Source organism: Bactrocera oleae, chromosome 5 (assembly GCF_042242935.1).
Source record: "Bactrocera oleae isolate idBacOlea1 chromosome 5, idBacOlea1, whole genome shotgun sequence".
In the NCBI taxonomy this organism is placed as follows: Eukaryota; Metazoa; Arthropoda; class Insecta; order Diptera; family Tephritidae; genus Bactrocera; species Bactrocera oleae.
The window spans coordinates 24,105,639-24,359,882 of NC_091539.1; the positions used below are offsets into that span (position 1 = coordinate 24,105,639).

General features: G+C 35.0%; 3 protein-coding genes and 2 long non-coding RNA genes across 10 annotated transcripts; 1 reads left to right on the forward strand and 4 right to left on the reverse strand.

The window, feature by feature from the left end:
* Positions 1-8,991: 8,991 nt before the first annotated feature.
* LOC118682717 (uncharacterized) lies at positions 8,992-11,190 on the reverse strand. Its single transcript, XR_011396354.1, has 2 exons — positions 10,875-11,190; positions 8,992-10,761 (listed from the first exon to the last, which is right to left on the reverse strand). It is a non-coding gene; the product is annotated as an uncharacterized lncRNA (long non-coding RNA).
* On the forward strand, positions 9,905-226,318 carry LOC106624136 (uncharacterized). Of its 3 annotated transcripts, none has more exons than XM_070109495.1 (6): positions 9,905-9,923; positions 214,498-214,627; positions 224,717-224,858; positions 224,931-225,129; positions 225,799-225,964; positions 226,026-226,318. In XM_070109495.1, the coding sequence occupies exons 2-6, from the start codon at positions 214,498-214,500 to the stop codon at positions 226,133-226,135; spliced, it is 747 nt and encodes a 248-aa protein (XP_069965596.1). In that variant the 5' UTR covers positions 9,905-9,923; the 3' UTR covers positions 226,136-226,318. The 3 variants fall into 3 exon arrangements, with proteins under 3 accessions (XP_069965596.1, XP_069965595.1, XP_014099294.2); XM_070109494.1 differs by lacking the exon at positions 9,905-9,923 and adding an exon at positions 180,041-180,067; XM_014243819.3 differs by lacking the exon at positions 9,905-9,923 and adding an exon at positions 205,999-206,224.
* Spx (Spliceosomal protein on the X) lies at positions 35,430-53,999 on the reverse strand. 3 transcript variants are annotated; one of them, XM_014244133.3, is made up of 3 exons: positions 53,873-53,999; positions 53,732-53,815; positions 35,430-36,423 (listed from the first exon to the last, which is right to left on the reverse strand). In XM_014244133.3, the coding sequence occupies exons 1-3, from the start codon at positions 53,904-53,906 to the stop codon at positions 35,507-35,509; spliced, it is 1,035 nt and encodes a 344-aa protein (XP_014099608.1). In that variant the 5' UTR covers positions 53,907-53,999; the 3' UTR covers positions 35,430-35,506. The 3 variants fall into 3 exon arrangements, with proteins under 3 accessions (XP_014099608.1, XP_036227978.1, XP_036227977.1); XM_036372085.2 differs by having other exon boundaries at positions 53,736-53,815; positions 53,873-53,936; XM_036372084.2 differs by lacking the exon at positions 53,732-53,815 and having other exon boundaries at positions 53,873-53,923.
* LOC118681390 (uncharacterized) lies at positions 217,044-224,659 on the reverse strand. Of its 2 annotated transcripts, none has more exons than XM_070109493.1 (2): positions 218,489-224,659; positions 217,044-218,426 (listed from the first exon to the last, which is right to left on the reverse strand). In XM_070109493.1, the coding sequence occupies exon 2, from the start codon at positions 218,383-218,385 to the stop codon at positions 217,417-217,419; it is 969 nt and encodes a 322-aa protein (XP_069965594.1). In that variant the 5' UTR covers positions 218,386-218,426; positions 218,489-224,659; the 3' UTR covers positions 217,044-217,416. The 2 variants fall into 2 exon arrangements, with proteins under 2 accessions (XP_069965594.1, XP_069965593.1); XM_070109492.1 differs by having other exon boundaries at positions 217,044-218,584; positions 218,631-224,658.
* Positions 226,319-234,595: 8,277 nt separating the features above from the next.
* On the reverse strand, positions 234,596-236,548 carry LOC118680452 (uncharacterized). The gene is made up of 2 exons (XR_004975971.2): positions 235,710-236,548; positions 234,596-235,655 (listed from the first exon to the last, which is right to left on the reverse strand). It is a non-coding gene; the product is annotated as an uncharacterized lncRNA (long non-coding RNA).
* Positions 236,549-254,244: the final 17,696 nt, after the last annotated feature.

Here is a 254,244-nt window from a genome sequence, read left to right on the forward strand (position 1 = left end):
GTGTTGAACAATTTTTGTTTTAATTAGTTTCTTATCTACCCTTTCAGCGATATCATACTGTGTAACTCGGAAGTCTTTCATTTGATCCCACGTTGGGCATTTTTTTCGAGATGAGAGCGATTGCTCCCACAAAACTAACGATTTTTCTGGTAATGCGACAGTGCATATGTTTACCAGTATAGGGCCTCAGCTGTTTGTGGGAATATTTTGTGTCGATAGAACCGACAAACAATTAGAAACGGTGAATTGTAGTCTAATAAATTCTTCACTTGTTTCTTTTTGAATCTTAGGCAAGTTTATTAGTGTCGTTACTTGTTTATCAACCAATCATATCTTGCTTTTAGAGCTTCCCAAGCCAAATTGAAACTGTCGTCATTAAGTGCGAACCGTTTGACTACTACGCCTGCTTGACCATTAGTTTTGTATCTGAAGTGATATAATTTTTGTGCTTTGGTAGTTTAGAATGGTTGATGTAGACGGTTGTAAACCTGTCCCGTAAGGACGGTCATTCTTCAGAAACTCCATAAAATGTTTCTGTGTCAGATGCGGGCACCTCGATTTGGATGCCTGCACTTTTCTCTTGATTTTGTATTTGTGGCAGCTCTACTCTCGAATTTGGAGTAGGTGCGATTGCTTTTATTAGCTTTAATTGTAAAGAAATCATAGCTTTTGTTTCTTCGTACTAGTCTAAGTTGTTTTCGTATATTGCGTAGCCCGATGACTTAAAGTTTTGTGGTAGATCTGAACCATTAGAATCTACTACGGTGTCATGAGCCGCTTGGAGACGAGTCTAAAAATTGTCAAGATTGTTTTTTTATTTCCAATAACGATTCAGAGTTGTCTTGAATCGGTGAGGATAAAAATCGAGTGCAGTATCGTATCAATCTGTCACCCTCAGATATGAATTTGGTGGCAGAAATATATTTGCCTTTTATTTGCTTTGTAGCAACCTGTCTTGCGCGTGTAGCTTCTACAGGTGTAACACGATTTTTATCAACATTCATCATTTTTGTTATATGAGGAAATATTTGTCAAATTAATAAAAATTCTTTCAGCGTAAACTGATTTAAATAGAGCTATTATTGATTGCTGAAACATAATACTTTTTTAGGTGAATGAGAATTTGATTTCGTATTATATTGATAAAAACAGATATTTAGTTTTATTATTATCGTTTAATGTTTGTTTTTTATTTATTTATTTATCTTTATTATTTAAGTTTGGTTTGTTTTGCAATACTAAATTTAATTTAATTATTAAAAACCGCAGATTTTTTATATTTTATGTCGGTATGTTGATGTATATAGGTACACCCTAATACCTGTAAGTATGTACTTATTGTGCAATTGACAGCCCATTGAAGAAATCAATACACTTTATACAAAAGTATGCAGGAATTGTTTGTGCGTATGTATGTTTATGTGTTTATGTTCTTATGCAACTGAGAGCTCGTTGAAGAGATCAATATACTTTTATTTATTTTGTATGCAATCTTGATTGTTTGTGACTGTCTGTCCGTCCGTCTGTGCAAGCTGTAACTTGAGTAAAAATTGAGATATCTTTATGAAACTTGGTACACCTGTGTCTTGGTACCGTAAGACGGTTGGTATTGCAAATGGGCGTAGTCGGACCCCTGGAACGCCCACAAAACGCTATTAATAAAAAAAATTGGCATAACTATGCTCAACAAGATACAATACTGTTATTTGGTACACAGGATCATATTGAAGAGAAGCATATGCAGTTAATTTTTTTTTTAATTGGGCGTGGTCTCGCCCCCTTACAGGTTTAATATGTATATCTCCTAAGCCGCTAAAGTAATAATATCAAAATTTACTGAGAACAAATGTCAAATCGGGTGGCAACCCCGCCGCTCCCCATATTACGGTACTGTTAAAAACTACTAAAAGCGCGATAAATCAAGCGCTAAACACGCCAGAGACATTAAATTTTATCTATAGGATGGTATGAGATGATTTTATAGGAACCGAGTTCAAAATTAGACAGTGGGCGTGGCTCACTAATTGAATAATTGAAACTCTCGATATTGGTATCCCTTTGTGTCAAAAATGGGTTGAATCGGATCAATACTTCCTTTAATATAAAATTTTGTCAACACTTGAAGTAATTTCCCGGGCTTTGATCCTTACAAATTGCTAGAGTAAAAAATGTTCGATTACACCCGGACTTAGAACTTCCTTACTTGTTAATAATTTATTTGTTATTATACATTATTATCGGTGTTCGATGGAGACGACTGCTGTGGGTAGTAGTACTATACTTTGATATTCGCTATGTAGCGTTTGAGTTTTTATTGACTTTGAGCAGAATGGTGCTTCTTGCAATTTTCGGGATTTTGCACTTCGAGATTTGCTATTGCAACTAAACTCGTGTCTTTTCTCATATTTGAGGGTGAGCTGAAAATGTGCTATAATTAAGCATTGAATGATGTCGTTTATGACAATAAACGCAAGCCAACATACATCAGTCAAGGAGAGACGGGCACACAGATTAATTGGTAATGTGCAAACAGCAAGTCTAATATTCCAAGAGCTGAGAGAACCGAACGACAAATAAGTACTGAAATGTTTAATTTCAAAACTACGTGCATTCACCAAAATGTCCGTAGCAGGTTTGGCTTGTTGAGTAACGTGTCAAAGGACATTGCGAAGGGTAGCACCACAGTCAGAAATGCCAAACTGGCTGCAATATACCGTATTTGTCCGAACGCAGCTCTAAAGCAATGTGTTTGAACTAAGTGACATTTTTCAAAAATAATTTTCACATAGTGCCATTGAAAAAGATTAGTGGAAGAACCACATAAAAAAAATGGACCGGTGCAATGCACCAACTGCCAAGAGTTCGGGTACACGAAATCATATTGCATCTCGCGCAGTGCTTGTCAAGTATTTGGAGATTTACACCCTACGTCCAAACTTACCATTAAGAAAAATATTTAACCAAACAATGTAGCAATTGTGAAGGGAATCACACTGCTAATTATAGGTAATCGAAATAGTCGCTCGGAATAAAAGCACGTTGTAACCAAATGCTAAATACTCCGCGCAGCGAAATTATTGAGATCACGGGCCAGAATTCAAATCCTGGCTATAAGAATAATGTGGGCCAAGGAAGTTGTGAAAATAAAGTAGCAACCAAGTGAACCGTTGAAAGTATGATTTTAAACCTTATTCAATGTATGACACAATTTATGTATACAATGCAAAATACGATTCAAGATTTAATCAAAACTAAAAAAAAGTTTGTATAAAAAATGAGCGAACTAAATATTTGCATATTAACGGTATTAACCAACACAAATTGGAGATCATTACATTTCTAAATGAAATTTAAAATTTCATGCTACAGCCCAGTCACAAGCTACAACCATATATTTAAAAAATTGTGGTAGTGACTTAAATCTGATAGCTATTTATTGATCAATTCGTTTTAAAATTACAGATTGCAAATTTAAAGACTTTTTTGGCACCCAAGGCACGAAAGGAAGACAACTGTATTACACTATTATGAATCGGCAAAATAACATTTACATAATTTCTCCTGGTAAGCCGACATATTGGCTCAGTAATCGAACCACAATACCAGATTTAATTGATTTTGAAGTAATCAAAAATAAAGATATATCGCTTATAACTGTTGATACAGCTACTGACTTATCTTCTAAACATTTTCCTGTGCTAAAAAAACTATGCGACAACCCTTGCGTGATCATAAATAATCCCATAAAACGAACTGGTTAAATAATAAAAAAATATATCATATAATTGATTAAAGAAGAAACTCAGGAAGAGATATTGACCAAAGCATTAGTGAATTTAATGATATAATGACAAATGCAACTGTCTTAGCAACACCAAGCAAAACCAGAGAACTTAGAACAACGAGAAGGTGCAAATTGAATTTTGTATGATGCTCGATTGGTTGGCTGAAAATTTGAGATCAAGGAGTTCACTATTTTCTGTTATTTAACAGAAATGAGATTTTATAAGAGCGTTCTCTGACAAATTACGTATCTCCCAACATAAAGAGAAAAATTAAATGAAATGAATGAGAAAACAAAAAATACAAATGCCACTTCACATATGCATGATTATTTTTTGCCATATAAACGATTTTTATGATGAAAAATTGATAAAATATGATTTTTTTGCACAAATGCTACATTGATAAAATGTGAAAGATTATGCAAGAAATGATATTTTACTATCTTCATAATTTTCTAATTTCAGTTGTTACAAAATTAATAATTTATGTATGTACATATGTACATCAATATGTTATATTATATAATATACTTGTAATAATATATTATCAATTATCAATGAAAACATGTGAGCGCACTGCTCTATATGTATGTAAATCATGATTTTATCACTTATCAATACACTATATGTGCGCGCATTGATTTATATGTACACGCATATATGTATGTATACATAAAATTGCCGAACAAATAATGCATACACAAACCAACATACATACATATGTATATGCGTACACATGTTAATATGTCACCCGCAAAAACTACAAACATTGTTCTACAAAAACAACAATAGTCACAAGTCAATATGTCATCCAAATAGCCGAATCCCAAATTTATAGTAAAATATACAACAACAACATTTTCATTCATGAACGCAGACGTACTTTTAACAAGCAACCTCGCTTCATTCATAAAACAGATACCCTCACATCCCCCCGAGCATGCTTTTGCCTACAAGCGTCTTCTCACGACGATGGCAAAAGCTAAAAATCATAAATTGAACAAATTTCTGATATTCCCTCTAGAAGGGAAAAGTGACAACCCCTCAAATATGAGTATTAAAATATTTTAGAATAAAAGTGACAACATAGTATATTTGTCGGTTTACAATTCAAGAAACTTTTTAAAGAAAATATTCAATATTCCGCTGATTTATTTGTATATGAATAGGGGTTGATTTTGCACTTGCCCATATGCGATGTATGTTGGTAAGAGTGTGTATGGCACATCTCGGATTTTCTACCAACAACACACTGTTGTGACGCTTTGTCGTCGCGTCAGTCCTTCGACAGATTGACTCTTGGACATAAAAGCACAAAACGTGTCAACGGAGATTTCACATGAAGTAATGAGTGTACATATCTACATACAAATTGGAATTATTGACACTTCTCAATTTTATATAAGCTTAAAACATATGTAAATGAATACATAATGTATTTGATTTTGGCGCAATTATCGACACTTGACAATTTCACCTATGCAGAACAAAGAAAGCTAGACACGTTCAATACATATTTAAATAGAACATACAAGAAGAAAATTGTTACAAGTTCTCTCTGGTATGTACATATTTGATATGTAAATGTGTATTTCTTTGATTTTGGCGCAATTATTGACACTTGCTTTAATAAATATGTAAAATGGGTCAAAACGAAAAAGAAGTACATATTTACGTACATAATTACTTTTACACATTTGAAAAGAAAAATCGAAGCATGAATGTGAAATGCCGACGGCAAAACACAATTCTGTACTTTTGTGAATCCATAATGCTATCAAGTACATGAATTATTTTAAGAAATATATCAAAATATGTTTAAATTATTATTAATAATTCACAATAAAGTAAAAATGAATTAACATAAAATAATTTTAAAATAATAATAAATAATAGTTCAATAAAGCGGAATATATTTCAAATTTCAAATGGCATATCAATATTCCCAGTTTTGCGTATATACATATTATATTCTCTTCAATATTCGTCGGTTGGTTATGTTAAAAGAGCGTATGTGTACAGATTCACCGCTGTTATAAAAGCGAGAAATGTTATTTGTTTCTCACGCATGTGTGGTGAACTCCTTGATAAATTCCTACAAATTGTTCGATGTCGAACCTGCACCTTCTCGTTCTTTTACATTCTCTGGCAAAACTAACTAGCCGCCTTGTTTTAGAGGAATAACAAATGTTGAAATAGAAAAGATTGTGATTGAAAAAAACATGAGCTAGACGCGAATGGCAAGTAAATCCCTTCCCTTTCGTTCAGCTTCAATTAAGGTTTGCAGTACGCAAATTAAGAAAAGCACTTAAGTGTGTGGAAGAATACATCAATGAAAAAACTCTCTTTGGAAAGCGCAAAAACATATTGCTAATGGAGCTACCAAATATTTCTGTAGTAATGCTCTCCTTACTTTTTAATGCAATTTTAATTTACGAATATAATCCAAATTCATGGAAAAGTCGCAATAAGCGTCTTTTCCTGAATTTCCAAAGTATTTAAAAAAGTGTTACTATAAATCATACATTCTTTCCTCCATGAAAATAGTATAATTCCAAGACACCAATTCAGGTTTCGGTCAAAACAGCAATGTAGAGCAATAGCATAAAAATATGAGGAGCAAATTTAAATTGGCTTGTAAATAAAAATTGTGAGCTTAGTCTTTACAACAAAGTTCTGCTATACAATGTTTTAGAGTAGTTTAAATAGATTTAAGATTTTATTCCTTATTGTTAGTCTTTGAACATGCAGATTCAATAAATAAAGGTATATTAACAAAAAAAAAAAAAAGAAGAGATATGTTGTCGAATTAAGTAAACGTAAAATGGCTACTAGGATATAATACATTTTGATTGTTAAAATGGACGAAATTGGTCTTCAAATTACTTCAGCTGCCACATTTTTCACTTTACAGTATATAATTCAAGAGACAATAATTTGAATTAATTATTAAACTATGCAGAGAAGTATTTTTGAGGTATGCAACTTTAAGTCTAAAAATTGTTGTATTCGAACTATAACTTGCTTATCCGCCAGGTACCGTATATGTGGTCTCATTCCGATAGATGACTTTTTACCGAAAATATCGGTCAATTGGTTATATATATTATTGAAAATATTAATACGCCCCTGTAGCAAAATCAAGTAAATTAGGATTGTAGTTCTTCTAGCCTCGATATACCTAATATTATATAAAGATTTCCAAACATGCGGCAGTCAAACGTGGAGTATGCACAACATGTCAGTCAGTGTCAGTGAATCAAGTTAGCTATACACTCATATACTCGTACCTTTCGCAATGTACCCTGTATAGTGATTTTATACTTTCCAGCTGACTTTAAACCGCTTATGTTAGTCAAAATGTGTGATATTTTACTAGAACTAAGTTAATATGTTTTCTTAAATATAATGTGGTTTAGCGCTGATTATGAAAGAAATCGGTCTAAGCCTTAAGACAACAATTATCCGTTTTGATGAAATTGTTGTAATATCACATATGTATATCTTATTTGAGATAATTATGTTAATTTTAGGGAGGTTATGACTTAAGATACCAAATTTGACTGTAATCCATTGACAATTTCAACAATTTTTAATTCTCACAATATGTTGCTACAGAGTATAATAATTTTGTTCACCTAGTGGTTGTTTGTAATATCTAAAGCTAATCGAGTTAGATATAGAGTTATATATACTTAGACTATAAGTTAATAAGATATCAAATATGAATATAGTCCATTCACAATTTCCACGAATAAGGAATGTTGAATACTTAATCAACATATTTTAATATAATATTTTGCCAACACCCGAAAGTTTTTTTGAGGCTTTGATTCTGCCTAATTACGAGAGTATAAACTGTTGGGTTACACCCGACCTTAGACCTTCGCATGTGAGTGCCTCAGAATAAGTTTTTCTTCAGTCATTATTAAGTAAATATAGATTGAGATTAGTCCCACTTTGCATTAGTCTGCTCTGAACGCATTGCTTGTAGGTGTGTGCATCAATCCTCGCCTTTACATCTTAACAGAGATCTCGCTGGGACCATTAAAGACGACTACTTGACGGGATATGAAACGGCTTTAAGTGGGGACCAAACAAACCTAAAAAATGTCCCTTGTTTTTCTCGTTGGGGCAGTGTCCCGGGGGCCAGCGGGATTCATCAGGAGGTAACTGACAGTCAACGTTGCAAAATCGCCAGTACCAGCAGAGGAACTAAATTCATGGGAATGATTTGAGAGATAACAATCGGTCAAGTACGAGAGTGTCACATTCGCTAAATGAACTCCTAATAAGAAGTCCCTCGGTCCTCTCGGCGACGCCAAATGTACTATCATCTTTGATTTCAAGAAGGTGATACTTAGGCTTCTCTCGACCGATGCCAAAGCGGATGTCACACAGCCCCTAAGAATAACAGGGGAGAAGAGAAGTGAGGAATAGAAGCGAACTCGCCACTTCCGATCGCCCGAATTTGCCTTCTGTCTCAAACGCCTGTTCGAAAAGATACGATTCGAGTATGTTGCTTGTGTGGATATCACACTTCCGGAGAGAAGTCTGAAAGATGATGATTCCTTAGATTATTCTGCATCATGCATACGGTTTTCTCAAAATTAGGAAAGGTAATGGGAATCTACTTTGATGGAAACTGGAGCTATCAGAGATCAGATCTTCAAGCAAAATCATTAGCTCGTTTGGTAAAGGAAAAATCCATAAACATCGTCTACGAACTAGCCCTAGAACAATTTTCTTTCACAATTCTTCGTTTAGTTTCCCGATGACGAAAACTATTATTTGCATCAACCTATTGTAATTTACATCACTATTGCGTATCAATATGTGTGAATATAGTTTAGTTTCGGCCTTATTATAAATTTACTGCTACTACTAATGCATTAGTTGGATAATACTGTGTGGTGAGAAATATCACATTGTGCAAAATCGGATGACCGTGACCATGAATTAGAACCATAAATTAGACCATAATATAATTGCACTCACTTTTCGCTTTGTACTTTGTAAGTAAGTACATACATATATATAAACACACAAAAATACATATTTTCATACCTACGCCCGCATAAGCATGCACGCACATATTTACATACTTACGTGGGTACTAATAGGCAAAAGGCGGGATAAAAACCCACGATAGCATACTTGTAATATTAAGCACATATACCATTAGTAGTGTAATGAAATTCAATAATTTGTGTCTCCGAATTTTTAGGTCACATAAAACCAATTTTTTTTATTGTACATTTCTTTTTTTTAATCGGCTTACTTAAAGTCTAACATAAAGTGATAAAATCTTAAATCTATTTATAACTAAACAAGCTCAAGATTGTGATTAAGCTTTTTGCTAATGCGTTGCTCTTTAAAAAACTGGAATATCTCTTATTTTCAAGTGGGTTTGATAACAGGAGTTAGCTAATGGATCCGGATGTTCTCGAAATTTAAGTTCGTATTTTTCAGACCTCTACTAGTTTCTTTACCATAAAAATACCAAGATATTTATGAACGTTTTCATTTCGAAAGTACTATGGTGAGTCGTTATCGCTCTAAGGCTTTTTATCTGAGATCTCTGTGCTATGTTAATGTTTGTTGCACAAGTCGCACCCCACATTAGAATACCATACATTCAAATCGGCTTTATTACCACATTGTATATCAGAACTTTGTTATAAAGACATAGCTTACAACTTTTAATTGAAAGTTTAAATTTGCTGCTCATATTTTTATGCTAGTTATTTTGGTGGATATATGTATTCTTCATGTGAGCCTTCTGTCTAAGCGAATGCCCAGTATTGTCTTTTATATAAAAGGCCGTCGTGCCACACCTTATCGAATGATTGGGCTACATCAAGGAATATTGCTGAATAGTGCTCTCTGTGCTCGAATGCTTTTCTGATTTCTTTATTTATTCAAATTACTTGCTCTACAGTGCCATGCTTTTGACGGTTCCCTTATTGGTGTGTTTGAATTATATTATTTTTATGGAGAAAAGGGGACATCATTAATAGTAACATTTCTTTGAATATTTTCGAAAATTAGAGTAAGAGGCTTATTGGTCCATAATGTGTTTTTGGGCTTTCCAAAGTAGTTTTGTTTGTTGATTGTATTTGGGCTAAATTTCTTTAGGTAAGTGACGTATTCTTCCACACACTTTAGCACTTTTTTGGCGACTGCAATCATTAAGTTTGCTTATGGTTTGCTCAATGTCTTTTTCTGAGTTTTTTTGTAATCAACATTTATGTGGCTACTGACATATTGTTTGTTTTTTAACCACTTCGTTTTATGGGATGTTAAAACCACTTTTGGTGATACAACCAAGGGTTGTTCACATAGCTTTATTAGTACTGCAGAGTAATCAAAAAATAAGTCAGTACATGTATCAGCAGTTATAAGCGATCTATCTATATTTTTAAGTACAGCAATATCAATTAAATATGGTATTTTGTTTTGATCACTTTGCCAGTATGTCGGCTTAGCAAGAGAAATTATGTAAAGGTTATTTTTTATATTCATAAATAGTGTATTACAGTTGCTTTCCCTTCAGATGAATTAGACGTGAGCCCCAATATTAAAAAAGGTTGCAGCATAGGGTTTTGCGCTTTGTTTAAATCTTTAATCATATTTTGCATTGCAGACATAAATTGTGTCATACATTGAGTAAGATTTAAAATCACACTTTTAACGTTTCCCCTTGGTTCGTTTCGAGACAATTGCATTTGAACAGTTATGTCTTTTACCACATTTGCATAACTTCCATGTATTACGTTATTCTTAACATAACAACGTTTTTGACTGCGGTCAGTGATTTCAATAACTTCGAATATTTATCATTTGGTTTCGGCGTGCTTAAATTCCCAGCGGTAATTTCGATTTCAATTCTTTATATACAAGGCAACCCCTATAATTTGAAGTGTGATTTCTTCCAGAATTACTACATTTTTTCGTTAAATCCTCTTTTTGTATTCTAAACAGGGTGTAATAAATTTGTCATTATTGCAGACGAAATGTTACAAAAGGAACGTCACAATTTTTTAATAAATAAAAGAGACAAAAGACAACAAAGAAATCAGTTTTTACTTAAAGAATACTGCAAAAAAATGTAATAAAAGTGATAAACTTTTTCAGAGGTATTAAAAATATCAATAGTAAATTATTTCTCTCTAACATTTATATTTACTACAAATTTCAATTACAATTCCTCCTCCATCTAAGCCATTGTATAAATCTACAAGTAGCCAATCCTAAGATTTTCACTAATACACATTCAAAAATATCCCACTTGGTAGGGGTTGCCTCGAAAATTCTCTACTAAAATCACACTTGGTACGGGTTGCCAACCAATATTCTGCTACTAAAGTCCCACTTTGTACGGGTTGCCAACCATTATTCTGCTACTAAAACGTCCAAATGACAGAAATCTGCTGTAATGTGTTGCCGTTTTATGTTTTAAAATTTATAACTTTAAGAATGTTTTTATTACATATTCAAATATTTTTCGGTTGTTTTAATTCCTAAAGATTAAATTTACATTTTATTATTTAAATTAATATTTGTTGTGTTGAAATATTATTAAATGTTTCCAATTTTATCAAATATATTATTTTATAATTGAATTGTACCTGATTTTTATATATTTATTTTCGTTTTTGTTTAAATCAAGTTGAATATTTCAACTTATATTGTTAATGTTATTATTATTCATGAACCTGATTCACGTACCTGATTTTATGTATATATCTTTTCGAGTTATAATTGTTATGAAAAGTAGATTGTTTTAGAACTGTATTTATTATATGGGTGAATATAGGCCTCCTGGGGAACCGAACACCCAAAAGAGATCGGTAACGCGCCTATATTGCAACCTCAGAGGTGGTGAGGTAAAGCAATAGATATATAATAATCTTTTGTTTCGAAAATTTTCTTGAAAGTTTTCATAATAATTTTCTTTACAAATACATGTTCATAAACAAATTGTTACACTACAACCTTTTATTTAAAACTCTGTGTCAAAAAAAGGCATATTCGATCAGGTGATCACGGCTGTTTCACACACATAGGAAAACAGCTGATTCTTTGGCTACTTGTAGGCTTATACAATGATCTAAGCGCGCAGTTCAAATCATAAATAATATAAGGGAGTAGCGACCATTCAGAGTACATTCCCACCTCCTAAGTCTACGTTCACAATAAAACTTACATGGCCGCCTCTGATGAGTCAATGTGGCGAAAAGTCAAAACGGGTTGCGCAAATCAAAAAACACTCTAATAAATATTTATAACCATTTTAAAATTTGGTTAGAGAATGTTTAATGCTGTAACATTTGGTTTGGCTGCAGAATTTGGTATTACATGTCATAATAATTCTTTTGAACAATAAAACAAAATATATCATTGTAAGTTATATCCAGAAATAATTATAGAGCCGATTTTCCTGTAATTCAAATATAATTTTTTTAATCACAAATTTTATTTACGTTTTATTTATATTTCAGAATTTGGCGATGAAAATAAGTACAATATTTGATTATCGACTCTTTACATAAATTAAATTACCATATTATTATATAGGCAATAGGTTTCGTTTTTAAATATAGTCTGTATACTTGTTAAATAAATTATGGGTACACTCGTCAAGTCACGACTATCGAAACTCCAATGCATTGAAAGAATTTAATCGACAACTAATACATACACACATAAGTATGTATTCAATTATACGACTGTTGGAGCCGGCGATCAGCAAATTGAGCATTTAAGATCCTACCCGTTCCCAAATGGAGTTCTTGTGCTAGAATGTGAGTATTATTTGGTTTGGTCTTACTAGTTTATATGGTAGCTGCCTCTGTATTTCAGCATTTAGCGATGAAAATATTTACAATATTTTATTCCCAACTCTTTACATAAAAATATTACCATATTATTATATAGTTCTAGGTTTAGTTTTAAAATATATAGACGTCTTAAACAAATTATTTGTTGAATTAGCAAAATCTTCATAGTATAAAATACGGAAGATATATGTATTTCTTTCTTAAAAAGTTGTTTAAAATTAGCTTACGAAACAATGTTGTGTCATGCCATGCTCACTAGCAATACTGGCAACATATTTTAATATTTTTATATGATTGAATATTTAGTAAAAATAAGTAACGCGTCTAGTTGCAGACCCCATGGTGGTGGGAAAAATGCAATATATGTAGGTATGAGAAAATGTAGGGAAAAAAATCTAACGAAATAAAACATATATTGTTTGGCAAAGAAAATATAATAAGTTTTTTTGGCTTGGGCGTAGTAAAGTGTTTATATTGATATATATTCAAATTATCAGGTTGGACAAGAAAATGTATAGCATTTTTAAATTGTATTAATGAATGCAAATATAGGTGGTGCAAATGAAGAAATTGCCCATGATTCTAACTTTTGTTGGTGATGGTCTTGAACGAATTAAATGCATACTAAAACTAGAAAGTACTTCTTCACATATTGAACATTCATGTGGCGACCCACTTGAAGAAAGGCAATGTGTTCCTAGTAGAAGTATGGTGATTCAAAAGCATTTTTTTTTTCATTTACAACGTAGTTTTCATCGGAACATATTTTTCGCAATTTCACTATCCAAATATTTTTTTGTCATACATAAACTATTTTCAAAATTATAATCACTGTATGCATGTGTGCAATCTAAATATCACGGCGTCGATTATTAAAGTTATCATATGTAATGTCATTTTCAACCCAAATACATGGAAACTTTGTATAAAGTTCTACTAAAGTACATTCTTGGTACATACTCTAATTATTGATAGTATAAGTCATGTTGCATGGTTCCCGCGATCCCATTTGCTTCGAAATGAGTAGCACATGCTCGTGAATAAGGATCATCTTTTGTTGGAATGCGGCGTTTTCCAGATATTAAGATTCTGACCGCTATTGACTATACTTCTGTTGCGTCATTTCTACTTTTCAGAGGACAACATTTAAAGCTTAATCATAGTAGACATGCATTACTATTCAGACGAACGTATTCTAGAACGTATTATGGTCGCTGGTAAGCGTATGAATCGTAAAATCTGTCAATCAGCATCGAAGTTTTGCTTAGTGTTGCTGTTGATTAAGATTTGGGTAGCTTTCCCTGTAATTTATCCTCAGATCATGATGCGAATTTGGGCGTATAAGTATGTTCTGAGACTGGAACTGCATGATGGAATCCATTAACGTGATAGTCATTTTCCTCCAGTTTCATAGGAGTCACCGATATATATATTCAATGACTTAAAAATATTTTAATTAGTTGTCGGCATTTCATAACACAATTGCTAACTTCACACGTACGCTTACGCTCTATCGTTTAGTCTTTGTTGAGACAGCGATGAAATAACATTATGCCGCTAAAGGGACGGTGCCCTGTACGAAACTTTTTGTCATTATGAATGCTTTATTTAATACTTTACTTAAAGACAATAAAATGAAAGATTTTAAGGTCTAATATATTTATTTTAATTGTATAATATATAAAATAAATCAGGAAGCATGAATTGTTTGAACAAAGAATAAAAAAAGGTTCAAAAAATTTATGGTAACAGAAGTCTCAGTGTCTTTAATTTCGTACTCACCTACACAGGCGCGATTCCTCCGAGAGCAGCTGAATCTGCTTGAATATGTGTAACATTGTGGCATGTATGACAGGGATGGAATTTGACATTTTTTAACTGTACCGAAGTAAGTCAAACACATGTGCGAAAATTCAGTTGAGAGTGCTGAAATTAATCAAATTCGGATAAATTATTTTCAAACAATTCATTAACACATAAATTATCGCTTAATGTGTATTACTACTTATGTGTATACATAAATTAACAAATAAGACTTAATAATTAGTTACATCAAGTTCTCTTCATATGTTCTTTCTCACCTATCTATAGCCAAAATAATGGTCAACAAGGGTTGAGTTCCTGTGTAACCGAAAATTTTCTACACTTACAACTTGCAAGTTTAAAAGCCGGGGAAATATTTTCAGGTTCTGACAAACCTGATTTTTAAATCAATTCAATATTCAAAGTCCGACGAGATCGTGATTGAATTACAATCAAATTTGAATCTTATTAACTTATACTATAGCTTATAGACTGAATTGGTTTTTTAAATGAGATATACATATGTATCTGATACAAACTCAATCGAAGTGAATAAATTTAATATAAATATTGAGTTGATGTGCGAAACGTCAACCAGAAAATCCATTCATATTAAACGCTAAACTACATAATTTTTAGGAAAACTTGACCACTTAATTTCATTAAAATATCACACATTTGCACCAACTTATTTCTTATTCAGCATAAGGTTTGCTGGAATAAAATAAAACATCCCTACTCTTAGTATATGGGAGTTGTTGGCATAAACCTATACGAAACCTAAACCTATATTATACGTTCAGTTAATTTTGCTAAGATATCTTATGTTAAAGACAAACATATGGTTTTCATACAACAATGTGTGCTAGGTGAAGATTATAATTGTCTTACCGCTGGTGGGGGACAGAACAGACCTTCATTAAGCTGAGAAATATTTCATTCTAACTTTATTTTATTAAATTCATCTCTTATATGCTATATATATATTTATGTGTTTGTTGTATATATTTATGTGTTTGTTTATGTATGTATGTATGTTAAATATATTAGAACATACATAATTATGATTAGTGGACTATATTTATTCTTATATTACATTCTTAATATATAGAATAATAAAACTCAATTTATTGCTGCACACCGTCTAAGTGGGGCCCTTTTGGCCCTAACGCACATGTTAATTTTTGAACATATGATTTTCTATGAGTTTGACACTCATCAGCTGATGCAAAAAAATTTTAATCAACTAAAAGAAAATAAAAATAAACCAGGAAAGTTAAGCTAAACTGCTTATGGCAGCAAAGAATCTTAAAATATTTTATTACCTGAGGAAGAAAAAGAAATATTTTGCACCATTCCTATGGGCATTAAAAAGGACCAAGCAATATAAAAGATTGATTTCATGGAAAAGGCCTTGCAACAACATTTTTTCCTTGTTTTTGTGTTTTTTAATATTTTCCATTAGGTTGATTTTTAATTTTTTTTACATGTCAATATGACAGAAAACATATGATTCTGACTGAACACACGGGCAAAAAGAGTCCAGCAACTCGAGTCTAGTTTTTCTGCATTCCTTTTCACAAAATTTTCGTAAATATTTATGCGGTTCGACTGCGCAACACTTAGAGCGTGTTGCATATTTCATTTGTATTTTGAGATGATGGTCTAACATTTTGTTTGCAATGAATTACCATGAATATGGTAGAATAATATACATAATACCTACCCGCTTAATAGTTTCAAAGAAATACTTAAAACGGGAATTTCCTATTTGCATATTACATACAAAAAATAGATAACAGAATTCATATTTGTGAACGAATTTATTTGAAACCGAGTGCTCTTACAACCGTTCAAACAATTTGAAAGTGAAAAGGGTAGCAGCGAGCTGTTACGAACAAGAACATGAAGCGTGCCACCCAAACACTAGTGGCACGGTCCCTTCGTCTTTCCTCGTCGTCCCCTCGCCCACAATAAACCGGTTTGGGTTACAAAGGAGTCTGTGTGTAAAAGTGATTTATGTTTGTCTTTAACATTACGTATTGACCGATATAAACGATATAAAGCCAACTGGAAGTTCGAAGATCTTTGTATTAGGTATATGGTGCTAAGAGAATTATTTGATCCGATTGAACTCATTTTTCAAGTACATGCTTACCATTATCATTAACATACATTAACTATTATCAGAAAAGGATTCTCTTCGAATTGCAATAATATATTTCACATATTGACCGATATTTTCCATAAAAAGGTTGGAATAAGGACTGGGTTTTACATATGGGGCTTGAACAGTATATACTGGAATGCGAAAGATTCGGATGGAATTAAAAATTATGTTTTATGAGAAGTAGGCGGGGTACTATGTAGCAATATGTTGCAAGAGTATAAAATAATACGTGCATTGAGCAATACAAATTTTACTAGGAAGAGATTTTAAATATAATATATTTGAAGTATTCACGCGTAAATATTGTATATTGGAGGCGGTTTGGTATTCCTGACTGTGGTACCCTTCCATCGTCGTTGGGTTTGTTACTCAATAACGCAAATATGTTGCCATTTAGAGTTTCATGCTTATTTACATTTTAACTGCCAGATTGAAATTTTTTTGCGCCTAAGAAAAGCTATCGACATTTTAAATGAATATGATGAAAGTATGATAACGCCCAGTAGCGCTATTGCCTTTACGTTATTATTTGTTGTTTTAAAGAACACATTTGAGCCATTTTGTGCGTTTTAGTACATAATAAGTAAGACAATAATAATAATAATTCTTTCTCTTGTGAATCGGATGTGTTGTGTACCTTTTTTCCTTTATTTTGAATTTTGGGTCCTTCCATTCCTTAAATATATTCCTGAAATATATAAATACATGTTAAACACCTTCAAAGATATACCTAAAAATGCAATTTTACAAATTTTATTTAATTTATTCCAACCGTCTCTGTCGCGACATGGAGGCGCATTAAGTTTTTTCGACATATCCCTCCAAAAGATATCGAAATTCAAAGGTTTTATCTCCTTCTGTTAATCTTTGAAATACGCAGGATTTTTTCCAGTAATTATTCATATTCATATTTTCATATTCACTTCAAATAATCGCGCTCTTAATTAGAACAACGACCGACTGTTAATATTGTGGCGAACACGAGTACCAGAACAAATCAAAATTGACGATAAACTGCCAGAAGCAACTAGACAGCGAATTCGTAGTTGCCAGAATGTTCTAGTAGCGAACTTTTGTTAAAAGTTTACTATATAAGGGCTGCCGGATTGTACAGCAGACACAGTTCTAATTAGAGTGTTGCCGTGTAAAGAGCAATTAAGCTATAAGCAATAAGTTGTAAGTTCGAATAGCGAGCAATAAGTGTAAAGTTGTTGGAATTGGAAATAAAGATAAGTGTATAGCATTAAATTGGGACTTTAATTTAACAATCCAGTGATCGAGCTCAAGAGTGAGTTATAGTTAGACAATTAATCGAGAAATCCGTTACAATTGGTGTCAGAAGTGGGATTGTCAAATAAATTCCCAAGGAGATAATTATTTGAAAATGGCCAAGTTTAACGATCTGAAGATTCCACAACTAAAAAAGGACCTGGAGCAACGTGTTTGGCGACAAATGGACTAAAAACTGAATTACAATCACGGTTAAGAGAGGCCATGGAGGCGGAAAACATTAATGTTGAGGAATATGTCTTTCACATGGAATTAGAGGAAGAGACAAGAAAGGAAGAGGCTCGATGCTCGTCAAAGATTTTGGACATAAACATGATTTTTGCTGCAATATCGCAGATGGGGAAAGAGATGTCGACACAATTCAAAGAGCAGGATACATGATTGTCAACGCATTTGAAAGAGGAGTTCGTAGCGTAAGATGCACGTATATCAGCACAGGTATCCTTACAATTAAAAGAGCAGTTCGCAGCGCAAGATGCACGTATATCAGCACAGGTGTCCTCACAGTTGAAAGAGCAGGATGCACGGATATCGCAAGTGACCTCACAAATAGCAGAAGTGTCCTCACAGATTTCGGAAGAGCGGGATAGAAATTAAACTGAAGTGGATGAATTGAGAGATCGTCTCCGTGAGCTACAATTAAATCGGCCAATTATGTCGTCAGCATCAGCCAAGGTAAAACATCCATCCTTTGATGGCACTGTTCCGTTCCACGTTTTTAAGCTTCAATTCGAAAAGACGGCATCTACTAATAATTGGAACGCTGAAGATAAAGTAGCTGCATTGTTCGTTGCATTAAAAGGATCTGCAGCAGAGATATTACAGATCATTCCAAATTGCGAGGCGAGGAGTTATGAAACGTTGATGGGCGCATTAGAAAGACGGTATGGTAGTAAGCACAAGAAGCAGATCTTTCAAATAGAGTTGCGAAATCGCCGCCAGAAAGCCAATGAGTCTGTGCAGGAGTTTTCTACAGAGATTGAGAGGTTAGCTCACTTTGCTTATGCACATAAATCCATGGATCGAGGACACGAAAATTCAGACTTTCGTCAATGGAATACGAGATAACACTACACGATTCGCTGCATTAGCATGTCCAAAATTGACGTTTTCAGAAACCGGTTCGTATGCTCTGACACAGGAAACTGCATCTCTGCTTTGCAATCAAACATTTAAAGCTCAAAAAGTAGAAATAAAGGAACACACTTGGGTGAACCAATTACTTGAAAAAATTGACAACATGCAGAAAGCACTGGAAAAATCTACGGAAGCGTATAAGAAAAATGATGGCGTGCTTAAATGCTTCAACTGTGGGAAAAGTGGTCATATTGCACGCTACTATAACCAGCCCAATAATCCAGTTGGACGGAAACGCAAAGCAGAGGAAGATCAAGCAAATGTCAAATTAAACCAATCGTTAAACTAAAGCGAGCCAGCCGAAAAGCAAATGCCCTGTAATCTCCATTTCACAAAGAAGCAGGAGTACGAGTAACGGTACCGTTAGTGGATGTGTATACGGTAAAATGCGCATACTGACTGTAGATACGGGCGCATCACATTCCATAGTTCGATCTGATCTGGTTGAGAAAGAAGTGAGACCGTTAGCTGGGGCAAAGTTGCGTACTGCAACTGGAGAAGATACCCTAGTTCTCGGAAAGGTAATTGGATCGTGCGAGATCGTAATTGGAAAGGCAGCCGTGTTACACAATTTTATAGTGGCAGATATCGTTGACGAAGTCATAATTGGAGTAGACTTTCTAGCAAATCAAGGAATTAAAATTGACATGAAAAGCAGGATTATGTCCTATGGAAATATGGAAGTGCCACTTATGTTCGGTTACGATAATAAGTACAACGTTAGACGAGTGATAACAACAGAGAGCCAGCCGTTTCCACCAACATCATAAGCAGTTATTTGGGCAGAAATAGATGGAGACTATGGGTCAAACAAGTGGTGGATTGTTGAGGCCACAAAAGAATCTACACCAACCTTACTTATAGGCAAAACCCGGCTATGACAAGACAAGATAAACGTTCCAGTAAGAGTACTTAATGAGTGCAAGTTACCAATCAAACTCTCCAAAGGAGCTGTATTAGGGCAGTGTCAAGAGATTGAGGCCGTGATAAATTTCGAAATAGGTCTTGAGCCAGATTCCATGGACGAAAACGTTATATCGAGCGAAATTAACGCATGGACCGAGGAACTAGAGGTAAACTATCAAACTACGGCTAAACAACTTCTTTTCAGATACTCATCCATATTTGACAAAGACGATGCCAAACCAGGAAGAACCAAAGTTGTGAAACATTTTATTAACACAGGTGATGCAAGACCAATCCGCCAGGCTTCTCGGAGCATTCCTTTAGCAAAACGTGAAGTTGTAAGCCAGACCATACGTGAAATGAACGAAAGCGGCGTAGCCGAACCATCAGAGAGTCCGTGGAGCTTTCCTGTAGTACTTGAGAAAAAGAAAGATGGCAACATGAGATTTTGTGTTGTCTATAGAAGCTTTAACGATGTAACGAAGAAAACCAGTTATCCATTAACTAGAATCGATGACACACTTGACTCGTTATCAGGCACAAAATGGTTCTCAACACTTGATTTAAAAAGTGGTTATTGGCAAGTGGAGGTAAACGAAGAAGACAAAGAAAAGACGGCTTTCAGCGTTGGAGATTGTCTTTGGCAATTTACCGTAATGCCCTTTGGACTATGTAACGCTCCTGCTAATTTTGAGAGACTTATGGACCAGGTATTAAAAGGATTACACTGGAAGACCTGTTTGGTATACCTCGACGATATCATCGTGTTGGGTAAAAGCTTCGATGAACACCTTAAGAACTTGGAAGAGGTTTTCCAACGGATAGCTAGCGCTGGTCCGAAGCTGAGTCCAAAAAAAGTGTTCCCTTTTCAAAAAGGAAGTAAGCTTCTTAGGACACAGAGTGACAACGGAAGCCATTTGCACAGCTAATGAAAAGATCGAGGCAGTAAGAGATTGCCCACTCCTAATAATTTACATGAATTGCGGAGTTTCCTTGGACTATGTACTTATTATAGACGATTCGTTCCAAATTTTGCCAGCGTAGCTAGTAGCCTCCATGAACTCACGAAAAAGAACAGAGTTTTTGAATGGAATAAAGAACAGGAAGTGGTTTTCCAAACTCTAAAGAAACGGTTAAGTACTGCGCCAATGTTGGCATACCCGGTCCCAGGATCAACGTTTATTTTGGATACAGATGCTAGTGGATTTGCAATAGGAGGCGTTCTATCACAAGTAATTTATGGGCATGAGAAAGTGATTGCGTATTAAAGCGAGACCATAAGCAAGCCAGAGAGAAATTATTGTGTTACTCGGAAGGATTTACTGGCGTTGGTGAAGTGCATCAAACATTTTTATAAGTACCTTTATGGCCAGCGATTTCGGGTAAGGACAGATCATGGAGCATTAAAATGGCTTCTACAACTCAGGAACCCAGAAGGACACGGTGGGTGAATATAACATCAGACTGGAATCCGGAGGAGCTACGGAAATGTCAGCAAGAGGATCCAGATTTGAAAAGTGTAATACACGGATTGGAGATGAATAAACGTCCAACGAGAGAAAAAATAGCTGCAGAAAGCCCAGTCGCAAAGGCTTATTGGGCACAATGGAATAGTTTGAAGTTAGTGTCTGGCTGCTTGCATCGCGTTCCTGAAGTTTTCAATGAGCTGCACAACGGTCCAAGTGGAGGACACATGGGTATTACTAAAACCTTGGAGAAATTAAAACAAAGATTTTATTGGGTTGGTTGTCGTCAATCAGTTACGGATCCACAATTGTGTCGAGTGCCTTGCTGCTAAAGGGCTGCGGTCCAGGAGTCATGGTCAGCTGAAGCAGTACAATTCAGGTGCGCCGTTTGAGCGAGTAGCCATGGATGTAGCTGGTCCATTTCCTATCAGTAAATTAGGAAACAGATATGTTTTGGTAGTCATGGACTATTTCAGCAAATGGCCAGAGGTATACGCAATTCCTAACCAAGACGCATGAACAGTAGCGAATGTATTCATCAATAATTGGGTATCGAGATATGGTGTTCCAATAGAATTAAATTCTGAAGAAGGGAGAAATTTTGAATCAGCTCTAATACAGAGGAGATATGCCAGAAGCTGGGTATCCGGAAAACCCGTACAACTTCACTACATCCGCAGTCCGATGGCATGGTAGAACGATTCAATCGAACTTTGGAAGAACAGGAACAGAGGAAAGTTGTGGACAAGTATCAGAAAGATTGGGATACCCATATATCCTTGTTCCTGATGGCTTATCGGTCTGCTGTACATGCAACAACGGGGCAGACTCCAGCAAGGGTAATTTTTGGTAATGATCTTCGACTACCGATTGATTTAATTCAATAGCATCCTAGAAGACGAGATGAGGGATATACATGCTATGGTGAGACAGCGCACCAAAATTATGAGCGATAAGATGAAAGCAAAATACGACAAGGCAATAAACTCTGAGGGGTTTATTGAAGGCGATTGGGTATTGTTATATAACCCACAACGAACGAAAGGGTTGTCACCCAATTATTAAACGACTCAATGATGTAGTGTATCGCATACAGACCATTGGAAGACCAAGGAAGAAAATGAAGGTGGTTCATCTGGAACGGCTTGCAGCGTTTGGTACCGCAAATATGTCTAATCAGGACGATCAGACTTAGGTAGAGGGCAGTGTGGCGAACACGAGTACTAGAACAAATCAGAATTGACGATAAACTGCCAGAAGCAACTAGACAGCGAATTCGTAGTTGCCAGAATGTTCTAGTAGCGAACTTTTGTTAAAAGTTTACTATATAAGGGCTGCCGGATTGTGCAGCAGACACAGTTCTAATTAGAGTGTTGCCGTGTAAAGAGCAATTAAGCTATAAGCAATAAGTTGTAAGTTCGAATAGCGAGCAATAAGTGTAAAGTTGTTGGAATTGGAATTAAAGATAAGTGTATAGCAGTAAATTGGAACTTTAATTTAACAATCCAGTGATCGAGCTCAAGAGTGAGTTATAGTTAGACGATTAATCGAGAAATCCGTTACAATATGTTGTTATCATAGTCGTTTTAAAATGGGGAATACCAAGTTATTTTCGATATACCTATGTCGATAATGCTAAGAGGAATGACACATAGCCGTTCTTATTTCATTTTAAAACGATTGTTTTTAAATTTTTTTCACTTATTTGTGTATTTTTTTTTACTATTGTTTAAATAATGTTTTGTTTTGATTTACACTATTCCATATACTGTGTTTTTTTTTTTGTATCACTTATTAAGGGTTTTTGGTCAATTGATCAACCTTTTTTAATATTTGTGTGAAGTTTGAACTCCATATGTAAATAAGTGTTTGTTTGGTAGCTGTTTGTTTACGACACGAAATTTTGTCTATCGATTTTAACTCTTGCATGAAACTGATAAAAACTACACACTTGAAAATTTGCATTTTCAAACATAAAAATATGTGAAATATTTCGTTTTACAACTCTTACTGACGAGATAGATAGTAAAATTATTAATTTCTATTAGAAAGGTACTAAATCGTGTAAAAACCAAAAGAAATTTATTTATTGCGAATAGCTTTAAAGTCAAACGGGTTATTCAAAAAATGAAAGCTTTAGTGCATTTGACGCAATGTCTTTCTATTATATCCTATTAAATTTAAAAAAAATCCTCAAATAAATTTAATATATATATAAAATTCTTGTGGCATGGTGTTTGTTGCCAAACTCCTTCGAAACGGCTGGGCCGATTTTGATAAAATTTGGTGTACTTATCGGGTAGGTCTGAGAATTGGCCAACATTTATTTTTCATACCCCTAAATGTTAAGGGTGGTCCACCCACGTTTTTATTTTTTCACGATTTAGCATTGGAAAATACATACAACTCTAAATTTTCACACTTTTACAATTTTGTTTCATCCACAAATCAACAAAATGGCGACCGAATGCAATGATTATAGTATTCATAATATAATTTTCATGAATAAACTAAAATAAACAGCTATACAGAAGATATTCGAACGTATCAACTAAATACTGTAACGTATGAAATGGCTGCTGCACCATATCTTGCTATACGGAGTTTGTCCTATCTAGCTGAGCAACATTCAGAACAATTTACAATTGGCGCAAAAATCGAGTACAGATTAATCAAGAGGTAATACAACTGTATTGCCTAGAAATAGGTAAACTGTCCTAGTTAACAAGGTGGCATTCCAATTATAATAAATTCAGAGAAGACGACTCTATAAAGGATCTAAACGCAGATACATCCATCACTAGTACACTTGGACTAAAATAGAACCAAGATCTTGATTGTTTTATTTTTTCATTTGAAGCAAAACTAGCACTGACTGGTCGACTTACAAAACGTTCCATCCTATCTGTTGCATCATCACTTTACGACCCACTTGGAATTTTAGTTCCTATTATTAATTCAAATTTTGTTACAAGAAATATGGCTACTAAAGTTGGATTGGGATGAATCTGTGCCACAGAACATTGAATTTGCTTGGAAAAAGTTTCTTAACTGCTTATCGGATCTTTCCCTAATTAAAGTCCCGAGGCACTGTTTTTCGACAGATGTGGAATCTCTTCAGATACATGGATTTTGTGACGCATCGATTCGTGCATATGGCTGCGCAATATATACTCGCGTTATCAACTGATGTGGCACTACTACTACCATTCGCCTACTCACTGCGAAGTCCAGAGTGGCACCTACCAAAAATCAATCGACAATTTCTAACAAATCTTTTAAAATTTTTCTTTGGACAGACTCACAAATAGTATAACATTGGCTTAAGATGCATTCTGCAACACTTTCGACTTTTGTTGGTAATCGAATTTCGGAAATTCAAGATTTAACCAAAGACGCGCATTGGAGACATGTACCAACGCATTGTAACCCGGCGGATGCTGCCTCTAGAGGGTGTACTGTAAAGGGATTTGTTAATTCAATATGGTACACCGGACCAAAGTTTTTATACGAAACTTAGATAAATGGTCAAAAAACAACCGCGACGATATCGACATGGAAGTTGTCAATAAGGAGAAACGAAAATCAGCATTCAATACAATTGTTAGCACCAATTACATTTTGGAAATTGTGAAAGCCTTCGATTAATAGCTTGGATGTTCCGCTTCATCAATAAATTTCAACATGGTGCAAATCTAAATGACTCATTAACACTTCCCCAAGAGAGTTACATCACGTCTTTCTTTGCATAATTTGGAATATTCAACACATACATTTCTCTAATGAAATTTGTCTTTTACAGAAAGATCTTACGATAAATGGCCCGTTACGTTATTTAAATTCTTTTCTCGAGTATACTGAAGGTTTTTAAATACTCAAACTTGGGGGTCGATAGGAATCAGCAGATATTCCAAAAGAAAAGAAACACCTCATGATGTTGCCAAGCAAATGCGCATTTGTTGTGCATTACGTTCGCCATCTTCATCGGACACTACCATGCAGGACCAAAGGCACTAGTAGCACTGATAATACTTCAGATTTGCATAGTCAATACGAGCGATTTAGCAAGACGCGTCGTCAGATCGTGCATCCATTGTATACGTTACAAGCCGAAGCTGATGAACCAAGTAATGGGACAGTTACCTGTCGAGCGATAAACTCCATCTCGACCAGTCAACGTATATTTGCGTATTCGAGGCAAAACACCTTATAAAGCGTACATTGGGATCTTCGTGTGTCTAGCGGCAAAGACGGTTTACATCGAACTAGTTTCGGCTCTATTCACGGACACATTTTTAGCGTCATTGAAGCGCATGATTGGAAGAAGAGGTCTACCCTCTGACATCTTTTGCGATAACTCAACAAAATTTGTGGGTGCTTGGAACAAACCAGCTGAATTAAAGTCATTTTTATTTAAAAAGGAAAACAAAGATGCAATTATAAGATATTGTGCTAATGAATTTATAAATTTCAATTTTATTCCTCCCAGAGCACCTCATTTCGGCAGTATTTGGGAGGCAGCAGTCAAATCGGCTAAGGGTCACCTCCATCGCACCATCAAAAATGCAAGACTTAAAACCGAGGAAGTAACAATAGTCCTGGTTGAGATAGAAGCTGTGTTAAATTCTCGGCCAATAACACCAATGTCATCGGATCTAAACGATTATGAAGTATTAACTCCGGGGCATTTTATTATTGGTAGTGCACTTAGGGCACTCCCGGAGCGGAGATTGTCAGCATCATCAGCAACGTACAGCGATGGAATCCGGTCACAAGCATCAAACAGATTTTTTGGAACAGATGGTCAAATGAATACATCAACGGACTTCAAGTACGATCAAAGTGGTTTTCGGAGCGACCAAACATCAACAACAACTCAATGGTTAGAAGTCATTCACCTCAATGCAGTTAATAATTGTATTTGCATTGTGTACATACTTACATATTTATTTGCTTGCTGCGCTTGCTTTGTACATTTATGCTACCGCTATGTTTTTCTCCACGCAATTACATGAATATTTGTTAGTGCACATAAGGTAGTCCCATTTAAAATGTACTAATCTTAGTATGTGTGATGAATGATTGGAAAATATACTTTAGCTCGACACTTATCAGTGGCGAACGTTCTTTATTAGTGCACTTCAGGTATAAAAAAGATATACATTATTTTTATTTAAAGTATTAACTCTCCCCTCTCTTGAAAAAGATCTTCAGATCTTGCAGAGATGACCTCTTACCTCTTTTGATTAAATGTTTCATTCTCTAATCACGGAGGATTTCATCGTACCTCTGCTGAGTTCTTTTCTGATTTTTAAGTGATTTTAATATTAACGTAATATAAATTTAGTAATATATGTATATAGTCGTATAATTATAGTTAACGTGATTATGATTATTAAACAAATTGATCAGATAGAATTTTCTTCAAAGGGAAGGACTAACATCTTTAATTTCTGTACGGAGTTCAAGTATTTCTATTTCTTCGAATCTTTTTGCATAATTTCGATTTGTTCGAATCTTATTGCATGGATTGCTTCTTTAATATGTTCTACATATTTGCTTACATATGTAGGTTTTATTATGTGTCGGTAGATTACTTTCAAAGAAAATGGATTAAGTATGTATGTGCCTATTCGGGTTTCACTGTTGATTTCCATTTTTCAATTAATTTCTTGGGACATTATTTCCTTCGTATATGTTACATGTTCCATTATTATTTTGTAGTATAGGTGAACATAAAAATTTGGCTACCATAAGACAAAATTATACATAGAAATTTATATTTTTGACATATGCTCATTAGTACATAAATACACACATACATATGTGAACAATAAATTAAACAGATAGAATACAGTCCACTAACTGTCAAGTGCAATGATATGCAATAGAATTGCAATATGAGATTTTGCTCATAAAAATGTGAAAATCATTGCCTATCGAAGAAAACACATAAATTGCAGTGTATACAAAAATACATGCAAATAGAAAAGTAAACTAAATGAGTTCATTTAAAAACCTATATTCCTATTCCCTATATTCATATGTAGGTATATAAATAGTTCGCTAAAATTTTAAGCGAAACTATATACATCCGCAATAAATTCACAACGAACATAACCCGTGTTGAGACTTCCCTCTTACTATAATGACAATGTCGTCCGCGTAGCCTTTCCAAACTTTCAATTTTAGTAAAAACGCCAGGTTTCCCTTTCCCTGTATGAACTAGTTGCATGATGCAAAATTAAAATTTTTTTTTTACCGAAAAGGCCCTTTGTTTACAATTTCATCTCTCGAAATAAGATTTATCGTTATTCCCAACTTCTTTTTTCTGCAAAAATTCTATTGTGTACAAACAAAAAAAAACGAGGAACTGGCAATGCCTCTAATTTAATACACAAACTATGATAGGTTTTGATAAGCTAATATAAATTCCATACAAAATAAGCTAATAACTTAACGTGCTGGTCAAATAAAACACTCCTAATAAAAAAATAATCAGAAAATATGACAAAAATGTGTTGTTTATTTTCAGCGTGGAGATATACAGTATTTACATGAATGTATAAACTATTGTAAAATATCAGTACTGATAACCCATAGTGGAAGAGTCCCCATTAAATGGTCGTGGTGTAAAAGGTGTTGGAAATCCCTGCGGTCTCCAAGTATGTTGAGGAAGACGGGGAGGCGCTGAGGGAACACCATTAGGAAAAGGTGGATGAGGTGATGCACCGTAGGTAGACATTCGTGGTGGCGGTGGAATACCTACTGGCGGTGGTAATGGCGGCTGTCCAGTATACAGTTTGGTATACCTCGACGATATCATCGTGTTGGGTAAAAGCTTCGATGAACACCTTAAGAACTTGGAAGAGGTTTTCCAACGGATAGCTAGCGCTGGTCGAAGCTGAGTCCAAAAAAAGTGTTCCCTTTTCAAAAAGGAAGTAAGCTTCTTAGGACACAGAGTGACAACGGAAGCCATTTGCACAGCTAATGAAAAGATCGAGGCAGTAAGAGATTGCCCACTCCTAATAATTTACATGAATTGCGGAGTTTCCTTGGACTATGTACTTATTATAGACGATTCGTTCCAAATTTTGCCAGCGTAGCTAGTAGCCTCCATGAACTCACGAAAAAGAACAGAGTTTTTGAATGGAATAAAGAACAGGAAGTGGCTTTCCAAACTCTAAAGAAACGGTTAAGTACTGCGCCAATGTTGGCATACCCGGTCCCAGGATCAACGTTTATTTTGGATACAGATGCTAGTGGATTTGCAATAGGAGGCGTTCTATCACAAGTAATTTATGGGCATGAGAAAGTGATTGCGTATTAAAGCGAGACCATAAGCAAGCCAGAGAGAAATTATTGTGTTACTCGGAAGGATTTACTGGCGTTGGTGAAGTGCATCAAACATTTTTATAAGTACCTTTATGGCCAGCGATTTCGGGTAAGGACAGATCATGGAGCATTAAAATGGCTTCTACAACTCAGGAACCCAGAAGGACACGGTGGGTGAATATAACATCAGACTGGAATCCGGAGGAGCTACGGAAATGTCAGCAAGAGGATCCAGATTTGAAAAGTGTAATACACGGATTGGAGATGAATAAACGTCCAACGAGAGAAAAAATAGCTGCAGAAAGCCCAGTCGCAAAGGCTTATTGGGCACAATGGAATAGTTTGAAGTTAGTGTCTGGCTGCTTGCATCGCGTTCCTGAAGTTTTCAATGAGCTGCACAACGGTCCAAGTGGAGGACACATGGGTATTACTAAAACCTTGGAGAAATTAAAACAAAGATTTTATTGGGTTGGTTGTCGTCAATCAGTTACGGATCCACAATTGTGTCGAGTGCATTGCTGCTAAAGGGCTGCGGTCCAGGAGTCATGGTCAGCTGAAGCAGTACAATTCAGGTGCGCCGTTTGAGCGAGTAGCCATGGATGTAGCTGGTCCATTTCCTATCAGTAAATTAGGAAACAGATATGTTTTGGTAGTCATGGACTATTTCAGCAAATGGCCAGAGGTATACGCAATTCCTAACCAAGACGCAGGAACAGTAGCGAATGTATTCATCAATAATTGGGTATCGAGATATGGTGTTCCAATAGAATTAAATTCTGAAGAAGGGAGAAATTTTGAATCAGCTCTAATACAGAGGAGATATGCCAGAAGCTGGGTATCCGGAAAACCCGTACAACTTCACTACATCCGCAGTCCGATGGCATGGTAGAACGATTCAATCGAACTTTGGAAGAACAGGAACAGAGGAAAGTTGTGGACAAGTATCAGAAAGATTGGGATACCCATATATCCTTGTTCCTGATGGCTTATCGGTCTGCTGTACATGCAACAACGGGGCAGACTCCAGCAAGGGTAATTTTTGGTAATGATCTTCGACTACCGATTGATTTAATTCAATAGCATCCTAGAAGACGAGATGAGGGATATACATGCTATGGTGAGACAGCGCACCAAAATTATGAGCGATAAGATGAAAGCAAAATACGACAAGGCAATAAACTCTGAGGGGTTTATTGAAGGCGATTGGGTATTGTTATATAACCCACAACGAACGAAAGGGTTGTCACCCAATTATTAAACGACTCAATGATGTAGTGTATCGCATACAGACCATTGGAAGACCAAGGAAGAAAATGAAGGTGGTTCATCTGGAACGGCTTGCAGCGTTTGGTACCGCAAATATGTCTAATCAGGACGATCAGACTTAGGTAGAGGGCAGTGTGGCGAACACGAGTACTAGAACAAATCAGAATTGACGATAAACTGCCAGAAGCAACTAGACAGCGAATTCGTAGTTGCCAGAATGTTCTAGTAGCGAACTTTTGTTAAAAGTTTACTATATAAGGGCTGCCGGATTGTGCAGCAGACACAGTTCTAATTAGAGTGTTGCCGTGTAAAGAGCAATTAAGCTATAAGCAATAAGTTGTAAGTTCGAATAGCGAGCAATAAGTGTAAAGTTGTTGGAATTGGAATTAAAGATAAGTGTATAGCAGTAAATTGGAACTTTAATTTAACAATCCAGTGATCGAGCTCAAGAGTGAGTTATAGTTAGACGATTAATCGAGAAATCCGTTACAATATGTTGTTATCATAGTCGTTTTAAAATGGGGAATACCAAGTTATTTTCGATATACCTATGTCGATAATGCTAAGAGGAATGACACATAGCCGTTCTTATTTCATTTTAAAACGATTGTTTTTAAATTTTTTTCACTTATTTGTGTATTTTTTTTTACTATTGTTTAAATAATGTTTTGTTTTGATTTACACTATTCCATATACTGTGTTTTTTTTTTTGTATCACTTATTAAGGGTTTTTGGTCAATTGATCAACCTTTTTTAATATTTGTGTGAAGTTTGAACTCCATATGTAAATAAGTGTTTGTTTGGTAGCTGTTTGTTTACGACACGAAATTTTGTCTATCGATTTTAACTCTTGCATGAAACTGATAAAAACTACACATTTGAAAATTTGCATTTTCAAACATAAAAATATGTGAAATATTTCGTTTTACAACTCTTACTGACGAGATAGATAGTAAAATTATTAATTTCTATTAGAAAGGTACTAAATCGTGTAAAAACCAAAAGAAATTTATTTATTGCGAATAGCTTTAAAGTCAAACGGGTTATTCAAAAAATGAAAGCTTTAGTGCATTTGACGCAATGTCTTTCTATTATATCCTATTAAATTTAAAAAAAATCCTCAAATAAATTTAATATATATATAAAATTCTTGTGGCATGGTGTTTGTTGCCAAACTCCTTCGAAACGGCTGATTTTGATAAAATTTGGTGTACTTATCGGGTAGGTCTGAGAATTGGCCAACATTTATTTTTCATACCCCTAAATGTTAAGGGTGGTCCACCCACGTTTTTATTTTTTCACGATTTAGCATTGGAAAATACATACAACTCTAAATTTTCACACTTTTACAATTTTGTTTCATCCACAAATCAACAAAATGGCGACCGAATGCAATGATTATAGTATTCATAATATAATTTTCATGAATAAACTAAAATAAACAGCTATACAGAAGATATTCGAACGTATCAACTAAATACTGTAACGTATGAAATGGCTGCTGCACCATATCTTGCTATACGGAGTTTGTCCTATCTAGCTGAGCAACATTCAGAACAATTTACAATTGGCGCAAAAATCGAGTACAGATTAATCAAGAGGTAATACAACTGTATTACCTAGAAATAGGTAAACTGTCCTAGTTAACAAGGTGGCATTCCAATTATAATAAATTCAGAGAAGACGACTCTATAAAGGATCTAAACGCAGATACATCCATCACTAGTACACTTGGACTAAAATAGAACCAAGATCTTGATTGTTTTATTTTTTCATTTGAAGCAAAACTAGCACTGACTGGTCGACTTACAAAATGTTCCATCCTATCTGTTGCATCATCACTTTACGACCCACTTGGAATTTTAGTTCCTATTATTAATTCAAATTTTGTTACAAGAAATATGGCTACTAAAGTTGGATTGGGATGAATCTGTGCCACAGAACATTGAATTTGCTTGGAAAAAGTTTCTTAACTGCTTATCGGATCTTTCCCTAATTAAAGTCCCGAGGCACTGTTTTTCGACAGATGTGGAATCTCTTCAGATACATGGATTTTGTGACGCATCGATTCGTGCATATGGCTGCGCAATATATACTCGCGTTATCAACTGATGTGGCACTACTACTACCATTCGCCTACTCACTGCGAAGTCCAGAGTGGCACCTACCAAAAATCAATCGACAATTTCTAACAAATCTTTTAAAATTTTTCTTTGGACAGACTCACAAATAGTATAACATTGGCTTAAGATGCATTCTGCAACACTTTCGACTTTTGTTGGTAATCGAATTTCGGAAATTCAAGATTTAACCAAAGACGCGCATTGGAGACATGTACCAACGCATTGTAACCCGGCGGATGCTGCCTCTAGAGGGTGTACTGTAAAGGGATTTGTTAATTCAATATGGTACACCGGACCAAAGTTTTTATACGAAACTTAGATAAATGGTCAAAAAACAACCGCGACGATATCGACATGGAAGTTGTCAATAAGGAGAAACGAAAATCAGCATTCAATACAATTGTTAGCACCAATTACATTTTGGAAATTGTGAAAGCCTTCGATTAATAGCTTGGATGTTCCGCTTCATCAATAAATTTCAACATGGTGCAAATCTAAATGACTCATTAACACTTCCCCAAGAGAGTTACATCACGTCTTTCTTTGCATAATTTGGAATATTCAACACATACATTTCTCTAATGAAATTTGTCTTTTACAGAAAGATCTTACGATAAATGGCCCGTTACGTTATTTAAATTCTTTTCTCGAGTATACTGAAGGTTTTTAAATACTCAAACTTGGGGGTCGATAGGAATCAGCAGATATTCCAAAAGAAAAGAAACACCTCATGATGTTGCCAAGCAAATGCGCATTTGTTGTGCATTACGTTCGCCATCTTCATCGGACACTACCATGCAGGACCAAAGGCACTAGTAGCACTGATAATACTTCAGATTTGCATAGTCAATACGAGCGATTTAGCAAGACGCGTCGTCAGATCGTGCATCCATTGTATACGTTACAAGCCGAAGCTGATGAACCAAGTAATGGGACAGTTACCTGTCGAGCGATAAACTCCATCTCGACCAGTCAACGTATATTTGCGTATTCGAGGCAAAACACCTTATAAAGCGTACATTGGGATCTTCGTGTGTCTAGCGGCAAAGACGGTTTACATCGAACTAGTTTTGGCTCTATTCACGGACACATTTTTAGCGTCATTGAAGCGCATGATTGGAAGAAGAGGTCTACCCTCTGACATCTTTTGTGATAACTCAACAAAATTTGTGGGTGCTTGGAACAAACCAGCTGAATTAAAGTCATTTTTATTTAAAAAGGAAAACAAAGATGCAATTATAAGATATTGTGCTAATGAATTTATAAATTTCAATTTTATTCCTCCCAGAGCACCTCATTTCGGCAGTATTTGGGAGGCAGCAGTCAAATCGGCTAAGGGTCACCTCCATCGCACCATCAAAAATGCAAGACTTAAAACCGAGGAAGTAACAATAGTCCTGGTTGAGATAGAAGCTGTGTTAAATTCTCGGCCAATAACACCAATGTCATCGGATCTAAACGATTATGAAGTATTAACTCCGGGGCATTTTATTATTGGTAGTGCACTTAGGGCACTCCCGGAGCGGAGATTGTCAGCATCATCAGCAACGTACAGCGATGGAATCCGGTCACAAGCATCAAACAGATTTTTTGGAACAGATGGTCAAATGAATACATCAACGGACTTCAAGTACGATCAAAGTGGTTTTCGGAGCGACCAAACATCAACAACAACTCAATGGTTAGAAGTCATTCACCTCAATGCAGTTAATAATTGTATTTGCATTGTGTACATACTTACATATTTATTTGCTTGCTGCGCTTGCTTTGTACATTTATGCTACCGCTATGTTTTTCTCCACGCAATTACATGAATATTTGTTAGTGCACATAAGGTAGTCCCATTTAAAATGTACTAATCTTAGTATGTGTGATGAATGATTGGAAAATATACTTTAGCTCGACACTTATCAGTGGCGAACGTTCTTTATTAGTGCACTTCAGGTATAAAAAAGATATACATTATTTTTATTTAAAGTATTAACTCTCCCCTCTCTTGAAAAAGATCTTCAGATCTTGCAGAGATGACCTCTTACCTCTTTTGATTAAATGTTTCATTCTCTAATCACGGAGGATTTCATCGTACCTCTGCTGAGTTCTTTTCTGATTTTTAAGTGATTTTAATATTAACGTAATATAAATTTAGTAATATATGTATATAGTCGTATAATTATAGTTAACGTGATTATGATTATTAAACAAATTGATCAGATAGAATTTTCTTCAAAGGGAAGGACTAACATCTTTAATTTCTGTACGGAGTTCAAGTATTTCTATTTCTTCGAATCTTTTTGCATAATTTCGATTTGTTCGAATCTTATTGCATGGATTGCTTCTTTAATATGTTCTACATATTTGCTTACATATGTAGGTTTTATTATGTGTCGGTAGATTACTTTCAAAGAAAATGGATTAAGTATGTATGTGCCTATTCGGGTTTCACTGTTGATTTCCATTTTTCAATTAATTTCTTGGGACATTATTTCCTTCGTATATGTTACATGTTCCATTATTATTTTGTAGTATAGGTGAACATAAAAATTTGGCTACCATAAGACAAAATTATACATAGAAATTTATATTTTTGACATATGCTCATTAGTACATAAATACACACATACATATGTGAACAATAAATTAAACAGATAGAATACAGTCCACTAACTGTCAAGTGCAATGATATGCAATAGAATTGCAATATGAGATTTTGCTCATAAAAATGTGAAAATCATTGCCTATCGAAGAAAACACATAAATTGCAGTGTATACAAAAATACATGCAAATAGAAAAGTAAACTAAATGAGTTCATTTAAAAACCTATATTCCTATTCCCTATATTCATATGTAGGTATATAAATAGTTCGCTAAAATTTTAAGCGAAACTATATACATCCGCAATAAATTCACAACGAACATAACCCGTGTTGAGACTTCCCTCTTACTATAATGACAATGTCGTCCGCGTAGCCTTTCCAAACTTTCAATTTTAGTAAAAACGCCAGGTTTCCCTTTCCCTGTATGAACTAGTTGCATGATGCAAAATTAAAATTTTTTTTTTACCGAAAAGGCCCTTTGTTTACAATTTCATCTCTCGAAATAAGATTTATCGTTATTCCCAACTTCTTTTTTCTGCAAAAATTCTATTGTGTACAAACAAAAAAAAACGAGGAACTGGCAATGCCTCTAATTTAATACACAAACTATGATAGGTTTTGATAAGCTAATATAAATTCCATACAAAATAAGCTAATAACTTAACGTGCTGGTCAAATAAAACACTCCTAATAAAAAAATAATCAGAAAATATGACAAAAATGTGTTGTTTATTTTCAGCGTGGAGATATACAGTATTTACATGAATGTATAAACTATTGTAAAATATCAGTACTGATAACCCATAGTGGAAGAGTCCCCATTAAATGGTCGTGGTGTAAAAGGTGTTGGAAATCCCTGCGGTCTCCAAGTATGTTGAGGAAGACGGGGAGGCGCTGAGGGAACACCATTAGGAAAAGGTGGATGAGGTGATGCACCGTAGGTAGACATTCGTGGTGGCGGTGGAATACCTACTGGCGGTGGTAATGGCGGCTGTCCAGTAGAAAGTGGTGGTAGAGGAGGAGGTGGTATTGCAGCAGGAAATCCTGTTACCTGCGGAGGTGGCACAGGTGGAGGTGGAGGCAACATGTTATTGGACGATACAGGTGGCGGCGGAGGAGCCATAAGAGGTGGTGGTGGAATTATTTGTCCCGGAATAACTGTCACCATATTTGGTACGGGTGAATCTGCGAATAACTGATGAGGGCGATCAGCATGAGATGACGGATTCTGTGCTGCTAACAGACGTTCTGCTGCTGATCCATGGCGTTCGCCTTTAGAGTCTTTTTTAAATGCATAAGAAACCGAAATAGGGCGATTACAAAGATATTGTCCATTCATAGCATCCATAGCAGCGTCAGAGGCTTCAAAGCTGGCAAAATTAATAAAAGCGAAACCTTTCGAATTCCCCGTTTCGAGATCTCGCATGATTTTTGGAGTTTGTAGAATAACTCCAAATGCTGAAAAAGTGTCGTAAAGTAGTTTTTCATCAACTTCGGGATCTAAATTGCCAATAAAAATATTTGCGCCTACATCCAAATTTTTTTGGTGAGCTGATGCTTTGTTCACACGGATTGGCTTTCCATACAGTTTTATCATATTCATTATTTTAATAGCATAATCGGCGTCGTCTTCACTAAGAAATTCCACGAATCCATAACCTTGATGCATTTGCGTTACTCGATCCTTGGGCATATGCACATTAACTGGAAATACAATACAAACAAATATTGGTTCAAAATTTTTATAAAATAATTTATTAGTTTATAAGATTATTTCCCTCATTCCATTACAAACTCATAAAAAACGTCAAAAATATTTTTAACTCTTGACACATTAACAATCAAGTAGGTGCTAAAAGAACCGCTTTTCTATCTGTCGGAGGACTGACACATCATGGCCGAAAATTTTGTAGAGAATTTTTTAAGCAGTCACTCAACTAATATAATAGTTTTGGATCATTTTAGGATTAGGTTAATTAAGTGCACAGGGCCGGCCCGAGACAATTTACTGACCCAGGTAAATGCGAACCTCTGCGCAATAACTTTTAAAAATTATTCAGGTCATTTACAAAAAGAAAAAAAAACTCTTATAATAATTAGTTGTATAAGAAAAAAGTGAGTTATTTAAATATTTTCCTGCCTTTAATTCGGAAAAATCAGACACTATCTCATTGCTAAGAGTTTGTGCCACATTTTCAATTGATAATGTTGCCAAGCCTTTAACACATTGAAGAGCCCAGAGGTAGGTTTAGGTAAGTTTGAATTAGAGAAACTGCAATCTCCACTAGCTACCGACACAGGAAGGGTAAGCAACACTCGTATTGCCGTAAATAAGTTTAGAACAATATCTAATAATTCGTTTAAACAAATATAATTTCAAATGTCCACTTTTATGATAAATTTATCTGTCAATAGCTTGTACTTCATTTCATAAATATATTGAATATACTTGTACTTGTATCCGTCAATCCAATTAATAACATTTATAATTTTTTACAATGTTCAAAAATGACTGTATATGTATAAGTTTGCAGCTGAAATATTAAATAAAAATACAAAAGTTTCAGTAACTTATTTCAACTGAACGCATCTTTTATCGATTGCAGACAATGCAGTATGAATCATTCAATACAGAAATTAATTTTAAAATTTTGTTAGCATCGCAAATTGGTCTGTCTTCTCCTTCATAATTGAACTATCTTTTCTGTTTTCTGAAGCAAATGGTGCCGTTGAAACTATGATTTTTGTATATTATAGTATATAGGGTTGTTCACTATGTAATTTCGTTTCATGACAACAGCTGATCTTACTGAATTTTTTCGCAACCAACTTCACACCTAAGCGTTTAACCGTTATATATTTGAACAGCTGATATAGTTAGGCTTGTTTGCAAAAATTTTGGGAAATAGTTTTTGTTTGGTGCCCAATCGAAGATGTAAGAAGTAGCAGTATTTTGGCATATTTTAGTTTTTTACTATCAAAGGGGTAAAAATGCAATTCAAGTAAGGCGAAAATTATGTGATGTGTACGTAGAAGACAACACGACCAAACACCAATGCCAAAATTGGTTTGCAAAATTTTGTTCCGGCAATTTCGATCTTGAGGATGCATTGCTTCCAGTAAGCCCATGTGCCTAAAATAAATTCATTGGTCGATGTAAATCGTCCAATAACTCGAAAGATATCTGAAAGATTAAATTGGTCTAACGCGACCATTTACACGTTACACCAGAGAACGTATATCATAGAGAAGGTTCAATTGCGGACAAGCGTGTGAATTGTCAAAACCTAACAAGATTTTAATAGTGGATTTCACCACTTTTGGTTTGGAAGGAGAAATTTTAACAGTGGAGAGTGAACAGAGCTGAGCATTGTATGAAAATTATGCTCAGAGACTTGCTTTGACATTACAGCTGCATGTTAGCTTTTTGGCTTATATTCTTATACGCTTATATGCAAACATATTTATTGATATGAATATAATTTTGCGAATTTTTATGAATGCATGCAAAACTGATAAGATCTTTTAAGTTATGAAATTTCGAAATAATATTTATAGTCAATTTGGGCATTTAATAATTTTATTTAGTTTTTAACTAATATATTATACATTCCTAATAAATATTTAATATTATAATAATAGAGATTAAATTTATTACAATATATGTATGTATGTACATCTTTTATCATATTAATCTTTTATAGTCATATGTATGTACGTATGTATTTGAATGTACGCATTCAGAAAGTCAAATCATGATTTTATCACTTATCAATACACTATATGTGCGCGCATTGATTTATATGTACACGCATATATCTACATAAAATTGCCGAACAAATAATGCATACACAAACCAACCTACATATGTGTGTGCGAACACATGTAAATATGTCACCCGCAAAAACTACAAACATTGTTCTACAAAAACAACAACCGTCACAAGTCAATATGTCAGCCAAATAGGCGAAGCCCAAATTTATAGTAAATTACACAACAACAACATTTTCATTCATGAACGCAGGCGTACTTTTAACAAGCAACCTCGCTTCATTCATAAAAACAGATACCCTCACATCCCCCCGAGCATGCGTTTGCCAACAAGCTTCTTTTCGCGACGATGGCAAAAGCTAAAAATCATAAATTGAACAAATTTCTGATATTCCCTCTGGAAGGGAAAAGTTGCAACCACGCAAGCCCACAAAACACAGAAAAAATTGACAAAACTGGCAACAAAGCTTTCGTCGATTTAAAATATTTTACAATTTTAAAATATTTTTCCGTGTCTCACAAAAATCTGCGTCAATATGTATGCATGCTCATATATAAACATACATATTTACGATGATTTGTGGGCAAAGCTGTTAGATCGGCAAGGGAAGCGGTGACAATCGGCGGCCGTTCGTTAATATTTTTTCGGCACAGCTCGGATTTTCTACCAACAACACAATGCTGTGACGCTTTGTCGTCGCGTCAGTCCTTCGACACAGTGACTCTTTGACAAGAAAACAAACAACGTGAGCTTCGGCCATTGGTTGTCCGTGGCAACGGAGATTTCGCATGAAACAATGAGTGTACATATTTACATACATACGTTGCATATAGACAAATTAACAATTATAATCGGTACTTTCATATTTGTTTACATGCAAACAAAATTATACATATATATTTGAATAAGAATATTTGGGACCGCTTCGTCTTTTCTTATCGGGTTATGTCAAGCAAGAGGTGTACAAAATCAAACCCAGAAATCTGACTGAACTGAAGCAGTCCATTAAATAGATAGATGATGCAATCCCGAATTAGGTGTCGCATATGCGTGGTTGAGCATGGAGGAATAATTAATTGTTTAAATAAAATAAAATTTTCTGTACAATAAAAAAAAAATGTATGTAATGCATTGACTAAAAAGAAACTTATTACGGTTAATTTTTGTAGCACGATTCGTGAGCCGCCCTGTATATGCAGAATATCTTAAAATTATATACAAAGTCGTTTGCGCATTGTAAATATACGAATCTGTAAGCGTACATTTCTTAACATTGAATTTAGCATTATTTTTTTCTTTTAACATTCAAAATGCTCAATTCTGCTATTTTGCGCTCCGCAGGGGTAAAATTTTGGTGAAATCCGCTTATAATTTGTTTGAGGTGAGATCCTCTTAAGTTGGCGAGTAACCCTCCGTCAAGAGGAACATTTTGACAATCGGCACACCATGAACCTTCTCTATGATATACGTTCTCTGGTTACACAATAAAAACAAGGAAGAGCTTAGTTTGGGTGTACCCGAACCTTTCATACTCTTGCAACTTGCCAAGACCAAAGCCAGGGAAATACCTTCAGGTGCATACGGTTTGTTAGAACCAAGAAAATCAATATATGTAGTATATGATAGTTTGGGTAATTTGTGAACCAATTTCACATATTTTCGGCATAACTATAGTATATCTAATATTATACTTCCCAGTAAATTATATTATATATTATTTGCTGAAATATGCGATGTAAAGTCAGCCAGTAGTTCGAAAATCATTCTATGAGGTATATGGGGGCTAAGGGAAATATTGACCCGATACGACCCATTTTTGACATACAGGCATATTATTAGCAGAAAAGGATTCTCTTCGAATTTCTATAATATATCTCACAGATTGACCGATACTTTCGATAAAATGTTTGCTGTAGGAACTGGGGTCCACATATTCAATACATGGGGGGTGGAATAGTTTTATTCCGATGTAGACAATTTTTGGTAATAAGGTCGCCCAACTCAAAGGCACTATTCATGCAAAGTTGTACCCCGATACATTCATTGGTGCTTGACTTGCATACTGGAAAGTAAAAGAATCAGATGGAATTTAAAATTGTGTTATATGATATGATATTAGTACGATTTCGCCGATTTTCGCTATATAACATAGAAGTATGAGAAAAATGTCATGTACCGAATTTGGTTGGAATCGGTTAAGCAGATCCCAAGAATCTATCTAATTTTTAACGCGGTTCCTATAGTCACCACATAACATCCCATAGATAAAATTCAATGTCTCTGGCGTGTTTAGTGCTTGATTTATCGCACTTTTAGTAGATTTTAACAGTACCGTTATATGGGCAGTGGGCGGTATTGTCACCCGATTTCACCCATTTTCACACTGTCGATAGAGGTGATAAAAACATTTTTTTTTTCAGTGAATTTGGTTATTATAGCTTTAGTGGTTTAGGAGATATGCACATTAAACCTATTAGGAGGCGAGACCACGCCCACTTTAAAAAAATATATTAACTGCAGATGCCCCTTCCTAATGTGATCTTGTATACCAAACAGTCTTAAATCTTATTGTGGAGCTTAGTTATGGCAATTTATTATTTTTTGCTTAATGGCGTTTTGTGGGCGCGGCAGTGGCCTTACGATACCTAGAAACATGTGTACCAAGTTTCAAAAAGATATCTCAATTTTTACTCAAGTTACAGCTTGCACAGACGGACGGACAGAGAGTCACCCGGATTTCAACTCGTATCTTCATCCTGATCATTTATATATATAACCCTATATCTAACTCGATTAGTTTTATAGATTTATTAGTGATGCAAACAACTATTCGGTGAACAAAACCATTATATTCTGTAGCAACATGTTAGTGAACGACTCAATACAAATTTTATTAAGTAAATAAATGAAATATTTAACGAAAATTAGCCAAAATGCGACCCTATAATTTGTGCGCCCTAGATAATTGCCTAACTTGTCTATGGCCCTGTAAGTGAAAATATTCTGTAATGTACAACTCAAACATGGTAGCAATTCGTTTTTAAATACTCATATTTAGCCATTTGTGGTAGGAGAGTGAAATTAAAAAAAAAAATTAAGTATGTTTAAGGAGATCTGGGTTTGGCACTAAATGGTTAAAACGACTACTATCAATTAACTTATTTGACATTTCAAGTCATTCACAAAGAGTGAACTCATCGCACAACACCGCACTGAAGAGGAATATATGTACATTGGCTTTTGTGGCTCAATTCACTTATAACTTATATAAAACTAAACTAAAATTTCAATATTGTTAATTTAATAATCTTACGCAAACCGTATCAAAGCAAACATCGCCAATTTCACCGTATCATACTGTGTTCATCGGCTTGTGCTTCAAGCTCAGTCTAGCATAAGCTGGACAGTCGTGGAGAAAGTGTCTAGATGTGACAGTATCTAGCAAAAACTCCACTAATTCATACAAAATGAACCCTGCCAAGGACAAGTTTCTGACCAACGGTTACTGTGCCTGCGCGAAGTCCATATATTCAGTGCTAGAATACAAGAGGTCAGGGTCGATACTGCGAGTCTGATGAGAATGAGGTAAGGGTTCTCTTTCTTACGAGCTCACTAGCTTTTCAGTTTCCAGCGATTCGGAAGTTAATGCAAAACTCTCTGAAAGAACCTGCACTTTGAAGCAGTATAGCAACCTCTAGCTTGGTGGCTAAAATTGATGGGGAGTCTGTGCGGCTCAGCTTCGATCGATCCGTAAATAAGCTAACTCCACCTCTTCTCAGGTCTCTCGAAGGCATGTGTACAGAGAAGAACCACCAGGAGTATGTTCCAGAGCTCATAGGACCACATAAACACGGGTATTATATGTAGAGTGGCATAGAGTGTTATCTTTTATGTTCTCTTTATTAATATAAAAATAATTTTAACGCGAATCTGTAAGGTTGATGATTTCCAGCAAACGTAGTACCTTTTACTAATTTTAAAAGATTAATTTACATAAAATGGGCTTTGAATCTACATTTCAAAATGTGCTGTTTTTTCCAAATGCACAATGAATTTGACCTCGAATAACGCGATATGCAGCTACATTTCCAACATCGTACCTGTTGTCAATTTTAAATATACAATGTTCTAAAAATCTGAAGAGAGCAATCTGTCTAACTTAGCACACTTTAAAAACGTCGATCTTGTTCTTACAGCTGCGCAAAACTATGGGCAACGATTCAAGCAGACAGATTAAATGTTTACTATCTCCGCCAAGAACGTTTTGCCGTAAAGACCTTCAAAGCCATCTGCTATCGAGAAAAGTATCTGCAGTCATGTCACGACAGCGTGCAAAGACTCGACATATAGTATCCTTATGGGATGACGAAACATGTTATGAATGTCTCCGTCCTTGTAAACAATAACTTGAATAAAAATTAAGATATATTGATGAAACGTGTAACAAGTTTCCTGGTCTTCCTACATAAGAAGGTAAGTATTGCAGATGGGCGGAGCCAAAAAACTGTCACGCCAAGAAAATACCTTAAACGAAAAGATATAAAGTGCTACGAGTATAAATAATAGTGTTTTCATTTCTCGGTGGAAATTTTGCCACATTGTATGGTATAGCAACATTATAAAAACCTTCCATTTTTTATATGACAAAATAACAAAATGCCGACAACTCATTTGCAATGTCTATTGAGCTTACCAAACTGATCCATTAATTATAATTAATAATATATAAAAAAGTAGAAAATCTTGAGAAAAAACAAAGGCAATCAAAAACGAAAAATAAACATCGCCTGGGCAACTCTCAATTTTAAGTTTACATTCTGAGAAAGGCAACATTCTGAGAAGAGAACAAACAACTTTGACAGCCCGGGCAAAGGGCAGAAGAAATGCAACATTTTCGTGAGAAAAGAATTATAGCGTTTTCTGCTGCAAATTAAAATAAAATAGTGGAGGGGCATCCGTCTGCAATAGGTTTAATGTACTTATTTCAGAAACCACTTAAGCTATATCAAACAAACTTGCTGAGAACAAAAGCTGCTAGCATCCAAGATGTCGTTTAAAGATTTTGTAGGAGTTGATGCAAAAATTGGACAATGAGTATGGCACCGCCTCATTATATTATATATTGTATACCTCATATATTGTGAAAATGGGGGAAATTGGACCAGAGTACTTAGAAGAACGAGAAGGTGCAGGTTCGACAGCGAACATTTGTAAAATTTTATCAAGGAGTTCACCTCACACGCAGGAGAAACAAATAACATTTCTCGCTTTTATAACAGCGGTGAATCTGTACACATACGCTCTCTTAACATAACCAAACGGCAAATATTGAATAGAATATAGTATGTTTGCCAAACTGGGAATATTGATATGCCATTTGAAATATATTCCCTTTTATTGAACTATTATTTATTATTTTTTAAATTATTTTATGTTAATTAATTTTTACTTTATTATGAGAAATATATCAAAATACTTTTATATTATTACTAATAAAGTATTTTGATATATTTCTTAAAATAATGCATGTACTTGACACCATTATGGAGTCATAAAAGTACAGAATTGTGTTTTGCCGTCGGCATTTTCATATCATGTGTACAGGTAAAGAAATATGAAAGAAAAATATTTGTAAATTTGTCTACAAACAACATATATATGTAGATATGAACACTCATTACATCATGTGAAATCTCCGTTGACACGTTCAGTCAATGATCGAAGCTCACGTTTTTTGCTTTTATGTCAAAGAGTCAGTCTGTCGAAGGACAAAGCGTCACAACATTGTATTGTTGGTAGAAAATCCGAGATGTGCCGGAAAAAAACGAACGCTCGCCGATTGTCACCGCATACATATTGACGCAGATTTTTGCGACTCACGGAAAAATATTTTAGAATTGTAAAATATTTTAAATCGACAAAAGCTTTGTTGCCACTTTTGTCACTTTTTTCTGTGCTTTGTGGGCTTGCAGGGTTGTCACTTTTCCTTTCTAGAGGGAAAATAAAAAAGTTCAATTTAAGATTTCTAGCTTTTGCCATCGTCGGTAAAAGACAATTGTTCTGTGATTTACTACAAATTTAGGATTTGTAAATTTGGCTGCCATATTGATTTCTGACGCTGCTCATGGTATTCGAGAGAATTGTTGTTTTTGTATAACAACGTTTGTATTTTTTCTATTGGCTCACATACTTACATTTGTACGCATATATACATATGTATATATATAGATTTGCGTATACATTACTTATTTTGCAATGTCGTACCCATATTTGTACATACATACTTACATATAGAGCAGTGCGCGCACATGTATTTATTGATAAGGGATAATATATTATATTATTATATTACACAAGGTGCAATTCAAAAGTTTAAGGACTTTTATTAAAAAACGAATATTATTATTTTTTTTTTTTTAATTTATTGGTCGCCTTCAAAATAGTCTCCTTCCGCCTGAATACAACGTTTTGCACGTTCAAGAAGGTTATCGAATGACTTAGGGGACTTTAGGTCATTTGTCAGTATAGCGTTGAGGATGGTGGTCGTCTCCATTTGGATGGCATCAACGTCAGCATAGTGGTTTCTTTTCATGGCCAAATATAGTTTTTCGAACAAATAAAAAACGCAGGGTGCCATATCAGGCGAATAGGGTGAATGGTTGATAATATGAATGCGGTTTTTGGTCGAAAATTTGGTCTTGAATGTTGAATTCTGAGGTCTTTTTCGTGTTGTTTCAAAGTGTGCGGGACAAGCCTTTCTGAGGCCCATATTTTCTGTCAAAATACGATAAATCGACGCTGCGGATATTGATAATTCCGATTCCATATATTTAAGCGATGATTTCGGCTCTTTTTTAATGAATTCACGCACAATTTCCGTGTTTTTTACGTTCACAACACCTTTTGGCCGGCCAGAACGTTCGTCGTCTTCCAAGTCCTTCCGTCCCTCTTGAAAACGTTTAAACCACTTGTGAATACGGCTACGAGATAGACAATCATCGCCATAAACTTGTTTCATCATTTGATGAGTTTTGGTAAAAGTTTTACCAAGTTTAAAGCAAAACTTAATGTTGGCTCTTTGTTTGATGCTCATTCTCCGACCGACACTACAAATGTAATGTCACATGTAGCGCGATATCTCAGCTGTTATACAAGTCAGCTGTTATATAAATTTTATACGACAACACTGAAGAATACACAATTGAGTGATAACAATTTCAGACAGATGGCGCCACTAGAAGCCGCGTTGTTTAAAAAGTCCTGGAACTTTTGAATTATACCTTGTATAATATGAAATATTGATGTACATACATAAATTATTAATTCTGTAACAATTGAAATTAGAAAATTATTAAAAAAATAAAATATATCTTTTTGCATAATCTTTCGCATTTTATCATGCCTCATTTGTGCAAAAAAATCATATTTTATCAATTTTTATCATAAAAATCGTTTATATGACAAAAAATAATCATGCATATGTGAAGTGGCATTTGTATTTTTTATTTAAGGTATTTAATTTTTCTCTTTACGTTAGGAGATACGTATTTTGTCAGAGAACGTTGTTATAAATTCTCATTTCTGTTAAATAACAGCAAATATAACAGAAAATGGTGAACTCCTTGATCTCAATTTTTCAGCTCTGTTAGCCGTCCAATCGAACATCATATAAAATTCAATTTGCACCTTCTCGTTCTTCTAAGTTCTCTCATTGGACTTCAACAACGCCTACTTTCCAAATATTTCACTTTTTAGTTCCATTATATTCTTTCACTTTACACAATATAATATATATAATTAAGCACCAATGAAATATCGGAATAAAACTTTGTATATGAATAATTTCGAGAGTACAAATGACATTCGACAACAGAATACCAAATTGTACTTTACGAGAGGTCTACCTATCGCAGACAATTTTTGGCGAAATATTTTTTAATAATTTACATTGCTTAAACGCTGCGTTCTTATAGACAGATAGTTAGTAAGTTGGTAGATAATTTTTTTTAAATCTTTAAAATTGTCAATATTAATCAACTTGAAAAGCCGAGTCACCGCACAGAAATCTAGTGATTTCACGACTTATAAACTCTTTTAAATATACTAAACGTAACTATTTTAAATTCTAATGAATGTAATTTTTCATGTTTCATTTTACGATTTCTGTCAAAAATGTAAGCAATGCTACCAAATAATTTCCAAACGCTTCTCAAAAATGCAAAAGCAGGTTTGTTATCTGAGTTTTCAAGTAGAACCATACCTGTAGCCTTCCATAGGAAAAAATCCTTTTTCAGTATAGTCAGTAGGTAAGATATCTTACCAAAATTAACAAAACGTTGATATTGAATATACTATAGTGCCGAAGTGGGCAAGTTTTTTTAAACAAAATTAAATCCAAAGCTGAGTATGAATGAATTCGTCCTAAACCTCATATCCCTAATACAATGATTTGCGATTCTGTTTGACTTTTTCCTCATATTTTTATACTTTTTCCTCATATACCCAATGCAGTGCTTTCAAAAAACGTTTTCGTTTTCCAAAGTGTAGGTAGCGTTCCAATACTTCCTCCAATATCCCGCGTTTTCTATTATACTTGTAGCCCGACATCTTTGATGGCTACTTTCAACTAATTTTCCGCATATTCCACATGAAGGGGCCTCCGCGTATGTTGGACAAGCAGAATGAAATCTTTTGTTGACGTTAAATGTTTTCTTGATATTTTAACTTTCTTTAAAGCCCACACATTCTCAATTGGATTGCCGTCTGGTGAATGTGATTGCCAATCAAATGTAACAATATGGTATTCTTGCTTAGTTTGCTCCTATGTTTCGGATCTTCTTGCAGTATTCAATCATGGTTATTTTTGCCGTTACGCATTTCAGCTGACTTCAGTAAACACAGCACCTCAAACCCCCAAATCCATGAGCAGAGAAGCACCACCTTTTGAGGGTGCTTATAACTTCTGTGAACAAATGTATGTCCTTTTCTAAGCCAAACACGTCTCAAGGGGTTGAACAATACAAAATTTGACTCATCTGCAAATATATGATATATCATCAATAATATCAAGTAAAAAGTTCGTTCGGTTTTTATCTAAGAGATGGCGGTATTGTCTATAGTACTAGTGTTACGTGTCGCATCATGTCATACTATACGGCGCTGAAAATGTGTTGATTCGCGCTAAAAGTTTGTCTTTGACAGTTTTTCGACTGATTGACTCAGTACGTTGTGAGCGCTCGTCAAAAATGGACACCAGCAAAGAGAAAATTCGCTTTATTTTACAATTTTTCTTCGATCAAGGCGAAAATGCAGCCAAAGCGGCTGAAGAAATTAATTTAGTTTATGGGCCCGATAATGTAAACGAACGTGTAGCACAAAAGTGATTTGCTAGTTTCCGTTCCGGTAATTTCGATGTCAAAGATGCACCACGCGTCGGGAGGCCTGTCGTCGAAAATTGCGATAAAATCATTTAAATAGTGGAAACAGACCGTCACGTGAGCACTTATTTAATTGCTGAGAAACTAAATATAAGCCAGAAAACCGTTTGGAAACATTTGCATAACCTTGGATTCAAAAAGAAGCTCGATGTTTGGGTGCCACACGAACTAACGCAAAAAAACATGATGGACCGAATTTCCATCTGCGAATCGCTGCTGAATCGCAACAAAATCGACAAGTTTCTGAAGCGGATTGTGATTGGCGATGAAAAATGGGTCACTTACGACAACATCGAGCGCAAACGGTCATGGTCAAAGTTCGGGGAAGCGGCCAGACGGTGGCCAAGACCACTACCACAAGGTGGGACTGGCAAGGAATCATCTACTACGAGCTGCTCCCCTATGGCCAAACGCTCAATTCGGCTCTCTACTGCCAACAACTGGACCGCTTGAAGGCAGCACTCATCCAGAAGAGGCCATCTTTGATCAACAGAGGCCGAACTGTGTTCCATCAGAACAACGCCAGGCCACACACGTCTTTGCTGACGCGCCAGAAGCTCCGGGAGTTCTGATGGGAGGTCCTAATGCACCCTCCTTATAGTCCGGACCTGGCACCAAGTGATTACCATATTTTTCTGTCCATGACGAACGCGCTTAATGGTGAGAAGCTGGCCTCAAGAGATACCTGTGAAAATTGGCTCTCCGGGTTTTTTGCCAATAGGGACGCAGCCTTTGACGAGAGAGGTATAATGAAATTGGCAACTAGTTTATGAACAAAACGGCGCTAATTTGACTTAAATCGGACAACTGTTCACGAAGTTATCATCTTTTGAAAAATCAAACCGAATGAACTTTTTACTTGACCAATATTAAATTGCTCCAATTACGGTTGATGTTTTCTTGTGTCCAGTGCAACCTTTTTTCAATGTAGTATGTTTTTGAAAGTAGGTGTTTGATTACAGTACTGCTGTGTTTGATGGCAGATATCTGAAATCTTGCGCGTATTGTATTCAGAGACATATCTATTCTCTTTTCTAACAAAATTTTGTTTAGCTTATCTTAGACTGAGCAATGGTTTCTTCGTCTCAAAAAGGAGAACAATAGCTTTGTCCTTATTTGTAGTTGTCACATTAATCCTTCCTTCTTCCTGGCTTGTCATCTACGTCTTTCACCATAATGGTCAGACCACCTCTTCGCAAATATACAACTCGTATTTGAAAATTTTGCAGTGTTTTTAATAGTCCATTTGGGATCTTATAGATTCTTCGCTTCGACAGTCTGCCTCAAAACAATTTTTGTACTAAGCAATTATTTTACTTATTTCACGCCGCGTCGTGAAGCATTGAAAAAAAATCGAAAGAAAAACTCACCGAATTGTACGCGTTAACGATCGCAATTGAACATGTGTTAATATGCAAAAAAAAAAACAAAATTTAAAAAAAGTTTTCGCACTGTAGCATATATAAAATTTAGCCTCTCTGATGGAATCAGGAGTGCAAACCACTACAAAAAACGAAACGGTTCTGTTGAGTGGTTCGAAACACTAAGAAAATACTTGTACCGGTTCAAGGACCGGTTTATGAGTATATCTGAACAGCGTATGTTATGTGTGTACGAATGGAATTTCTTTTTCGAAATTTTACCAACGATTTTCTATGAAACGTCGGCGTGCTTTTTTTGCATGTGTCTCGCCAAATTTGCTTTATTTCCCCCTTTCATTTTAAATTTGCAATGTATTCATATATTTGAATATGGATTCACACTCATTTTAAAAATACTTTCTACCAACCTTCTGAGAACACAAACGCAATTATTGGAAATTACATCTCATAGCGTTGCATTCAAGCAAATTTGTGGCAGTTTATTATCATGTATTGTATTATTTAACTTAAAAATGCTTGTTGGGGATATTCACTTTGAACCGGACCGAACCATTTTTTTTGAGTCGTTTCCGGCTCGGTTTTGGCATTTTTAAATAAAAACGGTTTGGTTCGGTTCAAAACCGGTTTACAGCCCTGGATTGATTGTCAATATTGAACGCGGTATTCGTGACATACGACTTGATTTAGTGAAAAAATTACTAGAAAATTAGGTTCATCGAATTCGTTCCTGCAAATAAAGACGTGGAGGCAATTTGAATATTCATAACTTAATCAATTGTTCACATTAAATAAAAAAAAAGATTTGAACCCTATACAGATGTAGGTTATAAGCTATGTAGATGTAGGTTATAACCTATAACGAAAACGGAGAAACTATTTTTACTTATGACTCAGTCTCTGGAAAAATATTGATTTGATCCAATACCCTGCTGAGTGTTATAAAGTGTTAAAATTAGTTTTATAAAGCGTAGTATTTAGCTGTCCTTAATCTTTTCAACCCCAACGTTGCCTGAGAGCATATTCAGTTGTTCAACGTCGAGTGGTAAACGTTCTTTTTTTATCTGCACTATATATAAAAGAAAGTTGTGTTAGTTACACTATTTATAACTCATTGGTGGGGAGGTAGCTTAGAACCAGGGGACAGGCATAGGATTCTTTTATTTCTTTACGTTAAAAGTCAATACAATTCATAAATACAAAAATTATATATACAATCATAAGCATGTGTTCAAAATTCATGTAAGAATCATATAAATATTTTATTACTTAAAAAAAAAAAATTATAATAATAACACATAGCTACTATAAGAGCACAGTAATTTTTGTATACATATACGAGTATGGATTATACTGATTGTTGCTACTGCACAAGGCGGTTTTTTGTTAGGACGCAGCATGTGAAACCGGTAAGGCATTTTTAATGTCACAACAGAAAGTCATGTTGACATTTGGGTCGCCAAGGCATTGTGGCTACTTTGTTAGAAAATGGGGGAAACACGATATGCGAACAATTGCAAACTGATCCACCCTCAGAAAAAATTCAATTGCTAAATTTTGGGAATGTTAGAATAGAACCGCAACGAAATACATTGCTGCACTCCTTTTCACCAAAAAAAAAAAGATTAATTGAGAGTATATTCCTGAAAATAAAAATTATGTGTTGGATCATAACTGGCTTAGTAATCAGGCTACATTGCGGCCAAAAACGTAGATGTTGACGAAATTAACTTCCAGATACAAAAGTTGTTGCCGGGTTGAAAATATTTATAATCCATAACTATAAGTATTATTGTTAAAAATCCTCTGCCTATTATCATTATATCAAATGTTATAAACTAACAACTTTGAAAATTACTCATTTGTTACAAACTTGAATATAAAATTAATAAAATAAAAAATTCAACATCTTATGATTATTTGTATATACATTATTTATCTTAAGAACTTCCTCTATCCGCCCATACCCATTTTATCCCCGAATTCGGATAATGCTATATTAAAGCTCAGCCCCAAAATGTTATTTTGTGCCTTTATTTTTGATGACTATTACACAACTGCGACCTATACTTTCCACGAGATTTTGACACTATGCTTTAGGAATAACGTACCAAGCTTTTTTTACGGTAGACCAGGGCAGGGCAATCCAAAATATCGATCTTCTTCGCAGAACAAACATTTTTTACTTGCTTCGAGGTGTGTTTTTTTTGCATAAATGTCCATTTGATTCTCATGGAATCGGAAAGATATGGTTCTACATTGATTTTTTTTTTTAATATACAAATATGGATGCAGTTTTATTAAAAATGCCCAAAAGGAGTCAGAATACGTTAAAGCAGGACTATCTATTTACAAAACTAATTTTTTTCATCCGATTGATTTTAGGTGAATTTTCAAGGACTTATGATTGTCACCGCAAGGACCTTTTTTTGGAACTGGGTCAACACAGACAGCTATAACTTTGGAAATTAATTTCTTTTTTTTTGAAATTTTTCGTGGCTTCAAATCAATACATTGTATAATAATACCATATTACTACTTTTGTTAAATAACATGACTTAAAAGCAAAAAAAAAAATTGACTGAAAATTCTAATTTTTTCGTGCTTCTGACTACCCTCTGAATCCCTAAACAAACTTGCATTTTATTACATATATTTCAACAACACAGCAAATGATGTTCGTCTATAAAAATATACGCGAGTACTACTTCTGAAAAGTAATCTGAACCATTTATGTGTCCATTCAAAATTGACTACGCATGTTGTTGTTGTAGCGGTTAACTAATCCCCGCTTGGGTTGTAAGTTCGGGTTGGTTATCATCGAAATCATCTAACGGTAGGCCCAGGAAACGTACTGTTTCGACGGGGTCGGACCATAGGGAGAAGGGTGTTAGATGAGTGGGGTTTGTTGAGCATGCAAACAGGTGGTTAGTGTCATGCGGAGACTCATTGCACGCAGGACATGTGTTTGGTATGTCGGGGTCTATTCTGGATAAGTAGGAGTTTAACCTGCTACAGTATCCAGAACGAAGTTGCGCGAGGGTCACTCTGGTTTCGCGAGGCAACTCGAGCTCTACGTCTGCTATGGGTGGTGGTTTGACTCGTAATACGCCATTCACTGAGAGGAAGTCGGTGAAGGTGTTGATGGCTTCACTGTGAATGGCAATCAGTGCCTGTCTGAAGTTCGTTGCGTGGGAAGACCGGTCGGCGTACTGTCTAGTGTCGTCGACGTAATCAAGGAAAGACCCTTCGTCTGTGTGTGGAACCAGCCGGCCGATTGCCTTGTATGTCGCCAGAAACGTTTCTTTGTCTTTTCCCCAAGAACGGCCGGCTAGCGATTTGAGGATTTTGTTGCGGCTCTGTACTTTGGCAGTTATCGCAATCGTGTGAGGAGAGAAGGAGCAAAGACTGTCTAGTGTAATGCTTAAAAATTTAGGGTTGTTTACCGTCGACTGAAATGCTTAGATCCAGTCTGTACTCCTTCGTCCAGTTTGTAAAAAATGGTCGCTCTGGATTTAGTGGGGGAGAGCGTTAGGTTCCTTGCCATCGATTCCATTGCCCGACGTCAAAATCGTAGTCATCAGCGTACGAGGTTACTGAAATTCCCGCTGGTGGCTTGGGGAGTTTCGAAATATAGAAATTAAATAGTAGTGGGGAGAGGACACCGCCCTGCGGAAACCCCTGTTTAATTTTCCTAAGTTCGGAGGTAGGGTTAGATCGCCGAAATAACTCAGGCAAGTTTGTTAGAGTCGATTTCCCTTTACGAAATCCATGCTGAGATGAGGAAATTAACGAAGAAATTGAAAGGTTATATGGTCAGTGATGATAGCATCAAAAATTTTAGGTATAACTGATAGTTTTGCGATACCTCTATAGTTTTCAATGTTGGATCTAAACCCACTTTTGTGAAAAGGAATTATAAATGACTGTTTCCATATTAAAGGAAATATACCGTGTTTAAGAGAGGAATTAAATATCCTTGTCAAAGGCAAATAAATATGTTTGGCGCTATTATTTAGGAAGCATGAGGGTACCATGTGTGGGCCGTAACTACAAGATGGTTTTAACTTATTTAATTTAAGCAGGACGTCTTTTTCAGAAATAATTGGATCATTAATTAAAGTAGTCGAACACAGATAATTCATTATAAATCGAAAAAATACGTCATTTAAACAGTTGAGATTTTCAACTTAAAACGTAAATATCTCCAAAACTATAAGTTTCCCGCGGCTATTCTTGATCTGGCGGATCTCCTCTATCCGCACATACCCATTTTATGGCCGAAAGCGTGGGATGGTATACTAAAGCCGACCCAATAAGTGTGTATATTTTCTTAATCGGGGGATGCTATTCTAAATTCCAGTCTACTGGTTTATGCAACGGATAAAATATTATTTTCACTATTTCGTAAAAAAAATCCTTACCTACCGGTCCAGCTTGAACAAAAAGTTCCCAAAGTAATGTCTCCGAAACTTTATCATCAAGACCACCAACATAAATTGTAGCATCTGTAGTTGTTACGTATTTATATTAAATATTTTAAATAAGATCGAATAGTTAAATACCTTGATTTCTTTCTGCAATAGGTCCAGCAGCCATTTTCGAGGAGTAGAACGAACTTATTTACAATTCAAGTGAGCCTTACGGGGCATCTCGACAAGCAATTTAAAATTGTTAAAAATTTGTATTGCTAGCAATATTGCCGATGAAGGCAACACATTGCACACATATCTCATGCCACTAGATGCTAGCATTGAACTACCATACTGATGGTTTCACAAAGCTGTTCTCATTTCAACACCAATTTTTAATACCCAATTGAAATCTTCTTGAAAACACAATTTGTGGATTCTGCAACCAAAGTCGTTCTGACCAACATTGTGTGTTTTCGATGAGATGATATTGATGATATATCAAGATAACAAATGCCCACAGAAGTACATTGCCAACCTCAATAGCAATCTATTTGATAGATGGTTATCCATCCACAAGTAATCAATCCTAAAGCGGCCTTTACACGGTCATTCATGTATGCAAGCATGTGTGGCGTGATGAGAAGAATGAGCGTGTAAACATAATAAATTCATGTTCGTCATACATGTGCGATGGTTTTTAAAAGTTTTTAAAAACATGATGTTGTTATGAACATATTTTATGGTGTAAACGCTTGCTGACCACGCAGTATATTTTTTCAGTCGTAAGCAAACATTAAAGCGTAATGACGTCAAGGATGATGATGCGAGACTCTTTGAATCGAGAGAGAGCTGTCAAAACCCACATATTTTATAACATTTGCCAATAATGCCACTGTCGAACGAAATTGGATTGGGTATTATAAAAAAAACTTGTGGGTATTTTGCATATCGATATTATTTTTTGGTGCTCCGTCACCGAGTAGGCCTATATAACATAAAAAAATAGCATATAAATAAAAAAAATTTTAACAAAGAAACAATACAAGTCATAATAAAAGATCATGGTTTGAACGTTTATGAACGTTTTAAAATAAATTAACAAATAAAATTTAGTTGCTCGTTAATCAAAAGTATTTGTGTCGTTCCTTGAAATTTCGTTTCGCACTGCTTTTGTTAGCTATTTTTAGCGGGTTTATTTCTGGCATCCCGCCTTTTTTGACATCAGCTGTTCGAAGTTCCCTGATTTTAATAATCAGGGAAAGAGAATAAAAAAAAAAATAAGCGAAAATGAGAGAGTCTCGCTTCATATCATTCTTGTCATTTCATCCTTGATGTTGCTTCGTTCACAAAAATGGCCAAGTTGGTACGGGTTGCCTCAAAAATGATACTACTAAGGTCACACTTGGTACGGTAGCTTACTTATTTTCTTCTACTAAAGTCACAACCAGAGGATGTAGATTATACATAGAGAATTTAGATTATAGAGAAGGTTCACACTGCAGCCAATATCAAAATATTTCACTTTTCGCAGAGGAACTGAAAACGATGAGCGTGTTTCACCATAGAAAATTATTGGCCACAATTAACATGAGGGGACTGAAAAATAGCAGAATTGAGCATTTTAAATGTTAATTTAGAAAAGTAACGCTAATTTCAATGTTAAGAAATGTACGCTTACAGATTCGTATATTTATAATGAGCAACCGACTTTGCACATAATTTGAAGATATTCTGCCTATACAGGGTGGATAACGAGTCGTGCTGCGAAATTAAATCGCAATAAGTTTCTTTTTAGTCAATGCATTACATTTATTTTTTTTTATTGTATAGAAAATTTTATTTTATATAGAAAATTAAGTATTCCTCCGTGCTCAACCACGCATATGCGACACCTAATTCAGGATTGCCTCAATTATCTATTTAATGGACTGCTTCCGTTCAGTCAGATTTCTGGGTTTGATTTTGTATACCTCTTGCTTGACATAACCCGATAAGAAAAGACCAAGCGGTCCCAAATATTCTTATACAAATATATATGTATAATTATGTGTGCATGTAAACAAATATGAAAGTACCCATTATAATTGTTAATTTGTCTATATGCAACGTATGTATGTAAATATGTACACTCACTGTTTCATGCACAAACTCCGTTGCGTTGCGTTGAGTGGAGTGGGCATCCAAAGAGGTGGTTAGCGTCATGCGAAGACTCATTGCACGCAGCACAAGTGTTTGGAATGTCGGGGTCTATTCTGGATAAGTAGGAGTTTAACCTGCTACAATGTCCAGAATGAAGTTGCGCGAGGGTCACTCTGGTTTCGCGAGGCAACTCGAACTCTACGTCTGCTATGGCTGGTGGTTTGACTCGTAGTACGCCACTCACTGAGAGGGAGTCGGGAAGGTGTTGATGGCTCCACTGTGAATGGCGGTCAATACCTGTCTGCAGTTCATTGCGTCCAAAGTCCGGTCGGCGTACTGTCTAATGTCGTCGAGGTAATCAAGGAAAGACCTCTTGATGTTCCTAGGAGGCGGCTCCACTTCAAGGAGATGACAGAGGGGTGGTTTCTACGAAAACAACCCAGCAGAAACTGCTTGGAGAGAAGCTTGTTATGTTCCTTAACCGGAAGCATACGGGCCTCACTGTATAGGTGTTCGATTGGGGACATCAAGAGGCATCCCGTGATAGTCCGGAGTGCAGTGTTCTGACAAGTCTTAAACTTCTTCTTCTGCGTGTCACTGCATCCAGGCGACCATATTGGGGCTGCATAATTTAGGACCGGCCGGCCGATTGCCTTGTATGTTGCCAGCAACGTTTCTTTGTCTTTTCCATAAGAGCTGCCGGCAAGCGATTTGAGGATTTTGTTGCGGCTCTGTACTTTGGCAGTTATCGCGGTCGTGTGAGGAGTGAAGGAGCAAAGACTGTCTAGTGTAACGCCTAAAATTTTAGGGTTGTTTACCGTCGGAATTTTGGTGCCATCGACTGAAATGTTTAGATCCAGTCTGTACTCCTTCGTCCAGTTTGTAAATATGGTCGCTGTGGATTTAGTGAGTGTCAGACTCCTTGCAGAGAAGAAGCGAGAAAGATCAGAGAGATAGCAGTTTACTGTCGAGCACATGTCATCGATTTCATTGCCCGACGTCAATATCGTGCAGTCATCAGCGTACAAGGTCACGGAAATTCCCTCTGGTGGTTGAGGGAGTTTCGAGATGTAGAAGTTAAACAGTAAAGGGGGGAGGATACCACCCTGCGAAACCCCCTGTTTAATTCTTCTCAGTTTGGAGTTTTGACCCCGAAATAGTTCGGATGAATCCCGGCTGCTCAGGTAGTTCATAGTCCACCGCTTCAGCCCTGGAGGGAGCGTAGATTGTTCGATGTCCTCAAATAGCGTTGTGTGGTTGACTGTGTCGAAGGTTTTCAACAAGTCTAACGCTACGAGGATCATCCTCTCGCAGGGTGGTTTCTGGTTTAGGCCATGAACTGGGCATTTATGACGCTAAGTGCTGTGCACTTTTCGGAAGCCATGCTGATGTTCTGTTAGACTCAGGTGGTGAGTGAATGACGGGAGTAACAAGGCATCAAGTGTCTTCACTACTGGGAAAAGGAGAGTTTTCGGACGATAAGACTCCCCTTTTTTGGCGGGTTTCCCCGGTTTCAGTAGTGGGACCACTTTTGAGACTTTCCACACATCGGGTATTTGAAGAGTGGCCATCGACAAGATGGAGGGTACCTGGGTAAGGTAGCTTACTCCCGTCGAGCCTAGATGTTTTAGCATCAGCATGCTAAATGCAGGTCACAGGTTATAATATTTATCAGACCACCGCTAGCGATGATAATATCTGGTGAGCTATTACAGGTGCCCATAATTTTGGTGGGGGCTTCGTCATTCATTGTGCAGAATGTCGAATCGTCAATTTGTTCCGCCAGGTTTTCACCACGAAGTAGCGCATCTATGTTCGGTTGATATTCTGTTGGGCAACATGTAACTGGGGGGATGTATATATTAAATATTTCGAGCTCGACATCGCCTGACCGGACAGCTATACCCTGACATTCAAGGGTAGTGTCCCTGCAGTCGATATCAACATCGATTAGACGATATTGCACGGTGTTGTGCAATATGAAGGCTAGGCCTCCACCATTATCTCGCTCGCGATCCTTACGTAAAACGTTGAAACCTGCACAACTCAGAAGATTTGAGCGGCTGTTTCACTTGGTTTCTTGGAGCGCAGCTATCGTTACGCGCTCCCGGCTCATGAATGCAACTATATCCTCGATCTTGCTCTGGAGTCCGTTGCAGTTGAATTGTAGAAGTCGCGTTCGTCGCGGGTGTCCGGTCGTTGTCAGACTGGGAATCATGCTGTCTGTGTCTCAGGTTGCACAGCCGTTGAGGCAGATGTCGCAGTATTGCGTTGACATCATGGGGCCACGTAATTCGTGGTCCACTCCCTATGTGTCTTAAGGCCTGAACAGGTCTTAAGATGGCTCCATCCATTGCATGTATTGCACCTAACCGAGGTGGAGTTTGGATGGAGCCTTTTAGCGCAAACGCAGCAGTAGAATTCCTCGGGGCCCGGGTTGGACTCGATGCCAGCACTGGTCAGGAGGATACGGAGCAACCCCGCTGCTAGGCGTTGCTTCAATGACGTCAATTTTAGCCTAGAACTTACCGATCCAAAGAGAGCCCTTGGCCGAATAAAATCCGGGTCAATTCCGGTATCGCAGAACCGGCTGTTATGGGAATTGCTATCTATCGGTCACTATTAATGCTTGCACTTGGTTTACGTCCATGGTGAAATTCGTTTACTTTGTGATTTGGCTATCGTTGTTTTCTATGTCCAACTCAATATCACTGTCGCACTCGGTTTTTATATTGCGTAACGCGTCTAACCAACTCATGTGCTCATGTGTATAAAACAAATTCTTAGCAGCGGCTTGAATTTATTTAGAATGGATTTGTTTTTTATGGAACGATTATTTTAGCTGACACAAAGGATATACTTTTTTGGTTTTTAAATAACTCGATATTTCACAATTACATCTGTTACTGTTATTAGTTTATAACAAATTTAGTGCAAGTAAGTTGGAGATAATCTTAAACCAACTTACATGGTGTGGAAAGTAGAGTAACTCTAACTCTAACTAGGGTGTGAATCCTTGTATGTTGAGCACCAGTTATGCCAGTTATACTTGTATTATTAGTATTCTCCAAGTGAACTGTTGCGTCTGTGCAGAAGTTTTAAGCGGTTTTGTGTTAAATGCGCAATTGTTGACAAAAGGACTTGCATATAAGTTATGGTGTAGTGCACTTCTGTGCTTTTTTGAGTTTGATTAGAGTTAACTGATATTTAAAAATTAACTTAAAGCTAAACCTAAAAGTTGAACCCATAAGCCACATACTTCAGCCAGCAAGCCGACTCAGGAACGTAGACATTTCTAGCATAGTCAAATATTAGGTTACCGCAGCTGACCTAGTTAGTCAGGCCACTGAACTCATGCGTCAACGGAATATGTCTCAGCATAAGCGATAACGTAGATATTTGCAGCATAATCAAATATCACTGTTAACTTGTACGCATATATAAGTATGCATTCAAGTTTTTGTATGCATTATTTGTTCGACAAAGTCAAACACATATAGGTGATAATACTTGTATGGTGATTTTAATGCGTGAAAATTTATATACATACATACATATGTGCATGATACATGCGTATATTAGTTTTAAATGATAAAAAGTAGGATTTTTATAAATTACTATTGTACAATAATTATTAAGTTTTTATTGTATTACGATATATGTATAAAAAATTATGCATAATATATTATCAAACATAAGAAATATTTAAAAATAGGTCTTATTTTCACATTGACTTCAAATATTGCTTTGTGATAGTATATTAATTAATTAAAATGTAGTCAACTGTACGTGTATTCATAAATACTCACAAAATGATATTCATATCAATGTATATGATTGCATGTCTAATATACAAAATTGTGGTATCACCGTGTTCGTTGCCAAACTCCACCGAAACGGCTGGACCGCTTTTAACGAAATGTGGTGTACGTATACAGTAGGTCTGAGAATCGGCCAACATCTAATTTTTATACCCTTAAGTGTTTACCCCAAATATTTTTACTATCATTTTTTTGACAACATTTTTTTTTTACATGATTCAGCATTGAAAACTACATGAAATTCTATATTATCGCCCTTATACGATCAACCCCTGATTTTAAATCGCAATTTTTATCTTATTCCGTTCGATCCACATATCAACAAGATGGCAATCGAATATAGTACTTGTAGTAGACTATAATTTTCATGTATAGTTCTATCACTCAATCATTATGCTTTTTCGCACTCCCTATACAGTTTTCGTCCATGTTGTTTATTTGATCTTATTCGTGTCTCGATCCTAGTAGTGACTGTTACGTTATGTTATTTTAATTTTACAGTGCAACTCTCAAGTTAATTGTTTTTTATTCTCATAGTGAATTTAAAATTATTTCTTAGTGCTAAAAATATCGATATCGCAGACAATCTTTGGGTGGTACCATATTCACCTCTGCTGAGTAAAACATTCAACAATTACATACATATATTAATGCAGAGCTCTGCAGTTCGATGAAGGGCATCAAATATATTTGCAAATGAAATAACTAATTACCAAATTGGCTGGATTATCACCTTCAATGAAGCAGCCTGGCGTATCTTCGGTTTCCAAATTCATAAACAGAATCCATTTAGTTGTACATCTTGAAAATCGCCAACACGTGTTTTTCATGAAAGAGATCATGCTATAATAATTGGCTTGTGTATATGCAGTCAATCCAAGGCAAACGGAGTGCTTTTATCTGCGTTATTAGTTAATGTCACCAGACCATTGTCGTTTCAAGATATATGTAAAGAAATGGACAACAGTATCCAACCTATATAGAAGCATGTCTCATGCACTAGGATTGCAAGAAGATGATAATCATGGGATAGTATGATTTCTGCAGCTGCATTAAACTGCGCAGGAACAATGCATCTACTATATGCTATAGTACTGATGACATGTTTCCCGGTCCGAGCAGAAATGATATGGGATCTTCTATATATAATTACGCTAACAAAAAAGTTCCCTTTGTGTTGCCGTTGACACATATGGATAACATTTGGGGAACACAGCAACAACTACAAGTACGGTGGTCGATGTTATCTCTCCGCATTTTCATTGGTCGATGTTATTTCTCCTTTGCGCGTCACACTTAACCCAGTCGTATACATAAGTATATGTCGTTTAGTAAAAGTTGCAAATACATATATCGGTATTGCGATTTTTTCCGCTTTTAATTGTGTTTGGACTTAGCGTGTAGCAACTCTGAATTCTGTTACAATTACATTTTTAACGCACATTAAATTTCAAGTATTGTTTGTGAAAAAAAAATTTAAGTAGAAATAACCTTTGATATCAGTCGTTTTATTTTGACATTCGACAATATTAACAACAACAACGAAATTGGAAGTGATTAAATTTTTTCCCGTTTTCTTTGAATGAGTTTGATGTTTTTCAACTCTTAATTAAAATTGAATTGACAACGTTCATTTTATTTTGGTGAGGTCGAATAGCTAAATTTTAAGTGCATTGTTTGATAGTTAAATTTTTTCCCTTTTTTGCCAAGTTTAATTAATTTTAAATTAATTAATTTGTTGAATCGACATCAACAGCACTTCAATTCCAGAGATAATTTCTTAGTGTGTTTTGACGATATCATATTACTTCCTTTATTATTGGTAAGTTTATATTTTTCTTTACTTTCTATTTTTAAACAAAATTTTGAACATAATTTTTATGTTCCATAGGCGATATTTATTGCTAATCAGTCATTCATTCTTTTAATTATTTTTTGTTTTTTTTTGGAAGTGTAGTGTCGTCGAAGCGCACACATACACCTATTTCATCATGCCGTACCGTAAATTGCTTACAGGGAGAGTGCACAGACAAGGAATAGAGGAAATATGCAATTAAGTAGAACACGAAATGTAATTTATACTACAAATTTAAATTTAATTGAAGTTGATGATAATGTTGATAATAACTCAGTTCATTGTGCCTTGGTTGAAATACTGCATAATTTTGATCCCTTTCATATTGGTTCTATGAACATATTGTAGTTTGTAGGCATTGTTTAGCTAAGCATTTTGCTTCAAAGTCTACAATGCGTAAAACCACTCCTTTACTATGTGTTGTCATAAGGGTAAATTAAACAATATTTGAAGCTACAGTTCGGCTTATGCTTTGTCAGTTCGTAAGCTAATATTTCTGACGCAGTTTTAAGACGAATTTATCATATCAAAGTTCACGAAATATTTTATCATAGAGCAGGACCTATAGGCCCAACATATGGTCGTACGCCAAATCCTGCCCAGTTGTATTTTTACGATATCGATATGGCTGAATGCGAGAGCAATAAAATAAAACTTGAAATGCTGTTTTAATGAGACAAATTTCTGTTGAATTAGATAAAATTAATACATTTATTCGTTCATTTCGTGCAATGGAGAAACGTTGTGATAGAGAATTCAATGCACAGAATTAGATTTGCGTGGCAATTACCGTGAATCGTGATACAAATGTACGAAGATATAATGATGCAACTCGAACTGATGTTGTCAGTATTTTTACGGCTGTAGATGGTGAACCATCACATGTGAGAAATATGATATCTTTTCATAGACAAATGGTGTGATTAAGAATGTATCAGTATTAGATTCTGCATTGGATCCATTGGCATATCCTTTACTATTCCAAAATAGAGATTTTGTTTGGCACGTTAGATTCGAAATAAAGTTACAATGTTACAATTTGTACGTTTCAGATTTGCAATAAGGGATTAATTTAGCATTTTGCTATATCCTAAAAACTATTTTTGCAGTAAATTGTTGATATGTATGTGAGAGCAGAAGGATGTCGACTACATTTCATAAGACAGAATCATTTGAGGACAGATGTGTATAACAATATTACTGATTATTTGCAAACAAATCAAGTAAGAGATGTTAGCTTAGGTCGCAAAGTGATTTTGCCTTCATCCTTCACTGGGTCTCCGAGAAACTTGTATCAAAATTACTTAGTTGCAATATCAATTGTTCATCACTTCGACAAGCCATCGCTTTTTGTTACAATCCGAATCGGCCTTAAATTGTAAGTAATATTGATCCTAATGAATCGTCTCATTTTAGGCCTGACATACAGACAGGAGCACGAATCGTGCTACAAAAGCAAATCCTAAATACTTTTTTATTTGGCAGGTAATTATTAATTTTTTTTTAAATTATTGCTTAGGATACCGAAAAGAGCGTATCATGCTTTGCAGTACGTCATATCCGTCCAAAGGGAATTCAAACGGGAATGGTAGGAACACCTCACCATCGATATCCATATGTTCGTGTTCAAGAAATAATCGCGGCTGTTGCATCGTCAATTCAGGCAAATCCAAGGGCTTCGATTCGCAACTTATCGGCGTAACTTGGAGTTAGCAGACGGTCATTTCAAGGGATAATTCATGATGACTAAAATCTGTGTCCATACAAAGTTCAAATAACAAGCCGGTTAAACCCTCTAGATTTGCCAATTCACCTGGAATTTTGCTAAAAAATCATTGGAATTACCGAAGAAGACAATAACTTGATAACGACTGGTGTATGGAGGTAGACCTACCCTAGAATACCATCGGAAATGCGCTAAGGCGAAAAGTAAAAATTGTTTTTGAACAGACTCTAACTTGTCAGAATGGATTTGGTAGTTAGGGTTCCATACAATAGAGCCATATTCCAATATAGGTCTAACCAAAGTTGTATAAAGTATAACCATGGTGTCAATATGAAGACAAAAATTAAGCTTAGGGTCCATATTAACTCACAAATCAACATAGTTAAAAGCTTGCTCCAGAATATGGTGCACAGATCTACGGGAAAAGCACATCGTCTTACATTTATTCAGATTCAATGGCAAATTATTTCTATCACACCATGCAACCATATTGTTTAAGTCTGTTTGCAACAGACACCTTTCCTCAGTTGAAGTGTATGATTTAAAAAGCTTTACGTCATCCGCGTATAATAAAATTGTTGAGAATTCAATTACTGAGAGATAGAACAACAAGAACAGAATCGGGCCAAGATGACTACCTTGCGGAACACCTGAAGAAACATTAATTGTATCTGAAGGTGTGTCCACAAATATCACTCGTTGTGTTCTATTATAAAGATAGGAAGCTACCCATTGAAGAAATCTTGGCTGAAAGCCCAGTAGATCAAGTTTATGTATGAGAATCGAGAGATTTACTTTATTGAAGCTGGTTTGAAATTTTTGTTCTTGCTGCGCTAATGCTTCGTTAACAGCGGTTGTTGTTGTTGTAACGATTACCCAGTTTGGGTGATAAATTCCAGATTCGTTGTCGTCGAGGTCATCTAACGGGAGGCCCAAGAAAGGAGCTGGTTCGATGGGGTCGGACGAAGAAGGGTGTTAGATGAGTGGGGTTTGTTGGGTATGCAAAGAGGAGGTTAGTGTCATGCGAAGACTCATTGCACGCAGGACATGTCGGGGTCTATTCTGGATAAGTAGGAGTTTAACCTGCCACAGTATCCAGAACGAAGTTGCGCGAGGGTCACTCTGGTTTCGCGAGGCAACTCGAGCTCTCCATCTGCTATAGGTGGTGGTTTAACTTGTAATACGCCATTCACTGAGAGGGAGTCGGTGAAGGTGTTGATGGCCCCACTGTGAATGGCGGTCAGTGCCTGTCTGAAGTTCGTTGCGTCGGAAGTCTGGTCGGCGTACTGTCTAATGTCGTCGACGTAATCAAGGAAAGACCTCTTGATGTTCCTAGGAGGCGACTCCGCTGCAAGCAGGCGACTGGTTTTCGTAGAAACCACCCCAGCAGAAACTATTTGGAGAGGAGATCGTTATGTTCCTTAACCGGAAGCATACGGGCCTCACTGTGCAGGTGTTCGATTGGAGACATCAAGAGGCATCCCGTGACAGTCCGGAGTGCAGTGTTCTGACAGGTCTGAAGCTTCCTCGTCTGCGTGGCACTGCATCCAGGCGACCATATTGGGGCTGCATAATTTAGGACCGGCCGGCCGATTGCCTTGTATGTTGCCAGCAACGTTTCTTTGTCTTTTCCGTTTGTTGCGGCTCTGTACTTTGGCAGTTATCGCGGTCGTGTGAGGAGTGAAGGAGCAAAGACTGTCTAGTGTAACGCCCAAAATTTTAGGGTTGTTTACCGTCGGAATTTTCGTGCCATCGACTGAAATGTTTAGATCCAGTCTGTACTCCTTCGTCCAGTTTGTAAATATGGTCGCTGTGGATTTAGTGAGGGAGAGTGTCAGACTCCTTGCAGAGAAGAAGCGAGAAAGATCAGAGAGATAGCAGTTTACTGTCGAGCACATGCCATCGATTCCATTGCCCGACGTCAATATCGTGCAGTCATCAGCGTACAGGGTCACGGAAATTCCCTCTGGTGGTTGAGGAAGTTTCGAGATGTAGAAGTTAAACAGTAAAGGGGGGAGGATACCACCCTGCGAAACCCCCCGGTTAAATTCTTCTCAGTTTGGAGTTTTGACCCCGAAATAGTTCGGATGAATCCCGGCTGCTCAGGTAGTTCATAGTCCACCGCTTCAGCTCTGGAAGGAGCGTTGATTGTTCTAGGTCCTCAAGTAGAGTTGTGTGATTGACTGTTTCGAAGGCTTTCGACAAGTCCAACGTTACGAGGATCGTCCTCTTGCAGGGTGGCTTTTGGGTTAGGCCATGAATTATCTGGGCGTTTATGACGCTAAGTGCTGTGGTGGTGCTGTGCACTTTCCGGATCCATACTGATGTTCTGCTAGACTGAGGTGATGAGTGAACGTCGGGAGTAACAAGGCATCAAGTGTCTTCACTACTGGGGAAAGGAGAGTTATCGGGCGATAAGACTGCCCTTTGTTGGCGGGTTTCCCCGGTTTCAGTCTTCCGACTTTCCACACATCGGGTATTTGAAGAGTGGCCATCGACAAGTTGACGACCTTAGCGAGATAGTTTACTCCCGTCGAGCCTAGATGTTTTAGCATCAGCATGCTTATTCCGTCAGGGCCAACGGACTTGGACGATTTGGACTTTGTGATGGCACTCTGAACCTCCCCATCGGTGAAAGTAAGTGGCGCGCGGTCTCTTGGCATTTTGCGCAGCCGTCGGGTAACACATCATTTGGCCTTGTCAGTCGATGGGTGCAGTGTAAACTGCCGGCTAAAATAGCTCGCGCACTTCTTAGGGTCCGAGGAGGCATGGTCATCGAATTGAATTTCAACCCGATCGTCATGTCTCCTCGGATTTGACAGGACCTTGACAGTAGTATAAAGCTTACCCACACCGGTGGAAAGGTTGCAGGACTTCAGGTACTCTATCAGTTTTGTCCGCTTATGATGGTTTACCATTTGCCGAATCTCCAAATTGAGATGCCTTATTCGGGAATCACAGGGATCGGCATGGCGTAAAGTGTCGCGCTCGTTTGCTAGTACAGCTGCCTTGGGAAATTAGGGCGGAGTTCCGCGACTCTTTCAGCTGGTATGAAGCCAGCAGTAGCAGCCTAACCGAGGTGGAGTTTGGATGGAGCCTTTTAGCGCAAACGCAGCAGTAGAATTCCTCGGGGCCCGGGTTGGACTCGATGCCAGCACTGGTCAGGAGGATACGGAGCAACCCCGCTGCTAGGCGTTGCTTCAATGACGTCAATTTTAGCCTAGAACTTACCGATCCAAAGAGAGCCCTTGGCCGAATAAAATCCGGGTCAATTCCGGTATCGCAGAACCGGCTGTTATGGGAATTGCTATCTATCGGTCACTATTAATGCTTGCACTTGGTTTACGTCCATGGTGAAATTCGTTTACTTTGTGATTTGGCTATCGTTGTTTTCTATGTCCAACTCAATATCACTGTCGCACTCGGTTTTTATATTGCGTAACGCGTCTAACCAACTCATGTGCTCATGTGTATAAAACAAATTCTTAGCAGCGGCTTGAATTTATTTAGAATGGATTTGTTTTTTATGGAACGATTATTTTAGCTGACACAAAGGATATACTTTTTTGGTTTTTAAATAACTCGATATTTCACAATTACATCTGTTACTGTTATTAGTTTATAACAAATTTAGTGCAAGTAAGTTGGAGATAATCTTAAACCAACTTACATGGTGTGGAAAGTAGAGTAACTCTAACTCTAACTAGGGTGTGAATCCTTGTATGTTGAGCACCAGTTATGCCAGTTATACTTGTATTATTAGTATTCTCCAAGTGAACTGTTGCGTCTGTGCAGAAGTTTTAAGCGGTTTTGTGTTAAATGCGCAATTGTTGACAAAAGGACTTGCATATAAGTTATGGTGTAGTGCACTTCTGTGCTTTTTTGAGTTTGATTAGAGTTAACTGATATTTAAAAATTAACTTAAAGCTAAACCTAAAAGTTGAACCCATAAGCCACATACTTCAGCCAGCAAGCCGACTCAGGAACGTAGACATTTCTAGCATAGTCAAATATTAGGTTACCGCAGCTGACCTAGTTAGTCAGGCCACTGAACTCATGCGTCAACGGAATATGTCTCAGCATAAGCGATAACGTAGATATTTGCAGCATAATCAAATATCACTGTTAACTTGTACGCATATATAAGTATGCATTCAAGTTTTTGTATGCATTATTTGTTCGACAAAGTCAAACACATATAGGTGATAATACTTGTATGGTGATTTTAATGCGTGAAAATTTATATACATACATACATATGTGCATGATACATGCGTATATTAGTTTTAAATGATAAAAAGTAGGATTTTTATAAATTACTATTGTACAATAATTATTAAGTTTTTATTGTATTACGATATATGTATAAAAAATTATGCATAATATATTATCAAACATAAGAAATATTTAAAAATAGGTCTTATTTTCACATTGACTTCAAATATTGCTTTGTGATAGTATATTAATTAATTAAAATGTAGTCAACTGTACGTGTATTCATAAATACTCACAAAATGATATTCATATCAATGTATATGATTGCATGTCTAATATACAAAATTGTGGTATCACCGTGTTCGTTGCCAAACTCCACCGAAACGGCTGGACCGCTTTTAACGAAATGTGGTGTACGTATACAGTAGGTCTGAGAATCGGCCAACATCTAATTTTTATACCCTTAAGTGTTTACCCCAAATATTTTTACTATCATTTTTTTGACAACATTTTTTTTTTACATGATTCAGCATTGAAAACTACATGAAATTCTATATTATCGCCCTTATACGATCAACCCCTGATTTTAAATCGCAATTTTTATCTTATTCCGTTCGATCCACATATCAACAAGATGGCAATCGAATATAGTACTTGTAGTAGACTATAATTTTCATGTATAGTTCTATCACTCAATCATTATGCTTTTTCGCACTCCCTATACAGTTTTCGTCCATGTTGTTTATTTGATCTTATTCGTGTCTCGATCCTAGTAGTGACTGTTACGTTATGTTATTTTAATTTTACAGTGCAACTCTCAAGTTAATTGTTTTTTATTCTCATAGTGAATTTAAAATTATTTCTTAGTGCTAAAAATATCGATATCGCAGACAATCTTTGGGTGGTACCATATTCACCTCTGCTGAGTAAAACATTCAACAATTACATACATATATTAATGCAGAGCTCTGCAGTTCGATGAAGGGCATCAAATATATTTGCAAATGAAATAACTAATTACCAAATTGGCTGGATTATCACCTTCAATGAAGCAGCCTGGCGTATCTTCGGTTTCCAAATTCATAAACAGAATCCATTTAGTTGTACATCTTGAAAATCGCCAACACGTGTTTTTCATGAAAGAGATCATGCTATAATAATTGGCTTGTGTATATGCAGTCAATCCAAGGCAAACGGAGTGCTTTTATCTGCGTTATTAGTTAATGTCACCAGACCATTGTCGTTTCAAGATATATGTAAAGAAATGGACAACAGTATCCAACCTATATAGAAGCATGTCTCATGCACTAGGATTGCAAGAAGATGATAATCATGGGATAGTATGATTTCTGCAGCTGCATTAAACTGCGCAGGAACAATGCATCTACTATATGCTATAGTACTGATGACATGTTTCCCGGTCCGAGCAGAAATGATATGGGATCTTCTATATATAATTACGCTAACAAAAAAGTTCCCTTTGTGTTGCCGTTGACACATATGGATAACATTTGGGGAACACAGCAACAACTACAAGTACGGTGGTCGATGTTATCTCTCCGCATTTTCATTGGTCGATGTTATTTCTCCTTTGCGCGTCACACTTAACCCAGTCGTATACATAAGTATATGTCGTTTAGTAAAAGTTGCAAATACATATATCGGTATTGCGATTTTTTCCGCTTTTAATTGTGTTTGGACTTAGCGTGTAGCAACTCTGAATTCTGTTACAATTACATTTTTAACGCACATTAAATTTCAAGTATTGTTTGTGAAAAAAAAATTTAAGTAGAAATAACCTTTGATATCAGTCGTTTTATTTTGACATTCGACAATATTAACAACAACAACGAAATTGGAAGTGATTAAATTTTTTCCCGTTTTCTTTGAATGAGTTTGATGTTTTTCAACTCTTAATTAAAATTGAATTGACAACGTTCATTTTATTTTGGTGAGGTCGAATAGCTAAATTTTAAGTGCATTGTTTGATAGTTAAATTTTTTCCCTTTTTTGCCAAGTTTAATTAATTTTAAATTAATTAATTTGTTGAATCGACATCAACAGCACTTCAATTCCAGAGATAATTTCTTAGTGTGTTTTGACGATATCCCATTACTTCCTTTATTATTGGTAAGTTTATATTTTTCTTTACTTTCTATTTTTAAACAAAATTTTGAACATAATTTTTATGTTCCATAGGCGATATTTATTGCTAATCAGTCATTCATTCTGTTAATTATTTTTTGTTTTTTTTTGGAAGTGTAGTGTCGTCGAAGCGCACACATACACCTATTTCATCATGCCGTACCGTAAATTGCTTACAGGGAGAGTGCACAGACAAGGAATAGAGGAAATATGCAATTAAGTAGAACACGAAATGTAATTTATACTACAAATTTAAATTTAATTGAAGTTGATGATAATGTTGATAATAACTCAGTTCATTGTGCCTTGGTTGAAATACTGCATAATTTTGATCCCTTTCATATTGGTTCTATGAACATATTGTAGTTTGTAGGCATTGTTTAGCTAAGCATTTTGCTTCAAAGTCTACAATGCGTAAAACCACTCCTTTACTATGTGTTGTCATAAGGGTAAATTAAACAATATTTGAAGCTACAGTTCGGCTTATGCTTTGTCAGTTCGTAAGCTAATATTTCTGACGCAGTTTTAAGACGAATTTATCATATCAAAGTTCACGAAATATTTTATCATAGAGCAGGACCTATAGGCCCAACATATGGTCGTACGCCAAATCCTGCCCAGTTGTATTTTTACGATATCGATATGGCTGAATGCGAGAGCAATAAAATAAAACTTGAAATGCTGTTTTAATGAGACAAATTTCTGTTGAATTAGATAAAATTAATACATTTATTCGTTCATTTCGTGCAATGGAGAAACGTTGTGATAGAGAATTCAATGCACAGAATTAGATTTGCGTGGCAATTACCGTGAATCGTGATACAAATGTACGAAGATATAATGATGCAACTCGAACTGATGTTGTCAGTATTTTTACGGCTGTAGATGGTGAACCATCACATGTGAGAAATATGATATCTTTTCATAGACAAATGGTGTGATTAAGAATGTATCAGTATTAGATTCTGCATTGGATCCATTGGCATATCCTTTACTATTCCAAAATAGAGATTTTGTTTGGCACGTTAGATTCGAAATAAAGTTACAATGTTACAATTTGTACGTTTCAGATTTGCAATAAGGGATTAATTTAGCATTTTGCTATATCCTAAAAACTATTTTTGCAGTAAATTGTTGATATGTATGTGAGAGCAGAAGGATGTCGACTACATTTCATAAGACAGAATCATTTGAGGACAGATGTGTATAACAATATTACTGATTATTTGCAAACAAATCAAGTAAGAGATGTTAGCTTAGGTCGCAAAGTGATTTTGCCTTCATCCTTCACTGGGTCTCCGAGAAACTTGTATCAAAATTACTTAGTTGCAATATCAATTGTTCATCACTTCGACAAGCCATCGCTTTTTGTTACAATCCGAATCGGCCTTAAATTGTAAGTAATATTGATCCTAATGAATCGTCTCATTTTAGGCCTGACATACAGACAGGAGCACGAATCGTGCTACAAAAGCAAATCCTAAATACTTTTTTATTTGGCAGGTAATTATTAATTTTTTTTTAAATTATTGCTTAGGATACCGAAAAGAGCGTATCATGCTTTGCAGTACGTCATATCCGTCCAAAGGGAATTCAAACGGGAATGGTAGGAACACCTCACCATCGATATCCATATGTTCGTGTTCAAGAAATAATCGCGGCTGTTGCATCGTCAATTCAGGCAAATCCAAGGGCTTCGATTCGCAACTTATCGGCGTAACTTGGAGTTAGCAGACGGTCATTTCAAGGGATAATTCATGATGACTAAAATCTGTGTCCATACAAAGTTCAAATAACAAGCCGGTTAAACCCTCTAGATTTGCCAATTCACCTGGAATTTTGCTAAAAAATCATTGGAATTACCGAAGAAGACAATAACTTGATAACGACTGGTGTATGGAGGTAGACCTACCCTAGAATACCATCGGAAATGCGCTAAGGCGAAAAGTAAAAATTGTTTTTGAACAGACTCTAACTTGTCAGAATGGATTTGGTAGTTAGGGTTCCATACAATAGAGCCATATTCCAATATAGGTCTAACCAAAGTTGTATAAAGTATAACCATGGTGTCAATATGAAGACAAAAATTAAGCTTAGGGTCCATATTAACTCACAAATCAACATAGTTAAAAGCTTGCTCCAGAATATGGTGCACAGATCTACGGGAAAAGCACATCGTCTTACATTTATTCAGATTCAATGGCAAATTATTTCTATCACACCATGCAACCATATTGTTTAAGTCTGTTTGCAACAGACACCTTTCCTCAGTTGAAGTGTATGATTTAAAAAGCTTTACGTCATCCGCGTATAATAAAATTGTTGAGAATTCAATTACTGAGAGATAGAACAACAAGAACAGAATCGGGCCAAGATGACTACCTTGCGGAACACCTGAAGAAACATTAATTGTATCTGAAGGTGTGTCCACAAATATCACTCGTTGTGTTCTATTATAAAGATAGGAAGCTACCCATTGAAGAAATCTTGGCTGAAAGCCCAGTAGATCAAGTTTATGTATGAGAATCGAGAGATTTACTTTATTGAAGCTGGTTTGAAATTTTTGTTCTTGCTGCGCTAATGCTTCGTTAACAGCGGTTGTTGTTGTTGTAACGATTACCCAGTTTGGGTGATAAATTCCAGATTCGTTGTCGTCGAGGTCATCTAACGGGAGGCCCAAGAAAGGAGCTGGTTCGATGGGGTCGGACGAAGAAGGGTGTTAGATGAGTGGGGTTTGTTGGGTATGCAAAGAGGAGGTTAGTGTCATGCGAAGACTCATTGCACGCAGGACATGTCGGGGTCTATTCTGGATAAGTAGGAGTTTAACCTGCCACAGTATCCAGAACGAAGTTGCGCGAGGGTCACTCTGGTTTCGCGAGGCAACTCGAGCTCTCCATCTGCTATAGGTGGTGGTTTAACTTGTAATACGCCATTCACTGAGAGGGAGTCGGTGAAGGTGTTGATGGCCCCACTGTGAATGGCGGTCAGTGCCTGTCTGAAGTTCGTTGCGTCGGAAGTCTGGTCGGCGTACTGTCTAATGTCGTCGACGTAATCAAGGAAAGACCTCTTGATGTTCCTAGGAGGCGACTCCGCTGCAAGCAGGCGACTGGTTTTCGTAGAAACCACCCCAGCAGAAACTATTTGGAGAGGAGATCGTTATGTTCCTTAACCGGAAGCATACGGGCCTCACTGTGCAGGTGTTCGATTGGAGACATCAAGAGGCATCCCGTGACAGTCCGGAGTGCAGTGTTCTGACAGGTCTGAAGCTTCCTCGTCTGCGTGGCACTGCATCCAGGCGACCATATTGGGGCTGCATAATTTAGGACCGGCCGGCCGATTGCCTTGTATGTTGCCAGCAACGTTTCTTTGTCTTTTCCGTTTGTTGCGGCTCTGTACTTTGGCAGTTATCGCGGTCGTGTGAGGAGTGAAGGAGCAAAGACTGTCTAGTGTAACGCCCAAAATTTTAGGGTTGTTTACCGTCGGAATTTTCGTGCCATCGACTGAAATGTTTAGATCCAGTCTGTACTCCTTCGTCCAGTTTGTAAATATGGTCGCTGTGGATTTAGTGAGGGAGAGTGTCAGACTCCTTGCAGAGAAGAAGCGAGAAAGATCAGAGAGATAGCAGTTTACTGTCGAGCACATGCCATCGATTCCATTGCCCGACGTCAATATCGTGCAGTCATCAGCGTACAGGGTCACGGAAATTCCCTCTGGTGGTTGAGGAAGTTTCGAGATGTAGAAGTTAAACAGTAAAGGGGGGAGGATACCACCCTGCGAAACCCCCCGGTTAAATTCTTCTCAGTTTGGAGTTTTGACCCCGAAATAGTTCGGATGAATCCCGGCTGCTCAGGTAGTTCATAGTCCACCGCTTCAGCTCTGGAAGGAGCGTTGATTGTTCTAGGTCCTCAAGTAGAGTTGTGTGATTGACTGTTTCGAAGGCTTTCGACAAGTCCAACGTTACGAGGATCGTCCTCTTGCAGGGTGGCTTTTGGGTTAGGCCATGAATTATCTGGGCGTTTATGACGCTAAGTGCTGTGGTGGTGCTGTGCACTTTCCGGATCCATACTGATGTTCTGCTAGACTGAGGTGATGAGTGAACGTCGGGAGTAACAAGGCATCAAGTGTCTTCACTACTGGGGAAAGGAGAGTTATCGGGCGATAAGACTGCCCTTTGTTGGCGGGTTTCCCCGGTTTCAGTCTTCCGACTTTCCACACATCGGGTATTTGAAGAGTGGCCATCGACAAGTTGACGACCTTAGCGAGATAGTTTACTCCCGTCGAGCCTAGATGTTTTAGCATCAGCATGCTTATTCCGTCAGGGCCAACGGACTTGGACGATTTGGACTTTGTGATGGCACTCTGAACCTCCCCATCGGTGAAAGTAAGTGGCGCGCGGTCTCTTGGCATTTTGCGCAGCCGTCGGGTAACACATCATTTGGCCTTGTCAGTCGATGGGTGCAGTGTAAACTGCCGGCTAAAATAGCTCGCGCACTTCTTAGGGTCCGAGGAGGCATGGTCATCGAATTGAATTTCAACCCGATCGTCATGTCTCCTCGGATTTGACAGGACCTTGACAGTAGTATAAAGCTTACCCACACCGGTGGAAAGGTTGCAGGACTTCAGGTACTCTATCAGTTTTGTCCGCTTATGATGGTTTACCATTTGCCGAATCTCCAAATTGAGATGCCTTATTCGGGAATCACAGGGATCGGCATGGCGTAAAGTGTCGCGCTCGTTTGCTAGTACAGCTGCCTTGGGAAATTAGGGCGGAGTTCCGCGACTCTTTCAGCTGGTATGAAGCCAGCAGTAGCAGCGGCGATCACCTTGCGGAGTTGACGCTCGCCAACGATGACGTCCGTAGGAATAGGTAGTGCGTTGAAGGTGCTCTCGGTAAATTCTGTGAAGCCGACCCAGTAAGCATTGTTAAAGTTAACACAGGTGCGGTTTTCCACAGAAATAAAGTCGGGAGGTTTTTCGATCGAGATAATTATGGGCAGATGGTCTGATGCGAGAGTTAGCATAGGTCGCCAGGTTATAATATTTATCAGACCACCGCTAGCGATGGTAATATCTGGTGATCTATTACAGGTGCCCATAATTCTGGTGGGGGCTTCGTCATTCAGTGTGCAGAATGTCGAATCGTAAATCTGTTCCGCCAGCTCCATTCCCCTACGATCATTTGACAGGCAGGAATACCAAAGATCGTGATGCGCGCTAAAGTCGCCTAGCACCAAACGGTAGCGCACTTATGTTCGGGTGATATTCTGTTGGGCAACATGTAACAGGGGGGATGTATATATTAAATATTTCGATCTCGACATCACCTGAACGAACAGCTATATCCTGACATTTAAGGGTAGTGTCCCTGCGGTCGATGTCAACATCGATTAGACGATATTGCACGGTGTTATACAATATGAAGGTTAAGTTTCCACCATTGTCTCGCTCGCGATCCTTACGTAAAACGTTGAAACCTGCACAACTCCGAAGATCTGAGCGGCTGCTTAACTTAGTTTCTTGACTCCTACAGCATGGGGCAACATATGACGCACTCCACTCACGTGTGGTGCGCCGACCGGAGCACGACAGAAAGTGACATCAGCCAGTACAAGAATTGCACTTGACTGATGTGACATTGCGGCGTATTACGGTCTGACACACGGAACAGACTGTGCGAGGAACCAGGAGTTGTTGGGTGGTTCTCGTACGAGCATTAGAGCGTGTATTCATTTGCTGGAATCTTATTACATATTGGAGTCCTCTGACTATAGGCACAACCAGTGACATCGTTGGATAGTTTTGCGCTGAAAGTTCTGATGCTCTATCGGCTTCAATACGTTTATAGAATCATGTAAACTTTCCAATTCTTTTGCATTTTGCATTCTTTTGCATTCTGCATTCATTTGGTAAAGAAGTTATTACAGCAGAGAGCGGTTCTTTTATCAAGTATATACGTTCCGTCATAAGAAGGCCTGAATTCCATCTAGTAGTAACATCTTGCTTCATCTTAAGTTCGGCCACACCCATTTCCTTTTGCAATCTTTTAAGTTTTTCTTCTGCTTGAGAGCTATGATTGAAATATGTTACTATAGCTCTGCATTTCGTTATAAGCTCTGAAATCTGAGGAACAGCTTTATGGCATCAACAACGCATAAATTTTGGTGTGGCTCACACCCTTGGGTGGTGGTGTCTTTGTAAAATATCACTTATCGCTTTTTTGATATTTGCGCCGTTATCACGTACTATCGTAACCATTTTATTAAAAATTGACCGCTCGTCAAAAATGTTTTTTAATTCTGTGGCTATGTTTTGCGCAGTATGTGAACCTAACACTTCTTTAGATGACAGGACTGCAGAGTTCATTTAATTTTTCCAAATAAAATTACTAGTAACAGGCAAAACAGAGTTTTGGCTGTCAGAAGTCCACATATCTGTTTTTATAGAAATGTGTAAAATATTTTCCCATATGTCATGAAGCTTTTTCCGTGTATTATTATATTAGAATACAAAGGCTGAAGCTTTTTTGTATATTCGCGGAATCCTTCATTTTCGGCAGGGGAAAGTGGTTGTAGATATCTTGTAACCATTTTAATGAGAGATTCATCGATACTTCATTTTTCAGTTTTTGGAAGCTCAGATCACGTGATTGTAACAAATAACTTTGTTAGCAATGCCTCTCTTTTTAATTGTTCACCTCCTGAAACATTTCTGCTAGGTATTGCCGAAGAACTTGTCGCAGTTTCCACGTTCACAGTTGGTACCAAAGAAGCACTACTTAAGTCTCTTTCAAAAATTTCCATTGATATTTCTGAATTCACATCTATTTCTATTATAGAACGGCTTGGCATATCTAAGTTGCTGTTAGCAGTTGCTCGATCGACTATCGCTGGAGAAGTCTTCTCCACACTAAGTGATGATGGATGCCTTCATGGGATCATTCAAACTTGATGTACTACCAGAAAACTTATAATTTTTTTTACAAATGTTATAGTTAACACTATTACCATTTTTCTTAAAAAAAAACTTCCACACTGCTGATCTCTTTAATCCTGGCCGCATTATTGATTTAACTATTAATATATTGGGACGAAAAAGCAACTAGACAGCAAATTCGTAGTTGCCAGAATGTTCTAGAGGAAAAGTTTAATTAAAGATGTACTACAAGTATATAAGGGCTGCCAAATTGTGCAGAAAAGACAGTTCTAGTTAGAGTGTTGTCGTGTTAAGAGCAATCGAGACATAAGCAAGAATTAGTAAGCTCGAATAGCGAGCAATAAGTGTTAAAACAGCAGTTCGCAGCACAAGATGCACGTATATCGGCACAGGTGTCCTCACAGTTGAAAGAGCAGGATGCACGGCTATCGCAGGTGACCTCACAAATAGCGGAAGTGTCCTCACAGATTTCGGACGAGCGGGATAAAATTAAAATTGAAGTGGATGAATTGAGAGATCGTCTCCGTGAGCTAGAATTAAATCGACCAATTCGTCAGCTTCTGCCAAGGTAAAACCCCCATCCTTTAATGGCACTGTTCCGTTTAACGTTTTTAAGCTTCAATTCAAAGAGCCGGCATCCTCAAATAATTGGAACGCTGGAGATAAAGTAGCTGCATTGTTCGTAGCATTAAATGCAGCGGAGATATTACAGACCATTCCGAACTGCGAGGCGAGTAGTTATGAAACGTTGATGGGTGCATTAGAAACACGGTATGGTAGTGAGCACAGGAAGCAGATCTTTCAAATGGAGTTGCGAAATCGCCGCCAGAAAGCCAGTGAGTCGTTGCAGGAGTTTGCTACAGAGATTGAGAGGTTAGCTCACTTTGCTTATGCACATAAATTCATGGAATACATCGAGGACACGAAAATTCAGACTTTCGTCTGCTCGATTTCGATTTGCTGCATTGGCATGTCCAAAATCGACGTTTGCAGAAACCGTTTCATATGCTCTGACACAGGAAACTGCATCTCTGCTTTGCAATCAAACATTTAAAGCTCAAAAAGTAGAAATAAAGGAACACACTTGGGTGAACCAATTACTTGAAAAAATTGACAACATGCAGAAAGCACTAGAAAAATCTACGGAAGCGTATAAGAAAAATGATGGCGTGCTTAAATGCTTCAACTGTGGGAAAAGTGGTCATATTGCACGCTACTGTAACCAGCCCAATAATCCAGTTGGATGGAAACGCAAAGCAGAGGAAGATCAAGCAAATGTCAAATTAAACCAATCGTTAAACTAAAGCGAGCCAGCCGAAAAGCAAATGCCCTGTAATCTCCATTTCACAAAGAAGCAGGAGTACGAGTAACGGTACCGTTAGTGGATGTGTAGACGGTAAAAAGCGCATACTGACTGTAGATACGGGCGCATCACATTCCATAGTTCGATCTGATCTGGTTGAGAAAGAAATGAGACCGATAGCTGGGGCAAAGTTGCGTACTGCAACTGGAGAAGATACTCTAGTTCTCGGAAAGGTAATTGGATCGTGCGAGATCGTAATTGGAAAGGCAGCCGTGTTACACAATTTTATAGTGGCAGATATCGTTGACGAAGTCATAATTGGAGTAGACTTTCTAGCAAATCAAAGAATCAAAATTGACATGAAAAGCAGGATTATGTCCTATGGAAATATGGAAGTGCCACTTATGTTCGGTTACGATAATAAGTACAACGTTAGACGAGTGATAACAACAGAGAGCCAGCCGATTCCACCAACATCATAAGCAGTTATTTGGGCAGAAATAGATGGAGACTATGGGTCAAACAAGTGGTGGATTGTTGAGGCCACAAAAGAATCTACACCAACCTTACTTATAGGCAAAACCCGGCTATGACAAGACAAGATAAACGTTCCAGTAAGAGTACTTAATGAGTGCAAGTTACCAATCAAACTCTCCAAAGGAGCTGTATTAGGGCAGTGTCAAGAGATTGAGGCCGTGATAAATTTGAAATAGGTCTTGAGGCAGATTCCATGGACGAAAACGTTATATCGAGCGAAATTAACGCATGGACCGAGGAACTAGAGGCAAACTATCAAACTACGGCTAAACAACTTCTTCTCAGATACTCATCCATATTTGACAAAGACGATGCCAAACCAGGAAGAACCAAAGTTGTGAAACATTTTATTAACACAGGTGATGCAAGACCAATCCGCCAGGCTTCTCGGAGCATTCCTTTAGCAAAACGTGAAGTTGTAAGCCAGACCATACGTTAAATGAGCGAAAGCGGCGTAGCCGAACCATCAGAGAGTCCGTGGAGCTTACCTGTAGTACTTGTGAAAAAGAAAGATGGCAACATGAGATTTTGTGTTGTCTATAGAAGCTTTAACGATGTAACGAAGAAAACCAGTCATCCATTAACTAGAATCGATGACACACTTGACTCGTTATCAGGCACAAAATGGTTCTTAACACTTGATTTAAAAAGTGGTTATTGGCAAGTGGAGGTAAACGAAGAAGACAAAGAAAAGACGGCTTTCAGCGTTGGAGATGGTCTATGGCAATTTACCGTAATGCCCTTTGGACTATGTAACGCTCCTGCTAATTTTGAGAGACTTATGGACCAGGTATTAAAAGGATTACACTGGAAGACCTGTTTGGTATACCTCGACGATATCATCGTGTTGGGTAAAAGCTTCGATGAACACCTTAAGAACTTGGAAGAGGTTTTCCAACGGATAGCTAGCGCTGGTCCGAAGCTGAGTCCAAAAAAAGTGTTCCCTTTTCAAAAAGGAAGTAAGCTTCTTAGGACACAAAGTGACAACGGAAGCCATTTGCACAGCTAATGAAAAGATCGAGGCAGTAAGAGATTGCCCACTCCTAATAATTTACATGAATTGCGGAGTTTCCTTGGACTATGTACTTATTATAGACGATTCGTTCCAAATTTTGCCAGCGTAGCTAGTAGCCTCCATGAACTCACGAAAAAGAACAGAGTTTTTGAATGGAATAAAGAACAGGAAGTGGCTTTCCAAACTCTAAAGAAACGGTTAAGTACTGCGCCAATGTTGGCATACCCGGTCCCAGGATCAACGTTTATTTTGGATACAGATGCTAGTGGATTTGCAATAGGAGGCGTTCTATCACAAGTCATTTATGGGCATGAGAAAGTGATTGCGTATTAAAGCGAGACCATAAGCAAGCCAGAGAGAAATTATTGTGTTACTCGGAAGGATTTACTGGCGTTGGTGAAGTGCATCAAACATTTTTATAAGTACCTTTATGGCCAGCGATTTCGGGTAAGGACAGATCATGGAGCATTAAAATGGCTTCTACAACTCAGGAACCCAGAAGGACACGGTGGGTGAATATAACATCAGACTGGAATCCGGAGGAGCTACGGAAATGTCAGCAAGAGGATCCAGATTTGAAAAGTGTAATACACGGATTGGAGATGAATAAACGTCCAACGAGAGAAAAAATAGCTGCAGAAAGCCCAGTCGCAAAGGCTTATTGGGCACAATGGAATAGTTTGAAGTTAGTGTCTGGCTGCTTGCATCGCGTTCCTGAAGTTTTCAATGAGCTGCACAACGGTCCAAGTGGAGGACACATGGGTATCACTAAAACCTTGGAGAAAATAAAACAAAGATTTTATTGGGTTGGTTGGCGTCAATCAGTTACGGATCCACAATTGTGTCGAGTGCATTGCAGCTAAAGGGCCGCGGTCTAGGAGTCATGGTCAGATGAAGCAGTACAATTCAGGTGCGCCGTTTGAGCGAGTAGCCATGGATGTAGCTGATCCATTTCCTATCAGTAAATTAGGAAACAGATATGTTTTGGTAGTCATGGACTATTTCAGCAAATGGCCAGAGGTATACGCAATTCCTAACCAAGACGCAGGAACAGTAGCGAATGTATTCATCAATAATTGGGTATCGAGATATGGTGTTCCAATTGAATTACATTCTGACCAAGTGAGAAATTTTGAATCAGCTCTAATACAGGAGATATGCCAGAAGCTGGGTATCCGGAAAAACCGTACAACTGCACTACATCCGCAGTCCGATGGCATGGTAGAACGATTTAATCGAACTTTGGAAGAATAGGAACAGAGGAAAGTTGTGGACAAGTTTCAGAAATATTGGGATACCCATATATCCTTGTTCCTGACGGCTTATCGGTCTGCTGTACATGAAACAACGGGGCAGACTCCAGCAAGGGTAATTTTTGGTAATGATCTTCGACTACCGATTGATTTAAAATTTGGAATTAACGCCAACGGAGGAAGGAATTCAATAGCATCCTAGAAGACGAGATAAGGGATATACATGCTATGGTGAGACAGCGCACCAAAATTATGAGCGATAAGATGAAAGCAAAATACGACAAGGCAATAAACTCTGAGGGTTTTATTGAAGGCGATTGGGTATTGTTATATAACCCACAACGAAAGAAAGGGTTGTCACCCAAATTACAGTGTAATTGGGAAGGACCATACCAAGTTATTAAACGACACAATGATGTAGTGTATCGCATACAGAGCATTGGAAGACCAAGGAATAAAATGAAGATGGTTCATCTGGAACGGCTTGCAGCGTTTGGTACCGCAAATATGTCTAATCGGAACGATCAGACTTAGGTAGAGGGCAGTGTGGCGAACACGAATACCAGAACAAATCAGAATCGACGATAAACTGCCAGAAGCAACTAGACAGCGAATTCGTAGTTGCCAGAATGTTCTAGTAGCGAACTTTTGTTAAAAATTTACTATATATGGGCTGCCGGATTGTGCAGCAGACACAGTTCTAATTAGAGTGTTGCCGTGTAAAGAGCAATTAAGCTATAAGCAATAAGTTGTAAGTTCGAATAGCGAGCAATAAGTGTTAAGTTGTTGGAATTGGAAATAAAGATAAGAGTATAGCATTAAATTGGGACTTTAACTTAACAATCCAGTGATCGAGCTCAAGAGTGAGTTATAGTTAGACGATTAATCGAGAAATCCGTTACAATTGGTGTCAGAAGTGGGATTGTCAAATAAATTCCCAAAGAGAGAATTGTTTGAAAATGGCCAAGTTTAACGATCTGAAGATCCCACAACTGAAAAAGGAGCTGCAAAAACGTGGCTTGGCAACAAAGGGAGTAAAGTCCAAATTACAGTCGCGGTTAAGAAGAGCCGTGGAAGCAAAGAACATTAATGTTGAGGAATATGTCTTTCAATCGGAATTAGAGGAAGAGACAACAAAGAAACAGGAGAAGAAAGTGACTCAATATTATGTAGAGGTTATTTGTGCTGCGTTGGAATCGTTCTTTGAGGATTTTTCAGCACAGTTGTCAGCATCGAAATAGCTGGACGTGCATATGTCAGCGCAGGTATCCTCACTGGTAGAAGTGGAGGAAGAGTGTGAACCAGGGTCTTCACAGTATGAAGAGAAAGAAGCTTGTATACCAGCACAAGTGTCCTCGTAATCGAAAGAGATGGGCGTGCGTATGTCAGCGCAGGTGTCCTCGCAGTTGGAAGAGGAGGAAGCGTGTGAACCAGTAAAAGGTTCCTCACAGTTAGAAGAGCAAGAAGCTTGGATACCAGCACAAGTGTCCTTACAGTTGGAAGAGCAGGAAGCGTGTATACCATCACAGGTGAAAGATCAGCATAAAATTATACCTGAAACGAATGACTCTTTGCAAGAAGATCCAGAATTGGAAGGTGCATTACATGAAGTGGAGTTGAACCAATGTACAACGATTGGGGAAATAACTAAAGGAAGGCCAGTCACAAAATCATATTGGGCAGAACGGAGCAGTTTAAAGTTAGTGTATGGCTGCTTGCATCGAATATGGAAAAGCGAAAATAGGCAAACCTTCCGAGTACTTATGGTTGTTCCAAGGGTTGGAATTTCTGATGTTCGTAACGTGCAGTACAAATGTCCAAGAGGAGGGCACTTGAAAGACATGAAATTCTTGGAGAATTTGAAGCAAAGCTTTTATTGGACTGGTTGTCAATCAGCTATAGAAAGGATTGCGAAATATGCTGAGAACATTGTAGCTAAAGGATTAATATCCAGGAGTCATGGGTAGATAAAACAGCACAATTCGCGTGCGCCAGTTGAGAAAATAGGCGTGTGTGAATATGGTCCATTCCCCACCAATAAGTTAGGAAATAGTCATGTTTTGATAGTCAAGGACCATTTCAACGAATAGCCACAAGTATACACAATTCCTAACCAAGAGAGTGAACCAGTGGCGGAGGCATTCATCAACAAGCGGGTAACGGGATTCGGTGTTCCAATGGAGTTACGTTCTGATCAAGAATGGAATCTTGAGTCAGCTTTAAGTCAAGGGATGTACCAGAAACTAAGTATCCGGAAAAGGGATGGAATTAACTCCAAGAAGAGAAGGACGGCTAACGATGTCAGCACCAGCCTAGAAGACGAGATAGGAATCAACGATAAACTGCCAGAAGCAACTAGTTAGCGAATTCGTAGTTGCCAGAATGTTCTAGAAGCAATGTTTTTCTTACAGATTTACTATACAAGGGCTGCCGGATTGTGCAGCAAACACAGTTCTAGTTAGAGTGTTGTCGTGATAAGAGCAATTAAGCTATGAGCTATAAGTTGTAAGTTCGAATAGCGAGCAATAAGTTTTAAGTTGTTGGAATTGTAAATAAAGATAAGTTTATAGCAATAAATTGGGACTTCAATTTAACAATCCAGAGATCGAACCATGGATAATATGATTCGAAACTCTTTGAATCGAGAGAGCGCTGTAAACGTCCACATTTTTTATAACATTTGACAATGGTGCCACTAGTGAAAAAAATACGTTTTGAGATTTTTTAATGTATTTCTTGGGTATTTTTCGTTTTCCATTTTACAGAAAAATATACGTAACTAAAATTAGTTAAACCAGCTAGATATTTTATTCACAAAAGATTTTCAAAATTTACTTTTTAAACTAAATTTAACAAAATATTTTAATATTTCAAAACACTTACAAGTTTTAAATAAGCTTAACATGATCCTTATTTCCTTTTTATATACTCAATAAACAAATATCTTTTGATAATTTATTCGGAAGTCAAAGTTTACATAACATTTGCTGGGAATTCTAACCAAAATAAGTATATACGTTGACAATTGGTACTGCTAAGCAAAACAGTACTCTGCGAGAAAATACCCGCTCTTTCTTAAAAACAAAACTATATTAAAACTCTTTAAATAAAGATTAGAAATATACGTAAAAGTCACCAAAAAATCTGATCTCACAAATTACCCACTGATTTCGCATTTTATTTCTGCGGGATTTTTAGTGGTAGTTCATTGTTTTGGTTGTCGTCTGTTCAGTAGCTCATGAACTCGTGGTTTTTCTCGGCAGCACTGAAAGTTCATGAGCTCTCTCAGAAAGCAAAGAGAGGAGTTTCCGATCATTTTATCTATGGATCGAACTCAAGAGTGAGTTATAGTTAGACGATTTATCAAGAAATCCGTTACAATATGTACATATTTATTTTAATCACAAATGATTATCAAAATTAACTTCTAAAGTTTAGTTTAACAAAATATTTTCATGTCAAAATACTTACAACTTTTAATAAACCTAAGTATTAACATTACTTATATTTTATATACTCAATAAACAAATATCTTTTGATAATTTATTCGGAAGTCAAAGTTTACATTTGCTTGAAATTCTAACCAAAATATGTATATGCGTTGACAATTGGTACTGCTAAGCAAAACAATACGCTGCGACAAAATACCTGCTCTTTCTTAAAATCAAAACTATATTAAATCACTTCAAATAAAGATTAGAAACACAAGTAAAAGTCACTAAAAAATCTGATCACACATATAGTTCATTGTTTTTGTTGTAATCTGTTCAGTAGCTTATGAACCCGTGTTTTTTTTTGGCATCACTGAAAGTTCATGAGCTCTCTCAGAAAGCAAAGAGAGGAGTTTCGGATCATTTTATCTATGTGCAAAAGAAACCAACTGCGTATAAACAAGTCCATATTAGGGTGTACCTACATTCTTCAATATAAGGACATAAAAAGTATTAATAATTAAAAGTGCGGTTTCATGAAAAAAAAAAAAATATATATATCTGATAATAACAATAATAATATTGCAAGTAAATACGAAACTGTATTAATAAACGTTTTACCAATATAATATAAATAACAAATACTTATTTACCGAAGAGAGTAATAACCTTTATTGCTTTATTCAAATCAGTATACACTGAGAAAATTTTAATTCCTTTTGACACTTATTTAAACATATAAATAAAATGAAAAATAGTGATAATAAACAACATACACCTGGAGCTTCACGCTCAAAACAGGTTGCTATATTTATTTCAGACAGTGACAGGCTAATTAGATACTGCACTAGGTTTTCATCTTCACCGATTCAAGACAACTCAGAATCGTTGCTAGAAATAAAAAAGCAAAGTCTTAAAAATTTTTGGACTCTTCCCCAAGCGGCTCATGACGCCATAGTAGAAACTGACGACTAAGATCTACCAGAAAATTTTAAGTCCTCGGTTTACGCCAAATATGAAAACTGCTTAGACCAGTTCGAAAAAACTAAAGCACTGATTTCCGATCAGCTAAAGCTAATAAAAGCAATTGCACCTACTCCACATCAGCGAGTAGAGCTGCCACAAGTACAAAGTCAAGAGGCAAGTTCAGGCATCCATCTCAAGGTGCCCGCATGTGACACAGAAATATTTCATGGTGGTTATGAACAATGGCCGTCCTTCCAGGACATGTTTACAGCCGTTTACATGAACCACCCAAAATTATCAAATGCACAAAAATTGTATCATCTCCGATACAAAACAAAAGGTCAAGCAGGCGTAATAGTAAAACAGTTCGAACTAAATGACGATAATTTCAATTTGGCTTGGGAAGCTCTTAAATCTAGATATGAAAATGAGAGAATATTGGTCAATAAGCAAGTAACGCAACTAATGAACTTGCCTAAGATTGAAAAGGAAACAAGTGAATAGTTTATAAAACTGCAATCCACTGTTTCTAATTGCTTGTCGGTTCTATCGACACAAAATATTCCCACAGACAGCTGGGACCCTATACTGGTAAACATAGCTACTGCCGCATTACCAGAAAATCGTTACTTTTATGGGAGCAATCGCTCTCATCACGAAAAAAATGCCCAACGTGGCAACAGATGAAAGACTTTCTAATAACCCAATACGAAATCGCAGAAAGGGTAGATAAAAAAATTGTCACCCCGTTCAACACAACCTAAAAAGAAGCTTCAATAGACAGAACAGAAGCTTTTACAAAACGCAATCGTTCACAGCCGAACAGAATAAACACACGTCATGCGAACTATGCACATGAGGGCATAAACTACAATCTTGCGAGAAGTTTAAAAACTTTAAAGCTAACGAACGAAATAATTTTGATAGATCAAAGAAATTATGTACAAATTGCTTGCTACGTGCGCATACATATAAAAATTGCAAAAGCAAATTCAATTGCTTATATTGGCATAAACGACATCATTCAATGCTGCATTACAGCTAATTTTCCTTATCACCCTAAAGAAGCGCTTATGCAAACAGAACCACAGGTTTAGTGGTAACAACAACTCCCAAAAACCAAATACCGAAAATTGCCAAAAAGCACCATGGTGCTCAAAGGCATTAAAAACTCAAACGCTAAACAGCGAAAACCAAAGTAGGGTACTACTACCTACAGCAGTCGTCTCCATCGAACACCGAGGAGAACTGTTTAAACTTAGGGCCTTAATAGACCAAGGATCACAACGATCCTTCATAGCGTCTAGGGCTAGGGCTAGTCTACAACTGCCAACAAAACACACCAACTTTGAAATTAAAGGAATGGGCGGAAGAGTAGTGCAAAACTCTAATAAAATCTGCCCCATTACCTTAATTCCCCACCAAGCGGATAAGAGAATTAAAACAGAAGCTATAGTCTAACCGCAACTAACAGATATGCTTCCAAGCTATCATATAAATAGCAAGTATTGGCAAAAGGTTTCACACTTAAAGCTAGCAGATCCCAACTGCAACACCCCCGCTCAAATAGACATTCTATTAGGCAGCGATCTGTTGAGAAAAGGGTGTTGAGAAAATTTCAAACAAACTATTGGCACAAAATACTATTTTCGGTTTGATCCTAAGTGGACTAGTTACAGAACCAGTTTCCACATCAACAACTCAAGTTGACGAATACTCTAAAGAATACCTTCATTCACAAGTAAGGAAATTTCGGCAGTTAGAAAAACGCCCCCAATATTGAAAACACATACATATGTAACTTTTCGACCCCGCAGGATGGCTTTCGCCAATAATGTTAAAAATCATGAGCTATGTGGTATTGCCAAATTAGTATCCACGTATGTAGCATTTCAATCTGGTAAAATATAAACTATCTCGCTGCTCCAATTCCGAATAGACTGGCTAGAAAGACCACCGTGTGCATGAAACACATATATATTCCATCGCACGTACACTCGTCCATGCGCGACATAATTCTCCCAGAAAAATCGACACAGTACACAATATTGGATGATACTAACTTCCTTGAACGATTTTATCGTTCACCCGAGCCCATCAGAGTAGTATAATAAATTCTCAAATTTATAGAACAACACAAAAATAAAATTAAGGGATCACCATACTCCCAAGAAGATACAGCGATGCTCCTAGATTTGCAAAAATCAAACGTTGCATTTATCTAAGCGCACCTCATATGGGTAGTTTATGGGAACCAGCTATAAAAAGCTTCAAATCCCGCTTCAAAAAAGTGAGCGAAAATCACAAATCTCACTCTCGCAAGATCCCTTAAAGGTTTCAAAGGAGCACTCATGCTGGTTATATCTGAGCCGGGCATGGAGTTGCTAACCTTAATAAGCCGATGGTAAAGAAATTTTAAACAAAGAATATAAATAAAAATAATAATATTATTATTATAAAAGAAACCCGCAAAATAAAGTTACTTACCTTAAAGCACCTACATGAATATTAAAATGCATACTAGATATGTTTTTAGAACCAAAGCCGTTTTATACACTACAGATAAATATGGATATAACATTACTCCATCACCATGTGCCCCCCCCGCGCCCTCGACTACTTAACCTGCAGCAAACCGCAACACATACATATATCATTTTAGTAAATATGTGTAAAACTAGGTAAAATATTTGCCTAGGGGCAAAAACTGGCGCACCCTACTAATACACACCACACCTGAGAACACCACCACACTCAGCAAGATGTCACCACACGATAACACCCCACACCGCCAAGCAACAAAAAGGATGGTCCCCACATCAGAGGATCAACATTCGTTAGGACACCGCGCCGCGTAAACAACACATTCATTTCGAACGCGCTACCTGCATTCTAATCCTTGCTTAAACACATTCGTTTCGTTTTTTAATATATAGCCTTCTTAAATAAATTATTGATTGAATTTGCAATATCTTTATAGTATAAAATACGGCAGATATATTTCTTTCCTAAAATGTACTTTATAATTAAAATGTAATGTATAATTATAATTTTATGTTACGCCGTGCTCAATAGCAATACTGACGTATTTTTACTAAGGTGAGTTGTTTTCGAGTATTGTTTTTAATATAATTATTATTTCTGTTAAAATTTATAAAACTTGTCTCCAGTTTCGTTGAATAAGCATTTTCTGGACCCCGTTATTTGACATGGTTGCTTAATTGCATCTTACATTTTTCTGTGGTTAATCTTTATTAACTTACCACAATTGAAAAAAGGAATAAATATGTATCTTAATTTTTCTGGTATTTGCCAATAATAGCCGCTCCTGTAAGAATATATATTAAAATACACTGATTTTATTTTGAAAAAATATTAAAGTTTTACATATAACCAATATGTTTTAGACAACTTGTTCATAAATTAAAAGAAAATAGATGATGCAAGATGCAACCATTTTCCGATTAAAAGTCGGCCATCTTGGCTGTCAATAGAAACTCAACCCCTAGGCGGACTTGACGTTTCTCCATGGACCCCTCTCAGCTGTAGCTTTGTTTACATCGATCAACTGATTCTTTCTCTACTCCCCCTTTACGATGGCGCAAACAACAAAAAAATATATGTATGTGATTATTTTTTCGTTTTTGTTCCAATAATTATCTGGTACTTGTATATCTTTATTATGAGATCTAATTTAAAAATATATTCTTAGATCTCAAAACAAACGTTTAATTTTGTCACTGCATTCGAGGTAATTAGCTTTTTCTAAATGCGTTTGATATTAAAATGGTTTACCCATTTATATTTTTAAATAATTTGTCATTATTTTAGCGTATTTACAATCATTCAATTTTGATATTCAATATCCTGAAGGAAAGCATTCAAAAAAACTACTTGTATAATTCGTCAGTATGCGAAATTCCTGAAAAGCGTGTAAGTCTAGCAGGAATCTCCTACGATTGGCTTATCGCTGAGCAGCGATTAGATTCGAACCTAGTTGATATTGTAAACAAATTTTATTCTAATGAACTTGCAGAAAATTTGGCGAACCGAGTGTGGGTGTATTGTTCCGTAAAGATAAAGGGACATAATAAATCCTGTTGTTTGGAGAGTGGAAAAAAACGCTTGACAAAGGCTATCAGTATTATGAGTTTCATAAAATTAATAAATATGTCCGAAAATTTGTTGACAATTGTATTACGTGCAAAACTGACAAATGTTCTTCGGGAAAAGTTCCATCCTATTCCTAAAATAAATGTACGTTGAAATATTATACACGTTGATATAACTGAAAAATTAAGTGGTAAAAGTGACCTCAAAGAGTATGTGATTGTTTAAGTGGGCGCCTTTACAAAATTCGTCTACTTCTAGCTAGATGTTAGCTCTTGAAAATGTGTGTGAGCAATTCACTGTACAAAGACAGTTTAACAATGAAAGACACTTGACTATAAGGTTAGTCATTGTTCAATTACGGTGGACTCAACACCAACGGCATTTTGAACGAAATGAAAAAATACTGTTTTTGGTACGATATATTTTTATTCTATATAGTCTCCATTCAATACACTTATTTCAATGATCCTCCAATAATTTGATGCCATCAATATAATGATTTTCCGGAAGCTCTGCAAAATACCTGTCTACGGCTGTAATGACTTCTTCATTGGACGAAAAACGCTTTTCACGAAGGAATTGTTTCAGGTTTCTGAGTAGTCGCTGGGAGTCAAATCTGGTGAATACGGTGATTTAAACCGATGGGGTTGCAGTTTATCTATTACCACATAAAAACGATCTTTAGCCCTTTTGATACTACACTACTAATATTTGTTTCACGCGATTTTTTCTAGAAAGATATTTTTGCTCTATACAAAGTCCAGCACTCTAAAAAACTTTTTTACATTGTTGTCTGGTATATTTCAAAGTTCAACATGATGACGGAGAAAATATACTTAGCCACTGATTATTACCAAATATTAGAAGAATATTTGTATATAGAAATCTATATCTATCTCGATTAGATTTAGGTGATGCAAACAACCGTTTGGTCAACAAAACTATATTTTGTTGCAACATGTTTCGAAAGTAAAAAAATGTTGCGAAAGAATTCAACATTTATTATTCGATTATTATTTGGTATCTTATGAACTTATGTTATTGATCATAAATTTATTTAGTGTCAATACTATTTGTTTTCTCCAAAATGTTAACTTTACCAAAAAGAAGCTATTTAACTCAAATATGCTACATGAGATATAAACTGAACCAAAGGGATTAGATTTAATATGTGGTATATGAGGTTACTGTTGTACCTGTGGAACGGAAATCAGTATATTAGGGTTATAAGGAATAACAAAGGTCTAGACCAATTTTATTCATATGCAGCGATTAACTACATTATTTTTTAGAAAAACTGTCCATTTAATTTCATTAAATTATCAAATTAACGAAACAAATTATAACATACGTAGTACATGTGAGCTGGGGAAATTCGTGGACCGATTTCACACATTTTCGGCATTAAACTATTGTATATGTAATATTTTACGTTTATATAAAGCCATATGGAAGTTGGAATTTTTTACATAAAGTATGTCGGAGCTAGGGTCAGTATATCCCCGATAAGGCTGAACCGAGAATTTTGTACTCTTGCACATGGCAAGAATCAAAGGCCAGAAAGAATTAAACATCCATTACTATATCTCGAGCATAGAGCACATATTTTGAATCAATTTTATATATAAACATGTTGCGAGAGTATAAAAAAAATGTTAATACTCACTGACCGACATATTCGGCATAAAACTGGTTAGAATAACGAAAAGTATTTTAAGTAGTATCAGAGAACGTATATCATAGACAAGGTTCAATTGCGGACCAGCGTGTGAATTGTCAAAACCTAACAAGATTTTAATAGTGGATTTCACCACATCTGGCTCGGAAGGAGAAATTTTAACACTGGCGCGTAAACAGAGCTCAGCATTGTATGAAAATTATGCTCAGAGACTTGCTTTGATATTACAGCTGCATGTTAGCCTTTTGGCTTATATTTTTATACGTTTATATGCAATCATATATATTGATATGAATATCATTTGGCGAATTTTTATGAATGCATGCAAAACTGATAAGATCTTTTAAATTATGAAATTTCGAAATAATATTTATAGTCAATTTGGGCATTTAATAATATTATATAGTTTTTACATAATATGCATTGCTATATAATTGTATATCTTTTATCATATTAATATTATATAGTCATATGTACATTTATCTGAACATGCGCATTTGAATGTACGCATTCAGAAATTCAAATCATAATTTTATCACTTATCAATACACTATATGCAGAGAATGTTAATAAATATTCATATATTAACTATATGTGCGCACATTGATTTATATGTCAACATATATATATGCGTATATATAAAAACGCAAAAACTACAAACATTGATCTACAAAAACAACAATCGTCACAAGTCAATATATCAGCCAAATAGCCGAAGCCAAAATATATAGTAAATCACACAACAACAACATTTTCATTCATGAACGCAGGCGTACTTTCGACAAGCAACCTCGCTTCATTCATAAAACAGATACCCTCACATCCCCCCGAGCATGCTTTTGCCTACAAGCGTCTTCTCACGACGATGGCAAAAGCTTAAAATCATAAATTGAACAAATTTCTGATATTCCCTCTAGAAGGGAAAAGTGACAACCCCGCAAATATGAGTATTAAAATATTTTAGAATAAAAGTGACAACATAGTATATTTGTCGATTTACAATTCAAGAAACTTTTTAAAGAAAATATTTCTCTGATTTATGTAAACAGTAAACCCCGGTTAAGTATCACTCCTCCAATCCCTCTTATCTGCCTGTGTCTTGCTGCATCTCAGGTTTTTTTTTAAATTTTTTAAGGAAAACGGTTATATTTTTTTATTAAATACATAGAAATTATTTTTTTGGTACCACTCCTTAAGTACCACAATCGCTTATGTACCACAAAGCACAAAAAATCTGCATCTTTGGTTTTGGCACTTAACCGGGATTGACTGTATTTGTCAAAGAATGTGCGTATGTAAATATTCGAATTTTTTGTACACACATCTGCCCGTATATATGCACATGACTTGTTGACTTTGTTTCCATTTACGCATGCCACGTTGTATATGAATAAGGGTTGATTTTGCACTTGCCATATGCGATGTATGTTTGTAAAAGTGTGTATGGTTCTGATTTCCAATGAAACAATGAGTGTACAGATTTACATACATACGTTGCATATAGACAAATTAACAATTATAATGGGTACTTTCATATTTGTTTACATGCTTACATAATTATACATATACTTACATATATATGCATAAGAATATTTGCGACCGCTTGGTCTTTCTTATGGGGTTATATCAAGCAAGAGGAGTACAAAATCAAACCCAGAAATCTGATTGAACTGAAGCAGTCCATTAAATAGATATTTGAGGCAATCCCAACTTGAACCCTCCAGCCCGCATTAATTTTCTAATTAGGTGTCCAATATGCATGGCTGAGCATGGAGGAATAATTAATTGTTTAAAATAAAATTAAAATTTTTTATACAATACAAAAAAGATTGATAAAAAGAAACTTATTACGGTTAATTTTTGGAGCACGATTCGTGAGCCGCCCTGTATATGCAGAATATCTTAAAATTATATGCAAAGTCGTTTGCGCATTGTAAATATACGAATCTGTAAGCGTACATTTCTTAGCATTGAATTTAGCATTATTTTTCTCATTTAACATTCAAAATGCTCAATTCTGCTATTTTCCGCAGGGGTAAAATTCTGGTGAAATCCGCTTATAATTTGTTTGAGGTGAGATCCTCTTAAGTTGGCGAGTAACCCTCCGTCAAGACGAACATTTTGACAATCGGCACACCATGAACCTTCTCTATGATATTCGTTCTCTGGTAGTATATGGAAGTTGAGGGTAGTATTAATCCGAGTTTATCAATTTTTGCCAATACCACATACTACTAACATGCCACAGACTAATAAAATGCTCCCACTGTTTCATTAAGGATATTAGTTACATGGGGGCTAGGTAAAATTTTCACCCGATTCCATCCATTTTAGGCACAAAGATACCTTGTTTTAAGTAAAATCCGCTCTCATTTTCATTGAGATAACTCACATATTGGCCGATATATGCGGTATAAAGGCACCCGGAAGTTCAAAAATTTTTATATTAGGTATATGGGGACTATAGGAAGTATTGATCCGATTCAACCCATTTTTTGACACAAACGTACTATTATCGAGAGTTTCATTCATTTAGTTTATTATATGAATATTAATTATATATCTTACACATTGACCGATATTTTCCAAGCGGCTCATGACGCCATAGTAAAAACTGACGACTAAGATCTACCAGAAAATTTTAAGTCCTCGGTTTACGCCAAATATGAAAACTGCTTAGACCAGTTCGAAAAAACTAAAGCACTGATTTCCGATCAGCTAAAGCTAATAAAAGCAATTGCACCTACTCCACATCAGCGAGTAGAGCTGCCACAAGTACAAAGTCAAGAGGCAAGTTCAGGCATCCATCTCAAGGTGCCCGCATGTGACACAGAAATATTTCATGGTGGTTATGAACAATGGCCGTCCTTCCAGGACATGTTTACAGCCGTTTACATGAACCACCCAAAATTATCAAATGCACAAAAATTGTAAGACCTCCGATACAAAACAAAAGGTCAAGCAGGCGTAATAGTAAAACAGTTCGAACTAAATGACGATAATTTCAATTTGGCTTAGGAAGCTCTTAAATCTAGATATGAAAATGAGAGAATATTGGTCAATAAGCAAGTAACGCAACTAATGAACTTGCCTAAGATTGAAAAGGAAACAAGTGAATAGTTTATAAAACTGCAATCCACTGTTTCTAATTGCTTGTCGGTTCTATCGACACAAAATATTCCCACAGACAGCTGGGACCCTATACTGGTAAACATAGCTACTGCCGCATTACCAGAAAATCGTTACTTTTATGGGAGCAATCGCTCTCATCACGAAAAAAATGCCCAACGTGGCAACAGATGAAAGACTTTCTAATAACCCAATACGAAATCGCAGAAAGGGTAGATAAAAAAATTGTCACCCCGTTCAACACAACCTAAAAAGAAGCTTCAATAGACAGAACAGAAGCTTTTACAAAACGCAATCGTTCACAGCCGAACAGAATAAACACACGTCATGCGAACTATGCACATGAGGGCATAAACTACAATCTTGCGAGAAGTTTAAAAACTTTAAAGCTAACGAACGAAATAATTTTGATAGATCAAAGAAATTATGTACAAATTGCTTGCTACGTGCGCATACATATAAAAATTGCAAAAGCAAATTCAATTGCTTATATTGGCATAAACGACATCATTCAATGCTGCATTACAGCTAATTTTCCTTATCACCCTAAAGAAGCGCTTATGCAAACAGAACCACAGGTTTAGTGGTAACAACAACTCCCAAAAACCAAATACCGAAAATTGCCAAAAAGCACCATGGTGCTCAAAGGCATTAAAAACTCAAACGCTAAACAGCGAAAACCAAAGTAGGGTACTACTACCTACAGTCTACTATTTTCGGTTTGATCCTAAGTGGACTAGTTACAGAACCAGTTTCCACATCAACAACTCAAGTTGACGAATACTCTAAAGAATACCTTCATTCACAAGTAAGGAAATTTCGGCAGTTAGAAAAACGCCCCCAATATTGAAAACACATACATATGTAACTTTTCGACCCCGCAGGATGGCTTTCGCCAATAATGTTAAAAATCATGAGCTATGTGGTATTGCCAAATTAGTATCCACGTAAGTAGCATTTCAATCGGGTAAAATATAAACTATCTCGCTGCTCCAATTCCGAATAGACTGGCTAGAAAGACCACCGTGTGCATGAAACACATATATATTCCATCGCACGTACACTCGTCCATGCGCGACATAATTCTCCCAGAAAAATCGACACAGTACACAATATTGGATGATACTAACTTCCTTGAACGATTTTATCGTTCACCCGAGCCCATCAGAGTAGTATAATAAATTCTCAAATTTATAGAACAACACAAAAATAAAATTAAGGGATCACCATACTCCCAAGAAGATACAGCGATGCTCCTAGATTTGCAAAAATCAAACGTTGCATTTATCTAAGCGCACCTCATATGGGTAGTTTATGGGAACCAGCTATAAAAAGCTTCAAATCCCGCTTCAAAAAAGTGAGCGAAAATCACAAATCTCACTCTCGCAAGATCCCTTAAAGGTTTCAAAGGAGCACTCATGCTGGTTATATCTGAGCCGGGCATGGAGTTGCTAACCTTAATAAGCCGATGGTAAAGAAATTTTAAACAAAGAATATAAATAAAAATAATAATATTATTATTATAAAAGAAACCCGCAAAATAAAGTTACTTACCTTAAAGCACCTACATGAATATTAAAATGCATACTAGATATGTTTTTAGAACCAAAGCCGTTTTATACACTACAGATAAATATGGATATAACATTACTCCATCACCATGTGCCCCCCCCGCGCCCTCGACTACTTAACCTGCAGCAAACCGCAACACATACATATATCATTTTAGTAAATATGTGTAAAACTAGGTAAAATATTTGCCTAGGGGCAAAAACTGGCGCACCCTACTAATACACACCACACCTGAGAACACCACCACACTCAGCAAGATGTCACCACACGATGACACCCCACACCGCCAAGCAACAAAAAGGATGGTCCCCACATCAGAGGATCAACATTCGTTAGGACACCGCGCCGCGTAAACAACACATTCATTTCGAACGCGCTACCTGCATTCTAATCCTTGCTTAAATACATTCGTTTCGTTTTTTTGACAAATCGATACGAAAGCGATCAAGTGCGCTATAATTCGTTTCGTCAGCGATCCTGTCAGTTCTACACAACTATATTTATCATTATTTAAACAAGTGTTAAAGGTAGAGTCTTTTGTAACAATATATAAATGACCACTTATTACGGATCAGAAAGAAATCTGTTTTTCATTTGTCACATTAACCGTGTGTGTAAGTGACTCACAAAAACTTAAATATATGCTGTGTGCTTCCCATTAAAGTGGGCACCAATTATTCACATATTATTATATAGTTATAAGTTTAGTTTTTAAATATATAGACTTCTAAAATAAATGATTTGTTGAAGTTGCAATATCTTTATGGTATAAAATACGGTAGGCATACCAGGTAGCTGCCTCTGTATTTCAGCACGTAGCGATTATAATATTGTAACGGATTTCTCGATAAATTGTCTAACTATAACTCACTTTTGAGCTCGATCACTGGATTGTTAAATTAAAGTCCCAATTTAATGCTATACACTTATTTTTATTTCCAATTCCAACAACTTATTGCTCGCTTTTAGAACTTACAACTTATTGCTTATAGCTTAATTGCTCTTTACACGGTAACACTCTAATTAGAACTGTGTCTGCTGCACAATCCGGCAGCTATTATATAGCAAATTTTTAACAAAAGTTTGCTACTAGAACATTCTGGCAACTACGAATTCGCTGTCTAGTTGCTTCTGGCAGTTTATCGTCAATTCTGATTTGTTCTGGTACTCGTGTTCGCCACAATATGTTTAATATTTTACATACAACTCTTTACAAAAATAAATTATCATATTGTTATATAGTTATAAGTTTAGTTTTTAAATATATAGACTCCTAAAATAAATTATTTGTTAAAGTTTGAATATCTTTATGGTATAAAATATGGTAGATATATATCTTTTTGAAAAATAATTTAAAATTAGCATACGCAACACTGTTACGCAATGCTTAATAGCAATACTGGCAACACATTTGAATTTATTGACAACTATGAAGTATAAGTATACATTTTTTAATCACAAATTACGTTTTATATTAAATTTTTTAATATATAACCTTCTTAAATAAATTATTGGTTGAATTTGCAATATCTTTATAGTATAAAATACGGCAGATATATTTCTTTCCTAAAATGTACTTTATAATTAAGCAACACTGTTACGCCGTGCTCAATAGCAATACTGACGTATTTTTACTAAGGTGAGTTGTTTTCAAGTATTGTTTTTAATATAATTATTATTTCTGTTAAAATTTATAAAACTTGTCTCCAGTTTCGTTGAATAAGCATTTTCTGGACCCCGTTATTTGACATGGTTGCTGAATTGCATCTTACATTTTTCTGTGGTTAATCTTTATTAACTTGCCACAATTGAAAAAAGGAATAAATATGTATCTTAATTTTTCTGGTATTTGCCAATAATAGCCGCTCCTGTAAGAATATATATTAAAATACACTGATTTTATTTTGAAAAAAAAGTTGTACATATAACCAATATGTTTTAGACAACTTTTTCATAAGTTCAAAGAAAATAGATGATGCAAGATGCAACCATTTTCCGGTTAAAAGTCGGCCATCTTGGCTGTCAATAGAAACTCAACCCCTAGGCGGACTTGACGTTTCTCCATGGACCCCTCTCAGCTGTAGCTTTGTTTACATCGATCAACTAATTCTTTCTCTACTCCCCCTTTACGATGGCGCAAACAACAAAAAAATATATGTATGTGATTATTTTTTCGTTTTTGTTCCAATAATTATCTGGTACTTGTATATCTTTATTATGAGATCTAACTTAAAAATATATTCTTAGATCTCAAAACAAACGTTTAATTTTGTCACTGCATTCGAGGTAATTAGCTTTTTCTAAATGCGTTTGATATTAAAATGGTTTACCCATTTATATTTTTAAATAATTTGTCATTATTTTAGCGTATTTACAATCATTCAATTTTGATATTCAATATCCTGAAGGAAAGCATTCAAAAAAACTACTTGTATAATTCGTCAGTATGCGAAATTCCTGAAAAGCGTGTAAGTCTAGCAGGAATCTCCTACGATTGGCTTATCGCTGAGCAGCGATTAGATTCGAACCTAGTTGATATTGTAAACAAATTTTATTCTAATGAACTTGCAGAAAATTTGGCGAACCGAGTGTGGGTGTATTGTTCCGTAAAGATAAAGGGACATAATAAATCCTGTTGTTTGGAGAGTGGAAAAAAACGCTTGACAAAGGCTATCAGTATTATGAGTTTCATAAAATTAATAAATATGTCCGAAAATTTGTTGACAATTGTATTACGTGCAAAACTGACAAATGTTCTTCGGGAAAAGTTCCATCCTATTCCTAAAATAAATGTACGTTGAAATATTATACACGTTGATATAACTGAAAAATTAAGTGGTAAAAGTGACCTCAAAGAGTATGTGATTGTTTAAGTGGGCGCCTTTACAAAATTCGTCTACTTCTAGCTAGATGTTAGCTCTTGAAAATGTGTGTGAGCAATTCACTGTACAAAGACAGTTTAACAATGAAAGACACTTGACTATAAGGTTAGTCATTGTTCAATTACGGTGGACTCAACACCAACGGCATTTTGAACGAAATGAAAAAATACTGTTTTTGGTACGATATATTTTTATTCTATATAGTCTCCATTCAATACACTTATTTCAATGATCCTCCAATAATTTGATGCCATCAATATAATGATTTTCCGGAAGCTCTGCAAAATACCTGTCTACGGCTGTAATGACTTCTTCATTGGACGAAAAACGCTTTTCACGAAGGAATTGTTTCAGGTTTCTGAGTAGTCGCTGGGAGTCAAATCTGGTGAATACGGTGATTTAAACCGATAGGGTTGCAGTTTATCTATTACCACATAAAAACGATCTTTAGCCCTTTTGATACTACACTACTAATATTTGTTTCACGCGATTTTTTCTAGAAAGATATTTTTGCTCTATACAAAGTCCAGCACTCTAAAAAACTTTTTTACATTGTTGTCTGGTATATTTCAAAGTTCAACATGATGACGGAGAAAATATACTTAGCCACTGATTATTACCAAATATTAGAAGAAATATTTGTATATAGAAATCTATATCTATCTCGATTAGATTTAGGTAATGCAAACAACCGTTTGGTCAACAAAACTATATTTTGTTGCAACATGTTTCGAAAGTAAAAAAATGTTGCGAAAGAATTCAACATTTATTATTCGATTATTATTTGGTATCTTATGAACTTATGTTATTGATCATAAATTTATTTAGTGTCAATACTATTTGTTTTCACCAAGATGTTAACTTTACCAAAAAGAAGCTATTTAACTCAAATATGCTACATGAGATATAAACTGAACCAAAGGGATTAGATTTAATATGTGGTATATGAGGTTACTGTTGTACCTGTGGAACGGAAATCAGTATATTAGGGTTATAAGGAATAACAAAGGTCTAGACCAATTTTATTCATATGCAGCGATTAACTACATTATTTTTTAGAAAAACTGTCCATTTAATTTCATTAAATTATCAAATTAACGAAACAAATTATAACATAGGTAGTACATGTGAGCTGGGGAAATTCGTGGACCGATTTCACACATTTTCGGCATTAAACTATTGTATATGTTATATTTTACGTTTATATAAAGCCATATGGAAGTTGGAATTTTTTACATAAAGTATGTCGGAGCTAGGGTCAGTATATCCCCGATAAGGCTGAACCGAGAATTTTGTACTCTTGCAATTGGCAAGAATCAAAGGCCAGAAAGAATTAAACATCCATTACTATATCTCGAGCATAGAGCACATATTTTGAATCAATTTTATATATAAACATGTTGCGAGAGTATAAAAAAAATGTTAATACTCACTGACCGACATATTCGGCGTAAAACTGGTTAGAATAACGAAAAGTATTTTAAGTAGTATCAGAGAACGTATATCATAGACAAGGTTCAATTGCGGACCAGCGTGTGAATTGTCAAAACCTAACAAGATTTTAATAGTGGATTTCACCACATCTGGCTCGGAAGGAGAAATTTTAACACTGGCGCGTAAACAGAGCTCAGCATTGTATGAAAATTATGCTCAGAGACTTGCTTTGATATTACAGCTGCATGTTAGCCTTTTGGCTTATATTTTTATACGTTTATATGCAATCATATATATTGATATGAATATCATTTGGCGAATTTTTATGAATGCATGCAAAACTGATAAGATCTTTTAAATTATGAAATTTCGAAATAATATTTATAGTCAATTTGGGCATTTAATAATATTATATAGTTTTTACATAATATGCATTGCTATATAATTGTATATCTTTTATCATATTAATATTATATAGTCATATGTACATTTATCTGAACATGCGCATTTGAATGTACGCATTCAGAAATTCAAATCATAATTTTATCACTTATCAATACACTATATGCAGAGAATGTTAATAAATATTCATATATTAACTATATGTGCGCACATTGATTTATATGTCAACATATATATATGCGTATATATAAAAACGCAAAAACTACAAGCATTGTTCTACAAAAACAACAATCGTCACAAGTCAATATATCAGCCAAATAGCCGAAGCCAAAATATATAGTAAATCACACAACAACAACATTTTCATTCATGAACGCAGGCGTACTTTCGACAAGCAACCTCGCTTCATTCATAAAACAGATACCCTCACATCCCCCCGAGCATGCTTTTGCCTACAAGCGTCTTCTCACGACGATGGCAAAAGCTTAAAATCATAAATTGAACAAATTTCTGATATTCCCTCTAGAAAGGAAAAGTGACAACCCCGCAAATATGAGTATTAAAATATTTTAGAATAAAAGTGACAACATAGTATATTTGTCGATTTACAATTCAAGAAACTTTTTAAAGAAAATATTCAATATTCCTCTGATTTATGTAAACAGTAAACCCCGGTTAAGTATCACTCCTCCAATCCCTCTTATCTGCCTGTGTCTTGCTGCATCTCAGGTTTTTTTTTTAAATTTTTTAAGGAAAACGGTTATATTTTTTTATTAAATACATAGAAATTATTTTTTTGGTACCACTCCTTAAGTACCACAATCGCTTATGTACCACAAAGCACAAAAAATCTGCATCTTTGGTTTTGGCACTTAACCGGGATTGACTGTATTTGTCAAAGAATGTGCGTATGTAAATATTCGAATTTTTTGTACACACATCTGCCCGTATATATGCACATGACTTGTTGACTTTGTTTCCATTTACGCATGCCACGTTGTATATGAATAAGGGTTGATTTTGCACTTGCCATATGCGATGTATGTTTGTAAAAGTGTGTATGGTTCTGATTTCCAATGAAACAATGAGTGTACAGATTTACATACATACGTTGCATATAGACAAATTAACAATTATAATGGGTACTTTAATATTTGTTTACATGCACACATAATTATACATATACTTACATATATATGCATAAGAATATTTGCGACCGCTTGGTCTTTCTTATGGGGTTATATCAAGCAAGAGGAGTACAAAATCAAACCCAGAAATCTGATTGAACTGAAGCAGTCCATTAAATAGATATTTGAGGCAATCCCGACTTGAACCCTCCAGCCAGCATTAATTTTCTAATTAGGTGTCCAATATGCATGGCTGAGCATGGAGGAATAATTAATTGTATAAAATAAAATTAAAATTTTTTATACAATACAAAAAAGATTGATAAAAAGAAACTTATTACGGTTAATTTTTGGAGCACGATTCGTGAGCCGCCCTGTATATGCAGAATATCTTAAAATTATATGCAAAGTCGTTTGCGCATTGTAAATATTTATAATCTGTAAGCGTACATTTCTTAGCATTGAATTTAGCATTATTTTTCTCATTACATTCAAAATGCTCAATTCTGCTATTTTCCGCAGGGGTAAAATTCTGGTGAAATCCGCTTATAATTTGTTTGAGGTGAGATCCTCTTAAGTTGGCGAGTAACCCTCCGTCAAGACGAACATTTTGACAATCGGCACACCATGAACCTTCTCTATGATATACGTTCTCTGGTAGTATATGGAAGTTGAGGGTAGTATTAATCCGAGTTTATCAATTTTTGCCAATACCACATACTACTAACATGCCACAGACTAATAAAATGCTCCCACTGTTTCATTAAGGATATTAGTTACATGGGGGCTAGGTAAAATTTTCACCCGATTCCATCTATTTTAGGCACAAAGATACCTTGTTTTAAGTAAAATCCGCTCTCATTTTCATTGAGATAACTCACATATTGGCCGATATATGCGGTATAAAGGCACCCGGAAGTTCAAAAATTTTTATATTAGGTATATGGGGACTATACGAAGTATTGATCCGATTCAACCCATTTTTTGACACAAACATACTATTATCGAGAGTTTCATTCATTTAGTTTATTATATGAATATTAATTATATATCTTACACATTGACCGATATTTTCCAAGCGGCTCATGACGCCATAGTAAAAACTGACGACTAAGATCTACCAGAAAATTTTAAGTCCTCGGTTTACGCCAAATATGAAAACTGCTTAGACCAGTTCGAAAAAACTAAAGCACTGATTTCCGATCAGCTAAAGCTAATAAAAGCAATTGCACCTACTCCACATCAGCGAGTAGAGCTGCCACAAGTACAAAGTCAAGAGGCAAGTTCAGGCATCCATCTCAAGGTGCCCGCATGTGACACAGAAATATTTCATGGTGGTTATGAACAATGGCCGTCCTTCCAGGACATGTTTACAGCCGTTTACATGAACCACCCAAAATTATCAAATGCACAAAAATTGTAAGACCTCCGATACAAAACAAAAGGTCAAGCAGGCGTAATAGTAAAACAGTTCGAACTAAATGACGATAATTTCAATTTGGCTTGGGAAGCTCTTAAATCTAGATATGAAAATGAGAGAATATTGGTCAATAAGCAAGTAACGCAACTAATGAACTTGCCTAAGATTCAAAAGGAAACAAGTGAATAGTTTATAAAACTGCAATCCACTGTTTCTAATTGCTTGTCGGTTCTATCGACACAAAATATTCCCACAGACAGCTGGGACCCTATACTGGTAAACATAGCTACTGCCGCATTACCAGAAAATCGTTACTTTTATGGGAGCAATTGCTCTCATCACGAAAAAAATGCCCAACGTGGCAACAGATGAAAGACTTTCTAATAACCCAATACGAAATCGCAGAAAGGGTAGATAAAAAAATTGTCACCCCGTTCAACACAACCTAAAAAGAAGCTTCAATAGACAGAACAGAAGCTTTTACAAAACGCAATCGTTCACAGCCGAACAGAATAAACACACGTCATGCGAACTATGCACATGAGGGCATAAACTACAATCTTGCGAGAAGTTTAAAAACTTTAAAGCTAACGAACGAAATAATTTTGATAGATCAAAGAAATTATGTACAAATTGCTTGCTACGTGCGCATACATATAAAAATTGCAAAAGCAAATTCAATTGCTTATATTGGCATAAACGACATCATTCAATGCTGCATTACAGCTAATTTTCCTTATCACCCCAAAGAAGCGCTTATGCAAACAGAACCACAGGTTTAGTGGTAACAACAACTCCCAAAAACCAAATACCGAAAATTGCCAAAAAGCACCATGGTGCTCAAAGGCATTAAAAACTCAAACGCTAAACAGCGAAAACCAAAGTAGGGTACTACTACCTACAGCAGTCGTCTCCATCGAACACCGAGGAGAACTGCTTAAACTTAGGGCCTTAATAGACCAAGGATCACAACGATCCTTCATAGCGTCTAGGGCTAGGGCTAGTCTACAACTGCCAACAAAACACGCCAACTTTGAAATTAAAGGAATGGGCGGAAGAGTAGTGCAAAACTCTAATAAAATCTGCCCCATTACCTTAATTCCCCACCAAGCGGATAAGAGAATTAAAACAGAAGCTATAGTCTTACCGCAACTAACAGATATGCTTCCAAGCTATCATATAAATAGCAAGTATTGGCAAAAGGTTTCACACTTAAAGCTAGCAGAACCCAACTGCAACACCCCCGCTCAAATAGACATTCTATTAGGCAGCGATCTGTTGAGAAAAGGGTGTTGAGAAAATTTCAAACAAACTATTGGCACAAAATACTATTTTCGGTTGGATCCTAAGTGGACTAGTTACAAAACCAGTTTCCACATCAACAACTCAAGTTGACGAATACTCTAAAGAATACCTTCATTCACAAGTAAGGAAATTTCGGCAGTTAGAAAAACGCCCCCAATATTGAAAACAGATACATATGTAACTTTTCGACCCCGCAGGATGGCTTTCGCCAATAATGTTAAAAATCATGAGCTATGTGGTATTGCCAAATTAGTATCCACGTATGTAGCATTTCAATCTGGTAAAATATAAACTATCTCGCTGCTCCAATTCCGAATAGACTGGCTAGAAAGACCACCGTGTGCATGAAACACATATATATTCCATCGCACGTACACTCGTCCATGCGCGACATAATTCTCCCAGAAAAATCGACACAGTACACAATATTGGATGATACTAACTTCCTTGAACGATTTTATCGTTCACCCGAGCCCATCAGAGTAGTATAATAAATTCTCAAATTTATAGAACAACACAAAAATAAAATTAAGGGATCACCATACTCCCAAGAAGATACAGCGATGCTCCTAGATTTGCAAAAATCAAACGTTGCATTTATCTAAGCGCACCTCATATGGGTAGTTTATGGGAACCAGCTATAAAAAGCTTCAAATCCCGCTTCAAAAAAGTGAGCGAAAATCACAAATCTCACTCTCGCAAGATCCCTTAAAGGTTTCAAAGGAGCACTCATGCTGGTTATATCTGAGCCGGGCATGGAGTTGCTAACCTTAATAAGCCGATGGTAAAGAAATTTTAAACAAAGAATATAAATAAAAATAATAATATTATTATTATAAAAGAAACCCGCAAAATAAAGTTACTTACCTTAAAGCACCTACATGAATATTAAAATGCATACTAGATATGTTTTTAGAACCAAAGCCGTTTTATACACTACAGATAAATATGGATATAACATTACTCCATCACCATGTGCCCCCCCCGCGCCCTCGACTACTTAACCTGCAGCAAACCGCAACACATACATATATCATTTTAGTAAATATGTGTAAAACTAGGTAAAATATTTGCCTAGGGGCAAAAACTGGCGCACCCTACTAATACACACCACACCTGAGAACACCACCACACTCAGCAAGATGTCACCACACGATGACACCCCACACCGCCAAGCAACAAAAAGGATGGTCCCCACATCAGAGGATCAACATTCGCTAGGACACCGCGCCGCGTAAACAACACATTCATTTCGAACGCGCTACCTGCATTCTAATCCTTGCTTAAATACATTCGTTTCGTTTTTTTGACAAATCGATACGAAAGCGATCAAGTGCGCTATAATTCGTTTCGTCAGCGATCCTGTCAGTTCTACACAACTATATTTATCATTATTTAAACAAGTGTTAAAGGTAGAGTCTTTTGTAACAATATATAAATGACCACTTATTACGGATCAGAAAGAAATCTGTTTTTCATTTGTCACATTAACCGTGTGTGTAAGTGACTCACAAAAACTTAAATATATGCTGTGTGCTTCCCATTAAAGTGGGCACCAATTATTCACATATTATTATATAGTTATAAGTTTAGTTTTTAAATATATAGACTTCTAAAATAAATGATTTGTTGAAGTTGCAATATCTTTATGGTATAAAATACGGTAGGCATACCAGGTAGCTGCCTCTGTATTTCAGCACGTAGCGATTATAATATTGTAACGGATTTCTCGATAAATTGTCTAACTATAACTCACTTTTGAGCTCGATCACTGGATTGTTAAATTAAAGTCCCAATTTAATGCTATACACTTATTTTTATTTCCAATTCCAACAACTTATTGCTCGCTTTTAGAACTTACAACTTATTGCTTATAGCTTAATTGCTCTTTACACGGTAACACTCTAATTAGAACTGTGTCTGCTGCACAATCCGGCAGCTATTATATAGCAAATTTTTAACAAAAGTTTGCTACTAGAACATTCTGGCAACTACGAATTCGCTGTCTAGTTGCTTCTGGCAGTTTATCGTCAATTCTGATTTGTTCTGGTACTCGTGTTCGCCACAATATGTTTAATATTTTACATACAACTCTTTACAAAAATAAATTATCATATTGTTATATAGTTATAAGTTTAGTTTTTAAATATATAGACTCCTAAAATAAATTATTTGTTAAAGTTTCAATATCTTTATGGTATAAAATATGGTAGATATATATCTTTTTGAAAAATAATTTAAAATTAGCATACGCAACACTGTTACGCAATGCTTAATAGCAATACTGGCAACACATTTGAATTTATTGACAACTATGAAGTATAAGTATACATTTTTTAATCACAAATTACGTTTTATATTAAATTTTTTAATATATAACCTTCTTAAATAAATTATTGGTTGAATTTGCAATATCTTTATAGTATAAAATACGGCAGATATATTTCTTTCCTAAAATGTACTTTATAATTAAAATGTAATGTATAATTATAATTTTATGTTACGCCGTGCTCAATAGCAATACTGACGTATTTTTACTAAGGTGAGTTGTTTTCGAGTATTGTTTTTAATATAATTATTATTTCTGTTAAAATTTATAAAACTTGTCTCCAGTTTCGTTGAATAAGCATTTTCTGGACCCCGTTATTTGACATGGTTGCTTAATTGCATCTTACATTTTTCTGTGGTTAATCTTTATTAACTTACCACAATTGAAAAAAGGAATAAATATGTATCTTAATTTTTCTGGTATTTGCCAATAATAGCCGCTCCTGTAAGAATATATATTAAAATACACTGATTTTATTTTGAAAAAATATTAAAGTTTTACATATAACCAATATGTTTTAGACAACTTGTTCATAAATTAAAAGAAAATAGATGATGCAAGATGCAACCATTTTCCGATTAAAAGTCGGCCATCTTGGCTGTCAATAGAAACTCAACCCCTAGGCGGACTTGACGTTTCTCCATGGACCCCTCTCAGCTGTAGCTTTGTTTACATCGATCAACTGATTCTTTCTCTACTCCCCCTTTACGATGGCGCAAACAACAAAAAAATATATGTATGTGATTATTTTTTCGTTTTTGTTCCAATAATTATCTGGTACTTGTATATCTTTATTATGAGATCTAATTTAAAAATATATTCTTAGATCTCAAAACAAACGTTTAATTTTGTCACTGCATTCGAGGTAATTAGCTTTTTCTAAATGCGTTTGATATTAAAATGGTTTACCCATTTATATTTTTAAATAATTTGTCATTATTTTAGCGTATTTACAATCATTCAATTTTGATATTCAATATCCTGAAGGAAAGCATTCAAAAAAACTACTTGTATAATTCGTCAGTATGCGAAATTCCTGAAAAGCGTGTAAGTCTAGCAGGAATCTCCTACGATTGGCTTATCGCTGAGCAGCGATTAGATTCGAACCTAGTTGATATTGTAAACAAATTTTATTCTAATGAACTTGCAGAAAATTTGGCGAACCGAGTGTGGGTGTATTGTTCCGTAAAGATAAAGGGACATAATAAATCCTGTTGTTTGGAGAGTGGAAAAAAACGCTTGACAAAGGCTATCAGTATTATGAGTTTCATAAAATTAATAAATATGTCCGAAAATTTGTTGACAATTGTATTACGTGCAAAACTGACAAATGTTCTTCGGGAAAAGTTCCATCCTATTCCTAAAATAAATGTACGTTGAAATATTATACACGTTGATATAACTGAAAAATTAAGTGGTAAAAGTGACCTCAAAGAGTATGTGATTGTTTAAGTGGGCGCCTTTACAAAATTCGTCTACTTCTAGCTAGATGTTAGCTCTTGAAAATGTGTGTGAGCAATTCACTGTACAAAGACAGTTTAACAATGAAAGACACTTGACTATAAGGTTAGTCATTGTTCAATTACGGTGGACTCAACACCAACGGCATATGCATGTTGAACGAAATGAAAAAATACTGTTTTTGGTACGATATATTTTTATTCTATATAGTCTTCATTCAATACACTTATTTCAATGATCCTCCAATAATTTGATGCCATCAATATAATGATTTTCCGGAAGCTCTGCAAAATACCTGTCTACGGCTGTAATGACTTCTTCATTGGACGAAAAACGCTTTTCACGAAGGAATTGTTTCAGGTTTCTGAGTAGTCGCTGGGAGTCAAATCTGGTGAATACGGTGATTTAAACGGATGGGGTTGCAGTTTATCTATTACCACATAAAAACGATCTTTAGCCCTTTTGATACTACACTACTAATATTTGTTTCACGCGATTTTTTCTAGAAAGATATTTTTGCTCTATACAAAGTCCAGCACTCTAAAAAACTTTTTTACATTGTTGTCTGGTATATTTCAAAGTTCAACATGATGACGGAGAAAATATACTTAGCCACTGATTATTACCAAATATTAGAAGAAATATTTGTATATAGAAATCTATATCTATCTCGATTAGATTTAGGTAATGCAAACAACCGTTTGGTCAACAAAACTATATTTTGTTGCAACATGTTTCGAAAGTAAAAAAATGTTGCGAAAGAATTCAACATTTATTATTCGATTATTATTTGGTATCTTATGAACTTATGTTATTGATCATAAATTTATTTAGTGTCAATACTATTTGTTTTCACCAAGATGTTAACTTTACCAAAAAGAAGCTATTTAACTCAAATATGCTACATGAGATATAAACTGAACCAAAGGGATTAGATTTAATATGTGGTATATGAGGTTACTGTTGTACCTGTGGAACGGAAATCAGTATATTAGGGTTATAAGGAATAACAAAGGTCTAGACCAATTTTATTCATATGCAGCGATTAACTACATTATTTTTTAGAAAAACTGTCCATTTAATTTCATTAAATTATCAAATTAACGAAACAAATTATAACATAGGTAGTACATGTGAGCTGGGGAAATTCGTGGACCGATTTCACACATTTTCGGCATTAAACTATTGTATATGTTATATTTTACGTTTATATAAAGCCATATGGAAGTTGGAATTTTTTACATAAAGTATGTCGGAGCTAGGGTCAGTATATCCCCGATAAGGCTGAACCGAGAATTTTGTACTCTTGCAATTGGCAAGAATCAAAGGCCAGAAAGAATTAAACATCCATTACTATATCTCGAGCATAGAGCACATATTTTGAATCAATTTTATATATAAACATGTTGCGAGAGTATAAAAAAAATGTTAATACTCACTGACCGACATATTCGGCATAAAACTGGTTAGAATAACGAAAAGTATTTTAAGTAGTATGAGAGAACGTATATCATAGACAAGGTTCAATTGCGGACCAGCGTGTGAATTGTCAAAACCTAACAAGATTTTAATAGTGGATTTCACCACATCTGGCTCGGAAGGAGAAATTTTAACACTGGCGCGTAAACAGAGCTCAGCATTGTATGAAAATTATGCTCAGAGACTTGCTTTGATATTACAGCTGCATGTTAGCCTTTTGGCTTATATTTTTATACGTTTATATGCAATCATATATATTGATATGAATATCATTTGGCGAATTTTTATGAATGCATGCAAAACTGATAAGATCTTTTAATTTATGAAATTTCGAAATAATATTTATAGTCAATTTGGGCATTTAATAATATTATATAGTTTTTACATAATATGCATTGCTATATAATTGTATATCTTTTATCATATTAATATTATATAGTCATATGTACATTTATCTGAACATGCGCATTTGAATGTACGCATTCAGAAATTCAAATCATAATTTTATCACTTATCAATACACTATATGCAGAGAATGTTAATAAATATTCATATATTAACTATATGTGCGCACATTGATTTATATGTCAACATATATATATGCGTATATATAAAAACGCAAAAACTACAAACATTGTTCTACAAAAACAACAATCGTCACAAGTCAATATATCAGCCAAATAGCCGAAGCCAAAATATATAGTAAATCACACAACAACAACATTTTCATTCATGAACGCAGGCGTACTTTCGACAAGCAACCTCGCTTCATTCATAAAACAGATACCCTCACATCCCCCCGAGCATGCTTTTGCCTACAAGCGTCTTCTCACGACGATGGCAAAAGCTTAAAATCATAAATTGAACAAATTTCTGATATTCCCTCTAGAAAGGAAAAGTGACAACCCCGCAAATATGAGTATTAAAATATTTTAGAATAAAAGTGACAACATAGTATATTTGTCGATTTACAATTCAAGAAACTTTTTAAAGAAAATATTCAATATTCCTCTGATTTATGTAAACAGTAAACCCCGGTTAAGTATCACTCCTCCAATCCCTCTTATCTGCCTGTGTCTTGCTGCATCTCAGGTTTTTTTTAAAATTTTTTAAGGAAAACGGTTATATTTTTTTATTAAATACATAGAAATTATTTTTTTGGTACCACTCCTTAAGTACCACAATCGCTTATGTACCCCAAGCACAAAAAATCTGCATCTTTGGTTTTGGCACTTAACCGGGATTGACTGTATTTGTCAAAGAATGTGCGTATGTAAATATTCGAATTTTTTGTACACACATCTGCCCGTATATATGCACATGACTTGTTGACTTTGTTTCCATTTACGCATGCCACGTTGTATATGAATAAGGGTTGATTTTGCACTTGCCATATGCGATGTATGTTTGTAAAAGTGTGTATGGTTCTGATTTCCAATGAAACAATGAGTGTACAGATTTACATACATACGTTGCATATAGACAAATTAACAATTATAATGGGTACTTTCATATTTGTTTACATGCTTACATAATTATACATATACTTACATATATATGCATAAGAATATTTGCGACCGCTTGGTCTTTCTTATGGGGTTATATCAAGCAAGAGGAGTACAAAATCAAACCCAGAAATCTGATTGAACTGAAGCAGTCCATTAAATAGATATTTGAGGCAATCCCAACTTGAACCCTCCAGCCCGCATTAATTTTCTAATTAGGTGTCCAATATGCATGGCTGAGCATGGAGGAATAATTAATTGTTTAAAATAAAATTAAAATTTTTTATACAATACAAAAAAGATTGATAAAAAGAAACTTATTACGGTTAATTTTTGGAGCACGATTCGTGAGCCGCCCTGTATATGCAGAATATCTTAAAATTATATGCAAAGTCGTTTGCGCATTGTAAATATACGAATCTGTAAGCGTACATTTCTTAGCATTGAATTTAGCATTATTTTTCTCATTTAACATTCAAAATGCTCAATTCTGCTATTTTCCGCAGGGGTAAAATTCTGGTGAAATCCGCTTATAATTTGTTTGAGGTGAGATCCTCTTAAGTTGGCGAGTAACCCTCCGTCAAGACGAACATTTTGACAATCGGCACACCATGAACCTTCTCTATGATATACGTTCTCTGGTAGTATATGGAAGTTGAGGGTAGTATTAATCCGAGTTTATCAATTTTTGCCAATACCACATACTACTAACATGCCACAGACTAATAAAATGCTCCCACTGTTTCATTAAGGATATTAGTTACATGGGGGCTAGGTAAAATTTTCACCCGATTCCATCCATTTTAGGCACAAAGATACCTTGTTTTAAGTAAAATCCGCTCTCATTTTCATTGAGATAACTCACATATTGGCCGATATATGCGGTATAAAGGCACCCGGAAGTTCAAAAATTTTTATATTAGGTATATGGGGACTATAGGAAGTATTGATCCGATTCAACCCATTTTTTGACACAAACGTACTATTATCGAGAGTTTCATTCATTTAGTTTATTATATGAATATTAATTATATATCTTACACATTGACCGATATTTTCCAAGCGGCTCATGACGCCATAGTAAAAACTGACGACTAAGATCTACCAGAAAATTTTAAGTCCTCGGTTTACGCCAAATATGAAAACTGCTTAGACCAGTTCGAAAAAACTAAAGCACTGATTTCCGATCAGCTAAAGCTAATAAAAGCAATTGCACCTACTCCACATCAGCGAGTAGAGCTGCCACAAATACAAAGTCAAGAGGCAAGTTCAGGCATCCATCTCAAGGTGCCCGCATGTGACACAGAAATATTTCATGGTGGTTATGAACAATGGCCGTCCTTCCAGGACATGTTTACAGCCGTTTACATGAACCACCCAAAATTATCAAATGCACAAAAATTGTAAGACCTCCGATACAAAACAAAAGGTCAAGCAGGCGTAATAGTAAAACAGTTCGAACTAAATGACGATAATTTCAATTTGGCTTGGGAAGCTCTTAAATCTAGATATGAAAATGAGAGAATATTGGTCAATAAGCAAGTAACGCAACTAATGAACTTGCCTAAGATTCAAAAGGAAACAAGTGAATAGTTTATAAAACTGCAATCCACTGTTTCTAATTGCTTGTCGGTTCTATCGACACAAAATATTCCCACAGACAGCTGGGACCCTATACTGGTAAACATAGCTACTGCCGCATTACCAGAAAATCGTTACTTTTATGGGAGCAATTGCTCTCATCACGAAAAAAATGCCCAACGTGGCAACAGATGAAAGACTTTCTAATAACCCAATACGAAATCGCAGAAAGGGTAGATAAAAAAATTGTCACCCCGTTCAACACAACCTAAAAAGAAGCTTCAATAGACAGAACAGAAGCTTTTACAAAACGCAATCGTTCACAGCCGAACAGAATAAACACACGTCATGCGAACTATGCACATGAGGGCATAAACTACAATCTTGCGAGAAGTTTAAAAACTTTAAAGCTAACGAACGAAATAATTTTGATAGATCAAAGAAATTATGTACAAATTGCTTGCTACGTGCGCATACATATAAAAATTGCAAAAGCAAATTCAATTGCTTATATTGGCATAAACGACATCATTCAATGCTGCATTACAGCTAATTTTCCTTATCACCCCAAAGAAGCGCTTATGCAAACAGAACCACAGGTTTAGTGGTAACAACAACTCCCAAAAACCAAATACCGAAAATTGCCAAAAAGCACCATGGTGCTCAAAGGCATTAAAAACTCAAACGCTAAACAGCGAAAACCAAAGTAGGGTACTACTACCTACAGCAGTCGTCTCCATCGAACACCGAGGAGAACTGCTTAAACTTAGGGCCTTAATAGACCAAGGATCACAACGATCCTTCATAGCGTCTAGGGCTAGGGCTAGTCTACAACTGCCAACAAAACACGCCAACTTTGAAATTAAAGGAATGGGCGGAAGAGTAGTGCAAAACTCTAATAAAATCTGCCCCATTACCTTAATTCCCCACCAAGCGGATAAGAGAATTAAAACAGAAGCTATAGTCTTACCGCAACTAACAGATATGCTTCCAAGCTATCATATAAATAGCAAGTATTGGCAAAAGGTTTCACACTTAAAGCTAGCAGATCCCAACTGCAACACCCCCGCTCAAATAGACATTCTATTAGGCAGCGATCTGTTGAGAAAAGGGTGTTGAGAAAATTTCAAACAAACTATTGGCACAAAATACTATTTTCGGTTGGATCCTAAGTGGACTAGTTACAGAACCAGTTTCCACATCAACAACTCAAGTTGACGAATACTCTAAAGAATACCTTCATTCACAAGTAAGGAAATTTCGGCAGTTAGAAAAACGCCCCCAATATTGAAAACACATACATATGTAACTTTTCGACCCCGCAGGATGGCTTTCGCCAATAATGTTAAAAATCATGAGCTATGTGGTATTGCCAAATTAGTATCCACGTATGTAGCATTTCAATCTGGTAAAATATAAACTATCTCGCTGCTCCAATTCCGAATAGACTGGCTAGAAAGACCACCGTGTGCATGAAACACATATATATTCCATCGCACGTACACTCGTCCATGCGCGACATAATTCTCCCAGAAAAATCGACACAGTACACAATATTGGATGATACTAACTTCCTTGAACGATTTTATCGTTCACCCGAGCCCATCAGAGTAGTATAATAAATTCTCAAATTTATAGAACAACACAAAAATAAAATTAAGGGATCACCATACTCCCAAGAAGATACAGCGATGCTCCTAGATTTGCAAAAATCAAACGTTGCATTTATCTAAGCGCACCTCATATGGGTAGTTTATGGGAACCAGCTATAAAAAGCTTCAAATCCCGCTTCAAAAAAGTGAGCGAAAATCACAAATCTCACTCTCGCAAGATCCCTTAAAGGTTTCAAAGGAGCACTCATGCTGGTTATATCTGAGCCGGGCATGGAGTTGCTAACCTTAATAAGCCGATGGTAAAGAAATTTTAAACAAAGAATATAAATAAAAATAATAATATTATTATTATAAAAGAAACCCGCAAAATAAAGTTACTTACCTTAAAGCACCTACATGAATATTAAAATGCATACTAGATATGTTTTTAGAACCAAAGCCGTTTTATACACTACAGATAAATATGGATATAACATTACTCCATCACCATGTGCCCCCCCGCGCCCTCGACTACTTAACCTGCAGCAAACCGCAACACATACATATATCATTTTAGTAAATATGTGTAAAACTAGGTAAAATATTTGCCTAGGGGCAAAAACTGGCGCACCCTACTAATACACACCACACCTGAGAACACCACCACACTCAGCAAGATGTCACCACACGATGACACCCCACACCGCCAAGCAACAAAAAGGATGGTCCCCACATCAGAGGATCAACATTCGCTAGGACACCGCGCCGCGTAAACAACACATTCATTTCGAACGCGCTACCTGCATTCTAATCCTTGCTTAAATACATTCGTTTCGTTTTTTTGACAAATCGATACGAAAGCGATCAAGTGCGCTATAATTCGTTTCGTCAGCGATCCTGTCAGTTCTACACAACTATATTTATCATTATTTAAACAAGTGTTAAAGGTAGAGTCTTTTGTAACAATATATAAATGACCACTTATTACGGATCAGAAAGAAATCTGTTTTTCATTTGTCACATTAACCGTGTGTGTAAGTGACTCACAAAAACTTAAATATATGCTGTGTGCTTCCCATTAAAGTGGGCACCAATTATTCACATATTATTATATAGTTATAAGTTTAGTTTTTAAATATATAGACTTCTAAAATAAATGATTTGTTGAAGTTGCAATATCTTTATGGTATAAAATACGGTAGGCATACCAGGTAGCTGCCTCTGTATTTCAGCACGTAGCGATTATAATATTGTAACGGATTTCTCGATAAATTGTCTAACTATAACTCACTTTTGAGCTCGATCACTGGATTGTTAAATTAAAGTCCCAATTTAATGCTATACACTTATTTTTATTTCCAATTCCAACAACTTATTGCTCGCTTTTAGAACTTACAACTTATTGCTTATAGCTTAATTGCTCTTTACACGGTAACACTCTAATTAGAACTGTGTCTGCTGCACAATCCGGCAGCTATTATATAGCAAATTTTTAACAAAAGTTTGCTACTAGAACATTCTGGCAACTACGAATTCGCTGTCTAGTTGCTTCTGGCAGTTTATCGTCAATTCTGATTTGTTCTGGTACTCGTGTTCGCCACAATATGTTTAATATTTTACATACAACTCTTTACAAAAATAAATTATCATATTGTTATATAGTTATAAGTTTAGTTTTTAAATATATAGACTCCTAAAATAAATTATTTGTTAAAGTTTCAATATCTTTATGGTATAAAATATGGTAGATATATATCTTTTTGAAAAATAATTTAAAATTAGCATACGCAACACTGTTACGCAATGCTTAATAGCAATACTGGCAACACATTTGAATTTATTGACAACTATGAAGTATAAGTATACATTTTTTAATCACAAATTACGTTTTATATTAAATTTTTTAATATATAACCTTCTTAAATAAATTATTGGTTGAATTTGCAATATCTTTATAGTATAAAATACGGCAGATATATTTCTTTCCTAAAATGTACTTTATAATTAAGCAACACTGTTACGCCGTGCTCAATAGCAATACTGACGTATTTTTACTAAGGTGAGTTGTTTTCAAGTATTGTTTTTAATATAATTATTATTTCTGTTAAAATTTATAAAACTTGTCTCCAGTTTCGTTGAATAAGCATTTTCTGGACCCCGTTATTTGACATGGTTGCTGAATTGCATCTTACATTTTTCTGTGGTTAATCTTTATTAACTTACCACAATTGAAAAAAGGAATAAATATGTATCTTAATTTTTCTGGTATTTGCCAATAATAGCCGCTCCTGTAAGAATATATATTAAAATACACTGATTTTATTTTGAAAAAATATTAAAGTTGTACATATAACCAATATGTTTTAGACAACTTTTTCATAAGTTAAAAGAAAATAGATGATGCAAGATGCAACCATTTTCCGGTTAAAAGTCGGCCATCTTGGCTGTCAATAGAAACTCAACCCCTAGGCGGACTTGACGTTTCTCCATGGACCCCTCTCAGCTGTAGCTTTGTTTACATCGATCAACTAATTCTTTCTCTACTCCCCCTTTACGATGGCGCAAACAACAAAGATATATATGTATGTGATTATTTTTTCGTTTTTGTTCCAATAATTATCTGGTACTTGTATATCTTTATTATGAGATCTAATTTAAAAATATATTCTTAGATCTCAACACAAACGTTTAATTTTGTCACTGCATTCGAGGTAATTAGCTTTTTCTAAATGCGTTTGATATTAAAATGGTTTACCCATTTATATTTTTAAATAATTTGTCATTATTTTAGCGTATTTACAATCATTCAATTTTGATATTCAATATCCTGAAGTAAAGCATTCAAAAAAACTACTTGTATAATTCGTCAGTATGCAAAATTCCTGAAAAGCGTGTAAGTCTAGCAGGAATCTCCTTCGATTGGCTTATCGCTGAGCAGCGATTAGATTCGAACCTAGTTGATATTGTAAACAAATTTTATTCTAATGAACTTGCAGAAAATTTGGCGAACCGAGTGTGGGTGTATTGTTCCGTAAAGATAAAGGGACATAATAAATCCTGTTGTTTGGAGAGTGGAAAAAAACGCATGACAAAGGCTATCAGTATTATGAGTTTCATAAAATTAATAAATATGTCCGAAAATTTGTTGACAATTGTATTACGTGCAAAACTGACAAATGTTCTTCGGGAAAAGTTCCATCCTATTCCTAAAATAAATGTACGTTGAAATATTATACACGTTGATATAACTGAAAAATTAAGTGGTAAAAGTGACCTCAAAGAGTATGTGATTGTTTAAGTGGGCGCCTTTACAAAATTCGTCTACTTCTAGCTAGATGTTAGCTCTTGAAAATGTGTGTGAGCAATTCACTGTACAAAGACAGTTTAACAATGAAAGACACTTGACTATAAGGTTAGTCATTGTTCAATTACGGTGGACTCAACACCAACGGCATATGCATGTTGAACGAAATGAAAAAATACTGTTTTTGGTACGATATATTTTTATTCTATATAGTCTTCATTCAATACACTTATTTCAATGATCCTCCAATAATTTGATGCCATCAATATAATGATTTTCCGGAAGCTCTGCAAAATACCTGTCTACGGCTGTAATGACTTCTTCATTGGACGAAAAACGCTTTTCACGAAGGAATTGTTTCAGGTTTCTGAGTAGTCGCTGGGAGTCAAATCTGGTGAATACGGTGATTTAAACCGATGGGGTTGCAGTTTATCTATTACCACATAAAAACGATCTTTAGCCCTTTTGATACTACACTACTAATATTTGTTTCACGCGATTTTTTCTAGAAAGATATTTTTGCTCTATACAAAGTCCAGCACTCTAAAAAACTTTTTTACATTGTTGTCTGGTATATTTCAAAGTTCAACATGATGACGGAGAAAATATACTTAGCCACTGATTATTACCAAATATTAGAAGAAATATTTGTATATAGAAATCTATATCTATCTCGATTAGATTTAGGTAATGCAAACAACCGTTTGGTCAACAAAACTATATTTTGTTGCAACATGTTTCGAAAGTAAAAAAATGTTGCGAAAGAATTCAACATTTATTATTCGATTATTATTTGGTATCTTATGAACTTATGTTATTGATCATAAATTTATTTAGTGTCAATACTATTTGTTTTCACCAAGATGTTAACTTTACCAAAAAGAAGCTATTTAACTCAAATATGCTACATGAGATATAAACTGAACCAAAGGGATTAGATTTAATATGTGGTATATGAGGTTACTGTTGTACCTGTGGAACGGAAATCAGTATATTAGGGTTATAAGGAATAACAAAGGTCTAGACCAATTTTATTCATATGCAGCGATTAACTACATTATTTTTTAGAAAAACTGTCCATTTAATTTCATTAAATTATCAAATTAACGAAACAAATTATAACATAGGTAGTACATGTGAGCTGGGGAAATTCGTGGACCGATTTCACACATTTTCGGCATTAAACTATTGTATATGTTATATTTTACGTTTATATAAAGCCATATGGAAGTTGGAATTTTTTACATAAAGTATGTCGGAGCTAGGGTCAGTATATCCCCGATAAGGCTGAACCGAGAATTTTGTACTCTTGCAATTGGCAAGAATCAAAGGCCAGAAAGAATTAAACATCCATTACTATATCTCGAGCATAGAGCACATATTTTGAATCAATTTTATATATAAACATGTTGCGAGAGTATAAAAAAAATGTTAATACTCACTGACCGACATATTCGGCATAAAACTGGTTAGAATAACGAAAAGTATTTTAAGTAGTATGAGAGAACGTATATCATAGACAAGGTTCAATTGCGGACCAGCGTGTGAATTGTCAAAACCTAACAAGATTTTAATAGTGGATTTCACCACATCTGGCTCGGAAGGAGAAATTTTAACACTGGCGCGTAAACAGAGCTCAGCATTGTATGAAAATTATGCTCAGAGACTTGCTTTGATATTACAGCTGCATGTTAGCCTTTTGGCTTATATTTTTATACGTTTATATGCAATCATATATATTGATATGAATATCATTTGGCGAATTTTTATGAATGCATGCAAAACTGATAAGATCTTTTAATTTATGAAATTTCGAAATAATATTTATAGTCAATTTGGGCATTTAATAATATTATATAGTTTTTACATAATATGCATTGCTATATAATTGTATATCTTTTATCATATTAATATTATATAGTCATATGTACATTTATCTGAACATGCGCATTTGAATGTACGCATTCAGAAATTCAAATCATAATTTTATCACTTATCAATACACTATATGCAGAGAATGTTAATAAATATTCATATATTAACTATATGTGCGCACATTGATTTATATGTCAACATATATATATGCGTATATATAAAAACGCAAAAACTACAAACATTGTTCTACAAAAACAACAATCGTCACAAGTCAATATATCAGCCAAATAGCCGAAGCCAAAATATATAGTAAATCACACAACAACAACATTTTCATTCATGAACGCAGGCGTACTTTCGACAAGCAACCTCGCTTCATTCATAAAACAGATACCCTCACATCCCCCCGAGCATGCTTTTGCCTACAAGCGTCTTCTCACGACGATGGCAAAAGCTTAAAATCATAAATTGAACAAATTTCTGATATTCCCTCTAGAAAGGAAAAGTGACAACCCCGCAAATATGAGTATTAAAATATTTTAGAATAAAAGTGACAACATAGTATATTTGTCGATTTACAATTCAAGAAACTTTTTAAAGAAAATATTCAATATTCCTCTGATTTATGTAAACAGTAAACCCCGGTTAAGTATCACTCCTCCAATCCCTCTTATCTGCCTGTGTCTTGCTGCATCTCAGGTTTTTTTTTAAATTTTTTAAGGAAAACGGTTATATTTTTTTATTAAATACATAGAAATTATTTTTTTGGTACCACTCCTTAAGTACCACAATCGCTTATGTACCCCAAGCACAAAAAATCTGCATCTTTGGTTTTGGCACTTAACCGGGATTGACTGTATTTGTCAAAGAATGTGCGTATGTAAATATTCGAATTTTTTGTACACACATCTGCCCGTATATATGCACATGACTTGTTGACTTTGTTTCCATTTACGCATGCCACGTTGTATATGAATAAGGGTTGATTTTGCACTTGCCATATGCGATGTATGTTTGTAAAAGTGTGTATGGTTCTGATTTCCAATGAAACAATGAGTGTACAGATTTACATACATACGTTGCATATAGACAAATTAACAATTATAATGGGTACTTTCATATTTGTTTACATGCTTACATAATTATACATATACTTACATATATATGCATAAGAATATTTGCGACCGCTTGGTCTTTCTTATGGGGTTATATCAAGCAAGAGGAGTACAAAATCAAACCCAGAAATCTGATTGAACTGAAGCAGTCCATTAAATAGATATTTGAGGCAATCCCAACTTGAACCCTCCAGCCCGCATTAATTTTCTAATTAGGTGTCCAATATGCATGGCTGAGCATGGAGGAATAATTAATTGTTTAAAATAAAATTAAAATTTTTTATACAATACAAAAAAGATTGATAAAAAGAAACTTATTACGGTTAATTTTTGGAGCACGATTCGTGAGCCGCCCTGTATATGCAGAATATCTTAAAATTATATGCAAAGTCGTTTGCGCATTGTAAATATACGAATCTGTAAGCGTACATTTCTTAGCATTGAATTTAGCATTATTTTTCTCATTTAACATTCAAAATGCTCAATTCTGCTATTTTCCGCAGGGGTAAAATTCTGGTGAAATCCGCTTATAATTTGTTTGAGGTGAGATCCTCTTAAGTTGGCGAGTAACCCTCCGTCAAGACGAACATTTTGACAATCGGCACACCATGAACCTTCTCTATGATATACGTTCTCTGGTAGTATATGGAAGTTGAGGGTAGTATTAATCCGATTTTATCAATTTTTGCCAATACCACATACTACTAACATGCCACAGACTAATAAAATGCTCCCACTGTTTCATTAAAGATATTAGTTACATGGGGGCTAGGTAAAATTTTCACCCGATTCCATCCATTTTAGGCACAAAGATACCTTGTTTTAAGTAAAATCCGCTCTCATTTTCATTGAGATAACTCACATATTGGCCGATATATGCGGTATAAAGTCACCCGGAAGTTCAAAAATTTTTATATTAGGTATATGGGGACTATAGGAAGTATTGATCCGATTCAACCCATTTTTTGACACAAACATACTATTATCGAGAGTTTCATTCATTTAGTTTATTATATGAATATTAATTATATATCTTACACATTGACCGATATTTTCGGTAAGTAGTCAACTACAGGCCTTGGGGTCCACATATTCAGTACCTAAGGGTGTGAACAGTTTTGATTCGATTTAGACAATTTTTATTAAGTTAAGCAGATCCCAAGATATGGGTTTTAACCTAAAAGTGGGCGGTGCCACGCCCACTGTATAATTTGGAACGCGATTACTTTAAAGTCATCTCATACCATCCCAGAGATAAAATTTAATGTGTTTGGCGTTTTTAGTGCTTGATTTATCGCGCTTTTAGTAGTTTTTAACAGTACCGTTATATGGGGATTGGGCGGAGTTGCCACCCGATTTCACCCATTTTCACACTTTCTAAAGAGATAGATATAAAAACATTTTTTCTCAATGAATCTTGTTATTATAGCTTTAACGGTTTAGGAGAAATGCATACTGCACTTATTAGACGGCGTGACCACGCCCACTTTTAAAAAAATTTTAAGCTGCAGATGCCCTTCCCTAATGTGATCCTGTATACCAAATAACAGCCTTGTATCTTAGTGTGATGCTTAGATATGGCAATTTATTCGATTTTTGATATTAGTGTTTTATGAGCGTGGCAGTGATCCATCTGCAATACGTATCAAGAAATATGTGTACTAAGTTTCATAAACATATCACAATTTTTACTCATTTTACAGCTTGCACAGACGGACGGACAGGCAGTCACCCGCATTTCAACTCGTCTCTTCATCCTGATCATTTATTAATACATCACTCTATATCTAACTCGATTAGTTTTAGGTGTTACAAACAACCGTTAGGTGAACAAAACTATTATACTCTGTAGCAACATGTTGCGAGAGTATAAAAACTTTAAGCTGTTGCTAATGAGGCCATGCACTCCTTGAGTAGTCGAGCTCAAAGCCAGTATAGCCGCTAGGGTGAATGCACACCTCGCAGGTGTGTGATAAGATAAGAAACCGCGAAAGTTCCGCGATTCTAGATTGTAAGGAATGAAATCGAAGTTTTGGAGAATTTCAATGTGTCCCTGTCCGGGACCCTTCATATACCCAGCTTCCCTATATCTAATAGCAATTTTCGCCACAAAACTACCAGCTACGTCTACGGGTGCAATGTGTAGCGTAGCATTGAGTGCCATTGTTGGTGTTGTCCTCAGTGCACCACAAATGCTGATGAGGACCGCTCTTCGAACACGATCCCGCTGCTTAGCCAGTGTAGTTTTTCCGATGGCTCCAGACAACGACTCCGTAAAACATTATTGGCTTCACAACAGTTTCATTAAGCCCGAAGACTACTTCTGGTGAGGGACCCCACCTCTACCCGATTACTCCTCTACAAAAATATAAGCGATTGATGCCTTCCTCACGCTCTTCTCGCTGTTTGTCCATGAAAGCTTCCTATCTAGGATAAGCTGCAAGTACTTCACCCTGTCCACTGGGTGAGGAATAGAGCTTTCCAACAAGGGTTGAGTAACATTAGGGATAATAAAAAATATAACTAGCTCAGTTTTATTTGGAGTTATGGCTAATCCACTTGTGTCTGCCCACATGGTAACCAGATTTAGATACCCTTGGGCGTTTACGATATTTACTTTTCCAAAGGAGCTACGTTGCCCGCGTAGCCATCACCCTCGTTCCTCAAGTTCCTTTAAAAGATCGTTCACCTCTAGGATCCAGAGCAAGGGGTAAGGACGCTACCTTGCGGGGTACTCCTATTTACTTTCCCGCTTTATTCAATGTCCAATCTACGCTAAGTGTGGTTCTACGGGCATTATGCTTTAAGATTTGATTTCCGACAACTCCGGTGTTCACCAAGGGGGTTTCGTCTCTCCCTTCTGAGTTTTCAGAGGACAAGATCTTTTAAGGGCTGATCTACATACAGAAAGGAAAATCTCGACGCACTCATCAATCGCCCTGGCAGGTAGCATTGAGCCTCCGCCTGGCGCGACCGGAAAGGCTGATCAAAGTTTCTTATTGTAAAGGTCCCAATTCCTGTTCTTTAAGTTCATGTAAGGTTCACTAAATTTCAATTTAATTCCATCGTGTAGAATTGCAACATATGAATCTAACTTTATAAGAACAGAAAAAATTAAAATAAAGCTTAGTAAAATATATATATAAAATTCTCACGCTCATTGTCTTTCATATTATTTCCAGCACTTGAACGTTTGCGGCTCTTTCAGATTCCTCACCGCATATTTTGTAATTTCGCATAATTCGCAATACGATACAGCCGCCTAATTTAATTTAAAACTAACATCATATCCACAGATTTAAGTTTTAATCTCGATTTTCGGTCCATTATTATGAATCCAGCTTTGCTAAACATCCTCTGAGACTCAACTGATGTTGCTGGCCTGTAAAAATATTTTGTAATAATCAACCGTAGTGGTTTAATATCGTCCGCTGAAACCTACGGAATAAATAAGGTATATTTATTAATCTTTAACTTAGTTTCTATAGTTTTATTTTGACCTTCAACCCCCAACTTTGAGTATTTAAAAACCTTCAGTATACTCGAGAAAAGCATTTAAATAACGTAACGGGTCATTTATCGTAAGCTTTTTCTGTAAAAGATGAATTTCATTGGCGAAATGTATGTGTTGAATATTCCAAATTATGCAAAGAAAGGCGTGATGTAACTCTTGTGGTGAAAGTGTTAATGAGTCATTTAGATTTGCACCATGTTAAAATTTATTTATGAAGCGGAACAGCCAAGCTATTAATCGAAGGCTGTTGGTGTAGTTACTCCGCTGATTCACAATTTCCAAAATGTAATTGGTGCTAACAATTGTATTGAATGCTGATTTTCGTTTCTCCCTATTGACAACTTTCATGTCGATATCGTCGCAGCTGTTTTTTGACCATTTATCTGAGTTTTCGTATAGAAACTTTTTTCCGGTGTACCATATTGAATTAACAAGTTCCTTTACAATAAAATCTAATGGTTAAATCTTGAATTTCCAAAATTCGACTACCAACAAAAGTCGAAAGTGTTGCAGAATGCATCTTAAGCCAATGTAATACTATTTGTGAGTCTGTCCAAAAAAATTTTTTAAAAGATATGTTAGAAATTATTGGTTTGATATTTGCTAAAAGACGAGCAAGAAGAAGAGTGTCGCAAAGTTTTAATTTGGGTAACGATTGTTTTTTGATAGGTGCCACTGTGGGCTTCGCAGTGAATAGGCGAATGGTAGTGAAAGAGCCGATAAGCAGGTAAGAAACTTTTTCCAAGCAAATTCAATGTGCTGTGGCACAGATTCATCCCAATCCAACTTTAGTAGCCATATTTTTGCAACAAAATTTTTGATGCTATAATAACAGGAACTAAAAGTCCAAGTGGGTCGTAAAGTGATGATGCAACAGAAAGGATGGAACGATTTGTAAGTCGGCCAGTCAGTGCTTGTTTTGCTTTAAATGAAAAAATAAAACAATCAAGGTTTTGGTTTCATTTTAGTCCGAGTGTACTAGTGATGGATGTATCTACGTTTAGATCCTTTATAGAGTCGTCTTCTCTGAATTGATGATAATTGGAATACCAATTAATTTACACTGTCCTAATTCTAACAGTTGTATTACCTCATGCTGTATCTGTAAAAGTTCGGTTCGAGTATCAGCACCACAGAGTAGGTCGTCTACGTAGAATGATGACTTCACGATTTTTGCGCCAATTGTAAATTGTTTTGAATGCTGCTCAGCTAGTTAGAACAAACTCCGTATAGCAAGATAAAGTGCAGCAGCCATTCCATACGTTATAGTATATAGTTGATAAGTGTGAATATCTTCAGTCGGTGAACTCCTCCACAGAATGTACTGGCGAATTTGGCATCAAAAGATTCGTTGGCTAAAAGTAAACAAGATGGTTTAGATATGTTGTTACTGCCCGTCTTGTAGCGTCCCGAAAAAATCCAGCCTAAGAGTGTTTTTTGCAAGATTGGTAAATTAGATCAAAGATTGATTTGGCCTACAGACAGAAGACTGAAGAACGTTTCTGTACCCAGCAACATGTCGATTTTCTTTGGTATATAAAATTCATCATCAGTGAGCACTATATTGTGTGGAATATTCCATGTTGAAATACTGATTTCAGGGTCAAGTTGATAAGCAATGTGCGATGTAATACAAAAATTCAATGAAAATTCGAAGCCAGTGACTTGCGACTTGATGTTAGTTGAGGTTTTGAATTTAATATTTGTTGACGATGAACCGATGCTTTGAATCTGTATGTTTTGCTTAATTCTTGGCAGAAGCAACTTTTGCGAAAAATCATCTGTGATAAAATTTACCTGTGAACAGGTATCTAGCAGTGCTGTACCCAATCTGTAGCTCCCCGATGCATCACAAACGAAAATTTTTGCTTATGCAAGGATGACGTTATGCAGCGATGAATTATTCTTGTGTGTATGCGTGACTGCCTCTTGTTTTGGGAATACCTGAGTAGGTGTTTGTTGGCCTGAAGTAGAACCGCGGTGGAGTAAACTGTGGTGTTGCCGTGCACAAACCTTGCACCTGTGTGATGATGGACAATTGGCTACACGATGACCCTTTGATAGGCAATCGATACAAAGTCCAATTTTCTCTGCATGATCGAAACGTTGAGTAATGAGTAATGATTAGTGACTTAAACCTGATGGTTTTTTCTGGAACAGAAAGTACAAGTTGATTCCTTGATTTCGAAGTGGAGTATTTGTTAGCACCTTGAGTTGACGAAGTACTAACATGCGTGTTGTTTAGTGACTCCAGATATTGGCAGTGTCTTTCCAAAACTGTGGTGCAATCCTCCTATGACGGCAGTGTTTTGCAATCTAGCGACTCCTTCCACCTTTTGTTGGTCTGTTTATCAGACTTCTGCAAAATTAAATGAATAAGCATAGCTTGCGACATTTGGCTGTCGGTACCTAGCGATGTCAAGGAACCATAAATGGCTGAAGCCTTATCAATTAAACTTCTTAGCTGAATGCCATTTGGTTTCATAACGGCTGGTAAATCAAAAAACGAATTTATTCCTTCCAAAAAAATTAGTGTTTTGTTCTTTTGTTGTCATACCGTACCTTCAATCATTCTAACGCCTTTGGGTAGTTTTCATTTGTCACTTGAAATGCATTTACAGTTTCTAAGGCTTGACCTTGGAGACAATTTCGCAAACGGTGATGTAAAGTTCTTCCAGGTCACCACGTCCTCCATCATCAGCATCCAATCTTTCGATATCAGTTTGAATTGAGAGAACCTGTTTAAAATAGGACTCCAGGACGGCATTTGTATTCCGCAGCTGAAAGAGCTTTTCCACAAGCTGGCATCGATGATATTTTTAATGCGCTTAATATTTTTCTTGGTGCTGGCGCGTTGTTGTCTTAGCTCTTCCAAAGACATTGCAGAACAGGATCTTATATGTGCTTTATAGTGGTTCCAAATTATTTTAAATAACAATAATTTTACTTCTTGTGAGTAGTTAAGCAATAAATGATTAGTTAATTTTACCGCAAAAAATGTATCAAACGAAGCTATACTTATGTATGGGTATGCAACGAACATGCAAATATGAGCTGCAGGCCGTGGTAACGACGAGACTTAGCGGTGGCAAACTGGTGTGCTGTGCTGTGTGCGAGCAATGCTGGTGACCCCAATGGTAAATATTTCCAACGGTGACTAAATTTAATGGTGACAAAGTCCAATGTCGGTAATTTCCAATGACGATAATGCCCAATGACGATAATGTCCAACGATGCAGTCTAATATTGACCACACTCCGAAATGTAGGGCTACAACTATATTAATGCATATATACATAAGTATGTAAGTTATAACAGTTCATAAAAGGAGAATAACCCAAGTACATATTTTACGCTATTGCTCCTTCGTATATAATATATTATTGTTATTAAGAAAAAGAGAAATATAAAAAATGGGAACGTAGCATTGCAAGAGGCTGCTTACATATTAAGCTTAGTACATGTCAAAGGGGATTAGCTAATGTGCACAAACAAATATTCATGTAATTGCGTGGACGAAAACATAGCAGTAGCATATACTTACGTATGTACAAAGCAAGCAAGAAAATAAATATGTGAGTATGTACACAATGCAAATACAATTCTTAACTGCATTGAGGTGAATAGCTTCTAATGCTTGTCTTTGAATATTTTTGGCAAATAAATATAGAACAAGAAATAGAAAAAGTGTATTAGAACATATGACCGTATAATACATTGATTCTCAATCGGTGACCCAACACTTAGTACTGTCGATTTGTTGTTTCAACAGTTCATCACGCAACGTTATGCCACACGGCCATATAGGTATATCTCGGGTCCAGAATGTGGACAAAATTGTTCAACTCTTCACCATACACTATGTTTATAGAATGATAACCCTCAATCACTAAACGTGACAAAGGTAATCGATGTCTTTTTTTCTTTTTGAACCTTGTCGAATTCAATGGCCCTACTGCTGTTGGCGCAATCGCAATGAAATCTTGTCAAATAATCTCATAAGTTACTCGTATTTCCAATCGTTTTATATTCTTTGCCGCATTTAGAGAATCCCTTCTTGCGCTTAAACACGACGAGGGGGGAAGTCGCTGTTCTTCACTTCAATGCATTCATCGGAATCTGTTGCACTATTCTGGTGCGGACTCTTGCATTCAGTTCCTATAAGATTGGAATATGTTAAAATCAGCATTTTCAAGGCGTGTTTATGTTTATGCTTATCTTTCGTAACCTTCCTTGTAATGTATTTATCTATTGCTTAACTACATATTTATAAAATTATACACAATTTTTTTAACTTATCCTACAAGACGGAGGTTCACTACTACATTCGTAAAGGAACATTCGGTTGTGAGACGAGTAACATCCATCATTCAAAATTTTTGAATGTGTTAAAAAAGAACTCACATAAAGCCACTCACAATTTTCCAGCTATACAACTTTTCTTTATAAGTCACCGGCATTATTAGAAAACCGGTTTTTGTAAATTCTGAGGAAAGCGCTTTTTTAGCTATGTTTGTTAGATATTATACAATACTATTTTTTTCGTTTCGGCATTTATGAGGTGAGGATTTGAGTTTTATACATTCACAGCTTCGTTGGCATTGCAAAAAGCATTGATAGATTTGTATGACACCAGATCCTCTGGCAACAACTGTTGTATCCCTGAATTCAATCTATTAACGTACCAATTTTTTGCTGCCAAAATCACTCTTTCTGTCAGCCACTCAATATTTATACTCTCACAATTTGTTGCTACAGAGTATAATAGTTTTGATCACATAACGGTTGTTTGTAACACCTAAAACTAATCGAGTTAGATATAGGGTTATATTATATATATATAAATGATCAGGATGAAGTGACGAGTTGAAATCCGGGTGACTGTCTGTCCGTCTGTGCCAGCTGTAACTTGAGTAAAAATTGAGATATCTTTATGAAACTTGGTACACATATTTCTTGGTACCGTCAGACGGTTGGTATTGCAGATGGGCGTAATCGGACCACTGCCACGCCCACAAAACGCCATTAATCAAAAACAAATAAATTGACATAACTATGCTCCACAACAAGATACAAGACTCTTATTTGGTATACAGGATCATATTAGGGAGGGGCATCTGCAGTTTATTTGTTTTTTTAAATAGGCTTGGTCCCGCCGCCTAATAAGTTTAACGTGCAAATCTCCTATACCACTGAAGCTATAATAACCAAATTCACTGGGAACAATTTTTTTTAGCATCTCTATCGACGGTGTGAAAATGGGTAAAATCGGGTGACAACCCCGCCCACTCCCCATATAACGGTACTGTTAAAAACTACCAAAAGCTCGATAAATCAAGCACTAAACACGCCAGAGACATTAAATTTTATCTCTGGGATGGTATGAGATGACTTTATAGGAACTGCGTTCAAAATTAGACAGTGGGAGTGGCACCACCCACTTTTAGGTGAAACCCCATATCTTGGGATCTGCTTAACCGATTTCAACCAAATTCGGTGCATTACGTTCTTTTCATATTTCTATGTTATAGTGCGAAAATGGGCGAAATTGGACCACGCCTATTTCCTATATAACACCATTTTTAATTCCTTTCACTTTCCACTATGCATATCAAGCAACAATGATTATATCGGGGTAAAACTTTGCGTGAATAATACTTTTGAAGTATGCCACCTTGTGATCAAAAAGGGTCTAAATCGAACCAAAACAGTTCAAACAACGAGCCGTCGGTGTACCACTTGATAGTGCTTTCCCTTAGCAGCAGGTCCAGCGATGAATCATTCCATTTTGCCTTGCTGCCAAGGGTAACTTTGAACTTCTTAGTGAAGCTTACCACTTAGGTAATGCTGTCCCTTGAGAGAAGGGCTAGTGACATTTCATCACTTAGCGCCTTCATCTGCTGGGACGAGATTACCTCCCCTCTGCCAACTTCTTCTGCTATCATTTGGAGTAGAGTCTGTATGGCTGTCTGTTTGATTACCACATGTAGCGGTGTGAGCTCTAACATTACTTGCAGTGCTGAAGTCTGACACGTACGCATTGCGCCCGACGAATCGTTCTCACGATGTATATCCACCTGAAAGTCCTTGAGGAGCACCTCCAGGATTTCCCAGCAAGTCGGTTGCATACCGTGAGTGCTTTCATAGCCTTGATTAGGGTCAGGTCTACATGCTGCTTCCACCTTAGAGTGAAATCCAGCGTGAGGCCTAGATACTTGGCCGTGCTGGCCATCTTCAACACTCGGCCATCAAATGATAATTTTCTGAGGCCTGGCAGTGACCTCCGTATAGTGAACGCAATGATAGTAGTTTTAGAGGAGTTGATGTTTAAGCCAACCCCACTACACCATTCCTTTGCTAGCCCCAGTCCCTTTTGTACGATATCGCAGAGTGTGTTTACGAATTTACCCCTAGCTAAGATAACAATGTCATCCGCATATCCTTGACAGCGGATTCTATTGCTAGTTAGCAGCTCAGGAGATCGTCTAGGCTCCAAAGTAGGGAGTCTGCAGTAAAGAGCTGGTTTGCGATTATCCAATCTAAGCGAGATGGCTTTCGTTCGACCATAGGTCGGATCTGGTTTTCTCGAATTGTCTCCGGGAAAGGCGCAAGCAGAAGAGCCGTGGATCTTTCTTCTGCGTTGGACGTATAGGTCCAATCCGATCTTTTAATTGTTAATACTGTGTCCGTCTTGCTTTAAGCCAAAGCCTTTTGCAGCCTTGCACCCTCTGGCGTTGAGGAGACGCTTTCACAGCACTTTCTGAAGCTCTTCTGCTTTGCTGTTCTAATCTCCTTATTGTAAGCAGTTAGGCTGCACCTGTAGTCCTCCCAGTTCTCGGTACGCTTAGCCTTGTTAAATAGTTTGCGTACCGTTTTCCTTAGTTCTGAGAGCTTACTAGACCACCAGGAGCAGCTGCGGCAGCTCATCCCGTGTGTTGCAGTCCGTGTTGCCCCATTCCGTTTGGTGTTCGTTGGCAAGGGATAGCTTATTCCTTCTGTAATACTCCACCAGGTGGACGACTGCCCCGGGGGTGCTGTCGGAGTCGCTGCCATGACGAAGTCCGCTCCTTCGTCGGGTTTTGCTTGTACAGCCACCAGGTCCTGTGTTAGGAACTCTGAAATACAAAAGAAATCAATATCTTTCCTAATTACGCAGGTTTTAGGTCTCTCACTAGAGAGATCCCAGATTACCTTGTTTGACTCCATTTTGAGGCCTCTGACCTCTTCTTTATTGATCCATGGCTCCTGGATCAGCAGTATGCCCAGTCCATCCGTTGTGAACCTGCTCGCGATAACCGCTGACGCGACGCCGCGTGGTCTCCTGTATCACCCTCGGTGGTCGTTTTGGGATTGCATGGCCTGTTTTGCGCTAGTTTTTCGGTCTCCTCTGGAGTTCTTCCCTCCTGGAGGTGCCTCAGGTACCATTTCAGGCTGGCACCGCTCATGCCCTTTCTCCAGGACATCCAGTTGGTGGTATGGGGGTAGTCTGCCTCCCCTCTCCTTCTCCGTTTGCGACCCCGTCCGGTGGAGGCCCGTTGCGACTTCTCTGAATCCGAGCAGTTGATCCTGCTCGAGAGAGTCTCTGTGGGGTGCGCTTTTTCCGCACCGGCCGCAGTGGATTTTGCCTGCTGACGCCGCTGCACGAGGGAATTTCATCATTGTCATCCCTGGCATGCTCCTCGAACAGCGCTCGCTTCTCTGGCGAAAGGGCGTCCAGGAAGCTGAACTTTCGTTTAGTCCCTGAGTCACCCTTTCCTGCGCTGGTGCTTGTGTTGTTATCTTTGTCCGTGTTCGTTCGCTGTTGTTGTTGCCGTGTTCCGTTGGTTGTTGTCGTTATGTTTTTTGTAGGTTGATTCATCTTGTTCGTACGACCTTAGGCTCGAAAAAGCGAGCCGTCATGTCAGCGTTTATTCAGGGGAATACAAAAGTTCGCCGCGCCATGACGTGGTACGGCCACCGTTACTTCCCAATGCGGACCTTGAATATTTCGCAAAATCACCGATTTTGAAAATTCGCATTAGATGAGGGATTAGACGCACACCGGGTCATAAATATTTCGTCAAAATAAATTTTTTTTGTGAATGTTATTAAAGCTTGAATTTTAGAGCATAATAAAATTGTAAAATAATTTTTTCATAAACTACTGCAGACAAATAGATGAAATATTGTGAACTCAAAGAAAAATGTTCGTACTATATTATAGATATTTTCTTACGGTCAATTTGTTTGAGTAATAATATTTTACATAAATTCTGGTTAAACAATTGACATTTTTCATGCGTGACTTACGCTAACATAAAAAGAATTTAAAAATTGTTTGAAATAACACGGAAAGTGTTCAGCTTTAATAATCTGCAAAGAAAAGTTTTTTCATTCATGCCATTACGCAGATATAGAATTTTTTGTCCCCTTTTACGTTCTGTCAACGCGCGGCACATTGACCGACGCGTAGCGCGGAGGGACTCACAGTCCGCGCAGCGCTAAGCGGCTGACAGGTTGAAACGTGCAAGAAAATGATTTCTCGTCATCCAACACGTCTCGTAACTGTCTGCTGTGAGTTTCAGCATGTTTGCATGCCCAAGGTTGTTACATTTGCTTCTATTGTAAATTATCATTGAAATGCCTCGTCCTTCACATTGATTTGGACTCATAATTGTTTATGACATAATTTACATAATTATATATAATATAAATTAAGGCTAGGTGGAAAAATAATTTTGGAAACTACGAAGGTAAATACATTTGTATGAAGATACAGAAATGTGTCCGTTGGAAATATTCACTAAAGATTACAGTGAGTGTATTTATATTTCAAATAAATATATGTGGGACGGAGAAATACGACCATGTGGACGAAGGAATGCGACCGTACGGACGACATCTTTGACATACGACAATACTGACTGAACGAAAGGGACTAAACGGAGTCAGTTAAAAGCAGTAAAAATTTAGAAATTTCCAATGGGGGTGCGTCACCGAAAAGTTTGTAACGAACAGGTTGCGGTTGGTACAACGAAACAGGTGTGCCGCAATTGAGTTAGAGAAAGACGAAGGGACCGTGCCACTCGTGTTCGGGTGGCACGCTTTGTGTTCTTGTTCGTAATAGCTCGCTGCTACCCTTTGCAGCATTCCTTTTCACTTTCAAATTCTTTGAATGGTTGCAAGAGCGCTCGGTTTCAAATGAATTCGTTCACAAATTTGAATTCTGTTATCTATTTTTTGTATGTAATATGCAAATATGTATGCACAGAATAATAGAAATATTTTGAAAAATTGTAAATAAGGAGAAAATTAAGATATAGATTATGGAATAAAGAAATTATGCATTTTTAATACTTAAAGATTAGGAAATTCCTGTTAAAAATTTGGCCTTGAAAATATTCGTAGCGGATATTCAATACATTCTGGTGGATTAGGGAATTCCCGTCTTAAGTATTTCTTTGAAACTATTAAGCGGGTAGGTATTATGCATATTGTTCTACCATAGTGATGGTAATTCATTGGAAGCAAAATGTGTGACCAACATCTTAACATACAAATGAAATGAAACACGCTCTAAGTGTTGCGCAGTCGAACCGCACAAATATTTACGAAAATTTTGTGAAAAGAAAAAAACTAGACTCGAGTTGCTGGACTCTTTTTGAACGTGTGAATGCGCAGAGCGACACCAAAAGAGAATTTGAAAAAAATGAGGGTCAAAAGAGTCCCAATGTAAAGCCGTCATAGCAACAGAGTCGGTTGGAAGTAGTTGGAGCTGGTTCGAGTGGCTGAGGCAATTCCAGGAACGGCGTTCGTTTAAGGTTACATATATTTAAACTAACACAAATTTAAAATGATGTTTTTTTCAGTAGTTAGAATAGAAGTATCCGTAGTTTTAAGTGATAAACTAAATTGTAAAGAGCACTAGAAATGAAGGCTCAAAACATGGCGGTGACAGTATTAAAAGAGAAGTTAAGAGAAGTGGGGCTACCGATAAATGGATGCAAGAAGGACTTACGAGACAGACTTCTGACACACTTTGGTCTTCTTAACGATGACGATGAAATAGGCAGTGAGGTCGACCATGAAAGCGTGACTGGTAGAGGTCCGGTGTCATCCACGGTCCCTCATTTCACCTTTAGAGAAATTGAGGAAAGCTTGTCGTTATTTAACGGTACAGACGGACAGGAAGTAGGGCAATGGACAGAATCTTTTGAAGCAAATGCACATATAGTGGGCTGCTCGGAAATTTATTTATGCAAAACAGCTTCTCAGAGTATAAGGAAATTAAAAGAGCAAATAAAAGGAATGAGATATAAATCAAAGGTCAAAGCTGTGGAAGGAGTCAATATCAGGGAAGAGGGAAAGGAAAATTTGCAAAGGGCATGTTTCAAATGTGGCAAGAAATCGCAAATTAGATGATATTGAAATAAATATCATATTTCATATTGTCAACAATATGTATCTCAATATCCGGCAATAATTGGACGTGCAGTTTTACGTCGATTTGATAGTTAGTGAAAAGAACGATAAATTTCAAAGGAAGGCTATGATGACAAAATCGCCGAAGAGGCAGAAATATTACCTTTGAGTATGATTTATATAGCAAAACAGGCGCCGAAGCCAATGTATGATTTGTCACATCTGGATAAGGGGAAAATGCTAGAAGAGGAAAAGCTGATTGCTTAATATGTACCAAAAGGAATAAAATTTTCCCCGGTGGAAATAAAAATTATTTTAAAGGACAATGTACCGGTACATCAGCCACCCAGGCGCGTATCATTTCAAGATCAAATAGTCATAGATGTTCAAGTAAAGCAAAGGTTAAATGAAAATATTATTGCCCCAAGTGTATCCGATTATGCGTCGCCGATTGTGCTTGTGTCGAAAAAAGGATAAAACAAAGCGATTATGTTGCGATTATCGCGAATTAAATGAGAAAATTTTGCGCGATAATTTATTAATTGAGAAGGTAGTTGAGAAACTCCAGGCATATAAAGTTTATTCCACATAAGATGTGGCTAATGGGTGGATTTTTACATTGTTCCTGTCAAAGAAAGCTCTAGAAAATATACATCGTTTGTAGCAATGAAAGGACAACTTGAATTTAAAGTTGTGCCGTTTGGAACTAAAAGATAAAGGAAGTGTCGTCACTTATATGGATGATTTAATTATTCCAACTATAGACGAGGAGGAGGGGTCAATAAAACTAAAAGGAGTTCTTACAGTAGCAGCAGATGCTGGACTAGAGATTAAGTGGAAAAGCGAAAAGTAAATTTTTGGGGGTATATAATCGAAAATAGCACAATTCGTCCGTCGGCCGAGAAAATCAGAGCAGTTAAAGCTTTTAAGCCACCCATAGACAAAAAAGCCATACAACAGGTTTTAGGGTTAACATCCTGCTTTCGAAATTTTATTCGAAACTATGCGCTAGTGGCCAAGCCATTATCAGATCTTCTACGAAAAAATTAAAATTTTAAGTGGAAGGAAGAACAGGCAATTGCTTTCGAGCAACTAAAGACTTCGCTCTTCGCTATCACAATCAACCCGTACGCAATAACGGAAGTTCATACAGATGCATTAAGTAATGGATAATGGGCCGTAATATTACAAAAGAGGGCAGAGGATGAAGCATATAATTTAGTACAGTTCCTGAGCCGAAAAACAAGTTCAGCTAAAGAGAATTATCATTCTTATGAACTCGAAGTGCTCGCCATCGTCAACGCATTAAAGAAATGGAGAGTGTATTTTTTGAGTTTAGAATTTAAAATCATAACAGATTGCAACGCTATGACATTAAAGAAAAACGACGTGCCGCCACGGGTAGCTAGGTGGGCGATGTTTTTGCAAGAATTTAATTACACTATAGAACATAGGTCAGGCTCTAAAATGAAGCATGTCGATGCTTTAAGTATGGTAATAGACGAATTGTTACAGCAACTCAAAAAGGCACAAGTAAAAGATGAATGGACGCAACAATTCGTTAAATACAGGAAAGCAGCTCTTACTAGGATTCTTTTATATCTCATGAAATTTTGTACAAGGATCCGGCAAAGGAACTAATCGTGGTACCAAAACAGATGGAGAATGAAATCATCTTGATAGCACGTAAGCAAGGGCATTTTTCAATTAAAAATACTTGTGATTGCGTAGGAAAATACTATAACATTTCAGAGCTCGAGGAAAAAGTAAAAAATATAGTAAGCAGTTGTGTCGAATGTTTAATAATGAACACAAAGAGTGCTAAATTTGAAGGATTTTTGTCGCCAATCGAGAAAGAAGATTATTCTTTAGGGTCATTTCACATAGATCATGTAGGCAATCGTGGTACCAAAATAGATGGAGAATGAGATCATCTTGATATCATGTGAGCAAGGGCATTTTTCAATTAAAAAGCCTTGTGATTGCGAAGGAAAATACTATTACATTTCAGAGCTCGAGGAAAAAGTAAAAAATATAGTAAGCAGTTGTGTCGAATGTTTAATAATGAACACAAAGAGTAGTAAATTGGAAGGATTTTTGTCGCCAATCGAGAAAGAAGATTATTCTTTAGGGTCATTTCACATAGATCATGTAGGCAATCGTGGTACCAAAATAGATGGAGAATGAGATCATCTTGATATCATGTGAGCAAGGGCATTTTTCAATTAAAAAGCCTTGTGATTGCGTAGGAAAATACTATTACATTTCAGAGCTCGAGGAAGAAGTAAAAAATATAGTAAGCAGTTGTGTCGAATGTTTAATAATGAACACAAAGAGTAGTAAATTGGAAGGATTTTTGTCGCCAATCGAGAAAGAAGATTATTCTTTAGGGTCATTTCACATAGATCATGTAGGCAATCGTGGTACCAAAATAGATGGAGAATGAGATCATCTTGATATCATGTGAGCAAGGGCATTTTTCAATTAAAAAGTCTTGTGATTGCGTAGGAAAATACTATTACATTTCAGAGCTCGAGGAAGAAGTAAAAAATATAGTAAGCAGTTGTGTCGAATGTTTAATAATGAACACAAAGAGTAGTAAATTGGAAGGATTTTTGTCGCCAATCGAGAAAGAAGATTATCTATCCTTTAGGGTCATTTTACATAGATGATGTTGGCCCAATGACAACGACCGGGAAACAGTACAATTATATCCTAGTTGTGATCGATGCATTTACAAAATTGGTGTGGCTTTACAAAAGATACAAGTAAGGAGGTGACTATAAACGTGCTTTCAAAGCAAGCCGATATTTTCGGCAACCCACGTAGAATTATAATATATAGGGGATCAGCATTTACATCACAAGCCATCTAAAGGGTGTTTTTTTTTAGAGGTATAGAACTTTAAATTGCAATAAAACAACGATGGATTATTCGATTGACATGAATTTTATTTATCCGGAAAATAATCTTGTGGCATTACATTTTAAATATGATTTCTGGCATATGACCGCCACGGCTGGCTCGGATGTAGTTCAATCTAAACGCCCAATTTTCGATGAATTTTTCAAACATTTGTGGCCGTATATCGGCAATAACACGGCGAATGTTGTCTTCCAAACGGTTAAGCGTTTGTGGCTTATGCGCATAGACCAATGACTTTACATAACTCCACAGAAAGTAGTCTAGCGGTGTTAAATTACAAGATCTTGGAGGCCAATTCACAGGTCCAAAACGTGAAATTAGGAGTTAACCAAACGTGTCTTTCCGAGCTGTAACGGTGTTTCGACATACACTTGAGGATTATCTTCACTCCAAATGCGGCAGTTTAGTTTGTTGACGTAGAAATTCAACCAGAACCGCACAGAACCATTATTTTCGAAATAAAATTGCACTATTTGCAAGCGTTGTTCAAGCGTGCGTCTATTCATGATGAATTGCCAAACTAAACTGAGAATAAATCACTTAACAGCTGTTAAATCGGTCGCCATCTTTGAAGAGTAATGCCAACCTAAAGTTCTATACCTCGAAAAAAACACCCGTTACTTATTACAACGGTGGTGCCACTAGGAAACGACAAGTGTGATACTATGAAATTAATATACACATAAAAGATCGACTCAGAAATTGTAGCTCCTAATCTGCGGCCTAAGTAAAAATACAAAGAAACGTAACATACATTATTCTCATAATTCGTAATAATTGAAAATAATTTATTTAACAGCTAATCTCATTAATATAGCTTTCGATTGTGTTCCTGTATCATGATTTTCTTGTGGCACAGATGTCCGAAGTACTGCGCTTACATGGTGATACTTTTGACCCTAATTATCGGCAAATTCTCTTTTGCATCTATGCATTCACAAGTGTCCAGCAATTCAAATCGAGTTTTTCTGATATTCCTTTTCATAAAATTATCGCAAATGTATATGATGGTTTCAAAGAAATATAATACTTAAATTGGGAGTCTACCGATTGTATTGAATACCCGCTAGTAATATTTTCAAGGCCAAATTTATAACAGGAATTTCCTAACATTTTAAAAATAATTATTCACGTTAATCAGCCGGCGAGTATTCAGTTTTTACTTAGTAGGAATCCTAATTTAAAGGCAAAATACACCACATTCATGAAGGAATATGTGAACCTTGGCCATATGTCGTTAGTCCCTAAAACAATGATTTCTGAATGCAGATACTTTCTGCCTCATCATTGCGTCATTAAGGATGATAGCATATCAACAAAATTGCGAGTTGTTTTGAATGGTTCTGCGGCCACAACTTCAAGGTTATCCTTAAATGACTTACTAATGGCCGGTCCAACTATTTAACCTAAACTTTTCAACACTCTTATTCGTTTTCGTACCTTTCCAATTGCACTAGCTGGGGACATTTGCAAAATGTATCGATGTGTTCGCGTAACTGCTCCAGACAATATGCATCAGTGCATATTATGGCGAGATTCCCCAGAAGATGAGTTACCTATATACAAGTTAGACACAGTCACATACGGCACCAAGCCCGCTGCGTTTTTGGCTATACGGACTATGCATTAGATGAATCCATATCCTATCCGCTTGGTTCAGAAACCGTTCTCCGCGACTTTTATGTTAATGATCTTATCTCCGGAGGAGGTTCAGTAGAGGAAGTACAATAGATCAGGCAACAAACTACAAACCTACTTTCTAAAGGTCATTTTTAGTTAAAAAAAAGTGTTTAATTACAAACTTCAGAAATTATGTATCAAAAAAATGTTCCAAGCGTTCCGTATTGTTTACCATTGCACGCTTCTATGATCCACTAGGTCTGATTGGCCCAACACTTACTAGAGCTAAAATTTTATTGCAAAGAATGTGGAGGAACAAGCTCGATTGGGATGAAAGTTTACCACATTATATATGTACAGCATGGTTAGCATTTTGAACCGATTTTGTTGATCTACAACACACATCAATTTTGCGTTATGTTCTTCAGCATGGCGCTGTTCAAATACATGGATTTTGTGATGCCAGCCTGGAAGCATACGGCGCTTGTGTTTATGTTCGCTCAATTAAAGATGACGCGTATTTTTGGATACATATACAAATTTATGACATCGAAGAGGTCACAGCTCACAACTGCAGATACTCATCGTGGGACTCAATTGATCATACGCTTAGTCCAAAGAGTGCAGTTGGGGCCAGAAATCGTCGCTTTGAAGAAAAATAACTTTGTTCACTCATCAAGTAAAATCGCTTCGTTATCTCCATTTTTAAATGACTTTGGAATCATACGAGTTGAAGTCGTTTAAAGAACTCAACACTAGACTTTGGGGCGCTCCATCCAATGATTTCACCAAAGGATCATCCATTAACGTCGTCAATAATCACTCATTTTCATCGAAAGTATCATCACGTAGGTCCTCAGTGTCTTCTGCTTCAATTCGTATACAATTTTGGCCAATAGGTGCCAGAAAAATGAATGCGCGTGTATCATATGTTGCTGATCATGGCTGATTTGTCTAAAGAACGCATCCACGCATCGCGGCCCTTTATGGTTACGGGCGTAGATTACTGTGGACCATTTTATTTCAAACCCGATACGCGTAAGGCGCTTTATAGCCACTCTTGGCATACCGGCATACCAAGTTGCATTTGATCAGACACCGCTACAAATTTCGTGGGCGCCAAGAAAGAGTTGAGAAATTACGCGATCTATTTCTTAGTGAGAGTCATCGCAACCAGGTTCACGCTTACTGCCTCAATAATGAAATAGATTGGCGTTTTATACTTCCTCGATCACCACATTTTGGTGGTCTGTGGGAGGCAGCTGTAAAAATGCCAAAAGGTACTTCTATCGCTCTGTTGGCTTATCACTTCTTGATTTTGAAGAATTACGTACCTTAGTATGTGAAATTTCAGCAGTAAGTAATTCAATACCTCTTTTGTCACTTACAGAAAATCCAGAAGATCTTGATGTATTGACGCCCGGACATTTTCTCATTGGTGCCCCTCTTATCGCTATTCCTGAGCCTAACCTCACGCATCTAAACTGCAATCGTTTAGATGATTACCTACATACAACAGATATTTTGGAAGCGATGGAGTGAAAAATATCTCACTATTCTACAACAACGAGCGAAATGCGTACTGGCCTTTCAGGGAGTATCGTGGTGGTTGTGGTTAACCTATTAAAAAATGACCAACGTCTATATCGCTTTCATTATCTGTCGCAAATAGAGGTCGTGAGTTCAGGACTGCTTCAATCTGTGATAGCAAAGTAATCATTTCTTCAAATGTCAATTTACTTCCGCTTATCACTCTTTTTAAATAATATTTAACCGACTTGACTCCTGCTTCCCAAGTTCCCCCACGATGAGGAGCTGCCGGCGGCCCAAAATGGCATTGAATTTTATAAGCTTCTAAAATTGGAGCTACGGTTAAGTTTTTTAAATTGCTATTTTAATATCGCGGTCTAGTCCTAAACAAGCTCCGACAAAATTTGTTCCAATATCCGAATATATATGTTGACTTTTACCTCTTCTAGATTAAAATCTAAAAACGCTTCGGTTGTTAAATCACTTACTGCTTCTAAATTAATAGCTTTTGTTGACATACAAACAAATACAGCTATGCATTCTTTAAATGTTTTTTGTCCTCTTCTTTTTGAACATTTCATATGAATCGTTAATACATAGCCTATACCAACGTGTGTAAATGGAATTGACATAGATACTCGGAATTCTGGAAGATTTCCCATTAATTGTTTTGCTACTTCTTTGCGGTAACGGTTCCTTCTAATCATTGTTTCCATTAACTTGTTTCCTCCATGCAAGGTTATTTTATGAACATTTTCAATTATTAATGATAACAAATGTACCTAATCTACCTTCTAGACTATCTAAAATTGGATTTAAGCTTGCAATGCTACTGTTGTGACAAATTTTTTTTTTAATTCTAAACTCTGAATTTCCTCTCTAAATTTTAATTTTTGCTGGTATCTTAGTAACCTCTCTTCAGCTTCTTTTATTTCTGACTTTACTAAGTATTTGGGAAATTTTTGTCTTCTTATTCTTTTTATAAATCGGAAGATATACGCTACTACGCTAATCAATTTGTTTAAACCAGAATATTTTAGTATTACCTTATTCAAGAAATGTTATTCTTTTGATGTTGTTACATACGTTGCATCGATTAAAGAATCTTTTTTACATCGACAGTTATTTATCCATGCTAACGTTATAGATGAATCGCTGTAAGCAAATAGTTTTACTTCTCTGTTGTATTTGCTCTTGCTAAATTGTATTTTGTAACAATTTAGCAAGTAGGTGAGCCGCGCATAGTTCCAGTTTTGGCAAAGTTTTCTTATTTTTAATTGGATTCTCTTTAGTTTTGCCAACAACTATTGTTGAAACTGATCCTTTAGCGATCCCTGATGAACTTTAGTATATACAACTGCTGCATAAGCTTTCTCTGAAGCATCTGCGAATCCATGTGGTTCAAATTTAAAGTGGTTTTTTGTTTCAAACCATCTAGAAATTTTTATTCTTTTTATCTCTGGTATATGCTGCATAAACTCTTGCCATTCTTTTGTTAAATTCTCGTAAAGTAACTCGTCCCAGTTGAGTTTCATCAACCAAAGTATCTGTATAAACAACTTTGCTATAACTTTGCCATACCCATTGGGTCTAAAATTCGCGCCAAATCAGATACAGCTTGTCTTTTAGTAATTTGTTTTTGCGTCAAAAGATTCATATTAAATCCAAAAATGTCCTTGGTAGGATCCCATTGATTACCCAATGTCTTTATTGTTTCGTCTTCTACTATTTTTATTACTTTATGTGCTATTTATTAAAATTGTTGCTATGATCTCACTGTTGTTTGACATCCACTTCCTTAAGTGAAATCCATATTCTTGTAGCTGTTTCGATAATTCATACTGAATGACCTTACATTTATTTATTGAATCTGCTCCTGTCATTAAATCGTCCATACATTTAATAATGTTTGAAAGCAAATACTTGTGAGGCTTGCAGAATTTGGCAATTACTTGCTCTCGTTGCCAGGAAAGGAGCTGATGCTGTCCCTCTGTATTGCGTCGTCAATATTATATAAACTTAAATAAAGTAAAAAATAATATTGCAATTAATCCAAAATCGTCCGCGATGAAATACAAATCTATTATTTCAAGTGACAATGTTGTTATATCCAATATGTTTGCAGAATTTTTCAAACTACTGTAATAATTCTTCTAAAATTCTTTCCTATCAGCACGTGCTGTGTCCGAATACATTAATTGACGCTTCAATTACCTACTTAATTCAAATAAGTTAAAATCATCTTTTAGTTACGACCCAGACATGATACCCTCATGCTCCCTAAAAAATAGTGAAAAATATATTTACTTGCATTTGACCAGAATATTTAATTTCTCTCTTAATTACAGTATATTTCCTTCAATATGAAAACTCCTGGGCTTTCAGCCAAAATTTCTACAACGGGTAGCTTCGTATCTTTATAAAAGAACACAACGAGTGATATTTGAGGATACTCAAACCTTGTTCCGCAAGGTAGTCATCCTGGCCCGATTCTGTTCTTGTTGTTTATTAACGATATCTCTTCAGTGATATAATTCTCAAAAATTTTATTATACGCTGACGACGTAAAGCTTTTCAAATCATACACTTCAACTGGGGAAAGGTGTCTGTTGCAAACAGACTTAAACAATTTAGTTGCATGGTGTGATAGAAATGATTTGCCATTGAATCTCAATAAATGTAAGACGATGTGCTTTTCCCGTAGATCTGTGCACCCCTCTTCTTATGTAATAAAACACCATATTCTAGAGCAAGTTTTTAACTATGTTGATTTGGGAGTTAATATTGACCCTAAGCTTGATTTCAGGCTTCATATTGATACCATGGTCTTGAAAGCAAAAGCTGTCCTCAGTTTTGTTAAACGTTGGTCTAACGATTTTAGAGATCCATATATTACTAAAACACTTTATACAACTTTGTTTAGACCTATATTGAAATATGGCTCAGTTGTAAGGAACACTAGCTACCAAATCCAGTCTGACAAGTTAAAGTCTGTTCAAAAACAAATTTTACATTTCGCCTTGGGACATTTCCGATGGGATTCAAGGTAAGTCTAAAATTCTAAAAATTTTGAATGGAACAGTTTGCAGTTCTTTTCTTCTATCTAAAATTAAATTTAATATCCCGGTTCGCTTTTCAAAGCAGTTTAGACCTTTACGGTTAAAATCCTGTAGACCAAATTTCGAACTAAACAAACCATTTCGCCGTAAATGTCATGATTTTAACTATCATTCCAGCACATTTGACTTATTTGACTCACTTTTCAAAATTAAAAAGACTTTTCTCTTAATAAATGAACATGAAACAATTAATTATATCTTAACTATAAATCTTAGCTGTTGAAAAGTAGTTTTAGATCCCAACACTTTAAAAACGCTCTTGCCTTTTCTGACTCGGCTAATGACGCACGTATGCGGATTGCGCCCCTCGCGTCGGTTAGGCGGGAGGAGGGTAATCGTTGGGTTATTATAATTACTTACCGAACATATGGAATATGATTTTCATTTAAGAACTAATGGAACTCTTAGAAAATTTGAAAAGGAGGCACCATATGGAGAATTTGAAGTTAATGTATTTGCAACTAAGCGAGGTGAACATTGCGCTACATATGCCACAAAATTTCTTGTTGCAGTCAATTTTGATTAATGTGTAATAATAAAAAAAAAACAGAATTGTTTTACCTATTTTTTATAGAATTTTTTTTTGTTTCAAAATTAAAATATTTGTACATTTATAAATAAAATATTTGTTACAACTAAATTGAATAAATGCATATAAACTTGTTTGCAAGAGCTTAGCATTGTCAAATGCAACAATTCAATACAATATTTGTATTTATATACGATTCCTAAAAGCTAACTTTAAATGAGGGATCTTCTTTCATATTACTATTTAAATTAAAATTGCCAACAGTTAATTTCTCTTTAGTGTCTCAACTTCCATTTATTGGAACAGGTGCTAGTGTTGATTCATAAAGATCAATACAATTATTTACATTTGCAGTGTTAGCTTTTCGTTGGATGGCTTTTTGTGGAGAACCCTTATCTTGTATTATTTTTAAAGGTCGTGGTCTCTTACGCTTATTTAACACATGTGTCTTCACTTCAGTTCTACCTTGTAGGAATTAAGCGGGTTCTTCTAGTTTTTGAAGCAGCTTATTAAACTCTTCCTCATCGAAACTTTGTAACATTTTATCGATTTCTTCTGGATCAAACACAAAATTGAACATTTATTAATCACTATCAAAGTTTACATAATTTTAAGAATCCATTGCTACACCTTAATGTGATTCCCGTAAATATGTAATTACAATTAGATTATTATAAAATAAAATTCATATTTATATATTCTTGAACCATTTTTTAGTTTTCATTTAATAGAAATGAATGAAAGCACCAAATTTAACTGTGATCTATTTTGTAAATATATTCAAATAAAAGAAAATACTGAAGACTGTGCCATATTATCACTGAAAATCTTAATGACTGAAGCATTTATGGAGAACAACAATGCTATTGATATAATTAAGGAAAATCTTAGTAACTTGATTGAAAAAATGAAAAATAGTCAATTTTGAAAATTTACATTTTCCCTTACAAATAAAATATATTGAAATATTTTGGATAAAAAATTTAAATAAATTACTTAGTTCTCAAGTTACAAGGCATGAGAAAGAAATATATATTTGTAATACATGTCTAATACATTTTTATAAGGAAGATGAACTATTTATCCAAAAAATGCATTGTAGACAAATAGTAACATATGTACCCAAACCTAAAAAAAGAATATTAAAATTTCAAAATTTCAAAAAACAACTAGATGTACCATTTACTATATATGCAGGTTTTGAATGTATTCTAAAGCCAATAGATATTCAAAATTCTACTAGAACTCAAAAGGTACAAGAACACATTCCTTATGCTTATTGTTATTTTAGTAAGTGTTCGTATAATAACCAACTGAATCGTTTTAAAATATAAAGCGGTATTGATGCTCCAAAGTATTTTCGATGATGTTTTAGATGTTTACAATCTATATTTGAGTAAACCAGTTAGAATGCTTCCATTAACTGTCAACCAACTTAGGCGTCAAAAGAGGATATAGTTTGTCATACTTCGGTTCTTAGATTCATTTCGATTCATGCCTTCTAGTTTAGACAGTTTAGCTAAGAATTTAAATAATAATGATTTAGAAATAACAAAGGCTCTTTTCACTAAAGATCATCACTTTGTTTCAATGAAACGTAAAGGTATTTTCCCATATGACTACTTAGATTCAGAAGAACGTCTCAACGAAGCACATTTACCAGTTCGTTCACATTTCTTTAATAAATTAACAAATGAGTCATGTAGTATCGATGATTATCAGCATGCACAAAATGTTTGTTCAACATTTAATTGTTCCAATTTATTAGATTATTTGTTATTATATTTAAAAGTAGATGTGCTACTCGTCAGTGACATTTTTAAAAATTTTAGAAATTTATGTAAAGGAATTTATTGACTAGGCCCATGTGAATATTATACATCTCCAGAATTTACTTGGGGTGTAATGCTTAAAATAACTAGAATATAAATAGAATTGTTGACTGATGAAAACATGCATAATTTTATTTGGTCGGGGGTTAGGGGAGGTATTATTCAATGTTGTAAACGGTATTCAATTGCTAACAATAAATATTTAAGTGATTACGATGCGACTAAGATTTCAAATTATATAATTTATTTAAATGTTAATATATCCCTCATAATAATTGTGAATGGGTTAAAAACGTAGAAGAGTTTAACGTTTTGAATATACCAGAAGATTCTTTAGTTGGTTACATATTAGAAATAGATTTAGATTGTCCCACAACCGTTCACAATGTTCATAATGAGTTACCATGAGTGTTTTGAAAATAAAAAAGTTGGTTCAATGAAACACTCAAATTTGATTGGTAATTTGAGGCCCAAAATAATATATATTTTTCATTACAAAAATTTACAAAAATGTATTAAACATTATATAAATATTAAAGAAAATGTAAAATATTAAAGAAAATTCATAGAATACTACAATTTAATCAATCGGATGGGTAAAAAAATATATTGATTTAAATAATTATCATAGAACATAACAAATTTTCTGATAATAGAATAGGGATTCAAGTGAAACAAGTGTCAATTCTGTACAATAAACCGATATATATTGGTTTTACCGTTTCAGAACCTTCTAAATTTAAAATGTATAGTTTCCATTATTATTATATCAAAGAGAAATATAAAAACAATATTGCTTTGAGTTATATGGATACTGATTCATTCATATATGATATTTAAACTGATAAATTTTATAATGATATTCGTGTTGACATTTCAAAGTTTTTCGATACTTCTTCATACCCAATAGAAAATATTTTTAATTTTCCCCGGTTGAATATTTTAGAATGTTCTAGACATGATTAGGGAGAAAATAATGGAAAGTTAATAAAAGACATTATTGGTTTAAGAGCGAAAATGTAATCATTTAGAATTAGTAACGATATAAATGAAGCTAAGAAAATTAAGGAAATAAAACAAAAGTGTGTAACTTCAACATTGAGTTTAAGTGATTTTACAGAATGTCTGTCGGAAAATAAAGTGCCAATAGGTGCTAGAAAAATGAATGCGCGTGTTCTATGTAAATGTATCATATGTTGCTGATCATGGCTGATTTGTGTAAAGAACGCATCCACGCATCGCGGCCCTTTATGGTTACGGGCGTAGATTACTGTGGACCATTTTATTTCAAACCCGATACGCGTAAGAAAGCACCTCAAAAATGCTACGTTAGCGTTTTCATTTACCTCGCTGCAAAGGCTGTATGGATGGAACTGGTGAAAGATCTCTCAACAGGCTCTTTTCTTGATGCACTTAGGCGCTTTATAGCCACTCTTGGCATACCGGCATACCAAGTTGCATTTGATCAGACACCGCTACAAATTTCGTGGGCGCCAAGAAAGAGTTGAGAAATTACGCGATCTATTTCTTAGTGAGAGTCATCGCAACCAGGTTCACGCTTACTGCCTCAATAATGAAATAGATTGGCGTTTTATACTTCCTCGATCACCACATTTTGGTGGTCTGTGGGAGGCAGCTGTAAAAATGCCAAAAGGTACTTCTATCGCTCTGTTGGCTTATCACTTCTTGATTTTGAAGAATTACGTACCTTAGTATGTGAAATTTCAGCAGTAAGTAATTCAATACCTCTTTTGTCACTTACAGAAAATCCAGAAGATCTTGATGTATTGACGCCCGGACATTTTCTCATTGGTGCCCCTCTTATCGCTATTCCTGAGCCTAACCTCACGCATCTAAACTGCAATCGTTTAGATGATTACCTACATACAACAGATATTTTGGAAGCGATGGAGTGAAAAATATCTCACTATTCTACAACAACGAGCGAAATGCGTACTGGCCTTTCAGGGAGTATCGTGGTGGTTGTGGTTAACCTATTAAAAAATGACCAACGTCTATATCGCTTTCATTATCTGTCGCAAATAGAGGTCGTGAGTTCAGGACTGCTTCAATCTGTGATAGCAAAGTAATCATTTCTTCAAATGTCAATTTACTTCCGCTTATCACTCTTTTTAAATAATATTTAACCGACTTGACTCCTGCTTCCCAAGTTCCCCCACGATGAGGAGCTGCCGGCGGCCCAAAATGGCATTGAATTTTATAAGCTTCTAAAATTGGAGCTACGGTTAAGTTTTTTAAATTGCTATTTTAATATCGCGGTCTAGTCCTAAACAAGCTCCGACAAAATTTGTTCCAATATCCGAATATATATGTTGACTTTTACCTCTTCTAGATTAAAATCTAAAAACGCTTCGGTTGTTAAATCACTTACTGCTTCTAAATTAATAGCTTTTGTTGACATACAAACAAATACAGCTATGCATTCTTTAAATATTTTTTGTCCTCTTCTTTTTGAACATTTCATATGAATCGTTAATGCATAGTCTATACCAACGTGTGTAAATGGAATTGACATAGATACTCGGAATTCTGGAAGATTTCCCATTAATTGTTTTGCTACTTCTTTGCGGTAACGGTTCCTTCTAATCATTGTTTCCATTAACTTGTTTCCTCCATGCATTATTTTATGAACATTTTCAATTATTAATGATAACAAATGTACCTAATCTACCTCCTAGACTATCTAAAATTGGATTTAAGCTTGCAATGCTACTGTTGTGACAAATTTTTTTTTTAATTCTAAACTCTGAATTTCCTCTCTAAATTGTAATTTTTGCTGGTATCTTAGTAACCTCTCTTCAGCTTCTTTTATTTCTGACTTTACTAAGTATTTGGGAAATTTTTGTCTTCTTATTCTTTTTATAAATCGGAAGATATACGCTACTACGCTAATCAATTTGTTTAAACCAGAATATTTTAGTATTACCTTATTCAAGAAATGTTATTCTTTTGATGTTGTTACATACGTTGCATCGATTAAAGAATCTTTTTTACATCGACAGTTATTTATCCATGCTCACGTTATAGATGAATCGCTGTAAGCAAATAGTTTTACTTCTCTGTTGTATTTGCTCTTGCTAAATTGTATTTTGTAACAATTTAGCAAGTAGGTGAGCCGCGCATAGTTTCAGTTTTGGCAAAGTTTTCTTATTTTTAATTGGATTCTCTTTAGTTTTGCCAACAACTATTGTTAAAACTGATCCTTTAGCGATCTCTGATGAACTTTAGTATATACAACTGCTGCATAAGCTTTCTCTGAAGCATCTGCGAATCCATGTGGTTCAAATTTAAAGTGTTTTTTTGTTTCAAACCATCTAGAAATTTTTATTCTTTTTATCTCTGGTATATGCAGCATAAACCTTGCCATTCTTTTGTTAAATTCTCGTAAAGTAACTCGTCCCAGTTGAGTTTCATCAACCAAAGTATCTGTATAAACAACTTTGCTATAACTTTGCCATACCCATTGGGTCTAAAATTCGCGCCAAATCAGATACAGCTTGTCTTTTAGTAATTTGTTTTTGCGTCAAAAGATTCATATTAAATCCAAAAATGTCCTTGGTAGGATCCCATTGATTACCCAATGTCTTTATTGTTTCGTCTTCTACTATTTTTATTACTTTATGTGCTATTTATTAAAATTGTTGCTATGATCTCACTGTTGTTTGACATCCACTTCCTTAAGTGAAATCCATATTCTTGTAGCTGTTTCGATAATTCATACTGAATGACCTTACATTTATTTATTGAATCTGCTCCTGTCATTAAATCGTCCATACATTTAATAATGTTTGAAAGCAAATACTTGTGAGGCTTGCAGAATTTGGCAATTACTTGCTCTCGTTGCCAGGAAAGGAGCTGATGCTGTCCCTCTGTATTGCGTCGTCAATATTATATAAACTTAAATAAAGTAAAAAATAATATTGCAATTAATCCAAAATCGTCCGCGATGAAATACAAATCTATTATTTCAAGTGACAATGTTGTTATATCCAATATGTTTGCAGAATTTTTCAAACTACTGTAATAATTCTTCTAAAATTCTTTCCTATCAGCACGTGCTGTGTCCGAATACATTAATTGACGCTTCAATTACCTACTTAATTCAAATAAGTTAAAATCATCTTTTAGTTACGACCCAGACATGATACCCTCATGCTCCCTAAAAAATAGTGAAAAATATATTTACTTGCATTTGACCAGAATATTTAATTTCTCTCTTAATTACAGTATATTTCCTTCAATATGAAAACTCCTGGGCTTTCAGCCAAAATTTCTACAACGGGTAGCTTCGTATCTTTATAAAAGAACACAACGAGTGATATTTGAGGATACTCAAACCTTGTTCCGCAAGGTAGTCATCCTGGCCCGATTCTGTTCTTGTTGTTTATTAACGATATCTCTTCAGTGATATAATTCTCAAAAATTTTATTATACGCTGACGACGTAAAGCTTTTCAAATCATACACTTCAACTGGGGAAAGGTGTCTGTTGCAAACAGACTTAAACAATTTAGTTGCATGGTGTGATAGAAATGATTTGCCATTGAATCTCAATAAATGTAAGACGATGTGCTTTTCCCGTAGATCTGTGCACCCCTCTTCTTATGTAATAAAACACCATATTCTAGAGCAAGTTTTTAACTATGTTGATTTGGGAGTTAATATTGACCCTAAGCTTGATTTCAGGCTTCATATTGATACCATGGTCTTGAAAGCAAAAGCTGTCCTCAGTTTTGTTAAACGTTGGTCTAACGAATTTAGAGATCCATATATTACTAAAACACTTTATACAACTTTGTTTAGATCTATATTGAAATATGGCTCAGTTGTAAGGAACACTAGCTACCAAATCCAGTCTGACAAGTTAAAGTCTGTTCAAAAACAATTTTTACATTTCGCCTTGGGACATTTCCGATGGGATTCAAGTTAAGTCTAAAATTCTAAAAATTTTGAATGGAACAGTTTGCAGTTCTTTTCTTCTATCTAAAATTAAATTTAATATCCCGGTTCGCTTTTCAAAGCAGTTTAGACCTTTACGGTTAAAATCCTGTAGACCAAATTTCGAACTAAACAAACCATTTCGCCGTAAATGTCATGATTTTAACTATCATTCCAGCACATTTGACTTATTTGACTCACTTTTCAAAATTAAAAAGACTTTTCTCTTAATAAATGAACATGAAACAATTAATTATATCTTAACTATAAATCTTAGCTGTTGAAAAGTAGTTTTAGATCCCAACACTTTAAAAACGCTCTTGCCTTTTCTGACTCGGCTAATGACGCACGTATGCGGATTGCGCCCCTCGCGTCGGTTAGGCGGGAGGAGGGTAATCGTTGGGTTATTATAATTACTTACCGAACATATGGAATATGATTTTCATTTAAGAACTAATGGAACTCTTAGAAAATTTGAAAAGGAGGCACCATATGGAGAATTTGAAGTTAATGTATTTGCAACTAAGCGAGGTGAACATTGCGCTACATATGCCACAAAATTTCTTGTTGCAGTCAATTTTGATTAATGTGTAATAATAAAAAAAAACAGAATTGTTTTACCTATTTTTTATAGAATTTTTTTTTGTTTCAAAATTAAAATATTTGTACATTTATAAATAAAATATTTGTTACAACTAAATTGAATAAATGCATATAAACTTGTTTGCAAGAGCTTAGCATTGTCAAATGCAACAATTCAATACAATATTTGTATTTATATACGATTCCTAAAAGATAACTTTAAATGAGGGATCTTCTTTCATATTACTATTTAAATTAAAATTGCCAACAGTTAATTTCTCTTTAGTGTCTCAACTTCCATTTATTGGAACAGGTGCTAGTGTTGATTCATAAAGATCAATACAATTATTTACATTTGCAGTGTTAGCTTTACGTTGGATGGCTTTTTGTGGAGAACCCTTATCTTGTATTATTTTTAAAGGTCGTGGTCTCTTACGCTTATTTAACACATGTGTCTTCACTTCAGTTCTACCTCGTAGGAATTAAGCGGGTTCTTCTAGTTTTTGAAGCAGCTTATTAAACTCTTCCTCATCGAACCTTTGTAACATTTTATCGATTTCTTCTGGATCAAACACAAAATTGAACATTTATTAATCACTATCAAAGTTTACATAATTTTAAGAATCCATTGCTACACCTTAATGTGATTCCCGTAAATATGTAATTACAATTAGATTATTATAAAATAAAATTCATATTTATATATTCTTGAACCATTTTTTAGTTTTCATTTAATAGAAATGAATGAAAGCACCAAATTTAACTTTGATCTATTTTGTAAATATATTCAAATAAAAGAAAATAATGACGCATTTATGGAGAACAACAATGCTATTGATATAATTAAGGAAAATCTTAGTAACTTGATTGAAAAAATGAAAAATAGTCAATTTTGAAAATTTACATTTTCCATTACAATTAAAATATATTGAAATATTTTGGATAAAAAATTTAAATAAATTACTTAGTTCTCAAGTTACAAGGCATGAGAAAGAAATATATATTTGTAATACATGTCTAATACATTTTTATAAGGAAGATGAACTATTTATCCAAAAAATGCATTGTAGACAAATAGTAACATATGTACCCAAACCTAAAAAAAGAATATTAAAATTTCAAAATTTCAAAAAACAACTAGATGTACCATTTACTATATATGCAGGTTTTGAATGTATTCTAAAGCCAATAGATATTCAAAATTCTACTAGAACTCAAGAGGTACAAGAACACATTCCTTATGCTTATTGTTATTTTAATAAGTGTTCGTATAATAACCAACTGAATCGTTTTAAAATATAAAGCGGTATTGATGCTCCAAAGTATTTTCGATGATGTTTTAGATGTTTACAATCTATATTTGAGTAAACCAGTTAGAATGCTTCCATTAACTGTCAACCAACTTAGGCGTCAAAAGAGGATATAGTTTGTCATACTTCGGTTCTTAGATTCATTTCGATTCATGCCTTCTAGTTCAGACAGTTTAGCTGATTTTAAATAATAATGATTTAGAAATAACAAAGGCTCTTTTCACTAAAGATCATCACTTTGTTTTAATGAAACGTAAAGGTATTTTCCCATATGACTACTTAGATTCAGAAGAACGTCTCAACGAAACACATATACCAGTTCGTTCACATTTCTTTAATAAATTAACAAATGAGTCATGTAGTATCGATGATTATCAGCATGCACAAAATGTTTGTTCAACATTTAATTGTTCCAATTTATTAGATTATTTGTTATTATATTTAAAAGTAGATGTGCTACTCGTCAGTGACATTTTTAAAAATTTTAGAAATTTATGTAAAGGAATTTATTGACTAGGCCCATGTGAATATTATACATCTCCAGAATTTACTTGGGGTGTAATGCTTAAAATAACTAGAATATAAATAGAATTGTTGACTGATGAAAACATGCATAATTTTATTTGGTCGGGGGTTAGGGGAGGTATTATTCAATGTTGTAAACGGTATTCAATTGCTAACAATAAATATTTAAGTGATTACGATGCGACTAAGATTTCAAATTATATAATTTATTTAAATGTTAATATATCCCTCATAATAATTGTGAATGGGTTAAAAACGTAGAAGAGTTTAACGTTTTGAATATACCAGAAGATTCTTTAGTTGGTTACATATTAGAAGTAGATTTAGATTGTCCCACAACCGTTCACAATGTTCATAATGAGTTACCATGAGTGTTTTGAAAATAAAAAAGTTGGTTCAATGAAACACTCAAATTTGATTGGTAATTTGAGGCCCAAAATAATATATATTTTTCATTACAAAAATTTACAAAAATGTATTAAACATTATATAAATATTAAAGAAAATGTAAAATATTAAAGAAAATTCATAGAATACTACAATTTAATCAATCGGATGGGTAAAAAAATATATTGATTTAAATAATTATCATAGAACATAACAAATTTTCTGATAATAGAATAGGGATTCAAGTGAAACAAGTGTCAATTCTGTACAATAAACCGATATATATTGGTTTTACCGTTTCAGAACCTTCTAAATTTAAAATGTATAGTTTCCATTATTATTATATCAAAGAGAAATATAAAAACAATATTGCTTTGAGTTATATGGATACTGATTCATTCATATATGATATTTAAACTGATAAATTTTATAATGATATTCGTGTTGACATTTCAAAGTTTTTCGATACTTCTTCATACCCAATAGAAAATATTTTTAATTTTCCCCGGTTGAATATTTTAGAATGTTCTAGACATGATTAGGGAGAAAATAATGGAAAGTTAATAAAAGACATTATTGGTTTAAGAGCGAAAATGTAATCATTTAGAATTAGTAACGATATAAATGAAGCTAAGAAAATTAAGGAAATAAAACAAAAGTGTGTAACTTCAACATTGAGTTTAAGTGATTTTACAGAATGTCTGTCGGAAAATAAAGTGCCAATAGGTGCTAGAAAAATGAATGCGCGTGTTCTATGTAAATGTATCATATGTTGCTGATCATGGCTGATTTGTGTAAAGAACGCATCCACGCATCGCGGCCCTTTATGGTTACGGGCGTAGATTACTGTGGACCATTTTATTTCAAACCCGATACGCGTAAGAAAGCACCTCAAAAATGCTACGTTAGCGTTTTCATTTACCTCGCTGCAAAGGCTGTATGGATGGAACTGGTGAAAGATCTCTCAACAGGCTCTTTTCTTGATGCACTTAGGCGCTTTATAGCCACTCTTGGCATACCGGCATACCAAGTTGCATTTGATCAGACACCGCTACAAATTTCGTGGGCGCCAAGAAAGAGTTGAGAAATTACGCGATCTATTTCTTAGTGAGAGTCATCGCAACCAGGTTCACGCTTACTGCCTCAATAATGAAATAGATTGGCGTTTTATACTTCCTCGATCACCACATTTTGGTGGTCTGTGGGAGGCAGCTGTAAAAATGCCAAAAGGTACTTCTATCGCTCTGTTGGCTTATCACTTCTTGATTTTGAAGAATTACGTACCTTAGTATGTGAAATTTCAGCAGTAAGTAATTCAATACCTCTTTTGTCACTTACAGAAAATCCAGAAGATCTTGATGTATTGACGCCCGGACATTTTCTCATTGGTGCCCCTCTTATCGCTATTCCTGAGCCTAACCTCACGCATCTAAACTGCAATCGTTTAGATGATTACCTACATACAACAGATATTTTGGAAGCGATGGAGTGAAAAATATCTCACTATTCTACAACAACGAGCGAAATGCGTACTGGCCTTTCAGGGAGTATCGTGGTGGTTGTGGTTAACCTATTAAAAAATGACCAACGTCTATATCGCTTTCATTATCTGTCGCAAATAGAGGTCGTGAGTTCAGGACTGCTTCAATCTGTGATAGCAAAGTAATCATTTCTTCAAATGTCAATTTACTTCCGCTTATCACTCTTTTTAAATAATATTTAACCGACTTGACTCCTGCTTCCCAAGTTCCCCCACGATGAGGAGCTGCCGGCGGCCCAAAATGGCATTGAATTTTATAAGCTTCTAAAATTGGAGCTACGGTTAAGTTTTTTAAATTGCTATTTTAATATCGCGGTCTAGTCCTAAACAAGCTCCGACAAAATTTGTTCCAATATCCGAATATATATGTTGACTTTTACCTCTTCTAGATTAAAATCTAAAAACGCTTCGGTTGTTAAATCACTTACTGCTTCTAAATTAATAGCTTTTGTTGACATACAAACAAATACAGCTATGCATTCTTTAAATATTTTTTGTCCTCTTCTTTTTGAACATTTCATATGAATCGTTAATGCATAGTCTATACCAACGTGTGTAAATGGAATTGACATAGATACTCGGAATTCTGGAAGATTTCCCATTAATTGTTTTGCTACTTCTTTGCGGTAACGGTTCCTTCTAATCATTGTTTCCATTAACTTGTTTCCTCCATGCATTATTTTATGAACATTTTCAATTATTAATGATAACAAATGTACCTAATCTACCTCCTAGACTATCTAAAATTGGATTTAAGCTTGCAATGCTACTGTTGTGACAAATTTTTTTTTTAATTCTAAACTCTGAATTTCCTCTCTAAATTGTAATTTTTGCTGGTATCTTAGTAACCTCTCTTCAGCTTCTTTTATTTCTGACTTTACTAAGTATTTGGGAAATTTTTGTCTTCTTATTCTTTTTATAAATCGGAAGATATACGCTACTACGCTAATCAATTTGTTTAAACCAGAATATTTTAGTATTACCTTATTCAAGAAATGTTATTCTTTTGATGTTGTTACATACGTTGCATCGATTAAAGAATCTTTTTTACATCGACAGTTATTTATCCATGCTCACGTTATAGATGAATCGCTGTAAGCAAATAGTTTTACTTCTCTGTTGTATTTGCTCTTGCTAAATTGTATTTTGTAACAATTTAGCAAGTAGGTGAGCCGCGCATAGTTTCAGTTTTGGCAAAGTTTTCTTATTTTTAATTGGATTCTCTTTAGTTTTGCCAACAACTATTGTTAAAACTGATCCTTTAGCGATCTCTGATGAACTTTAGTATATACAACTGCTGCATAAGCTTTCTCTGAAGCATCTGCGAATCCATGTGGTTCAAATTTAAAGTGTTTTTTTGTTTCAAACCATCTAGAAATTTTTATTCTTTTTATCTCTGGTATATGCAGCATAAACCTTGCCATTCTTTTGTTAAATTCTCGTAAAGTAACTCGTCCCAGTTGAGTTTCATCAACCAAAGTATCTGTATAAACAACTTTGCTATAACTTTGCCATACCCATTGGGTCTAAAATTCGCGCCAAATCAGATACAGCTTGTCTTTTAGTAATTTGTTTTTGCGTCAAAAGATTCATATTAAATCCAAAAATGTCCTTGGTAGGATCCCATTGATTACCCAATGTCTTTATTGTTTCGTCTTCTACTATTTTTATTACTTTATGTGCTATTTATTAAAATTGTTGCTATGATCTCACTGTTGTTTGACATCCACTTCCTTAAGTGAAATCCATATTCTTGTAGCTGTTTCGATAATTCATACTGAATGACCTTACATTTATTTATTGAATCTGCTCCTGTCATTAAATCGTCCATACATTTAATAATGTTTGAAAGCAAATACTTGTGAGGCTTGCAGAATTTGGCAATTACTTGCTCTCGTTGCCAGGAAAGGAGCTGATGCTGTCCCTCTGTATTGCGTCGTCAATATTATATAAACTTAAATAAAGTAAAAAATAATATTGCAATTAATCCAAAATCGTCCGCGATGAAATACAAATCTATTATTTCAAGTGACAATGTTGTTATATCCAATATGTTTGCAGAATTTTTCAAACTACTGTAATAATTCTTCTAAAATTCTTTCCTATCAGCACGTGCTGTGTCCGAATACATTAATTGACGCTTCAATTACCTACTTAATTCAAATAAGTTAAAATCATCTTTTAGTTACGACCCAGACATGATACCCTCATGCTCCCTAAAAAATAGTGAAAAATATATTTACTTGCATTTGACCAGAATATTTAATTTCTCTCTTAATTACAGTATATTTCCTTCAATATGAAAACTCCTGGGCTTTCAGCCAAAATTTCTACAACGGGTAGCTTCGTATCTTTATAAAAGAACACAACGAGTGATATTTGAGGATACTCAAACCTTGTTCCGCAAGGTAGTCATCCTGGCCCGATTCTGTTCTTGTTGTTTATTAACGATATCTCTTCAGTGATATAATTCTCAAAAATTTTATTATACGCTGACGACGTAAAGCTTTTCAAATCATACACTTCAACTGGGGAAAGGTGTCTGTTGCAAACAGACTTAAACAATTTAGTTGCATGGTGTGATAGAAATGATTTGCCATTGAATCTCAATAAATGTAAGACGATGTGCTTTTCCCGTAGATCTGTGCACCCCTCTTCTTATGTAATAAAACACCATATTCTAGAGCAAGTTTTTAACTATGTTGATTTGGGAGTTAATATTGACCCTAAGCTTGATTTCAGGCTTCATATTGATACCATGGTCTTGAAAGCAAAAGCTGTCCTCAGTTTTGTTAAACGTTGGTCTAACGAATTTAGAGATCCATATATTACTAAAACACTTTATACAACTTTGTTTAGATCTATATTGAAATATGGCTCAGTTGTAAGGAACACTAGCTACCAAATCCAGTCTGACAAGTTAAAGTCTGTTCAAAAACAATTTTTACATTTCGCCTTGGGACATTTCCGATGGGATTCAAGTTAAGTCTAAAATTCTAAAAATTTTGAATGGAACAGTTTGCAGTTCTTTTCTTCTATCTAAAATTAAATTTAATATCCCGGTTCGCTTTTCAAAGCAGTTTAGACCTTTACGGTTAAAATCCTGTAGACCAAATTTCGAACTAAACAAACCATTTCGCCGTAAATGTCATGATTTTAACTATCATTCCAGCACATTTGACTTATTTGACTCACTTTTCAAAATTAAAAAGACTTTTCTCTTAATAAATGAACATGAAACAATTAATTATATCTTAACTATAAATCTTAGCTGTTGAAAAGTAGTTTTAGATCCCAACACTTTAAAAACGCTCTTGCCTTTTCTGACTCGGCTAATGACGCACGTATGCGGATTGCGCCCCTCGCGTCGGTTAGGCGGGAGGAGGGTAATCGTTGGGTTATTATAATTACTTACCGAACATATGGAATATGATTTTCATTTAAGAACTAATGGAACTCTTAGAAAATTTGAAAAGGAGGCACCATATGGAGAATTTGAAGTTAATGTATTTGCAACTAAGCGAGGTGAACATTGCGCTACATATGCCACAAAATTTCTTGTTGCAGTCAATTTTGATTAATGTGTAATAATAAAAAAAAACAGAATTGTTTTACCTATTTTTTATAGAATTTTTTTTTGTTTCAAAATTAAAATATTTGTACATTTATAAATAAAATATTTGTTACAACTAAATTGAATAAATGCATATAAACTTGTTTGCAAGAGCTTAGCATTGTCAAATGCAACAATTCAATACAATATTTGTATTTATATACGATTCCTAAAAGCTAACTTTAAATGAGGGATCTTCTTTCATATTACTATTTAAATTAAAATTGCCAACAGTTAATTTCTCTTTAGTGTCTCAACTTCCATTTCTTGGAACAGGTGCTAGTGTTGATTCATAAAGATCAATACAATTATTTACATTTGCAGTGTTAGCTTTACGTTGGATGGCTTTTTGTGGAGAACCCTTATCTTGTATTATTTTTAAAGGTCGTGGTCTCTTACGCTTATTTAACACATGTGTCTTCACTTCAGTTCTACCTCGTAGGAATTAAGCGGGTTCTTCTAGTTTTTGAAGCAGCTTATTAAACTCTTCCTCATCGAACCTTTGTAACATTTTATCGATTTCTTCTGGATCAAACACAAAATTGAACATTTATTAATCACTATCAAAGTTTACATAATTTTAAGAATCCATTGCTACACCTTAATGTGATTCCCGTAAATATGTAATTACAATTAGATTATTATAAAATAAAATTCATATTTATATATTCTTGAACCATTTTTTAGTTTTCATTTAATAGAAATGAATGAAAGCACCAAATTTAACTTTGATCTATTTTGTAAATATATTCAAATAAAAGAAAATAATGACGCATTTATGGAGAACAACAATGCTATTGATATAATTAAGGAAAATCTTAGTAACTTGATTGAAAAAATGAAAAATAGTCAATTTTGAAAATTTACATTTTCCATTACAATTAAAATATATTGAAATATTTTGGATAAAAAATTTAAATAAATTACTTAGTTCTCAAGTTACAAGGCATGAGAAAGAAATATATATTTGTAATACATGTCTAATACATTTTTATAAGGAAGATGAACTATTTATCCAAAAAATGCATTGTAGACAAATAGTAACATATGTACCCAAACCTAAAAAAAGAATATTAAAATTTCAAAATTTCAAAAAACAACTAGATGTACCATTTACTATATATGCAGGTTTTGAATGTATTCTAAAGCCAATAGATATTCAAAATTCTACTAGAACTCAAGAGGTACAAGAACACATTCCTTATGCTTATTGTTATTTTAATAAGTGTTCGTATAATAACCAACTGAATCGTTTTAAAATATAAAGCGGTATTGATGCTCCAAAGTATTTTCGATGATGTTTTAGATGTTTACAATCTATATTTGAGTAAACCAGTTAGAATGCTTCCATTAACTGTCAACCAACTTAGGCGTCAAAAGAGGATATAGTTTGTCATACTTCGGTTCTTAGATTCATTTCGATTCATGCCTTCTAGTTCAGACAGTTTAGCTGATTTTAAATAATAATGATTTAGAAATAACAAAGGCTCTTTTCACTAAAGATCATCACTTTGTTTTAATGAAACGTAAAGGTATTTTCCCATATGACTACTTAGATTCAGAAGAACGTCTCAACGAAACACATATACCAGTTCGTTCACATTTCTTTAATAAATTAACAAATGAGTCATGTAGTATCGATGATTATCAGCATGCACAAAATGTTTGTTCAACATTTAATTGTTCCAATTTATTAGATTATTTGTTATTATATTTAAAAGTAGATGTGCTACTCGTCAGTGACATTTTTAAAAATTTTAGAAATTTATGTAAAGGAATTTATTGACTAGGCCCATGTGAATATTATACATCTCCAGAATTTACTTGGGGTGTAATGCTTAAAATAACTAGAATATAAATAGAATTGTTGACTGATGAAAACATGCATAATTTTATTTGGTCGGGGGTTAGGGGAGGTATTATTCAATGTTGTAAACGGTATTCAATTGCTAACAATAAATATTTAAGTGATTACGATGCGACTAAGATTTCAAATTATATAATTTATTTAAATGTTAATATATCCCTCATAATAATTGTGAATGGGTTAAAAACGTAGAAGAGTTTAACGTTTTGAATATACCAGAAGATTCTTTAGTTGGTTACATATTAGAAGTAGATTTAGATTGTCCCACAACCGTTCACAATGTTCATAATGAGTTACCATGAGTGTTTTGAAAATAAAAAAGTTGGTTCAATGAAACACTCAAATTTGATTGGTAATTTGAGGCCCAAAATAATATATATTTTTCATTACAAAAATTTACAAAAATGTATTAAACATTATATAAATATTAAAGAAAATGTAAAATATTAAAGAAAATTCATAGAATACTACAATTTAATCAATCGGATGGGTAAAAAAATATATTGATTTAAATAATTATCATAGAACATAACAAATTTTCTGATAATAGAATAGGGATTCAAGTGAAACAAGTGTCAATTCTGTACAATAAACCGATATATATTGGTTTTACCGTTTCAGAACCTTCTAAATTTAAAATGTATAGTTTCCATTATTATTATATCAAAGAGAAATATAAAAACAATATTGCTTTGAGTTATATGGATACTGATTCATTCATATATGATATTTAAACTGATAAATTTTATAATGATATTCGTGTTGACATTTCAAAGTTTTTCGATACTTCTTCATACCCAATAGAAAATATTTTTAATTTTCCCCGGTTGAATATTTTAGAATGTTCTAGACATGATTAGGGAGAAAATAATGGAAAGTTAATAAAAGACATTATTGGTTTAAGAGCGAAAATGTAATCATTTAGAATTAGTAACGATATAAATGAAGCTAAGAAAATTAAGGAAATAAAACAAAAGTGTGTAACTTCAACATTGAGTTTAAGTGATTTTACAGAATGTCTGTCGGAAAATAAAGTGCCAATAGGTGCTAGAAAAATGAATGCGCGTGTTCTATGTAAATGTATCATATGTTGCTGATCATGGCTGATTTGTGTAAAGAACGCATCCACGCATCGCGGCCCTTTATGGTTACGGGCGTAGATTACTGTGGACCATTTTATTTCAAACCCGATACGCGTAAGAAAGCACCTCAAAAATGCTACGTTAGCGTTTTCATTTACCTCGCTGCAAAGGCTGTATGGATGGAACTGGTGAAAGATCTCTCAACAGGCTCTTTTCTTGATGCACTTAGGCGCTTTATAGCCACTCTTGGCATACCGGCATACCAAGTTGCATTTGATCAGACACCGCTACAAATTTCGTGGGCGCCAAGAAAGAGTTGAGAAATTACGCGATCTATTTCTTAGTGAGAGTCATCGCAACCAGGTTCACGCTTACTGCCTCAATAATGAAATAGATTGGCGTTTTATACTTCCTCGATCACCACATTTTGGTGGTCTGTGGGAGGCAGCTGTAAAAATGCCAAAAGGTACTTCTATCGCTCTGTTGGCTTATCACTTCTTGATTTTGAAGAATTACGTACCTTAGTATGTGAAATTTCAGCAGTAAGTAATTCAATACCTCTTTTGTCACTTACAGAAAATCCAGAAGATCTTGATGTATTGACGCCCGGACATTTTCTCATTGGTGCCCCTCTTATCGCTATTCCTGAGCCTAACCTCACGCATCTAAACTGCAATCGTTTAGATGATTACCTACATACAACAGATATTTTGGAAGCGATGGAGTGAAAAATATCTCACTATTCTACAACAACGAGCGAAATGCGTACTGGCCTTTCAGGGAGTATCGTGGTGGTTGTGGTTAACCTATTAAAAAATGACCAACGTCTATATCGCTTTCATTATCTGTCGCAAATAGAGGTCGTGAGTTCAGGACTGCTTCAATCTGTGATAGCAAAGTAATCATTTCTTCAAATGTCAATTTACTTCCGCTTATCACTCTTTTTAAATAATATTTAACCGACTTGACTCCTGCTTCCCAAGTTCCCCCACGATGAGGAGCTGCCGGCGGCCCAAAATGGCATTGAATTTTATAAGCTTCTAAAATTGGAGCTACGGTTAAGTTTTTTAAATTGCTATTTTAATATCGCGGTCTAGTCCTAAACAAGCTCCGACAAAATTTGTTCCAATATCCGAATATATATGTTGACTTTTACCTCTTCTAGATTAAAATCTAAAAACGCTTCGGTTGTTAAATCACTTACTGCTTCTAAATTAATAGCTTTTGTTGACATACAAACAAATACAGCTATGCATTCTTTAAATATTTTTTGTCCTCTTCTTTTTGAACATTTCATATGAATCGTTAATGCATAGTCTATACCAACGTGTGTAAATGGAATTGACATAGATACTCGGAATTCTGGAAGATTTCCCATTAATTGTTTTGCTACTTCTTTGCGGTAACGGTTCCTTCTAATCATTGTTTCCATTAACTTGTTTCCTCCATGCATTATTTTATGAACATTTTCAATTATTAATGATAACAAATGTACCTAATCTACCTCCTAGACTATCTAAAATTGGATTTAAGCTTGCAATGCTACTGTTGTGACAAATTTTTTTTTTAATTCTAAACTCTGAATTTCCTCTCTAAATTGTAATTTTTGCTGGTATCTTAGTAACCTCTCTTCAGCTTCTTTTATTTCTGACTTTACTAAGTATTTGGGAAATTTTTGTCTTCTTATTCTTTTTATAAATCGGAAGATATACGCTACTACGCTAATCAATTTGTTTAAACCAGAATATTTTAGTATTACCTTATTCAAGAAATGTTATTCTTTTGATGTTGTTACATACGTTGCATCGATTAAAGAATCTTTTTTACATCGACAGTTATTTATCCATGCTCACGTTATAGATGAATCGCTGTAAGCAAATAGTTTTACTTCTCTGTTGTATTTGCTCTTGCTAAATTGTATTTTGTAACAATTTAGCAAGTAGGTGAGCCGCGCATAGTTTCAGTTTTGGCAAAGTTTTCTTATTTTTAATTGGATTCTCTTTAGTTTTGCCAACAACTATTGTTAAAACTGATCCTTTAGCGATCTCTGATGAACTTTAGTATATACAACTGCTGCATAAGCTTTCTCTGAAGCATCTGCGAATCCATGTGGTTCAAATTTAAAGTGTTTTTTTGTTTCAAACCATCTAGAAATTTTTATTCTTTTTATCTCTGGTATATGCAGCATAAACCTTGCCATTCTTTTGTTAAATTCTCGTAAAGTAACTCGTCCCAGTTGAGTTTCATCAACCAAAGTATCTGTATAAACAACTTTGCTATAACTTTGCCATACCCATTGGGTCTAAAATTCGCGCCAAATCAGATACAGCTTGTCTTTTAGTAATTTGTTTTTGCGTCAAAAGATTCATATTAAATCCAAAAATGTCCTTGGTAGGATCCCATTGATTACCCAATGTCTTTATTGTTTCGTCTTCTACTATTTTTATTACTTTATGTGCTATTTATTAAAATTGTTGCTATGATCTCACTGTTGTTTGACATCCACTTCCTTAAGTGAAATCCATATTCTTGTAGCTGTTTCGATAATTCATACTGAATGACCTTACATTTATTTATTGAATCTGCTCCTGTCATTAAATCGTCCATACATTTAATAATGTTTGAAAGCAAATACTTGTGAGGCTTGCAGAATTTGGCAATTACTTGCTCTCGTTGCCAGGAAAGGAGCTGATGCTGTCCCTCTGTATTGCGTCGTCAATATTATATAAACTTAAATAAAGTAAAAAATAATATTGCAATTAATCCAAAATCGTCCGCGATGAAATACAAATCTATTATTTCAAGTGACAATGTTGTTATATCCAATATGTTTGCAGAATTTTTCAAACTACTGTAATAATTCTTCTAAAATTCTTTCCTATCAGCACGTGCTGTGTCCGAATACATTAATTGACGCTTCAATTACCTACTTAATTCAAATAAGTTAAAATCATCTTTTAGTTACGACCCAGACATGATACCCTCATGCTCCCTAAAAAATAGTGAAAAATATATTTACTTGCATTTGACCAGAATATTTAATTTCTCTCTTAATTACAGTATATTTCCTTCAATATGAAAACTCCTGGGCTTTCAGCCAAAATTTCTACAACGGGTAGCTTCGTATCTTTATAAAAGAACACAACGAGTGATATTTGAGGATACTCAAACCTTGTTCCGCAAGGTAGTCATCCTGGCCCGATTCTGTTCTTGTTGTTTATTAACGATATCTCTTCAGTGATATAATTCTCAAAAATTTTATTATACGCTGACGACGTAAAGCTTTTCAAATCATACACTTCAACTGGGGAAAGGTGTCTGTTGCAAACAGACTTAAACAATTTAGTTGCATGGTGTGATAGAAATGATTTGCCATTGAATCTCAATAAATGTAAGACGATGTGCTTTTCCCGTAGATCTGTGCACCCCTCTTCTTATGTAATAAAACACCATATTCTAGAGCAAGTTTTTAACTATGTTGATTTGGGAGTTAATATTGACCCTAAGCTTGATTTCAGGCTTCATATTGATACCATGGTCTTGAAAGCAAAAGCTGTCCTCAGTTTTGTTAAACGTTGGTCTAACGAATTTAGAGATCCATATATTACTAAAACACTTTATACAACTTTGTTTAGATCTATATTGAAATATGGCTCAGTTGTAAGGAACACTAGCTACCAAATCCAGTCTGACAAGTTAAAGTCTGTTCAAAAACAATTTTTACATTTCGCCTTGGGACATTTCCGATGGGATTCAAGTTAAGTCTAAAATTCTAAAAATTTTGAATGGAACAGTTTGCAGTTCTTTTCTTCTATCTAAAATTAAATTTAATATCCCGGTTCGCTTTTCAAAGCAGTTTAGACCTTTACGGTTAAAATCCTGTAGACCAAATTTCGAACTAAACAAACCATTTCGCCGTAAATGTCATGATTTTAACTATCATTCCAGCACATTTGACTTATTTGACTCACTTTTCAAAATTAAAAAGACTTTTCTCTTAATAAATGAACATGAAACAATTAATTATATCTTAACTATAAATCTTAGCTGTTGAAAAGTAGTTTTAGATCCCAACACTTTAAAAACGCTCTTGCCTTTTCTGACTCGGCTAATGACGCACGTATGCGGATTGCGCCCCTCGCGTCGGTTAGGCGGGAGGAGGGTAATCGTTGGGTTATTATAATTACTTACCGAACATATGGAATATGATTTTCATTTAAGAACTAATGGAACTCTTAGAAAATTTGAAAAGGAGGCACCATATGGAGAATTTGAAGTTAATGTATTTGCAACTAAGCGAGGTGAACATTGCGCTACATATGCCACAAAATTTCTTGTTGCAGTCAATTTTGATTAATGTGTAATAATAAAAAAAAACAGAATTGTTTTACCTATTTTTTATAGAATTTTTTATTTGTTTTTTTAAAAATTAAAATATTTGTACATTTATAAATAAAATATTTGTTACAACTAAATTGAATAAATGCATATAAACTTGTTTGCAAGAGCTTAGCATTGTCAAATGCAACAATTCAATACAATATTTGTATTTATATACGATTCCTAAAAGCTAACTTTAAATGAGGGATCTTCTTTCATATTACTATTTAAATTAAAATTGCCAACAGTTAATTTCTCTTTAGTGTCTCAACTTCCATTTATTGGAACAGGTGCTAGTGTTGATTCATAAAGATCAATACAATTATTTACATTTGCAGTGTTAGCTTTACGTTGGATGGCTTTTTGTGGAGAACCCTTATCTTGTATTATTTTTAAAGGTCGTGGTCTCTTACGCTTATTTAACACATGTGTCTTCACTTCAGTTCTACCTCGTAGGAATTAAGCGGGTTCTTCTAGTTTTTGAAGCAGCTTATTAAACTCTTCCTCATCGAACCTTTGTAACATTTTATCGATTTCTTCTGGATCAAACACAAAATTGAACATTTATTAATCACTATCAAAGTTTACATAATTTTAAGAATCCATTGCTACACCTTAATGTGATTCCCGTAAATATGTAATTACAATTAGATTATTATAAAATAAAATTCATATTTATATATTCTTGAACCATTTTTTAGTTTTCATTTAATAGAAATGAATGAAAGCACCAAATTTAACTTTGATCTATTTTGTAAATATATTCAAATAAAAGAAAATAATGACGCATTTATGGAGAACAACAATGCTATTGATATAATTAAGGAAAATCTTAGTAACTTGATTGAAAAAATGAAAAATAGTCAATTTTGAAAATTTACATTTTCCATTACAATTAAAATATATTGAAATATTTTGGATAAAAAATTTAAATAAATTACTTAGTTCTCAAGTTACAAGGCATGAGAAAGAAATATATATTTGTAATACATGTCTAATACATTTTTATAAGGAAGATGAACTATTTATCCAAAAAATGCATTGTAGACAAATAGTAACATATGTACCCAAACCTAAAAAAAGAATATTAAAATTTCAAAATTTCAAAAAACAACTAGATGTACCATTTACTATATATGCAGGTTTTGAATGTATTCTAAAGCCAATAGATATTCAAAATTCTACTAGAACTCAAGAGGTACAAGAACACATTCCTTATGCTTATTGTTATTTTAATAAGTGTTCGTATAATAACCAACTGAATCGTTTTAAAATATAAAGCGGTATTGATGCTCCAAAGTATTTTCGATGATGTTTTAGATGTTTACAATCTATATTTGAGTAAACCAGTTAGAATGCTTCCATTAACTGTCAACCAACTTAGGCGTCAAAAGAGGATATAGTTTGTCATACTTCGGTTCTTAGATTCATTTCGATTCATGCCTTCTAGTTCAGACAGTTTAGCTGATTTTAAATAATAATGATTTAGAAATAACAAAGGCTCTTTTCACTAAAGATCATCACTTTGTTTTAATGAAACGTAAAGGTATTTTCCCATATGACTACTTAGATTCAGAAGAACGTCTCAACGAAACACATATACCAGTTCGTTCACATTTCTTTAATAAATTAACAAATGAGTCATGTAGTATCGATGATTATCAGCATGCACAAAATGTTTGTTCAACATTTAATTGTTCCAATTTATTAGATTATTTGTTATTATATTTAAAAGTAGATGTGCTACTCGTCAGTGACATTTTTAAAAATTTTAGAAATTTATGTAAAGGAATTTATTGACTAGGCCCATGTGAATATTATACATCTCCAGAATTTACTTGGGGTGTAATGCTTAAAATAACTAGAATATAAATAGAATTGTTGACTGATGAAAACATGCATAATTTTATTTGGTCGGGGGTTAGGGGAGGTATTATTCAATGTTGTAAACGGTATTCAATTGCTAACAATAAATATTTAAGTGATTACGATGCGACTAAGATTTCAAATTATATAATTTATTTAAATGTTAATATATCCCTCATAATAATTGTGAATGGGTTAAAAACGTAGAAGAGTTTAACGTTTTGAATATACCAGAAGATTCTTTAGTTGGTTACATATTAGAAGTAGATTTAGATTGTCCCACAACCGTTCACAATGTTCATAATGAGTTACCATGAGTGTTTTGAAAATAAAAAAGTTGGTTCAATGAAACACCCAAATTTGATTGGTAATTTGAGGCCCAAAATAATATATATTTTTCATTACAAAAATTTACAAAAATGTATTAAACATTATATAAATATTAAAGAAAATGTAAAATATTAAAGAAAATTCATAGAATACTACAATTTAATCAATCGGATGGGTAAAAAAATATATTGATTTAAATAATTATCATAGAACATAACAAATTTTCTGATAATAGAATAGGGATTCAAGTGAAACAAGTGTCAATTCTGTACAATAAACCGATATATATTGGTTTTACCGTTTCAGAACCTTCTAAATTTAAAATGTATAGTTTCCATTATTATTATATCAAAGAGAAATATAAAAACAATATTGCTTTGAGTTATATGGATACTGATTCATTCATATATGATATTTAAACTGATAAATTTTATAATGATATTCGTGTTGACATTTCAAAGTTTTTCGATACTTCTTCATACCCAATAGAAAATATTTTTAATTTTCCCCGGTTGAATATTTTAGAATGTTCTAGACATGATTAGGGAGAAAATAATGGAAAGTTAATAAAAGACATTATTGGTTTAAGAGCGAAAATGTAATCATTTAGAATTAGTAACGATATAAATGAAGCTAAGAAAATTAAGGAAATAAAACAAAAGTGTGTAACTTCAACATTGAGTTTAAGTGATTTTACAGAATGTCTGTCGGAAAATAAAGTGCCAATAGGTGCTAGAAAAATGAATGCGCGTGTTCTATGTAAATGTATCATATGTTGCTGATCATGGCTGATTTGTGTAAAGAACGCATCCACGCATCGCGGCCCTTTATGGTTACGGGCGTAGATTACTGTGGACCATTTTATTTCAAACCCGATACGCGTAAGAAAGCACCTCAAAAATGCTACGTTAGCGTTTTCATTTACCTCGCTGCAAAGGCTGTATGGATGGAACTGGTGAAAGATCTCTCAACAGGCTCTTTTCTTGATGCACTTAGGCGCTTTATAGCCACTCTTGGCATACCGGCATACCAAGTTGCATTTGATCAGACACCGCTACAAATTTCGTGGGCGCCAAGAAAGAGTTGAGAAATTACGCGATCTATTTCTTAGTGAGAGTCATCGCAACCAGGTTCACGCTTACTGCCTCAATAATGAAATAGATTGGCGTTTTATACTTCCTCGATCACCACATTTTGGTGGTCTGTGGGAGGCAGCTGTAAAAATGCCAAAAGGTACTTCTATCGCTCTGTTGGCTTATCACTTCTTGATTTTGAAGAATTACGTACCTTAGTATGTGAAATTTCAGCAGTAAGTAATTCAATACCTCTTTTGTCACTTACAGAAAATCCAGAAGATCTTGATGTATTGACGCCCGGACATTTTCTCATTGGTGCCCCTCTTATCGCTATTCCTGAGCCTAACCTCACGCATCTAAACTGCAATCGTTTAGATGATTACCTACATACAACAGATATTTTGGAAGCGATGGAGTGAAAAATATCTCACTGACCAACGTCTATATCGCTTTCATTATCTGTCGCAAATAGAGGTCGTGAGTTCAGGACTGCTTCAATCTGTGATAGCAAAGTAATCATTTCTTCAAATGTCAATTTACTTCCGCTTATCACTCTTTTTAAATAATATTTAACCGACTTGACTCCTGCTTCCCAAGTTCCCCCACGATGAGGAGCTGCCGGCGGCCCAAAATGGCATTGAATTTTATAAGCTTCTAAAATTGGAGCTACGGTTAAGTTTTTTAAATTGCTATTTTAATATCGCGGTCTAGTCCTAAACAAGCTCCGACAAAATTTGTTCCAATATCCGAATATATATGTTGACTTTTACCTCTTCTAGATTAAAATCTAAAAACGCTTCGGTTGTTAAATCACTTACTGCTTCTAAATTAATAGCTTTTGTTGACATACAAACAAATACAGCTATGCATTCTTTAAATATTTTTTGTCCTCTTCTTTTTGAACATTTCATATGAATCGTTAATGCATAGTCTATACCAACGTGTGTAAATGGAATTGACATAGATACTCGGAATTCTGGAAGATTTCCCATTAATTGTTTTGCTACTTCTTTGCGGTAACGGTTCCTTCTAATCATTGTTTCCATTAACTTGTTTCCTCCATGCAAGGTTATTTTATGAACATTTTCAATTATTAATGATAACAAATGTACCTAATCTACCTCCTAGACTATCTAAAATTGGATTTAAGCTTGCAATGCTACTGTTGTGACAAATTTTTTTTTTAATTCTAAACTCTGAATTTCCTCTCTAAATTTTAATTTTTGCTGGTATCTTAGTAACCTCTCTTCAGCTTCTTTTATTTCTGACTTTACTAAGTATTTGGGAAATTTTTGTCTTCTTATTCTTTTTATAAATCGGAAGATATACGCTACTACGCTAATCAATTTGTTTAAACCAGAATATTTTAGTATTACCTTATTCAAGAAATGTTATTCTTTTGATGTTGTTACATACGTTGCATCGATTAAAGAATCTTTTTTACATCGACAGTTATTTATCCATGCTAACGTTATAGATGAATCGCTGTAAGCAAATAGTTTTACTTCTCTGTTGTATTTGCTCTTGCTAAATTGTATTTTGTAACAATTTAGCAAGTAGGTGAGCCGCGCATAGTTCCAGTTTTGGCAAAGTTTTCTTATTTTTAATTGGATTCTCTTTAGTTTTGCCAACAACTATTGTTGAAACTGATCCTTTAGCGATCCCTGATGAACTTTAGTATATACAACTGCTGCATAAGCTTTCTCTGAAGCATCTGCGAATCCATGTGGTTCAAATTTAAAGTGTTTTTTTGTTTCAAACCATCTAGAAATTTTTATTCTTTTTATCTCTGGTATATGCAGCATAAACCTTGCCATTCTTTTGTTAAATTCTCGTAAAGTAACTCGTCCCAGTTGAGTTTCATCAACCAAAGTATCTGTATAAACAACTTTGCTATAACTTTGCCATACCCATTGGGTCTAAAATTCGCGCCAAATCAGATACAGCTTGTCTTTTAGTAATTTGTTTTTGCGTCAAAAGATTCATATTAAATCCAAAAATGTCCTTGGTAGGATCCCATTGATTACCCAATGTCTTTATTGTTTCGTCTTCTACTATTTTTATTACTTTATGTGCTATTTATTAAAATTGTTGCTATGATCTCACTGTTGTTTGACATCCACTTCCTTAAGTGAAATCCATATTCTTGTAGCTGTTTCGATAATTCATACTGAATGACCTTACATTTATTTATTGAATCTGCTCCTGTCATTAAATCGTCCATACATTTAATAATGTTTGAAAGCAAATACTTGTGAGGCTTGCAGAATTTGGCAATTACTTGCTCTCGTTGCCAGGAAAGGAGCTGATGCTGTCCCTCTGTATTGCGTCGTCAATATTATATAAACTTAAATAAAGTAAAAAATAATATTGCAATTAATCCAAAATCGTCCGCGATGAAATACAAATCTATTATTTCAAGGGACAATGTTGTTATATCCAATATGTTTGCAGAATTTTTCAAACTACTGTAATAATTCTTCTAAAATTCTTTCCTATCAGCACGTGCTGTGTCCGAATACATTAATTGACGCTTCAATTACCTACTTAATTCAAATAAGTTAAAATCATCTTTTAGTTACGACCCAGACATGATACCCTCATGCTCCCTAAAAAATAGTGAAAAATATATTTACTTGCATTTGACCAGAATATTTAATTTCTCTCTTAATTACAGTATATTTCCTTCAATATGAAAACTCCTGGGCTTTCAGCCAAAATTTCTACAACGGGTAGCTTCGTATCTTTATAAAAGAACACAACGAGTGATATTTGAGGATACTCAAACCTTGTTCCGCAAGGTAGTCATCCTGGCCCGATTCTGTTCTTGTTGTTTATTAACGATATCTCTTCAGTGATATAATTCTCAAAAATTTTATTATACGCTGACGACGTAAAGCTTTTCAAATCATACACTTCAACTGGGGAAAGGTGTCTGTTGCAAACAGACTTAAACAATTTAGTTGCATGGTGTGATAGAAATGATTTGCCATTGAATCTCAATAAATGTAAGACGATGTGCTTTTCCCGTAGATCTGTGCACCCCTCTTCTTATGTAATAAAACACCATATTCTAGAGCAAGTTTTTAACTATGTTGATTTGGGAGTTAATATTGACCCTAAGCTTGATTTCAGGCTTCATATTGATACCATGGTCTTGAAAGCAAAAGCTGTCCTCAGTTTTGTTAAACGTTGGTCTAACGAATTTAGAGATCCATATATTACTAAAACACTTTATACAACTTTGTTTAGATCTATATTGAAATATGGCTCAGTTGTAAGGAACACTAGCTACCAAATCCAGTCTGACAAGTTAAAGTCTGTTCAAAAACAATTTTTACATTTCGCCTTGGGACATTTCCGATGGGATTCAAGTTAAGTCTAAAATTCTAAAAATTTTGAATGGAACAGTTTGCAGTTCTTTTCTTCTATCTAAAATTAAATTTAATATCCCGGTTCGCTTTTCAAAGCAGTTTAGACCTTTACGGTTAAAATCCTGTAGACCAAATTTCGAACTAAACAAACCATTTCGCCGTAAATGTCATGATTTTAACTATCATTCCAGCACATTTGACTTATTTGACTCACTTTTCAAAATTAAAAAGACTTTTCTCTTAATAAATGAACATGAAACAATTAATTATATCTTAACTATAAATCTTAGCTGTTGAAAAGTAGTTTTAGATCCCAACACTTTAAAAACGCTCTTGCCTTTTCTGACTCGGCTAATGACGCACGTATGCGGATTGCGCCCCTCGCGTCGGTTAGGCGGGAGGAGGGTAATCGTTGGGTTATTATAATTACTTACCGAACATATGGAATATGATTTTCATTTAAGAACTAATGGAACTCTTAGAAAATTTGAAAAGGAGGCACCATATGGAGAATTTGAAGTTAATGTATTTGCAACTAAGCGAGGTGAACATTGCGCTACATATGCCACAAAATTTCTTGTTGCAGTCAATTTTGATTAATGTGTAATAATAAAAAAAAACAGAATTGTTTTACCTATTTTTTATAGAATTTTTTTTTGTTTCAAAATTAAAATATTTGTACATTTATAAATAAAATATTTGTTACAACTAAATTGAATAAATGCATATAAACTTGTTTGCAAGAGCTTAGCATTGTCAAATGCAACAATTCAATACAATATTTGTATTTATATACGATTCCTAAAAGCTAACTTTAAATGAGGGATCTTCTTTCATATTACTATTTAAATTAAAATTGCCAACAGTTAATTTCTCTTTAGTGTCTCAACTTCCATTTATTGGAACAGGTGCTAGTGTTGATTCATAAAGATCAATACAATTATTTACATTTGCAGTGTTAGCTTTACGTTGGATGGCTTTTTGTGGAGAACCCTTATCTTGTATTATTTTTAAAGGTCGTGGTCTCTTACGCTTATTTAACACATGTGTCTTCACTTCAGTTCTACCTCGTAGGAATTAAGCGGGTTCTTCTAGTTTTTGAAGCAGCTTATTAAACTCTTCCTCATCGAACCTTTGTAACATTTTATCGATTTCTTCTGGATCAAACACAAAATTGAACATTTATTAATCACTATCAAAGTTTACATAATTTTAAGAATCCATTGCTACACCTTAATGTGATTCCCGTAAATATGTAATTACAATTAGATTATTATAAAATAAAATTCATATTTATATATTCTTGAACCATTTTTTAGTTTTCATTTAATAGAAATGAATGAAAGCACCAAATTTAACTTTGATCTATTTTGTAAATATATTCAAATAAAAGAAAATAATGACGCATTTATGGAGAACAACAATGCTATTGATATAATTAAGGAAAATCTTAGTAACTTGATTGAAAAAATGAAAAATAGTCAATTTTGAAAATTTACATTTTCCATTACAATTAAAATATATTGAAATATTTTGGATAAAAAATTTAAATAAATTACTTAGTTCTCAAGTTACAAGGCATGAGAAAGAAATATATATTTGTAATACATGTCTAATACATTTTTATAAGGAAGATGAACTATTTATCCAAAAAATGCATTGTAGACAAATAGTAACATATGTACCCAAACCTAAAAAAAGAATATTAAAATTTCAAAATTTCAAAAAACAACTAGATGTACCATTTACTATATATGCAGGTTTTGAATGTATTCTAAAGCCAATAGATATTCAAAATTCTACTAGAACTCAAGAGGTACAAGAACACATTCCTTATGCTTATTGTTATTTTAATAAGTGTTCGTATAATAACCAACTGAATCGTTTTAAAATATAAAGCGGTATTGATGCTCCAAAGTATTTTCGATGATGTTTTAGATGTTTACAATCTATATTTGAGTAAACCAGTTAGAATGCTTCCATTAACTGTCAACCAACTTAGGCGTCAAAAGAGGATATAGTTTGTCATACTTCGGTTCTTAGATTCATTTCGATTCATGCCTTCTAGTTCAGACAGTTTAGCTGATTTTAAATAATAATGATTTAGAAATAACAAAGGCTCTTTTCACTAAAGATCATCACTTTGTTTTAATGAAACGTAAAGGTATTTTCCCATATGACTACTTAGATTCAGAAGAACGTCTCAACGAAACACATATACCAGTTCGTTCACATTTCTTTAATAAATTAACAAATGAGTCATGTAGTATCGATGATTATCAGCATGCACAAAATGTTTGTTCAACATTTAATTGTTCCAATTTATTAGATTATTTGTTATTATATTTAAAAGTAGATGTGCTACTCGTCAGTGACATTTTTAAAAATTTTAGAAATTTATGTAAAGGAATTTATTGACTAGGCCCATGTGAATATTATACATCTCCAGAATTTACTTGGGGTGTAATGCTTAAAATAACTAGAATATAAATAGAATTGTTGACTGATGAAAACATGCATAATTTTATTTGGTCGGGGGTTAGGGGAGGTATTATTCAATGTTGTAAACGGTATTCAATTGCTAACAATAAATATTTAAGTGATTACGATGCGACTAAGATTTCAAATTATATAATTTATTTAAATGTTAATATATCCCTCATAATAATTGTGAATGGGTTAAAAACGTAGAAGAGTTTAACGTTTTGAATATACCAGAAGATTCTTTAGTTGGTTACATATTAGAAGTAGATTTAGATTGTCCCACAACCGTTCACAATGTTCATAATGAGTTACCATGAGTGTTTTGAAAATAAAAAAGTTGGTTCAATGAAACACTCAAATTTGATTGGTAATTTGAGGCCCAAAATAATATATATTTTTCATTACAAAAATTTACAAAAATGTATTAAACATTATATAAATATTAAAGAAAATGTAAAATATTAAAGAAAATTCATAGAATACTACAATTTAATCAATCGGATGGGTAAAAAAATATATTGATTTAAATAATTATCATAGAACATAACAAATTTTCTGATAATAGAATAGGGATTCAAGTGAAACAAGTGTCAATTCTGTACAATAAACCGATATATATTGGTTTTACCGTTTCAGAACCTTCTAAATTTAAAATGTATAGTTTCCATTATTATTATATCAAAGAGAAATATAAAAACAATATTGCTTTGAGTTATATGGATACTGATTCATTCATATATGATATTTAAACTGATAAATTTTATAATGATATTCGTGTTGACATTTCAAAGTTTTTCGATACTTCTTCATACCCAATAGAAAATATTTTTAATTTTCCCCGGTTGAATATTTTAGAATGTTCTAGACATGATTAGGGAGAAAATAATGGAAAGTTAATAAAAGACATTATTGGTTTAAGAGCGAAAATGTAATCATTTAGAATTAGTAACGATATAAATGAAGCTAAGAAAATTAAGGAAATAAAACAAAAGTGTGTAACTTCAACATTGAGTTTAAGTGATTTTACAGAATGTCTGTCGGAAAATAAAGTGCCAATAGGTGCTAGAAAAATGAATGCGCGTGTTCTATGTAAATGTATCATATGTTGCTGATCATGGCTGATTTGTGTAAAGAACGCATCCACGCATCGCGGCCCTTTATGGTTACGGGCGTAGATTACTGTGGACCATTTTATTTCAAACCCGATACGCGTAAGAAAGCACCTCAAAAATGCTACGTTAGCGTTTTCATTTACCTCGCTGCAAAGGCTGTATGGATGGAACTGGTGAAAGATCTCTCAACAGGCTCTTTTCTTGATGCACTTAGGCGCTTTATAGCCACTCTTGGCATACCGGCATACCAAGTTGCATTTGATCAGACACCGCTACAAATTTCGTGGGCGCCAAGAAAGAGTTGAGAAATTACGCGATCTATTTCTTAGTGAGAGTCATCGCAACCAGGTTCACGCTTACTGCCTCAATAATGAAATAGATTGGCGTTTTATACTTCCTCGATCACCACATTTTGGTGGTCTGTGGGAGGCAGCTGTAAAAATGCCAAAAGGTACTTCTATCGCTCTGTTGGCTTATCACTTCTTGATTTTGAAGAATTACGTACCTTAGTATGTGAAATTTCAGCAGTAAGTAATTCAATACCTCTTTTGTCACTTACAGAAAATCCAGAAGATCTTGATGTATTGACGCCCGGACATTTTCTCATTGGTGCCCCTCTTATCGCTATTCCTGAGCCTAACCTCACGCATCTAAACTGCAATCGTTTAGATGATTACCTACATACAACAGATATTTTGGAAGCGATGGAGTGAAAAATATCTCACTATTCTACAACAACGAGCGAAATGCGTACTGGCCTTTCAGGGAGTATCGTGGTGGTTGTGGTTAACCTATTAAAAAATGACCAACGTCTATATCGCTTTCATTATCTGTCGCAAATAGAGGTCGTGAGTTCAGGACTGCTTCAATCTGTGATAGCAAAGTAATCATTTCTTCAAATGTCAATTTACTTCCGCTTATCACTCTTTTTAAATAATATTTAACCGACTTGACTCCTGCTTCCCAAGTTCCCCCACGATGAGGAGCTGCCGGCGGCCCAAAATGGCATTGAATTTTATAAGCTTCTAAAATTGGAGCTACGGTTAAGTTTTTTAAATTGCTATTTTAATATCGCGGTCTAGTCCTAAACAAGCTCCGACAAAATTTGTTCCAATATCCGAATATATATGTTGACTTTTACCTCTTCTAGATTAAAATCTAAAAACGCTTCGGTTGTTAAATCACTTACTGCTTCTAAATTAATAGCTTTTGTTGACATACAAACAAATACAGCTATGCATTCTTTAAATATTTTTTGTCCTCTTCTTTTTGAACATTTCATATGAATCGTTAATGCATAGTCTATACCAACGTGTGTAAATGGAATTGACATAGATACTCGGAATTCTGGAAGATTTCCCATTAATTGTTTTGCTACTTCTTTGCGGTAACGGTTCCTTCTAATCATTGTTTCCATTAACTTGTTTCCTCCATGCAAGGTTATTTTATGAACATTTTCAATTATTAATGATAACAAATGTACCTAATCTACCTCCTAGACTATCTAAAATTGGATTTAAGCTTGCAATGCTACTGTTGTGACAAATTTTTTTTTTAATTCTAAACTCTGAATTTCCTCTCTAAATTTTAATTTTTGCTGGTATCTTAGTAACCTCTCTTCAGCTTCTTTTATTTCTGACTTTACTAAGTATTTGGGAAATTTTTGTCTTCTTATTCTTTTTATAAATCGGAAGATATACGCTACTACGCTAATCAATTTGTTTAAACCAGAATATTTTAGTATTACCTTATTCAAGAAATGTTATTCTTTTGATGTTGTTACATACGTTGCATCGATTAAAGAATCTTTTTTACATCGACAGTTATTTATCCATGCTAACGTTATAGATGAATCGCTGTAAGCAAATAGTTTTACTTCTCTGTTGTATTTGCTCTTGCTAAATTGTATTTTGTAACAATTTAGCAAGTAGGTGAGCCGCGCATAGTTCCAGTTTTGGCAAAGTTTTCTTATTTTTAATTGGATTCTCTTTAGTTTTGCCAACAACTATTGTTGAAACTGATCCTTTAGCGATCCCTGATGAACTTTAGTATATACAACTGCTGCATAAGCTTTCTCTGAAGCATCTGCGAATCCATGTGGTTCAAATTTAAAGTGGTTTTTTGTTTCAAACCATCTAGAAATTTTTATTCTTTTTATCTCTGGTATATGCAGCATAAACTCTTGCCATTCTTTTGTTAAATTCTCGTAAAGTAACTCGTCCCAGTTGAGTTTCATCAACCAAAGTATCTGTATAAACAACTTTGCTATAACTTTGCCATACCCATTGGGTCTAAAATTCGCGCCAAATCAGATACAGCTTGTCTTTTAGTAATTTGTTTTTGCGTCAAAAGATTCATATTAAATCCAAAAATGTCCTTGGTAGGATCCCATTGATTACCCAATGTCTTTATTGTTTCGTCTTCTACTATTTTTATTACTTTATGTGCTATTTATTAAAATTGTTGCTATGATCTCACTGTTGTTTGACATCCACTTCCTTAAGTGAAATCCATATTCTTGTAGCTGTTTCGATAATTCATACTGAATGACCTTACATTTATTTATTGAATCTGCTCCTGTCATTAAATCGTCCATACATTTAATAATGTTTGAAAGCAAATACTTGTGAGGCTTGCAGAATTTGGCAATTACTTGTTCTCGTTGCCAGGAAAGGAGCTGATGCTGTCCCTCTGTATTGCGTCGTCAATATTATATAAACTTAAATAAAGTAAAAAATAATATTGCAATTAATCCAAAATCGTCCGCGATGAAATACAAATCTATTATTTCAAGTGACAATGTTGTTATATCCAATATGTTTGCAGAATTTTTCAAACTACTGTAATAATTCTTCTAAAATTCTTTCCTATCAGCACGTGCTGTGTCCGAATACATTAATTGACGCTTCAATTACCTACTTAATTCAAATAAGTTAAAATCATCTTTTAGTTACGACCCAGACATGATACCCTCATGCTCCCTAAAAAATAGTGAAAAATATATTTACTTGCATTTGACCAGAATATTTAATTTCTCTCTTAATTACAGTATATTTCCTTCAATATGAAAACTCCTGGGCTTTCAGCCAAAATTTCTACAACGGGTAGCTTCGTATCTTTATAAAAGAACACAACGAGTGATATTTGAGGATACTCAAACCTTGTTCCGCAAGGTAGTCATCCTGGCCCGATTCTGTTCTTGTTGTTTATTAACGATATCTCTTCAGTAATATAATTCTCAAAAATTTTATTATACGCTGACGACGTAAAGCTTTTCAAATCATACACTTCAACTGGGGAAAGGTGTCTGTTGCAAACAGACTTAAACAATTTAGTTGCATGGTGTGATAGAAATGATTTGCCATTGAATCTCAATAAATGTAAGACGATGTGCTTTTCCCGTAGATCTGTGCACCCCTCTTCTTATGTAATAAAACACCATATTCTAGAGCAAGTTTTTAACTATGTTGATTTGGGAGTTAATATTGACCCTAAGCTTAATTTCAGGCTTCATATTGATACCATGGTCTTGAAAGCAAAAGCTGTCCTCAGTTTTGTTAAACGTTGGTCTAACGAATTTAGAGATCCATATATTACTAAAACACTTTATACAACTTTGTTTAGACCTATATTGAAATATGGCTCAGTTGTAAGGAACACTAGCTACCAAATCCAGTCTGACAAGTTAAAGTCTGTTCAAAAACAAATTTTACATTTCGCCTTGGGACATTTCCGATGGGATTCAAGGTAAGTCTAAAATTCTAAAAATTTTGAATGGAACAGTTTGCAGTTCTTTTCTTCTATCTAAAATTAAATTTAATATCCCGGTTCGCTTTTCAAAGCAGTTTAGACCTTTACGGTTAAAATCCTGTAGACCAAATTTCGAACTAAACAAACCATTTCGCCGTAAATGTCATGATTTTAACTATCATTCCAGCACATTTGACTTATTTGACTCACTTTTCAAAATTAAAAAGACTTCTCTTAATAAATGAACATGAAACAATTAATTATATCTTAACTATAAATCTTAGCTGTTGAAAAGTAGTTTTAGATCCCAACACTTAAAACACGCTCTTGCCTTTTCTGACTCGGCTAATGACGCACGTATGAGGATTGCGCCCCTCGCGTTGGTTAGGCGGGAGGAGGGTAATCGTTGGGTTATTATAATTACTTACCGAACATATGGAATATGATTTTCATTCATTTAAGAACTAATGGAACTCTTAGAAAATTTGAAAAGGAGGCACCATATGGAGAATTTGAAGTTAATGTATTTGCAACTAAGCGAGGTGAACATTGCGCTACATATGCCGCAAAATTTCTTGTTGCAGTCAATTTTGATTAATGTGTAATAATAAAAAAAAAACAGAATTGTTTTACCTATTTTTTATAGAATTTTTTTTTGTTTCAAAATTAAAATATTTGTACATTTATAAATAAAATATTTGTTACAACTAAATTGAATAAATGCATATAAACTTGTTTGCAAGAGCTTAGCATTGTCAAATGCAACAATTCCTTCATATTTGTATTTATATACAATTCCTAAAAGCTAACTTTAAATGAGGGATCTTCTTTCATATTACTATTTAAATTAAAATTTCCAACAGTTAATTTCTCTTTAGTGTCTCAACTTCCATTTATTGGAACAGGTGCTAGTGTTGATTCATAAAGATCAATACAATTATTTACATTTGCGTTTGTTAGCTTTTCGTTGGATGGCTTTTTGTGGAGAACCCTTATCTTGTATTATTTTTAAAGGTCGTGGTCTCTTACGCTTATTTAACACATGTGTCTTCACTTCAGTTCTACCTTGTAGGAATTAAGCGGGTTCTTCTAGTTTCTGGATCAAACACAAAATTGAACATTTATTAATCACTATCAAAGTTTACATAATTTTAAGAATCCATTGCTCCACCTTAATGTGATTCCCGTAAATATGTTATTACAATTAGATTATTTTAAAATAAAATTCATATTTATATATTCTTGAACCATTTTTTAGTTTTCATTTAATAGAAATGAATGAAAGCACCAAATTTAACTGTGATCTATTGTGTAAATATATTCAAATAAAAGAAAATACTGAAGACTGTGCTATATTATCACTGAAAATCTTAATGACTGAAGCATTTATGGAGAACAACAATGCTATTGATATAATTAAGGAAAATCTTAGTAACTTGATTGAAAAAATGAAAAATAGTCAATTTTGAAAATTTACATTTTCCATTACAAATAAAATATATTGAAATATTTTGGATAAAAAATTTAAATAAATTACTTAGTTCTCAAGTTACAAGGCATGAGAAAGAAATATATATTTGTAATACATGTCTAATACATTTTTATAAGGAAGATGAACTATTTATCCAAAAAATGCATTGTAGACAAATAGTAACATATGTACCCAAACCTAAAAAAAGAATATTTAAATTTCAAAATTTCAAAAAACAACTAGATGTACCATTTACTATATATGCAGGTTTTGAATGTATTCTAAAGCCAATAGATATTCAAAATTCTACTAGAACTCAAGAGGTACAAGAACACATTCCTTATGCTTATTGTTATTTTAATAAGTGTTCGTATAATAACCAACTGAATCGTTTTAAAATATAAAGCGGTATTGATGCTCCAAAGTATTTTCGATGATGTTTTAGATGTTTACAATCTATATTTGAGTAAACCAGTTAGAATGCTTCCATTAACTGTCAACCAACTTAGGCGTCAAAAGAGGATATAGTTTGTCATACTTCGGTTCTTAGATTCATTTCGATTCATGCCTTCTAGTTTAGACAGTTTAGCTGATTTTAAATAATAATGATTTAGAAATAACAAAGGCTCTTTTCACTAAAGATCATCACTTTGTTTTAATGAAACGTAAAGGTATTTTCCCATATGACTACTTAGATTCAGAAGAACGTCTCAACGAAACACATATACCAGTTCGTTCACATTTCTTTAATAAATTAACAAATGAGTCATGTAGTATCGATGATTATCAGCATGCACAAAATGTTTGTTCAACATTTATTTGTTCCAATTTATTAGATTATTTGTTATTATATATAAAAGTAGATGTGCTACTCGTCAGTGACATTTTTAAAAATTTTAGAAATTTATGTAAAGGAATTTATTGACTAGGCCCATGTGAATATTATACATCTCCAGAATTTACTTGGGGTGTAATGCTTAAAATAACTAGAATATAAATAGAATTGTTGACTGATGAAAACATGCATAATTTTATTTGGTCGGGGGTTAGGGGAGGTATTATTCAATGTTGTAAACGGTATTCAATTGCTAACAATAAATATTTAGGTGATTACGATGCGACTAAGATTTCAAATTATATAATTTATTTAAATGTTAATATATCCCTCATAATAATTGTGAATGGGTTAAAAACGTAGAAGAGTTTAACGTTTTGAATATACCAGAAGATTCTTTAGTTGGTTACATATTAGAAGTAGATTTAGATTGTCCCACAACCGTTCACAATGTTCATAATGAGTTACCATGAGTGTTTTGAAAATAAAAAAGTTGGTTCAATGAAACACTCAAATTTGATTGGTAATTTGAGGCCCAAAATAATATATATTTTTCATTACAAAAATTTACAAAAATGTATTAAACATTATATAAATATTAAAGAAAATGTAAAATATTAAAGAAAATTCATAGAATACTACAATTTAATCAATCGGATGGGTAAAAAAATATATTGATTTAAATAATTATCATAGAACATAACAAATTTTCTGATAATAGAATAGGGATTCAAGTGAAACAAGTGTCAATTCTGTACAATAAACCGATATATATTGGTTTTACCGTTTCAGAACCTTCTAAATTTAAAATGTATAGTTTCCATTATTATTATATCAAAGAGAAATATAAAAACAATATTGCTTTGAGTTATATGGATACTGATTCATTCATATATAATATTTAAACTGATAAATTTTATAATGATATTCGTGTTGACATTTCAAAGTTTTTCGATACTTCTTCATACCCAATAGAAAATATTTTTAATTTTCCCCGGTTGAATATTTTAGAATGTTCTAGACATGATTAGGGAGAAAATAATGGAAAGTTAATAAAAGACATTATTGGTTTAAGAGCGAAAATGTAATCATTTAGAATTAGTAACGATATAAATGAAGCTAAGAAAATTAAGGAAGTAAAACAAAAGTGTGTAACTTCAACATTGAGTTTAAGTGATTTTACAGAATGTCTGTCGGAAAATAAAATGTTTAATGCATCAATGTACATATTTAGATCTAATTACATACGGTTTATACTCAAAATATTTATAAAGTAGCTTTAAACAATATGAATGATAAGCGAATTGTTCGGGAAAATCATATTGATACTTATGATAATTTTGAAAAATTATATTATTATTAGTACTTTATTATACAATATAAGAAAAATGAAAAACGAAATAAACAGTCTATATTTTACATTGTTTATTTTTTATTAAATTAATATAACATAATTGACCACATATTTTGTGTTATATAATATTTTTGTTTCTGTTCATAATTGTAATATATTGGAGGCTTCAGATGCTATACTACCAAGTGTACCTAACGCCGTTAAAACAGGAAGTAGTGGTAAAACTCCACCAATTTTTGGGATTTATTTATTTTATATAACTATTCTCGGTATGTTAATTTTTTTATTTTTAAAGCTAGACTTCGTAGCATCCTGAGAAATTTTATAAGCCTCATCAAATGACTGCCGCTTCTTTTTGCTAAGCATGTTTTTTTTTTAACTGCCACCAAAAAAAATGTGTTAGATGACACTTTTTCGTTTTTCATCTTTTTACGTTTTTACGTTTTGTAACAAACCAAGAGTTTCCTCGTTCTTTGAAATCACTGTCCTTAGATGTAACACGCTGCCAGGCTTTCTCAGATAAAACTTTATCAGCTTGGTGTCTGATATTTATATCTTTTGCTTGGGAATATGCAATATCATATTCTCTTCAGGCTGCATCTAAAGGATTTATACCCTTAAACTCCTCTTTCTAAACGTTGTCCGAGCTTTGTTCCAGGACCACAAAATTGATATCCGGGTAAATGAAGTTGAATAAGCAAAGAATTAAACAAATTATTTACAAAACCCTGTCTAATATTTTTATGTATTAGTCCCATTTGGTGTTTTTTTTTCCTAATAATATGGATGAGGGTGGGTGAGTTATCATTAAATGATGTATTTATTATAAAGTAAATCATCACTATAAATATAGTAAACACAACATTTAGTTAAAACGTTGATGTTATCAAGCCTACTGAAGCAAACTGGATGATGTAATATGTAGAAAAAGTACAATACGATATTATTTTCGTACGAGTCGTCATAAAAACATTGATTCTTTTTATTTAAGTCAAACCTATACAAAACATTCCTAAACACTTAATTCGTGATTATGCAAGAATTGGATAGAATAAACTTGTTGGAATATACATTTAAATTCAAATCCATTTCCAAAACAGCAGATCGTTCTCGGAAACAAAATGTTAAGAAGCGAAATCCTATTAATATCATTAATGCTTTGATAAAATACAAAGATTAGATAAGGTTGTTAGCGTCAAACAAAAAATAAAATTTATGAATGAGCCCGAATCCCGGCATCGTATATTCCAAGTAAACCTCATGATGATGAATTACTAAAAGCAGCTACACAAAGCAATGTAATGAAAATTAAATCAAATATTGATAATAAACCTGAAAGGCGCAAAGATATCATTAATGAACAATGTTTTGATAAAAAATTAGATATGAACAATTACTAAAAAAGGTTGTAGAAAACCAAAATCAGGCTGAAACGTATAATGATAATACTTCTCCAACTGAAAATGATATTTGAAGAAGAATCGAAGAAGATCCTGATCTGTGGGAATGACATAAATTTGTAAAACGTCAGTCTGAAAATCAACTAAATGAAGACCTTAACAAAAGATAAAATTGCTTAAAAATCTTAAAATGTTTCATACATTGTATGGTCCGAATAGAGATTCAAATGGTCGATGGCGATTTGAACTCAAACCATTAAAAATTAATTCTAAAGATGTTATACAGATAGGAAAGAATAAATGGAAAATGACACCAGGTCTGAAATTAATATTTCATAACGACCCACAACATTATAAAAAGTGTGATTTGAAGACTTATCGACAGATATTACTAGGTAAAAGTGCTCACAAACGTAATTATAAGCCAAATAGCCAAATAAATCATTTAAATATTTGTATCTACTTATATATTATTAGGAAATTGTTCAATAATCCACACTCGTTCATAAGTGGTAGAGGTTTATTGAAATCAATCTTTTGCCGCAAAAATATTTATCAATATTGGGATAACCCTAATGAGTTGGTGGACAGATTGAGATTGCTTGTATCTCAACAAGTGCCGGTCATAACAACCATTAAGACGAGGTTATATCAATTATTGAAGAGTTCCGAGAAGCAAATATTATTAAATAATATGAGTATACATAAATTTTCACATTCCCCATTTAACAATAATAGGTCAAAAGAGAAAACAATTCTAGGCCGAAACAAAAATCTTAATTTAAACAAGAAACGAATAATTAACCTAACTGCTCCTATAGAAGACGATAATGCCATTTCGAAAGTATTCCTTTTAGAATAAAACTTGCATGTGGGGAAGAATTGCATAATATTATATAAACAACTATTGACTATTATTTTATGCGTTTCGTTGTGTTGAAACAACATCCTACTGAAAAAGACGTTAAAGTGCTAAAAATAAAGTTCCCTACCATAAAAGGATTAACAAAATGAATAACAAAAGAGCTATATAACAAGCTAGAAAAAGTTTTAAACGAAGATGTGTTATTATTAAAGGAATCGATAATTTATGGCAAGCTGACTTGGTGGTAATGACTCAGTATTCAAATAGTAATAATCAATATCAACATCTTTTAACTGTAATCGATACATTTTCCAAAAAACTTGGGTCGAAGCTGTTAAAAATAAAACTAAAGAAAATGTAACAAGTGCAATGGCTAAGATTTTAAGCACAAGTAACCGAATACCGAAAAACCTACAAACACAAAATATCAATCATTATTCAACATTTTCATCATTAAAAGCATCTATAATAGAGCGGTTTAATAGAGTATTAAAAGAAATGATGTGGAAAGAGTTTAGTTTTCGTGAAACTTATAAATGGATTGATATCTATAAAAATTTAGTCAATGATTATAATAATATTATTCACAGGACCATCAAAATGACCTCAAATGAGGTAGCTTTTCATGGACCAAAATTTAATATAAATTATATTATATTATAAACATGTATTTGAAAAGAGTATACACCAAATTGGACAACAGAAGTTTAAAATAAAATCAATTAAAAACACAAATTCTACAGAATATATACTTGAAGATTATGAACGGGTGATTCTAAGAATATGAACTAATGAAAACTAAACGTTGAGACGTCGAAACAATAGAGTTTATGTTAAATGATTAGAGTTCTCTTCTGAACACAATTCCTGGGTGAATGATAATGACTTAAATTTAAAAAAAAAATAATATATATATGGGTATATGTATTATAAATAAAAAAGGGTGTTCAAAATAATTTCAGTTAAGTCTTTAATGATAACCTAGCAACATGTCGATTACATTAACAATAAATGGTAATTCATCTATACTATCTGCAGATTATTTCCCTCCCATAGAACTCAAACAAGATTATGTTTGTGGGTTAGTAAGTTTTGACTCGTACAGTTCCAAATATAGACAAAGAAAATAATTTGTTTCACATTGTATGGAGTGTTATTGAGATACCTGTTGGAACATATGAACTGAATGATATAGTTGAGAAATTTACCAACACATATGAACCTTTGAATCTAGGGAACGATAATTTCGAACCGAAATTATGAGCAATTGAAAGAAGTGAATTTTGAGAAAAAATACTCAATTGGTCCATTGCTAGGTTTCAGTAAAAGAATATTGGAGCCAGGGATTGTTCATTACTCTGATTATCCAGTGTATATAACAAAAATAAACATAATATCCGTTGAATGTAATATCATCAACGGGTCATATAGGTATAAACGAAATATCTATGCATACAATACATCACTTTTTTCTTAGAGTTAGCCCAAGATATAAAATCTCAGAAATTCCAATAATTGTTATATATTATATTTACCAGTTAATACTTATCAAATAAGCACTCAAGTTCTGAAAGTTGTTGGTTAGTTGGAACAGATATCAATAAGACTACATTTAAAACCTATCTAAATAAAAATATTATAATTTTGAATAAAAAGCAACTACAAACAGATTTTATAAATAATTTTTAAACATCCTCAAAAGTATTGGCTACAAAAACAAAAAATCTACTCTCTAAAGAAGAAAATTCTCTTGTTCAACATAAAATGGATTTAATCCCATCGAATAAAGAGCTTCTAATAAGGATTTAATTTGAAAAAATTAGTGATATAATAAACATTTTATACAAACCTATTTTTGATAATAGCATAATAAAAAAGAATTATCATAGCTACATACCATACTTACAATCGTTTCAAAACATTGATAAAATTCGGATCCCCATACAAAATCAAGACCTCTACTTTTATGTGCTACCAATGAAAGTATTTTATACATTGAGGGATTCATATCAAATAGTGATTCAAAAGCTTCAAAAACTGTACAGCTGCTAAATAATTGTATGTCCTATTTATTCGAGGAGATACCATATTAAATAAATGGAATAGAGATTGATCGCAATTTTCTAAATTGGATATTGCAACAGAAATGAAAAGTTATGTATCACTTGACGAATTGGAGAGTATAAATCTAAATAATGCAGGATGGTGCCCTTTTCAAAATATTCACCTAAAGACTGGACATTTTAATTTTTGTATACCATTGAAAAACTTGCTTGAATTTGCTGAAGATTTTGATAAATTTATTACTCATTGAAACATGAATTAGTTTTAATTCGAGCTAAAGAAGATGATGTTGTGACTTATTAGATGTTGAAGTTTACCTTAACTCCACTACATATACATGCATATGATGATCTTAATATTAAATTTGAACGAAATCGGTATGCTTTATTATATTATATGACATGTATTTAAAATTTCAACAAAGTTATTATAGACGCACTTCACAACCACTTTTATAGTTTAAATTTGTTGCAAAATTACAAAAAAAAAACATAACTGTTATATAGGGAGTGGGCGTGGTTATTATCTGATTTTGCCCATTTTCACAGCGTATGAAAAAGGGCTAAGAGGAATTCCTAGATTTGGTTGAGTTAGCTTTAGCGGTTAGTTTTTGTTTGTATCACCTAAAACTAATCGAGTTAGGTAAGGGTTATGTATATATTATATAAATGATTAGGATGAAGAGACGAGTTGAAATCCGGGTGACTATCTGTCCGTCCGTCCATCTGTCTGTGCAAGCTATAACTTGAGTAAAAATTGAGATATCTTTATGAAACTTGGTACACATGTTTCTTGGTACCGTAAGACGGTTCATATTGCACCGTTAAAGCTACAATAACAAAATTCACTAAGAGCAAGCGATTTTAGCACCTCAGTGTGTAAATGGGTGAAATCAGGTGACAACCCCGACCTCTCCACGTACAGTTAAAAACTACTAAAATCAAGCACTAAATACGTCAGAAACATTAAATTTTATATCTGGGATGGTATGAGATGACTTTAAAGTAAACGCGTTCAAAATTAGACAGTAGGCGTGGCATCGCCCACTTTTAGGTGAAAACCAATATCTGCTTAACCGATTTCTAAATCGAACTAAAACTGTTCAAGCCCCTAGGTACTGAATATGTAGACCCCAGTGCCTATACTTGACCTTTTACCGAAAATATCGGTCAATGTGAAAGAATATCTTTGTGTCAAAATTAAGTTGAATCGGATCAATACTTCCTTTAATTTAAAATTTTGCCAACACCTGAAGTAATTTCCCGGGCTTTGATCCTTGCAAGTAGCTAGAGTATAAAATGTTCGGTTACACTCGAACTTAGAACTTCCTTACTTGTTGCAATTAGAATTCGACCAAATACAGTCTTCGTAACGTTCACCAAAACGATTCTTTATTTTCCTTATATTATCTCTATACTCGATTTTTGAATGAATATCCATAAGTATTTTCTTCTGTTCTTTAGGCAAAATATGATCAAAGTTTTTGAGAAAATTAAATATATTTACTTCTGTCGACGACATGTCTTGGATTACTGAACTTTCATATGCAATCTTTGATAATAATGATCAACCTGAATTTTATTTATATTTATTTTTTTTATTTTATATATTTTTTTTATTTAACAGAAAGATAATTATAAATAATTATATTACAGTTTAAAGGCTCTAGCAACGAAGGCTATCGGACTAACGATAATAAATATATATTCGGTAATTAACTACAATAGTTAAAGAAAAGGATAAAGATCTAAAAGGAAAGTCCTTGAGCAACAAGTTGTCTGTCAGTATGATAAATATAACTTAAATATGATACAGTAATCCAGTTTGGTATATAAGCTTATGCAAATCTTTTAAGCTATCTAAAGAAAATACTGTTAGCAGATTTGATAGTGTTTTGTTCTGAAATATGATGTTCCTCGCGTTTGAGTACTTTCTGGATGCATCAAGAATGTGGTTAATTGTCAGAGGACAATTGCATGCTTGGCAAGATGGAGCAGCAGAGCCACTTAGGAGATGTTGATGTGTGACTGCTGTGTGTAGTAGACGTAACCTAGTGAATATTTTATTTTGCTCTGTAGAAGATCCAATTGGAATAGAGGGTGCGATGCCGTATTTGTTAATAACTGTGTAAGCGTGCTTATATGTTGACCAGATTTCCGCTGACTTTCTTTTTATGTAGTTTTCAACAGATTTTCGATTGTCTGATCTAACATAGGTGGCGACAGTTCCGCTTGGGAAATGGCAAGTTTGTTTGGCTGTTACATCAGCATATTCATTACCAGAAATTCCACAGTGGCCAGGGGTCCACATTATTTATTGTGGGGTTTATATCGTATGAAGCGCGCTCATTTAAAGCTTCCCGTTCATGTAATTTCTCCGTATTGATTTCCGAAAATTCAAAGCAATAGATATTTAAAGTACGCTTTACATAATTGTTATAATAAGAGCATTTAATTCGAATTTTACAATTTTCAAAGCACTTGATACTCAACTGTTTATCAATATATCTATTATTATAAGTACAACAAATCGGAATATCAAAATTATGATATTCCAATTTGAAATATCAATAAAATGCTCGTTTGGTTTCAGTAATTCTTCCAATATCAGATTCCTTTTCAATAATCTCTTTACGAAATGCCTCTATAGCTTCATCTATACTAAAAATTCTCATAGCCTTCCCTTCAGTTGTAAAGTCAACTATAGACGAGGTTGGGATTGTTGTATAGGAATTTCTATAGGGGGTAGAGTTGGCTGTGTTATCTCTTGGAGGAACTCCGCTATTCACTGTTGCTTTTCTTGCCCCTTAACATAAACTTTTAAGTTTTTGAACGCTGATATCAAATAGTTCCTTACAGCTTTAAAAGTATCACATCCATCGGACCATAATATTATATTTTATAGTGGTGTAATATTAAACAATTACCTTGCCGTTGATTATCCTGGCCTGAAAATTCAATTGTGGAAACAATGAAATTCTTGATTGTGGAAGACGACAGCTTTTTCTTCTTTTACAATAAATTTATTATTAAAGGCTTTGAAGCCTAGAACATCTACTGTCGCAAACATTATGAAAATTAATAATGAAATATATTTTTAATGGTTGACTTTTTATACGTTCGTTAAGAACAAAACAAACTAACCTATCATCATATTTGCACTCTAATACCAACCAAATGTGCTTTAAAAAACACACACTTTACAAACCACAAAATTACCAAGCCGCAAAATATACACTTGCGGTCACGCATATATATATGTGTGTATGTATATATTTTCCTTTCACCATTTTTTTATTTCATTTTTTTTTCATCAAAATGGGGTAGGACCGGCTTTTTTATACTACTTATATTAGTTTTATGTATACACTAATTTATGTGTTTTGTTCGATAAGCAATGTTTTTTACATTATTAAAAGAAAGTTTCATATTACAATCTTGTTGCTTGCCATTGCAGTTGACATTTAGTGGACTGTATGTTCTTCTTATTTAATTTATTGTTTACATGTATATTTTATGTATTAATATACTAATAAAAGTTTCATGCTCATATATTTATGAACATCGGCCCTTTAGCAGCAATATACTCGACACAATTGGCGATCCACTCACTTAGTTTTAATTTCTCCAAGATTTTAGTGATACCCATGTGTCCTCCACTTGTATTGTTATGCAGCTCATTGAAATATTCGGGACTTCTTACTTACGGAACAATCATCAGAGTTCGGGAGCTTTGCCCATCTTCGCTTTCCCATACGCGATGCAAGCAGCCAGATACTAACTTTAAACTATTCCATTGTGCCCAATCCGCTTTTGCGACTGAGCTTTCTCTCGTAGGACGTTTATTCATCTCTTATCCATGTATTACAATTTTCAAATCTGGATCTTTTTGCTGATATAGTCATTAATCGAATATCTATAATGTCTTGTTTGGCCTCAGCTTTCGAGCAATGTCTGCATTTGAAATTACAAGAACGACGTGACGTGGCATCAGCATTTCCATGACTATTACCTTTGCGATGTTCTCTATAGAAAGTCGTAACTTTGGAGTCTCTTAATCCACCGTGACAACCATCGTACTGGGCTCCTGATTGTAGAATCCATTATAATGCTGCATGATCTGTCCTCACTCGAAATCGCTGGGCATAAAGGTACTTATGAAATTGTTTGATGCACTTCACCAGCGCCAGTAATTCCCTCCGAGTATTTATCTCCAATAATTTCTCTCTGGCTTGCTAATTGTTTGGATGTAATACGCAACCATTTTCTCATGCCCATCAATGACTTGTGATAGAACGCCTCCTACTGCAAATCCACTAGCATCCGTATTCAAAATAAACGCTGATCCTAGGACCTGTTCATTATTCTATTCAAAAACTCTGCTCTTTTTCGTGAGTTCATGGAGGCTACTAGCTACGCTGACAAAATTTGGAACGAATCGTTGATAATAAGTACATAGCCCAAGGCCATAGTACATGCCCTCCGTTGGCTAAAATAGCTTACTTTCTTTTTGAAAAGTGAACAATTATTTGGGTTCAGCTTTAAACCAGCGCTAGCTATCCGTTGGAAATCCTCTTCCAAGTTAGTAAGGTGTTCATCGAAGCTATCACCCAACACAATGATATCGTCGAGGTATACCAAACATGTCTTCCAGTGTAATCCTTTTAAAACCTGGTCCATAAGTCTCTCAAAGGTAACAGGAGCATTACATAATCCAAAGGGCATTACGGTAAATTGCCATAGATCATCTCCAACACTGAAAGCCGTTTTTTCTTTGTCTTTTTCATTTACCAGCACTTTCCAATAACCACTTTTCAAATTACGTGTTGAGAACCATTTTGTGCCTGATAACGAGTCGAGCTTTTCATCGATTCTAGGTAGTGGATAACTGTCTTTATTTCTGATTCTCGGTTGTTAACACTCGTCTAACGTTCTACTTATAATCGTAACTGATAGTAAGTGGCACTTCCATATTTGTATAAGTCAAAATATAGTTCTTCATGTCAATTTTGATTCCTTGATTCGTTAGAACGTCTAGTTCAGTTATGACTTCGTCGACAATATCCGCCACTAAAAAGTTGTGTAACACGGCTGCCTTCCCAACTACAATCTCGCACATTACTTTACGAAAACTTGAGTATCTTCTCCAGTTGCAGGGCGCAACCCCAGCTAATGGTCTCACTTCTTCTCTCTCTCTCTCATCGGACGGCGATGTACTTTTAATTTTACGATTCTTTATATGTGACTTACCATACAATTCTTCACTGCTTGACGGACGTCTTATACGTTTCGTCTCCTAGACCTTTGGGTTCCGTGTTGCTGCGGCCGTTGATTTGCGCCTACTTTGTCTGCCATCAGCACCACGTTGAGAACATCTCTTTTTGGTTGTAGTACTAAACTTAAAATCATCTGAGTCATCTTCATTTGTTATGCCTCCATCGTCGGATATTTTAATTTCCACATCGTCATTTGTCTCTTCATCAGGAGGATTAGGATCCAATGTTGCGTCTGTGACAACATAACCAGCCTCCTTTCTCCTTTGAATTTAAATGTATTAGAGTATACGTTAATAGTTGCATTATTTATTTAACCCTATCTTAAATACCACCCAATTCGGACTTATTTGTATACATGCAGCATGCTTCTTTAATAAATAGTGCTACCTCGATGGCAAATAATGCAGATTCAATCATTGTATTAGGTGTTTTCAATTTACCGTGTGCTTCGTGGAAACCTTTCGATGACTATATCGTGCCGATTTGCAATCGGTCATGTTTTAATGAGTTTTTCGAAAAAATGTCCGAGTTGGGTCTGAACCAAATTAATTTGATTCCGAATAAATTTGATAAATGCTTAGATTTAGTATACGTTGATACCTCTGCAAAGTGTTCCGTTATTCAGAGTAATCCTCTTGTTCTACCAGAGGACTCATATCATCCTGCTTTGGAAATATCTGTCGAAATCTCAGGCATTGTACGGGATAATAATCATCAAACTTCGTGCTTCTGTACTCGGTTTAACTTTGCAAAAGCTAATTTTAAAAAGTTAAATACCGGACCTTCTACAATAACATGGCCTAATTATAATGGTGACATTGAATTGAGTGTCTCTCATTTTAATAACATTATTATGAAATTATTTGAAAAGTATGTTCCAATAGTAATTGTTAATAAAAGCAAAAGTATAAGTCCGTGGTTTTCGAAAGAGTTATATAAATTGAAAAACAGAAAAACTCGAGCCTTTAACATTTTAAAAAAACCGGTTCACTTGTCGACTATTCTAAATATTCTCTATTGCGTCGACAATATTTTGACCTAAACAAAAAATGTTATAATAATTACCTAAATAAAGTAAAAAAAAATATTGTAAGTAATCCAAAATCGTTTTATGATTTCGTCAACTCCAAACGCAGGATTTCCAAATTTCCGTCCGCAATGAAATACAAATCTATCATTTCAAGTGACAATGATATTATATCCAATATGTTTGCAGAATTTTTCAAGTCAAACTACTGTAATAATTCTTCCAAAACTTTTTCTTATCAGCAAGTGCTGTGTTCGAATACTTTAATTAACGCTCCAATTATTTCTGAAGAAGACGTCCTATTTAATCATTAATTTTATCATTAGGTTTTAGGGAACATAAGCATACGGATGTTATATACACAGACTTTAGCAAAGCTTTCGATAAAGTAAATATCTCGATTCTCATACATAAACTTGATCTGCTGGGCTTTCAGCCAAGATTCCTTCAATGGGTATCTTCCTATCTTTATAATAGAACACAACGAGTGATATTTGAGGATACCCCTTCAGATACAATTAATGTTTCTTCAGGTGTTCCGCAAGGTAGTCATCCTGGCCCGATTCTGTTCTTGTTGTTTATTAACGATATCTCTTCAGTAATTGAATTCTCAACAATTTTATTATACGCGGATGACGTAAAGCTTTTTAAATCATACACTTCAACTGAGGAAAGGTGTCTGTTGCAAACAGACTTAAACAATATGGTTGCATGGTGTGATAGAAATGATTTGCCATTGAATCAGAATAAATGTAAGACGATGTGCTTTTCCCGTAGATCTGTGCACCCCTCTTCTTATGTAATAAAACACCATATTCTAGAGCAAGTTTTTAACTATGTTGATTTGGGAGTTAATATGGACCCTTAATTATTTGTCTTCATATTGACACCATGGTCTTGAAAGCAAAAGCTGTCCTCAGTTTTGTTAAACGTTGGTCTAAAGAATTTAGAGATCCGTATATTACTAAAACACTTTATACAACTTTGGTTAGACCTATATTGGAATATGGCTCTATTGTATGAAACCCTAACTACCAAATCCATTCTGACAAGTTAGAGTCGGTTCAAAAACAATTTTTACTTTTCGCCTTAGCGCATTTCCGATGGGATGCTAGGGTAAATCTACCTCCATACACTAGTCGTTTAAAACTTATTAATCTACCTACACTTTCTAGTCGTAGGGAAATGCTTGGTATAATATTCTTAGTGAAACTTTTGAATGGAACTGTTTGTAGTTCTTTTCTCCTGTCTGAAATTAAATTTAATATCCCGGTTCGCCTTTCGAGGCAGTTTAGACCTTTACTGCTAAAATCCTGTAGATCAAATTTTGAACTAAACGAGCCATTCCGCGTATATGTCATGATTTTAATTCTCATTCCAGCACATTTGACTTATCTGACTCACTTTTCAAAATTAAAAAGACTTTATTGTTTCTCTTAATAAATGAAAATGTACAATTTATTATATTGTAACTTTAGATCTTAGCTGTTGAAATTTTTGTTTCTGTAGCTGAGCAGTTTTAGATCTCAACACTTAAAAAACTCTCTTGCCTTTTCTGACTCGGCTAATTCCGCACGTATGCGGATTGCGCCCCTCGCGTCGGTTGGGCGGGAGGAGGGTAATCGTTGGGTTTAAAAAAAAAAAAAAAAAAAATTATATGTGTAGATATGTGTATATTGCATGCACAGCATATGGGGTTGTTTTTATGTACACAACTCAATACATGTGTGTGTGTCCATATGTATGTAGCACATTGTTTATGCTGCATGATATGGGAGTGCTTTCAAGTGCACATGTGCACTTGTAATCAATTGCCTAAATGTATATCTTAGGTTACAAGTTATCATATGAATCCATATATTGTAACGAAGCTTTTTTGCTGCCCCTGCTTCTAGTGATTTGCTGAGGTATACTCGCCGTGTCCAGGGTTCGTTACGATAAATTTGTAAACGAAGGGGCCTTTTACAAATCGTATTTTATTAAAAAAATTACCAAACATTCACAATTTCTCTTTTACCTGACTGTACAAAATGGTGTCTTCCGCGTTGTAGTGGCGTCACCCGAGGATAGCGCCACAGCAGTGTAGCGGTTTGCGTGGCCCGTTAGCGGGTCACTATCACGCAGAATTATGGAGGGCAATGACAGAGCCCGCGATGCCAAGCGTGGAGCAGGTCAGAGGATCAACTCACTACCCACTTCACGAGTGACTTCCAGCCTTCGTACGGTTAAGAGTGAAATGTCTGCCAGAGGATCGACTCACTGCGAGACATTCACTCCTTACCGCAGTAGCGTCATCCGCCTCTCCGCGCTCCTGTTGAATAGCTATTATACGATAGCGTATTCTACTCTGCCGCGCTCTGGGGGTGCTAAGCGGCTTGGGATGACTTACGTTTACGGCCTGCGTGAGTTGACACTCGTGTGTGCTACGACGACGATGCTCGGATGTTTCTGCCGGCGCTCGTGTAGGCTTAGATGACGATGTCCTGCTGCGTGCGTTGACGTTCGTGGGTGCTACGACGACGACGCTCGGCTTTTTCTGCCGGCGCTAGTGTAGGCTTAGGTGACGAAGTGTTGCTGCGTGCGTATTGAAATATTTTGAATGGTTTGGGAGATATATACATTTAACCTATTAGGGGGTGAGGCCACGTTAACTTTTTTTAATTTTCAGTCTACATGTTTACTTGTATATAACTCCATATCTATCTCGAATAGTTTTAGGTGGTACAAACAACTGTTTGGTGATAAAACTATTATACTCTGTAGCAACATGCTGCCAGAGCATAAAAATGTTAACAGACTGATATCTCATAAACTAAGAAACTAGTTCCCGTATATACACACAGACGGGTATGTCGAAATCGAATCAGTCTGTCATGCCGATCATTTATATATATATTTTATAGTCTCCGGCGTTTTCTTCTGGGTGTAACAGACTCTGTGGTAAACTTAATTACCTTATGGGAAATACGAAATACATTTAATTTATTCGACCTATTTTTTATAATTCATAGATCTATTTTTATAAACAAATAATTTTCAATTTGGAACTATTAATTAAATTCTTTTTCTTGAGCAATGTAGATAAGACTCATCAGTTATTAATTTATAAACTTCGGAGTTGGTCGTACAAAATTGTGATTGTGACAAATTTTTGAACTTTGTCTCTGTGTTTATCATGTAGCGCGAGAAGTAGCGGCATGAGGGATTCATAGCGACGCTACAAGCTCAAACATGCTTCGTATCGACCGAGAAAGAACAAGCAACCACTCGGAGTGCGGAGGTTAAAGATTAAACATTTATGGCGGACGGAATTTTTAAAGACTCATTCTCAAATTTATACGGTCATCACTTAAGAGTCTGAAAACATTTTTCAATAAAAATAACTGGATAACAATAGTTCGAAATTGAAGAACAACTAATTTGTTTATAACTATCGATCCTGTAATTTGTATAACAAATTTACTCAATAAAAGCATGTTCAAAGTGCAATAGTGTGTTAAGCTAAAAATGAAAAATTAATATAGTTTAAAAAACTGAAAAATACGATTTTAAAGCACTTTAAAGTAAAAAGTAATAATAAACGTGTTTGTAGTTTTTTTAAACTTTATTTATTTTTATATTCTTGCAACATGTTACCCACAGGGTATAAAACTAATCTAAATAGATATTGTATACATATATATATATATATAAATGTCCGTCCGTCTTTTTAAGCTGTAACTTAAGTAAAAATTGAGATATTGCCATGAAACTTTGTACATTAGTCGAATCGTGAGGATGCGATCGTAGATGGGCGTAATGGAGCCACTGCCACGCCCACGAAACGCCATTAATCGAAAACCTATAAATTACCATAACTAAGCCTCAAATTAAAATACAAAACTTTAATTTGGTACAACGAATCGCAATAACGAGGACCGTGGTTTGAAAACTTTTAAAAATTGAGCGTGGCCACGCCCTCTAATAGGTTTAATGTATATATTTTCCAAACTACTTTAGCTGTATCACTCAAATTTGCACAAGATAAATTGATTTTACACCTTTTGCGACAGCGTGAAAATAGTTGAAATCGGATGATAAGCACGCCCACTTCCCATATACCGGTTTTGTTAAACACAATCAATACCAAAATGCGTCAGAGAAATTTAATTTTACATCCAGAATGACACAAGAGGTATTTATATATGTGCTGTAAACAAAGTGAATTTGAAAAAAATAAATGGTTGAACAACAATACACAGATTTATTTATTAAATATTACACTTAGTAATACTACAAATGTTGGTCTTATATTGTTCAAAAATGAACATGTGTTGGAACCAAAAGGGCCCCACTTAGACGATGTGCAGCAATAAATTTAGTTTTTATTATTCTACATACTAAGAATATAAGATAAGATAGAAACATGTAAGAACAAATACAATCCACTAATCTTAAATATGTATGTTCAAATTTATTTAACAGGCCCACATGCATACATAAATAAACACACAAACATATAAGTATATGCATTCATAACAGAACTTGTTGACCTAAGATATACATTTAGGCAATTTATTAAAAGCAATCCCATACTATGCAGTATAAACAATGTGCTACCTACATGCAACAAGGTGAATTGTTGGTCAAGTATAAATAAATATTTATTAAATGTTAATTATAAGAGGAACAAATTAGTGTGATTTCAAAAATATATCTGCTCAGACAACTTAAACCGAATTGGGGATTTAACGACTTGACGGCTCAACGACTTAACAACTGAAATGACGACCTCTTGTCTCGACCGCTGCTTTCCGACTTGACCCTTTTATTTAACTTTCGACAACTTGACTATTTTTCAGCTAACGACTCTTTTGACGACTTCTAACGATTCTACGGCTGATGGTGTGCCACCCTTTTACACTCGGTCATCCTGATCAGCATCTGAACCAGATGATAAACTCTAATATTCTTCTACACTTCCATAGTTTAATGTTGTCGACACTTGTGGATGTTTGCGGTGCCTCAAAATCTGCCGCCTTTTCAACATCATATCAGCCATTCCGTTTTAATTTTACAATTTTATATGGTCCAATATATTTGTTGCTTAATTGCTTGCCTGCTACGAATTGCGTCTGTTTAATCGCAACCAAATCAAACATTTGATACTCAGCATGCGATTTGCGCCTCTTATTGTAATGCTTCTTATTCTCTGTTTGTGCTTTTTGAATGACTTCTTTTGCTTCAATTCTTATATTTCGCCGTTCGAAATCAGGTTGTAAAATTTTTCACTACACTTTCAAGATGTAGCTATGCAACTTTTCTTCGTGTGCTGTAGTCTTCTTGCTCCAGTAATATACTGGGTGCCACTTACTATCATGCAACTGTAAGAGCCAAAGCCATATTTGGAGGCACCTACGTGAAGTTGAGTTTTTGCTGTTTGTTTGAAAATCTTTAATACCGGCTCTTCTACTAATGCTACTTTCAACTTGGCTACTGTTGCCAATTGTTCTTGCCCGCTTGCCCGATCTTAAACTCTGCATCTCGCTTAAGCAATTGAGTCAATGGCTTCGCTATTAACGCATAATTTTTGAAAATTTTTTTAAATAACCTGTCAGCCCTAGGAAAGCTTGTACACTTCTTACTTATAGGTACTGGATAGTTTTTAACTGCCTTCAACTCGTACCCAGGCAGACTTTGCCATCTTGTATGGTATGACCAAGAAAATGTATGCGTTTTTTCCAAAATTATCATTTGGATCACTTTATTTCCAACCCGTACGACTGCGCACGCTCTAACACTTTTTGAACATTTGTTAGGCACGATTCCCCTATACCATCATTCCGCAATTTTTGAACAATTAATTTAAGAAAGCGCACAAAAACGGGCGGTGAATGGCAAAACTCAAAAAACGCCATATTAATTTCGAATAAAAGCTGTTTCGTTATGAAGTGTATTTTTTACTATTGTCCTCAACCGGCACATGGCAAAAAGACGTTCTTAAGGTCCAGAACCGTAAAAAATTGGACACTTTGCAGTTTTACTAAAACATCTTCTACAATGGGCACCGGAAAACGATCTTTTAAAACGAGACAATTCAACTTACGGAAGTCAATGCACATTCTTAATGTTTTATCTTTTTTCCTTGCAGGTACCACTTTGCTTGCAACATCTGAAATAGATTCACGAATGACACCTTCCTGTAACGAGTCAGCGACTTGATTCTTGACCACTTCGATTTCTATCGCCGACAATCGACTGAGGGTTTCTTTAAACTACATTTTGTCATCTTTTGAAATTATTTTCAACTGGATGGAAGATTTTACTTCGGATTTGCCTTGCGTATAGTTTTCGTACTTAATGTCAACGTGAATTTTACAATGAGGTCAGGTGTGCTCCGTTTTCAATCTATCAATTTCAATTATAGCGGAAAATGTAGCTCCAACTTCTGTGTTTTTATTCCCTAAGCCATATAACTTTATGGTACTGCGTTTTAGAGGATATTGCTGGAAGAGTCTTTTGTAAATGCTGAAACTCATTAGCGAGACGTCCGCACCTGTATCCACAAGGCAATCTACTGTTCCCACCTACAAATATTTGTTTTTTTCTTTTAGAAACGAAGTTGACGTTTTGATTCGAGGAGTTTTTAGCTATGTGGCCGCTGCCATTGCATTTGAAACATTTTGTTTCTTCTCTACATTCCGATTTCAAATGTCTCGTTGACCCACAGTTGTAGCAATGCTGCTTACGTTCACTCATTCTGTTTGTTTCACTCATTTGCTTGCCGTGCAGTTGCCACTGTTGCGCCGCTTTCCATGATGAGAGTTTTCAACTCATTTCGAACTTTTAACCATTCGACGATGTATCGGATAACTGATGTTTCTTCTATTTCACCCTTAGCTGCTAATTTTCACATATTTAAAATGTACTCATGCATGCTTTCTGACTCTTTCTTTTTTTGACACTTAGTTGTTGGTGTACTTCGGTGCTACTGAGTACTTTGTCGAATTCTGTTATAAGTGCCTCGCTTAACGTATTGTAATTTGATATGGTGACCATCTCTAGGAACAGTTTCGCTGTACCTTTCGTTGTACGTTTGCTTTTCGCTCAACTCATTGTCATCGAAATTCTGTAACCACTGTCTTATAGGTATGCTTATTCCGTCAGAATCAGGAACACAGGAACAACAAAACAACAAGAAAAGCTTTAGATTGAAACCGTATTTCTTGAATCGTTGTACAGTTTTTCTGTTAATATGCTATTTCGGTTTTCAGGCTTTGTTCAATTTTTTCTTTGGTTGTTTCTTCACTTTAAGTTTTTGTTGATTCTTCTATAGCAATTTGCACTGTACTTACCCCTTTTCCAGATCTTAATCGCATATTATGCACAATACTACAATACATTGATTTTTATGGCGTGATAGGTTGAGCCCCCATGCAACAATGCGAATTGTTGGTTAATTATACATGTTTATTAAATGTTAATTATAAGAGTGAACAAATTAGTGTGATTTCAAAAATATATCTGCTCAGACAACATAAACCGAATTGGTGATTTGACGACTTGACGGATCGACGACTTAACAACTGAAATAAAGATCTCTTGTCTCGACCGCTGCTTTCCGACTTGACCCTTTTGACTTTCGACAGTTTTCCAGCTTAACGACTCATTTGACGACTTCTAACGATTCTACACACACACACTCATGGAAGATGGAAAGGTGGCACCAAAGAATACTGCGCGCTAATTACCCTGGATGTGAAGAATGCATTCAATTCTGCGAAATGGGCAAATAGCATCAAGGCTCTGTACGAAATCGCTCCCCAATACTTCATAAATATTATTATGAGTTATTTTAAAAACAGAAGGCTGTTATTCGACACAAGGTTTGGTTTTAGGCCTCCTTCTATGTAACCTGATGTACGACGGGGGGCTAAGAATACATCAACAACAATCCGTGAAACTAATCGCCTATGCGGATGACCTCATAGTAGCAGTAGCGAAACATCTAGATGACCTCCGGGTCAAATGCAATTGTTGCATAAATGGTATACGACGGTGGTTCGCAACCATTAGTCTAGAGTTGGCTGGGCAGAAAACAGAAGTCTTGCTCATTAGCTCCAGGAAAATTTAAAAAAAAATATCGCTTACCATTTTATTTCAAAAATAATGGTACTGTGCGGAATAGGTATCGCGCACTACGTTCATTTTATCGTATAATGCCATGAAGCGCACTTCTGGTTGAATGGCTACGTCAACAAACAAAACTGCCGCATTTGGAGGGAAGCGAAACCGGAAGGTTATGTAAAGTCATTGGTCTATTCGCATAAGCCACAAACGCTTAACCATTTGAAATACAACATTCGTCGTATTATTACCGATATACGGTCACAAATGTTGGAACAAGTTATCGAAAATTGGACGTCCAGATCGGACTACATCCGAGCCAGCCGTGGCGGTCATATGCCAGAAATCACATTTAAAATGTAATGCAACAAGATTATCTTTCGAATAAATAAAATTCATGTCAATCGAATAATCCATCGTTGTTTTATTGCAATTTAAAGTTCTATACCACGAAAAAACACCCTTTACATATTTTGGTTGGAATTCTCTGCAAATGTTATGTAAACTTTGACTTCCGAATATATTATCAAAAGATATTTGTTTATTGAGTATATAAAAAATATGTAAGGTTCATATATATAGGTTATTTAAAACTTGTAAGTGTAAAGTGTGAAATATTAAAATATTTTGTTAAATTGAGCTTTAAGAGTTAATTTTAAAAATCATTTGTGATTAAAATATACATGTAATATATTTAGCTTGTTTAACTAAAATTAATTATGTATATTTTTGTGTAAAATGGAAACCGAAAAATATCTAAGGAATACATTAAAAAATATCCAAACTTATACCTTCCTTAGTGGCACCACTATCATATGTTATGAAAAATGTGAACTGTGAAATGTGTGTGCGCTCTCCCGATTCAAAGAGTTTCGTATCATGTTATCCATGTCTGGCAGTTTATCGTCGATTCTGATTTGTTCTAGGGTTTGTGTTCGCCACAATATATATATATATATATATATATATATATATATATAATCAAATATATAATATCAAAAATATATATATATATATATATATATAATGTATATGTCAACACTTATTATTTGTCAACATGGAACCCTCTTGTTATTGTTCATATAACGAAAATTGTGTACAAAATAAAATGCTTATTTAAAGCAAATATGAAAATAATTGATGTAAAATAATTATGCGGAAACAATGTAGTAAAGTGTTGGTGTATGTTAAGTGCATAATATAAAAGAAATATCTATAAATCGAGAAATTGCAAGATAAAATTTGTCAAGTTTTCAACTTAAAATGCAAATATCTCGAGAACTATAAGTTTCCGGCGGCTATAATTTCTTAATGTGGAGAATCTCCTTTATCCTGAAATCGTGGGATGGTATACTAAAGCCGATCCTATCTCGATTAGTTTTAGGTGGTATAAACCGTTAGATGAATAAAACTGTTATACTCTGCTGTAACATATCGCGAGAGTATAAAAATACCTTTTCAGAAACTATTTAAGAGAAAACGATTTTTGGAAATCAATTTTGGTAAATTATTTAATTGGAAACATTCGCAAATAAGTATAAATTAAGATATACATATTTTTTGCGACTGCCTGAATTTGATTTTCTGTAGTACATAAAATTTTTATATATTAGGTCGTCATTAGTCGAATAAAATATATGACATAAAGAGTTTGCTTTAGTATTAAGGAGACCGATTGAATGATATTTTTTTAAATGAATGAAAATTGGAAGAAATCATTCAAATAAATGTTAAATAATTATTTTAAGCTTTACTATCAAAATAACTTACAAAAAAATATAAAATAATTTAAAAGTGTGCGCTTTTGATTTTACTTTTATGTTCAGAAGTACTTTCTCTCAATAAATTCTTCTTTTTCCGCTTCAACAATCGGCTCAAATTTTACGTTTGGTTTTCCTACCCAAAATTCAAATCTTATAGAACATGACATTGATTATAGAACTTAACATCCGGTCTGCTATACACCCCTATACACAATATCTGCACAGATAACACAAATGCTTATACCATACCCATTAAAATTTCCACCATTTTAGTCTTTTTACACTATTCTAGTAATGCACAAAAAATGACAACTGCATACTCACTTTTGCAAATTTTGGAAGCTACTACACATCTATTGGCCCTAGTCGCAGTACAGGCGAATCATTGTTTTAAACCTATAGTGTGTTCCCAGACTTCTGTAATCTCTTTTTTGTTACATTAACACCTAGTTTATTTAAATATTATAATCAATCGCCCTGCAAAATTTAAACGGAAGGGTGTTATCTAAACTTTAAGAAAGGAGTCCATTTCATTTTAATTATTACACCCTCACTAGCATAGGGCTAGGGGTAGTATCAATCCGACTTTATTCATTTTTGGCATCACGGCAAATTATTACCAGAAAAAGATGTTTTCTGAATTTCATTAAGATACTCACAGGTTTAGCGATATATAAGGTACAAAACCAACTAGAAGTTTGAAGTTAGGGTTAGGCAACACATTTTATTCGCTAAATATGTACAGGTTGGTCGAAAAATTGGTTGGTATCACCAAGAAATAGCACTATTTGCTAAAATTTTTTTTCGCAAGTTGATACATCATTTGTAAGAACACATGCAAAGTTACAAGTCATTCTATCAATTAATTCTTTGTGTACAAGCCATTTGAAGTTGACAAGAGTATTTTTTAATATGGAAGCAATTGAATATCGCGCAGTGATTTGATTTTTTGTTCTGAAAGATTTAAAAGCAAAAGAAATTTATGAACAATTGTTAGAAGTGTATAGATGTGATTGCTTTCAAAATTTACTGTTGAATTTAAATGTGGTCGTACTAGGCTTGAAGACCTTCCACGCGAAGGACGACCAAAACCGCAACCACACCAGAAATCATTGAGCAAGTTCATAATATTGTTAGTGAATATCCAAGTTTGAAAGCGTAATGCCATAGGCATCTCAGACGAACGAATACTTCATATTTTACGTGGAGAATTACATATAAAAAAGCTGTTTGAAAAGTGAGTGCCGCACACATTAACAATTACCCTAAAACTGGATCCAAAATAAATTTCTCAGCATAATTTGCGGCGTATATTTTTATTTCAAGCGCAGAAATTTTTCAACCAACCTGTATATACCTCGATTACTTTAGCTGTTATGTTACAAATAACCGTTAAACATATTGCGACAGTAAAGAAATCTGAAATGACGTAAAAATATGGCCATTACAATCCCAAGAAGTGTGATTCTATTTCCAAAATCATAAACAATTTCGTAAAATAAAGTTAATAGCTGAACACGATCAAATCTAGACACACCAAACAAGACAAACCGAAGAATGCGAGTGTAAGTACATATACACCATTTACTCAGTTTTTTAAGTCCACTTAGTCTTTTGTACTCTCTTGAGTTTTTGCTTGACTCAACTTTTAACCAATTTGAGTGAAGTTAAATCCAGATTTACGGAGGCTTTGTCTTCGAGTTCACAAAAGTATTTAGATATTAGTATCGACTCTGACATCTTCAACGAAGTATATTTTAAAGCTGAGAACAGTAATAATTTATAAATACAAATTTGTATAAAAAGAAGCAGCAGTAATTCGATATTTATAGAATATAAACACTACTATAAATATATGAAGGTCCAGGATGCCGTGCTCAGCAGTTACGCTTTCTATCGCAACAATATCTGCAATAATTGCAACGGCTTTATTAGCAATCGCATTTTCTACAGATAACTGGTTATACTATGAAGTTAAAAGAAGTAATATCCAGGTGAGTAAAGTAAACACTTGTTGGGTATAAATAGTTTATCTTTAAGAAAAAAAAAACTATACAATCGTTGCTTACATATATGATTATAAATAACTTACAATGAACGCGCATATAATTTTAATAAAGTTTTAACTTTCTACAACATGTATTTTATGGGCATAGCTTAGTTTTCTTTTCTTAAATGTGCACATACATATTAAATTATGTCTTTGCCTATGTGGTGTCAATGGAATGCGTCTTGTACAAATGCACAATGAACCTTTTCTCGAACGCTTAAAAATTAAAACTTAGATATAAATACATATGTACACACATATATATATTTGTAAATATGATCGTATTAACCAGTATGAAAATGTACTTATGCTTGCATACAAATATCTTAAGTATGTGAATAGCTAATGAAACGCTTACTTGAGTTACCTGGATACCTGCTGTCATTTTGGCTTTCGGAATTATGAGTGCTTTCGTAGTTATTTTTGTGACGGTATAAAACCGGTTTGAGCTATATTTTGCTATTTATGCTCAGTAGTTGTGCATGTATATATGTATGTATATCTCGAAATGTACATATGTACATACATAAGTGAATACAAATACATACATACAAGTATGTATATGTAAATAGTAGTGCTTAATTTAAACTTCGTATATTAAAATATACCCAGTATTTATGATAGGAATATAGGTAGCTTTCACATATTTAGTTTAACTATCATTACGAATTAATATTTATTATATTATTTTTACATCGCGTGATAAAACCTAAAGTAGAAAAAGAAACTATACGTTGTTTATCAATATATAATTCTTGCTAATTCTAAATGACTGGGTTTCTGATAAACTATGAACTAAGTTAAGTTATCCCATCAGCTAATTGTATGCATTATATGTCAGGTACAATATGTCAGGTACAATAATCTAAATTAGTTCATAAAAAGTACCACACTTGATTCAATTATATAAGGTTGTATCGATAGCCCAAAAACAACGAGTTGTCAAAAGTGTTTTAGGTAATAATGTCAAAATTAGCCATTTTGATTTGTTTGAATCAAAACTAAATACATTTTTCGAAGATTTCAACCAATGAAAATGTGTTTTTTGAGTGATAACTGAATACGAATAGATTTTAAATCACACAAAATTATCAAAATTTAAACAAAAAATTCATGAGAAAAACAAAAACGACGCACGTCTTTCTCTACGTTGAAACAATTGGTGCGATTTGATATTGACGTTCATATTATTTTGTTGTATTCCAATAATTTCTATATTATTTAGTTACTGATGCGAAAATGGCAAGCGGAAAATATCTTTTGGTCTGAGTTATAAAGTCGTAATACATTTAACCCAATTTCCTGGACGGTGTCGTTATACTAATATTTTAATAATTTTTAGGATTTGTGAACCTTTTTCCTTTAGTTTTTATTAATAATAAATAAATATATTCATATATGTATATGAAAATAATAAGAACACAGAAATATTTATTTAGACACAAACTTTATAGTTGATGACTTATTTCACTTAAACGCATACAAAACATTGTTAAAGGTTGTTTACAGAAAATTAAATATTACCGTTATAAGAGCAAGAGAAGCTTAATTGACATTTTGTAGAATACCTATATGCATCTCCAGCTCTTTGTATTGTATATTTATTATATACTCTCATAATTCGTAACAAATAAACGCGAAAGAAATGTTTCCAAGTGATAATTTATACACTTTTAGGAAACAGTGCTATCTGACTTTATTAAAGCGCCAATTTATGTATTTCGATTTACTACATTAATTATTAATCGAATTTAAATCGATTTGAAACTGGAATGCAACTCTGCGGGTGGTTGTCCACGTTGTAAATTTGGTTGTGTGCATTGATAAAATAGCACTCAGCTGATGAATTGTAATCATTGAATATAACCCATTACTAGCGGGAATGCACTTTTTGAGTAAAATGCAATATATAAACTGTTTTGAAAATTAAGTCATTTCGCACAAATACGGTGTACTATATTATTTAAAACCTCCAATTATTTAGATAGAAAATCCTGTAAGATCGATCTTCACCCCGTTCCCCCGACAGTCAGGTCTAAGTAACCGGAACGGACCCGGATTTTTATCCCTCCAATGACTGTCAACTCGGAACCATTCCTTGAAATTACTTCAGGAATGGTTTCTGCCGCTACAACAACAACATCGATCTTCACCCAAATGCTTTTCGAATGAAAAATATATTTTAGCGAATAAAATGTGTTCTGAACAAATACTAATAAAGTTATCTAAGAAATATATAACTATTGTTTTTCTAATTTCACTGATTTTACCAAAATACGAACGTTCAATTAAAAGGTTACAATATACACTACATGCAAAACCTACCTTTTTCTGGCCTCTAATACCTGATTGCCAGGTAACTACATTGTTGCCTATAAGAATCTGGTCATGGTAGCTGGTCTTTGAAATCTGAAAATCAGAGCCAGTTAAAGATGTGCGAGAGAGAAGCATTGTGTGATGCTATGGAGAAGAACGCAGTATATAAATGTGAAAAATATTGTCTATGAAAATTAAACTTTATTTTTTAGTGTCATGTGTCAATGCGCTACAAGCAATGTCAAAACCAAGCGAGTACTGCTGAAAATGGAACGTGATGCTACAGTTTTCGTAGTATGTATAATATGTACAAGTATATATTCATGGCAGGCAAGTCAGCGAAAATATAAAAACAAAATATTTTTAAAAATTTTTATTTATTATATCCGTGACCATATAATTTTAGGCAAACCCATTGATATTTAGTCAACAACACATTTATCCGCTAAAGTATATTTTTCATTGACCGATGGGTGAATGTCGATTTTACTTGGGATCCTAAGTTAATAGAGCAGTTTGTGCACTGAGAGTACCTCTATCCTTATATTTAACGTGAGGAAGTTGTATTTTTCATTTATAGGTAAATTTAAGATTTGTCTTATTTTCATCCATTTTAGATTATTTTTTCCCTTCTAGTCCTAATACGTTATATGCTAGTCTATAACTTTTCAACTAAAATTAAAATTTCCATCTCAAAAGTAGTTATTTAAATATGATCGGAATATTTTCTCGACACAATATTCTACTCATTTTTCTTAAACTTTTTTATTATAAACTAATAGGTAAAATTTAGTTTAAGAGTAGTTTTAAAGAGTTTTGATTAAAATTTACATGCGAATTTGACAGGTTTTCTACGTTGATTCTTCTCATTCTCCTTTGAGTAAGTATTGAAATTGTTAAAATATTGTGACATTGTAAAATAAGACACTTGGCTCCATGTCAATTGGTAACTTTGTTCTTTGTGCGGAGTTTATGGTAAGTTCTGTTCCGATGACCTCGCTAGTGCTTCATTTAACATATAGTGAAATGCTCACTGTGTCATAAAAATAAAAATATAATGTTACGTACGAAAGTTTGTTTAAATTGGTTAAGTCGTTCCTGAGCTATAACATTTCACCTAAAGGTGGGCGGTGTTACGCCCATTATCCAATTTTTATATCGATTCTTTTGAAACAATTAAGTGCCATCTTAGCCCAAAATGCTTCTGACGTAGTTAATGAAAGAGTTATCGCACCCTTAGTAATTTTCAACATAACCCTTATATGTATATTATATGATTTCATCCATACCATTTTCAAACGGTATAGGGAGGAGTTAACAGAATTCCTCCTCAGCAAGTTTGCTCGATAAAGCTCATATGGCTGGTTAGATTGGGGGACAGAGCCATGTCCACTTAAGCCTAATTTTAGCCTACAGATGCCTCTCACCACCACTTCCTGCACAAAATTTTAGTTTTGAGTCTTAATTTGGAGCTTAGTTTTGGAAAATTTTGTTTTCGGTTAGCGGCATTTTTTGGGCGTGTCAGTCAGTGTATAGTCGGATTCTTTCTATATGAGATCTTTGATTTTTTACGACCGATGTGCATTCAAGAATGCCGGGTATGACGTTGTGTGTACACAATTGCTCATTTGGAAGACAAAAAGTGACAGAAAATAAGTCAAATTTAAAAGCAAATATATAAATTAATTAATAAATTATTGTCTAAATATTGACAAATAAATACTTATAAAAAAATTAACACTATAAGTGTGTGGGGGATGTAATTATAATTGAAAGAGGAATGAAGATGAAGTACAAGCATATATGTGTATATTAAATTGCAATTATTTATAGCCACCTATATGAACATCGAAAATAGCTAATATTTCTACTACTTATTATTTCAATTAAAAATAAACAAAGATTAATCTCTCGACGCCATGGAATGTACAGTATTTTTGGTCTGTCTGTCTTTAGCGAATACAAAGAAACTGGATGGTTTGCTCACGGGAGAACATGTCGCAAGGAAAAGCATGGAGTACCCAAATTTAAGCCACAAACAAACAACGTTTAGCCTTGTGACTTATTGATCCTCATTGTGAATGATTATCTAATTGGAAACTGAGAGCTTTTGATTTCAATTGGCACATATGTATCATCATATATGTACGTCTCAAAACTCGCCATTCAAATTGATGGCTTCGTCAATGTTTTTCTATAATTTTTTTAATAACTAATCTCTTGCCATTGCAAAGCTTTTTTATCTTTGATTTTAATCCATTGACGTCCACATATTTGGCTGCCAAATCAATCTTTCTGCCCGCCAATCTTATATGTACATCGGGAAGTATATTGTCGATGAGAGTATTTTGAGTGTTGATGATTGTGCAGAAATCCGTAGGTAATTTTATGCTTCCAGTAATTTCATGTCCAGCTAGTTTTCCATTGTCAATATCTAACAATTGTTTTGAAAAAGTTTCGGCAGATGGATCTTGAAGCATATAAACGCCCATGTTCACTGTCAGTAATAGTGGAAGAATTCGACAGTATCATACTTCATTTAACGCTTTAAATGTAATATATGTGCTGAATAAATCAGATGCATTCGCAATGGCAATGCAATGATCCTCAATAGCAATCATTGGTTCATTGTACATTGCGTCACTGAATGATATCGTTAGATCGTTGCACCTTGTACTATGTCGATACAATATATCATCAGTCATCGAATCTTAGTGATAATTACTCACCATTTGTGATGAGGCCGGGAAATATGTCGTCGATACTATAGAAATTAGTAGACGAATTTGTGGTCCTGTACCGTGCAAGCATACTGTCCCATTGATTGTCATCTTTTAGAAAGCTTAATGTATGCATCTTTATGCGTTAGATACTGTTGCCCATTTACTTTACGTATATCTTGAAATGTTAATGGTGTGGTGACATTAACCAACAACATTCGCAGATAAAATTACTTAGTCTGCCCTGGATGGATTTTACATACACGGCCTAAATTATTTTATTTGAATCAACTGGGTCATGCATCAACTTGCCTTACCTTGCTTGCGGGGTATCCATTTTTTCGATTAATCCCATGTAAAAAAGCGTGCTGCTTTTGAATAAGAGTGTTTGTGCAAATGCACCAAAAAAATTTCCACGATTACACAATTAGAAAAATTCGATGATCGTAGTTTTTGGTGAATTTATGAAACTATTAAGCGCTGTTTCGTTCGTGAACTTGGCTTGGCCGTTTGCGAGATGCACAAAGAAATAATGGCGAATTCGCTATGAGAATGAAATTAACTTGACTTAAATAAGTTGAGAAGTGATAACGGGAGGCACTTGGTGGGTATAACATGTTGGTTGATAAAACTATACCACATGAAAATCACATTATACTACAATTATTATATTCGATTGCCTCTGGATGGAATAGAATAATATAAAAATCGCGATTAAAATTCAGGGGTTAATCGTATAGGTGTGAATCGTATGTAGTTTCCAATGCTGAATGTTGAAAAAATAACAACAAAAAATAATAAAAATAATTTATATTTGGATTCGACCACCTTTATGATTTAGGGATACGAAAAATAGATGTTGACCGATTCTCAAAATACCCGATAAGCACACCACACAGTGTGAAAATGGATGAAATCGGATTATAACCCGCCCTCCTCCCATACAAGTAGAATCCAATTTTAAAGTCCTTCTTATTCTTTCACTTTCTAGTATACAAGTCAATAATCATAGAATGTAACGGGAATAAACTTTTCGCAAATAGTGCCTTTGAAATGCCAAATCGAACCAAAACTATTCAAGCCCCTAGGTACCGAATATGTGGACCCTGTTCCTATTGCGAAAGCGATTCTGTGAGATACGAGTATATTATAGAAATTCGGAGAGAATAATTCCTGTATGTCGAAAATGGATTGAATCGGATCAATAATTCCCTTAGTCCCCATATACCTAATAGACAACTTCTGGCTGACTATTTACCACATATATAGCTCAATATGCAAATTATCTTATTGATATTAAAAAAAAAGTATGTCTCTAATAATAATGCATCTTGGTGCTTGCAATGGATGAAATTGGGTGAAATCTTGCCCTAGCCCCCATATAACTAATTTCAAAATTTTCAAACATCTAGTTGACTTAACTCCTTATATGGTATATTGGTGATAGTATGTGAGGTACCTTAATGAATGCAAATTAATAAGATACAAATTTGATTGTAATCCATTCACGATTTCGTCGAATACTGAATGTTAAATTCTTTCGCAACATTTCATGTAAAGTTTTTCCAACACCTGAAAATATTTACCCGACTTTGATCCTTGCATGTTGCAAGAGTATAAAATGTTCGGTTACTTCCTTACTTGTTTTATATTCAAGTAGTTTTCAAAACATATTAAATTACAAAACACATTAAATAGGGCATTGGACCAATGATAGTTATCTAAGTTTTTAGATGAGTAGTAAATGCAAGTAAGCTGCGCCTGTGAAGAATTGGTTGAAATGAACTTGCACTAGCGCGTTCGATCACAGAAGCAAGTGAAATACCAATTCGAATTTTTTTGGTCACGTATTCTTTACTGGCAACTTTCTTTATTGACATGTGTGGCCGCAGCGTTAGCCCGCAAGATGTTACAATTTTGAAGATACTGTGACGAACGCTGATAATAGAACAAAATCGAATCGACGATAAATTGTCAAAGCAGAGTAGTTGCCATTTATAATCATTTCAAAATAGGCCCCTTTTGAGCCAATATAACCATGGCAATGCTTTATCCATTTTTTCATACATGTGTTATTAGCCTCGGCTGTGATGACCTCAACAAATTTTGGGTTTTTCGGTTTCTTCTCATTTTTGTTTGTTGTTGATTGTTGGACAGTTTCGACGCCATATACTTAAACCCACGTCTCATCATTGATGAATGTAAGGTCAGAACCTACATTGTCAATCATCCCTTTTGCGACCTCTACTCGAAGTCGGTTTTGCAAAAGATTCAGACCTTTTGGTACGAGTCTAGCAAGACGCTCCATACCCAAAACATTTACCAAAAGTCAATCCATAAGGGTGTTGAGATCCTTTATTATCTCTGTGATTTAAAACCTATTATTTTTAAGCACTGTCTGTTTGCTTAACCTTATCGATGTTATCGTCATAAACTGAGGTGAATAGCAGAAAAGCTTTTCGCTTCGTAAACAAATTACTGCCAAACTCGCACTAATTGATATATGGAGATCAAACTTCACACGTATAGAGATAAAGGCTTTGAACAAACCGTGGGTTCGGAGCAAGGAATGCAAGTTACGTAGTGAACATTTAAGACAGGGAAATGATAAACGTAACAATTTAAAGTATTGTATGCCGATAATTCGACAAAACTCAAAAATCTCATTGATGACTATTATTTGTGTGTTTTAAAATCAAATGCTATAGCCAAAAAAATGTCATATTGCTATTTACCGTTTATTAAAAGACCTCGACTGTGTTCAGATGACACACCATCTCAAGAATCTTTCAGTATCAACTTTCCATTTGGTCACATGTACGCTAAATTTCCATGCTTCATATAATCATAAATTAAATAATGAAAAATAAAAACTGATATTTTTGATGAGTTTTTATCAGGGCACCAAAATTTACTTGAAATCAGTTTTACTTTTAGCGGCACCAAAATACTTTTAGACTAATCAATGTTACTACACCTACCAACAAAAATACTAAAAATATGTACACCATACACGTTTTCTCCTAATTTCAATTATGTATAACATAACTCGGTTTATTGACCGTACTGAACAACAGTTATTCCTCCTCCTCTAAAAAAAAAAAACAATTACAAGTATAACAAATATAGTATGGTATTATTATGATATATTAAATTAATTTCCTACATTTAAATTATCTAGATGTTTGCTGCAAAACATACTGATGCCGATGATCTTTTCAATAGCATGACCAATAAATATTTTTACTACACACGAACAAGAGGTTTATTTCGTGTATGCTTCCCGAAGGAAAGACCCCCTCTGAATGCGGGTAAGTTTTATGTTGATTCTATTTTTTACCAAAAACTGCAATAAGTAAGATTAATAGCAAATATTAAAACTGTATGCTTACTATATTTTCCTTCATACTTCTCACAATTAATGTTTAAGGTTTATTTCGATATCGTGTTATCGTATCGTACTTTTTTTATAACTACTATTTTGCAGAAAGAAACTTGCAAGAAACAAATAAGGTGTTGGTAAAACCTTATGTTAAAACATGTTGCAAAAGAATTCAACCTTCATTGTTCGACGAAACTAAATGGTTTACAATCCAATTTGTATCTTTTTAACTTATATGTATTATTGGTCTTAGATTTAATTAGTTTTATGACTATATTTTAGTTCCCGTCACCGAAAAGGCTAAATTTTATATATTGAGTTCATGTGCAAAACGTCAACCCGAGGATCGGAATGATTATATTAAGGATATGAGGTTTGCACCAAGACCGATCTCATTTATTTGGGCGCCAAACCATTAATATAATTTTTTATAAAGTTTTAAGAAAACGTGAAAATTTTTTAAAATATCGCACATTTTGATCAACCTAAACGGTATAAAAACAGTTGGAAAGCCGGAAATAATTATAAAGGGTATATTGGGCAGTAAAGTGGCGTCCAATATCACATATTGTCGGCATTAAACTATAGTATGTCCAATATTATACGTTCAGTTAAATTTGTTAAGAAATCTTACATATTGACAGATATATACAGTAACCGGAAGTTTGAAAATCTTGTGTTAGGTAGAAGAAGATGCTCTCTGAGTTTAATCACCTCACCTGCCATTCGGATGTTTTAAAATCCTGATAATCCTATTACAAGTATATTACATATACTCGTACATTGGTATTAGAAAATTCATCAAGATAATTCACATATGGACTAATATTTAATATATAATATTTGTGGTATAAAGTCAGCCGGATGTTCGAAAATTTTTCTATTAGATATATGGGGACTAAGGGAATTATTGATCCGATTCCATCCATATTTTACACACGAGCATATTATTATCAAATAAGGTTTAAAGTTTTGAGTTTCTATAACATATCTCCCAGGTTGACCGATATTTCCGATACAAAATTCGCAATAGAAACTGGGGTCCATATATTCGGTCCCTGGGGGCTTGAATTTTCAGTCCGATAAAATTTGGATAATTTTGGCCAAACGCTGACACACTTCAAAGGTACTATTCGTGCAAAGTTTTATCACGATACATTCATTGGTGCTTAATTTGTATACTGGAAAGTGAAAGAATAAGATAGAATTTCAAATTGTTTTATAATTGTATGAGAAGTAGCCGCGGTTGTGGACCGATTTCGCCCATTTTTGTACTGCGACATAGGAATTTAAAAATAATACCGAATTTGGTTGATTGTGGAACTTTTTTGAAGGAAACAGCATTAATGTAGACAATTCTTTTTTTAAACCAAACTGCCATTTTAACACACCGCGTATGTTACACAAAGTATTCATTTACAATTAATAATTTTCGGCGTTGATTTTTTGTTTTCTTTTGGATGTCACATAAATAATTTCCAGAAATTTAACTACCCATTCACAACGGAGTTATCAAAAATTAGGTATCTAACTCTGAAATCTATGCTGTTTCGTAGTGGTTTTGTCATTCGATCTTAAAATGGTTATATCCATTGAAGCTTAATACTTTTTAATATTTATAGTTTTAAAGCCAGTGGACGGCAGACTGTACGTATTTGACCAAAGTTGATGTTTTGCTTAAAGGTTCTCCTTTACTTGTTTTACTTGAATTCGGGAGCCACTAAGCCCAGCGAAGGTAGCTATGACGTCACTAAGACAATACAGGTACGAATATTATGAGTGTTTCCAAAGTATTTTAACAAAGCTGCCGTTTGGTCATATTAAAGAGTACAATGAATGCCACGGACTGGACGTAAGTCCCAAACCATTTACGCTAAATCAACCTAACTTGCTCAGAACACATTCCCTTCGATATTGTAAAAATGATTGAAATTGGATTATTACCCCGCACATTCCCCATATTAAAAAAGCGATACCAATTGCAACCGAATACGGTACATAACATCATACTGACATTCCTATGTTACAGTGTGAAAATGGGCGAAATTGGACTACTGACTGACTGATACCAATTGCAACCGAATACGGTACATAACATCATACTGACATTCCTATGTTACAGTGTGAAAATGGGCGAAATTGGACTACTGACTGACTGACTGAAATTAAAAGAGTGCGTGTTTCTTTGGTGAATATAATAGATAAAATTATGTGAAAACTTGCCCTGGACCCCATATAACTAATATCAGGGTTTTCAAATAATTATTATTATTGATGACTGTTTAGGATTGCACTAAACACTCAATGTTCTAATGGCGGATTTGCACTACAATAAAACCACGATCTTATTATTTTATTATTTTCACTATTTCTTTGGTACGCTCCAAGTACCATCCAATTCCTTTGACAAACAACTGAACTTAATCTTATGCTAAACTTATGCTTATATAGAAAATTAGTATGTAAGCGAACCGACGAAAATAACAAAGTGGTTATTGCATACGGCAAAATGGCCTGACAAAACAACAGTAGAATGATATGCTAAAGCTAAACGCATAACCTGCTAACGGTGATTCCTGTTGTTCTTGTGTGCTTCACAATGGTCTGACCCAAACAACGATAGAAATGCCGAACCTAAAATGCGCCAGCTGATAATGATGATGCCAGATTGTACCTAGAGAATGGTGCTGCCAAATTGTATAGCATAAATCTCTCAAGTTAATTGAACTTATGATGAATCGTTAACATTCCTCCCCGGCTGAACCTTCTACGGCAAATCTTTTGCACTGGACGTTGGCAGTAGTGTTTTACAAAAAGTCCTTCAGGTGTACGTTTGTCACTGTTATATTCCGATAAATATTCATAGTTCCAACGCTTCCAGAAGTGTTCGAACATTCTTTGTAATTGCTGAGAATATAAAAGACGATTTATTGGAACATCCACAACAGCTGGTTCCGGTCTCGCATTGCGCGGTCGACCAATAAGAAAGTCGCTAGGTGTGAGAGCGTAACTCCCACTGGGATCATCGTGAGGAGGAACGAGAGGCCTGGAATTCAAACAGGCTTCAATCCTAACTAGTAGAGTACTTAGTTGATTGAAGCGTAAGATTTGGCGACCAATTGTGCGATAGAGATGTTTTTTTGCTGAACGTACAGTTGCCTCCCAAAGACCTCCATGATGGGGTGCGGCTGGAGTGATGAATTTCCATTGCGTTCCGGAAGATGCTATATGCTGAGTTGCGTATATATTTCTCCAACTTTGTAGGTCTTGATTCATACCCCAACTAGCACCTACAAATTGCGTTCCATTGTCGCTATAAAGAACCGAACATATGCTGCGTCGGCTTATGAAGCGATCAAACACATCGATAAACGCCTGACTTGACAAATCTTCCGCAAGTTCGATATGTACGGCCTTTGGAGCCATACAAATGAAAATTGCGCCGTAAGTTTTAGTCATTGTAGTGGATCGCTTTCCTCCATGACGAACGTTGAGTGTACCGCAATAGTCCAACCCGGTATGGGTAAACGGTGGGCCAACCATAACGCGGGATTTCGGAAGTGACGACATCTGTTGCTGATGCGTTATCCGGGAGTGTCGACGGCATACGACACACTGTTGTAGATATGACTTTACAATCCGACGTGCATGAAGAATCCAAAATCGCATGCGCAAGTACTGCAGCATTTCCTGTATCCCACCATGGCGACAGCACTTGTGAGCATCAGCTACGAGAAGTTTTGCTTGTGAACAAGTATAAGCAAGAATGATTGGATGTTTTTGCTCATACGGTAATTCCGAGTTTGTCAACCGACCTCCTACGCGGAGTATGCCTTCTTCATTCAAAATCGGATTTAATGGAAGCAATTTACTGGACGAGTCGATGCTGGAACGAGATTTGAGTGCTTTAATTTCAAAATGATACATATTACCTTGACTTTGAAGAATATGCGTGATCAGTGCCCACTCCTTCTCTTCAGCAGTAATCAACTCATTTGATCTCTGACTCCTAAGTGCCGGCATGATTCGACGAATTCGCGCAGTTGTATTAAGTAAGGCATTCAAACGGCTAAACTTTGCTACCAAAGGTATTCGATCTGTTCGAAAGGATGTCATCAATAAACCATTCCCAATGCCATTGCCAAGATGCACCCTAAACGGTCGGCTTTCTCCAATCAAAAATTGGTTTTCTTTAGTCGTGAGACTTGGTAACGGTGATGACGATTCATTAACCGCGTGGATAAGAGGAGGTCCTTTCCACCAGAGTTCATTCCCCTTGATAGCGACCGGTGTAATTCCGCGGCTCGCGCAGCCGGCGGAGTTGTATTCTGATCTAATGTGTCGCCACGCGTTTATATCCGATTTTGATTGTATGTAAGCTATCCTATTCGCCAAATAGTGTTTCAATGAAGAGGGTTGTCGCCGAATCCAATGGAGAACAATTGTTGAGTCGCTCCATAATGTGTAAGCAGCGTCCTCAAACTGCAAAGCACGACGTATGATGTTAATAGTTGAGCTGCAGAAAGCTCTAGACGAGGGATCGTCATTTCCTTCAATGGCGCAACTCTTGTTTTTGCGGCAATCAAGGATGTATGGCATGTTCCGTCAGCACTGGTATTCCGCAAGTAAATAACTGCTGCGTAAGCTTTGGTACTCGCATCGCAAAACCCATGCAGCGTCGATACAGAATTTTCCTTGATTCCTAGCCATCGTGATATTTTGATATTTTCAAGACCCTGTAGGCTGTTCCGGTATTTCATCCAAGTCTCACGAAGATCAGATGGTAGAGGCGTATCCCAACTCAACTTCGCCAACCATAGATTTTGAACGAATATCTTGGCCGTCATGACAACTGGTGCCAGCATCACCAATGGATCATACAACCTTGCAATATCACTCAAAACACCGTTTAGTAGGAATTGTGTCAAAGTTACATACCTTAACCTTGAAAAATAAGGTATCAGTAATAGGATTCCAGTGTAGGCCCAATACTGTTGTGCTGGAATCGCTAAAATTTATCTCCGATGCAGACGCCTTAGAGCCACTGATTCCTTCCAGGGTCTGGACGCAGTTGGAGTTCCATTTATCTAATTCAAATTTACCTTGTTGAAGAATGGCATCAACGTCGCTTGCACGGTTGATGGCCAGTTCTGTCGTGTGAGCACTTTTCAAATAATCATCAACATAAAAGCTATGAAGGATGCTGCCCCGCGCTGCGGCTGCCCGGCTGACGTCAGCGATCACTTCCCAATTATCATAGGCACACTGCCTCAATGTTCTAATAGCATTAAAAGGACTGCTTGCCATACCGTACCGTTTTGTAACCGCCGTTGGTTGTTACTTTAAACACTACTCTGAATTTAGTCGTAACAGCATGGTGAGGGATGTAATAACAGCTTCCCATGCCATCTGGAGAACCATCTATCGCCTCCATGTATCCCAACTTGATGTATTCCCTCATGAATTCCACGTATTTCTCCCTCAGTGCGTAGTCGTTTGCCAAAATCCGCTCTAGTTTCAAAAATTGTCGAAGTGCCGCCGGATGTGAGTTTCCGAGGGCAGGTGCATCAAATCGAAACGGGATCTGTACAATATACTGACCATTTGGAAGTCGCGTAACCGTTCTGGCGAAAATCTCTTCACATTCGTCCACCTCTGCCTTGGTGCTGTCAGGAGGTTCTTCGATTTTCCAAAATTTTCGTAGAAGTTTATCGGTGGTAGAATCATCTTGAACGTCCATAAGAGATGAAAGTAAGACTGGTTTCGACTCGTTCGATGCTACTGGACCAAGTACTACATATTCGAGACGAGTGTGTAATGCGCTTGGTTCGTTATGAGAACCGACAACAACATCGTTTAATACAAGGGCAGGCCAAATATCTGCGCCAATCAATAGTTCTACGTGACCTGGTATACCGAACGCCGGATCTGCCAAACGAAGACCATTTAAATGATGGCTGGTCCTGATGTCTATAGTAGTGGCAGGAGTCATAGACGTGATTGAATCAATGATGTAAGCATTAAAACTGATCTTGAACTTCTCATCCGCACGGGACTGCATACTAACTCGCACAATGCCTTTTGTACGGGTTGAAAGACTTTGATCAATACCTTCGACTTGACACTCGTACGGGCTTCTAGGAAGATTCAAAACAGTTATTAATGATTCGCAAATGAAGCTTACCTGAGAACCAATATCGCAAAGTGCGCGACATTCCCTTAAATGACCTTTCCAATCAGCAAGAGGCACGTTTGCCGTTGCTAAGAGTATAGTCCGGTCACCCTGCAAGAGGAATGACTGGACTGTAACCGACGATCCAGGAGTATATCTGGTAGAAGTGCCTTTAACGCTTCTCTGGTGGGGTCTGCTACATAGGAGAGTATTGTGTTTTTGCTGGCAGTTGAGACACAACCCAGATGGACAGTCACGATTACGATGACCGGCCTTGAGGCAATTGAAACATAATGATGCCTGGTTCACCAGATCCCAGCGTTCATCAAGATGGGCAATTAGTTGCCCTGTCAGGTGCTGCTAACGGATTAGTAATTTTTCCAGAATTCATAGCCAGATGCGTCTTCACAACACGACTTGATGTGCGTCCGCTTGAAAAGTGTGGGGTAATGGGCGAATATGTCGGCAGGTTAGCTGCACGCCGTTCCACGAACATTATAACGTCTTCCATCTTCGGGATGTCATTAGATTTTAGACTCATTCCCCACTTGGTTCGGGTAACAACCGGCTATAGCATCCCATTGTTTTACTGGCACATTCATCATTTCGAGCGCTCTAAACGAATTACGAACACTATCTACAAAATTTAGTAGCGTAGCTCGAGATTCTGGTGGATGGGTCGGCAAGTCTAGTAGATGCTGAACATGGTGCTCCGAAAGAGTACGGGGGTTGTCATAACGTTGTTTCAATTCAGCCCAGACTTTTTCATACCCACCTGCCTTCTGCCTTCACATACTGTCGCAGTTTTCCCAGTTTATAGGTGGGCTGTAAGTCACTTCTGTTGTGAACTAGTCTCTCAAACATATCCTTGAACGCTAACCAGTTGGACGGCAGTCCGTCAAAGCTTGGAATTGAAACGGGATCCAACCGCACGTCTGGAGCCTGACTGTACTCCTGGTTGGGGATCTCGCTAGATGTTGACATTTTACGTTTTAATTTGATGCAAATGTTGTTGAAAATCTCCTCCGTTGAAGCGAGCAAATCGTCATGCTCTGCCAACTCGCCTCCATGTGCGCTGGAAACGAGTGCAAAATGGTTGTCCATAAAACGAGAGAAATGCTGTCGGGCACTACCCAAGAGCTGTTCACTTTCGACACAGTCTGGATAGTAGTTTTCCGCTTGAACTTGCGTCCAGATGCGCAAAATAGAGGTGCGCGCTCAGTTACGGAAGTTTAATGCCGACATATTACTCCAAAATTCACTTTAACACTGTGAATGCTATATATCAATCCTCACAGGAGGCACCAAAAATGTTTAGGATTGCACTAAACACTCAATGTTCTAATGGCGGATTTGCACTACAATAAAACCACGATCTTATTATTTTATTATTTTCACTATTTCTTTGGTACGCTCCAAGAACCATCAATTCCTTTGACAAATGACTGAACTTAATCTTATGCTTAACTTATGCTTATATACTGACAAAACAACAGTAGAATGGTATGATATGCCAAAGCTAAACGCATCACCTGCTAATGGTGATTCCTGTTGTTATTGTGTGCTTCACAATGGTCTGACCCAAACAACGGTAGAAATGCCGAACCTAAAATGCGTCAGCTGATAATGATGATGCCAGATTGTACCTAGAGAATGGTGCTGCCAAATTGTATAGCATAAATCTCTCAAGTTAATTGAACTTATGATGAATCGTTAACATTCTGTATGTGAGGTACCTTAAATAAAACTCAGATATCATCTACGCTCACCGAGTTTTTTGAATTGTGTATTCGTTCGGATATTTTCGGTGCCTTTGCACAAACACTCTTACACAGTTCTTGCCAAGGGACTTGGTATCATATAAATCAATCATATTGTTTGTTATGCCAACGAAGCTGTGAATTATCCAATTGAGTTTTTAAATTAGATGGATATGTCGGGCATTTACAACTAAAGGTTGAGTTTTGCTTCATAATTTAAACCCTCCAAGTCCAACATTGCCCCTTTGTGCCTTAGATTTGGGTACACCATGTTCTCGCGTGAGCAAAACTTCCAGTTTGTTTGTATTCGCGAAAGAATACGGACCAAAAATATTGTACACTCCATTACGTTGAAAGATTAATCTTTGTTTATTATTAATTTATATAATTAGGAGTATAAACAGGAACTATTTTCGATGTATAGGTAGCTATTAATAATTTTAATTTAATATATATTTCATTTTCATTCCTCTTTCAATTATAATTATGTACATCCCCACTCACTTATAGTATTGGCAAAACAACGTTTGCCGGGTCAGCTAGTATATATATTTATATAATATGTTCTCAAGTATACCTGAGCAACGTCAAAAGTTATGGCAATCAGCCCAGACCATTTTCTGTCCCCAATATACTTTTTATAATGATTTCCGCTTTTCGTTAAGGTTGGTCAAAATGTGTGATATTTTAATAAAATTAAGTGGAACAGTTTTTTAAAACTTTTGTGTTTTAGTGCTGAATATGTAAGGATATGGTGTAGATGTTGGTCTAAGCTTCATATCTTTAATATATAGAATTTCGATCCTTTGGTTAGAGTTTCCCATAGTAACTCAGTATATTAATTTTAGTCTCCTCGGTTGAGTTTATGTCACATATGTACATCACGTTTGCGGAGGATTTTGATATAATTTTCGCTGACGGAAAGTAAAATATAGTTATATACATACATATATAAGTGCTTTGCCAACACCAGAAGATATTTCCTCAGCTTTTATCTTTGCAAGTTGAGAGAGTGTAAAATGTTTAGTTACACCCGAAATTGGCCCTTTCTTACTTGTTTCTAACACATATCGGAATAATAAAGCTTGGCAATATTATTCACTTAAAAATGCGGTCGTCTCATATTTGCATGTTTACTGGGATCAGAAACCATGAAAGATTTATTGACGCCTCAAAAATTCAAGAGCAACTCGGTAAATCATTGACAAAAAGCTTGATTGGTTTTCATGCTTTTACGGGATGTAATTTCAACACTACTTTTTTTAATAAAGGAAAAAAGAGACCCTTTACTGTGTTGAAGAAATATGTTAAATTTCAAATAGGCTTTGGAAATTTCGGAAGCGCTGACTTAACTCCGGTTATGTCAGAAAGAATCCAGATACGTCTGACGCTTTCATTCATTGAGTTAATAGCTTTCAACATAACATTATATGGTGAGTGGGCGGGGTTATGCTAAACATATGTATGTGTTGTGAGTTAATTTAGCTTAAGCGGTTTTGGACGTATGTACATTAAACCTATTAATTGCAGTACTTACATATACTCACACCGTAAGTAGTATATTACCGTCTGCCAGAATGTTGCAACCAGAGAAAACGTCTGCTGTTTTAAGATTAAGCTAATAACAGTATTTAAAATAGTTTATCTGTTTGTTTTTTTATCAATTTTTTAAAATACTTTTGAACTTTAATTTTTTAATTTTCAAAACGTCTGCTGCGTGGTAATAACAAACAAAATGATCTGCCATTAGGTGTAAGAATCTTTAAGCAAAATATCACCTTTGTTAAACATACGGCCTACTGTTCACTAGCTCTTAGACTATTACGTATTATCTAATTTTGTTTTGCATGCATCTGCATTTGCGTATAGCTTAATTCGCGCTCACAAATTAGTTGACGCTTTTATCAAATAATACTTTATCTGCCTTAATTACCTAATGTATTTTTACGACTTATTGGGAATGTAAATAAACTATAATTTTAGGTATTAATTTTTTGAAGCAGCTTAAGATATTTTTGCTCGAATGTAATCAAGGAAGTATACAAGCTTAGTATTTATTAAATAACTTTCATTTCTTTCATTTCAGTCCCCACATACTTGTCACCAATAGAAACACATTGCTCGAACTTAGATTATTTTCCTCAAATCGATGATGAAAAGACTTCGAACGACGATGCAAATTCCAGACTACACTTAGCACGTTCATGTATAGCCTTATTTGTTATCGGGTAACGTAAAATTATAACTATTTGATTGTTTTAAATATGATCTATATATATATATTTATTTATTTTATTTAGCTTTGTAACAATTTTCTGCGCTTTTTGGACAGGACTGTCTGGATGCTGGAAACGATCATCCGGTGCCATAACAGCTACTTCAATTCTTTTATTAGCAAGTTGCTTACTATCTGCTGGCGCTATGGGTTTATGGCACACTGTTGAATTTTTTGAAAAAGAGAAAGTTGTTGGAGAAGACTATTACCAACAATGGAATACGGTAATTGAAATGAAAGCAAGCAACAGAAAACTAAGATTGAAATCACTCAATTTTTAGAATTAAAAACGTGTTAAATATTTTGCGAGATATGAATCAGTTTATTATATAAATTGTAAAAACGGAAATCAGTAATCGTTAATGGTTTGGGGTGATTGCAACAATTTTCGGTGCCAGATTACCTAACGATAACACGTTTATTTTGCTTCACAATAATAAAGTAGTATCTGATATTTTAACATCAAAATCATAGAGTTATAAGTTATCCAAAAGTCATGGTCATAAAGTTATCCAAAATAAGACAGGCATACATTTATTATATCAAATTGCGGACTTGAGGAGAGGCGCATTTTCAAACTATACTCTAAAAGTACCATTATAACATTACATCTCGGATTAGGCGCTTTAAGTAGTTTTTATCAGTCGCTCAAATGATCTAGGAAATATATCAAGCACATATCATAATATACATATGTATGACGCTACCCCAGCTCTATATGGTAACTTTGAGTATTAGTAAGCAAACTATTTCTGTCTCGTTTTTCTAATACTCTTGATAACATGACCTTACCTTTATTACAATTACTTGCAAATGTTAGATGAAAATCATACTTATGTGCAACATATTGCGTGAATAAGTTAAGAAAAAATAAAAACCTTTTACTCACTCAGGTACTCAGGGATAACACAAAAGTAACATACGATTGGTCATATCTTATTGCATGGGTTGGAATAGGTGCCTGTTTACTTGCGGCGATCTTACTGTCAGCTGCTGCTATTTGCTTACGGAACGAACGTGAGAAAGAAGAACAGTTGAACTTACAATATTTAATGCCAGGTGACTTATGAATGTTTTACTTATATTTTTAATTGTACTAATTCTTTCTCAAAATATATAGTGTATTCACAGAAGCAACCGCCATATCCACCCTATACTAGTTACCCACAACCACAAATTTATCCTGGGCCATATTACCACGGGTCTCAATACGGACCATATAACTACTAATTATTGAATACATATATGCATATTAATCTTCATAAAAGATTAACCATTTTATAACAAATATATATACCAACATATGTACTCATCTATGAATAGGCCTAAATTACTTAAAATCGTGTTACTGTACTTGTATCTTTTAATTTATTGTAATTTGATTTAACATAAAATATAAATATAAGTCCTTAATTTTAAGGACTTTCTTTATGATATCAAAAATTAATCCGAATTAAATTTTTACAAAAGTCTGTGAAAATAATAGTTGTGTAAATATATATGTATATACGAGTACTCCACCAAAATTTTGAAATATTAGAAACTCGCATTGATTGGGTGGTGAGTTTCTTGATTGGTCCAAGGATTCCTTAACCCATTCTGTGGACTCTGAAAACTTCGCTAAATCATCGATTTTAAAAATCAGCACTTCATTGGGTGCATACCCCTTGTTTTTATTTCACGGTCAATTTGATTGAATAATAATATTTTACATAAATTCTTGTTAAACAATTGAAAACTTTTATCCGTTCTTCACGATAAATAAAAAAAAAAAGTATGTAAAACCACTTGTTTTTAGCCTCAATAATCTACAACGAAACGTTTGTTCATTCATGCCATTCCGCAGATATTGGGTTTTTTTTTCCCCAATTGCGCTCTCTCAACGCGCGGCACATCCCTCGATGCGCTAAGCTTCTTGAGCCTGTTCATACAAAGACCCTTTTGGAACCCAAACCGGTTTATTGTGGGCGAGGGGGCAACGAGGAAAGACGAAGGGTCCGTGCCACTCGTGCTCGGGTGGCACGCTTTGTGTTCTTGTTCGTAACAGCTCGCTGCTACTCATTCTACCTACATTCGTTCAGAACTTTGAATTCTGTTATCTATTTTTTGTATGTATTTTGCAAGTATGTATGCATAGAATAATAGAAATATTTTGAAAAATTTTAAATAAGGAGAAAAATAAGATACTTAAAAATATTCAATTTAAATTTTTAATAACATATAGCGGAATTAAATGTAATAATATACTAGTATACATACAAGAATTCTAATAAAAATGGTAGCTTTACTTTTTTATATTTACATTAAATATTAAGGTGTTTTCATATTTATTTCTTTTAACCGCAAAGGATTTAGTGGTTGGTTCATGAACATGTTCAATATCCCGAAACTGACGTACTAATTTGTCTAACTATATATCGTGGTCAATTCTACTTGATGATCTTTGGCTTACAATAAATGCTGATAGTTGAGTGCTTTGTTGCCAACCACCAGATAGCACCCATCCCAATCGAGTTTTTTGCAGAATGGGCAATCCCCACACAAATGAGATCAAAGAAAAGTCCTGCTCCGATGAGCATATCGATGCGTTGTGGTATGTTGAAAGCAGGGACAGCAAGTTAGATATTCGAAGGAACATTCCAATCATCAGTGGTGATTAAAGTCCCAGGTTGATAATCGGTAATCGTTTGAGCGACGAGAACAGTAATATCTGTTGAATAATCAGAAGTCCGCGACTTCACTACAAAATCAACTGAGTATCCATCCATTGGAAAACTGGCATCTCCAATTCCTGAAACCGAAACGAATGTTTTAGCTATACGCAGTTAAAGTTGGTTTGCGAAGCGACTTGTGACGAAATGAATCTGTAAGCCAGAATCCAATAGCGTGCGGCAAGGTACGAAAGTTCTGGCACGATTCTTTACTAAAACGATTGCAGTAGCTAAAAGTACAAATGTCGGGCTGCGCTGGTAGCGTTGCAGTCATGGCATTAGCTTGGACAGAAATTGATATTAATGATAACTCGGGTCTATTAGCTAGCGCTGATGGAAAACGAGTAAAATGTAAAAGCGTGTGATGCTTTGAATGACAATTTCGACAAGAACTAGATTTACAGTCTCGCATCTGATGGCCTTTCTTTAAACAGTTTAGACAAAGTAAAAGTTGTTTAGCCTCTTTCTGGCGAAAGATTTATAAATCAAATGCTCAGCGCTTCCACTAAATATACAAGAACCCAGTAAGCTGTTTGAAGCAATAAAGGATCTTCTTTAATATGTACTCACGATTTTCCTAGTTTCACCAAATGTATCGGCTTGTGTTTGCATTGCATGCTCCACGTTCTCGAGGGTACGACATCGATGTTCTAAAAATGCTGCTAATGATTCCCACGATGGTAACTCGTTTATTAAACAACTTTCTTCCCATTTTCTTTGAGTTACTTTGTCCAATTTTTGAGTTAAAAATTGCCCGACTATACAGTCCGCTATTTGCTCTTTGGAATCAAGTGACTGCAACGCACGTATATGCGAAGTGATCTTGTCCGTCAACGCTCGCAGTTTGTGGCCGGTAGGATCTGCTTTGTCCATCCCGAAAATCTTCTTGATATATGCCTGAAAAATAAGACGTTTGTTATCGAATCGTTTAATAAGAATATCTAGTGCAATTTTATAGTTAGCCTCGTTTATTTCCAACGATCGTATGGTATCAAGGGCAGCGCCACTTAAGTAGGAACGCAAATACTGAAGTTTGTCCACTCGGCTGTCCTTATCGATAACTGATGTGAACATCGAATAGAAATTTGTCCACTCTATATATGATCCGCTGAATTTAGGCAACATTAATAGTGGCAAAAGTGAACGATTAGTATTTGCTATAATAGGCTGGGATTCGTTGTTGTTGATCTTAAATGTGGAGCAATGTTGAGAAGCGCTACGCTTTCCAATTTCGCGTTGTAAAGTAGCTTTCAAATTAACTAAATTTGTATCGAATTGGATAAGAAATTGTAATCACTTCCAATAGAATCGAAATCATGCTCTTCCAAACAAGTTTGTACAGCCAAGAAATTCGATTTCAGCTCGTTTAATGAATCAAGCCGCCAAAGCATATTCATGCATGCTTTGCGATCGTTCCAAGCCCATATCTGCATTATGCATTCAAGGCACTTATACATAGCCTGTGTCTTCAACTTCAAAAAGGTCACCCTGCCCATAGGTGAATGCTGACTTATGGGACTCTCATTTACTGGAATCTCTCCAGCTGGAGAACCACTGGTATGATTTAACGACATCTGGGAATAGTTTAAGTAATTAAATTGTAAAACGCGATCAGCGCGGTAACGTATAGTTAAAAACTGTATTAAGCCGTTGAAGAAAATATCGGCACCCGATATACGGTGGTTAAATATTTAAGTTTACCGCAATGACTGTTTTTAGAAGAATACGTTACAAAGCGCCCGATTTACGGGGCTTAAGTTTTCAAATTTACCATAGTAGTGCTTTCAAGAAAATCACACCACGTTTTCGCAACAAATCACATTGAATTTCAAACACGGCTTTGATGTATCGACCACTCACTGTATGTAAAATATATCCACTAACACTGCAGCACACGAACTAATTAGTCTGATATTTAATGTAATTTTTGCTTTTTTCACGAGAAGCACACACAGCGATCACGTCGTGGTCACCAAATGTTGACCTACCAAGCTTTTTTGGCAGCTATGAATCGAGAAATTAAAATTACTGTTATATATTTAACGAGTTGAAAGTTACGTGGCTGGTGTGGCTTGTCTGCGTCCACACGTAGCGAATGTTAGAAACGATCTGATTTACAATAATATGCTTAAACCAGAGAACTTAAAACAATGAGAAGGTGCAGGTTCGACAGCGAACAATTTGTAGGAATTTATCAAGGAGTTCACCACAGATGCACGAGAAACAAATAACATTTTTCGCTTTTATAACAGCGGTGAATCTGTACACATACGCTCTCTTAACATAACCAACCGACGAATATTGAAGAGAATATAATATGTGAGCAAAACTGGGCATATTGATATGCCATTTGAAATATATTCCCTTTTATTGAACTATTATTTATTATTTTTTAAATTATTTTATGTTAATTCATTTTTACTTTATTATGAGAAATATATCAAAATACTTTTAAATTATTACTAATAAAGTACTTTGATATATTTCTTAAAATAATTCATTAATTGTACTTGACACCATTATGGAGTCATAAAAGTACAGAATTTTGTTTTGCCGTCGCTATTTCACATTCACTTTTTCTTTTTAAATGCATGTGTAAACATATGTAACAGGACATACATATATTATGTGGTTTACACATTTGTATGTATTTTTATGTAGATATGTACACTCATTACTTCATGTGAAATCTCCGTTGACACATTTTTTGCTTTTATGTCAAAGAGTCAATCTGTCGAAGAACTGACGCGACGACAAAGCGTCCCAACATTGTGTTGTTGGTAGAAAATCCGAGATGTGCCATAAACACTCTTACAAACATACATCGCATATGGACAAGTGCAAAGTCAATGTGTGTACAAAAAATTCGAACGTACTTACGTAAATTCTTTGACAAATACAGTCAATCCCGGTTAAGTGCCAAAACCAAAGATGCAGATTTTTTGTGCTTTGTAGTACATAAGCGATTGTGGTACTTAAGCGAGTGGTACCAAAAAAAATTATTTCTATGTATTTAAAAAAAAATTACCGTTTTCTAAGTGAAAAAGTGAGATGCAGTGACACCGGCAGATAAGAGGGATTGGAGGAGTGATACTTAACCGGGGTTTACTGTATACATAAATCAGAGGAATATTGAATATTTTCTTTAAAAAGTTTCTTGAATTGTAAATCGACAAATTTACTATGTTGTCACTTTTATTCTAAAATATTTTAATACTCATATTTGAGGGGTTGTCACTTTTCCCTTCTAGAGGGAATATCAGAAATTTGTTCAATTTATGATTTTTAGCTTTTGCCATTGTCGCGAAAAGACGCTTGTAGGCAAACGCATGCTCGGGGAGATGTGTAAGGCGTTTGCTTTTAGGAATGAAACGACTTAGCTTGTGCGCCAGCGTTCATGAATGAAAGTGTTGTTGGTGTGTGATTTACTACAAATTTAGGATTTGTCAGTTTGGCTGCCATATTGATTTCTGGTGCTGATGCTATTTGAGACAGTTGTTGTTTTTGTACAACAATGTTTGTATTTTTCCTATTGGCGGACGTACTTACATTTGTACGCTTAAATGTATGTAGATTTGTGTATGCATTACTTAATTTGCGCGGTCATATGCATATTTGTACATACATATTTACATATAGAGCAGTGTGCTCACATGTATTTATTGATAATTGATAATATATTATTATATTATATAATATAACATATTGATGTACATACATAAATTATTAATTCTGTAAAAATTGAAATTAGAAAATTATGAAAATAGTAAAATATCATTTTTTGCATAATCTTTCACATTTTATCAATGTAGCATTTGTGCAAAAAAATAATAATTTATCAATTTTTCATCATAAAAATCGTTTATATGGCAAAAAATAATCATGCATATGTGAAGTGGCATTTGTATTTCTTGTTTTCTCATTCATTTCATTTCATTTTTCTCTTTATATTGGTAGATACTTATTTTGTCAGAGAACGTTGTTAAAAATTCTCATTTCTGTTAAATAACAGCAAAACTATACAGAAAGTGGTGAACTCCTTGATTGAATTTTCAGCCAACCAATCGAGCATCATACAAAATTCAATTTGCACCTTCTCATTGTTTTAAGTTCTCTGCTTAAACAAGGCCAAGCACAATTGTTCTCACATATATGTATAAACATATTGAAGGATAAAAGGAAATGAGGAATTAGAATAACGAGTAGTGTAATAGTGGGTATGCAAATTAAAGTGACTAGATAACAATTGGTATTAAATATTTTCAATATTTTCTCACCAGAGAGGGTGGTATATATGTATATGTATAAATGTAGTTAAATTAAGTTAAAGTTAGAAATTTAACATTGATGTTACAAATTATTGGCAGTTCCATCGTGAGAAGAGCTGCTCCGAACAGATACAGTACACAATAATAAAAAATATGCATTTACCATTCAACCACGCCGAAAAATGCATAAAATCGTGCAAAAGTGCTCTTACCCGAAAAACACACTCGCGGTTCTATAACCGAACAACAACAACGAAACGCGTTGATAGCGAGTACTCGCACTAAACGGAATTCCGCAATTAATCGTACCAACAATTTCCAAACACTCGAACCAGGCAACGGTGCCTATGCTAACGCATAAACAAATACCGCACAAAAGAGCTGTTATGAATAACACACAGGTAGCCCATTCGCGAACACATGTAAATAGCAGAGGTAACACATAACTAACATATTCGGCAACACATGCATTTGTTGCATCTAACAGACTGTTAACAGATTCGGTAACCAATATATGCCATACTGCTAACCGAAATAAAACCAATAGGATACACATAGAAGACGTATCATAGAGAGAGACAATCTTCCATAATTGTAATTGGATAGAGCAGGAAAGGCATTGAACATCCAAGGAGCAATAGGTTACTTTTTTCCCACTCGTTGAACAAAAGTAACAAATTTTTTAACTTATACACGTGTGAACAATAACAAGTAGTTAACACTTTTGCTAACAGATTCTCGTCTTACAGAGTGGTGTCTAAATCAGCTGTGATAATGTGATAAATTTCCCTACTGACAAGCAGATGGCGCGAAATCAGAGTCGCACAGGAAAATTTCGAGTAGTTTCAAATCTCTTCGGTGTCAGGTTTAACAAGTGTTATTTTCATATAGCAAAATCTTGCTAAATCTAGTTGAATAGTGAGATAATCTACTCAACATCTTAAATCTTCCGATTAAGTGCCGTTAGGAAAATGGTATTACCTTTTTCATTCAGAAATCGCTTTCGATTTTTATTTGAAATTAAGTAAAAAAAATTATATATACGATTAGAGACAACTTTCGTATATGCGAAATTTTTCCATGTGCAATTTACGAAAGTAAAAAAACAAATTCACAGGAAGTTAGAAATAAGGCTGGTTAATGAAATTCAGAAAAAATCTATTCCTGATAATAATGTGTCTTTGTATTTGCCCCTATATAAGGATTTCTAAACTCCCATATGGCTTTCGTCATTCTATCATATATATATGACGGTCAGTGTGTGAGTTATATTCGTAAAATTGTGTGGAATCATGTTATTGAGTGATATCAGAAGTTAATGCATCAATAACTTTAATATTCAATAACCCATCGATTCGATTTTTGATTATTCCAAAAAATGGATTAAAAGATTTGTATAAAATTTTGTGTGAAATACAAAATTAAGTGGTTCCGAATTTTGACTGTGGTACATGGTGAAGTTACCTTGAACAAAAGCAACATTTATCGGTGGTACAAAATGTTCTCAGAGGGTCGAAGAGATGTGAAAGACGAAATCGCCGAATCACAATTAGAATATATGAAGAATATTACCGGGACGTTATGTGAAATTTGTGAAAACAATCCGTCAGAAACGCCCGGATTTGTGAAAGAACAAAAATTGGCTTTTGCATCATGATTTACGAATTTTCGGCTGGTTTTGAACTCTATACGTAGCGGTTTTCCGACCATGTACCTGACTTTAAAGTGTTTATGTTGGTCAAAATTTGTGATATTTTTTTGAAATGAAGTAGTTTTGTCTTCTTAAATATAATTTGGTTTAGCGCTGAATATGAAATCATACCGTTTAACCTCATACCTCACAAATCATCATTTACCTAATATAAATTAAATTTATATAATATATATTGTATATTTGTTTGAAATATGGTGATTATACTATGTGAGTTAATGATCTACAAATATAAGATAATAACAGCAAATTGGATTGTAATTCACTGACAGTTTAGTAGTGTTGGGAACTATCGAATGATTTCAACTATCGATAGTTAATAACTGAATGATTTTGACTATCGAATTAATTATTTGAATTATTAATTTATTTATTCAAATTTAATAACAAAGGCCAAGTCGTGCTCTTCAAACAACAATTCAAAGTACTGGTATTTTATTCATTTTTAATTAAATCTATATAAAGGCTTTTTTCAATATAAAATAAAATAAATATAAATAAAAAAGTATGTAACAAAAAATATTTATTTTATATCAAAATTGTAATTTAAGAATATTATTTAATCAAGCTTTTGACCTTTTAGTCCATTTCTTCTGTTATTTACTATTTGAGCTTTAGAAAAAGTCCTTTCGCAAGGAACTGAAGTATCAGGTATGCATAAATATTTTTTAGACAGTTCGTAGAGTTCTAGGAAGACTGATTTTTTGTTGCCCCAGTAGTTTAAAGTGTTTTGATGTCTTTCAAGGAAATCTTGCTTAAGATATTGCTCTAAAGCAATATGTGCATTAACTCTAGTGGTGTTGTGGCAAGGAGTATTGCTTCCGCTACTGTTTGGTCAAGTACAGATAATTTACTTTTATCCACGGGTAATTATATTACTGGGATTGTGAAATCCTTTCGGCTTCTTTGTATTAAAGTTGGTATTTCTTCTGCCAACCATTTTTAACACTACTTGCGTTAGTTTCATTTCCAAATGCAATCTTTTTAAACCGTCGTCAAATTACTTCCAACAAACTACTTCTTAAGCATTCTCCCTCCGTAGTATTCATTTGCTGGAATCTTATTGCATATTGGAGCCATCTGACTATAGGCACAACCAGTGACATCGTTGGATAGTTTTGCGCTGAAAATTCTGGTGCTCTATCGGCTTCAATACGTTTATAGAATCATGTAAACTTTCCAATTCTTTTGCATTTTGCATTCTGCATTCATTTGGTAAAGAAATAATTACAGCAGAGAGCGGTTCTTTTATCAAGTATATACGTTCCATCATAAGAGGCCAGAATTCCATCTAGTAGTAACATCTTGCTTCATCTTAAGTTCGGCCACACCCATTTCCTTTTGCAATCTTTTAAGTTTTTCTGCTGCTTGAGAGCTATGATTGAAATATGTTACTATAGCTCTGCATTTCGTTTTGGGTGTGAGCCACACTTGGGTGGTGGTGTCTTTGTAAAATATCACTTATCGCTTTTTTGATATTTGCGCCGTTATCACGTACTATCGTAACCATTTTATTAAAAATTGACCGCTCGTCAAAAATGTTTTTTTTTAATTCTGTGGCTATATTTTGCGCAGTATGTGAGCCTAACACTTCTTTAGATGACAGGACTGCAGAGTTCATTTAATTTTCCAAAATAAAATTACTAGCAACAGGCAAAACAGAGTTTTGGCTGTCAGAAGTCCACATATCTGTTTTTATAGAAATGTGTAAAATATTTTCCCATATGTCATGAAGCTTTTTCCGTGTATCATTATATTAGAATACAAAGGCTGAGGCTTTTTTGTATATTCGCGGAATAATTCATTTTCGGCAGGGGAAAGTGGTTGTAGATATCTTGTAACCATTTTAATGAGAGATTCATCGATACTTCTCTTTTCAGTTTATGAAAGCTCAGATCACGTGCTTGTAACAAATAACTTTGTTAGCATTGCCTCTCTTTTTAATTGTTCACCTTCTGAAACATTTCTGCTAGGTATTGCCGAAAAACTTGGTTTTACGTTCACAGTTGGTACCAAAGAAGCACTACTTAAGTCTCTTTCAAAAATTTCCATTGTTATTTCTGAATTCACATATATTTCTATTATATAATATTATATTATATTAACATTATTACCATTTTTAGCAAAAAAAAAACTCCCACACTGCTGATCTCTTTCATCCTGGCTGCATTTTAGTTTGATTTAACTATTAATATATGTATATAAAAATAGATTCATCACTTTATAAGATATTTAAATTTCATATTACATAGATTCTAGCAAAAATATTGCAATTAAATATATTAACCAATATTTATTTAAGTTTAAATTTAAAAGTTTCACTATTTTTGACGCAAATACCCGATGCAAATGTTACAATGTGACAGTTAAAACGATTAAGTGCATTTATACATAGTTACAATTTCAAATCGCAATACATAATCAAGTTACCATCTTGCTTAATTCAAAACCATTGGATTTTTTTCCAACCACTTCGAAACTATGTATGCTTCCTATATTATTCATAAATCTATATTTAATACGAATAGTATGAATATTTTTTACTTAAATTATTTTAAGCATCTATTAACTTCTACCATTCATACTTGTACATACATTATTATACAAAATCTAACATAAATCATTTAAAATCATTTTGAAATACACACAATTTAAGTATTATTCGTACATTTGAGGAATATAATATTACTAAAAGTAGGTGAAGCTCTTGAAAGCGAATAAATTTGTACAAACAGCTTTGCTAAAAATCCACTTGTATACACAAAAAATCATTCATTCGAAAAATCGTTCGAAATCGAAAAAATAGTAATGAATGAAAAAACTAGTAACGAAAGAAAAATTGGTAATGAACGAAAATTGATAATGAATGATTTCGCGAGAACTATCGAATGAATGAAAATTGCTGAACTATCGAATAACTTAATAGTTTTTATTTGATAGTTCCCATGATGGATAAAGGGATAAAAAGGGCGATTGTATACTTAATTACGCAGATAAGTTTTTTTTATTTTATTAGTTCAATTATTCATTTACATTCAGTTCATATTTAGGTTATTTACTATCTACAGTAAATCAATTTTATCGAAATAATTTTGAAAAAATAGTTTGATTAAATACTTAAATTCTTGCTAAATTCTATTAATTCTGACAGTGACAAAAGGGTTGCAAAATGTCAAATAACCAGTGTTACATTATGACTTTTGTAAATGAAAAGAAAGAAATGAAAACAGAAAATACCCCAAATACAAGAATCCAAAACCTCGAAAATTAAACTATTAGAGAGCATTTATGCTAAGGATTATGTTGTACCCTCTATGACACACAGGCACAAGGCTCTTAAGAAAATGATAGAAACTTTGTTCTGCGCGCTGACAAAATTTTTTCAGCTATGACTGTCATGTTACCCATCAGATGACCGTCACTGTTCTTGTAGGGTACATAACAAATGTAAACAAATAGATGTGTGAACTGTCAATGAAAACTCATCGAAGAACGACTTTGGTTCCACAATGCACAAATTGTGTTTTCAAGAGGATTTCAATTCAGTGCGAACATAGTATATAATACAGCGGTTTTAGCTTCCGTTCGATAACAGAATACATAAATGTACTTTATGAATATTGACTACCGAGCGCAGGAATGGGAGTCGTCTGTCGCCAATTGACATCTATATGTTATTGAATACTATCAACCATTATTATAATAAATAGAAATTTCAAAGTCTAAAAATTGCTCCAATGCATTTGTCTACATTATTTTGCGAATTTTGAAATTGAATACATAATATCTCTAAAGAACATACATATGTGTACTATATTTTTTATTTATTTATGACCGTTTCTTATTGAATAATTTACCCAAGTTGGTCTCAGAACAAATCATTGTTCTTTAAACACTTTATGAGTATTTCAATTAATATTTACTTTCACAATTTTTGGTTGTGAAATATTTTTAAAGAATTTACATTATCTATTAAGATTTTAATATTATTGAACTTTTATTTATAAATAAATTTTACGAATTATGTCATGCTTCCAAAAATGTTAATTCTGGGGTTTATCTGCGTTTTTATGTACAAAAAGCTTCAATGGTCTTCCGCTAAGTAAAATATTGTTATAGTATGATCTTTCGCAATAGGGGTGTGACTTTTCATCAGTTCACTTATTTACTGTTAACTCGTTCATCCTGAAGTAACGTTCTACTGATTTACTTGTATAAGTGTTATTATTTTTTAGCTAAAATCAGAGAACGTATATCATAGAGAAGGTTCATGGTGTGCCGATTGTCAAAATGTTCCTCTTGACGGAGGGTTACTCGCCAACTTAAGAGGATCTCACCTCAAACAAATTATAAGCGGACCAGAATTTTACCCCTGCGGAGCGCAAAATAGCAGAATTGAGCATTTTGAATGTTAAATGAGAAAAATAATGCTAAATTCAATGTTAAGAAATGTACGCTTACAGATTCGTATATTTACAATGCGCAAACGACTTTGCATATAATTTTAAGATATTCTGCATATACAGGGCGGCTCACGAATCGTGCTACAAAAATTAACAGTAATAAGTTTCTTTTTAGTAAATGCATTACATACATTTTTTTTTTATTGTTTAGAAAATTTTATTTTATTTAAACAATTAATTATTCCTCCATGCTCAACCACGCATATGCGACACCTAATTCGGGATTGCATCATCTATCTATTTAATGGACTGCTTCAGTTCAGTCAGATTTCTGGGTTTGATTTTGTACACCTCTTGCTTGACATAACCCGATAAGAAAAGACGAAGCGGTCCCAAATATTCTTATTCAAATATATATGTATAATTATGTTTGCATGTAAACAAATATGAAAGTACCCATTATAATTGTTAATTTGTCTATATGCAACGTATGTATGTAAATATGTACACTCATTGTTTCATGCGAAATCCCCGTTGCCAATGGCCGAAGCTCACGTTTTTTGTTTTCTTGTCAAAGAGTCACTGTGTCGAAGGACTGACGCGACGACAAAGCGTCACAACACTGTGTTGTTGGTAGAAAATCCGAGCTGTGCCGAAAAAATATTAACGAACGGCCGCCGATTGTCACCGCTTCCCTTGCCGCTCTAACAGCTTTGCCCACAAATCATCGCAAATATGTATATGAGCATGCATACATATTGACGCAGATTTTTGTGAGACAGGGAAAAATATTTTAAAATTGTAAAATATTTTAAATCGACAAAAGCTTTGTTGCCAGTTTTGTCAATTTTTTCTGTGTTTTGTGGGCTTGCATGGTTGCAACTTTTCCCTTCCAGAGGGAATATCAGAAATTTGTTCAATTTATGATTTTTAGCTTTTGCCATCGTCGCGAAAAGAAGCTTGTTGGCAAACGCATGCTCGGGGGGATGTGAGGGTATCTGTTTTTATGAATGAAGCGAGGTGTTGTTGTTGTGTAATTTACTATAAATTTGGGCTTCGGCTATTTGGCTGACATATTGACTTGTGACGATTGTTGTTTTTGTAGAACAATGTTTGTAGTTTTGTCGGGTGACATATTTACATGTGTACGCACACACATATGTAGGTTGGTTTGTGTATGCATTATTTGTTCGGCAATTTTATGTAGATATATGCGTGTACATATAAATCAATGCGCGCACATATAGTGTATTGATTAGTGATAAAATCATGATTTGACTTTCTGAATGCGTACATTCAAATACATACGTACATACATATGACTATATAAGATTAATATGATAAAAGATGTACCTGCATACATATATTGTAATAAATTTAATCTCTATTATTATAATATTAAATATTTATTAGGAATGTATATTAGGTAAAAACTAAATAAAATTATTAAATGCCCAAATTGACTATAAATATTATTTCGAAATTTCATTATTTAAAAGATCTTATCAGTTTTGCATGCATTCATAAAAATTCGCAAAATGATATTCATATCAATAAATATGTTTGCATATAAGCGTATAAGAATATAAGTCAAAGGCTAACATGCAGCTGTAATATCAAAGCAAGTCTCTGAGCATAATTTTCATACAATGCTCAGCTCTGTTCACTCTCCACTGTTAAAATTTCTCCTTCCGAGCCAGATGTGGTGAAATCCACTATTAAAATCTTGTTAGGTTTTGACAATTCACACGCTGGTCCGCAATTGAACCTTCTCTATGATATACGTTCTCTGCTAAAATATACATGTGACATTATCAAAAAAATATCTTCACTTCATCAACACATTACCTTACACCATGGGATCCATTTATTTATTTTATTGAAAAATCTTATTTTACTCTTCTATTGCTCCTCTTTGTTCATGTCAAATACGGATGAGTTATCCAACAAGAGCTTTCCTACTGACTGGCTAACAATTTTTTTTGTCTTAATATTTTCATTTGCAGAAATGCTTATGTATAAATATAGAACCGCAAATACTTGTTCTTTTCGTCTTTACATTTTTAATTTGACAAATTCCTAATTTTCTTTAATATTTCTTACATATTGACTGATATTTTTTAAAAAATATAAAATTTTATTTAAAACATTATAATTTTCTGATCAACAAAAGCTGTAAGAAATATCATTTTTGAAAAATAAACGTAATAATGTAATAATACCGTTGTGCCTAATATCTTGACCTTAGTCCATTGACGTAGTGACATCAACCCTCTGTCCATATCTTACTATAAATAAATAATGGCCAATTCACATAGAACTATTGCTTCGCTTTGCGCCAGACATTCGTTTTGACAGAAAAGCTCGATATATGCTTTTGTATGAATAAGTTTACACAAAACGTTTGTAAACGCGAAGCCAAGCAAAATGTTGGGTAACTCTAATATTTTTAGGATCAAACAACAGTCGCCATTTTCATTAGAAAGAAACACTGAAAGCAAAGGTTCATTGCTTCGTTGTTTCTGTATGAACTGTCACGCAAAGCGAGGAAAATGTAAGTGAATGGGCATTAAGAGAAAAGTAAGTTCGGGTGTCATAAAACACTTTATACTCTCACAATTTCTAGGGATTAAAGCCGAGGACATATTTTTAAGTGCTGGTAAAACTTTATGCAATATTAAAAAATGTTGCAAATAAATGCAATGTCCGTTATTCGAGAAAATCGTGAATGGATTTCGATTATATTTGGCATCCTATTAACCTATATATATACTCACTTAGTTTCATCCTTTTCTTCATATCCCAGAAATTTATATTAAAAGCCATTTATTTAACACAAACCATATTAAGGGTAAAGGAAAGCAAACTAGCCATACGTTTTTCTAACGGATATACATATTATATTCCCGATTTAAACCCAACAAAAAGGTGTATGCTTTTATCAACCAAGGGCGGAAATCATTATATAGGACTTCTGTGTTTAGTTCTATTTCTAGTCTGATTTCGTTTATAAGAAAATATGTCCACCTAATTTCATAATAATGGTGTAAAGTCACTGTCTTAGGTATATTGGGAGTAAGGGAAACTCTTAACCATATTGCAATTCAAATAACAATTTCGTCTCAATTCAATTTAGATAACGCAAAATTCGATATGTTCGACATGTATAATTAGTATATTTGTGTATGAGGGTTGTACTAATTCGTGGATCGATATCACTATTTTTCGCCAACAAATTGCCGTGTATCCAAAATTGTATTTTCTCTTAATTTTGCTAAGATATCTTACATATTGATCGATATAGAAGTTTAAAAATTCTTGTATGGTTTCCAATTTTTTCTTATATTCAGACAAAAACATGTTTTGTGGAGTTTGAAGGAAATAGATATCTCTTCGAAAAACGATTACTGCAATTTTTTCATAAACCTAACCATTTAAAAGATATTAACGGTTGAAGTTTGACTATTTTAAGGCAATTTTGTTTCTTTCTTTTAAATTTCATAGTCTTGTAGGAAATTTTCTGCTCTTCAAACATCCAACAACGTCATCGTTGCTGAAATTAGGTAAGCATTTAGATCGTTAAACAAGCTCTGATTGTACTGTACTGTTATTTGCAGGAAGCTTTAAGCTCCTCGTCCTTATTCCAAAGATGTCGCTACAGCTCAGCCCTTCCGAAGTAAAAGATTAGAAGATGCCTCCTTCGCGTGCTGGAATTTTATTGAAGGATCTTCGTCTTCCAGAGTTTTCTCCAGAAGTGCAAGTTCCGCACTTGCTCCTCGAATATCCACTCCCGATTGAAGGCAGCATCGTCAATTGAAAGGGACGCGTCCCTTCCATGCCCGTTTGGGCCTCTGTTCTCTTCTCTTCTGTCGCTCCTGGAGCCTAGCCATCCTCTAAAAGTCTTAGTTGATGGCACCCTTTGCATCGGTGAGAAGACCGATGAACTTTTTGTATAGGAAAATCAGCACCAACCGCTGTGGTTCATCGGCTCTCTCGAGCCGTATTCTCTTTCATTTATGATTTTAAAGATACTGTTGGCATTAACGCAACATCTCCTATATTGCCTCAGGGGTGGAGGGTTCTCAAGAAAGTCAGACGGCAGCACGACAACGCAGTCGAAGATCCACCTTGCCCAAAGCTTCTAGTCTAGCTCTTTCCCAGACCTCTTTGTCGGCACAGGGTCGGCTTTGGAATACCGTTTTAAAATTTCGGGGATAAAAAGGATCTGCGCGGATAGAGGAGGTCCTCCAGATCAAGAATACTTATAGATTTAGCCGCTTGTACTTGTAGTTTTCGAGATATTCACGTTTAAAGTTGAAAATTTTAACTATTTAAAGTACGTATTTTTCCGTTTAAAAATTAATTATACACTTATATTTTTCACCTTTATATCCACTAACACTTCAATAATTAGTTTTTAGGCATTTATTTGAATATTTAAATTATTCTTTAATTATATTTATTTTGACAATAACAAAATGGTTGTAAATGTCAAAAAAACAGTGTTGTCATACTAATATATGTTGCAAACGAGAAAAATAAAATAAAAACACCTTAAATACAGGAATATTGATCGTTAATGGACAACGTACGGTGTGTTTAACGTGGGTACCTGCTGACGACAGCCTTACCCCGCGATGCTCAAAAGCAAAGTGGATCAAATCAATGCGTTGATCAGCGCCCCGAAAAAGCCAGGCATTTTCAGTACCGATTGGTAGGGTGGAACGGACACTTGCCCCAACGGTCTTGCCACCTACTCCTGACCCTATCATCTAGAAGCCTTTTGCTTCCTGGATATCCCTCCCTGTCCACATCATCGTCGGAAATCCAATCATTTCGCAGCAATCACACACTCAAGCCCATTCTTAACCTGAATGCAACAGCACGCTGTAGGACAATCAGGTCAAGTGAAACGGTAAGACACGTTGCACCGAGAGCAGTCATCGCTGATTCCCTCCATAAGTGGCAAAAGTCACAAATATACCACGATAACATTTACAAAGGGTGATTATTATGCTATAATGTTAGCACTCAATATTGACATTATTACTACCATTTTTTCCACAAAACGCCTTTTTTAAGGTTTAAATTAAAATGTTCTTTACCCTTTTTATTAAATGTTAATTTTCACAAATTTTTTATTGGTTTAACACTTTTTTTGATAAACATTAATTCCACGGTTTTAAGCCCAGAAAGTGTTGACGGTTGGTAGCGGAGATAGCGATTTTATACATTTACGTTGCGCAAAGAGATCGGAATTATTTCGAATGAGTTGAATTGAAGATCCAATCCCTCTTTTTGTTGATTGTGTGGGGTGTCATCGTGTATGATGGTAACTTCTGTGCTGACATCGTGTGCAGTGTGGTCGTTTATGTTGTGAGTGCGTGTTGTGTTCCAAGGTGTGGTGTGTTGTATTAGGGTGTGACATTATTTACCCTGAAGAAGCGGTGTAGTTGGAAGGGGAGTTCATAGTCATTTAAACATCCTGGGCCCCCTAGGCGAATATTTTGCCTAGTAGTACAGATATGCTGTAAATGTCCCAGGTATCACGGCGTACTGCAATTGGAGTAGCCGAGGGTGCGGTATGCATGATAATGCAGTAGTGGTAGATCCATATTTACCTGTACGTGTAGGATGGAATCTTTATTTTGAAATGGGTATTATGTTTTTTGATTTAGAAGTTAGTGCGTTAAGCAAGCAACGTTGTTTTGCATTTATTCGATTTGTTGTTGTGACGACGTATTATTAGATGGTATAATTTTGTTTATTCATTTTATTGCCGGTTATCTACTATTATTTTATTATCGGCTTATAGGATGGCGACTCCACGCCTAGCTCAGATATGGCCAGAATGGGTGCTCCTTTGAAACCTTTGAAGAGGGATCTTGCGAGCGTAAGATTTGTGATTTACGGCTACTTTTTAAGTGGATTTGTACACGTATTACAAGTATTTCCCATAAACCACCAATACGAAGGGGGCTTAGATATATGCGATTAGAGCGACCTTTGCTTGTTGTAAGGCTTGGTGCGTCATTGTATCGCATTGGGAGCATGCTGATCGCTTAACTTTATTTTTAAATTGTTTTATAATTTTGAAAAAGTAAGCTACTAGAGCATAATTTGTTATGTGTCGATTTTTTCGACTTTTTTGGGATAATTTGGATATATGTATGTTAAAGTGCGTATGCACTAATTTGGCAAGTAGGAGGGCACAACATATCTCAAGCTTTTTGAATCAGGATTTTTGTATCATTATTGGCAAGAGCCATCCTGCGGGGTCGAAAAGTTACATATTTGTGTTTTTTCAAACTGATCTTGTCAGAAGGGACTCTGAGTTTGTTTTTTCGGCCAATTCTTGGAGTGTTGGAACATTGTGAATTTAGTGATAGTCGTATGACGTACCGACCATTATTTGATCGAGTAGTTGTGGCTTTGTAGAAGTCTTTACAATACTGATCTACTGGGGTTTTAATTTATATGAGGGGGCATTTTTCTAACTCCCGAAATTTCCTTGATTGTGAATTAAGGTATTCTTTTGAATTTTCGTCAACTTGAGTAGTTGATGTGGAAACTGGTTCAGTAACTAGTCCACTTAGAATCCAACCGAATATTGTATTTTGGGCTAGAAGGGTCGTTGAAATTTTTTCAACACCTTCAAGCATTATTTGCGGTATAAGGTCGCTGCCTATTAGAATATCTATATTAGCGGGGGTGTTGCAGTTGGGATCTGCTAGCTTTAAGTGTGAAACATTTTGCCAATGCTTGCTATTTATGTGATAGCTTGGAAGCATATTTGTAAGTTGCGGTAAGACTATAGCTTCTGCTTGTATGTGCTTATCCGCTTGGGGGGAAATTAAGGTAATGGGGCAGATTTTATTAGAGTTTTGAACTACTCTTCCTCCCATTCCTGTAATTTCAAAGTTAGCTTGTTTTGTTGGCAGTTGTAGCCTATTTTGAGCCCTAGACGCTATGAAAGATCGTTGTGATCCTTGGTCTATTAAGGCCCTAAGTTTAAACAGTTCTCCTCGGAGTCCGATGGAGATGACTGCTGTGGGTAGTAATACCCTATTTTGTATTTCGCTGTGTAGCGTTTGAGTTTTTTGTGCCTTTGAGCAACATGGTGTCTTTTGGCAATTTTTGGGATTTCGGTTTTTGGGAGTTGTTGTTACCACTAAACCTGTGGTTCTTTTTGTATAAGCGCTTCTTTGGGGTGATATGGGAAATTTGCTGTAATGAAGCATTGAGTGGTGTCTTTTGTGACAATATAGGCAATTGAATTTGCTTTTGCAATTTTTATATGTATGCGCATGTGACAAGCAATTTGTACATAATTTTTTTGATCTCACGAAATAGTTTCTTTCTATAATTTTTAATTTTTTGAATTTCTCGCAAGATTGCAGTTTATGCCCTCTCGTGCATAGTTCGCATGACGTATGATTATTTTGTTCGGATGTGAACGATTGAGATTTGTAAAAGCTTCTGTTTAATTTATTTTTGCTACTAGCTTGGGGTCTATTGAAGCTTCTTTTTTGGTCGTGTTGTACATTTTTTGTTTTAATTAGCTTTTTGTCTACCCTTTCAGCGATTTCGTACTGGGTAGTAAGAAAGTCTTTCATTTGTTGCCACGTGGGGCATTTCTTTCGTGATGAGAGCGATTGCTCCCATAAAAGTAACGATTTTTCTGGTAATGCGGCAGTGCATATGTTTACCAGTATAGGGTCCCAGCTGTCTGTGGGAATATTTTGTGTCGATAAAACCGACAAACAGTTTGAAACAGTGGATTGTAGTCTTATAAACTCTTCACTGGTTTCTTTTTGAATCTTAGGCAAGGTTATTAGTGTAGTTACTTGGTTATCGACCAATATTCTTTTATTTTCATATCTTGCTTTTAGAGCTTCCCAAGCCAAATTGAAATTGTCGTCATTAAGTGCGAACTGTTTGACTATTACGCCTGCTTGACCTTGCGTTTTGTATCGGAGGTGATACAATTTTTGCGCTTTTGATAATTTTGGATGGTTGATGTAAACGGCAGTGAACATGTCCCGGAAGGACGGCCATTCTTCATAACCTCCATAAAATATTTCTGTGTCACATGCGGGTACCTCGAGATGGATGCCTGAACTTGCCTCTTGATTTTGTACTTGTGGCAGCTCTACTCTCGGATGTGGAGTAGGTGCAATAGCTTTTATTAGCTTTAATTGATCGGAGATCATAGCTTTTGTAGCTTCGTACTGGTCTAAGCAGTTTTCGTATAGTGCGTAAGCCGATGATTTAAAATCGTGTGGTAGATCTGAATTGTCATAATCTACTATGGCGTCATGAGCCGTTTGGAGACGAGTCCAAAAATTGTCAATATTTTGTTTTTTTATTTCCAATAACGATTCAGAGATGTCTTGAATCGGTGAAAATGAAAATCGAGTGCAGTATCGTGTCAATCTGTCACTCTCAGAAATGAATTTGGCAACACAAATATTTTTGCCCTTTATTTGCTTTGTGGTAACCTGTCTTGCGCGTGTAGCTTCTGCAGGTGTAATTTGATTTTTATCGTCATTAACCATTTTTGTTTTGTTATTTATTACTATATGTGTCAAAGTTAATTAAAATTTTCTCAGTGCAAACTGATTTAAACGCAGCAATAAATGATAATTAATACCGAATACTATTTTACGTATATACGATTTTTTTTTTTTTCCGGACTAGATATATATTTACTTGCGAAATAATTTTTTAATTTGTATTTTATTTTAAATATATATTTGTGAGCGTAATTTAAATTTTCTTAATTTAGTTATTAAGAATGGCACTTTTAATTTAATAATACTTATGTCCTTATGTTGGTGTATTTAGGTACACCCTAATACACGGACTTGTGTGTACATATATATTTATGTGCTCGTGAAATTGAGAGCTCGTTGAAGAGATCAATACGAATTGTTTGTGCGTATGTAATATTTTTATTTTCTAGGGCAATTGAGAGCTCGTTGTAGAGATCAATTTGCTTTTACTTTTGTGTACGCAATCCTGCTTGTTTGTTACAAGGGGTATTGCGGGATGTATGCCAATGTGGACTTTGAAAATATGTGTATTTTTGTTTTTAATAAATTATTTATTAGTTTTAATATCTAGTAGTGTTATCTTTACCACAACGTTTATTGTTTTATTTTTCATGTAATTTTACAACTTTGTAATTTTGAAAATTTTCAATGTGTAATTGACCCAATGTATATAGGGTATATAAGCATAGGCATAGATTATATGCCGTATGTATAAATATGTATGTTCGCACTGCGAAGAGAGCGCGAAAGCGAAGTGAATAATGTGCAGGTATTTTCCCTTATGCACTTTGTAAATATATTTTTGTTTATATATATTTGTTTAGTAAAAATATATATATAACGACATAAATAGATATAATATGTAAACGTTAATTCGATATGCATATATGTATGTTTGTCTGTTGTATTTTTATTTCTTTCTCTGTTTGTTTTATGTTTGATATTTTGCCTTTGCTTACTTATTGAATGCAATCCTGCTTATTGCTATATTAAGCATAAGGGGTATTGCTGGATTAATGTGCAAGTGAATACTTGAATTGGTTTTTTTTTTTTTGTTTTTTTTTTTTTTTGGTTCTTGATGGTGTGTTTGAACACACGAAGGTAAGCTATTAATTGGGCAATAAGTTAAGATCCATTTTTTTTTTTTTTTAAATATAAGTATGTATTTGAAATACACTCGGAATTGTGTCAGTTTGGTAACCGTTTTTTTATGCTGTTAAAACGGATTTTCTGTTACAGGTTTTATGTTATAATATATAAAACTGAAATTTTTACATACATATACGCATAAAATAAGATATGTAAATGAAATAAATACGCTCACTTTGTAGGGTATACGGTTTTTACATACACATATATTTATTTTAATTTCCTTTTGTGTCAATTCGTGTGTTTATTCTCCAGCTGCTTACAGGTATGCTTTGTTGTTGTTTTTTGTTTAAAAATTCGCGCCCGTTTGTTCTATTTATGTTTTGTGCTAAGGTTTCGCGGCCGGTTGTGTGAATTTTTGTTTGCTTAAAATGTTTATATGTTTGTTGAAATACATATATATATACATTAGCACTGTATCTTTGGTGAGGTTTGTGTTACATTTTAAAATTTAATAATTGTTATTTTGTCACTGCACCATTTTTAACATTTTTTGACTTAAATTGCAAATTTTGTTACTTTTTTGTTGTACCACTGCACTGCTCTTTGTTACGTGTTTGTAATAATTATTAATTGTGTTTCGTAACACAGTTTTGTAAAAATCCGAAGGTGCCTTTCGGTAAGGCTCGAAGGACCATGAATAATTATGCTATAATGTTAGCACTCAATATTGACATTATTACTACCATTTTTTCCACAAAACGCCTTTTTTAAGGTTTAAATTAAAATGTTCTTTACCCTTTTTATTAAATGTTAATTTTCACAAATTTTTTATTGGTTTAACACTTTTTTTGATAAACATTAATTCCACGGTTTTAAGCCCAGAAAGTGTTGACGGTTGGTAGCGGAGATAGCGATTTTATACATTTACGTTGCGCAAAGAGATCGGAATTATTTCGAATGAGTTGAATTGAAGATCCAATCCCTCTTTTTGTTGATTGTGTGGGGTGTCATCGTGTATGATGGTAACTTCTGTGCTGACATCGTGTGCAGTGTGGTCGTTTATGTTGTGAGTGCGTGTTGTGTTCCAAGGTGTGGTGTGTTGTATTAGGGTGTGACATTATTTACCCTGAAGAAGCGGTGTAGTTGGAAGGGGAGTTCATAGTCATTTAAACAAAGGGGTTCGAGCTGTCCAAGTAGAGAGTCCATCATGAGGTTCCAAATATATGGATCGCAGATGAATCCCTGCGGGCAGCCACGGACCACTCCGATCGCCACACTTTCCTTCATTCCGACTAGAGGAGATTTCTGTCCGAAAAGTAACTCCGACAAAGAGCCGGACAGCCGAGCTTCTCCAACCGTTGCAACACTCGATCCCAGCTTAGGGGGCTACTTGAAGTCAACAAATATTCCATGGACAGAACCAAGTGTCCTCTACACTGCGTCTTTTCCTGAACCCATACTGCCTATCCAACCACATACCCCGTGTTACCTCCTAAAGCCGTTCCACCGTAACTCTTTCCAAGACTTTTCCAAATACTGGAAGGAGACTGATGCCCCGATAAGAACAAGAATCGCTCCTGATGCTATCAGGGGACTCCAGGAGAGGACCAACCCTAGCAATTTTATACTCGCGTGGGAAATAACCCTCCTACACGCACTTGTCATAAATGGCCTCCAAGTATTCCGGAATGAACTTCCACAAGCTTTTACACATCTCTCCGTTCAAACCGTCGAAATCTGGGCGTACCCCAACTCATCATCATCTAATGGAGAGACAGGTACCTCTTGTGCTTGAGGTGCCTGAACCTCTGCCCTAGGAAAGAACGTTCCTAACAAAGCCCCCGCACACTCTCTCCACTTTGATAACATGGTGTCACCAACGCGAAGAGAAGTGATGTCCTCCCTCTTACGACCCCGGCAGATCCTATAGATGACTCCACGGTCGTCCGTATTTTCCCCTAACAAATTTCTTCATTCTACTTCTTTAATTTTAACCAACATTTATTTATACTCCCAAACCGCACAGCTAAATTCATACTTAAGCTGGGACAGCCTGTCAGAATTGGACAGTGGATCGCGTTCAAACTTTCGCCTCAATCGCTTGACAGTCCTCCTCTTCGATGTTAACTCACGCGTCCACAATTTAATTTTCCTAACCATAAAACTTTCACACTTCCTAAGCAACCTATCCTTCACCCCCACACTATCTCATAAATACTAGCAATCTGCTCGTCAGCCCCCAAATCCTCAAACACTCTAGCCCTAGATTTCCTGACAGATCGTCCTTATTGGTTCCAGTCGATACCAAAGGTACGCCATCGCCGCAATGGACTCTGATACAGTGAAGGAGGAAATTTGGGAGTAACAATAATTTGGACCAAATTATGATCACTCAATCCCCACCCTCCCTTAACCTCCCATCTAGCTACAAACGTCCTATCTGCTGCCTGCTTCAAAAGCGTCACGTCAATGTCACTACGTCCCTAGGCCAATCAAGAGTGTACCATTCACTCGACTCATTCACAATGTGTAGGTTTTTAACCACCATCCATTCACTTAACACCTCGCCTCGACTGTGGCTTTGAAATCTTTCCTACCTATCCGAACTTTGCGTTAGTCGTCACTTTCTCCCTCCCTAATTCAGAGGGAGGATAACCGCCCCACCACCTTTAATCGGCCTAACCTTGTGGATCCTTTCCCCTCAGAGAAGGACCCACCTACTTAAAAACTTTTTGATGACTTCAATTATAGTCTTTAGGAGTGGTTCACATTTAGAATCAAGCTTCATCTGCCCCTTCGCGGTCTCTATCTGAAAAACTTCAGCCCCGAAAACTAACTCACTTAATTCGCCCGAAATCAGTTTTACGGCCGCAACATGGCTAACTGCAACGCCACCGACAACGACAGCACCTTGGGAGCTTCTCAGTTGCTCGCCTTACCCTAACCGATGGCCCAGGCGCCTCGTCTCCCGACGTAGTGTCCATCGTCACGGTGGGTGGCCCCGACTCCTCACTCCCAGCGAGAGGCTTAACCCTGCTCCTCCGTGGTGGAGCCATCTTCACCTCGGACGCCTTTCGGTAGGCTGATCCGCCGAGCGTACCACTGACACAGATGTCACCCGTTCAAATAAGACCCCGAAACAGCTACTCGCTACGTACGTGCGACTGAACGCGTTTACGTAGGTGTCACAAGCGCAGACCCGCTCTATAGCAGTGACGACTCAAGTGGACCCTAAAGGCGTTCTCGCAAGGGTACAGCCCACAGCTCCAGCCAAATGGTCTTTACAAGGTCACCTTAATGACCGCCGGACGGAACAAAATCTCCGTAACGGTTGCGAGTTGATCGATGTGGGGCTGAACCGAAGCGGTCCTTGGGTTAAACGCACACTACTACGACCGTTTGTCTGCACAGGATACACTATCTCCAACACTGGGACAGCAGCCAGTACCTGTTGAGCAATCCTGCTCAGGACTTGCTGACACTGACCAACTGGTCGCCAGATACCCAACAGAGCACTCCAAATAAGCAGTCCAGTCGGCAGAAAATACCATCAACACGGCACTAAACTGGGACAGTGCAAAGAGTCCCCCAACAACACCAACGTGAACGACCACGTTGCCGTAGTATCTGAAGGTGCAGTACACAATATTAAAAATATGTACTTACCGCTATTCAGCTAACCCACGCCGAAGAATGCACAAGAAACGCGCTAATTTGTGCACTTGCCCGAAAACCCCACTCGCGGTCCCGTACACAAACAATAACCACGAAACGCGTTGTCAACGACGTGACTTCCACAAAACGAAATTCCACAAGAAATTATAGCAACAATTTCCCATACACTCGATCAGCAACGGTGCCTATGCTAACGCGTAAACAAATTTCGCTCAAAAAAAATACCGAAAAATCACCAAAAACACCACCTAGAAAAAATCACAACGATGCGCGCGCACGTCTATTCGCGTCGGAATCCAAACAACGAATCCTCGTTATTGGACAATAATAAATCTTTTAGCTTCTTTCACTTGATAAACCCCGGTGTTGGACTAACCAGGGTTATTTTTTTTTGAAGCGGGGCCCGAGAGCGCCAGTGCCAAAAACATTTCTACACGAAAAAACTTTAGTACATCCTATTGTTGGACCGAATAGGGTTATTTTTCGGCAGCGGAGCCGAAGGCCGCTAACAAAAATAAAATTTCTACACGAAAAGACCTTGGAACACCCCGGAGTTGGATCGACCAGGGTTATTATTATTTTTTTTTGAAACGAGGCCGAAGGCCGCTAACACAAAAAGAAGTTCTGTGCTAAAAACCTTGGTACATCCCCTTGTTGGACCGACCAGGGTTATTTTTTTGGAAGCGCGGCCGAAAGCCGCCAACGCAAAAAGGAGTTATACGCGCAAAGACCGTGATACATCCCGGTGTTGGTCCGACCAGGGTTATTTGTTTTTAAACTTTTTATACAAGGAAAAGTATGATTGTCATAGATTGTATCACATAATCCTTAACATCAATGCTCTCTAATAGTTAATTTTTCTAGGTTTTGGATTCCTGTATGTGGGGTATTATATCGCACAAAACGAAATATGTTTTTATTTCTTTTATTTCCTTTACAAAAGTTGTCGATAAGGTAACACTGGGTATTATATCGCACAAAACGACTGTAACGCGCACCACGATCTTTGGCATTCCTGCCTGTCAAACGATCGTAGGGGGATGGAGCTGGCGGAACAGATTGACGATTCGACATTCTGCACAATGAATGACAAAGCCCCCACCAGAATTATGGGCACCTGTAATAGCTCGCCCGATATTACCATCGCTAGCGGTGGTCTGATAAATAGCATAACCTGGCGACCTACGCTAACTCTCGCGTCAGACCATCTGCCCATAATTATCTCGATCGAGAAACCTCCCGACTTTATTTTTGTGGACAACCGCACCTTCATTAACTTTAACAAAGCTAACTGGGTCGGCTTCACAGAATTTACTGAGAGTACCTTCAACGCACTACACATTCCTAGGGACGTCATCGTTGGCGAGCGAATTTCCCAGCCGAAGCAGCAGTATTAGCAAATGAACGCGACACCTTACGCCATGCCGATCCCTGTGATCCCCGAATAAGGGATCTCAATTTGGAGATTCAGCAAATGATAAATCATCATAAGCGGACAAAATGGATAGAGCAACTGAAGTCCTGCAACCTCTCCACCGGTGTGAGTAAGCTTTGGACTACTGTCAAGGCCCTGTCAAATCCGAGGAGACATGACGATCGGGTTGAAATTCAATTCGATGGCCATGCCTCCTCGGACCCGAAGAAGGGCGCGAGCTACTTAAGCCGGCAGTTTATACTGCACCCTTCGACCGACAAGGCCAAACGATGTGTTACGCGACGCCTGCGCTAAATGCCAAAAGACTGGGCACCACTTACTTTCACCGATGGGGAGGTTCAGAGTGTCATCAAAAAGGCGAAATCGTCAAATTCCATCGGCCCTGATGGAATAAGCATGCTGATGCTAAAACATCTAGGCTCAACGGGAGTAAACTATCTCACCAAGGTCCTCAACTTGTCGATGTCCACTCTTCAAATACCCGATGTGTGGAAAGTCGGAAGAGTGGGACTACTGATACCTGGGAAACCCGCCAACAAAGGGGAGTCTTATCGCCCGATAACTCTCCTTTCCCCAGTAGTGAAGACAATTTAGGCCTTGTTACACTCACCACCTGAGTCTAACAGACTATCATCATGGCTTCCGTAAAGTGCACAGTACCACCACAGCACTTAGCGTCATAAACGCCCAGATAGTTCATGGCCTGAACCAGAAGCCATCCTGCTAGAGGACGATCCTCGTAGCGTTGGACTTATCAAAAGCTTTTGACACAGTCAATCACACAACGCTACTTGAGAACCTAGAATAATCAACGCTCCCTCCAGGGCTGAAGTGGTGGACTATGAACTACCTTAGCGGTCGGCATTCATCCGTACTGTTTCGAGGTCAAAACTCCAAACTTAGGAAAATTAAACAGGGGGTTCCGCAGGGCGGTGTCCTCTCCCACTACTGTTTAATTTTTATATTTCGAAACTCCACCAGCCACTAGCGGGAATTTCAGTGATCTAGTACGGTGATGACTGCACGATATTGACTTCGGGCAATGGAATCGATGTCATGTGCTCAAAAGTTTAGACCCCGACATACCAATCACATGTCCTGCATGCAATGAGGCCCCGCATGATACTAACCACCTCTTTGCATGCCCAACAAACCCAACTCATCTAACACCCTTTTCCCTATGGTCCGACCCCGTCGAAAGAGCCCGTTTCTTGGGCCTCCCGTTAGATGACCTCGACGACAACCAAACTATCACTTACCATCCAACTGGTTATTTGACATTTTGGACCCATTTTGTTATTGTCAAATTTAATAAATTTGAAGAAAGATTCAAATATTGAAATAAAGCTATTTTTGCATCACTTAATATTGAAAAAAATGTCAAAAACGAATTAGTGAAGTGTTAGTGGATATAAAAGTGAAATATATAATATCATTTAAAATCGAAAAAATACGTACTATAAATAGTTGGAATTTTCAAATTTAAACG

Bases quoted from the DNA above. Each gene is read 5' to 3' on its own strand.
- Spx (XM_014244133.3), bottom strand. From the start codon at position 53,906: ATGGCTGCTGGACCTATTGCAGAAAGAAATCAAG. The intron at 53,816-53,872 runs GTATTTAACTAT...TAACAACTACAG, and splicing joins TATTGCAGAAAGAAATCAAG to ATGCTACAATTTATGTTGGT. The intron at 36,424-53,731 runs GTAAGGATTTTT...TTGTATTTCCAG, and splicing joins TGTTCAAGCTGGACCGGTAG to TTAATGTGCATATGCCCAAG.
- LOC118681390 (XM_070109493.1), bottom strand. From the start codon at position 218,385: ATGCTGCAGTACTTGCGCATGCGATTTTGGATTCTTCATGCACGTCGG.
- LOC106624136 (XM_014243819.3), top strand. From the start codon at position 206,099: ATGCCGTGCTCAGCAGTTACGCTTTCTATCGCAACAATATCTGCAATA. The intron at 224,859-224,930 runs GTAACGTAAAAT...TATTTTATTTAG, and splicing joins ATAGCCTTATTTGTTATCGG to CTTTGTAACAATTTTCTGCG. The intron at 225,965-226,025 runs GTGACTTATGAA...CAAAATATATAG, and splicing joins CTTACAATATTTAATGCCAG to TGTATTCACAGAAGCAACCG.